General features: G+C 43.1%; 22 protein-coding genes and 1 long non-coding RNA gene across 35 annotated transcripts in view; 14 read left to right on the top strand and 9 right to left on the bottom strand.

Annotated features, from left to right (window-relative positions):
* Nucleotides 1-1,950, bottom strand: part of LOC115379268 (uncharacterized) — a 3,654-nt gene extending 1,704 nt beyond the window's left edge. The window contains exon 1 of the long non-coding RNA XR_003930197.1: nt 1,286-1,950. This is a non-coding gene — a long non-coding RNA (uncharacterized LOC115379268). The remainder of the gene's footprint in view (nt 1-1,285) is intronic.
* A 59,505-nt stretch (nt 1,951-61,455) lies between these two features.
* Nucleotides 61,456-70,223, bottom strand: ythdf3 (YTH N6-methyladenosine RNA binding protein F3). 2 transcript variants are annotated; one of them, XM_030079438.1, is made up of 6 exons: nt 70,098-70,223; nt 69,800-70,004; nt 69,326-69,350; nt 68,931-69,010; nt 66,852-68,537; nt 61,456-62,481 (listed from the first exon to the last, which is right to left on the bottom strand). In XM_030079438.1, exons 2-6 carry the CDS (start codon nt 69,821-69,823, stop codon nt 62,458-62,460), a joined length of 1,839 nt encoding a protein of 612 aa, XP_029935298.1. In that variant the 5' UTR covers nt 69,824-70,004; nt 70,098-70,223; the 3' UTR covers nt 61,456-62,457. The 2 variants fall into 2 exon arrangements, with proteins under 2 accessions (XP_029935298.1, XP_029935297.1); XM_030079437.1 differs by having other exon boundaries at nt 69,800-70,174.
* A 615-nt stretch (nt 70,224-70,838) lies between these two features.
* Nucleotides 70,839-76,138, top strand: abhd10b (abhydrolase domain containing 10, depalmitoylase b). Its single transcript, XM_030079325.1, has 5 exons — nt 70,839-70,975; nt 71,760-71,943; nt 73,926-74,037; nt 74,330-74,467; nt 75,306-76,138. Exons 1-5 carry the CDS (start codon nt 70,882-70,884, stop codon nt 75,645-75,647), a joined length of 870 nt encoding a protein of 289 aa, XP_029935185.1. The 5' UTR covers nt 70,839-70,881; the 3' UTR covers nt 75,648-76,138.
* A 103-nt stretch (nt 76,139-76,241) lies between these two features.
* On the top strand, nt 76,242-81,840 carry tagln3b (transgelin 3b). 2 transcript variants are annotated; one of them, XM_030079327.1, is made up of 5 exons: nt 76,242-77,648; nt 78,810-79,020; nt 80,205-80,379; nt 80,571-80,673; nt 80,762-81,840. In XM_030079327.1, exons 2-5 carry the CDS (start codon nt 78,841-78,843, stop codon nt 80,901-80,903), a joined length of 600 nt encoding a protein of 199 aa, XP_029935187.1. In that variant the 5' UTR covers nt 76,242-77,648; nt 78,810-78,840; the 3' UTR covers nt 80,904-81,840. The 2 variants fall into 2 exon arrangements, with proteins under 2 accessions (XP_029935187.1, XP_029935186.1); XM_030079326.1 differs by lacking the exon at nt 76,242-77,648 and having other exon boundaries at nt 78,128-79,020.
* Nucleotides 81,841-83,161: 1,321 nt separating this feature from the next.
* c1qtnf9 (C1q and TNF related 9) lies at nt 83,162-84,551 on the top strand. The gene is made up of 3 exons (XM_030079503.1): nt 83,162-83,348; nt 83,476-83,538; nt 83,782-84,551. The coding sequence occupies exons 1-3, from the start codon at nt 83,162-83,164 to the stop codon at nt 84,549-84,551; spliced, it is 1,020 nt and encodes a 339-aa protein (XP_029935363.1).
* Nucleotides 84,552-85,318: 767 nt separating this feature from the next.
* spata13 (spermatogenesis associated 13) lies at nt 85,319-101,955 on the top strand. Its single transcript, XM_030079676.1, has 13 exons — nt 85,319-85,799; nt 92,011-93,624; nt 95,835-96,287; nt 96,881-97,025; nt 97,346-97,470; nt 97,780-97,959; nt 98,630-98,809; nt 99,166-99,345; nt 99,499-99,731; nt 100,284-100,413; nt 100,561-100,936; nt 101,067-101,141; nt 101,243-101,955. The coding sequence occupies exons 1-13, from the start codon at nt 85,791-85,793 to the stop codon at nt 101,434-101,436; spliced, it is 3,894 nt and encodes a 1,297-aa protein (XP_029935536.1). The 5' UTR covers nt 85,319-85,790; the 3' UTR covers nt 101,437-101,955.
* A 2,349-nt stretch (nt 101,956-104,304) lies between these two features.
* On the top strand, nt 104,305-113,400 carry tmprss7 (transmembrane serine protease 7). The gene is made up of 16 exons (XM_030079418.1): nt 104,305-104,412; nt 104,544-104,611; nt 104,794-104,987; nt 105,073-105,108; nt 105,261-105,489; nt 105,746-105,870; nt 106,019-106,131; nt 106,227-106,333; nt 106,812-106,948; nt 107,635-107,742; nt 107,976-108,083; nt 108,194-108,310; nt 110,134-110,329; nt 111,269-111,537; nt 112,845-112,981; nt 113,162-113,400. The coding sequence occupies exons 1-16, from the start codon at nt 104,320-104,322 to the stop codon at nt 113,321-113,323; spliced, it is 2,199 nt and encodes a 732-aa protein (XP_029935278.1). The 5' UTR covers nt 104,305-104,319; the 3' UTR covers nt 113,324-113,400.
* A 709-nt stretch (nt 113,401-114,109) lies between these two features.
* On the top strand, nt 114,110-125,212 carry LOC115378877 (suppressor of tumorigenicity 14 protein homolog). The gene is made up of 19 exons (XM_030079417.1): nt 114,110-114,190; nt 114,809-114,995; nt 115,115-115,239; nt 116,330-116,397; nt 116,534-116,724; nt 117,819-117,914; nt 118,310-118,529; nt 119,001-119,143; nt 119,325-119,422; nt 119,602-119,711; nt 120,162-120,295; nt 121,268-121,372; nt 121,659-121,769; nt 121,937-122,050; nt 122,320-122,439; nt 122,569-122,752; nt 123,603-123,874; nt 124,239-124,375; nt 124,845-125,212. The coding sequence occupies exons 1-19, from the start codon at nt 114,110-114,112 to the stop codon at nt 125,010-125,012; spliced, it is 2,664 nt and encodes an 887-aa protein (XP_029935277.1). The 3' UTR covers nt 125,013-125,212.
* A 2,399-nt stretch (nt 125,213-127,611) lies between these two features.
* Nucleotides 127,612-167,635, top strand: flt1 (fms related receptor tyrosine kinase 1). 2 transcript variants are annotated; one of them, XM_030079735.1, is made up of 30 exons: nt 127,612-127,914; nt 132,102-132,198; nt 134,237-134,448; nt 136,275-136,399; nt 139,685-139,850; nt 140,114-140,250; nt 141,255-141,429; nt 141,743-141,860; nt 143,068-143,237; nt 143,386-143,533; nt 151,079-151,202; nt 151,875-151,980; nt 153,847-154,155; nt 156,290-156,436; nt 156,529-156,660; nt 157,485-157,591; nt 157,893-158,028; nt 159,032-159,136; nt 159,720-159,833; nt 160,016-160,104; nt 161,586-161,697; nt 161,828-161,925; nt 162,058-162,180; nt 163,011-163,122; nt 163,436-163,535; nt 164,018-164,123; nt 164,322-164,437; nt 164,892-164,961; nt 165,127-165,218; nt 165,617-167,635. In XM_030079735.1, exons 1-30 carry the CDS (start codon nt 127,857-127,859, stop codon nt 165,783-165,785), a joined length of 3,873 nt encoding a protein of 1,290 aa, XP_029935595.1. In that variant the 5' UTR covers nt 127,612-127,856; the 3' UTR covers nt 165,786-167,635. The 2 variants fall into 2 exon arrangements, with proteins under 2 accessions (XP_029935595.1, XP_029935596.1); XM_030079736.1 differs by lacking the exons at nt 151,079-151,202; nt 151,875-151,980; nt 153,847-154,155; ... (15 more) ...; nt 165,127-165,218; nt 165,617-167,635 and adding an exon at nt 146,003-147,556.
* Nucleotides 167,636-170,414: 2,779 nt separating this feature from the next.
* pan3 (poly(A) specific ribonuclease subunit PAN3) lies at nt 170,415-186,302 on the bottom strand. Of its 2 annotated transcripts, XM_030079255.1 has the most exons (19): nt 185,997-186,302; nt 185,492-185,859; nt 184,411-184,532; nt 184,026-184,098; nt 183,861-183,931; nt 183,533-183,677; nt 183,029-183,246; nt 182,713-182,817; nt 182,546-182,603; nt 180,579-180,740; nt 179,498-179,614; nt 178,561-178,662; nt 176,780-176,945; nt 176,345-176,432; nt 176,028-176,167; nt 174,273-174,402; nt 171,839-171,903; nt 171,615-171,753; nt 170,415-170,555 (listed from the first exon to the last, which is right to left on the bottom strand). In XM_030079255.1, exons 1-19 carry the CDS (start codon nt 186,038-186,040, stop codon nt 170,415-170,417), a joined length of 2,454 nt encoding a protein of 817 aa, XP_029935115.1. In that variant the 5' UTR covers nt 186,041-186,302. The 2 variants fall into 2 exon arrangements, with proteins under 2 accessions (XP_029935115.1, XP_029935116.1); XM_030079256.1 differs by lacking the exons at nt 185,492-185,859; nt 185,997-186,302 and adding an exon at nt 185,348-185,366.
* Nucleotides 186,303-186,915: 613 nt separating this feature from the next.
* Nucleotides 186,916-197,660, top strand: LOC115378510 (fms related receptor tyrosine kinase 3). Its single transcript, XM_030078767.1, has 24 exons — nt 186,916-187,010; nt 187,901-187,986; nt 189,681-189,832; nt 189,937-190,061; nt 190,145-190,274; nt 190,611-190,750; nt 191,069-191,247; nt 191,450-191,582; nt 191,756-191,933; nt 192,191-192,291; nt 192,415-192,529; nt 192,650-192,855; nt 192,957-193,060; nt 193,422-193,554; nt 193,727-193,831; nt 193,920-194,030; nt 194,371-194,527; nt 194,651-194,757; nt 194,929-195,050; nt 195,620-195,742; nt 195,856-195,967; nt 196,082-196,181; nt 196,851-196,956; nt 197,170-197,660. The coding sequence occupies exons 1-24, from the start codon at nt 187,001-187,003 to the stop codon at nt 197,392-197,394; spliced, it is 3,060 nt and encodes a 1,019-aa protein (XP_029934627.1). The 5' UTR covers nt 186,916-187,000; the 3' UTR covers nt 197,395-197,660.
* An 852-nt stretch (nt 197,661-198,512) lies between these two features.
* Nucleotides 198,513-201,868, top strand: urad (ureidoimidazoline (2-oxo-4-hydroxy-4-carboxy-5-) decarboxylase). The gene is made up of 2 exons (XM_030079945.1): nt 198,513-199,220; nt 201,210-201,868. The coding sequence occupies exons 1-2, from the start codon at nt 199,046-199,048 to the stop codon at nt 201,557-201,559; spliced, it is 525 nt and encodes a 174-aa protein (XP_029935805.1). The 5' UTR covers nt 198,513-199,045; the 3' UTR covers nt 201,560-201,868.
* Nucleotides 201,751-205,873, bottom strand: pdx1 (pancreatic and duodenal homeobox 1). Its single transcript, XM_030079944.1, has 2 exons — nt 205,370-205,873; nt 201,751-202,856 (listed from the first exon to the last, which is right to left on the bottom strand). Exons 1-2 carry the CDS (start codon nt 205,746-205,748, stop codon nt 202,474-202,476), a joined length of 762 nt encoding a protein of 253 aa, XP_029935804.1. The 5' UTR covers nt 205,749-205,873; the 3' UTR covers nt 201,751-202,473.
* A 1,636-nt stretch (nt 205,874-207,509) lies between these two features.
* si:ch211-140b10.6 (protein POLR1D) lies at nt 207,510-210,662 on the bottom strand. 2 transcript variants are annotated; one of them, XM_030079683.1, is made up of 3 exons: nt 210,525-210,662; nt 209,885-209,959; nt 207,510-208,942 (listed from the first exon to the last, which is right to left on the bottom strand). In XM_030079683.1, the coding sequence occupies exons 1-3, from the start codon at nt 210,548-210,550 to the stop codon at nt 208,456-208,458; spliced, it is 588 nt and encodes a 195-aa protein (XP_029935543.1). In that variant the 5' UTR covers nt 210,551-210,662; the 3' UTR covers nt 207,510-208,455. The 2 variants fall into 2 exon arrangements, with proteins under 2 accessions (XP_029935543.1, XP_029935544.1); XM_030079684.1 differs by lacking the exon at nt 210,525-210,662 and adding an exon at nt 210,354-210,491.
* lnx2a (ligand of numb-protein X 2a) lies at nt 210,109-223,349 on the top strand. 2 transcript variants are annotated; one of them, XM_030079681.1, is made up of 11 exons: nt 210,109-210,255; nt 213,673-214,232; nt 216,781-217,016; nt 217,216-217,353; nt 217,713-217,912; nt 218,487-218,900; nt 219,372-219,545; nt 219,798-219,975; nt 220,097-220,322; nt 221,695-221,853; nt 222,573-223,349. In XM_030079681.1, the coding sequence occupies exons 2-11, from the start codon at nt 213,829-213,831 to the stop codon at nt 222,706-222,708; spliced, it is 2,265 nt and encodes a 754-aa protein (XP_029935541.1). In that variant the 5' UTR covers nt 210,109-210,255; nt 213,673-213,828; the 3' UTR covers nt 222,709-223,349. The 2 variants fall into 2 exon arrangements, with proteins under 2 accessions (XP_029935541.1, XP_029935539.1); XM_030079679.1 differs by lacking the exon at nt 210,109-210,255 and adding an exon at nt 210,997-211,107.
* A 159-nt stretch (nt 223,350-223,508) lies between these two features.
* Nucleotides 223,509-225,707, bottom strand: gtf3ab (general transcription factor IIIA, b). Its single transcript, XM_030079682.1, has 9 exons — nt 225,524-225,707; nt 225,287-225,381; nt 225,057-225,153; nt 224,839-224,927; nt 224,667-224,740; nt 224,507-224,587; nt 224,098-224,330; nt 223,852-223,905; nt 223,509-223,768 (listed from the first exon to the last, which is right to left on the bottom strand). Exons 1-9 carry the CDS (start codon nt 225,635-225,637, stop codon nt 223,649-223,651), a joined length of 957 nt encoding a protein of 318 aa, XP_029935542.1. The 5' UTR covers nt 225,638-225,707; the 3' UTR covers nt 223,509-223,648.
* Nucleotides 225,708-229,693: 3,986 nt separating this feature from the next.
* rpl21 (ribosomal protein L21) lies at nt 229,694-233,597 on the bottom strand. 3 transcript variants are annotated; one of them, XM_030078890.1, is made up of 6 exons: nt 233,486-233,597; nt 232,116-232,194; nt 231,899-231,960; nt 231,065-231,177; nt 230,244-230,394; nt 229,694-229,816 (listed from the first exon to the last, which is right to left on the bottom strand). In XM_030078890.1, the coding sequence occupies exons 2-6, from the start codon at nt 232,180-232,182 to the stop codon at nt 229,727-229,729; spliced, it is 483 nt and encodes a 160-aa protein (XP_029934750.1). In that variant the 5' UTR covers nt 232,183-232,194; nt 233,486-233,597; the 3' UTR covers nt 229,694-229,726. The 3 variants fall into 3 exon arrangements, with proteins under 3 accessions (XP_029934750.1, XP_029934751.1, XP_029934752.1); XM_030078891.1 differs by lacking the exon at nt 233,486-233,597 and adding an exon at nt 233,292-233,408; XM_030078892.1 differs by lacking the exon at nt 233,486-233,597 and adding an exon at nt 233,047-233,071.
* Nucleotides 233,598-234,636: 1,039 nt separating this feature from the next.
* usp12a (ubiquitin specific peptidase 12a) lies at nt 234,637-240,903 on the top strand. The gene is made up of 9 exons (XM_030078889.1): nt 234,637-234,924; nt 236,028-236,108; nt 236,222-236,435; nt 237,593-237,828; nt 238,035-238,111; nt 238,720-238,803; nt 238,890-239,087; nt 239,778-239,856; nt 239,993-240,903. The coding sequence occupies exons 1-9, from the start codon at nt 234,877-234,879 to the stop codon at nt 240,092-240,094; spliced, it is 1,119 nt and encodes a 372-aa protein (XP_029934749.1). The 5' UTR covers nt 234,637-234,876; the 3' UTR covers nt 240,095-240,903.
* Nucleotides 240,904-243,032: 2,129 nt separating this feature from the next.
* Nucleotides 243,033-244,064, top strand: gpr12 (G protein-coupled receptor 12). Its single transcript, XM_030078893.1, has one exon. It carries the CDS (start codon nt 243,036-243,038, stop codon nt 244,062-244,064), a length of 1,029 nt encoding a protein of 342 aa, XP_029934753.1. The 5' UTR covers nt 243,033-243,035.
* Nucleotides 244,065-248,955: 4,891 nt separating this feature from the next.
* Nucleotides 248,956-262,653, bottom strand: wasf3b (WASP family member 3b). The gene is made up of 9 exons (XM_030078888.1): nt 262,546-262,653; nt 257,396-257,556; nt 255,418-255,552; nt 254,607-254,760; nt 252,952-253,069; nt 252,081-252,262; nt 251,618-251,884; nt 250,442-250,755; nt 248,956-249,733 (listed from the first exon to the last, which is right to left on the bottom strand). The coding sequence occupies exons 2-9, from the start codon at nt 257,526-257,528 to the stop codon at nt 249,576-249,578; spliced, it is 1,461 nt and encodes a 486-aa protein (XP_029934748.1). The 5' UTR covers nt 257,529-257,556; nt 262,546-262,653; the 3' UTR covers nt 248,956-249,575.
* A 1,471-nt stretch (nt 262,654-264,124) lies between these two features.
* On the bottom strand, nt 264,125-272,742 carry cdk8 (cyclin dependent kinase 8). 2 transcript variants are annotated; one of them, XM_030079686.1, is made up of 13 exons: nt 272,262-272,742; nt 270,612-270,687; nt 270,130-270,240; nt 269,216-269,356; nt 268,393-268,450; nt 268,170-268,301; nt 267,918-268,061; nt 266,948-267,017; nt 266,606-266,678; nt 266,260-266,357; nt 265,997-266,084; nt 265,338-265,496; nt 264,125-265,237 (listed from the first exon to the last, which is right to left on the bottom strand). In XM_030079686.1, the coding sequence occupies exons 1-13, from the start codon at nt 272,387-272,389 to the stop codon at nt 265,112-265,114; spliced, it is 1,404 nt and encodes a 467-aa protein (XP_029935546.1). In that variant the 5' UTR covers nt 272,390-272,742; the 3' UTR covers nt 264,125-265,111. The 2 variants fall into 2 exon arrangements, with proteins under 2 accessions (XP_029935546.1, XP_029935547.1); XM_030079687.1 differs by having other exon boundaries at nt 266,006-266,084.
* A 1,416-nt stretch (nt 272,743-274,158) lies between these two features.
* rnf6 (ring finger protein (C3H2C3 type) 6) lies at nt 274,159-280,240 on the top strand. 4 transcript variants are annotated; one of them, XM_030079618.1, is made up of 4 exons: nt 274,159-274,266; nt 275,463-275,618; nt 275,729-275,851; nt 276,512-280,240. In XM_030079618.1, the coding sequence occupies exons 2-4, from the start codon at nt 275,471-275,473 to the stop codon at nt 278,353-278,355; spliced, it is 2,115 nt and encodes a 704-aa protein (XP_029935478.1). In that variant the 5' UTR covers nt 274,159-274,266; nt 275,463-275,470; the 3' UTR covers nt 278,356-280,240. The 4 variants fall into 4 exon arrangements, with proteins under 4 accessions (XP_029935478.1, XP_029935477.1, XP_029935476.1 ...); XM_030079617.1 differs by having other exon boundaries at nt 275,729-275,893; XM_030079616.1 differs by lacking the exon at nt 274,159-274,266 and adding an exon at nt 274,321-274,380.
* A 1,359-nt stretch (nt 280,241-281,599) lies between these two features.
* The window catches only part of atp8a2 (ATPase phospholipid transporting 8A2), a 54,977-nt gene continuing 54,797 nt past the window's right edge, over nt 281,600-281,779 (top strand). The window contains exon 1 of the mRNA XM_030079607.1: nt 281,600-281,761. Within this exon, the coding sequence (XP_029935467.1) occupies nt 281,719-281,761 (43 nt within the window). The 5' untranslated portion in view covers nt 281,600-281,718. The remainder of the gene's footprint in view (nt 281,762-281,779) is intronic.

The following is a 281,779-nucleotide window of genomic DNA, read 5'->3' as shown; positions in this document are numbered from 1 at the left end:
CGGGCACGCGCACACGCACTCTCCCCTTCTCTTACAAACACACACACACACACACACACACACGGGTGAGGGAGGGATGCTCGTTTTTGCCAGAGCCTGCTGTTTGATGTGAGTGCGGTTTAGTTTAACAAATGCTACATTTGTTTGGTCTTGTGAGCTGTCCAAGGTTTTGAAATGGGCTTCAAAATCGATGACACTCAATAACATGTCTGATATGACGTCTAAATCATGAGGAGATTATATAACGTCTATGAAGTCTGACGTCCAAGCGCAGTATACTCTACATAACAAATGCCCTGCTCATATATATAGTTGCTTTGAGTAATTTAGGACAAATTAGCTTCCTACTATTTATGATATTGTGTGGTAGACTACCATAGAGTCGAGATCCACTGTGCAGTCATAATCCAGCATAATCTGCAGTGCTGCAAGAGAGCCTATTGATTTGCATTGGCTGAGCACTAATGCAGGCTAAAACTGGTTAAATTCAGATGAGGTCAGAGCTGTCTAATCATAATTAGGAGGCGCATACCTGCTTTCCAGTCTCAGCCAACAGCTTGACTGTGCCTGTGAGCTCACCATAATAGGAGCCGTTTCTGCATTTAACAACCTATGTTTTATCATTAGAGAGCAAATACACTGAGTAAAATGCAATGTAGCCAAAATCAAGAGTTGCAGGCTCGTTAATATGGTAATTGCACTGCATTACCCACTCGTTGAAATAGAGAGGAGAGGGATGGAGAAACAAAGGGAATCGCCATTTTAAGACGGAAACGTCCCCCTCCCCTGAAAATCATACGACTCTCATATCGGCCATCGTTTGGAGCTTCATCATGGCTCGTCCGCATATCACCAGATTTCGGGTCTCCCTATCTTGCCACCGTCACGAACACGACCCCTATTGTCCTGAAGCACCGCGCAATGAACAAACGATGTGGCTTAGAAATCCGCCATCCTCATTATCCTTCTTACTGATTATGCAACCGTCGACATAAAGCAGTCTGTCCATCCTGTGCGGGTTTGGGAAGGTTTTCCTATCGCCCCTTTTGTCAGCCCTATTCCTAAAGCCGTGTATTCTCCTAAGCCCGCAATAACAATGGCAAGTGCAACGTGCATGGGGAAGCATGTATAACCATTATCTTTTACGCTGACGGAAAACGTCATTATTCCCCGTTTAAGTCTATTCAAATACATATTTTACCCGCGATTGAAGCAAAAATACGCATTCCCTTTACCAATAAACTGTCATAGTCGAGCATAATGCAAGCAGGCATTGGATACTCACCATCGTATGGTCCACGCCATATGGTGGATCCCAGTACACTGCGGTCTGCTCTCATGTAAGCTGTCCATGATCTGGTGTTTTTACTTCATTTTAGCATTACTTCATTGCAGATCATTTTATCATAGAGCCAATAGCTTGTATTCCCGGTTCCTTTGGTGTAGCGGTAGACAAGCAAGACTCCGTTTGGCGAGAAGCTGATACTACCAATGAGAGCGATGCTCTAGCCTCTGCAAAGCATGGCTGCGTTTTCTCTCTTTTTTTCAAAAGAGGGCAGGTCGTTCTGTGCATTACAATGAGTAAAATCTCTCTCTCTCTCTCTCTCTCTCTCTCTCTCTCTCCCTTTCTCTCTCTCTCTCTCTCTCTCTCTCTCTCTCTCTCTCTCTCGCTCACACAGGCACACACGCACACACACATACATACACTCTAATACATACAAATGCGCGCTCACACATTGACACGCAAACTCATAGGCTAAGCGCGCTCTGGAAAAAACCTATAGGCCTGGGTTATATGGTTTTTATTACATGCCTGTTCTGTTAACCATATAACACTGTCTTTCAATATCTATTGTACCAATAAGCCTACTCTAATTTATATGGACTATGTGTGGCATTAACTGTTCTATAATCTAGTGAACCTCTAGATTAGGAGTGTGTGCAGTCGGATCGTCGCCTTCATGTGTCGGGCACAATTAATCATGTTTAATACCGTTTGTCTTGAGAGGTCCATTAGTGCGTTGCAGTTTCACGCGTCATGCCGTTGGACTGCAACTCTATTTCTATTGCCTATTTGTCCAGCTGCATGCTGAGCTTCCTCGTGATTCATACACAGACTAAACATTTTACTTCACGGTTTAAAGAAAAAACACACATTTACTGTGCTTTCAACGACGTGTTACACTCTCCGATGATACCGGCAATACACTAAATGAAAAGGTTCAGCACCTCTCCGAGCCGTGTCTTGCTGTTATTCCATATAATGTTAAATTGACCATTTACCAAGAGGTTAAACATTCCTCTTTTTTCTATTCCTTGTGATTTATGTATGCAGAACTTGCAGTCTGTGTGTGCCAATACAGGGCTATTTTCAAACCCTTAAGCCCACACGCGTTTCTGAATAATTCCACCTCACATGCAAAAAGGACACTGACTGTGTGTTGCTCAAGAAATTCTGTTTTGTGCGTGAATCGTGTTGTTTTAGGCGTTCAAACACTGGGCTAATAATTGATTTAAAAGTGGCAGTCCTGCGCTGTTAGTTTGTATCCCCTTCACTTCCTGCCGTGATTGACTCTAAAGGCAAAGATCCAATCGAAACCAGGGCCCCATGGATGATGTCATTTGAGTAACCTCACTAACCCTATAGCCGAGGCGGCACACAGGCCTGCTAATGCCTGCTAACCCCTATCCTATACGACATGCATCTGATTCTAACATTAGAAATAGCCTGTAGATATTATGCACGGTCTATTTCTTTGAGTTCTCTCCTTCTGCTATCTCAGAGTGTGCAGATCCTCAATCCTCCGTTGCTCTTTCTTTCTCTCTTGCACTATTACACTCTATTACAATTGTCCTTTACACTGAAGACTGCAAGAACGTAGTCAGTGTAATGATGCAACATTGGTGATGCAAGATGGGCGAGCGATACAAATAATGCCGTCAACGTTTTGTCAACATTTTATTCTTTATTTGTGCTGCAGGTTAGAGGGAAAATAGGCCGGGGCTTACATCAGGCTACATATAGAGGGAAGTTTGAAAGCTGCTTTTTCCCTGGGAGAGAGGGGGTAAAGCTATTGTTCCCACTGAAACAATGGGAGCTGCGGGGCGACATGCAGCGGTGCGCACATGAATGGCAAGGCTCTGGGATGTGTGTGGGTCAGTGGCCCGGGGTCTCCGTCCCAAAGCCCCTTTCCCAGCGCCTCACAATGAACCTGCACAAGGTCGGGGCTCCTCGGGGTCACAGGCCACCCCCCCTTTTGTCCCACACTTCAAAACACATAAACATTTATTAATCAAGAGCCGGCCAGAGGGCCCCCCGGTTTCACAAAATGTATAGGGTGAGAGGGGTGGGGTGAAGTGAGGGGAAGAAGTGGGAGAGAAAGAAAGAAATGACTACTCCCTGCAGATGCAAATTCCTCCATTTGGCCAGAGGTGGAACTTTGTAAAAGTTTGAAATGCAGCCTGATACTCGAAGTTGGGGCTATCTGCAGCACACAGCTAGTCACAGGATGGAGATACACGGCCAAGACTGGATTTGGATCTATTAAATCATTACCCGTCCATCTGTTTCACTTCTCTGTTGGATACACTGCAGTGCATGCGTTCACCTCCTTTGGTCTGGGATTTCTTTTGCACAGTGGCATCCTCTTCTCCACAGCCGAGGACTAAAGGACCAAGTGGTATATATGCTTGTGTAGCACTGAGCCGATTCGATGAAATCATATACAATAGTGCGAACACCGGGAGCGCATTATCGCAGTAAATGCTATTTGTTTACACTCAAACACACGGAGACTGCAGGATCTACATCGCCCCATATGCGCATTCACATGAAATCCACGTGGACAAGTGCAGAACTAGAACTATGCTGACATCGAAATGGTGTCCGATTTATTAGGTGCAACTGTAAAGATCCTGCCTGCTCACCGGTGTCAGTTATTTGTCCACAAGCAAGCAGGCCTCTTAAAGCAGTTTAGTTTAGATCAGCGTGCATGCTTGAGAATTTACCAAAAACAAACCAAAAAATCAACCCAATATTTTTCAAAATGAAATGATATTTTAACTTTTAACGTGAAACAGCCTGCCGTAAATTTATATGGAAATGTATTTATGGGGATTTTTATGTAACTGCAATCAAGCAAAGCTGCCCGTTAAGCTCCAGCATCAGTCATTTTTGGGAAGGAGTGAAACGAAAGGGAAACCAAACGAAACGAAAAGGTGTCTGCATGTAGGAAAATGTGTCCGGGCAGCTGCAGCATGCATGTTCTGCAGCAGTAAACGTTGTGGTTGCATCAGTTTTGGCTGCGAGCTCCCTTAACAACCACAGCCTTTCTATCAACCCCCCTTTGCTGTCATTTTTCACCACATTAACATCAGGCCTACCCCCTAACCTTACAAAGCATAAACGACGCAGATCCGTGTACCTTAATATTCCCCATAAAATTTAGATCAAAGCCAGTCTGATATATTTTCTTTTTTTTTTCAGCATTTCACTAATTGGTAAAATTGTTATTATGACACAATGTTACACTGCAGTAATAAAAATCAGTGTATGTTTTTCTGTTTTCTAATTTTAGGTTAATCCTTTTATTCTGATTTCAAAACAACAGCAAGTTTTTGAACTGAAATTAGATTTTGATCTAATTAGTTTCTGTGAAAATGTGTTAATGATAGCTATATGCCCACTGTTAAAATATCATTTGCAACAATGTTTAAAAAAATCAGCTAATTTATTTATTTTTTTTAATGGTATTTTAGTTTATCCTAAAGTAAAAGTTAGTTTGACAAAAAGGATTCAGTGCAGTGATGAATATTCATATGAAGAAGATGAGGAAGTGATTTGATTTGCTGTACACTGCTGACAGCTTCTTGGCTGAAATCTGCATCAGTCTGAAGATGCTGCATAATGTTACATCAGTAACACAGGCAGGTAGACACTCCATACCTGCAATACCACATAAAAGAAAGGGGGCACACCGTGTATTTCCTCAGACTGAACAGCAACAAGCACATGTCTTGTGTATAAAAAGCCATTTGTTGAATATCCATTTCAGCCAAACTGCCTTCTGCTGATTGAATAACTACAATTTCTTACCTCGATTTTAGTCTAACTGTAAAAAAATCCTTAAAAACATGTATTATTCCAAATATAATTCACATCATGACAGCGTGACTGTATCCTACCACATGTATTAGCTAGACATTCGTGTTGTATGTATATATACTGATTTTAACATCTTATAATAAATTACATTTTAAATATAGTGTATTCATGTTGCCATTTTAACAGCCATAAACACCTTTTGATTCAAAATCTTTCAAATGTGTAAGTACATCAGTCTTTTGAGTTAATATGTAAAAATATAAGATTGCTTCTTTTTCTTTCCAAAGTATAATCATCAATATCAGTACTATATATTCTCCTGTAGAATAGCAAATACATTTTTGGAGAAATCTTGTCCAGATTCTACATTATCATGAACACTGTCATCAATAGGTTGTTATTAGTTACTGGTGATGTATGAAACCTATTGTCTCCCTGATGTGCCTGCCTTGTTTTGCTAAGCCATGGCGGCCTGACTGGCTTTTGCATTTTGCCACTCCCCTATAAATAGGCAGTTATATTTTCTATCACCTGCACATAAGGCATCTTGAATTTATTCTGTTTTTAGGTATTTAATATCAAAATGACACCTTAAGTGTGATCGGTCACCCTAAAATGATGAATTAATAACGTGAGGTACTATTTTGGCCAGTTTTAACATGCGAGGAATGGACTGTAAAATAACCCACTAGATTCTGCTTTCTTCAGGACATGACCTCAACACAAATTTGCTTTTTAAGTTTTGTGTTTTTTTGTTGACCCCCGCCTCTCCCCCAATCCCAAACAAATCCTGACCGTAACATGTGCCTATGCTGAGCCCGAGCAGGGACAGTATGCTCCCCAAGCTAACATCAAACACCAAACAGCAGTTGTTGTTTCATGGTTGCGTGCAGGCAGAACCAGGTCATCTGCACTAGGTTACAGCCCTGCTGGCTGTGTTTGTAGTGTCCTCCAAATTGTGCATCTTCCCCCTAATGCTATACACACTGACTTTTTACTCAGTAGCCTGTAATGATAGTCCTTAAACCTGGCCAGAAATGTTATTGAATTCACACACTTAACAATATTGTTGATCTACTTTAATGGTGGCTTAATGTATCAGACAGGAATATGTAAGAGAGAAAATAAAGTGCATTTTAGTAATGGTGCATAAAAAAAGAGTTTCGCTAAAATTGTGAATGGTATTTGGCTAAGGCAGTTTGCAACAGTTTAGTTAAGTTTAAAAGATCTCTGAAACCTTTAGAGGCAGATGCCTGGCTATCACCCGTTTTCCTTTTCGAGTGATGTTAAGGACAATGTGAAGGATTTGCTTCATTTTTCCTTTTCCTTTTACTACCACACAATCATGACCATATCTTTTACATTAGAAACCTTGGCTTAAATAACAGTCTGTGAGAGGCAATGTGTGTTAACAAGAATTATGATATCACAATTGCCAGATAAACATTTATTACAGGAAAATGAATCCCTTCAGCAATTACTGAGATGGATATTTAATACTATGTACCGTGGTAGTGTTTTGTGTGAGTGAAGCGAGGATGAGTGTGTGGGACCTTCCCCCTCTGACATTAGCAGGGGGTCAAATGTGCATGTAGGGCACCTGGCTCTGCACCTCCCCGCTCTCTGTGATGTTAAATGTCAACCAGCAGCATCCAGAGTAAGCAAGTTGAGGTTCCATTCTAATGCTTATGCCAGGAGATCATCACATCTGACTCCCAAAGCCATGTTTCTCTTTTGTAGGGCAATTAAAGCTGCGAGAGAGAAGGGAAATTTACAGAATCATTAACCCGGGGTTTTCATTTTAGTGAAGAGGATGGTTTAAAGGCTATTGTCTTTAAAGTAAAACCTGTGCCTTTTATATTTATTCTCCTTATAACAGAGTCTGTATGTAAGCTTTAATTCAGCATGTGCTCAGCAATACATTTATAACCTTTTAAACATGAACAACTTTACTTTGATATGTTCAGTGAAATATATGTTATCAGCCCTCCACCTCTTAAAATAAAGTGAGCATTCACACACTCCCTGTTTGAACACAAAACAATAATTGCATTAAGCAAATGAATTAATTTGCTCTGGACCCAGGTGCTCATGCTCATGAAAATCATTGTGCTCTAATAAGTCGTATTTCAGTGCTGCAGCTTTGCATTGCTCAGGAACCTACTTTTTGTTCCTCCATTAAAAATAAATAAATGCAGTGGGAGCGATATGATCAGTTCACTGATTTTTACAAGGTGCAATGTGAATTCATTTATAGTTCAATAACTACTCTGTAGTGCATTGCACACTTATCCAATTGTCACTGTGATTTGAGATATAGTTCTGTGTTAGCATCACACCCAGAGTGTACAAAAGGTTAGATGTAAATCTGCGCTATCAGTCGGAGAGGCAGCCTCAGCTCAGAATGGCAGCAGTCAGGACCTTCCTCTGCACTTCCACTGTTTCCTAATAGAATGCCTATTGAGGCCCAATCAGCAGGTCTGTTCCAGGCTTGTAAGTGCATTTCTCCCATACCCCCAAGGTTTGTGAAATGGGGGTCAATGGGTCTGTTATTGTTTTTCTCTGCCTCTTTATCCCTACATAGCTCTGTGATGTCAGCAGTGAACTGACAGAGAGAGCCGGGCCTTGGAAAAAACCCAGAGAGGAAATAACTGCTATTATGATCTCTGTGCGTGTCTACTCTCAACAGGGCTGCAATTGTTCCAGTGGGTATGGGTGCATACCCATATAAAGAATGGAAAGAGGTAAATATCACTTATCCCCCACAGGTTGAAATGAAACAGCACCAGCTGCCAAAGAGCTGTTGAAAATATTGGATTTAGTTTAAATTTATCTCTAAGCATAATCGTTACCATCTCTTGGATGGTATACAGTTCATTGTGCAATGTCGTTTCACATAAAAATTATTGAACATGTAAATAATGTTGTCAAAATTGCCATTTTTATATGCTACTACCATTCTGTCCACCTAATTTTCACAGCAAAAGCAGTGCATTCTTATTATTTGGGTTAAATCAGCCTGATAGCAAACAGTTACTGACATTGGCTTTCCATATTATTTTTTTCCACCTTGATGCTTTCAAAGAAAATTTGAAACAAATGTGTATTTTCTAAATGTGAGTCTGAATAGTCATATTTTCATTACTGATATGTTTTTAGGAAAGATAAAATGCCATTGTTTGCCTTCGTGTTGTAGCTCAGTGCCATTTGTTAAATGAAAGTGGAGATCTGTTATGAGGTGGAATTTTATGCCTCTGCCTGCAATGTGATCATTGCACCAAAGCACAGCCATAAATTTCTTTTGATATAATTGTATTAATGCAGCGAGTAATGGATGAGCATATGTTTCATACTGATTACTATCCCTCTCTGACTGTGTGTCCTAGTTGCTTTCCCATCGCCTGACTATCGGAATGAGAATATGTGCCTTGAGTTAATGCTGATTGCAGCAGCTGCCAACACGTGAATCTCCATGGCAACAATAATGGTTGCCAGGCAACCATGCTCTTTTAGGGACACTGAAAGAAGCCCAAAGGCTTACTAAAAATATATATGGGTATAATACTCCTTCAACGCCTCAGCCGTACGCATGTTATGCACAGAGTGGCAAACAGTGGAATGCTTCAAAACCTCTTGTGTTATTCTCTGCTATTCAGGTGCTGTGTGTGGTTACCCTGACGCTATCCTACTTTAGCATCAGCATTCAGTCCTAAATGGCAACCTGAAATACTGATGCCTTTCGTGACATTAGTACATGGAGCCATGGCAGAGGAATCAGTGTTTCCATAAGTCTATGTATTTGGGTCTGTGGGCAGCCTGGCTTATGGAGATAGTGATGGTTTTTTACACTTGAATAATGGGGCAGCTGTCGGCCATCTTGGCTCAGGCATTGAGCTTCCCCTTGCAGCTCCCTCAGACCCAGGTGGCATGCGCACACGCTGTGGAACAAAGCATTCCATCAGCACAAGTGACATCACTGCAGTCGGCTCAGCTGTTTCTGCCTGCGCTATAAATAGTGTGGCGGAAAGAGCGGACTGCCTATGCAGAAAATATTTAGCTCCTGACCCCAAGCATCGAGAGAAATACCTTTTTTTTCTTACATGGAAGTGGCAAACTGGATATTTGCCAGTGCATCAATCATGAAATATGGGTGTTTGTTCTTGTGCTTTGTGGTTATGTGTCTGTCTAAGTCCTTGTACAGAATTTTGCAAGAGTGTGATGTATTATGTTGTACTCTGTGTTACTGGACTGATGATAAATGACTAAGCTTTGACACGAGACACAGAATTATTCTGCCACATGGCAAACCAGAAATCCTTAACAGTGCATTATAAAGTGATCATTTGTATTAATTACGGAACTGAATTTTCAGATGTAACAATGTTGCCCATAATATTTGAAATAAACATGCTGATCTTTAAAGATATTTTATGTGTCATGGTACTGATTAATTGCCTTTGTTATTTATTGATTTTCTGCTTAATGGGAGCATTTTATGTAGTCTTATGTAAGGAATTTTATCATTGAATTACGCAGTATACGGATTGTTTAATGAACTCAGTTATGGTGGCAATCATGTCATCTTGTAGAAATAGATATTGCAGTTTCTAGGTGTGAAACATGGAGTTACACAATTGCAGTCACATCTGACTTCAAGATGATGGCTGCTGACTCTGAATACCACTGTTGCTCGGCTCTCATTAAATAGGTCAGACCTGCACAGCAGCTGATAAAGCAGTATGTATCACAGACAGGAATCATCCTCGCGACTTGGCTACTTAGCTGCACTTCATTCACTGTGTCAGACTAATTGGACAGTTGTGGTCAGGGCAGACGTTTGTGCTTTTAATCTGATTTGTGAATGTATTTTAGGTAGCGCTACAGTGGGGACTGACAAGTGAGAAATGTTGGGCGGATGACATGTGAAGTGATAGCACGACACATACAGCTTAATAATGCATGTAATACCATACACAGTAAGTAACATGACGGGATGAGGAATGGAAAGGAAAACGGGGCAAGAGCTCAGTCCAATAGCAAGCACAAAAGTCCCAGAGAGCAGGAGAGCCAATCACAGTCATTGACAATGCAGCATGACCACTGGCTTCCTGCCATGGCTTTCGCACTTCCCCATTCTCCTCAAGACACACACATACTGCCTGTGTAGGCCACGCAGAGGGCTGTGGCTGGAGAAGTTTGCCATTGCCATACCACTATCAGCGCTGCAGCTCTGTGCTAGTCCACCCAGCCAGGCTGAGGGTCGCGGTGTGGCTGGCCAGGTGCCAGGACGTGTGCAGGGGGCTATGCCATGGTGTTGGCCCTCGCAGGCTGGCAGCATTGAGGAGCGTAAAGGCATTCAGTAGCGTGAATGTCCCTTTGTCTCAGAGCAGCGTGCCAGGCTAGCTCTAATGAGGCAGCTCTTTGTGGCAGGCCTCTCAACATCAAGTGGGCTGGTGGACTCATTAACCTGACTACTGCAAATAAAGCAGGCAGGCACAAGAGACGCCTATGATAGCACACTTAAGGCCCCGCTGAATCCCCCCACCACCACCATCATCCCTCCACCTCCTCCCTCTCCTTTTCTCCCTCCAGTCTCCCAGGCTTCCCAGGGCTCCTCTGATAGGAGGAAATCAGCCTCTGGCCTATTTCAGGTGTCCCAAATAAGGGATGGGGGTGATTTCCACTTTCCTTATTCTGTCTCCTTCATACCTTGAGCTTTAATCAGTTTCTGGCTCTGTACTGTAACCTGGTTTTTTGGGAAAAATTAATGAACTGGGCAGGCTTGCTTCTGTGCAGCAGATGTAGTCAGTTAGTACAAGTGCTTGTGTACTGTATGTTTCAGCAATATCCAAGTATGATGCAAGTAAATATATGTATGCATAAATATGTGCATGTCTTTTGTTGTTTTAGCTTAATCTCAGTTTTCCAGCCGAGGCTTTGTTTCTTATAGAAAACACGCTGCACTTCTTTGCCTCAGAAAAAGGCCTACTGTAGCAGATGTATAGGCTTTATCCAATAGATACAGTTTGAAAGCTGTATAGTTAATCTGATCTATGTGCACAAAATCATTTGCGTAAAATACTGCTTTGGGTATTTTAAGCCTTGTCAGTATGTGTATTTCAGTGCCAGTAACTTCCCAACAATTTATTGTTGTTTACATCGCTGTGCTGATCAACATTTTATTGCATTTCCAGTTTGAGGCATTTTATCAGTAACAATGCAAAAGACCCACAGCCAAAAGACACATACAATACAATAAGTCTCCATGATTTGAGACAATCAGACATGAAATGAAAGGAAAGGGGGAAATAGTTTTACACAGATGTGATGTATGGCAGGAAATAGGCCAATTTGTTTGTTTGCTTGTTTGTTTTGATGTGTTATTTGAGGTGTCGAGTGTTTCAGTGTTTCAGGTGTTGAAATACCACATAAATTCACATTACGGCATTGTTCTCTGAAGTTATTCTCTTAGTTGTTGTTTCATTACTTTACATATAAGTTAGATTGCTGTCAGTTTGTCTTGCAATGAAAGCTGTATGAATTTTAGTTTTTTAGTTAATCAGTCAAGCCTCTTTATACCATCTTGAATTGTTTAAACGTATCAACTTGGGCAGTGCGTTGATCAGCTTGACTTATTTAGGTCACTGAGGCCTTTATGAGTTGTTCTCTCAACTAATGAAGCAGTTGTAATGTCAAAACGAGGGATTGTAAGAAAGTCGAATGAACTACATTGCTAACTTGTTTTGATGAATATTTTTGTAGTGGTGTGGAAGTAGTATAGCTTGCCTCTGAATTATGTATCCATGTGAAAATGGGTCATGAGCAGCTGTACACTGACAAGGACAGGTCAGATACTCATCTGATATTACGATAGCTTGTTGTTTTATATTTCTCCTTATTATTTATCTCTCATATCCCTCCCGGTTATTAACGTTCAGCGTTATTGCTTATGGGTGTGGACCTCCCTGATATTGATTTGGTGTTAATGTCATGTACTGTTTGATATATGGCCTTTGAAATTGCTCAAGCATTTGATCAGGTGGCTTGTATGCAGATTAGATTCATTAGATATTCCCCCCACTATTTTTCATGATGTTTCCCCACATTCGTTTTACGACCCTTCATTGTCCTCCCTGCGCAGTAAATGATTTTAATCTGGTTATGCTGTATACTCCCGATAAGCTTTACACAAATTCAGGCAGCAGTGAAGGAGGGAGAAAAAGGCTAACACTACAATGAGCACTAATAGTGAGGAGAGCGCCTCATTTTCTGAAAAGGAATATTCATACCAACATCAAAGGGGTTAGCACTCCTGACACTGACAAATTGCGGATGAGGTTTCATTAATTAAGTAGGCCGCTAATGTTTATTTAAATGAAATTTACTGTTGCATTATTGATTTGCCACCACAAAATTATCTGACACGATGCACATGGATTGCGAGCAGTGGCTCTCTGATGACTTAGACAGACAGCGGGAGTTTGGATGGGGGGATGGATAGAAATTTGAGGGAGTGGGGAGGGGGTCTAGGTATGTTTGAGGCCCAAGGATTGGAGTGGGAAAAGAGGGAGGAGGGTAAGGAAACAGTATAGCTGCCAGGGCGAAGATACCCTAGCGTATATATCTTGAAAATGAATCCAGGGCATGTGGATTTGTGGAGAAGGGGTATCTTTGTTTGCATTTAAACTGCAGATGATGAGGATTTAATGTAAGGAGGGAAAGAAATTTCTGCCACCGCTATTTCTGCTTTTATAGAACATTTAGCAAATAAAAGCAGAAAATACACTTCACTCAGTTTCATTCTGAGTAGATATTACTAACAACAGAGACTCATATTTCCTGCCAGCATTTACTTCACATCAGCATTTACCTTTTTCAACCTGCCTCTTAGTTTTTCTGCCTCTCTAACTGGTTGCTGGCAATTTTAGATTTCCTGTTATTGTTATTGTCACTATGTTCATTTTATATCCTAAGGACAATATGTTAAAAGAAGGGACACCATACGCTGAAATGAAACACTCGCATCTGTGTTTGAATTTACTGTCAAAAATCCTCTATGTGTAGCAAAATGATCTCCTCTGAATGGCACCATGTATTTACTGTAAACCTTAAATGATTTCATGATGATTTAATTTTCCCCTTACTCTTCCCAAGGGCAGGATTTAGAAGAAGTGAGAAGTCAGATCTGTGTGTGTGTGTGTGTGTGTGTGTGTGTGTGTGTGTGTGTGTGTATATATGTGTGTATATATAAACACACATACACAAGGGATGTGTGTAAGTATATCTAGATCTATATATATCTATATCTATCTATCTATCTATCTATCTATCTATATATATATATATATATATATATACACACACACACATATATACACACACACACACACACACACACACATATATATATATATATATATATATACACACAGACACAAACACACATGTGTAGCACATACACATTTGACCAGGTATATACGTTTTAATATGGTGCAGTTTCTCAACACAACACAACTAGAAGAATTACTGCTATTGACAAGTATACACAATGCACCAAGGGCTACTGAGAGGACTCAATAAAATTGAAGAATAGGCTTGTTGAGATCCTAGGCCTTTCTAATTTCCTGTAATAGACTTCTTTATGCTTTGAAATGTGATTTAGGCTGGAGTAGTGGCTTTTGGTAGTCTGTTAGCCACTCTACCCGTTGCTCCTCCCTGTCGTGGAGAGCATCAGAGTCAGATGTAGGTTTTATACCACCGCAGGCTTCATGCAACAACCACAGCCACTCGTCTGTCCCACAGTAAAAGATCTGACTGAAATAAATCACTCATTAAATAGCTGGAATTATTTGAATCAAGTTATCTTAGTTCAGGCTGACACAAATAAAGCATATCCTCTGCTCTCCATTTGTAATATGATTTATCTGTGGCAGGACAAAAAGAAAAGGAAAAAAAAACACTCCTGCTCTTGCTATTTATAAGCAACATTGCCATGGTGTTAGCAGTGAAATGTAGTCTTTCCTCACTCCTTATTCTATTATTGTCAGTGCTGTTACAGAGCCAGAGATGGAGGAGGATGCAGAACAGAAAAATGGCAAAAACCAGACAATCTTGCATGCATATACTTTTTTCTTGACAATTTCATATGAACAGAATCATTTCTTATTTTGTATTTTTTTTTATTCTATTCATCTAATGACTTTGCAAAAACATAGACAAACAAACATGCACACACACACACACACACACACACATGCACATGTCAGCGTCCATACGGTGTGTTTTTACTGGGGATCCAGATCTTAGGTCTCTCTGTGTGTGGCAGATGAAACTGTTTCTGTTCTGCTCTTCCTCCCGGGCAGCGCTCTGATGGCAGGTCCAACGGGATGACTGCCTGCCATCTGTCCAGGTATCCTGCTCCGCACTCCTCCGCCCCACAGCTCTGTTGAAGTGTCTAAATCTGAGTGCCTGCTTCTGTGCGTGTGTGTGTGTGTGTGGCTATAAGTGTCTGTTTTTGCGTGCTTGTGTGCCTGTGTCCTCTGCTCTCAGAGACAGAAATGTCACAAAGACTTTAAGACAGCCCTAAAAGCCTAACTTCACTCCATAACTTCCTTCACTCTTCTCTTTTGATTTTTTTTTTTTTTTAATCTTTATGTTCATACCCTCTCACACTTGTTGAGCGCACATTCACCCATCTGTCCATCACGTAGCTACCCATGGACCTGGCATGTACAACCCCTCCCACTGCCAAGGGATATGCCTCTATATGTGTGTGTGTGTGTGTGTGTGTGTGAGAGAGAGAGAGAGAGAGAGAGAGAGAGAGACAGAGCAAGAGAGAGAGAGGGCGAGGAGAACAGGGAAGTAGAGGTAGCGTTGTACCGTGAGTGTGGCGGGCAGTAGATGACATTGTGAGCCAACAGGCAGAGGTCAACCTCACTGGGCACAGGCCCAAGCTATATTATCGACTGGGTAGCTGGCAGCGTGCTCCGCTGTACTGACGCTGCTGCCCACACCCACTGCTATCCACGCATAAACACGTGCACACACACACGTATACATGCACACACACAGAGCTCGCTAAAATATTGATTTTAAATTGCACCAAATTCCAAAGAAATGTAATGGTTTATTGCCCGGGTGCAGCACATTGCATTTCAACAGCAGCACCGGTTTATACACTAAAAATTGCCTTGAAAAACATCAATTTGTTCTCGCTATTCGTTTTATATTGATATTTAGAAATAAAGGGAGACCAGCAGTCTCTAAGCAGTGTTCATTTTATTAGTAGGATTTTGGATTATTTGTAGCTTTTTTTTTTTTTTTTTTTGTTCTGCAAGAGCAACAACCTCCCATATGTTTTCTCTGAAGCTCTTCTGGAATAATTGTGTCATTTGTGTTAAGTAAGACATACTATTCGAGATTTTTTTCTACTGATAACTGATCAAAATTTGCTTTCATGCGTTACAGTGTATGACCAATAGTAAGAGATTAAACTGAGGATATTTTGAGTGTTCAAAATAGATCAAGTGCCTTTGCTTGATAGCGCAGCATGTCTTGAGCATCACATTGCCCTTTTCTACATCATCCTTTCAAAGTGAAAGAAAAAATCTTTCGACATGCTCTCATTTTTTTTTTTTTTTTTTTTTTGCGGCAAGTCATGCTTCACCAGAGCGGCATGCTGTTTGACCCACTTTACTTCAACATTTCATCCTCTGTTGTCTCAAAGAAAACCAAATACCACGGCACATTGACAGTAGATGAGGGGGGAGACATTTAGCAACACACTGGACTGAAGATTGAAGCTGCTGTTCCCTTATATGCACACCTAATGTCAGTGCAGCAAATACTACAGTTACTTAAAATAATATTCATAAAAAACATCCTGCTGCTTATTGAAGGAGATGTACCCTGGATTTTTCTTTTTTATTTATGTAATAATTCACGCAACCTCCTCTGATAAAATACTGTATGTGGAGATTCACTAATATCTTTGCCTGCATTTTTTTGTATCTTTGCATGCACTTGTGATAAAAAATTTTTTCCTGCTAGCGATAATGAAAAATACATCTCCAGCAGATTTTGATTACCGGCAGTTATCTGTTTCCATATCACAAGTGTGTATACGGGGGATGGGTGGGTCACAAAATGTGGCAGGAACATTTTGTGATTTTACCCCCGCTGACAGCAACTCTGTGCATACCTGTGGCTCGTTGGCCCTAGGAAAGATCCCAAATTTACGCAGGGTCTGGGGTAAGGAGGCAGGGATGGATGGAGAGATGGTGAGGAGAGGGGGAAGGGATGGGATGGAAAGAGAGAGAGAAAGATAGAAAGAGAGGGAGGGAGTAGGTGGGGGGGGGCATAGCAGCTGGCTCCTTTTTTCCTGTCATTATCCCTGGTCGCTGTTTCAGTCAGCCCCATTTGATGAAAGTCAAATAGTACACTAGCCCTGATTATGTGACAACTGGAATTCACCTACTTAGTTAATCCTGCATCGGGGTTTAGATTTCAATTAATTTCTCTCCGGTTGCTCCATCCTCCCAGGGGGTGGTGAGAGCAGGGTGGGGGAGGGGAGCCTGCTGTGTGGGTGAGGAGGATACAGTATGATGGAGAGGGTGGGGGAAGGGGAAGCCATACATAGAGAACAGAGATGGCGAAAATGCCTGCACAGCACATTCAGATATACCATGCAGGGCAAAAAGATAGAACCTGTCTGCTTTTTTATATTTTGACTGTGCAGTAGAGGAGTAACCAACTGAATGTGTTTAAAAGGTTTTACTTCCACTGGAAAGGATTCATGGCGCATGTGTGACTGCACCGTGTGTACGTGTGTGTCTTTGTGTCTTTCTGCATTGTGCTCAGCAAGCTGTCTGGTGTCTACGCGTTTTCACATCTTCGCGTTTACTATATGTGTGTGTGTGTGTGCATGAATGCTTTTGTGCATTTGTGTGTACAAATCTGAGCACACATGACACACATTTCAGTGCATGTATTTATGTCTGTGTTTCTCACAAAAAAGCTGCATATTAATCAGGTCTCGGAGCCCCTTTAGAGGATCAAACCCCCCAGGTTGTGATTTTCCGCCATTAGTCTTACGAGGCTGAGGGGACTGAGACTGTTTAGGCCAGCTGAGCCTGCTGTGCTGAGGGAACAATGTTACTGTATCTCCTCCTGAAACACCTCTCTCTCTCTCTCTCTCTCTCTCTCTCTCTCCCTCTCCCTCTCTCACTCCTCCTCTCATCTTCTTCTCCCTTCTCCCTATCTGACATTCCTTGACATTCTGCTGAAGGTCTGAGTTAGAGCCTCCTGGCCGTGTCGCCATGGTAAATCTTTCGCCATATGGCGTCCGGTCACACTCGGCGGCTGTGTTGGGGGAGGGAAGGCAGAGTGCCTGGTGTGATGCGTTATTGCACAGCCATTTAAGAAATGAGCAGGTGAATTTTAAGAAGCCATATAGGGTGACTCTCGCTACTCTTTGTGCTTCTGTTTGTATTTGATACATTGAAACATTTCATTTGGATATAAGTGAGGCCCTATAAAAGCTTACAAATGCCATATCAAATGAGAAAAATAAACAAAAAATTTTCCAGAAATTTTATAATGTTTAGTCATGCAGTTAATTGATAGTAAAATAAAAGTCATAGTTTGGGTAATTATGCATGCTGTGCTAGCTGATCTTATGGGAAAGAAATATGTTGTGTAATTCAAAGCACTGAACACAAATATTTTTCATGTCTCCTGTTATTTGATTTTACAACAAATAAACTGTATATATAAAATTATATACAGTATATTTGTTGTAGAATAATATGTGTGTGTGTGTGTGTGTGTGTGTGTGTGTGTGTATGTGTGTCTATATGAATATATGTATGTGTGTATTCACACACACACACACACACACACACACACACAGACAAATGTATAAGAATATTTTATGACCACACTAAAAGCAGAAATGGCTCTTATGGTCAGATTTTTCTTTGCAGTATTAGGCTTATGTAGGTGAGTACAAGAACACATATTAAATTGTAGCCACTGTAAAACTTACTCAAGACTGAAAAGGCTACATCATGATAATGAGCAAATTGTCCTCAATATCATGACATTTTGCACTGAGCATGTGGGATGTTGTTAGTTCGCCCTTTCAGTTACTGACATAATTCGCAATGCTCTTTAGGAAAAGGCTATATGTGAATAATTTAAATCAACTCAAAACACTTCTTAAAGTACAAGTTTTGATTTACAGTTTTGTGACAATGATTGTACACTACAAAAGACAATGCACACAGTACAGAGTCAGGATACCTATGCTGCTATTATGCAATGCACTGCTCTGTTTAAATCTTTTGTGTAGCAGAAAAAGAAAACTGTACCCTTTTAAATAGTGTTCCAATATATCCAATATTCAACAAGTCATCACTCAGCTGCAGAGGCTTTTAGCCCTAAATTGAAACATCTAACTGCAATGATGGTGTTCTTTTACAATTTTGCAACATTTCCTTTGTGGATCCTCTGCTGCTGTGCTTCACTTCAACATCATTTCTTTTTATGCTACCATCCTGCCATCAAATAATGACTCATTTTTAGTGTGAAAATGAACTCTCTCTAATTCTTGTGTATCTCCTTTCAAACCATGTAGCCTCAAACAGAAAGCATCCAAGCAGCTGTCAAGGACCCTTGGCTAATGCAGAAGCTAATGGCAAAGCTAATGACAAAGCTAATGCGAGGTGGTGGTAGCTAAAGATAATACCATGTAGTGCTCCTGCAGGGAGTCCTTGCTCTCCATCAGCTCTCATTAATGGAGATAGTGCTGTGGTGTGAAATGAGGCTGCGCCTTAATACACTGCCAGCCCACTGTAATCTGATTTCACCAGTACAGCCTGACAGTGGAGTTGGACACTTAATGTAGCTGTCTCTCCTTACCTTATCCAATCCGCGGCCCTTTAACTTGTCCTTAACCTGTCCGGTCCATGTGCACCTCTGCTCTCCTGTTTCCTCCCTGTCAAGACGATGCCCTTAGAGGAGAGGATGCTGGGACTGTAATTGACCTTGGCATACCAGCTCACTAACAGCACCACTGACAGACCATAGGGAGAATACCATAGCAGAGCACTCTGCCAATGTGACGAGCACAGACAGTAGCGGGTGCAGGATCTGTGTTACACAAAGTGGGTGTGGAACTGCGTTATTAACAATATATGCTACAAAATATGTGTGATAATCAGAGAAGGAGCACAGAGCAAATGCACTGGAGTTTTGATTTGTCGGAAGCGGTGTTTGTGTATGTGAGTAAGAGATTGACAGACTGTGTGAGAGAGAGACAAAGTGTGCCAAACAAAAGCTGTGTGTGTCTGTGTGTGAGAGAGACATGCACAGAGAGTGATCCTGCCTCTGTAATGGCGGCCGCTGCCGTCCACTGTCTCCTCCTCCTCCTCTTCCTTCATATACGGCTGCGTCTGTGTGGCTCCTCTGTGCCCAGGCATGCCGTACAGAACATGCATGGCAGTGTGTTTCCTCCTGCAGCAAGCTACCTCCTGCACCACTCTTCCCGCTATTTCAAGGAAAGTGCAACCTTTGCCTTGGGCCTTAATTATGTTCAATTTGCCAAGCTGGGTCTGAAACCATTGGGGGGTGGAAAAGCTCTCTGACCTATTTATCAATGCAGCTTCCCTTCCACTGACTGAGAATGAACCAGAGAGAGAGAGAGACCTTTCTCAGTTTACAGGCCTTTCTCAGTTTTCACATCAGCAGAGCATAACTGCAGCAGAAGCTGGTGGGGGAAAAATGTTTATCAATGGTGTATATTTGCAGTGGGCGAGATTGTGAGAGTCATATTACTCTCTTTCTTTTTTTTCCTGCATTTGCATTGGTGAGTGCTGAGCGCGACGATTGTGGGTGCATCAAAATAGTATGTCCGTTTCTCCATTCTCCTGTCCATATTCCTCTTCAGCCAATAGTTTATTTGCGGCACATTTACCATAATTGGTGTCAGTTCGATTTTTTTGTGTGTGATCTTTATTTTTTTTCTCTGCTGTGTAATGAGCACCGTCAGAGTGTTTTACCATGTGATTTTAGAGTCCCTGCCTTGTAATGACTGCAGAATCAGACGGTTCAGAGAAAATCATACAGTGCTCGTTTTTGTTTCACCTGCGGCCAACAGTGCTGCGTTATCTCCCAACCAGACCACTGCTGTCTCAATAGAGACTGAAGAAGCTTCTTCAGACCACATGATTGGAGGTAAACACTGAGGAGGCCATTGACCTTTCATTATAGCTTCTGATAAGGCCAACTATCTCCCCTCTCTATGTTGTGCCCTAAATGTCAAGTCACTGTATGTGTTATAATTACCCTGAGTTGGTATTTTCCTCCTCTTTACATTTCAATGCATGGAACAAATCCAGCTCATTGAGGTTGGCTGAGGACATGTCATACCCATGTGAGATACATGTAGTTCATTTTGTCATTTACAGGATCATGTATTTCACTATTTTTGGTAACCAAACATTTTCCAAAGATAGTAGACATTCTTAACACTGACAATTCACCTCCCCAGAGATGAGAACTTGGTAATACATTCTCATTAAGAGTTTACGCATGGACAAATAAACAAATGCTAATAAACCTAATTATTTTCCCACAACACATTCGGGGATTTTGAATATTCATATTTGACCAATAAGCTGTGCAGTTATTTTTATTTGCGTGCATGTGTCAGTACAGTCTATTTTTGATTTTTTTTTTTTCAAACTAATTGACAGTCAAAAATGCATTTCAAGGACAAAGAGCTAACTTTTAAAGCCAATAGTTATGTGATACAAAAGAAGATTCACTTTGAGAGGTGGATGTGAAGATATTTTGATGATAGCACTAAAAGCACAAATGATTCTAAAATGATCTCTAAGTGGTGGTTTTCTGCACATTTATTTGAGTTTGATTTATCCATGAATTATTTTTTTCTTGTCGTAGGTAATTTGAGAGTCTGTTTTTTATATGCAGCTGACTCAGGACATATGCAGGAAAGTGTTGGTTTTATTTTGTTGTGAAAGAGGATGTCAAAGTCCTGCAGTATTTTCCTATAAAAGCGGAACGCCCTCAAAACATTGACTCAATACAATGCACCATATTTCAGCTCCATTGTGATTTTTTTTGTGTGAAAACATTGTGCATCACTAATGCAATTTGACTTGCCGGTGCAATTGTGTGGAAGAAGGTAGGCCCATTTCCCAGAGTGTCGAGAAAGGCTTTTAAACTGTCACCTCACTCTCTTCCTTCCATACAGAAACGTTTTAGGGGTCCTCTCTGCTGGTTTGGACAATGGAGTGTGAACACTGTTTCCCTATTCTGATTTCTGCTGCAGAGTTATTCGGCAGACTAATGACTGATGAGGCTTCTGGGACCTTGTCAATGTTTGTGTTATGTATGTATGTGTGTGCGCACGCGCATGTGTGTCTGTATGTTTATGCATGTGAGCAGGGTGAGTCTTGTCATTATAAACATAAGGGGTTTGGCACTTTCAGACATGCATATCAGGAGTCCAAGTCTGTTCAGGATGTAGACAGACTGCCATGATTCAAGATGGCACCTGTCTCACTGTCTCACCGCTGCTCTGAGCTGTCTCCCGGCCTCGGTGACAGCCAGAATCCTCCCTGACATGAAAACCCAGCGAGCACCAAAGGGAGAATCTGAGATAAGGAATGTTATTGTACGCATTAAGAAGCATGAATCTCACCGTTAAGAACTGTGCTGTATATTAGCGGTTAGATTAAAAACTGTGGGGTGCTAAAGACGTTAGTCAGAGTCGTTCCATGCAGTGATTTGCTGCATGCCTTTAACAAGTGCAGCCATCACTTGCAGACAGCAGAAAATGAAATGAGGAGAAAATGAAATTATGATTTGCGATGACAAAACTGAGACGCGTGCATGCTGCCACAACAACAGCAACAACTCATGAATAATGTATGGCTGCCGTGGGCTATAGATTAAGTGTGAATATTCATTAATTTGCTTGCCCTTTGGGAGGTGATGCAAATTCATACAAAGGCATGCTGGCAACTCTTTTTTTGCCAACTGGGTTATCCACAGCTCATATGAGTAAATAAGACTAACTATGGATGGCACTAGTTATTTCTTTATAAATATCCGAGCTGCCTGCAACTGGAGGACAGCATCAGCTCTGTGAGCGGGTAAGAAGTTTTAACAGGGTTTTCCTCCCCACTGAAGTAGTGACCTCCTAGCTCTTAAGTGCTAAGTCACCGGAGCAGGGAAAGCCCATTAGCGTAAAGAAGGTGGGGGAAGGCAAGAGTTTGAGCGATTAGGCTGATTGGATATAGCAGCACTGGGTTGCTCAGGTCAGGACTAATCAGCCTCAGAATAGAAGGAAGGTCCCTAACGAGAAAAAGAGAGAGAGAGAGGGAGAGAAAGAGAGAGAGAGAGAGATGGAAACCACTGTCCAATGTAAACAGGCATAATGTCATATCCACAAACAATAACACACTGATACAGCCTCAGGCAAACACAGTGCAGTGACTGAGTCAGCATGGAGATAGATGATCCATCAATGAGAATAAATAAAAACACCAAATACTCGCTTGTTCTCTTAAGTTACATCCTTTTTCCTTTTAGGCAGTGCTGATACTTTGAGTGTTCTCCGGTGTGATCCAGTATTAATGAGAAGAGGAGGAGGAGGAGGAGAATTTCATCCAAGAAGAAGCAACCTCGTTTCACAGAGGGTCGAGAGTGTGCAGGTTTTTATTCCAACCAAAGACTCCAGGTGATTTCACAGTGTAAAACACAGTGATGTAATGTTTGCGTTGGAGTGCAGACCTGCAGATTCTCGGTGCTTCATGGCACACAGTTGCCTATCTTTGATCTCGGCCCTGGGTGAATGGCACTTTGCTTCAATTACAATGCACTTTACCCGCTCTAGCAATTGGTTGCTAGGCCTTGGTTGCCTTTGCATGTTTACTGTTTCTCTTTCTTCAACTTGTGGAAAAAAACGGGCTGCAAGATAAATTGATTTTGTTTAGGGGACGATTTGCACATTTATCCACGCGATATAAAAGACCCCTCCATGTGCATGCCCCGGCAGCATGGCAGTGGCAGGGGGAAGAGCAGGGATTGGACGGAGATAAACGACTCATTAACCCCAGATTGATCATGAGCTGTGCACTTGTGAGGACATTTCATCATTAATATTTCAACTTAATTATTTGTATGCGTGTTGACTCCAAGGTCCTAATTTACACGTCACTGACTGATGTATGAATTATTGTAATGAACACTATTTGAGTAGTTATTTTTCACCCTACCACGATCTTTCTCTTTTTCCCCTCTCTCTCACTCTCTCTCTCACTCCCTCAATTGCTTTCTCTGACCCCCCACCTTTTCTCTCCTCCTCTCTCAATGTCTTTTTCTTTCTGCACAAATAATTTGGATTCATGATATGCAGTCTAATGTCCTGAAGTCTGTAATCTCAGTCAGTTATAAATCAGGTACCCCTGTTCATTGTGAAGTGAAGGAATCCTGACACATACACAATCTGCTCTCTATCTGCTGGGACGAAGATTCTTTCTCGATGTGTAGTTTGGAAGCATTGTTTGGAATCAGAACAACACATCTACTGAAATACATCTATTTCTTATGAGTGGCAGGGAGATCAGTGAAACAGTGGCATGAAGTTTCTCCTCCATGTGTTCATCTTTGTTTCACCTGAGCCCCTCTCTGTGTTTTCTCCACTGTCTCCACTCTATTCTGTATGACATGCAGTACTGTAGGTATCAGTCAAGTGATTTCCTATCCCATAGAGGTGGAGTGTGTGCTTTGCTTTGTTTCCCTCCCTCCCTGATGCCCCCCGTCACTCGTGCTCAGTCAGATAGTGGCAGGCGAGAGAGAGAGAGAGGAACTTTCATTTCCACTAACCCATTGCCTTCAATGGAGGCGATGTACATAAACGTACACAAAAACAACACAGGGGAACATACACAACCCAACAAATCATTCTATATGCTTGTACTATCACATCAAACCAGACTGTAACTGTGCTCTGAAATGTCGGGTCCAGCGTGCCAACACCTTTAACAAGATGTCTCATTTCAGGCAGCTGCCCCGTTGCCACAGCTTTGACTTAATAGACTTCTCTCAGTGAGTTTTGAGGTTTGGAGCAACAGTGTCAGAGCAGAGAGCCAGATTGAGAGGTTTGGGGATTGGAGGTGAGTGCAAACCTGTGCATCAGCATGTCTTAATCCCAGAGAGCCATAATCTGGGATTAGTGATCCTCTCCTCACTGGATCCAGATTAGAGCATCCACTCATGCAGCAGGCTCTGCACCAATGACTGGTACCACCCCCCACCCCCGTGGGAGGAGCTTGGAAATGCAGTGGTGCTTCCTGATTGGAGGAAGCGAAGGATAAACTGTATGGTAGCAGGGGTTGCCAAGGCGATCACACTGGCTTTGCAATGATTGGTTGTGACAGAGCTCAGGATGGCTGCCTGTCCTCAGACCTGCATTGGATCACTCACTAAAGAGATACTTGTATAATTGTATCTGTAGACACACACTGTTGTACATGCATGTGGCAGTAAATGGAAATGATTGAAAGCTTTTCACTGAAACGCTTTATGCCAAGAATTTACACCAAGAGCTTTAGCAACATACTCATTAGAGCAGCGAGACAGTGATTTATGGATTCCAAAGTGAATAGTGGTAGCAGTGTCTATGCAAGTGTGTGTGTGTGTGTGTGTGTGTGTGTAAGAAAGAGAGAGAGAGGGAGAGAGAGAGAGATAGTAGGTGGATCTTGTGCTGTCAGATATTGATAATATACACACACAGCAGCAGCCCACATAGGTCAATCTCATCACCCTGCTCAGTGGCACATGGTGGAGCCATAATCCTAAGGGTCAAAGGTCAGTCTCATGCTGCTTGTCTGGCTGAAAGGGCAGATGGGACACACACACATACACACATGCACACGCACACAGGTCAAACTCATGCTGCCTGGCTGGTTGGAAGGGCAGATGGGTACACTGTGTCATTAAGGCGGCTGGGCCACAGCTTGTGGGGGAGGCCATATTGTCATTGAGAGGACACTCGGTGGGTCAGGTGTACAGAGGGGAACTCTGAATGTAGTAAAAGATGCAAAAGGCTTCATTTCGAGTGTATATTCATTTCTGCCAATTGTATCCATGACCTCTCCCTGAATCTCGGCGCACAGTCGTGTTTCACCGCCTACAACATAAGCCATTTAAATGATTTGTAATTTTCTGTCTTTTCCATGGGTGATTTAGTGGGTCATTATTTCTTTTATTCTGTGTGATTCTGTTTTTTTTTTTTTATATATTTTTTTTGTCTGAAAAGCCATTAATGCAAAAAGTGATTTAGACTACATGCAGGAAGCCTTTAAGGCAGAAACACGGCTGAATTGTTCATTCTGCCCACTTCCATGTTCTCATTTGGAGCTAATCCACTCGAGGGTTTTTATGAGAAGGAGAATTCTGTGAGCAGCAAAAACTCAGTGGAAATGGCAAAGTGATATTATATTGATTTAGTAAAGTAACATAAGTAATGTTGGAAAACCTTTTGATTTTTATTTCAACCATTCTGGCCACGGTACACAAGCTACACACATACACACACTGTACATGTCAGCATTCATTGCAATCACCAATTTTTTTCTTCCTCCTGGTTGGGGGAGTATTTTTTGTTGATTTCTTAAAAATATACATCTTCTGTGTAACAATATCTTCTTCGACAACATCATTTTCATTTACATGGTTCATTTTGCTCACATGTCTGAACCCTTTATTGCTTCAGAGAGACAGTTTTGTTCCAGGGAAGGGGGAGGGGAGGGGAAATATTTTTGTAAGCTGCTTCCATTGCATTTCCACTGCAAATGTGGTATTAAAAATACTGCAATTTTAAGGAATTTAATACATGTATAATCTGCTTTTGCTGGATTAGGCTCCCACATTAGAACAAATCAGGAAGACACAAAGGGCAGGGACCGGGGGTCTAAATATACTCCTTTTATCCGCCGCTGCATCAACCCTGTTTTTGGAGATGTGCTTCTGGTGATGAGCACTGGTACTTTGTTTTTACTGCGGAGGCAGAGTAGCATTAGAGTGTCTCTAAAATAGGCATAGCCTAGTGCTGTCATTTCAGTCTGTGTCAACAATACCTTCTAATGCCCTGATACAGTAAAAGGCCTTGTCGTAGAGATAATAGATCTTTAAAATAGACGTATCAGGGCTTGTTCAGCTGAAGATGAAGCTGAAGTCACTATAGCACACAAAGGTACACAGGGCACCCTGAACATGCCTCTCATCCTGTCAGCTGTATCTTTGATTATATATCCTCCAGACGTACATTGCATATTTGTCATTGTAGTGTAAATTTTGTTCTGCATGGAAACTGCATATGGTTATCTGACACTCGTGTGCCTGTGTGTTTGTTTGTGTGTGCACACATGTCCCTGTATGTGTGTGTGTGCATGCATGTGGGTGAGAACACAAGCAATAAATAGGGGTTACATGCTTTGAGAGAGGTGGGCTGAGGGTGACAGCCCTCAGTTTGGCCTGTCAGACCTGGGACTCTGCAGGCTGTCAGTCCCAGGATAGCAGAGAGAAAATGGAATACACTTTATCCCTGGTCCCCTGCAGGTCAACTGTAACAGGGTTGCTCCTCAATTACTGAGTATCAGCACCTCTTCTCCCCTCCTCTCTCCTTTCTCTTCTTCTCTCTTCCTCTCCCTCGCTGCAGTATGTCTGTGTGTACTCTGCGAGAACTGTGCAGAGAAGAAAAATAGAGAGGAGAGTGGGGGCAGGGTGGCAAGTACCTACAATAGGCTGCCTCAAGATTCCATAGAGCACCGAGCACTTCCAGAGGCTTTTATACCTCTGTTTATTGTTTGAATACTCCTCACATACACCAAGGATTTGTTTTGCTATTGCCCGGTATAAGGATAAACAATATGTTTTATTGATTGTGCTATGAATAGTGAGCATCCCATTAGATATTGCAGTTATATTCACTGTCAGCTATCATCCCTCTAAGTGACTCCCATATATCTAATGAACCTAAACTTCATGTTTTATGTATCTACCTTAACTAATAAGGTCAACTAGCAGTGAAATGGCTGACAGGAATCTATGCATTTTAATGCTGGTGCAGAACAATGGACACGCGTCCAACACAATAGAGTGGATGTGGAATCAGTCAATGGGGATGTAGTGTGACCAGCTGGAGCCCTCTACCCCCTGACCCTGAGGTCATCAACTGCTACCCCTCTCTTTCATCCACCTCTCTATGTCGACTCATGAAAATGCATGGAATAGGAAAGTTGCTTTGTCATACAGATAGCCCCGACGCGTGGAGGTTTGATAGGGCACCATTATCAAATCACTTTCCTTTCTTTGGAGTGGGTGATTCCTCAGCCGTCCCTTGACATATCATCTACCTTGTGTTTGTGATGGAAAGCAAGGTCTGACCCCACGCAGATGGACCGGGTTGTGTCTGGGTGTTGAACAGCACAACTGGACACCCTTACTTAACCTTGACCCTGCTTAAACCCAGTCTACCCTGCCTTTAGGTTACTTGGCTTTTGATTTCTTTAGAGTGATCATTAGCAGGATAGGGAGGAGGATTTTCTTAGGCCTCAAAGTAGACCAATTGTACATGCAGTCGTATTCCCTTTTTTATTCCAGGGCAAGGAAATGCTTCGGGCCAAACAGAATGGGACTCTGACTGGCTTGTGTGTCTCCCAGTTCCTTTCAGAGCATTGACTCTGGCTTTGTGTTCAGAGTCTAAAGAGCTCTGTCGTGCTCCTCTGTCCTCTTTAGTGCTGTGGTGAACAGACGTCACTGCCTCGAGCTCTCAACTCTCACACCACTGAGGCTTAAGTCCCATCATGAAACCAAACAGGGAAGACAATCCAACCTATACTCTGCCATCAGTACACAACCCTGCACATATACACATATATACACACGCACACACACATACAGAGCAGCTGACCTGCCACCCTTGTCCCCCTGCACCATAATGGCTATGTGACCCATTAGTGGGAGATGGGCCTGTCATAGAGGACAAAGATTGGGCCTTGAAGGTTTTGAGCGCCAGGCCATACTGTCAGCACCAAATGGCTCACTGCAGTCTGAGTGTGTACGCAGTGGAGCTAACCGCTGGCACCTCCATTTAGGCTCCCATTAGAGATGGCTCCTGACAGGTGTGCGAGACTTCTCCACTCTCCATTTGTTTGTTTATTTGTTTTTCAGCAGAATTGATCTAGTAAGACGTAAAGGCTCTACAGCCAAGTTGGAGCAACTTTTGAATGGTATGTGAAGTTACAACCCAGTCAGTTTCAACAATTTAGAGAGTGTATTTGGCTTTGTGTTTGATTGTAGTGGAATCAGTGGATACAATAGAAATATTGAATTTTCTCACTGCTGGATTCAAGGTCTGTCTTTTCAATCTACTATCATGTCAGTAAAGCTCAGCCTCTGTGTTAGCTGAATATTGTCACACAATTGAGAGCGCATTGGTTTGCTCACGCTCCCAGGAAGGAGGCAGAGACAAGAGAGAGGCACAGATAACCAAGCCCAACATCCATGGATATCTCTGTGCCCGACATCACTGGTCTTATATTTCCAGGGTTAAAAATCAATAGGGCTACTGCTGATGAAATTTGCTGCATGAGTGCGCACCGAAGTCGGCAAAGTTGAGCTGGACCAAGGTATTTTTCTTCATCCACCCATTTTCGCTTTATTTTATTCTGTTTTTAAATGCAAAGGGGATTTCATTTCATTCTCCTTTTGCCATTCTGCCTTTTTTTCACTCTAAATCCAGCTTTTGGAGGGCCCAGGGGCTGAGTAAATGTGATCGATTTCTAGAGAGTGTGTCATCTAGGCCGCCCTTTTAGGAGTGGTTTTGTAACAGAGGCACAAAGGCGCGTGGAGCCATCATTCAGCGGGCTCGCCTATTGTTCACTTAATTCATGCTGAAGGATCCAGGTCAGGCCAGCAAGCACCCTTCACAGGTTAGAAGTCAGGACTCTTCTCCCATAAACCATAGGCAAGAACAACACCACTTTAGTCCAGGGGCAAGATGTATTATTATCCACTAGAAATATATTTCCACCGCTGTTTCTTTCCTATTTGTAATATGACTGTGAAACTAATGAGAACAGAATGTCTCTGAAATTATATTTGCTCAACAGGGTTTGCAGAACAGGGGCCTGATATGAGATGGGATGAGAACATCAAGCGTGGTTATTAGTTGCAATGTGTTCATTGGAGGAGCAGGTTTTGAATCTACACCAGGCTATTTTGTCTAACACGGTTGTCTTTTGTGGGTTGAGTATTATACCAACTTGAGTTGATCCGAATTAAATATGGCAACATGTTATTATTGTATATCAGATATAGATATAGCCAGTTTATTTAGCTTTTATCTGTTTCACAAAGTATCCTCCAGCCTCGCTAAGTCTGTAACAATGAGCTGCTCCCAGTCTTTGAATTTCCCAAAGAAGCTATCTTCTCCCCGTCACTGAAGGAAGAATGCACACGGCAGCCATGCAGCCAGGCTCTCCTGTGAAGGAGAATTAATCTGCTCCAAACAACCTTTTATTTTCTTTACACAACTACTTGTCAGCCTCCACTAAAAGCAATTTGTTTTTGGCCCGCTTCTTCAGGCTCATGTAGCAGGACTGAGAGAGCAGTGTGGCATGTTGTTTCAAAAAAGAGAAGAGGGGGGAAAAAACAGTGCTTTAATCTGATTAGACCTGGCTAAAATCCCAAACCGGAGCTGAAGTGCAGTGCTTGTGGTTTCTGAACGGCTTACGCTAAGTCTGTACCATGGAAATAATCTACTCTTAAAACCCAGGAAACAAATCAACTATGCTAAGGACATAAGTCGCTGTCATTACGGAGTCATTAGGAGAAACATTTCCATACAGTGTGCAGGCCGGCCCTGCTGGCAGAAGGGGGCAGTGTGTGTGTGTGTGTGTGTGTGTGTGTGTGTGTGTGTGTATTACCATGTCTTTGTATTTGTATGCATTTTTTAAACTTAGAAGTGTGAATGTCTGTTTATTCATATTTACATGAATTTGTACATTTTTCATGTATACCAGATGCCTATGTTTACATGTCTGCACTGTGTATGTGCACGCCTGTCTACGAATGTGTACATATATATATATATATATATATATATATATACATATATCTATATATCTATATCTATATCTATCTATATCTATCTATATAGCTATATATAGATATATAGATAATAGAAAATCTGTGTGTGTGTGTGTGTGTGTGTGTGTGCGCGCGTGTGTATGTGTGTTTCTCTGTGCTGCTGTGGGATTGCAGGACGACTTCTCGGGTGCTGAATAATGAATCAAAGCTTGGGAGAGGAGCAGAGTCACTGCAGTAGCTTGTCTATCTGCACCGCTTTTACTTTAGATGGGCTAGATGACTGGAGCCTTGAAGAAAGCCTCTCTTACAGGACCACGTCCCTGCTATCACCTCCACAGTCAAACAGTATCCAGCCACAAAATTCCCTTTGAAATGTAGTCAAACACAAGCCTGACCACTGAGTATAAACTGGATCAACTATGAGTATTTACAGTAGAAATACCGGGATTTATTGGATAAGTATTATTTGCCATAGTACATGCAGTAATACAAGAAGAGGAGGCCATTTAGAAAGATCAATAGGAAACACTTATAAACATGCACTCCAACAGATGGGATCAGCCATCAATAAAAAGTAGGGAAGGAAAACCAGTTGGGGATCAATATTTTGTCAATATTGGAAAACAACTAAAAGGAGCAGTAAAGTAGAGAAAATACAGAGGACTGGAGGAAACCTAAACCTTTACTAAATCTATACTAAACCTTTACTAAACCTTGAATGTGTATTGTGTGTGTGTGTGTGTGTGTGTGTGTGTGTGTGTGTGTGTGTGTGTGTGTGTGTGTGTGTCTATATATATATATAGACACACACACACACACACACACACACACACACACATATATATATATATATATATATATATATAATACACATAATACACGTTAACCACCACCTTGTAGGCTTGAAGCAATAATACATTGCAAGATCTTCCTAATGACACTATTAAGCTGTTTTACCACAGCATACCATGTTGTCAGCCGCAGCGTTTCATTGTCTCATTAATAGCCTCCCAACACAGTGCAGATTTCAATATCAGTTTGCTCTCATTATCTCTCCTCTCTGATACCGTTTCATTTTGCGCGGGCTAAATTAAATGTAAAAACCATAACACAATTTTGCTGGAGGAGAACATGGCGGCTAATTGCATTAGGCTGAACTGTCGGTGGCGTCTGCAGCGGCTAGGCCCCCATCACTCTCCTGCAATTAGCACTGGCTACTCCCCTCAGCAGCAGGTGTTGTTCTGCCCGTGCCAGCACTCCAGCTGATTACCTAAGCCGTGCGCTGCGAGCTGCTCCCCATCCATCTAGGTTACCGCACCACCACAGCTCTGCGCTGGTATACAGAGAGCCACAATTACATTACTGTAGAGCCCACAGATACAGATGGTGGGATATACACACTACTGTCATGCTGAAAGCGGAGAAGAAGGCTGCTGAGCTGTGGATGGGAGCAGTGTGGCGCTGTCATGCAGCAGGCAGAGGAGGCTGGTTAGCTGTAACCTTGGGCTGGAAGGTTGTGGTGTATCGATGCGAGAAGCCAGAGGATGGAGGAGAGTGGGCTTGCAGAGTGTTTTACACGCTGGGAATGGTAGTAGCGGCAGTGGGCTAGCATGCACGTGCACATTACACACACACACACACACACACACACACACACACACACACACACAGCAGGAGGTTGGCAGCATTCCAGCAGACTCTGAGAACAGTTGGGCTAACCAAATGATAAATTTACAAGGACTAAAATTACATAGCTAGTGTACACACGTGCTGTCACATACTTCCGAGACACAGCACAGGCACAAGCTCACTCCTTCTCCCTATTTCTGTCTCTCTCTTTCTATCTCTTGCTCTACCACCCACTTACACACACGCACACACACACACACACACACACACACACACACACACACAAACACAAACACAAGGGATCTTTTCATCATCAAACAACTGAACGTTGGACAGGTAGCGAAGGTTCAGTGCATGATATGAATAAGAAACTTTAAGGCCAAACGACAACTCAGTATCACTTTTTAATGCATTTGAAATGTATAAACCAACCAAAAATACATTGAAATCTGAAATTAAAGTGTGGGATTAAGTAGAAATAGTAGAAAGTTAAGCGACATTGATGTTGGTATATGTGACTGTTCTGGTGGTTTGTGATTAAGCTTGTTGGCAGTGGCATGTTTGCTATTTTGATCATTTCTTAGATCAGCGTGTGGGAGTCTCAGAGAGGGTGGCTGGCCATTGTTTTGAGAGTCTCCATGCATTTCTTCCATAGTGGGCCATAAACCTAAGTGTATGTGGTCAGTGAAAGAAGATGTAATTAGGTCCGATGGATCTGTCTGTGTTACTGGACACCTGCTACACCTGGACAGATGAGCCTCTGAAGTAGCCAGCCGTTGTTTTTTATTTTTTTTTGGCTATTATTCACAATACATTCATCCCTGGGCGATCATGCATTCACGTCTGTATGCATACGTGTGGCAACTTTTACTGAGGACTGTGTGTAAAAATCTGCTTTTCTTTTTTTGATCTTCCCAGCTCATTTAAAAATATCTCTAAAACTCAGGCAGACTTAGCGCCTTAGGAAGCCTGACGCTCAAATAACATAATTTAAATCAAATTAAAATCACAGTTAAGGCCAAATGGCATGCACAAGTGAATTTCAGGGCTGCGTGTTAGGTGTGACCCTCATCACTTGCCATCCACAGAGGTGTTAGTGTGTCATAGAATGGTGCGGTGGTCCTGCCGTGCTATTGCTCTCAATCTCCAGGATTAAAGAGACACTGCACTCTAGACATGACTCACTCTCTGAATTCCCCCGCTCACATGGCTCCGCTGTACTTCCTTTCCATGAGAGACGTTATGTAAGTTGAGAGCAACTTAACTTACTTACTGAATCTATGAGGACAGAAAATAAAATGAACCTCTTTTTGATTGCTGGCGATTTGCTTCATGCCCCCATCACTAATACTTAGAATAAACCAAACACCCTGTGCTTTTATCACTTACTGTGTTTGTCAAGGATGAGATGCTGCTCCAAATCTCAGGCTGAATTCTTCCAAACACACAAGTCGTCTCAAACTGATAATTGGCAACCACATTTATAGACAGACACACATCTTAAGAGTGGCTCTGCCAGGCCAGCCGCCAATTATGGCCAGAACAAAGGCTGGTAAGTAAACATACCAACACTTACGCATGCCGGCATGTGTACACATGCACACACGTGCACACCCTCGTTCTTTCTGTCTGGTCTTAGCAATCAGTACAAAGAGTCAATTGACTCCAAGTCCCATTAATTCTGCTGCCGCTTTGTAAACATCACAGGGTTTAAGTTGGATACCCAGGAGCCACAAACATTCGTAGGCCTTAAACTCATCCATGCTGAATAGGATGCATCTTTCAGGCGGATATAACTTTTGAATGTGCCTACTTATAGCAAACTGAACGGTGATTTTATTATCAGTCTGCAGCACCATTATGTTTTATTAGACTGCTGGTAATGCTAGCAAAATAGTAAATGTAATTTATATGAATATTGCTTTTAACCCTCTTAGGCATTTTTAAATATGCATTAATGAAATAAACATACAAACACATACTACAAGAGAATCTGAAGGCCATGGGAAAGGTACCAAATAATAGTTGAACTGAACAAGCTAGCTAAATAAGCTCTATAAAAATATAACACAACAACAACAACAACTTATTAATGTGAACAATTAAAATGTCACAGTTGTCATAGTGTGCCTTTTCAGAATGGACCCACTCTGCCCATGCTGTATTGGTGTGTTTTGTTGATAATGTTGTGATTGGTGGAGCAGCTCGTGCCCATGGAGACAATGTGCTCTCGTCTCTCCCATGGTTAATTGCTGTTCCTGTTACTCCAAGTGAGACACCCCTCCCCTATATCGGCCCTCAGCCAATTTACATCTTATTATGTCTATCTGTGGTGAGACCTAGTATCTCAAATAGAGAGAAAATTACTCTCCATTTCGGGGGAAATAGTGACTCATTTTAGTCACCCCAACATTGATGTCTTCTGTCAGTGTGTCAGAGGTGCCTGAGAAGATATTGTATAAATTCTGGCCATGCAGTGTAGGCGTCCTTGGAATTGTTCCGTATTTTCGCTCTATTATTAAACCCCTAATGTCATTATTAACTACATGCATAAATGGTTACCTTGCAAAATAACTGAATGATACAGACTGAGCCCTTACATTTTTGCTGGGAAGTGAGGCCACTGCTGTCACACGCTCCTGCATTAAGCCCACATCTATGACACTGGCAGTATAGACGCATTAATATTAACATTAAGCTTTAAATTTATTTGAAGATCTTTTCTTGTATATTTGAGTAAATAACACTTTTGGATTATGGATTCAGTTGACGTTATCTCATTCCTCTCCTATCCTTTCATGATAAAATTCAGGCTTTTGACATACAGCAAGTTTAAATGTGCTTATGAACGCTGCCAAGTAATTATCTCTACCATTAGGCCATTGACATCACATTTCCTACACCGATTCTCTCATTTACAGCTTACAGTGTGCAGTAATAGTCATCTGGGGAAAAAAAGAGTATGAATTAAAAATATGACGTGGCTGCTATATACAGCAAGAAGAGTCACAGCAGCAAACACAAAACATTTGAGCATGTTCCCACTTGGACAAGTTGAATAGGCACATACCATTGCTCCTATAAGGCATAATCTTCCTTTTGATTATTTTTTAATTATTGACCATAAAGCAGAAATGATGCAAAATGAGGATTTCATGTTTACTGCGTAAGATAGTAAACTGAGACAGTATCCTAAATGGTGACCGATATTAATAAGAATCCAAGAGAGAAAAATCCCACTGACAAGACAATTCATTCTGCTATAAGCAGCCGGCGTGGGGGAGGAGAGACTTGCTCCTTAGGTTTCTTCTTACTAGCAATGACTGACAAAGCTTATCTATTAAAACAGCCAGAATTTTGCCGGTGTTCACTATCGATTCCCCGCCCTATAAAATAATGCATTGTAATGAGCAGAGAGTCCTTATGAACAAGTGACTAAAGCCGCCTAAGTGACATTAAAAAGTTAAGGCTGTCTGTACGCCGTTTCCATTCTGCTATCAGTTTCAACTGCACGATGGAATATTCCATTACAATTCAATTTCCATCATGTTCCCTTGTACTGTCATGATTCTCATTCACAATGCTGTCGTGTTTTTTTTTTTTTTTTTTTCAGTGCTGCCATTATTTGTGATAAATGTCATACAGATAAGCAAGCATGTTAGAAGACAGTGGAATTGATTGTGGCAACACTATCAAATCATAAACATTAAAACATAAGTACACGAACGGGGGTGCAGACGCTTGAATACAACACACAGAAGTGTAGATTTAGGGAGATGAAGATTGTTGACATTATGAAGGTTAAATGAGATGTGGCGCTCAGTGTCCATACCTGTGATCTGTTCATTCTGTTAATTCGTCAATATCCATAATTATATATTTTCGAAACACCCATAACCCTGCATTTACTAGTGTATACAGTCTGTAGTACCTTTGTTTTTTATTCATTTGCATTTATCTCAACTATAAGATGGTCTATCATGTAGCTCTCTGAGAAATACATTTTTGTGAAAGCAGAGGTGTGTTATAGTTTCATTGATTGTATAGGGAATCGTTGAATTCCATGGATTCTTCCTCTCTCTCCTCTATTTCTCTCTCTCTCTCTCGCTCTTTCTCTCTCGCTCTCCCTCTCATTTGCTCATCTACATGTTCACACACACAGCAGTGGTGAGATGGGATCCTCTGATTCAGCAAATCAAAGGCCTCTCCTCCTGTCCATATTATCGATGCTGCTGGAGGGCCATAGAGGATGCCGGGGCACAAGGCAGGGTGGGGGTGGGAAGCTCTGGCGGATCTGTGGGGGGCAGGGCAGGCAGGGCTGGAGCTGCAGATTATTCTGGAAATTGCCAGCTGCAGTGTCTGCAATCAGGATCAAACCGGTTCCGGGTGGGGGGAGGAGGAAGTCACTGTCGATTTTTGTCAAGCCAGCCTGTGCCTGTGTGTCTCCCGGCTGAGCGGGATGACATTCGCGAGGGCGGCGGTGGAAATGTCCCACCACCTCATCCTCTCCTTAATAATTCATCTCCCTGCCTGGGCTCTCTGCAGGTCTGTGGCTGTAGCCGTGCTACCCGCCTTTTAATGGAGCCTGTGATTACCAACACTGACATCTTAACATTTAAATAATACACAGACACCGGGCCGGAGCAAAATCAATAGCACATTGAGGGAGCGTAATATGGAGCTCAGCACATGCGGCAGCCATCTTGCCTACTATGGGATATACAGAGCATGTAGACGCTAAAACAAATCCCACAATCCTCACTCTGCACGCTACCTCCCCTGCCCTGCCCCCAACGATACCGAGGGGTCTTCTCTTTCTATAGTCTCTCCCTCTTCCTCATCCTCTCCACCTCCCTATCCTTTACCCTCCCTTGCTTCTTTTTCATTCATCTCCCTCTCACTCCCTTCTCCATTTTTCTCTCATCACTCTTCCTCTCCCTCTTTCTCTTTCGTCCTCTGAGGACTGCGAGGCTCCTGGGGCGAGCCGCAGAGCCCTGGGACAGACCCTGATTAAAACTGCCTGTTAATGACAAAGGCCCAACACTGCAGATCGCGCTCTAATCCTAATCTGTATGCATCCGTAGGAGCACATATTTCCTCCCTGCTCGGTGCTCTGTGGCACCAGAAAACGGAAACAAAATGGCAGCCATTTTGGAACAGCTGCATGGAGTTTCGTGTAATGGAGGAGCTCTGCCCAGGACACAAACAGGGACAGAAGCTGCTGCAACAAATCCACTTGTTCTTGCCCGTGGCCACATTAGCTTTCCTTCGTGCCGCTGGTTCCATACATCCCAAATCCGTGATGGTTAAGAGGAAGAAAAGGAACATGCTGTCGCAAGAGCAACCCGTGTTTTTGATGCAACCCCACAGCTTGTAGGTAAAAAAAAAAAAAAAAAAATCACCCCTCAGTTGTTTTAGTGACTGCAGCCGCCAATGGGATCATGTCAGTGAGATGCTTGACTCTAGCATAAGCCGCCATTTCATTTGAGCTGATTCGAAATAACCCACAGGGGAAGATTGAGAGCAGGAGAGAGGTAGCCTGTTCACCTGAAAGCGAGATTGATGGGGCTAACAATACAGGGGGAAGGTGAACAGTTTATTTTAGCAGTGAGGGGGGTGTCTGTATGTCTCCAGTGATGCGGGGGTGATTTCTTTCGGCAGGCCTGCAAGTGCCCCGAGGCGAGAGGGATAAGGGCCATAGAGGATAGGGAAAGAAAAAGAATCGGGCTTGGAGAGACTTTGCAACATGACTGCACCAGAGCCATTAAAAATATAACAAGGGATGAATGTAACAGTGTATATTTAGCAATAGAGAAAGAGACTGCTATGCTATGTTGTGTAATGCTGGCTGCTCATTCCTTTTGGTCACTGCCGGCACTCAGAATCAAAGAAGAAGTAAGCCACAGCGGAAAAATCATGAAAGAAGAAGCGAAAATAGCAAAGAAGCAAACCGAGGTGTTTATCATTTGCTCTTGCTGGTATATAAAAAGAGGCACGGCACATCTGTTCAGCGGCCCCTTTCAGTGCTGTAGGAAACAATAGAGTTTGAAAATGAACACGGTATTGGTTCAGTGCTTAGAATTATGGATGCTGGGAAGGAATCCTGGGTGTGGGAAAGAAGAAGAGAGAGGATTATGAATTTCAGCAAATCAGAGAAAAGCATGTGGAGCAATCTCAGAATTACTCTCTTTTTCTCTCTCTCACACATTCTTTCATTGTCTCTCCCTCTCTTTTTTTGTCTCATTGATATAGCAGGTTTTATAATCACGCTTTTTTCTATTCACATCTTCCCACAGTTGAGCTTTCCACCTTGCCCATTCTTTATTTTCTAAACAGCTATTTGTACATCTAACCGTATGAGCAGTTGTTTCCCCCTGAGACACTCTCAATGTAGAGTTTGACTATTTATTCAAGTCTCCTCATTCTCATAAAAGAATTATGAAGCCATGCTGGCAAATGAAGAGTAATGTCACATTGGGAGACAGTCTCTCGCATGCCCTCTCGCTGTTAAGAAACTGTCGTCGAGATTAAGAATAATCATTGGTTTTAATTGAGTGCCTTTTCAATCACATCAGGCAAGTAAAACCTGGCTTAATTTGATTATTTTTCTTCTCCTTCAAACACTGAGGTCAGAATCTGCATGAAATTAGTTTTGGCATATTTATGACAAAACAGGACAGGAGTTTTTGTGTAAGATGATTGTTCAGCTTCCTCAGAGCTTCAAACCCAGAGCTATTCCTCAATAATATGGTAATTACTTCTTCTCATCATGATTTTAATCAAGTAAGTGCTAGCATTATTATTATTATTATTATTATTATTATTAATCAAATAATATCAAGACAACAGACAAATAATTTCCTTAAATGCCCTTTTCTCACCTTGTATTGATACTGTAGTTAATTATAAAAAAAAAAAAAAAAAAATCAGTACACTAATAAAAATCATGATATCCACCAGGATATAGAAGTACTTTCTATTCACAGGCATTTTTATTCTGTCTGCAGATGGATAGGAGATGGCGCTTGTAATTACAGGGTGCTGTGTGCAGTGTTATTTCTGCATACTGAGGGTCGCTAAGAGCAAGGTTCAGGCTTCTTGATATTTCCCACAGAAATAAATATATCCAGAGGTGTTTCTGGGCTTCTGTGGATCACAAGGCTGAGGTCCACTTGTCGTAGGCACCTGTGCCTCCACAGAGTCAGGGAAAGATTTAGCAGTGTGAGAAGGGCTCTGGGTTGTTCGTAAGGAAGCGAAAATCATACAGACATTAAGGGATAGCGTTTCTTAAATCCAAGCCATTGGCGATTTTTGTACAACAAAGTGTTTTGAGCGTTGGACACATTAGAAGTGAGCTGAAACGCAAGGCAAAATCTCAGCCAAGAATCAGCAGGGTCTTTCTCTCAGCAGTTGCGAAGAGGTTCAAGAGGTGAGAAAAGGTTTTCCTCTGATCTGGCTAGGGTAACATCATATGTGTGGAGCATGACACTACTCCACGCTTAGAGGAACAAATCTTGCTCCAAGAGCTGCATTATTCTCTTAACTTGAATGAAGCTGATGGAAATTCTTGCAAATTCTCTCTTCTTATCATCGAAATGGCTCACCTGTCACCGCAGTGCCTCCATAGCTAGCACAAGGGAGTTTCGAACATACTGAAATCTCCATTTTATAACAAAGCACGAGTGGATCTCATATCCTCCTCTTAACAGCAATAGCGGAAACATCAAATATTGAACTTGATAATTTGATGTTTAAATGCCGCGAACTTCTAGATGGCTGTGCAAGACAAGCCCTCATTCTACCTCTTCATATGTGTAATTTAAATCAGCGGTCGCCATCCTCTAACTCTCCATGTGCAATCAAGGCAGAGGGTTGTGAAATATGTTCAACTCAAACCAGGCCATTTGAATATGAATAATACACAAGGTGGAGTGCATTATGATAATAGCCTTCAATTACACCAGATATCTGCATATCTATCTCCTTTACTTCTTGAATGTTGTGGAGAGGAGTATTAGACTTCTGAGGACACTCAGGACATGAGAGCCGCACGAATGTTAGATCATCATTTCTCCGCCACCTCTCACAGTCACTTGCTTTATGTCAGCATTCACCGACCGCTTGTATCAATATCAATTAACTGTAATATACGTGCGCGTTGCACTCCAAAATGATAAATGCCTTTTATCTATCACTTCACAAATCAATGAGTTCGCAGTTACCATTCTAGCATTTCCCTCGTAATCTGTCTCAATCGATTTGAGATTCAGAGTGGACAATTCGCATTGAAGATGTATCATGAGGGGAATCAATATTATTAGCGCTGGGAGCAAGGGGGGAATGTACCAGCTTTGACAAAGAAAGCTAAACGAAGAGTCTAGCTAAAAGATAATTCTAACAGCTCTTTGTCACCATGTAAACTGTCAGCCAGAGACAGGGAATGACTGTGTTGGATCCACACCTATTACGACTGACCAAGTCATAACTCCTCTCCTGTACGATTGCACATCCCAGCCACTGTAACTTTTGCTCGACAGGGTGTTAAGTCAGGGTTAATGTTTACACAGCGGCCATGTTTTCCTGCCATGTGGCGGTTGCAGCTCATGTCTAATATGGAGTCCCCACAGACCTCCGAGACCATGTGACCAAGCCCCAAGTGACCTGACGTGGATGGAGTCTGACCTCAGAGGGCAGGGTGCAGGAGGGACAGTGACAGGTGACGCCTTTCCCCAAACGTTACACCGCTGACCTCTGACATTTGTAAAAGCATGGCTTTTAGAGTCGCAGAATAAATCTTTAAAAGAGATACTTATCCGCACTCTAAGAATAGTATACATTAATTTGAAATTTGGGTGTTTATTTCACAATCATCTTAAAATGCCACCCTCACCAGCTGTGCGTTGTGCATCAGTTTGCTCCTGTTCATTAAGAGTCAAAATAACCCATTTAGAGTAAAAACAATACTTTTTGTTTTGTGGATTTATACTTAATGAGTATTAATTGCCTTTTTTGGCAACTCAGTGGATGAAATTAGTGCTGTTCAGTTTCATACTGATCACTTTGGCGCTCTGTTGTTCACTAGAAACTTCTTTTAGTCTTTAATTCTTTGATGGAGTTCACTGTTTTTAACTGTATAATTAGCTTTCAAATAAAGAAAAGGGTGAAACCATGCAAAACACAATGTTTGAAATAAAAAAAAAAAGGTGCCTTTAAAGATATCTGTTTAACTTATTTCAAGCATGGTGTTTATTTGTTGTCTGTAACTAAGTAAGGGGAAATCTGATTTTCAAAGATTATACTGTATTTCAGAGGGCTCTACACTACTGTTTGGTGCAGACAAAAAAAGTGCAGTAATTGGGAAACAAAGAATAAAACACTATAATGACATGTATTACACATCATGAATGATCATGGTGTGCAAATTGTGGGAACTAGTAACTCCAGGTAATTCAAAAATTTCCCCTCTATTTCAGAACTATTTAAAAGGGAAAGCTTTATCCCTATTATAATTAATATAATTTCCTCTGAAGGGGGAGAAAGTTTTCCTCTTGGCTTTTATAATGAAGAACACAGTTGTTTTCATATTTACTCAGCAGAATGCCTTTTTGGTCTCTATGCATATTTACTTCATTTGGAGGGAAAAGAGTGTTCACAGTGGACCAATTTCCATAATTATACATGTTTCTATGGAAACTCACAAGTTTGATTCATTATGTTTTACCTCCCAGACGATTTTAATTGTTGTGATGCAAGATAGGAGGAAATACCTGTTGGCATTTCAAAAACTAGCCCACAATTGGCTTTTAACAGCTGCCTTGGAATTTCACTTAGCGTTGGTCACAGTGTTGTTTAATATACAATTTCACAACCACACACCAGTTTACAAACCAGTGTAATATTGAGCGTAAGGGAGAAATCACAACTTTACTCATTGTTGCTCAATGCAGCCAAATTCAGTCAAACACTAGACTAATGATGGGTAAATATGTTGCTGTTATATGTTGTACAAAATAACAAATTGAGATAAACCTTACCATTTATTCTATTATATTAAATGAAAAATATATATTAGTCTTTTGATAGGTCCTTTGATGCATGGAGGAGGATATCCCTGTTTTAGCTATTACATCAATATGGCCTTGACTACACAGTCAGTCAAGTTTTAATGTGTTCATATTAACTGCAATAATTAAGCCATAATAGTTGGAAATATTTTTCCAATTACAGCAGTTTTTGTTGAAAAAGAGAAAAGTCATTTAAATGGTCAAATTGAAAATATATCTCACATTCTACATAATAATTGCTTGTGTTCCCCAACTTTCTGGGAAAGTAATCAAACCACGCGGCTCCCAAGCGAGCTGTTTCCTTCACAGGACAGTGTGCCCTCTAATCCTGCCGCTCAGTCCTCAGAGGACAGGGCTGGGATTCAGCCATCTAAGACAACAGATCTCAATCAGTCATGGTGGCTGGAGTTTGGGCCCGGACACATCCCTCGCTATTACAGAGCTATTGATCATTTGATTACACAATGTGGGTCAAATTTCCCATGATAGATGACACTGTACAAAAAAAAAAAAAAGATTGTGGACAATAAAGTGAGACAAAAGAGTGTGACAAAATATGAGATGTGACAAAAAAGAATAAAGATTGGCGGAAGCAAAATAGGTGAGAAACATGTACAAACAGTGACCACACAGGCTGCAACTAGTTAAATCTACATCATCTGGACTGAAAAGCATTATCGTGAATGTTGTGTTAGATTAGTGTACTTTAATTATTGTACTTAAAAATGTGAGGAAAATTAAAGTACTTTGAAGCTTCACTCAGATTTGGGCTCTGTAATTAGGACGATTGAGGTGCTTTTGGGAGAATTTCTTTTGGAATAACAATAAGCTGAGAGTAGACACACTGATCACACACATATCCTGCACACACACACACACACACACAAAGAGGTGCATGCAAGCATCAGGGTCATGTTAACATATTACATGAAGACGCTCAAATTAATAGTTTGCCTCAAGTGAACATTGATGTTAAAAAGTAATTGAATGTAAGTGAATATGATATGCCTCTGCAACTCATTGAGAACTGATTACATAAACAATTTCCCTCCTCACAGTCCTTTGAGTGCTGGAAACACTGTAGGCCATATCTGTGTGTGCTGCAAATCCCTCGTCTGTTGGACTGCTGGTGAAGAGCTTTCAGGCAACAAAAAGACGAGGCTATTCTTTGTGTCAGAGCGAGACGAGCTACCTGTGAAGCAAACGTGCCTGAGTATGAGGAGGGTAGTGCAATCTTAGCCTTGCTATTTATGTGCCCTCTCTCTTTCTCTCTCTCTCTCTCTCTCTCTCTCTCTCTCTCCCTCTCTCTCAGCTGTGCTATTTTCTGCTCTCCCTCTGCAGCGCGGCCTGAGCTCAAGCAGGCTCGGGCTCCCAGCTCTAATTCTGCAGCACTTGCCAACGTCCTTCATTTGACCTTGGCGCACCATTGTGCCCTCTGTCGCCATGCTGCTTGCCTGACTGTGCCCCCTGTGGCTTGCCATCACACACACACGCACACACACAGTGCATAATCAATAGTGCATCGGGCTCCAGGTCAACAGAGGGAATTAACTGAGCATGCCCAATCACGTGGAGGGGGCCTCTGGGAAAAATCATTGGCTTCGCACCATTTTGTCCAGTAGCATGTGTTGAGAAGTATGCGTGTATGCCAGTGTGTGTGTGTGTGTGTGTGTGTGTGTGTGTGTGTGTGTGTGCGTTTGCGTTTATTTTTGTAGCAATGAGTCAGGTGTAAAGGCTAAAGGCCATGCTACGGTTGTGGTCTGTCAGTTGTCATCCAGGGGTTTTGTATGTGGATTGTATGGTGTTGGTTTAAAAATTGTGATGTTACAGTTTTGCTCAGTGTTTTTGTTATGTAGCTTCCTAATTCTCCTCTATGGAGGTTACGCCTGCATCATCTTGTCCTCCTCCTCCACCTCTCTCTGCCCTGCTGTAGAGCAGGGGCACTTAACGCCCATGTGCATTTCCCAACCTACTTCAAGATAGGTGCTGAAAACTAGATAACATTTGTTTGATTCCAAAGCACAAAGCAGCGGGTAGCTGCTTGCAAACACATCACTGTAGTTGTTTCTCTATTTGTAAACTCATACGAATACAGATACATGTACAGTGCATGCCACTGTGATGCTGGCCCCTCTTTTTTTTTTCCATGGGCTAATATGATTCTAGAAGTTGACAGGTGGGAATCACACACAAAAATGAAAAAATATTCTTTTTCTATCACAGTGCCATAAGTCACAAGCACTTCAAAGCAAGAAGTAGACACAAAATAGGCTTGGTGAGGCAGCTACTTATTCACAATGCGTTCATCTACTCTACTTATTTTTTATTCCACTGTTTTTTTTTTTCATGTGTATCTTTCTCTAGGTTACCACTGTGTCACTTCTGGGATTCATGCTGTTACATTGTGTTTTGTAATACTCATTTGATTGCAAAAGGTAAACATACTGCACATGCACATGGATGCTGCGTGTTATGCAGAGTACAAAAACGCTCGGGTTTCATGTGAAAAGTACATGGGGTCTACATTTTAACAGAACTCCTTGCATCTGTATAAAAAGGCTGACCAGCGAGATAGAAAAGAGCGCGCAGCATTCTGCTCTATCTCTACTGCTCCATTCCACTCATCTGTCCCCAGGGCCAGAGTCAGAGCGGTGGGATCAAAAGTAAAATCAGAGCGGAGAGCTGTATCCAATCGTGTCAGTCAGAGAGGTCTCTCCCTCTACTGTAGTCTGGCAACGTCCAGGGCTGAGGGCACTGATCACTATCAACGAGGATAAATTCAGTCAAGCCTCTAAAATGTGTGGCGATGGACCTCAAGTGATTTAAATCATTAAAATGAGGCCAGCTGCATCATGCAGTCGGAGCACGCGGAGGTTGCATCCAGCACCCTGGTACAGAGAGAAGAGTGCCATCATCTGGCCCGACTGATACATCCATCCCACTGCAGATTGCCTCTGTGTAGAGAAATGCAACAGCAAATCTGTGTACCGTTTAGAATAAGTGTGTGTATTGGTATAATATGCATGTATCGTCTAGTATCGCATGCATGACACCATACACAGCAAAAATAGCCTCATCTTTGCTTTTTGACTTGCACATTAGGGGACATATAGAGCCATGTAATAATATGATTAGCCATGCAACAGCAAATCTGTACATCTTTTGAGGTTAACGTGTATTGTGGAAGTGTGCAGCATCATATGTTATTATGTTTGTGGTATAAAAAAAAAAAAAAAAAAAAAAAAGTATACCTCAGTTATGGTAGTATTTGCTTTTCAGTTTGAGGCATGTTCTAGGTAATTTGTGTAATAACATGATTATCAGTTTAGATTGAGTGTGGGACTTGTTAGGCTGCACTCAGAAGAAAGGCATATGAGCGACAGCCTGTCAGCATCCTAAGGAGGAGCCAACAGCTTTCACCACAGACAACAATCACACATCAACCGTTTCATTTCGCAAATAATAGACCAGCGCCTCCTGCAATCATCATATGTGCCTGGGAGAGGGAGAGTGTGTGCCTTGTATAATTGTAGGGTTACAGGCATATGTTTGTATTCATTCTGCTCATTGTAAAAGGTGTCTGGCGTTGATTTACCTTTCAGCGTGTAATTGAAAAAGAAAATCAATACAAGTCAGTTGCTCTTGCAGTCTCCAAGAAACTGGGGTGTTTTGAGGAGTGAAATGAACCGACTTGAATTAGTGCTCGACTCAGCTTTCTGAGGCTGTTGTGCTCAGAGTCAACAACATCCCACATCCCCCTACTCCAAAATTCAAACTTTGAATGCTTTATGAAATTAATGAGGAGGTTGATAGCCGTTATACACACATGCATTCCTCCTCTCTGTCTTTCTCACTCTCTTTCTGTTTCACACACACACACGCAAACATGCACAGAAACATAAAGCAATATATGTTCCCATGCAGAGAGCACAGACACGTTAATTACAGGCTTGGACAATATAGAATCTCTGCTGTTGTTTGCATCGCACTGAAACTTGAACGTCCTACAAACAACTTGAACAAAACAAACAGCTGGAATTATCTGTGACACGTACCAGACAGCAAAAACACACAGGAGAATTTTACTCAATCAACAATCATGCCTGTCCCGAGCATAAACACACCTATTATACGCGCCAAACAGCGTCAGTGTAAACAATGCAGAACAATACACTCTGCATTTCCAGCTGCAGCGGCTTCTCTGATTGGCTGAATCGATCGTCGGAGGCATTTGATATTATAGGAGGAGAGGTAAGGCATATTGATTGGAGGATAATCAGAGTCAAGCTGGCTTGGTCCTCTTCAATAATTCAAAGGAAGGATTTGGGGTGAGATTCCCTCGGATCGGAGGTGTGATGTACATTTCATAGCCTGGGAGTTGGAGCTGCACAGGAATGGGGAGGGCAGAGCGGGTATGGGGTAGGGTGGTGTGTGTGTGTGTGTGAGTGTGTGTGTGTGTGTGTGTGTCTGTGTGTGTATATGTGTGTATATGTGTGTGTTTGTGTGTCTGTGTTAGGGGTAGGGGGGGTGCACATAAGACACATTTTAACCAGTATGGCCATAAGTAACCGTGACCTAATGCTGCTCTCCATCTGTTAGAAATCTGAAACTGTTGTAAAGAATAGAAAAATGCTATTAATAATTTGTACTGTATGTGAGGTTTGCGTTTGTGAGAGTTAGTATGTGTATGTCTGTGTGTGTGTGTGTGTGTGTGTCTGTGTGTGTGTGCGTGAACGAGAGAGAGAGAGAAAGACAGATAGAGAATCCATAGATACACTTCATGCACATGCATCCCTCCTCAAAGGCTTTTTGTGACATTCCCCGAAGCAGAATGTATAGCAAACTCTGTGTTTACTCCACCCAGAGGACCTTACACTGCAATCCAGCCATTGATTTTCCTCTAACACCCTCAGCCCTGTCTGTGTGACTAAGCCAGTTTTACCGGCCATGACACTGCTGCGAGAAACAGAACAAACATAAAAATGTTTTACCTTCTTTACGTCTTTCCAGTATGCATGAAATCCAGGATCAGCGTGCTGCCTTTTCAACATGAATTCAATTACTGTTCAACGCGTTACTACACCCAATTCCTATCAGCTGGGAAAGCATGTCATGCAAAATAAACTCTTTGCCTGAATACCTGATTGTGGAATTTGGAGGTTTTGCTGGTCTGGTTATTGTGAGTTTCTTTCATGTTAGATTGTGGAGCTGCACTGCACGACACCGATTTCCTGCCTGAAAGGCTGAGTCTGTGTTTCTCCTTTTCTGTGCCTCTCACAAACTGAAGTCCACTTTCTAAACAAGTAGAAATATTCATCCCCACAGTGCAGTTGTGTTGATACCATACAGTATGGACTAATTAATTAGAAGTTCACTTGAATGTGATCTCAATTATCTTGTTTATCAGCTGCTTTATTTTTTGTTTTTAATTAATGTTGAATGTTGAATACAGACATGTTTAGTGGTTAATGTTAGATTTGTGTGGGTATACTTGGTGTCCACTTGGTTAATATTAGCAGCTGTTAGCAAACCTCAGTTAAAGCATGTTACATACACACACAGAAACACTTCTTACACAATAATGTCAGCATGCTATAGTACAGTCATAAAAACATTTAGCTTTATATGTATGTATGTATATATATATATGTGTGTGTGTGTGTGTGTGTGTGTGTATATATATGTATGTGTATATATATATATATATATATATATACACACACACACACACACACACACACATATATATATATATATAGCTGTACAGTATCTATTCTGACAAATAAATTTAACAATAACGCCGCAGTAAGTTGCCCCAGCATAAAACAACATCTAAATTCATTTGTATACAAGACAAGAATTGTTGGAGTTGTGTGGGGAAAATCCCAGCTAAGAAGTGAATGTTAGTAGTTAAAGTTACATTTTCACTGCAATACAACTTTAATTTATGTGTATAAGTAATTGATTTTGTATTGTGTATGACTATGTTGTGCTACTTGTTTTGTGTTTTCGTTCTTTGTGGAGCCCAAGAAGAATAGTTTTTTCCTGGGTAACAGCTAATAAGGGATCTTAATAAACTAATAAACCAATTATACATTTCTATTTGCGAGATACTGCTTTAAAAAGAACAGACTTGATTTGTAGACAATAATTTTACTCAGCCTTAAGTATATCCAGTGTCTTTGACTCGTGAAAGGGATTTACCTGCGGTGAAAACATCGCAGCATTTAAGTTGGATTTTGGCATGAAAATACTTCTTGAAACACTATTCTATTCTAAGTCAGGGCTTGCTGTGAGCCTGTGGTGATGATGGCCTATAGAACCATGCCTTACGAGTCTGTAATTATCGTGGCTTGTATGATCAGAGCATATAGACCGATTTGTGTCTTCATAGTTAAGACCACCACAACCTGTATTATGGATCGTTGTGGTGCAAGGCCGACGTGTTCAGAATCAGAAGGCAGTGCTCCTCCTACAGCCTGGTAAAAGGTCACACGGGGGCTTCCTCCATAACACATGGTTTGCTCCCCGCGCTTATCTCCTAATCACTGCAATTACTACGGCAACACTTGTTTGTTTGTTTGCTGGAATGGTGCATTAGTGTGTTTGTATCCCGCTGACTGGTGCAGGCGTGTCAGGCGGGTGTCTGGGGAGGGCTACTGCGGTTAAAGGCTAGGTCTTTTGCTGACTGCAGATGTGGGATCTAGATAGAATAGCCACAAGCATCATCACCGTCATCATCACCATCACCATCATCATCATCATCATCATCATCATCATCATTATTATCACCTCTCTCCTTCTCTGTCTCTGTCTCTCTCTCTCACTCTCTCTCTGAGCTAAGCACACATCACTGGGGAAATGCTGCATCAGTGTCTCCATACGGCACCACACCCTGTTCAAAGATGCTCCCCCAAACTGTATTGAGCTTAAGTCTGCCTCCCCCTCCCCCGTATTCACATCTATAGCACGTCTCTCTTTTTTCTGTCACTTCACTGGCAATCTAAATTGTGTCCCTAAATCATTCTTTTCTGACCTTTAACAAACCCAACTGATCTCTTTTCTGCTGCTACATCTCTATTCTTCAATCTACTGTGGAGGATTCTGATATCTTGTTCCTCTGCTGCCACCCTTGTCTTGTTCAGCTCCTGACACCGGCCCAGTCCATTCACCATTTGAAGAAAGGCGGTGAGCATGTAAACCTGCGTCCTCGCCCCTGCTCTCTGTCACCTCTTACCTGGAATCACATCTCCATACACACTCTAATTATCCCGTTTGACGAGGAACTGGGTGCCTCCACACTCGGTAGTGCAGCCCTGGCTCCAGACCCGTCTCCAGCCTAGCAGGTAGATGCTGGGCTCCTCTCCCACTCATCATTACTGCAGGAGATACCTGGCTAATTATAGCCCGGTGCTGCTCTAATAGAGAGAGACCTGGATACCAGGGAGACCGGGAGGAGCAGACATCGCTGCAGAAGCAGGATATGGTACTGAACGACGGAGGATTTACACAGGCATGTGGTTGCAGTGAGCCTTACGATACTGTGAAGGCGTCAGATGAATACACCCGATCTGGTGAAGATTCTTTTGTTTTTATTAGTACTATTTATTTTATGCATACCCGATTTTAGTGAGTATTTTACAGATTTTCCCACACTACTTATCATTTTTTTCTGAATTCCTATAGTATTTTCATAGCACATACATCAATGTGTAGTATAAAATATCTAAACTGGCACAACAGAGATAGTGACAATATTAGCTTTAGCATTGCTCTACAGGAAGCTTCATAGGCCAAAGCAGCTCTATTTAATACTGCTTGACCTTGATCAGGAGACTGTAGGTGAGCCGCGCGGCACGTTCAACACACACGTCCACATACATACACACAAAACAATGTGCTGTGTGTGTGTGTGGGTGTGTGTGTGTGTGTGTGTGTGTGCATGTGTGTGCATCCTCTCTGACCCAGCATGTCCTCTTTCCATCATCCTCTTTTTTTTCACCCATCATCTTAATGGTTCGCTGTGCTGCCTCTCTGGGTTTATGCAGCATCATTCACATACATCTAGTCCTTCTTGTCCTTTTTTAACTCTCTCGCTCTCCCTCCCTCTCTCTCTCTCTTGTCCTCTCTTTCTTTTTGAAGTCCTTGATTCGCATATATTCTCTTGAAGAGCTCCTATATGTCAGTCGCCCAGCCAGAGAGACAAAGGCAGGCCTGAGTTAATTACCTATCATTTAGAGCAGATGGCTGCAGATGATATGTAAATGGCTGTGTGTGTGTGTGTGTGTGTGTGTGTGTGTGCATGTGTGTGTGTGTGTGTGTGTGTGTGCATGTGTGTGTGTGTGTGAGTGTGAGTGTGTTTGTGTGCGTGTGAGAATGCCCGCATGAGAATCAGACGGTGAGTGTGCATGCATATTTACATACCTCAGTCTCTGCCTCTGTATGTTTTTGTGTGTATCCATAAATACTCTCTCTCTCTTGCACATACACACACACACACACACACACACACACACACAAAGACAAAAAGATGCTGTTTATGTGTGTAAAGGGTGATTGCAATGTGAATTGTGATATGGATTATTTTATTCCTCCCAGATAAAGTGTTAATGACTGAAACCATAATTACGGGTTGTAATTTTTGTGCAATTGCTTGCAGCCTCATTTAGGCTGTCTGCATATTCATTCAAATGTATGTTGAGCAAACTGTTTCTTTATTTTAGAATTAAAACAGTGTGTTCTACCCTTCCTTTTAATCATTTGTGCTCAATGCATTGCACCCAAATTGTTTCATATAAAAAAAAAAAAGATATTAAAAAAAAATAATTTGCAAGTAACTTTTTTGTGGAGCATGTACTCTCACTTCTTTCAGTTCCGTATATTGTGCTGAATCTAGGACATAGTAAGTCAACTGAGATGTTTCTTTTTAATCCGTTTTTGTTTCATGGTCTCTTAAGAGTCTTGCCTCATAATCTAAAGAGACTCTTTATTTTTCAGAGGCAAGCTGACTTGACACCAAACTCAAGCTGGTGTGTTCTGTTTCATATAGCATGAAGCAGGAGGCACGGTAAATCAATGACGAATGTACAATGAATCACAGATATATGTTACAGTGCACTCCATGACACAGGAAGAAATGTAACCACAGGGGGAGGGCAGGAGGAAGAGGGGGAGAGAGAGAGAGAGAGAGAGAGAGAGAGAGAGAGAGAGAGAGAGAGAGCAGTTAGATCAATAATGCTGCCTGAGAGACCCGTCCGTTTGACTTCACGTTGTAAATTAAGCCTTCTCTGCACCAAGATTTTTTTCCAGTGAGGTGCATGTGTGTGTGTGTGTGTTCGTGTGCATCATATGTGCATCCTATAATACACCCCTGATTGCATCTAGTTGTGTCTGAGGTGTGTGTGTTACACTGCAGTCGTTCTAACGTGTGGGAAATAATCTTGTGTGTGTTTATTCTCCACCAACACCCCCAGCAGGAGTGTGCGATTGTAGTCAGCATGTGTGACTGTAAGTTTGCAATGCCACAGATGGAGACCCACTAATTTACTCATTATGGAGATTTAATAGGAGAGAATACTGGTGCAATGATCAGATGTAACTAATACGGAGCATAGTCATTCAGTGTGTTTCAATTTGTCATTCAATTTGAGCTTAATTCATATTCAGGTCCATTCACTCCCTGTATACATCTCAGTCATTTCATCCAGTCCTTCCAACAAATAAAACACTCCACCAAAAACAAAAAAAAATAAACAAATATATTTGTGCTGATTTGTCATCTGTTGTGTTCAGGCATGACATAATTAAGGAGCCCAGTAGCAGCAAATGGTGCTCATTCAGATGATGTTTAGTCCTCTACTTGGTTCCCTGTCGTGCAAACCGATTTCAGAGCTCAGAGACTGCTTTACGCTTTTTATGGCACGGTGGGAGATATAGAAATTTAGCTTCATATGCAGTATTGTGTAGTCTTATGATTATCATGCAGGTTCAAATGACAACTGTAAAATATGGATAAAATATTACATTATAAAATGTACAAATTATGTTATTTTCATCCATGACTTACATCTGTTTACCACTACTGAAAACCAGTCAAATAGTAAAAATAGTAGTAAAAATAATCATTACAGTTGCTTGTTTGTATTTCATGTATTTTTTTGATGTTCCTATTTTATGTGCTATATTGTATTATATTGACAACCTTCAGAGTTATTAGATGAGTCTGTAAAATGTGAGTATTCAGAGTCGTATCTATTTCACCAAATTCAGAGCCATTGAATCAGCACCGTCTCTGCTCTGGAGTCGAGTCAGTGTGTGGGTGCTAGAAAATGGAACCTAGCGTCTCTGTGGCTCATGTCATAGCAATGAGGCCCTCTACTGGCAAGTGGAGTCTCTGTTTGGACACCATGTTATGACATGACATGGAAAATATATTCAGGGGCTCCTCTGTAATTTTTTGCAGCGGTCGTGCTTTGAGGTTATTTTAGTTTTGTGTCCTCATGTGTGCTTGTTTCAGTGCTAGTCATGATACTATTTCATTGGGCTGCACTCTGAAACATTTTCTCCCTCTGACATTTCACCCTAAAGAAAACAGCAATTTCAAACACTAACACAACACTCCTTTGTCGGTATATTAAAGGCAAAATGGGCTGAATTATGCTCATTTTCATGTACGTTTGTACGTTTTGTACGTTTTCATGATATTCTTGCTGTGATGGCTCACCCCTGCTGAATGAATGCAGAGGAAATGCTGCTGTACACCCACTGCATTTACACAATTAGCAACATCCTGTGTCATCCATTCTAAATATATCAAGTCCAAAATAAAATGTCCCATTGTGTTCAAATTACAGTGATCTCATTAAGGTATTTATGGAAGATTTCACACAGTGATGCAAATAAGGATTTTGATCAACCTTTGGGTGTATTTACCACACAGTCTGTTACTCATTGTGACCCTCCTCACCTGTATCTGTTGCTACACTGACATCAGACACACTGACTGTGCGCACTCACTCAATCACATGCACGCCCAAATACACACGTTCTCTCTTTCTCTAAACACGCACACAAACACACAGTGGGCTATCTCTCGTTTCCCCCTGCAGACAAAGTGTGTCCGCCTTTGATCTGGCCTTGCTCATGGTCTATATCTCTCCTGGAGCAGAAAACCATTATACACTTTGTGTCCAGATACACTTGTCATGCAATGGCGAGCTCAGATCCCAGGGAATCAAAGGTGTGGGTGATGCCTCCAGAACCACCATTAATATGTATGAGAGCCAGAGCTGTCCGACTCAACCCTGTGATGTAATTGCAGTAGCGGCGAAGGTCAGTGCCTTCGCCCAGCCTGTGCACAATATCAAAGCACAAATGTACGCGTGCCACTTAGGGTTTTTTTATGGAATTCTCCATGCATTTTGAGGATGACTCTGATGATAGGGGTGTGTAAATAGATGCAAATCTGCTTTTAATTGTGTTATCGGCAGACTTGCATGTTCTCAGGGGTCCGACTCTTGCATTACAATATTGCGCTCTCGTGCTCTCCTTGGACACACATCACAGTGAGCCTTTCATCCAGGGAGTAAAGCTGTTTACTACCCTCCCAACCACCCACCCACCCATGTGGTCCCATTCTCAAGGCTCTGCTGGTTCTGACTATAATGGACCTTCCTTTTATTCATGTTCCAGCTCTGGCCCTGATCTGGCCCCAAGGATTCCGTATCAAAGCAAAGCATCCAAACATTTAGAGAGAATCACAAAAATGTATTTCTTGAATATGGACATTTTGCTGCAGTGTGAGATGTGTAACGTCCCTTGTTAATGAAATCCAACCGAGTCGCAGTGTCTTTGTAGCAATCTGTCCTGGGGTGATCTGATGTGTGGTGTGCTCTGTGTTGAGTTTCAGCGGCTCATTCTGCATTGTTTGCTTGGTTGTTTCGGGGTCCTGTGAATCCCTCACCAGTGCCGCTGATTGATAGAACCAGGACAGACAACAGCTCCTATCACACAGCTGTGACTGGTATTAGACCCAGTTCTGTCACACACATGACTGTACAGAACAATATGTATTACAGTATTTAACATGGAATCAAACTTGTCCTCTAGGTATTTAGAGAGTTTTCACTCTTAGTAAAAACAAAAAGGTACTTGAATTGTCAGTCAGTCAGATATTCTCAATAGGCCAAATCTCAACTTGGGATAGTGTCATAATGGCCATCATGTAACTCAAACTCATGAAAGGAAATTCAAGAGACTCTGCTCAATTTTTTGCAGTTATGGGCTGAAAGTATATTAGATTTAAACTTTGTTGTAACTTTCATATCGTGTAGTCTTGTGCAAAACCGGTGTATTGTTGAAGGCTACATGAAATGTTGTCTTCATGGCCTCAGATGTCTTTTCTACATATCGTAAGAAGCATGTGGAAGTAACTAATTAGATTCACTCAGGTTACTGTAATTGACTAGCTTTTTGTGTACTTGTACTTTTTGGAGTATTTTATTAATGTCAATATTTTCATTTTTAAGTACATATACAAGTACATATTTGCTTAAGTATTGTGCTTGGCTTCTTTTTAAATCGCAGTTTGATGGTACACTTTGTAATTTCCAGCTCTCTAGCTCAACGAATCTAGTTAGTTTATACTAAGTTAGTTTATACTTAAGCAAATTTTAAGTAAGGTAGCAGAAAAGTAACAGTATTTCTTCTTGAATCACAATTTCTGAGACTTTCTACCACTGATTATGAGGAATTTTGGAGAGGGAGCAGGTTGTCAGTTCTGTGGGAAACCCCTTGAATTAGCAGCATGGTGGGACAGTCTCTGTACAGTAGAAAGTCAGAAGAGCTTCTGTCAATGCTAATAACCACAGTGGTCTTGCAGAGAGCTCCCCCAGGGCTGTTTGCCCATGAAAGCAACGGGAGGGGGTGATGTTCGGATGGTTGGGGGGTGGGGACAGTTTGAGTTGATGCCTCTCTAGACTGTCTCAACTCATTTAGCTCTCTGGGGCACAGCCGATCCATCTCTCCCACATAGAGATAAGACTCATCATAACCCCGCTGTGCTCGGAGATGACTAGAGATGGCAAGAGCACAGGAGCGAGGAATGGGTAGGTGCACAAGCGTCAGGAAGTGCAAAAGACAGAAATACAGACAGACACACGAGCAGATACTTATTAGAGGCTTTCCTAGGGGGGCTCGGTCCTTCTGGGCATGCCCTAGTGCTGACATCAGCAAGGGCAGTCGCCACCCCCTGCTGAGCGCCATGAACCACAAAGGGTGGGCGAGGGAAAAAAGAAGGGGGAGGGGGAAGGAGGATTGAAGATGGAGGAGAGGGGAGGGGAAGGGGACAGGGGTACAACACTTGTAATCGGATCATTGGCTACAGTGGGCTGAGTCGATGTGATCAATAGAAACTGCACATGCAGCAGAGAGCCTTTAATGGCCCTTAATCTCCATCAGGCCTGAACAGGAGGGTGGAAGAGGAAGTCACGGGAGCAAAGCCAGTCTGCATCACATTACACACTCAGCCCATACTCACACAAGCATACTCCTGCACTTGGACTTGCTCTCTTTCACACACACACACGAAGAACACACACGGTTGAGACTAAAGTCCCGACCTGTGACTCCCAGGACTCCCGGCCTCAGCAGCCTGCATTTCATATTTCATTCTCAGGCACCCTTTCATTTCATTTCAAATGCATTACATTGTAGACCTTTCCATTCTGCCCTACCCCCTGCAATGCATACCCTTGGCCTGAACGCACCATCCCAGCACAGGACACATTCCAACCTTTGAATTCAATAAGCAGTTTGACCACAGCCAGTGCAAGTCTCCAATCATCACCTCCAGAGTGCAAGAGAGGCCCGTGTCCACTGATGAAGTATAGATGTGGTACCAAACCTCTGGACGCAGTGCTTTCTCCCCATTCCTCCAGTGTAAATACTTCATCCGTCTGCTACACAGATTAAAGTTTCATATCGAAACCCAGCCCTGGGTAAACTGTGCGTAGCCAAGTGTCCTAATCGGGCAGTGCTGCTTTATTAAACATACAGTCAGGAATCTGTGAAATAAATACAGTAACGGTCCAACCAATCTCTGCTTCAATCTTTACTGCTCCCTGCCGTCTGACTCTCTTTCTTCCTCCATCTCATTCTCTCTCGCTCACTTTTGTTCTCTCTCTTACTTACCCATGAATAAAAGAGTGGATCGACAATAACCTGAAACCTCAGGGTAAAACCAGGACTGTGCATGGCCTCCTGTAAAATGAATAATGATGGCCCAGATATGTCCACATCGTCTTAGATGAGAGACCTCACCTGGAGCCTGCACAAATTTTTAGCCTGGCTCCCTGTTGCCCTGCTTTTTCTCTGAGGTTTTCTTTTTTTTTTTCCTCCATCAGCTGTGTGCACTCACTTTCCAGTGGGCTGAACAGCAATAAAAGGGTTTGGCTTTTTTTTTTTTTTTTTTTTTTGAACCAAATCTGTGTTCATGCACGGCATTTTACTTGTTTGTGCATGCTAATCTTCTGAGAGGTGGTGGAAAACTGTGTACTTCAACACACTCAATACACACTCTTCTTTGTTAAACATGAAGTTACATCAACATTGTTCCAGTGATTAGATAGCTATTTCTTGTTGCCAGGAAACATCTGAATGGACTGATGACCCCGGACCTTGACTTCTTTTCTGTTGCTTGAAACACTGCCTGTATGCATTGTGTAAACATTTTGTTTGTCATAAAAACACATGCAGAGGATGGTGAGGATTATTTATGAAGTATGATTTGCTACAGATTACATAGTGTGTACTTAAAACTGTCCAAGTCAGTGATTTAACATGATTACTTATACTTTCTTTTGGAATGTTTTGCTTCATGAATCCATGGACCATAAGAGGATATGATATGGACAGTTACTCCAGATTTATTAGCTAAAAAAATTGAATGGGTATTTCCTTATCCATATCCACAGCTAAACATTATGAAGGGTTGCCTGTAATCCTAATTAAAACACCCTTCCCCTTGTTTCTCCATGCTTGTAAGTAATCCAAATACATGCCTGTTTTAATCATTTACGTATATGTGCTTTGAGCACTGTGAATTTCTGGTATCAGAGATACAAGTTACCATTTTTCCTGACCACATTAGTGTAGTGCTTTTACATGATGAAGCTATATTCTGCCTTTGTGCAACTCTGCACACACAACAGGCTTTTGTGCAGGAAATAACACAGTGAAATAAACTTTGTGATACATTCATCCCTCAAAAGACTCTGAATGATTACAGTGACAACACGTTGTTCCAAAAGTAAGAAGGAAGGAGAATTAGGATATGAACTGTTCTTAATCTGAAATCATAAGCACATGGAGTGGCACAGTCTTGGTTATTTTCCATCATTATCTTCCTGCTAAGATAAAAGGCTGTGCATCATGTATAAAAAGTGAGAAGTCAGTGTTAAAGGGAAAGTTTTGGAATCATATCGTATTGTTCATTAGTGCCAAAAAGTATTAATTATTCTGGGTTTTTTTGGCAACACCTTCCTCTTTCAATTTATTCACAATGCCATTGTGATAGCAGGTCAAAGAGGTAAACAATTTGTAAGGACTTCAATGGAACGAGATGTTTTTTAAAAAATGTTAAACCTCCTAATTTTCCCAAACTAGGACTCTCAATTCTGACCACCTTCGCATCACAGATGGCGCCTCCCTGTGGGCGTTCAAAACAAATGCAACCCAGCCATGTGATGCCTGACTGTTCTTAGAAAATTAATTCATTGCTATAAAGATATGATCTCTTACAAATGACATGCATTAAATGTAAATACAAATAAACCCACACAGACAACTCTTCAAAGTAATCTGTGATAATTCATTTTCATTATTTGAACTCAACATCCATAGAATTGCAAGAACTGTTGAGTAAATATAGTCCGTTTGAATGAATATAGACCTCCATTTCTCATTCCTCTTTCATTGTATGCAGAACAATAACATTTCTCCAGCTTGGATCTACATTATATCATTATGTTTGGGAAAATGCTCAGCCTCCACTTCAGTTCATAGATAATGATATAACCATGGCAACAGAGACACCTTGGAAAAGGGCAGGAGGAAAACTTAGACGTTACTGTCAGTCAAAGCCCCATTTCTACAAATGAAAATAAAACCGTGCTGATAATTCTAACAGACTTGCTGAGTAACACATTGAAACTTCAGTATGGCTTTGAACATAGGGCTGTGCTGAGGATGTGTCATTACATGTACAGTTTCAGAAACCGATACATTGATTTTATTATGCTTGGGGTCATGCTTGCGCACCCAGCCTTATCTAGGTAGTATAGATGTCCGATTCAAACACTGTTAAATAGAAAAGCAAATACAAACTATATGTTTTTGAATAATTTGAGGTTGCCTTCATTCCCTCGATCAACCACATGTCAGTTAACATAGTCATCAATAGGACTAATGTCTGTAGTGGGCTTACTGAGTGACACACCATGGCCCAGAGTGTGAAAACCTTCAAAACAGGGAGGAAATGTCAGCCCTGAGACTTGACCTAACCTTGCCTTGAGCCATGTGTTGATGAGTCTTCAGTGTGACTGAAGCTTCAAAGGCAATGCAGCTCACTAAGCAGAGGATGCTCCTTCTCTCTCATCTCCATTCAGCTGGATTCCTCTCCGGAAGGACATTTTGATGGTTGTGAAAAGATTGCTTGGCATCCCCTTGGAACAACTTTGACCACTGCGGATAGGGCCAAAACAGCTGCTGCAACACTGAAGTTATTACACCAACCAAATTACTTTGTTCTCGTCTCGATGCATGATTGAGTTTCTGTTCATTTTTAATAAGAAAATCACACAGAAGTAGCACAGCAGCCTCACAAATGAAATGAAAAAAGGAGAGTGGACTTACAGTAGCTTCTCGGTGGCATGATGCATAAGGCAGTGCATATATTTTCCATGTATTATTTTAGTAGTTTTAAAGCTCTAGCAGTGTATGCTTTTTAAGAAACAGCAGAAGGGCTTGAGAGTACGATTGTTATCATGGGAGACCATTTATCAGTTCAATGAACAAGGTAAGAATCAACAACACACCAGAGGTCTCTAATTAAAACAGTGTTAGCATATTTAGCCCTTTGTACATCTCAACTCTGTCACATGCAACCAGTAATTGTGAGGGCATTGTGAAGAGTATAAATAGAGTTCCCTGCTTGGTTTGCCTGCTGTATTCACAGCCAAATGGAGGCAGGAAGAGTGTGGTCTTTTCAAACGCCGCCTGTTAAAACCTGATAGATGTACAAATTAACACACAGAGGAAACAGAAGTTGCAATTCAAAGCCTCTACTGTTATAATTACAGCTTTTTTATTTCTCCTTGACAAACATAAAGGGGGATTTCTCTCACTCTTGTTCATATCCTCTCTCTCTCTCCTCTCCCCTCTCACTGCAAAGCTCGGCGAGCTGGCATTAATTGCTCCAACAAAGATGTGGCAGCACAACGAGTGCTTCTCATCCTGGTGTAATTGTGTCTGGAGGAGTTGGAGGGCATGCGAAGAAAAGAGGGCTTTGCTGCTTACAGGAAAAGCATTGTAGTAGGTCTTGGGAGCTGAGGACAACTGCAAGTACATGATAGGATGGCGCACTCTGGTGGACATATAGTGTAACAGACATTATTTGTCAGCCCATGAAACAAATTGGTGTAAAGCTGATGAATAGTGAGACTAATTCACACTGGGCAAGCAGGCGAAGGTCATTAACACTGTGCCCTCCAGGCTGGATATCATAACTCACCTCATGCAAAGTGCCTGACATCCCTCATTGCTATTAACAAACATTGGCTGGGGTTGTCTTGTTTTACTACAGAATTTGAAAGAGGTAGGTGATGTTAGTCCAAGTGCACCTGGCCTATCGGCTTCACATGCAGATTGGGATATGTAGCACCTGAAGTGGCACTCACTGTCCTCATTGAATGTCATGCTGTGATCATGGATGGCGTGATGGCTCTGTTGTCAAACCTGATGGATCCCATCCCATCCTGCATGCAAATTCTGCTTCATTTGTTTATGTTCCTGTGAATTAGGTCTTAATGGAAAACATAGCGCAATGATCCACTGCAAAACATCACCTGCAACCTTACAGTGCATGACATCAGCATTTGATGACACCCTGAAAAATCCATTATGCTGAGGATTAGAGCAATGTATCAGTTTGCTGATGTATTGGGCTGATATTGACCTTTTTCTAAATATCAGATATTAGTCATTCATGTCCTCCAATATGGATAAGATGGAGGCTCTTCCTCAAACACAGCTATGTCAAGTCTATAAAACCCATAATGAATATTTTCTTTGCTTTGTACATTGTACTGATTGACTTAGATGCAAAACTGTTTATTGTATTTAAATGGTAAATTGACTGCATTTATACATCATTTCTCCAGTCTACCAGCCACTCAAAGTGCTTTACAATGTTTGCCTCACTTTCACACACTGATAGGAGAGGCTGCCATGCACGTTGCCACGCTTCCCATCAGGTTAAGGGGTTCAATGTCTTGCTCAAGGACACTTTGACATGCTCTTTGGAGGAGCTGGGGATCAAACCAGGAACCCTCTGATTAACCACGCTGCCCCTATAATTAATTTGTCATTTAAATGCCTAATGTATCCCAGAGTTTCCCCTATGTTGGTTACCCTGCCCCAAGAAGCAGTTATCTAACCTAAAATAATTTTATTAGTTTCCTCTTCAATTAGAGATTTTAAGTGTCCCCTGGTCTTGGTGACCAGGCCAGCGTGTTTCCCTGCCTCCTGCCCAATGCATTCTGGGACAGCCAGCCCCTTGCAGCCCTAATGAGGAATAAGCAGATGTAGAAAATAGATGAATAGATGGACGAGTCTAGTGGTCTAAATGTTGTTTAAAAGGCTTTTCCACCTAGACAAAAGCAAAATTCTAGAGGAAACCCCAAGCTTTTGCCATGAAAAGGGTGCTATTTTAAGTTACTGAACACTACAAAAAAATTGTCTGTTGGGGATTTAGTAGGTTTTCCAAAAAAAAAAAAAAAAATCTGTTGAACCCTAAATATAGCTAGTCAGAAGCCAATCAAAGTAATTTGTAAACAGCTCTTACAAAGAATGTTTTTTTTCCTATTCAGTCCGTCACAACACATTTAGACAAGAGGGTCCTTTAAAGATAGTAAACAGGAAATACCATGGTCTGTCATCTCATTATATTACTTACAGATGTTTAGGAAATACAGGCCCTATTTTTTCAAGTGGGAAAGAGGCAACATCCTGGTAAAAGTCAGTGCCATGTCCTTCATGTGTCTCTGCTGTTAACTCATATACTCCCTAGAGATGGCCTGAGATGAAAGCTTTGGTTTTTACATGTCATACTGCTGGTGATGATAAAATGAAGGTAGAAGTCACTGCAGGTGGACATAAGATATTTGGAGCAAAATCAGTAAAAAGACAAAAGCACAGTTTGCGCTAAACATGGGTAATGTTTATTTAGCTAGTGAGTTACCTAGAGGAGAAAACTGTCACATCCTTGCAGTTGATGTTTTTGCTTTTTTGGGTGAATCCCAGTCAAGCCAAGCAGTGATATGGGGGTTCTCCCAAAAGTGCTTAATTATTTGAGGACAGACAGTCTGATTGAGCCTGAGGTACAGTACAGTACGTCAACATCAGAGCAAAGACAGTCACCCACAGGGCCCAAGGAGGCCACCGCTAGTTCCACCAGAGCAGCAGGTTTCTCCTCAGACAAATGCACTTCAGAATGACAGAATCACAAGAGAGAAAAACAAAGATGTGCATTAGCCGGCTCTCACCAGCTTGCTGCATAATTGTAATCTTTTGGTACACAGAAACAGATGCAGAAAGGAAGGGGACGGGTAGAGGGAGGATATATCTTATGATTGGCATGATTGTGTCTGTTTCCCAGTTAACTAATCCCACCTGTCAATCAACCACAGCCTTTGTCTGAGGAGGATCAGACAGCTGAATACAGATTCAAGTAAAAGATTTATTTATACAGGTCATCTTTAAATCTCTTCAGGAGGCGATTAAGCTCACCAATATCCCATATATTTGAGGCATTTGAGAAAAAAAAAGTTACAAATAAGCCTGGCAAAATCTTCTGACTACTCTGATTAGTCAGTTAGTTGATCACAAATATAATGAAAGAAGAAGAAAGAGTTAGAGAGTTAAGGGTATTGGTAGAGGCTGTTCAGAAGGACTGAAAGTGCTTTAAAGACAGGAGTTTTCAAAGTGGGTTACGTTCTTTTTCTCGTGAGAAATGAACACGGGGTTTGATGCACCAGTCAACTGATACATGATGAGTCCATCTATCATCGTGTTCAAGTGTTAAGATACATTGTCATCTTCATCGGAAAGATTGTGAGCCTTTCCTCCTTGTGGTTAGGCAAATTATTTAAGGTCCTACGTCATTAGTGTTGCAGTTCTAGCAGGGAGCTTGCTTGAAGGTTACTGTTTATTTCTATTCCGCTCCTGGCAAGAGAGAGAGAAAAAAAACAGATAATCAGTATATGGTATTAGAAGGACAGAAATAGGGGGAGGAAACAAACATAAATAGCAGTGAAAAAGGCAGAGTTCAGAGCTGCTTTCCTGTCTGACTCGATCTTACAGCTTCCATTCATGTGACAAATATTAAGTAAAGCTACTCATTGTGTGCTTGGTTGCTTGTTGAGGGGAAAATCCGAGCTGAGGAGTATTTTGTACGTGACTCGGGCTTTTTGCAGATCGTTCATTCTGTAACGTGAACAGATGCAGCTGCACTCGTGTCTCAGGTGAAGTCAGGATTATATTCAGGGGCACCGCAAGGGATTCTGGGCCACCCCCGACAAAATGTGACAAGATGTGACACTTGAGCTTTGAGTCCGAAAGGAACCCAATCTTCTACCAGCACCCCGGATTACACCACTGTGAGAATGATGATCAAAACCCATTTAGGAGGGAAATTGATAATGTCTTCACTCGTTAGAAGGGAGGTCTCAGATGATTGCCTTTGTTGTGATGATCTTACAGCTTGGCGTGCCTTATTCTCCATGACTCTGTGTACCAGAGACTAGAAAGTGCACTTATGATAATACAGTGCAGGATTAAGTACATACCTCTATTTGGGGAATATTTGGGTATGTTAAAATGCAAATGAGCCGTATCCCTAATCCATCATAAATCAGACCATATGCACAACAAAACCAACACACGCACATTTAGCTGTCACATGTTGTCGTCGATGCAAAATTACAGATATTAAACTTAAGAGGGAGCATATTTTTGACGTGTTAAATCACCATATAAACAAAGCTTGCAGTAAGTCGACAAGACAGTGACGCTGCAGTAAGAGACTGGGGCTCCTGAGTCGAGTTTCTATAAAACTGTTTAAGGTGAGATTTTGAAATTTCTCTTAGAGGTTTTGAGGGAACCCAGTGGGAGTGCCAAAAGATTATCTCATCATTTAAATTTACAAGTGAACACAACAACAGAATATATCTAACAATTCTGGCTATTTAAGGTCATTGACAAAACACAAGACTTCAAGGTCTCTAACCAAATGAAGTCTACTTCTAATATTGCATTGTTCCTTTTTGCAAGGAACCATTATAAATAATATTATCATATGGTATGAAATCTATAGTTGGTCATGCAAACATGGATTAAGACTTGCCATAGATTACAAAAACTAATTTCTTTAGATTTCCTATGGGAGGTACTTTTAATTCATATCTGGTAAACCTGCAGCAATTTTCTGGTAGTGGTGACAGACACTTGAAACTTGCACCATAGAATTACCATTATAATATTTTGTCTAGATTGCAAATTCAACCACTAAATTTTCTTTAAAACTTTACTGCAATAACAGAGGTATCATTTATGATGCCACAAGGCCCCACTATCTTTGATGAACTGATGAAAACAACACAAACTCTCCTGCAAGGATAATGATAATGATGATTAGCTTTTCACAGAAAAGATTGCCCACAGAATATTTCACCCTCATGAACTCTCCTTTTCTCATTCAGGGCTCTGCAGAGGGAGAAAAAAACCCCTCTGAGCTGAGAGCCACATCTCTAAGACTCCTTTGAATTCCTTATTTTTGGGGGGCGGGTCTACCGTTCTCACTGCTCCTCTACTGATTTGTGCAATCTGGCAGTAGAACTAATCAATCATGGGAGTGATATCCAGAGTTTTCTCCTTTTGGTGTTCAAAGAACCAGAGTGAGAGACAGAGAGTATCCCGAGAGAGTTAGCTCAGCAGACCTAAGCTATGCACTAACCAAAACGTTCAGCTATGTTTACACTTGGGGCATTAGACTGTGCTCACTACTTCCCGCTTGTTGTAATAACTCTCACTCAGCTTTGGATAAACACAAGACCTGTGTAATGCATACTCCAACAAAACACGAGGAATCACAGCACACCTCAAACATCAGATATTCAAGGGTGTGTTCAGGATCGCCAAAAATGAATGCTGTTCAACATTCAGTTTCTCATTAAAGAAAGGGTGGAACTTGAAAAAGGAGAAGAAGAAGGAGAAGAAGTAGAAGAAGTAGAAGAAGAAAGAAAGAAATCCTGGAGGGAATAAACTGAAAATGCATTCCAGAGCATCATAAACTGTATGCGGTCTAATTCTGTGCTGCCCAGAAGACAAAATACATGGAATTCAAAATAACTTGCGGATATAATAATAGACTCCATAGACTGATGACACTGAGTAGACTGGAGGGTTGACTCTTTGTCCCATTTTCCATGTGAAACAGTGCTCTCTTTGAGGATCTGGTGTCCATGTCAGTGGTCTGGGAAAGCCCCGGTGAGACCCGGGCCCTGGGTGTAACTTTATCCCCAGCCGGGCTGCTCAGGCTGGGACTGGAGGTCAGGGGGGCTTAAGGTGGACAAAGACCTGCACAAAATCTGACTCTATTGAGGGCTTTTTCACACAGCAGGACTGGGGGTTAAAATTACTTTCAATTGAGTATTTCAGCTTAACTAAAAAAGTGACGTGAGACTGTAGCTCACTTGATCATTATCAAGAGTGTGTTTTAAGAATTTCTTAATGGACTGAGTGAACTTCTTTTGGCAATATGATCTCCCTCAGGTTTTCATTTTAGAGAAAATCCTCTACCTGATATGACCTCAGCTCTGCTTTTGAGGTAATGAAGCTCCATCCTGGGGCTCGGCAACATTGCCAAAATCAAATGTCATGATATTGTTAACCGATACCTCCATATCGATACTGTGACGATACTGTGTGCTTTCTTGAGATATTTACACAAAACAGATGTCTGTTTAACAGTCATTATCACTGTGGATATGATGACCGAGCAGGTAGAGGCAAATAACAGCACAGCCAGAGCAGTCTGATTTTAAGTTAGTAAGAAAATTGCAGCCTTTTACTGTAATGCCACTTATTCCACATGATGATCCAAAATCCCAGACAATATCTAGTCTCATACTTATTTACTGGGGTGATTTACTGGTAGCCATGGAGATCACAGGCACTCACATTAACATGCATAATTCCATCTTAAATCCAGAAGATGGAAAAGATGGCCTCAGCGCATTAATCTCCAAATTACCAATTAATACTAATAAAACCCTGTAGCAACATTTAGCGCCAGAGTTAGCTTTACAAACATCTTGCGAAGGTGTTATGGTGCAGGCAGCTGGGCTGGTTTGACACCTCTCAAAGTGGGAGAAGGACAGGCAAAACAATGGAGAACAATTAACCTTGTCAGGCAAAGGAGGGTGAGGCCTCAGTTGGGCCGATCCTGTCATGTAGGAGGTCAGGGCTACAAAAGCAGCACAGCGCAACGCCTGCACAACGCGGGATGAAACAGGCTTTCTACTGACAGGTTGTTTTCAGAAGCCTGAAAACATTGACTTGAAATATTTATGAGAAAGTAACCCGGTGCATATAAACAAGGTCAGGAGCAAGGAGTCAATACAGCATCAATGGAGCACCACCAGTGGGAGAGGGGGTGAGAGAGAGGGGGCGAAGGAGGGAGCAGGTCGTGGGGGTTTTCTAAATGCAATTAGATTAGCATACGAGTATATTCAGGAATGAACGCAGCAGAATGCTAGCAATGATATTATGTTATTCGCTCCTTGGCTGGTATCTTATCCTACAGTAGTATTTTGAATTAATACTCCCATTTAGATTTCATTTTTCCCTCTGGGGGGACAGGCTTACAACATGTTTCCTTTTTCAGAAGCACAAATAAATGTGATCAGGCATTTTAATTATGTATTTTTTCAAAGAAACATTCTGAAAATCAACCCATCAGAACATCTAGGGCAAAAAGCACCAAATGCAAGGCCCACTGCAGCCAGTTTGCAGGGTGAGGGCTTATGTTGTTAAAGGCTAATAAAGCATGAGGAGCCTGTGGAGAGCTGAGAGGCCTGGCGTTCAAAGGGAGATCAGAGCCTACATCTGCCTTTGTCTGAGAGAAAGAATGCCAGGAATGTGGGCTATTTCAGGAAACCTCTGTACATCTAACTCCACTTGGGCAAATCATCGCAGTCTCAACAGCACAAGATGGCTGATGAGACATGAGGGTTTCCTGAACTTGCTGATGAGCAATGGTGGCGACACAAATCTGCTGACAAGCCTCTGGGAAGTCCCATTTCTGCCAGACTGTTCATTCAACCACAGGATGTTACAACCTCTGCCTCAGAGCAGGTGGAACAAGATCAGCTGATTACCTGACATGCCTGGCCACAGTCTCAAACAGTGACTCAGTGAAAGTTAGTATCACTTTGCCTCAAAGGGTAACTAAACTACACTGCCTCATGCATACAAACGAGCTATTCATAGTGGACTGGGCTCGGAGTTTGTTTGTGTGTGTGTGTTTATCTCACCCTCCTCAGACCCTCCTCTTCCTCCTGACGTTTCTCATAATGTGCAAAGTCATCAAAGATTGAGGTGGTATGCTTGTAAGTGGCGATAATTTTAAGCACTTGTTTAGCCTTCTCCAGAGGCACTTCCTGAGTGTCCCTGGAGTTGGTCACTGGCTTGTTGTCATTGTTCTCCAGCCGGATGTGCCGCAGCTGGTTGTTGGGCACGTCTTTGACGAAAACCCACTTCACCTCGAACTTGCCCTTCCACTTGTCCTGAGACCAGACGCCTGCATAGGCATTGTAGTCCACCGGCGAGCGCATCTCGGCCACGCCGCAGAAGTGACCGCTGCCGTTGACGCTGAACAACAGGTAGAGTGGCCCCTTGCTGCCCAGCGAGCGGTAGGCCCCATCCAGGCGCTTGTTGCCATGTTCTGTGCTGCACCAGATGGAGTACTTGATGGAGCGGTGGATGTCATCTTCTGAATAGCTCTTGATAATGAAAACACGTCCGTTTTTCAAGTTCCAATCAAAGTCTTTGGGGTTGTAGTTGTTGAGGGCACGAAGTTTCTCCAGCACAGGATGCACCTCTCCGGAGCAAGGGGAGGCACTCAGCGGGACGCCCCCACCCAGGCCAAAGCCCTCCACCCCACCACCCTGGTTAAAAGCAGCACCCCGGTTCCTGGGGGCCACCCAACGGTTTGGAGGAGGGCCAGGCTGCTGGGGGTGCTGCTGATGGAGGGGATGTGGGGGGCCAGGTTGAGAGTGGAGGTGAGGGTGAGGAGGGCCAGGGGGTAGAGGCTGGGGGTGTTGGGGGGACTGCAGAGACTGGAGCTGGAAGGGCTGGTGTTGGTGCTGGGGCTGGGGCTGGGGCTGATGGGGCAGAGGGTTCTGGAGCAGAGGCTGGGGCTGGGCAAGGAGAGGCTGTTGCACCAGAGGCTGGGGGGGCATCATAGCCTGAGCTAATGGGGGCTTGTTGAGGGAGCCCTTATCGTCCCAAGTGCCAATGTTCATATTGTGCTTTATAGGGGGAGGGGGAATGGTGGCACCTCCCCCCATCCCCATGTTGGCTTTGGGTTTCACCTTGGGCTGGGGCTTGGCTGGTTTCCTGGCAATGGCTGCCCAGGAGGCAGGTTTAGGTGCGGATGAGCTGACAGACGGAGGGAGGTTATTGGCTGCCATACTGCTCATACCCACAGTGCCTCCTAGAGGGGAGCCCACGGTTTTGGTGACAGCTGCCACCATGTCCGTACCCAGTTTTAACCCCGTCATTCCCTGCTCGATGCTGTTCAGCACCGGAACCTTACTGAGCTGGGTGTCGCTACCAAAGCCCGCCTGTCCGTCCGCGATGGCGCGTCCCAGTGAACTCGGGGCGTACCCATAGCTGTTACTGTAGACTGAGCTCTGTGTGGACTGGCCCTGAGAGACACTGGTGCCCCAGGTGGAAAAGTCTGCATTGCCAGGGAAGAAGTTGAAGCCATGCTGACTGAGGAAGGGAGGGGTATTCCCAAGGGCACCTGGCTGGCTGAACACACCATCAGGGATGAAGTGAGGCTCGCCATTGCTCATCTGTCCATAGGTGGTCAAGTAGGGCATAGGGGGGTCTCCTGCTGTGGACCAAGCAGCTTCTCCCAGAGAGTATGGGAAACCAATGGATGGAGCATAGTAGCTGGGCATGTAGGGATCAGACATTGGTGGGTAGCTGTTACTCTGTATAGGACAGAGAGGCTGCCAGTTAATGGATAATACTGGGTGACAGTGGTGCAAATATCATCAGTATCTTAACCACTGTTCAACTAAGTAAACATGATAAAACGATTACATTATGTAACGGCACACCAGTCCAATGTAAGGAAATTATCTCTCTAAGGAACAAATAAAAACTCAGGCAAACTAGGATGGGGTTTATTGGGTTAAATTACAGTATTCAGCTATTCTGCGGGAATCCATGTTTGTCAGATAACCATCAAGGAGAACATAACAAGAATTGGATGGTCGTAGAAAACATTAGGCTTTAGGCTGAACTCCAGCCACAAGGCAACAAGTTATCTCTCTGTACAGATCTGATATGCTGCACAGGGTAAACTGTGCATATGACATTACCTGATTTGTCTGGCCGCTTAGGTAAGGCTCAAAATCATCATCGTTGACACCATCCTTTTGATGCATTGATCCGTTTTGCACTGAGAGTGAAAAGAGACAGAGTTATTTCCAAAATGTGACATACTCAAGGCGTCAACTCATTTAAAATGTTGAAATGACTGTGACAAAATCCCACAATGAGGTAACATAACCACAAAAAAATGCAGGAGTAGGGGCAGTCTACAGTGTTGACATCAAGCAGCACCACACAGTTAAGCTGTGAAAACACACACAGCCCTAATGGCACACATATTAGCTAATTAGAAATCTCCATGTACAGCTGCGCTGAGGTCCTCTCTAAAAATGAATATGTAGCCCCTAATGCACGTCAATTCCAACTCCAAAAAGCACATTACCTTTATTTCCTTGTCCTTTGGGTCTCTGAAATAATGAACAGCACAGGAAGAGAGATAAGACTGTTGTCAGATTGCGTCAAGAAACAAGAATAACACGCACAAGGCTGGTTATATCCCACAGATAGATAGCCTAACACACGGCTATAGTAGCCCGGAGCGAAGCCATCAGCCCGGATGTAACATTTACAGGTTGCTTTGCATTATTGACCGGATGTCAAACGCTCTGACATCCAGTAAACGTGCCGCATTGGCAACCGGCTACAGCTGGAGTTGGTTGGCATTTTTGGTCGGCCCACATTACAGCTAACAGCTATTATATATCAAAGACTTTTTTTTGCCTGTTTGATCTGGCATGCCTGCCCGGGCTACGTTACGATGGCATGATTACAGCAGCCGATCAGATCAAAGTGTTGGCAAAGTTTGATTCGCCACACGATCAATTTGCAGCAGAAATCAGTCGCCAAAAAGCCGTACCTGGTCGACTGTGGTCGCAGACATCCTCCAGGAACCGAAACTGATTGCTGTTTGTGACTGTCCACGGCTTCCCCTGCCTCTGCACTCCGGTGCTTTCTTAGCTCGTCTCGGCTTGTCCAATCACTCTGTTTCAGGCGATGTTTTCCTCCGCGGTCAGAGCTCACGACAACCTAGCTGGCGGCTGTGAAGAACGGCGACTTTGTATCTGCGAAAATGTGTCAAGCGTGTTTCCGATATCGGCAACAGTCTTATCAGTCACTCTGAAACTAGACTAGTGTCTTACTGGAATATCCCTTACCATATTCCACAATGGCGGATAGGCTTTTACTCCCGCTTCCGTTCCGTTCTGCTGCTCCATGACCTTCCGCCTGTGACGCTCTGAGTCATGATACAGACTGACACTTCACATGACAGTCACAGCGAAGCGCACCAAAACTTCTACACTTTCAGACGCGTTTTTTTTTTTTTTTTTTTTTTTTTTTTTTTTATACGCGGCGCAAAATTTACTGACTTTAATGAGCCGTCAACTCCACTGGACCTGACACATGCAGGCACTTCTTTGCTGGTGCTCATTTACAACCCGTGAGACCCATAATCTATGGACTGGTTTTTAAGAAGTGGCCTGATACACTGACACATGCACCATACAGCCTGTATATCATGCAGATAGATTGTGTATAATTACACATTCATTTATAGGGCCAACAGGCTGACGTATACAATGCTGTCTTTCTACAACAAAAGCGCTTTTTGGTATAGTTGGCAAAATAGTATGTATTATTCAGGAAAAGCGTGGTTATAGAGCACATTTTGGGGTTTTAACAAGGAAAACTGACATGATATAAACACATTTACAGTAAACTACGGAAAATGTGTTTTTCAACTGCGTAATGTTTTTTTTTTTTTTTTTTTTTTCTCTTTTTTTCTTTTTCGAGACACAAACAGATTGTAGAATAACTGTTGGCCTTGGCGTACTCCACTGTACTGTAAATAGGCGACAGGAGTGTGTTGTTCACTTCTGAACCAGAATTAATGTTGCCGCTCTCCTCTCGCGATATTTCCTCAGTAGGTCGCGGAGCAGTATGGCAGCCGTGGCGCTGAGGTCCTGCCGCAGAGGACTTTCACAGATTTTAAGCAATGGAGGATTTTCTACTGTCACTTCAAAGGGTTTGGGAGGTTAGTTCAAGTGTCCAGTGTCAGAGGTGTTGATTTCACTGCTCTGAGTGTGAATACAAGGGATTTAAGCTTACATAGGGGGGTGTGGCACACATTAGGCCTGTCGTCTGAAATTTGGAGCATGTAAACGGTGCGCCACTTGCGCTTTGTGACAGGTTTTGGTCGCTGTGTGGGTGTAATTTGCGTATTAAATGTCATACTAACGTTATTTTGCTTCTTTCCGTTGTGTAAATTTAACTTGAGCTGTGACACGGCCGAGGCGATAAACAGATAAGTCAATAAGCATATGTGTCGGCGCAGAGTGAACATGCGCAGGCTACATCCCAGTAGCCCTTACTCTGCTCTGTTATTGTTGCAAATTAACAGCAAGACTAGCATGTAATATTTCAGCATATCACACTGAAGCACTAGAACGTAGCCCATCTATATTATTAATGTTATTCGTTGTCTTTGAATTTAGTTCAGGTTACATAAACGAAGTGAGAGATCATCCTCACAGTGAGTAAGATTGGAAAGGTTTTATCTGACATTTTTTGTCGAAATTGAGTTATCCATAGATTTGTGATATTTGCATGATGTTTTATGCTTGTGTGACTGTATCCATAGGACATTTGGGGTTGTATACTAGTAAGCTAGGAATTAAATAGCTTTACTAGCTTAATTGATGGCTTTACCATGTGTGATGTAAAATTTATGATGCAAAATATCTCACATCTGTGGCCCACCCAGATGTAACTCCAAGGTCACACACATTGGCCTAATTTAATTTTGTGTTGTCTCCCAGGAGTAAGACACAAGTCCACGGTTCAGTATGCCACACGGCCAGACCTCCCAAAGTTGGCCTACAGAAGAGTGAAGGGGAAGAGCCCAGGTGTGGTGTTCCTGCCCGGCTATGGCTCCAACATGAACGGCCAGAAGGCAGAGGCTCTGGAGGAGTTCTGCAGGTCATTGGGGCATTCTTACCTAAGGTACAGACAGACCACACATGTACAGATACACAAGTAAAACTGTACATGACTTAAACCATCCAAATCTGATTCCATAGGTCTCCTGTCTTGATTTTGGGAATTTGAAGAGCAACATAAAAAAGCAGTGGGGAAGAGAGCACAGTTGTCACTTTTGCAGACCGCCTTAAAATCTTGTTTGGTGAAATTCTTCTGTAAGGACAACTGAACATGTCACTAAGTAAAACTGTCAGGAGTATTACAGAATATTTTTTTTTTTTTTTTTTTTTGTATGGAATATTTTGTTTAATATTGTTTTTTATGTTTTGATTCTCCCATAGCACAGTTATGCTCCATTGTGTTAGGGTACATGTAAAAGGGATTGTCGTGGGATTGGCTGAGGAGAATAGCTAGCCCTTGCACAGGGCAGCTCATGCCATCTGTCATTTGAGACTAATTGGTTTATAGAGATGAGAGTTCCAGCTCTCTTCAGTGAGTTGGATCCTCTGGTTCAGCTCACCTATAAAGACAAGCTCTTACGGCTCCCCGGTGGCTCTTTGGCTCTTTGTTCAGTAATTTCCATTTTTGTCAAAACCTGCTCAGTTTGCACTACTTTGGTGTATGACTTTGACTTTTGGTGTTTTTTGCACATCCATCATTTGAATGTGCAGTTGAATCTTGCTATATTGTTTTCAAACTGCCTAAATAAAAATGTAGCATCATGTTTGTTATTAAATCTTGGCATAATTACAGTAATAAGTAAACCATGATTGGTAAATGAACTCAAAAACAGCAAGGCTTTACAAACTGTATATGCATTTGAAGTATTTTTCAGTGCATTGAAATTGCACAATAACTACTTTTTCTCTGACTCACAGCGAGAATGAGAATCCTAATTTTATAACAATTTCTAAGCTTTTAAACATGTTTAAAAAAAAATCCACATTATTCAGAGGTTTAGTTTCTGTGACAGGCTATATGAAAACAGGACTTTTGATGCAAACTTATTTTATTTAGTGTGCGTCATCATCATCATGGTCATGCATCTCTCTCATGACAAAAATATGCACACTGATTGATTCAGATACATTTTTTTATTTCAAATCAGATGTCATGGGTTCGTAGGCATAAAAAAAACCTGTTAAGATATGTGAGCCATTTCCCATTATTTTCCTAAAATAGCTGATTCAAAATGCCAACTTGTTTGTGAACAACCTAACACTGATAACAAGTTGATCCTCTGATCCGCTGAGGCCTCATGATGTTTGTTTTTATCGACAGTGTTTCACTAGCATAATGTCACCACTTTGAACTCTTTACATAGACAAACAGATAGTAGAATTAATGTTTTTTTTTCTCTATAAATCAACATAAAAAATATATAACAGTCATTTTAGGATAATATTCTCAGTAGTAGTAGTAGTAGTAGTAGTAGTAGTAGTAGTCATTTGTCCACATCTTCCAAATGAGTTACAACATACACAGAAGTAATTAAATGTACATTTTAGATACTTGCAGTTCTCTCTTCTTTCTCTTTTACAGTAAGATCTCTGACAGCTCACCTCACAAGCTTATTGAATTAGCATAATAAGTCAAATGTGTGTATGTAAAAATTGTTTTCATGTGAATATTTGAACTCTCTTGTTGGTGGCTGCATTAGATGTGGCATACATCAGGTTTTACATGCAGTTTTGTTTTTTGTGGGTTTTTTTTGTTTTGTTTTTTTTGCACTTTGTGCTGATGTCAATATTTAAATACACATCAGTATTAGTATTTCATTTTTCTATCAAGCCTCCATTCCTAATCGTTTTGGAGTACACTCAGTTCTACTGTACTCAGTAGACAAAGGCCTAATTTCATGGTCAGTGGAATACACACATAAGTGGGGCACTGTGCTCATAACATGTAAAAGGATAAATCAAATTTAACTTTGCCCTTGGCTTTGCACAGCTTGCTATTGTTTTACCCTCCGATACCCAAGGGCTGTTCTATTTATGCTTCTCCAGGTTTGACTACACAGGCCACGGGGCCTCAGAGGGGGTGCTAGCAGAGGGAACTGTGGGTACCTGGAAGAAGGATGTCCTTTTTGTCTTGGACGAATTAGCAGAAGGGCCACAGGTAAGTATTTCTCAGGGTAATAATGCCCCAGTCCAAGCTGCAGGTAGTCAGTGCTGACTTGAGGCCACAAGTGAGGGCTGTGTTCGATGTGTTTGCTGCACAATGTCTCCACTAGATGGCAGTATGACACTTTCTAGTCACAGGTTGTGTGAATTGTGTTCCACCGCTGTGATTACACGAGCTTTATCCTTATGTAGCCGGCATATTTCTTAAGTCTGCATGTTTGCAGTAATTAATCAGCCAAGACACTGAACCTGTGTTAATCTGTATTTATAATATCACATATTTGTAGATCCTGGTGGGCTCCAGTATAGGAGGTTGGCTCATGCTGTTGGCAGCCATTGCACGACCAGAGAAGACTGCTGCCCTGGTGGGCATCTCCACTGCGGCTGACCACATCGTCACATCTTTTAATTCTCTTCCTCTGGAGGTGGGAAAATCCAGTGCCAGTCTGTATTAGAGCTATCATTATGTTTGTATGCGTTGTTTGAGGTTTATGTTAGAATGATTCAAACTATGGTACTGAATTTTTTCATATAAATAAATGCTCTTTACGCCCAGGCTAATGCCAAGCAAGATCACACAATTAAGATTAAGCCTGTCACCCAAAGAATAAACTCCCTTCATTTTGCATTATTTAGAATATTGGATAGTGTCTTTGATAACAAAGTTAGTCTTTAGTGATGCATTGTACATCAGACACACTTCACAATTTCTACTTGAATTTTGTAACTGAAATTGTGCAACTGAAAAACGTTTTTTCCCCCTCTTGCTTACCTTTACATGTAAAGAAGAAAAACAATTAAAAATCACACATGCATACTGCAAGTGCTGAGTTGAGCAGAAAGCCAAGGAAAAATATTGTCAAGAACATGCAACACTGCGCTCTCATGGTATCTTTGTCAGGACCTGACAAAGGCCTCTGGACTCTGGGCCAAAGCGTTTTCCTGTTGTTAGCCTGCTTGAATAAAGACACCATGTGAGCACAGTGTCTCAGGTTCTCTGCATAAAGTGTGAAGATTGAAAGCAAAGTTGAAGTGTGCTTTCAAGCAGCATTTTATTTACTGCCACAAGAATGATAATATAACTAGAAATATCCGTGCTGCAGGTTTAATATAATGAACATATAGGACTTGATCGAAAAATGGGGAAAATAGTAGTAAATTGTACCTTGACATGATTGAATTACTTTTATTGCAACTCTGTGCCAACTTTTTCATGTATACACGCCTCTTTTCTGAGTCTGATTTGTCCATCCTGATGTCCAGACACGGAAGGAGTTTGAGGAGAAGGGGGAGTGGACAATTCCCACCAAACACTCAGAGGACGGTGTGTACAGATTTAGCATGGACTTCCTGCGTGAGGCGGAGAATCACTGTGTGCTCCAGAGCCCCATCCCCATCACCTGCCCCATACGGCTCATTCACGGCCTGAAGGATGAAGATGTCCCCTGGCACATCTCCATGCAGGTTGCCGAGCGTGTCCTCAGCTCCGATGTGGACGTCATCCTTCGCCGACATGGCCAGCACCGCATGGCTGAGAAGGACGACATCAAGCTCGTGGTCTACACTATTGATGATCTTATAGACAAGCTGACCACCATGGTCTGAGTGGGGGATAAGCGGTTGAGCCTGGGGGCTGGTGGATGGAGGAGCAGAAGGAGTTTGGGTGCTGAGAAGGCAGCCCGGAAGGAAATCACCAAAACTACAGCAATGCTCCTAACTCTCTGCCAAATATGATCTCTTACCCTGCTCCATTCTCCTCTCCTTTTTCCATTTGTCCCCAGCCTTTTTTTTTTTTTTTTTTAAACATGCCGTTACAGACAGAACAAGCTGTTATGCACGGACAGTTCAGACTACAATGAAAGGGAGCTCTCCTGCAAGCTGCTCCCTTATATCTTCAGGTTGTGTTTGTACGCGTTCCAGGTTATTATGTAAAGTGTTATTTTGGTCAACCTTTAATAGGTCTGCCACTGCTGCTGTCTCTGCCGCCGTTCTCACTGTTTGACTATTTTTCCCTGTCCTTTTAGACCCATAGTTTTTTCCTGTGCCTTTTTTAATCACTTTTCACCTGTTTTGGCCAATAAAACTTCTGCACACCAGAGTGCAGGTCTCTGTGCTTGAAATGATAGCACCCACCGTTATCATTGCACACAACTAACCACTACCTTTAAGAATTAAGGCAGAGAACAATTGGAATGTATGCATACTGCTTCTATATATCCATTTCTAATCTCACAGTATTTAAATTAATGCCATAGAAAATTAGATGAAATATGAACACAGCAAAAAACAGTTCCACTTTGCCAAGTAGCCTATCAATCAGGTTAGTCATGGCTCTGTATCACATAAAGATCACCAAGAGCTGTGCACTATAGGTGTGTCTGGTTGATATTTGAAGGCAGACTGTTCTGTTACATCACACACACATCTGTAGGACCTTTAACCATAGAGAGGTTGGCCATGCTGGAGCCACTGGGCTGTTGATTAACATGTAATTGGCCACTAGCTGCACTATGCTCAATGGGGTGAAACCAACCAGTAACTCCCAGGTCTGTTAACTGCAGCTGTGACCTTTCATTCACAATTAAGGCATGCAATCAGTCACCTCCATATCAAAACAGAAACTGAAGCCCATCTTACAGAGGAGCATACATCCGCATGTCCAGTGAGATGCATGCATGAGAGATGGGAAAGGGGGGCATCTGACAGATTGATGTGCTCAGAATTATAGTTTAATTAAAAACAGATTCTCTAAGGAACACATTTGCACACCACAGGTCATTGTCTAAAAGGAAATGCTTTAGTTCAAGTCAGCTACACAAGGATCATTTCCTTTGTGCACCTACATTATTTGGAGCCTAGGGTACATACTGTCCATACTGAGCTGCACTCTCTACAGATGGCATTTCTCTGGAACATTAATCCACCTCAAATAACTCTAATTCAATAAGGGAAGAGCAATAGCTCTCATTGTTGAAACCAGGAAAGGCAAGCAGCGAGAGACAATAAGCCCTTGTGTCTGCCTTCTACAGTACATTCAAATGTAGGTATGACATGAAGCGATATGGCAGCAGGGTGGCCTAGTGGTTAAAGGACCCCCCTTCCACCGGACAACACAGGCAAACATCCACGTGATGAAATGTCCTTGAGCAAATCTTACCGATTCTCTACCAGCAGGGGCTGGTGATGTAGAACAAAAATCAATATCTTTACACATCATATTTGGCTTCAAGCCTGAGTAAAAAGGGAACATAAGGCTCTACCATCATGTGCTTTGGCACCAAGTGCAGTTTATAGCGCACACATTGAGGGTCACTTCACACTCCCTGAGGCTAAAGAGCGATCCAGTGGCTCTCTATCGGCTGTGCTGGAGTGTTGTCATGTCGCATTCTGTGTGTCAGGAGTCTCTGGAGACGACCCCCCCGCCCCTGGAGGCGCTGGCATATAAAACGAGTGGTCTTGCCACTCCCGGACACTGAGGCCCAGCCTGGCCCGACGCGCCTGTGCCGCTCTTCATGGATGCTTCAGCAGCTCAGCATCTCCTGCCCTGCACAGCTCAGCGGAACTAACAGCGACACGGGACGAAAGAGACGTCTGTTTTTCTCTTTGGTAAGTGCGCAGCTCTCAGTGAATAGGACTGCTATGTTTGCATGACTTTATTTTATTTTATTTTATTTTTTACCGATAACGTCGCAGTTTGCATGTCAACTTTGTGCAATTGCTCCGCGGGTTGGTAGCATTTTCAAATGATTGTGCTACTAATGTATAGTAGGGATGAGTTATCAGTTTAGTGTCGCAACGTTAGATGGCGGGGTTTCTACATTTGTAAACTGACATTATTCAATTCATTACGCTTAAGTGAGGATGCTATGGAGAGGAAATCAGCTGTGTTTGCAATTCATTTTTTTTATTTTGGGATAAAGTTTAGGCCGACATAAATCTTGACAGTATAAATTAATAATAAATAAATAAAGGTTAGACTACATCACTGAATAGCGTCGAACTGATGAAAGTTGCCCCACGTGAAGATAAGGCCTTTAAAAGGGAAATGTTGTCATGTTTTCACTTTATTTATATTGTTGATTACTGTGTTGTTTTTACGGTCCATATCCACCATTTTATTTATCAGCGCATCACTGCGCTCAGCGTGCAGGAAACGGACTTGATTGTTACCATAGTGATAGGAGGGCTTGTCCCTGTTCGGGACAGCTGCCAAGGACCACACCCTTCCTTGCTACAGTCTCTAGGGATGCGCCTGGTGGGACTATTGAACTGTAAGGGACACAGGTGCTATTCACAAAATGAGGATTTAGAGAGAAAAGTCAGAATCACTGTATTCAAGTATTTAGATGTTTACAAATATAGATGTTAATGTTTATTATTGTAAAAAGACAAAAAAAAAAAAAAAGCTGTGGAAATGTAATAATAAATATTAATATCATACTAAATAAATGTCACTGCAAAACTTTTCCATATTAATATCGTTGTGATACTATATGCACTTTAAAATAAATAATATTTATATAAGCATTTTCAGACTACAATACACTATGATCAATATGGTAGAGCCACTAGTAAGAGGCACACAACAGTCATGCTCTATACGCTACAGATGTATTATAGGAACAATACAGTAATTTTTCACCTGACTAGCTCTTATGTTATAGGGTAATACATTTTGCTATTTCAGGTTCTGGTTTACTGCGCTTACATTTGTTTTATTTACTTATTTATTTGTTTGTCTATTTAATTATTTATGGGCCACTACAGGCTGTCAACTACTGCTTCTGGGGGAGCTGCCATGGCGAATAGAGGACCCAGTTATGGACTGAGCCGGGAAGTGCAGGAGAAGATTGAGCAGAAGTACGACCAGGACCTGGAGGTTCGTCTGGTGGACTGGATCCTGGCGCAGTGTGGAGGAAACCTGGAGAGACCGCAGCCAGGAAAACAGAACTTCCAGAACTGGCTGATGGATGGAACAGTGAGTGCCTAAGTACCAGCACCTAAAATAGAAGTATTAAATTATTTAGGCTTTCACGTAACATATTTTCAAGCTCTGTCAAATTTAGAGCATCCCTGAAGCCAAAAATGCTGAAATAAATAACCACATTCTTGTTTTTAGTAACCTCTGAGAGCCTGACTGCGTAGTATTGATCTAAATGTACATTAATCAAAGGATTGTTTACCCCTAGAATTTACCAAGTGGGCTTCAGCTGATGGGTGTAAAACATACACACAGTCTAAAGCAGAATAGAGGGGTGTCCAGTGTTCAACTAAAATATCACTTTTAATTAACATTTAATTCTCAGCTGCTAAAATTTGGAGTCCTTCACTGCAAACCCAGTATGTTGCCTTGGGTCAGCATGGGAACCTTTAAAGGAAAAATCCATCCTAAAACACCTCCGTGCTTTAAAAAAAAAAAAAAAAAAAAAACAGCTGCTGCCAACATTCCTGCATTGCTGGCTTTATTCTGTTGTTTGGTGGTGTATTTGTCTTATTCCCATGGATAACTATCCAAACACAGATGATGCAACATCATGTCAAGATATTTCCAGCACAGCCTCTGTGGAGTGTGATAACAGAAAAAAAAAACAATTGTTAACCAGTTGGCACCGATACTCAGCAGGGAGAAATACATGTTGAAGGGGCAGAGAAATCAGTTTCTCTTCCTATAGTCACTGCAATACTTGATGCAATGCAACCACAAGACAGAGTAAGGGATGTGACTCTTAATTGATCTCAGCTAGAAAAATGCACTTTGTTGCTCTCACTTTGCTTTCGCTGTTGCTCTTGCTTTCTCCAGAAACATAGAGAATGGGTTTTACATGTACCCGCTGAATGTTACATTTTCACACCCTTTTTCTGGAGGCTGTCAAAAGCTGTTCTGAGACATACGGGAAATGACTAACTGAAGAAGAAGTAGATGAACAGGTTGAGCAAAAGTTGGCACACTAAAAAAGTATACTATAACACTACACCACAAAATATTTCCTGAAATCCACTGATCATAGATTGATGATAAATGGTAGTGTAAATGAATCAGAGGATGTGGATGCTGCTTTGCCTTTTTCTTAAGTAGCTTTTGGTCATTGGTCAGTTTAGAGCTGCCTGTTTGGCCTGTGTTGCCTATGGTTAAGCCGATGGTTATTGCTCTCTTTTTCCCAGATTCTGTGTAAGCTCATCAACAGCCTTTATCCAAGGGGGAAGGAACCCATCAAGAAGATTGTAGAGACTCAGATGGCCTTCAAACAGATGGAGAAGATCTCTATGTTCCTACAAGCAGCAGAAGCCTATGGAGTCATAAGCACTGACATTTTTCAAACTGTGGACCTCTGGGAAGGTGATGGCTCCTCACAAACCAGCACTGCCTGCACTGCTGAGCCCATAACGGGGTCATTCGAAAAGTCTTACAGCTTTGTTTCCAATTATTGTTTTATATCCTGTATACAGTTGCTATATCCATTTACGAAAGTCAAAGCAAGATTGTACTCAACTGGGAAATTCGTGCCTCTTATACCGCTCTGGCTCTAGGAAAGGACATGGCGGCAGTGCAGAGAACCCTGATGGCTCTGGGGAGCGTGGCCCTCACCAAAGACGACGGCCATTACAGAGGTGACCGTGACTGGTTTCACAGGTAAAGAGAAGGCATTACAAACTATCTATTCATGCTGAATAAATTGCATAATCTTTCAAGTCCCTCCTGTCTTGTTTCATGTGTGTAGGAAAGCCCAGGGCTATCGGCGAGAGTTCACCGAAGAACAGCTGCGCCAAGGCCAGAGTTTGATTGGTTTGCAAATGGGCAGCAACCGCGGGGCGTCCCAGTCCGGTATGACGGGCTACGGAATGCATCGGCAGATCATGTAGACCACTCAGATACAAGCTAATCTACTCCCCTGCTTCAAGACATTACTTTCTGAGGATCCCACGAATCTTGTATCCCTGTACCTTTCATATCCTTTGTAACTTGTGCTGTGTTAACCTCACAGTTTCCCTACAGTTGCTGCTTTCCCCCAAACAGAGCACCCTGTCTTCATCTTTAACAACAGTGTTAAATGTCATAGAACTGATTTCATGTGCTCGTTCCCTTTTCCCTCTGTCCATGTGCAGCCCTCCCTCTGGATTTGCTCTCGCCCATCCCTTCCATGTTCAAATCATTACCTAACGTCGAATTATGAAGTCATTCAACATCAATTTAGTCTTACAATGAACAAAAGATTGGTATCTCTGTGTAAAACAAGCCAGTTGTGTTGTACACATTTTTTTAAGAATTACTGCAGAAACTGTGAGCCAGTGTTACAGCATGTTGTATGCTATTTTTTTTGTATTCATGTATACATTTATTTGTTCATTGTGTCAAATGATCTGTTTTTGTGTAACTGTCTCATGTGAAGCCTGATAGAACTCAATGAGTGACGATGTCTCTGCTATCTTGTCTGAAGACTTGTTGCAGTATCCTTTGTAACCAAATCAACCTCACGTTGTGCCTGGTTATGGGACGACAGAGACTGTGTCCTGATATATTGGCCTCAAATTATAAATGAGTTTGGTTCATTCTGAGCCATGCCCTTGCAATTTGTTTGTTAGAAGATATCTTTGTCCATGATATACTGTATCCATTTTGTGCACAGTTAAGTAAATGGGTTTGTAAAAGCCATTATTATGACAGTGAAGTTTGAGTTCCAGGTACGGATATGGCTTGAATGTGCGCTACCATGTATTGTCATATTTATATTTTTAAATATATTTATATTGGGAGGCTTGTGTGCAAAAAAAAAATGCAGAAATAAAGTATGTAAACATCTACATGTGTATAAGTCTGTGTGATAGAGGAGCTAAGGTACCCTGGTGTATTGAGGGGAGGACAATATACTGAGAGTTGCGGCCTGGGTGTCATTCATGGTCTTGGTTGTGTTCTATTTTTTTCTCTTGCACACATCCCTCCTGTGTCTCCCCACTGTACAGTCTAATAAGGGGTTGCAGGGAGGCACAGGAGACCATCCCTCAACCAGCCAGCCCTGGTTCATGTTCCTGTGACTCCAAGCCTTCACTTTGCTGAAGTATCTTTAAACAAGACAGTGAATCTCTACCAGCTGCTGGAGTGCTGCTCTGTAGCAAATCTGTGAAGGGTCCAGCAAAAGGAGAATTATATTCTCAGAAGAATAAAATAGATATTGTACCTATCCACAGGAAATGTTATTGTTCTTTTATTTTGCACCGTATTTCCAAAGATTTATTTTCATGTTGCACAGGCTATGTAAGTGCTAAACTTCAAAGAGAGGCCATTAGTTAAGAGGGTGTTACTTCAAAAAAAAAAAGAGGGTGGACTTTAGAACACAAATGGTCCAAATTTATGGCAGTCCAATTTATGGGGTCAAGTTGTTATTGACCGTTGGCATTTTAAACAGCTTAGTTGAGAATCGCATGCATGAATTAACATCTCAATTTATTAACTTCCAATAGCTAATGAAAAGCCATTTAACTGCTGTGCTACAACATTCAAACTAAAGCAAGTAAATTAAAGGCCAGGGCAAAAACGCGGAGGCCAATATTATTCTAAGACTTCCATATCTAGTGCTATCCTTTTTATTGCACTATTAGAAATGAATTATCCAGCTGCGGTAATCTAAAGTCACCGCAGAATCATTTACATAAGTTCACTATGCTGTTTTTGCTTCAGTGTGTGGGAAGGCAACACGTGAAATGTTGTGGCCTTTTGCATGCCTTGTCTTCACATTGTTACATGGTGAGTCCAGGCTGATGATTAGCTCCACAGATAGAGGAGAGGCATCTAGAGGGGCACAGGTGATGCAGAACTGACAGGACAAGACTCAATAAGTAAACCAAAAACACCCAGACCAATAGGATGGCTTGGTGGGCCGATGTCACTGTTGTCCAAAGTTCTTGTCCGGATAGTGTTTCCTTTGGTTGTTGTCTTCATTGTCTATTTGTTCTACTGTGTTCCTCCACCTCAGAGTACATCTGTTTGAGGACTACTGGTAAATTCACTGGTGTGTTTGTACATTTGAACAGAGCGTGAGGATATGAATTCACCTGTGCATGGGCGTGCAGTTCTTTAAGTGAAAAAGGATCTTGAATTTTTCGAGACAGGGACATCAGGGACAATGCTGCAGATGAGACTCACGGTCACGCTCTTGCTCCTCCTACTGGTCATCAGGTGTGTTGCACAGGAGGAAGGCCAGTCTAAAGGCTGTGTCTGTGGTTATCCTGGAATACCAGGGGACCCTGGGCACAATGGCATGCCTGGCAGAGATGGCAGAGATGGACTCACAGGTGAAAAAGGTGATCAAGGTAAGTTAAAATCAATTAATTCTGGAGAAATGTCCTCTCTACATCTTGATTATTGAGAACTTTTTCCCAATATATGTTATACAATAATTTCAGTCATTCTAATAACTGAATATTCTGTTAATCAAAGGTGCAGTTGGTCCTGCTGGATCAACAGGCAAGGATGGCATCAAAGGAGACAAAGGGGAAACTGGTATGTATATTTTAAATACACTGCACCACTAAAACATAAAAATTATGGGGCTGTGGTATGATCTACAGTGGATCTTTCACCTGCATTTACCAGCTGCAAATCCTTTCTTTGTAGTTGCTGCAACAAAATTTATTGGCATTTAGTATCTCACATTAACTGGGTCTCTGCATTATTTATTGAATGACCATTAAGCCCTAACCATTAAACAGGAGGGAGCCTTTAGCATGTGTTTTTGATTTACAGGTGCGGTTGGTTCAGTAGGACCTAAAGGAAAAAGGGGTGATAATGGAGAGAGGGGACCACCTGGAAAAATGGGGCCCCAAGGAGTCCAAGGTCCACTGGGGCTAAAAGGAGATAAGGGAGAACTTGGGCTACCAGGACCCAGAGGGCCTAAAGGCGAAGTGGGACCTCTTGGACCAAAGGGTTTTAAGGGGGAAGTTGGCCCTCGAGGGGACAGAGGCATCCAGGGGCCCATAGGATCTCCCGGCAGGCCAGGCCCCAAGGGGGACATTGGTGTTCCAGGCCACAAAGGCAACATTGGCTACCGTGGGGAGAGGGGACAAAGGGGTGAGATTGGGGAGAAAGGCCAGAAGGGGGATACGGTCGTCGTCCCTAAAAGTGCTTTCTCTGTGGGACTCACAGAGTACACTAAACTCCCTGCAACCAATGCACCGATCCGGTTTGACAAGATCATCTACAACGAGCAGAATCACTATGATCCGCAAACAGGAAGATTTACATGCTCGGTGGCAGGCGCTTACTTCTTCACCTACCACATCACCGTCTTCTCCAAAAATGTGAAAGTGGCTCTCATGAAGAATGGGGCGAAGATCATCCACACCACAGATAACTACCAGAGCAGTGAGGACCAGGCAGCAGGGGGTGCCGTGCTGCAGCTGGAGGCGGGGGACAAGGTGTGGCTGCAGGTGGCGGGAGGAGAGTTCTACAACGGGCTCTTTGCTGATGAAGATGATGACACCACCTTCTCTGGGTTCTTAATCTTTGGAACTTGATTGAGACATGATAATCATTACTCTCTGAAAACTAAACAACCTACCACTCTAAACTTTACTTTTGTAGAATTGCGTGTGCATCACAGAGTCATTTTCCTCCACTGGATCTTCAATAATATGTAGTTAAATATAAGATGTGTTATTTGTCATCCCAGCTGTTGTATGTAAAATGTAAAAAGCATGTGATATTAAACAGATCAAATTCTGATGTGATCTCCTGTTTTACATTCAAAATTTTCCTCTGCTCGGTTTTCCTGTATATCTGGTGCACGCCTGCAGTTTGCTCCAGTTTGTTGTGTTGCCATGCTAAACAAAACTCACTAAGCCATTCTATATTGCTGTTTTTTTTTTTTTTTTTTAAACCTTTTGGCTGGTACTTGTTTGGGGATGGGCATCGGCATGCACTAGTGAAAGAGCCGACTCATAAGCTGTCTTCTTGGCATGACACGAGGAAGCATGTCAGGTGTGCAATACCAAATAACTGGAATGTCGAGTCTTGTTTGTTTTACAATTACAGCTCAGGCAAGACCCACAGCAATGCGCAAGAAAACGACGCTATTCTTGTCTCAGCGCCGTGCCTTCTTTTTTTTTCTTCAATGGAGAGCGCTCCGCCGTGGGCGTGGCTTTACGGTCACGGTCTCATTTCCTGAATCCCGATTGGCTGTCATCGAAATGGTCACGCTTCGGTCAACCAGTCACCTTGCTAGTAACCCCTCGACGCTCCGCCCACTAGAATCAGTGCAACAAGTGCATTGATGATGCTGACCAGATCAATCTGCCAAGAAAGACCTCTTTTACTTGAGCAGCGACGGACTTTTTCAGCGTCGCTTCAACGACTTCGGAAGAAATTATACGACTTACCATTTATTAAATGAACATAAGTGGCTACCAGAGGAGTTTTTTTTTCCACCGACTTCAACAAGCTTTCAGTTTAGTCAATTTGGCAGAACTCTTATCACTGAGTCTGTGTGCTAGCTTAAGTTGCTAGCCCTGTGTTTAGACGTTAGCCAGCCATTTCATTTGTCCCGAGATGTTGCGGGGTAACTAGCTGGCACAGAGGCAGCAAACCTGCCCGCATCCGACATGTTTTTGCAAGTTATCACCGACTGTAAGACCGAGGACCTTTGGACTTCAGAGAAACGCAGCCCTCTCACAGAGTCTGTCCGTCACTACTATGGCCAAACAACAAAAACAGCTGCTACGTTGATGTGAAAAAAGTCAAGTGGGACGACGTCGACTATGAGGAGGGTGAGAGCAACTTTCGGCGTTTACATTAAGTAACGAGCGCAAACATAATTTAAAGTAAACAGGTTAAATTAAAGTTCACAGGTCTATCTGGGTTGTTGTTCATCTTTGATGCAAATAAAACGTAATTTCATGTTTGGGTTCATTCGCGTCGTTTCACAATACGGTTACAGCGACTTTCATCCCAGTGTTTCAGGTTGAGCTGGGATCAGAGGGGGTTATTGTGGTGCATTACAGCTCTGGTTGTTATAGTGATGTGGGAGATGCCAGGCTGTGCAGGCAAATGGTGAAGGAGGGGGTTAAGGGCTGGACGCACCAACTACAAAGAACTTTGTGGCCAAAGAAACTTAATGCACAAATAAATAAGCGATTTGCCCCCTGAGTTCTTTGCAATCTTGGGAAACTACACAATGTAATCCACTTTATAGCATATGTTTATAGTAATGTTTTCAGAAGCAGTAAAGTAATGGCTACTATTTTGTATAAATCCATACAGTTCATACTTTCCCATTGTATTGGGTAGTTTTGATGGTCTTTATGATGGAAGTTAAGAGATTGCCCTGGTGTTGGCATCATTATATTTTGACACTATTCCAGCAGGTCAAAGTCCCTGCTTTATAGAGCTCTGCTGAAAGTAGACGATATGGAGAATCTCCATCAGAGGGTCACCCACACTTTAAGCATGAAGCACAGCTTATAATTGGCCACTTTCTCCCTCACACACTGTTTTAATTGTTCTCCATCACTGGGAAAAGTAAGCAAAGCTTCATATTTCTGTAGCTTATGAACTTTTTCTAATTACTAAGTGTTTTCTTGTTGTTCCATAGTCCAGATAACAAGCTCATTTTCTCTGTAACTCCAGCCCCCCTATTTAAGCCCTATGACACAGTGTTGACTAACTCTCAACCAAACATACAAAAGGGCCTTTTCACAAGTGCAACATTGTGTTCACGACATGCTTCAGTGCATATTGTGTGTTAATGCTTCAAGAATTGTATTGTAATGTATTTCCACACTCTCCACAAAACGTCAGCTGTGCCATGTGTGCATATCTGTTTTACCCCTTGTGAGAAGACTTTTATTTCTTTGATCATGTCAGAAATAGCTTAGTAGACACACTCAGATTGTTGGATTTGAGCTCTACTCTTCTGTTTCCATGGCATCTTCAATGCTGATAGATCAGCCTTTTTGTCATTGTTGTAGGGCTGTCAGGTTATTCTGTTGACTGTTGACAAGGAGGCTCAGTAATGTTTTGTCCACCCTGAGCTCTGTACACTGTCTGGTGTTAGATTTCTGGTTGACTGTCTCTATGACAATCCACAGCAGATCAGGTGAGTGAGTAGCTGTCTGTGCAAGAGTGGTGACACTCCTTGGTTTGGCCTGTACCTGTACTTCCCACGCTCTATAGAAAGGGGCGTGGCGTCTCCCGCTCGGCCTTTATCCTCTGGATCAAAAAAATGAGGAACTAGGTCACAACCAAATATGAGACTTCATCAAGGAGACTAAAATGTCGAAACCTGCTCATTGTTAATGAGCTCATCTGCTGAGCTAGATGCAGCCTGTAGCCTGTTGAAAATCATTTCAAATTCTGTGCAGCCCTGTACCATAAAATATGTTGGTGGTATGTTGGGGTACCAGTGAATCTCTCCTGCACCAAATGTGTGACATCTTTGGTGTAGGGATGTGGTTGATCTCTGTGATACATTGACGTTCTGTACAACTAGGCATAAATTAATATTTTTTACATGGTTAATTAGACCCCAAAAGAAGTGATACATTTTTTACATGGACACTATTGCTGGAAATTATCCCTCATCTATCTAGTGTTACCGCTCCCAAACAATAGAGTCCAGATAGGCCAACTTACCTCCTGCTGTCAGATACTGTAGTGCTGTTTACAAGCCCATAAGTGTCACTCTCAGTCAGCGCTGAATAGCCCACTTTTCTCCCTGATTAGGCTGTAATTTGTGCATAACACCAGTCCTGAACACAGACTGGTAAAGCTCTTTTAATCAGATTAATATTGTGATGGAAGAGGAGTAAGCTACACACACACACACACACACACACACACTCTCCCAACACGCCTTATCCTTTGACACTAGACTGAGTCTGCTCTTGGACTTGGACATGCGCTTCTCCGTAAGCAGTTCCTCTTAAACATTTGGTCTCTGGCTTGGCCTGAGAAAAGGCTGCTCCAGGATTAGCTAACAAACAAACAAAAAAAAGACACAATAAAAATTGCAAAATGGATTCCGACCTATAATAAAGGATATTGTCAGGTATGATTTAATCTTTAATTCAGACACTTGCACAATGGCATAAGTGTGCCCATTCACTTCCATGTATTCCATTATTAATTTGCAGGACCCAAATTGCACATAGTGCCACTACTCTATCTAATCTGTCAGTCGATTATCTGTGGAACATTGTGTGTCACTTTTTTCAGGCCATTCTGGAAGTTCAACTTCCTTGAGGGTTTGAGTCATCGAAGCAAACAGACAGCCAGTAAAGTGACAGTACACAAAGGAATGGTGGTAGTGCTCCAGGCTGGTTGCGTCTGTCTAAACCCTCGAATGAAAAATGGCTACACAGCTTACTTTCCCCTGATACTCCCTGTCTGGCCATCTTTTTCATTTAATGCTCAGTTCATTTTAGCCTAATTGGTTTTATCCTAGCCTTAGGCAGGACATACCTCCGCACAGGTGAACTGGGGGCGGGAATTCACTAATCATTATGCATTTATGACCCCTTACATAAGAGCCTGGCTTTTCTAGTCAAACGGGAAGGGAGTCAGTGACTGACTTTGAATACCGTCCTCCCCTCTCTGTGTATGTACACACACACACATACACACACATACATGCAAACGGATTGTGCACTGTGGGAAAGGATGTCCCAGCTGTTTGTGCATGAGAGATGTGTGTTTGCGTAGTGCATGTTCTTGACTGTTGCACACGTTTGTGTATCTGCGTGCATGTCCATCCTTGTCCCTGGGAGTCTAATCTGAGGCTGGCTCCAGCTGGCTGCTGCGTGGGGGGGCTCCTCCCTGAGCTCTTAATTAACTCTGGACCAGAGCCCCAGAGCACAGCTCCCATCCACTGCTTAGCAAGAGCAAGCCTCAGAGTAGCAGTCTGCATGGTAAACCATAGAGTAGGGATGATACAGGAGGGGCTGTAACAACATAATAAAAATGATCTGCAGACAAATAGGTCAACATATTAACATTAAAATTTCAGTATTTTTCTGGATATTGTGAAATAAATGGCTTTAAAATTGGACATTTAGTGCATGCTTTTTCAAGCTCTGCCAAGGTGCTGGAGCAACAGGGACATACATTGGTCACTCACACCTAAAGCTCACTATTAAGTCTTGCTTTGAAAACCGTATGAAAAATTAGCAGCACCTTATGATTTTGAATAATATTGTACAAGTGGAGAAAACGTGTGAACTATACATGTCAAGGCTGCCTTTGCCTTTGTTTATGCCAGACTGAAAAATTAAAATGTGGTTATAAAATAATAATGCAGGACAGAGTTAAAGAAGTTACAGGAATAAAGCATTTTATTGTTAAGTTGTTGATGTTTAAAACCATGTCTTGTGGAACTGTGTGCCCCACCTGTGTCATGTGGCTCATGGCAAACAGCACTGCCAAGTATTGGTAGACGCCAAGTGGCCTGTGACAGTTGGCGTCTGCTGTAGGGAGACAGCATCGAGGTGTTGAGGTAAAGCTCATAGTAGAACGGCTGATACCATCATGTGAGTTTTCCTAACAAAAACAAGGCATCCAGCCCGTAGAAATTCCTTCCCTATCTCCCATCTTTCTGCTTTGACATTACATGGAATAATTGATCCAGTTGATTTTTCCAGTTACTGTTCCCTGTGATTTCTCAGTGGACAAGAAGACAATTCAGTATAGCCTTGAAAGCAGCACATTGTTCACAAGGGGTGTGTACTGTCTGTCAGTGGTGGTGCTTGGCAGCGGTGGCTCTGTGTTTACATAAGTGTTCGGTGGGATGGAGTGAGCTGGTCAGAATGACAGCAGACTTCACAGAGAGTTTGACTGAGAAGGCCCATCTGCTGCAGGAAAGCAAGGGGGAAGGTGGCGCGTTCCAATTCCTACACCACCGCCCACACACACAGAGCCCTGGATAACAACCGACAGGCCTCAATTGTAGCATGGCCTTTAGCCTTTACACCTCACTCATTGCTACACACACACACACACACACACACACACACACACACACACACACACACACACACACATACACATACACATACACACACAACAATCTGTGAAAACAGTGCTGTCCAGACTGTCAACAAAAGGCTCTTTTTTGTGAAGCTGCTTCGTGTGACAGAGACAGGAGGATGGGGTTATGTTCTCTCACCATCTAAAAATAGCCAGCAAAATAAATTGCTTACTTGTCCTGAACATGCAGCAAAACTGTGAAGGTCGTCAAGGAAAAGTTGCATGGAAATGCAAAACCTCTTGCTTATAGAAGGGAATTCCTAGGTAGGTCTAGGACTATGAACTCTGGGAATGTATGTGCACATAGTACATTTTCCAGGTAAACATTTTACACATTTTTCTGTTGTCAGATTATAATATTTATATGGTGAAGGAAAGTTTTCAGGCATAGTGTGACCATGAATGAAGTTAGTCATTGCCCAGTCACCATACAGCATCTTTTACATTTGAGATTTCGAAACAGCTGTGTATCATGATATTATTTTTTGCAGTACTCTATCAATATGTGTCACTGATGCACTTCAATTTCATATGATGCTATGAGATGCAAATTCTAGTGCACTATTAAGTAAATGTATTGTGCTATATTTGTTTCAATAAAGTGAATTAAATTGTTTTGAGTCATTTTGTCACTTGTTTTAACATGCACTGTTTGTCTTCCCTGGTGTTATGTAGCAGGTGAGATTTTAAGCTCTGTTTTACACATCAGTTCTCTAGAGCATTGGAGTCTGTCTTGATAGAAATTATACGACAATATGTATATATCATGACAGTTGACTTATGTCATATATACATGTATTGTGAGGTCCTCGTTAATACCCAGGCCTACTGTGCACAGGTCAAAAAATTTAAAAACCCAGTCAAGAAAGAGATCTGGATGTAGTGAGGAATTTTGAAATGGAAATTGTTTAGGAATCGTGTGGAAAATTAGAACTGCCTGTGTCTCAGGCTACCAAAAAGAAAGAGTTGAACGTTGCTGTACCCAAGGAGGTCGGAGCAGGGAGAAAAGTGGGGACCGCGCAGCCCTCCCTCCCAATCACCTCTCCTTGCCATTGATGTAATCTGGAGAAAACTGGGCAATTTATTGCATTAATCACAATGGATTAGCAAGTCTCATTGCTTAGTCATGCTCACAAAGCTCCTCATCAAAGGCTCAGCTGCATTAGCCACTGCCCTGCTTTACACACACACACACACACACACAGCTCAACTAAGCACACCACCCCAAAGTGGGCCTCAACTCTCCTTGGACGTCGGCATACAGCACCAAGGAGAAATGCATGTAGTGCTCTAGTGAAAGATGGCTTACTCCCCTGGCTCCCACGCACACTGAGGGATACTCTTCTTCACTCCCTCTCCCTCTCTCCCACCTCCATCTTCTCTTACACTCATTTTGCTTATATACAAACAGAGGAGACTTTAATCAGAAAGTACTGTAAACATACATGCTCCTCTCCTCTTTTGTAAACATCGGGTATATATTGTTATCAGTGCCACACTCAGGAGAAACACTCAGCAATTTACTTTTCCACACTCACATGACCTCTCTTGAACAACTTTGTCACAGGCTTACTATAACATTCAGTTAAAGGCTTTGCAGTTCACTTTCAGAACAAATCTGTTTCTTTTGTTATCTGAGTTAAAGCATCTATTGTACTGTACAGAGAACACTATTAGCCTAATAAGTTGCTGTTAAAGGTGCACTGTGCAAAGTTGTTGAGAGCTGATGGAGGTGAGCATAGTTTGGAGCTGCTGAGTATACATATCCTCGGTTCATTTGACCCTCAGCACTTGGCATAGTGTACCTTTAAAAGATGCATTAAGTAAATGTTTGGGTAGATAGGCTCTGGATTAATATATTCCCCTGTCATTCATGTATGATATCTTAGCCTACTTTACTGAAGACCTCTACAATGCAGTTTGGCATATGTTTCTAATTTATTCTCAATGTTTTTGCAGGCAGACCAGCAGGATAGAGTCTTGTCCACAAGCGAAGACTCCCTCCCTTGCCTACAGAGCTCCAAAACTGACCCTCCGTCCCTGATCCGGACCCGGCCCCTCAGTGATATATACGATTTGCAGAGTCAAGCTGAGAGGAGCGCAGTCCCTTGCGTGCTGTCTGGGTGTGTTGCCCAGGTGCAGCCGATGACCTTAGGTCTTCACTCTGAAGAGAAAAAGTTAAATGGTATCAACTCCTCTGCATGGTCCAGTCCTGTTATAGGTCAATTAGAGGGAAAGCCCTACTCCTCAAGGATTATGAGGCTGTTTTCTAACTCAAGGAAGGGTCCTGTTCCTGGCCAAAGTCTAGCTACTGACAGCCCTTCTTCAGTCTGTGGCACCCATGGCACCGGCGGTCCCCAGGGTTGGCCAGGTCTGTCAGGCCTGGGTGTTGTGGACTCCTTCAAAAAGCTCCGCTCCTCTGTGCTCCAGGGTATCCAGAACAGAGGGGCAACCAATTACGATGAAGAGAGTACCTCTTCAGCCAATCAGGAAGCAGCTAATGGCATGTTCATGACTAACACAGGTCTTGGGTCTGGTGATGAAGCCAACCGTTTAAATTGTGCAGAAGGATACAGTGTATCTAATGGAGATGTTATTGGCCAAAAGTTGGCCGCAATGAGGCAGTATAGCTCAGACTATGAAGACTTTGAGGATGATGATGATGATGGAGGAGAAGGTCTCCAGAGGAACTCACGGTTCTCAAGGAGCATCAGAAGAGCATACGGAATAGGACGCATCTCTTTACTTGACACAGGGCAGGAGAGACCCGGAGGAAGAAGCACAAATCAAGTTGTGGACACTCAGAAACCAGTTCTGGGATCAGAGTCCAAGATCGACAGTGATACAGCTGACATGAATTTGAACTCGAATGTGAAGGTGCTGAGCAGACTGAGCAAAAGCGCAGAGAGCCTTCACATGTTCAAGACCCCTTTTAGACGCAAAGCCCCATCTCCTGGTCCTCCCTCACCCCAGCCAGACTCCCCGACGACTCGCAGGTCAAATGGGATACCAGGCATTCAGAGGACAGCCAGCGGCTCGTCCGTGGACCTTCAGGCCCATAGCGCGCGTCGCTGGAAGAGCCCCCTGAAGGCCACAGGTCACATGCTGAAGCTAGTAGGCAGCATGAATGACCTGACTACCCAGCGCAGACAAAGTCCCTCTCCCAGCCCTTCCCCTACCTCTCCCCTGTCACCCCTTAGCCGTCTCCATGACGATTACTCCCGCCGCTTGCCTTGCTTGCCAGCCAGTGAGCGACAGCGCCGGCCCTCACCCGCCAGAGCCTGTGTTAGTGGAGGTAGGACAGACAGAATGCAGGTTGAGCACACCCCAGTGGTTCACCCACAGCCTGAATCTGAAGTGAACCAAGTTGAACATGAGGTTCTGATCAGCCCAGTCTCCCTGGAGTCCTCAGACAGGACAGAACACAGTTTACCTGCTATCTTCTCTCATTCTGATTCACTCGCCGCAACCACCTCGGATAGTAATGCACTGAGAGCAGGATGTAATTCACCTCCACTCAACCAAAGCGAGCCTTCAGAAAGCCAAGAACAGATCATCTCTCTACCAAACGAGGTAAGGGAATAACTGCAGTCAGTGGACTGGACCAGGTGTATAAAGATGACAGCATCTTGAATTTAAATAATTTCTTTTTTCTACATTAGTTATGCACTGATTCGGCTTTTTGAGGTAGATACCGATATCCATTATCTTCCCACCCATAACAACCAGTGCTAATACAGATACAGATAATTATAATACAGACAATTGCAAACTTTTCAACTGAATTCAGAGCAAATTCATGTTAATTTTAGTCTCTTGTTAATTTGATAATTGTGTTAAGTGACACTGCATGGAAAAAAGTCACAAATGTGCCAGTTCCACAATGAGCCGTATTAACCATAAAAATAATATTGGGTCAGTGCCAGTCTTGCTTTTTAAAGCTGATATTGACAAGAATCAGTTGTCTGTCGATTTTTCGGTGCATTCCTGATCTACAGTAATTGTCCTGGCCACAGCCAGTATTTGTTCCCCTTTTTCGTCTCTGGTCGCTGGCAGCAGCAGAAATGCATTTACACTACAGGATGTGTGTGACAACCTAATGATCACATCAAACTAAGAAGTCATCTTTATGCAGCTGATCTGTTTGATGACAGGGCTTTTTCACAGCTCAGTGAATTGTGCTGGAGCTGAAAGATTGCAAACATTTTCAAGCGACACATTAGTTTTTTTTATCAGTGAACAGAAACAAATAGAAGCAAGGGATTGAAAATCTTTAACCAACAAGGTTTGTGTGATGTTTCAAAGGGGAAGAGTACACTGAAAGACAAAGAGAAGATCAAATCTCATCCTTATCCTGTTGAGCAGAGGGATCATTAATGAATGATGATCATCCGGTTGAATGGCATTGACCCTTGTCTTAGGAGATGGAACACATCACCTCATTGCAGTTACTGTATGAGATGATCTGTGATTCTGGCATGAGTCCAGTTCAGTGAGATAAGTTCTCATGCCGACGTGATACTTGATGGGTGCCGCGCTCTTATGCTAAAAACGTAGCTCTGTGCGGTCCAAAGTCCCTCCCTGCTTCACATAAATAATGATAGTCACATCGGTTCCTCCTTGCTGTCCATCAAATGCCACCACCCTTCTGATCGATGTGGCTTTTATTCACACTTCCGAGGCCTGTCAGTTGTGTTTGCCCTCTCTCTGTGATGTACTGACTTCAGCTGTAGCTTGCTCACATGCTGAGGCCAGCTGTGTGGAGCTACCAGGCACACTGAAGGAGCGCACTCAGAGTTAATGATTAGGCTTTGTTTATGATTAGTGGCCCTTGCGCAAAAGTGCTGTGGCTGCGGGTGGGTAAGCAGCTACAGGCACTCTTCCTGTTGCCCCCCCCCGTCTTCCCTCTGGCTGCAGCTCTTTGGAGCAAAGTCCAGCTCCATGAACACTGGGCCCAGGACAGCAAGCGACACCGGCAGGTAGACAGGACCATAAACTTCCAGTTATAGTGAAATAATGTGATGATGACAGACTAGCAATAAGGGAATTCTGCCAGTGAGGATGGAAGCAGAGAGGAACGAGAGGAAGCAGATTTGTTGACGCAAAAAAACCAAGAGGCAGGAGGCATTTTCTGGACGAGAACAAATCTATGGTCTTGGCCTTGGAAACACTGGCCTGCATATGCATTTTTGCCGTTTCACAATGGTGCTAGTCCACTGTGTGCCTTTCCAGTGTATATGCAGGAGACCGGACCCAGACCAAGAAAACCAGGAGGTGAGGGTTGATATCACAGGCTGACTAACCAACTCAGAACAACACATGAGTAACCGTTAGCCAATATTTGATCATTGAGCATACAGCTCTTGCATACATTCAGTGTGATAACATTTAATTGAGGGATATTTGTGCAATTTCTGCTGCTGTTCTTGTTTGAACTTGATAAGCCTCGGGGGTTGGTTGTTTTCGGTATGTAGGGACAGTCACTGTGGGAACTTGAACGTTTTCACATGGTAATCGTGCCAGGTTTCTGATGAAAATCCTGATAAAGTTCTTTTAGTCACTTTACTGTTGTAGTTCTGTCTTAAAACCTGATCCAGCCAAGACAGTTATACTTGCATGGGACATTTATGATGTGTCAGCTAAAGATTTTGCTCTGTTTCTGATTAACAGACGTTATTCCAAGCGGACAGTCTGTTCTGAAGACTGCAGGTCATTGAACAGGGAAAGTCAATATTATTGCCCTCGTTGACTTTTGAACTTAAACCTTTCCCTTTGTCCTTTAGGATACATCGGACCAGCAGGAGCGAGATGAACTTCTTCAGACAAAGGAAGCCTCTCCAACAGCAAGCAGCACCCCTCCTCTCTCACCAGCTTGCCTCTCAGAGTCACCCACATCACCCACGGTTTCCACCTCTTCTGAAACCTCTTCTATCCACCCCAGGCGAAGGTCAGGGCGGGCAAGACCTCGGCCCATCTCTGACTATGGGCAGCTTATTTCCAGAAAATACTCCATCCCGGAGGAAGAGGCAGAACTGCATCCTGAGGATAGGACTACCAATGGAGCATCTTGTAAAAACTATAGTAGTAAAGGCAGATGCGAGGTCGAAGACAGTCCTGAGAACTGCAACATGAATGGGGACATGCAGAGCAGGAGGCATCGGCCTATCTCCATGATAGGAGACTTGTCAAGCCTGTTCTCTGCTCATTCTGAGGACAAGGAGGACATCCCTCCCTCTGTAAGACCCAACTATAACCTGGGAAACAATCATTTTGATAGTTTCATTCTGAACATTGGATATATGACAGTTCTACAGTTTTATAGTAAGGGTGTCAGTCCACTGGAGATACAGTTTGACATGCAAATGGGACTTTCCATGCTTGTAAACTGGAAATTTGTTTAATTTTTTCTCAAACAGTCAAGCATTTAACTAAGTTTGGCTGCAGGCCGATCTAGTTGCCATTGGAGGAATAGTAATCAACTAATTTCCTGGTTGTAAGTGTGTAACCCTGAACTGGGATATTCCTGTATTCTATGTACACTTCACTTCATTTCAGGATTTTCAAAAATATGTCCTTTACATTGTTAGAGAAAAAGATCACATATGTCTCCAGTGGATACCACCCCCAGCAGTGCAAATTTACACTGAAAAAAAAACAAAAACGGAGTCCAAAATCAATTAATCACGGTTTTGTTTTTTGTTGACATATTTCACAAAGATGTAGCCCTTAGCTGAACATGTTTCTTTATGTGACAGTGAGTCATCAAGCAGGTAATGAATGCCAGAGAAATGAGTTTTTCCTTGAAGTTTTCTGTCTTCCCCCCCTGCAGCCACTGTCGCGGCCGCCAATCCCTTCCCACCAGGTGCCCCCCTACAGAGGAGTGTCTGCCAGGTTTCGCCCCTCCGCCCTCTCCCAGAGTACCCCCATCGGACTTGACCGCCTGGGACACCGCAAGCTCCACAGAGTGCTGAGCGGTGAGAACCAGGGTTGTTTGTGTGAAGGAGAGCGAGGGGAGACAAACAGTAGTTCTCCATTTTGAGGTTGTCAGATAGTGTGTTTGGAAATGTTGATGTGTGTGTTGGAGGAAAATGCAGGTATGTAACAGGTGTGTTTTTGTCTGTTTCTGTTACTTGTTTGACTGACTGGTCTTTTTTTTTTTTTTTTTTTTTAATGTTCTTAGTCCTGCTACCCTTGTGAGGATAAGCGGTTTAGAAGATGAATGAATGAATGAATGAATGAATGTTCTTAGTTTTGTAGCCTCATACACAATCTTACCAGTGTGTATGTGTTGCAGATGGGGTGTCGGAGTGCTCAGCAACACTTGATGACAGCGTGAGTGAGGAGGAGGGTAGCTTTGATGAGCTCACTGATGTCACACCCTACCTGCAGCCAGGGGTGGAGCTCACAGTGCTCAATGAGGTAGGTGTGCACAGGAGAAGTTTGCCTGTCATGTTATGAAATTTTACAAAATCCTATCCATGAAAAACATGGGTAGGGTTTTTTAGATTCAACATTTGTCCATCCATAATCCTGTGCGTGTGTCTGATGTGAACAGCCACGAGAATTTGGTTTTGTGTGTGTTGTTTGGATGTTTGGCAGCAACTCCGCACAGCTTTGGCTGTGGCTCAACAGTGTCCAACAAGTCCAGACATAATCTTGCATGTCAGACAGAGGCTTTCCCTGCATATAATTGTATCTTTATCTTATCTGTGTGTATGTGTCGATCAGTGGATAAGCTCTGGTCACACGGTGTATGCTGAGGCGCTCTGGGACCATGTGACTATGGAGGAGCAAGAGCTGGCCTTCAAAGCTGGGGATGTGATCCGCGTCCTGGATGCCTCACATAAGGACTGGTGGTGGGGCCGGGGGGCCGACAGGGAGGCCTGGTTCCCCTCCAGCTTTGTGAGGGTAAGTGGACAACCTGACCTGTGTGTCTAGTGCATGTTTGCTCTTCAACACCACAGCAAAGGCCTGCAAACTGGCTTTGTTCCAGACAAGACCTGCTTTCCCTCTTAATACTGTGTGTGGAGCAGTTTAAACTTTGGAGGTTTAACTGGTTTCTGTGGTTACCAGTGCTGATTGACAGTTTAGTCTTAATAAGGCCAGGCAATGGTTACCCTGGTGACATGATTTGATTGGCAGATGGGCGTCTGCTGTGTAATTGCTTGTAGCTGCAGCACTGGTGAACAGGAGCTAGTTAAATAATTAGTAGTAGTTAATTAAAACTTACACATGGTGTTATTACCATTGTGATGAAGCTTGATTTGGGGCTTTCATAGTTTAAGTGGTTATTTTCCACCCCCTTGAAACAGTTTCCATATCCTTATGGCCAATAAGTGTGTTGTACAACTGACTTTCATTTCAACAATGAAATTGTCACATGCCACCTATTTATAACAATTTGTCTTGATTTAGAAATGAAACAAAGAAATAGTTCGGCACCAATTGTTTCCGGAACCCAACCCTGACTAGATGTTAACATTTAGCAAATTAGTGTGTGCACATGTCTATTTGAATGCAACTCATGAGCTGGAATTGTTTATCTGCGGTTGCCTCTCTGTTTGTGTATGTGTTCTAGGTGCGGGTGAACCAGGAGGACTCAGGTGGGGAAAGTGTGGAAAGTGTGGTGGACCAGGAAGATCCAGCTCCCAGGGACACACCCAGCACCCAGCACAGGGAGCAGATGAGAACCAATGTGGTGCAAGAGATCATGAATACTGAGCGTATCTACATCAAGCACCTCAAAGACATCTGTGAGGTACTGTAGGGCTTAAACTGGACTATGGCAGTTACTGTGTAGCATCCTTACAGTCAGTGTAAATTCAACTCTAGACCTGTTTTTCTTCATCTTTCGCTTTTAATTTAACATATATATGATTGAAACCACTACGAATCCACCCAGTCCCACACTTTACATGTTTTAAAACATTTAAAATAAGTTAAAGCATTTGTATTTTTTGTAATTACATCAGAGCTCAATTTAGATTAACTTTCTTGAAGGTGTCTTATGCTAGAATGTTCAGCTTTACCCTCAGGCACCTCCTGTTGGTCAGCATTTGAATTGTTTCCATGATTCATGTCAGCACTAATGTAGTGGTTGTGTTTGTCCCACAGGGTTACATCCGCCAGTGCCGCAAACACCCAAACATGTTCACTGAGCCACAGTTGAAGACCATCTTCAGCAACATAGAGGATATCTACAAGTTTCAGAAGCAGTTTCTCAGAGACATGGAGAAGAAGTACAACAAAGACCAGCCACACCTCAGTGAAATAGGTTCTTGCTTTCTGTTGCAGGTAACAGTACCTACACGCAAATACCCTCAGGCAGTCTTACTCACAATACACACCCACTTGTCTCTCTGTCCCACGCTCTCACTCCCCAGATGTTCAATTTATAGCACATAATCTCTATTTAATCTCTCTCTCACACTTTGTTTTTTTCCAAAGGGGGAGGGCTTCTCTATCTACTCTGAGTACTGTAACACCCATCCAGCTGCCTGTGGCGAGCTGCAGCGTCTGATGAAGGTGGGGCGATATAAGCACTTTTTTGAGGCCTGCCGGCTCCTCCAGCAGATGATTGACATTTCCATCGCTGGTTTCCTGCTCACCCCTGTCCAGAAGATCTGTAAATATCCCCTGCAGCTGGGAGAGCTGCTCAAGTACACCCCCAAGGACCACAGGTAGTCCTGGACAAATTTGAGATACACTCTGCGCTACTTGTACATTTTCATCTCCTTTGTTGTACTTTTTACATTCATGTGCTTTTTACATTCATGTGTTCATGTGTACATGAACATGAGAACTCTCATAGTGCACAACCAAGGGCTGGGCGATGTAGCAATATTAGGATATGAGACTAGATATCGTGTGGGATTTTTGATGTTATAATATTGTGATATGTCATAAGTGCGGTCTTTTCATGGTTTGAAAGGCTGACTTACTGTACAGGGATGTAGTTTTCTGGACTTATGACTTTTGTAACTGTTCTTTGTCTCTCCCTGCTGGTCATGATATCCACACTGGAAATAGTTATTGCACAACCATCACAAATGTCTTGTGTATAAATATCACATACATTCAGTATCGTCACAATATTGATATCAAGGTATTCAGTCAAAGATATTGTGATATTTGGTGTTGTCCAGTTTACCCAGCCATACCTCAACAACCTCTGCACAGCATTTACATTGTGAGTTTCTGCATGCAGCCATTTTGTTTCTTGCTTATTACAGTGACTACAATGGAGTGAGCAGTGCATACGAGGCTATGAAGAATGTGGCCAGCCTCATTAATGAGAGGAAAAGACGGCTAGAGAGCGTCGATGCCATTGCTCACTGGCAGGTCGCCATTCTTCACTGGGAGGTGATGATGATAACTGCATATTCCTAAACATGTTCAACTTCATTGTATAAGCATTCTGGTATCTTTTTCCATGTTTTCAATTAGTGAAGACTGAATTGTATAAATCTGTGCGTTTGTGTGTTTGTGTGTTCGTGCATGTTGCTGCAGGGAGCTGACGTGCTGGAGCGCAGCTCGGAGCTGATCCACTCCGGCGAGCTGACTCGTGTCATCCGGCAGGGCAAGACACAGCAGCGCAGCTTCTTCCTTTTTGACCACCAGTTGGTGTTCTGCAAAAAAGACGTCCTGCGCAGAGACTTGCTCCACTATCGGGGACGGCTGGATATGGACCAGACTGAGGTGGTGGACCTGCTTGATGGGCGGGACCCGGATCTGGGCCTGACCTTGAGGAATGCTCTGCGCCTACGCCATGCCTCCACTCTGGAGAGTGTGTGTGTGCTCTGCTGCAGGAAAGCCCAGGACAAGCAGAGGTGGTTACAGGCCTTTGCCAGGGAGAGACGCAGGGTTCAGGAGGATCAGGAGATGGGTGAGTAACATGGTGGGGGTTCTTTCCACTGGGGCTGGGGGGAGGGGGGTGTCTTTGCTGTTGACAGAAGAGTATTGTAAGGGACTATTTTGAACTGAAAGAGTATGTTTGTGTGTCTTCTCTATGGCAGGAATGGAGATCAGTGAAGAGCAAAGAAAGCAGGCCATTTTCAATGCCAGGAAAGCCAAACAAGGGAAAATGAAAAGTAAAGATCTTTAAGTTTTTGTTAAAAACATGGATCATCATAATTTTAAATCACCACTGCATGCATTTAACTCTGTTTTGCCTCTTTTCCTTTTCCTTCAGCCATTGGTTACTCTGGTTCTGTCCCACCTCACCACCAAAACCTGCACCAAAGCCTTCACCCACTTCACCAGCGTCACGTTACCATTCCAACCAGTGTGCCTCAGCAACAGGTCTTCTCATTGGCTGAGCCGCCAAAGCGAAAGCCCTCACAGCTGTGGTACACCATCACCCGCAGCGCCTTTTTCAGGAAATGAGGCTTTCTCTTTATGCCAGTGTTTAGATCACAAGCAAACCGTCCTGAAGACTCAAACACTTTATTTTATTTTACGTCCAGAATCTACCTGTGAATGTACTGTATGTGTTTTTGTTTTTTGTGCCTCGTATGTCTCTTAATGTATCTATTTTTGTTGCATATCGAAGTCCAGTGCTTACAATTTGGGAGGGGCATCCCAGAAGTGTTAAAATACTGACTCCCTCCAGTTTGTTGGTGTGTTAAAGATGCTGCTTACTAGTCCAAGAGACCTCTCCCCCCTCCCTCATGTCTTATAAATTCCACCTGGAAAGTTTTTTTTTATGTTAATTATGACAACGATGTATATTCCGCTTTTAAGTTGAAGTACTTACATGGTTTTAGTTGATTTCACAAAGGCTGGACCCTTTTTTTTTTGAGTTATACTGCAAGTCTGTCAGCTCTGAGCAGAAATCAGCCAGAGGACAAGCCACCTGACACACTCACCGACCCGGTTAACATTGTAAATAAAACTCTTGTACAAAGTTCCAGTTGAGAATGGTGTCATTTTAAAGTATTCAAGTATTTGTTGAATATGTTGCTGGAAACAGTGGTTTCTTTCTTTCTCTTGCTGGGCTTCTTTTGTGTCATGTTGAATATTAGTTCATTTAAATTTGATCAATGGGACAGATAGAAGTTAATGAATGAAACCTTAGCCACAGGACTGAGGCAGGTATGTTGCCATCAGCGAGGTCCCCGATTCCCCGCAGCTCGCCTGTGCTGAAAGGATCTGGTTTCACACACCTGCTGGGTGGGATGTGATGCGTTTCAGGCACAGTGTCCTGCATGGCCCTGCGACGCTGCCTCTCTCTGTGTCTGCTGCTGCTTTCATTAGCCCGTTTTTGATCTGAGAGAGGGGGAATGGCTCTTAAGCACCTGAAAGGAGGAATCAGATGATACAGAACTGAGGGGATGCCTGTGTCATGGGCACAGAGCACGCAAAGAACAAGCAGGCGAGCGGAGATGAAGATGCATCTCAACTGGACGCTGCCAGTGTAAGTAGAATATACCGACTAATTATTTTACTACCTACAGGCTGACTGACACTAAAGCGTTCATATTCTGTTTAATTTTAACCATAATGGAAGAGTTGGAGGTTTGCATTGACCAAGGAGGCCCCCCCAACACACACACACGCACACACCAATAGCTGTCTGACATAATTGTGATTAACATGAATCTATACTTTACCGCTGTGGAAGAATAAGTGCCATTTGCACAGTATGGGATGACACTGAATGAATAATGTATGGGTAGCGGGTAACTCAATGAGTGTGACTGCAGGATCTGATGTTGATCTGAGTTACCGTTGCTCTCCCCTTCACAAGCAGAAGTGAGCAGAGGTAGAGAAACGTTGGCAAAAGTCAGGTTAATCTGGTGGATTAACTGCCCAATGTGGTGTTTTACTTATTGCTTTTCTTCTTACCCAAAACCCATGCTTTCTGCTGCCTTTGAACCGTTTCTTCTCGACTTCCCTTCCCAGTGAATACATTGAAGACCATTATATCCGAATGTCCATTTGGTCACCCAAGTCTTTAGGTGCTTGGAAACATTTGGGCTCGACTGATTGGCATATTGCTCACCCTGTAATGTACACTACTGTAGCTGACTGATGAGGGACAGTGATAAGATAGGAAGGGCAGTAGGGCGGCGTCGGTGGTGGTTTCATTACCCAGGTTATGTTATGCCCTCTTGATGACTCCAGTGAGGTATTCAGCCTATATGGTTCTCAAACAGGGCAATACACATGCTGGATGCCCCTAAGAACCCCACGTTTTCCCTCAGCGACCATTTGTCCCAGTCCTCGATTCACAGGGATTTGATATGCTTGGTTGGGCACCTATAGAGACACACTTCTTTCCATACCATTTGAGCATCATTAACCACATTCCTTATAGAATCAGCAGGGACTGAAACGAACGCTTGAAAGGTCAAAAGAAATTGATTGCCAGCGTTGTATTGTGCTGGTATTTTGTATCAGAGTATCAGACTTTGTTGCCCTTGCAGGTTGCAGATGTGTCTGTGGAGGTGGCCACAGTGGACCACACTCTGCAAAAGCTGTGCAGGAGGTACAACAGGCACCGGCAGAGGAGGGCCAAGAGCTTCAAGAAACACTGCCCCGCTCTGTGGGACCTCCAGTACCTAACCATCATCATCACAGTGGTGGTCTTCGTGGTGGTTATTACTGTGTGGTCGCTTCTGTGGGTTTTCATATGTAAGTGTATATGGCACAGATACAAACTAGCAATTCATAGGACTTATTCTACTGGAACAATAAAAAAAAAAAAATTAGTCCAAGTGCTTTTCATATGCATGCTTCATTATATGTATCTCACAAATTGCATGCACGTTTTCAACATGTACAATATCTGCAGTATTATATATCATATCACAGATCAGTCCATAGCATCACAGGTGTTGGTTTATTCTGTTTTATTCTGTACATCTACTTTACATTTACACAGGGGTTTTCAAACTTTTATGTTCTGGGATTGATCAAGCTGTGAACCCTGCCCGACTGGAACCCTAATATGAAAAGATATTTTGGTTTGTGTGAAGTGTTAAACTGTTTAGATCTCATACTTGATAATTTACAAGTTGAATGTCGTGTTAAAATAATCACTCACATGTTTTTGTTTTATAATATTTTCTAGTGAAGTTATTCCTCATTTGGCGAGGACGCTGTGGAAGCCTGTCAAGGACTCCACATTGAAAACCATAACATCAACACAGCACTATATCGCTGTGCACTGCTCATGTGATTGATATGGTTTATGCACATTTATCATGTTCATCTTCTCAATCCTCAGTTCGCAGGGAAAACAGCAGTGGGGTTTATTTTGCTGGGATGTTCCGTGTTGCCAATGTGGAGTATATCCCAGAGTACCGCCAGGCGGAGTCCAACGAGTTTCTCTCCATGGCTAAGCGAATAGAGAATGTGGCAAGTACCTGCTCACATTATGGTTAATACTTGTCATGAGACTGTAGAGACTGTGTGAGTGTTTTAATGAATATAGTGAGTCCTTATAGCTTTGAACGTGTTTTATAATGTTGACTGCTGGTGTGCCACAGGTGAGCAATGTGTACAAAATGTCCTCAGTGGCCAGACTCTACAAGGATGCTGTCATTTCAGACCTCAGGTACAGTGTCCTGTCAGTCACCATCATAAACCAGGTCAGAATTAATCTCAAGAGGTTAGATCTTACTGTTTATTCCAGCACCTGCCAGTTTTTTCAGCCTAAAAATAAAAAGCAACACTGTTTACAGCTGAGCAAACGCCTTAATGAACTGCTTTGTAACTGCTGCTGCTGTCCTCACCCAGTAACAACAGTAAAGGTGGTGTACTGGTGTATTTCTGGATGGTGTTTTTGGTCCCTCATCTCAAGAGCCCGGCAGTGTGTGAGGAGTGTATCGAAGCCATCCTCAGAGACTCTGTCCACACCAGCATAAAAAACAGGTCCTCTGTTGGCTACTTACTGGACTTTCCAGTCGATATAGACTCCATCCTCGTCAATGGTGCGTCTGTGTGTCTGTACGTGCATCATAAGTGTGTTTTATCAGTGTGTTGTTGCCGAGAGGTTTACTGTTTTCTCCTCCTCAGCGGCCCAGCGCTCAGATTACACATCAACAGCAGCGGGTGAGTTGAAACACTTGAGCAAGGTGTTACATGAGTTACATAATACGCGGCTGATGTAAAGTATCTCTACACTGCTTCTCATTTCTATAAGCAATGTTTGACCTCTTTACTTTGCTGCATTTTGTCACAGCAAACTGTTTTTCTCCACCCAGGCTCACAGTGTGTAGATAAGCTGTATGCCAACATTCTCGGGGCGAGGGTCTCTTTAAATGTCTTCTCATCGTGGGGTGGTGTAAGTTGCCATGTAAAGCTCACTTCCGTCCCTGGCTCCCTCATCCGCTTGACCATCTCGTCGTTCCTCATCGAGCCCAGCGACTGTGTGAGCGATGCCCTGACTGTGTACGACGCGCTGCTGCCCATGAGAGGGCGCACTCTGCTCAGGTGAGTCTGTGCCGTAGGTGAGCTCTTGTTTGGACACTTGAAGAAAATAATCCTTTCCTTTTTTTTTTTTCTTTTCCTAAGGCTGTTAACCTGTCACGCAAAGTTTCCATCACATAACCTCTCCCCTTGTGTGTTTTAAAAGCTGCTGTCTCACAACCCAGCTGCTGGCAATGCATAAAGCTTCTGTATTATGTCACTGAGGTTGCATAAAGGAAAACAAACCATACACTTACTGAAGGGTAGCACTGTGCTGCAGGGTGTGTGAGCCGGTGTCCAGCTCCCTCTCTCTGGTGTCTACCTCCAATGTCATGTTGCTGTCCTTCAGAATGACTAATGGCAACAAGAGCTTCAGAGGGTTCTTTCAGGCCATCACTGAGGAAAGTGAGACATGTTTACCTGTTTTTTTTTTTTTTTTCCTAAGCAACTTTGATTGTTAACCTGCAACGATTACTATGCTTGGAGGTGAAAATAAGCATATGTGACTATTCCCTGGGTTTCTCATTCTGTTTGCTCTCTCTTTTGCACGCAGTGTGTGCGTCTCACATTGAGACCAAGTTAGAGCCTGGCTTCACCGGACAGATCCACAGCCCCTTCCATCCCAGCTTACTCCCCCCCAAGTGCTCCTGCACCTGGAGGTTTCAGGTAGAGTTGCACACACAAGCACACACTACTGGTATCGTTGTGTACGTGTGTGCAAATAGAGGATTTACAAGATTTTCTCTATTATTTCACTGTAGACCCCTAACAGCGCTTTAGGAGTTGCACTGAAGTTCGAGAACTACACGCTGAAAGCAAAGGACATGAAGGGCTGCGAACACGGCTGGTGGAAGGTCAATGATATCATGTATGTGTGTGAACCCATGTATGTACACCTAATTGCACATTTACAGTCAATATGTAAAAATACTGAAGGGTTGGAACTTTTTTAGTGGTGGCCTTTTCCAGGGTATTTTCTTCTTTTCCAGTTACAGATAATGTGATATATCATCGTTGATCATCTCACAGTATATTGCATTTTGCAGAATCACCTGCTATCGTTGGTAAAATATTATGATAGCACTGCAAGTTACTTTGTAATTCACACCCTTACTCAAGAACTGAACTCAAAACATCCACAGTTGCTACATAATTTGCTTTTGTTCATGCCAGCCATGATTCTAACGTAGGTGTCATTTTTTTTCTAAATATCTAATTTAGGCTTAAAATTATCCCTGTATTATGTTATTTTGGGCATGCATTGCACATATTAGCACCGTATCAGCCTCCTCTGACAGCTTCTTTGAGTAACTGATGTTTTGTTGGTGGCTGGTTTCCTTCCACAGTTTCTGTGGCAGATACGTCGGCCACTCCACAGTGTTTCGGATCGATGAGCCCAACCCTGAGGTGGAGTTTCGCTGCAGCTCCCGTAACTCTGAAAAACCTTTCCAGGCCTCGTACAGCAGCTACAACATCAGTCAACGTAAGCACTGCTGGCCCAGATAATAACCTAATAAATAATCCTATTTTACAGAGACAAATTGATGGGGAAAATTAATCCTACACAGTGCAAATTTAGAAACGATAAGTAACCTCACAAATGCTTTTTAGAAAGGGGAGAAGTAATAAAGTACATTTGTGCATGTTACTGTAACTGAGTAGCTTTGACTGAAGTGCTATACCTCTCTTTGTTATTACATAGAGCAAACTTTGGAGACTCTCCATCAGCATTACATTACAAAATGAAGTGAAACAGAGAAAAGCAGATGGCACTCGTTTAATTTTACTTTGTGCATATATTTTTAGTTTATGCCCCTTGTCTCTACATCCTAACATTGCATAGGAAAGACCTATGAGATATGTGTGTAATTTATCTTTTGTAACGTGAGATGAGCTACATTTTACTTTTACTCAAGTACCTGTGATTTAATTCTGTTTAATTAAAATGTAAGCAAAGTGCCAGTACATGAGCAATATTTGAGTGTTTTTCCCATCCATTCTATATCACTTTTACCTCGACTGCCAATTTCTGTAATTCTTTTCCTCTGTGATCTCTTTACATATTGACCCATCCTCACTTCATGTGCTGTCTGACCTGTTTCCCTCTCGCTCCTTCCCTGTCTCACTCCTGTCCTCCCCTCTCTCCCCGTCCATGTCCATGTCCTCCAGCCTGTCCAGAGAGCCACTTCCTGTGCTCCACAGGACTGTGTGTGGAGAAGAGCCGGCGCTGCGACGGCCTGGACGACTGTCAGGATGAGAGTGATGAGATCTTCTGCTGTATGTTGCTCTACACCAGTACTTAAATTCATGACAACACTGATTGGTCATATTTATCAGTAATTTTAATTAATTGCTAAGGTCTTTGGGCATTTTGTCACTACCAAATAACCCTGTAAGCTACCGATAGTGCATTTTATTCTAGTAAAAATTTAAATTATTATCAATGATGTGTTTTTTTATTATATTTGAAGCCATTAGTCATGTATTGAAGAGATTGTATACTTTTATAGCAAGGCCCATAAAGAACTGTGGTGGCAGTAGTCCTCTACACCCGTTTTATGTTTGCAACGGAGAAACAGACTGCAGCAATGGGAGAGATGAAATCAACTGCACTCAGGGTATGATGTTCACCATTTCCTATGCATGTCTGTGTGTGTGTGTGTGTGTGTGTGTGTGTGTGTGTGTGTGTAAGTACTATTCATTGCAATACACTGTCTGTTTTTGCCAGAGACCACCTGCTCTGCTGTCAAGTACCAGTGCAGCAGCGGCACCTGCATCCTGAAGAAGAATGCAAGGTGCGACGGCGTGCCTGACTGTCAGGACCACAGCGACGAGGAAGACTGCGGTGAGTTCTTCATCCTGATCCACCGAGCACACACTTGACACTCACAATGAGACGAAAAAAGATTATTTTAATTTTGTCAGCTAGTTCTGAGACAGGTTATCTAAAACTAAACTGAAAACTAAAAGAAGGTGTGAAAAAAACATTTTAGTTACCTGAAATAAAACTAAAAAACTAGAATTTAGGGGAAAAAATAACTGAAACAATGTTGTATACTTACAAAACCAACTAAAATAAAATCTAAATACACAGACAGTGTCTTAAGTTTTAGTCTTTGTCAGTTTGGTCAAATGAGTCAACACAACAAGCATGACGAGGCGTTGCTGCCGATGTTTACTGAGACTGGAATGTCTGCGTGACTGTGAGTCAACTGTCCTCACAAAAACTAAAACTAATACTGAACCTAATAAAAACTAAACTAACTAAAGCTAAATATTTTAAACAATGAAGGCTAAACTGAAATGAGCAAATCCACTCAGGAAACTAACTGAAACTAAACTGATCTGAAAACAATAATTAAGTATGAAATAAAAATAAAAACTAATGACAAATCAAGTGTATAATAACTCAAAGCATACACTTTCACATCCTGGAAGATGCTTGATGTTAAGCGGTGATTTCATGATGTATCAGTGGGTGTACGTTAAAAAAAAAAAAAAAATTCCAACCAGATTTTGAGCAATGCCCTTTTCCGGTCTGGCTGGGAGTACAACTAATGTAGTCACAGCTGATTTTTATTTTTTATTTTAAGGATTCCAAAATCTGTGATAGCCCAAAATTGTGTGCAAAGCAATTTGGCACTTTTAACAGTCCTTCCCCATGTTATTTTCCATGTGAATATCCTGTTCAAGCCAGAAATAAGATGAATAAGATGCACTATACCATGGAAACGGCCTGTCCTTTTGATTTTACATCACGTGACACTTCACTCTAATCATTACCTTCATTTTCAGACTAATCAACATAATGCTGGTTAGAGGCTATCTGTTGTTAATATACATGTCTACTAGTTTGTATCAGTGATGTGTTCAAACATTAAGAACGCTTCTTAATATCAGTTAAATGTTTTATCGGTTCAATCCCTACATCCCATATCTGTAGTTGAAGTGGTAGCTGCTACATAATGAGTACACTGCCCGTCCTGATTATCCCCTGCCAGCGCCTGATCCTCACTGTGGTTTCATGAGAAAGTTGCTGTTATGTTATAATCCTCTGGGCTGTGAGCTCCAAACCTGCTGACCTGCAACACTGGGCTGACCCTGCTGTAATAGCTTTCTCTGTTTGCTGTTATTTTATCAAGATGGGGTCTCAAGGTGATGGGAACAGGCCTGCCTTTGATCACACACTCACACCACACATGCGCACGCACACACACACACACACACACACACACTCCTCAAAGCTTTTACTTTTAATAAGGTGGCAGCACACCTATCTGTCATGGCGGTGACTCAGCATGCGGTCATAGCCGGTCAATGTAGACACACACACACACACACACACACATATGCATGCACCGACGCACACACTCACATTTATATATGCACACACAAACAGTTTATTGGCTTGTATATTGCACAGTATATGTTGTTCTGTGTGCCTTTTGTGAGATGTAATCTGAAAATCTATACAGTACAAACAAGGCCAGTGTGTGCCTCCCTGTACACACATGCATTTTATACATAAAGTATTCATTCAAACACACAAAGACATACATTCATGCACACACACTTGATACACGCTTAACTACTCTGTGCCTGTTTCCAATATAACCACCTCCATTACAATCTAACCCGCATACCAACACCCACCGCTGTGCTCCTCAGCCTGCGGCCAGCCGGCCCCGGTGAAGAAGGTCGGCTCATCAACAGACTCGGAGCGCATTGTGGGCGGAGTTAACTCTCTGGAGGGGGAGTGGCCATGGCAGGTCAGCCTCCACTTCTCTGGTAACCTGTACTGTGGAGCCTCCGTCCTCTCCTCTGATTGGCTCATCTCTGCAGCCCACTGCTTCAGCAAGGAAAGGTGGGTGGCACGCCCTGCTGATAATCTATTACACTCTCATAAATACACTCTTATATACTTACTGCAATAACTATGTGCAGACCACAGATTTAATATAATTTATGGTGTAATAATTGCCAAATAATGTTGTAACCCATTCAATTTCCAAGGTTGTAACGAGTTTACTAAGTATTTTAATGTGTCGTACTGGCTCTATTGAGTGTATTTTCTGTTTTATTTTTAGATCTTTTTTTAACGTTTTATTGTTTTATTTATTTACAGTGTATTATGTCAGTATATTGTATAGCTTACCATTGATTTTACTGAGGTACATGGCAAATGGCTTGAAAATGTAATAACTGCTGAATAATGTAATAATAATAATAATAATGTAACATTATTACACATTATTACATTAACTGGTAATTATTACTTAATTATTTCATAAATTTGAACTTAAGATGTAATAATAATATCGGCTACTAATGTAATTAATGATAAAAAGGCTTAAGCTTAATTTATTGCATTGCTAGTAGAAATCTTATTACATCATCAATTAAAGATATGTTACACCCTTTTTTTAGGTAATAATCACCAATTAACGTAATATTCTGATGTAATTTATTAGATTAACAATTTTTATTGTATTCTGATCACATTCAGAGGGAAATTTTATCACATTTTGAAAAGTTATTACATTAAATGGGATTTTTTTTTCTCCTCATAAAAGGATTGTAATACAGGTTTTCACAGTTGCATTTTAATTCATTTTTCCAAGTTATTACATTCATATAAGCTGCTTCAAGGCCTCCAGCCCAGCATGCGTAGTTGACAGGTTAAAATGCAGTGTCGAATATTGTCACAAACACAAATCAGCTTTCAGATATGAAGTTTATTAGATTTACATTAGTTTTACAGTAAGCTCTTCACTGCATTTGACCTTTTCCTCTGACCTGCCAGGCTTTCAGACCCGCGCCACTGGCGTGCCCACCTCGGCATGCTGACGCAGGGCAGTGCCAAGCATGTGGCGGAGATACAGAGGATTGTGGTGCACGAGTATTACAATGCACGCACGTTTGACTACGACGTTGCCCTGCTGCAGCTGAAGAAGGCCTGGCCTGCCTCCCTCAGGCCCCTGGTCCAGCCGGTGTGCCTGCCCGCCCCCTCCCAGACCCTCACCCAGAGCCACCACTGCTGGGTCACTGGCTGGGGATACCGCTCTGAGGAGGGTGAGGCCGTGCCTGAACATGGTTCACTGTCCTTCTTTGTCTCACGGGGTTGATTAATACGATAACACAAAACAGTCACAGCAGAATAAATAATAAAGAACACTGAAAAATACACAGGATGTCATGTAACCACAGAAGCTCAATAGATAGAAAGGCCACCTCCTAGTGTGTGATGGTGATTTCCTTTGGTATGACCAACATGGCTTCCACTGAATTTTGATAATGTTGTCATGTATATTGACAAAATCTGCCAAAAAATATGCCTGCTGCCTGCGGATTAACACATGAGCTTTCACCAGCTTTATTTCAAAAGGATTCATGGTGGCTGAAAAATATCTAAATTATTAAAAAAAATCTTTGTCTGTATACTGCATTGAAATTTATATCAAAAATTGTAATATTCAACAAAATAATTGCAACTGTTTTGGCAATTGTTTGACAGTCTCTTGCAATCCTAATCTGTAATAAAAAAAAAATAATTAGTTTGCCTCCTTACCCATCTCCCAAGCAGCTGAGTTGCTCCCTTTCTTTACAGATAAATATAGATGCCTCCAGAATCCCTTACCCAAAATCCACACCCCTAACATATCATGGAAAGTCATTTTTAGCTGCACTACCTTTGTGATATGTATCTCAAATACTGTCAGGGACAATATTAACCAAGGCAAGAGACCATATTGCAGACACCTGGTAATCTTGACCCCTCCATGCCCTAAGTGTCTCTACCTGTCTCCTGCGTTGGCTCCTGAATCTGCTCCTGTCATTTTAAGTTGCATTTTACCAGCCTCCTAAGCCTTGGACAGATTTGTCTAGTTCTTTTGGATCTGCCTCGTCATCGACTGCACTGTGCGGAAACTGTTTGTCAGTTTCCCTTTGGCAACAGAGATGCTCTTTGACCTTTTCAGCCCCAACCTTCATCCTCACCTTCGCCTTTGTTTTTCAGCTGGGATCTGAAGTGATATTTTCTGTGGTTGCCCTTAAAAGCAGATGATAGAAAAAGCAGCCAGACAGGAGTTTTCACAAATCACAAAATAAAGTCTAAAAATGAAACTCCAAAGTAAAAAAAATGTATTTTCTTATTTCACTTATTTTTCCACCACGCCTGTATTAAATTATCATCATAGGGTTAAAGGGTAATTGTGAGGACACTGTGACCTTTCTATACAGAACTATTGCTTTTAGGCATCTTAATTCACCCTTTTGCACTTTTCCGAGTTGCTCTGAATAACAGTGTGAGCTAAGTAAACATTTGCAGTGTGTTTCATTATCCAGCCTCATGCCCTGCCCTCTCCCCTTTGCCACCACAGACAAGGTGCTGCCCGCGGTGCTACAAAAAGCAGAGGTGTTCATACTGAGCCAGAGCGAGTGTAAGAAAAGGTACGGCCCCATCTCACCCCGTATGCTTTGTGCCGGGGTCCCATCTGGAGAGCAGGACGCCTGCAGGGTGAGTTCATGTACAATTACATCTCACTTAATTGCCTGCAGTTTAATTAAGACAAGTGAGAAAAAATTAAAAGTCACTGCATCCTGAAATAGCTTTTTGTACATTTTCTAAACAGCATTTCCTCTTATTCGTGCTTGCTCATGTGTGTGTCTGTGTGTGTGTGTGTGTGTCCTATCTCAGGGGGACTCAGGTGGTCCTCTGTCCTGTCGGGCACCAGGAGGGGGCCGCTGGTTCCTGATTGGTATCGTCAGCTGGGGGGCGGGCTGTGGCAGACCAAACCTACCAGGGGTCTACACCAAGGTCAACAAGTTCACCTCTTGGATCCACAGCCATATCACCTGACACGGACCTCCTCATTCTTCATTCACTCTTTGCCAGCAGGTGTTCAGTTTAAATGTTCTGTTGACGGCACAAAATAATAAAAGCATCCTTAGGTAACCACGGTGTATTGTGTAAACTTATTCCTGTCCGTCAGCAAAACAATAGGAGCATCTCACTGAAATCACAGGTGTTATTATAGTGTGATGTACCTCAATAAAAAAAAAAAGTAAAGGAAAACACAAAATGCCACCACATAATTTAATCCTGAAATACCTTGATCTTATCCAGTAATTGCTGCTGTAATCCTGCCTTCTCTCTCCCATGACTGCCAGTAAAGCCCATGTCATGTCCTGTAAAAGACACACAATGGACAAGCTTGATGCCAGATTGGTGATTGTACGTGCTGCCTTGCTTGGAGCCCCTGCGGAGCATCCAAAGCGCACGCAAGCCAAGTGCCAATTATTATAATACCTCGCACACGTTCCCCTCAAACAGGCTTTTGTCCGTCCGAGCTTCCTCCCACATACACAGCGAGGAAGTTTGCCCACAATATCTGTCGCACGGATGGTTGTGTGGATTGTACTCTTTCATAGTGGCCTCATTGTCCCGCACTGCATTCTGGGGCTCCGTGTGACACCTGCCGCCCAGGTAAACGGGAGTCAGTGAAAGCCCGCCGCATCCGACCCGCTCAGGTCGGGTTTCTGCAGTTTTTCAAAAGAAGCGATAGCGGGGGTTTCCTCTCTCCATCGTTTCTATGCCTGAGGTATTGTTGCATATCACCTCTCCGGAGCTAAACGGGACAGTGCCATGAGGACTCTGCCCAAAAGCAAAACTTGCGAAGTTTACAGCGTCTCTGGGCATGGACATTCAGGCTGCTCTGCTGCACAGGTAAGAGAGATGACTTGGCTGTCGGTCTTTTCACGGGAAAAAAAAAAAACAGTGCGCCTAAACAAGCGCTTGTCGCAGGAATGTACTTTCTCTCAATAAATTCCTCAGTAGACCTAGAATGAAAGAATGAGCGCCTGTTATAACTTTTGGATTCATACTGCCCCGTCAGAACAGCACTCAGTGACCTGAGCTTGCTATGCTTCATCTTAATTGTAACACGCGTCTCTAGGGATATGTGGTCTCTTTCTCATGAATGTCCATGTCAGGCTGAGCCGCTTGATTGAGTGCTGACACCACAGCGCCAGGCCGTGGGAAAGCAGACCCCTGCAGCCACGCTTTGTCTTCCCCCGGGGAATCCTGCCAAACCCTTAAATGTTTTAGAAGATCCTTTCAGCTCAGAGATGTTCGGCGTTGCTCTCAATAAATCAGCTGTGCTTAAAGTGTCTGCCCTACCTTGAAATGTGCATCACTATACGTTACTTGTGGGACTACTGGTTGAAATTTTCTTTATTCCCTCTGGTGTTGCAGTCACTTTACAAGTCCGAACAATTGAAAAACAAGTGAAGCACAGGCGGAGAAAGAGGTGTGATATGTGAGTTATGTCCCTGTGTCTGGAAGGGAGAGGAGGTCTTAAAGGAGCCCACCCAGTCACTGAACCCCCCCACGCCGCCTGAAGCCCAGGCAGAGCAGAGGGTCGAAGGGGGGCGAGCCCCGATCTGCGGCTCCTGGAGGAGATGGATGTTAGGCGTCCTGCCCCTCTTTCCCTTCACCGCTGCCGTTGCACTGACGCTGCACTTCTTAACATGTGAGTAAAGTGCTGGGAGATTGTCTGTGTCTCTGTGTGCACCAAAACATCACCCCGAAAAATGTGTTTTACCTCAGGCTACCTCCCCTCAAACACCTGTCTCAAATCTCTGCCTCCAGCTCCGCCCTCCTCAGTGTTCTTCCTCGGCGGCAGCATGGAGTTTCCAAACCTGAGCTTCTCATCAGACCTGACTGACTCCACCTCTCCACAGTTCCGCCTACAGGCTCAGGCTTTGAACCATTATGTAAGTGGAACATTAAGCCTGTCGGTCACTGCATCTGCGCTGAATGACACTTCAGAGAGCTGCTTGACCTTCCCGCTCCACACTTTCTTGCTCATCTATCTTTGATACTGTTTATACAGCGGGCTGCTAGTGTCTCTACAATGGATTTGCAAAGCGCTGCTGCCCTCTTTCTCCACTCTTGTCTCCATCTCGCATTTTTATGTGTTTCCCTTTCAACTTCTCCTCTCTGTCTTACTCCCTCCCTCTTTCTCTTTCTTGTCTCCACCACTTCCCTCTCTCTCTCTGGTGGTGTTAAATGTAAAGCTGAAACAGGAGCCGGTGCCCAGTGTGTGTGTGTGAGTCCTGGGACCCCCAAGGGACAGGGCCCTTTCAGGGCCGAGGACAAGCCCGGCATTTGTGAGCCCAGCTAGGCCCAGGCAGCAAGAGTGAGAGGAAGAGCAGGCCTTCAATAAAAACATTGTCTGTGTGGCTTTCACACAATCAGCCACTCTGTGTCCTACACCGCAGAGAGCTAGAGAAGCGCAGCTTGAGGCTGGGTTCAGAGGGAGAGGCTGGGTGCTAGGGCATGCTGGGGACACAGGCAGAAAAATGGATGGGGAAGTTTGGATTTTGGAGAGAACTGTAAGAGGTATGCCTTTATTCTCAAGGTGAGAAGCAGATGCACAGCTGATTCATATAGATGGAAGTTCCCGATCTTCTTCAGTGATTTCATCATCATGTGCTTGTAATTACGGCTGTGGGTGAGTTGGTGGGCCAGGAAGCTGCCCATCGTATCTGTGTGGCCATCTGTTCATTAACGAGCAGGTGAACCCAAGGCCAGGAACCCATACCACCCAGGGTCTACCTCTACAGCAGCTACAGACACAATGGAGCTCTGTGCTGCATAGTCCACATGCACACACACACACACACACACATCCAGAGTCTCATACACGCATAATAACAAGGCTTTTGTTGAAGCCGGGCTGCCAGTTCCACCAGGTGTGCTTGCGTGTTGCTTTCACAGGAAAAGTGACCTCACTTTCATTGCTGTGATGTCACACCTGGTGTCTACAACGCTCTACTCTCTGTTTGGCTCTTTCTCTTCTAGTTCTCACAACTCTATGAGTCTTCCCCGTGGAGCTCCTATTATCTACGCTCAGGAATTACTGCCTTCAGGTAAGCCATATTAAAAAACTTCTGATAAAACAACAGCTGGCAACTTTCATAAAGAATATGCAACGAATTACAACATACTTAGCGTTTTGCCCCGTCAGTGTTAGAATAGCAACATTTTAAACCCTCTGTGTGACAGTGAAGGAGTGGAAGGGCTCAATGTCTTCTACTGGAGTAAATTCTCCGCCCCAGATGATGTTGCCATGGCGATCCGGCGGTCCAGCCCAGCGAGGCTGCAGCGGAAGCTCCCTGGCATCAGCAAGCTTCGGGACAACCGCAACGAGCAGCGCTACTTCATGGAGAGAGATGACGACACGCTCCGGCTGCTAGGTAGAGGCTGTCCCTGTCGTTTGCATCCACGCACACACACACACACACACACACACACTCACACACATAGTCGCAGAGTTTTCTATCTCTTTCCTTTTATCTGTAGAATTTCAGCACACTGTTCTTGTACCTCTTTCCAGTATCAAGGACTTTTGGCCAAAATGTGCATAGCAGCAGACAATAACTTTGTTTATTATTAGTAAATTAATAATAATTACTCTATAAAACATGAGCCCTATTGTAGATGCCTATGAGGTATTATGAAGCCACGTAGACACAAGCTAGAAACTAGTCGTATACCATACATTTTTCTTTAGGTTGGTGGCCTGACTGTCTCCGTGCTCTGTTGTCCCTGTCCCTGCCACCCCTGCAGCTTCCACAGCCATTATCTTTGCTTCATTCATGCATTCATGCACCATATTCTCTCCCTGCTTTTTTTTTTTTTTTAAGGCCCCAGGTGTGACACCCACCCTTCTGCGCTCCCCCCATCCCCCTCATCCTCTTCTTCCTCCTCGTCCTGGCTGTTGTGGCAGCTTGATGGCTGGTCATCGTCTTGTGTTGTTGTGGCGGTGTTGCCTGCTTTGGTTGAGCCCTGCTGCTGCTTTTGTTATGTTTATTTTGTCTGCTGTGTTTTCATCAGTAATATGACTGTACTGCTTTGGTACTTTGCTGTCTCAAGTTTTCCTCTTCCATCTGTGTTTTCTTTTGGGGGGGGGGACTTGATTCTTGCCCACTACAGAGATTAAGTCAAGGAGTGTTATCATGTTTTATTTGTTGTAAACCTGTGGGCCTGAAAAGCCCTCTGAGCCTGTAAACTGTGATTTGGAGCTCTAAATAGACTTGAACTTGAACTTGAACTCAAAGCTTACTACAAATGCTTAATAGATCCTTATAACATGATTATAAACTTTTACACTATTTGGAAACTAGTAATAATAAGTAATCTGTTCCAAATTCTTAGTAATCGGTTTATACCTGTTTTATGAACGTGTGTAAACTATAAATGTTTCATAGGGTTGGGTTGTGGTAGGGTGTTCCTGAAATTTTCACTATTTTGACATGTGTTGTGTGTGTGTGTGGGTGTGTGTGTGCAGGTTTGGACCCCGATGACTTCGATTCAGATGAACGGACAGAAAAGATGAAGAGCCCAAATAACGTCCAGAGCGGGAAGTGGCAGCTCGGTTTCCAAGGTGAGGCGAGCGTGCGTCTGCCTATACGCTGAAAAACTGAAAGCGCTGCCCTCTCTCTTGGGGAGTTAAAAAGGATTATGAAGGATGATTGAGTTAGACCCAGTGAGGAGCTGTCTGTGCTTTGTTTCGCCTCGATCTGTCTGAGGCTTGGCCCCTGACCCTGCTGATTCCCATGTATTGTGCTGCTGCTTTCTGAGTGCTCATATGGTGAATTTAGACATTGTATTTACTTAAAATGCGATTATTTTGATTATGTATATTGTTGTTGCCTACAGCCTGCAAGATCAGAAAATGCACACATGACTTTATCCATGATATATGTGCATTTCGATCTAATGTGATTCAAATATTCATTGTAACACAATTAAATACTTAAATCACCTTCTTTTGTCTAGCTATATCTTTTGATCTCTATGCCAAATACGGTAACAACCGCACCCTGAGCCTTGTGAGTCCCAAGAAGCCGTATTACCAGTGGCGTCTGCGCGTGCCGTCGGGTCACGTGGTACAACTGGTCATCCTCACCCTTCAGGGCGCCACACCCGGAAGCTGCACCGCCCACAAGCTGTCGGCCTACGATTTCCTCCTCCCTTTACAGAACAAGATCATTGCTAGGTATAAAGATTAGATGATGATTATTTTCATGTAGTTAATTCTTTTTTTTTCATGTGATGCAAAGTGGAAGCTTTGTGAAGCATTGTAACATTTTCTGCATGATTATCAGGCAGGATTTGTCTAAAAATTGTCAGCTAATGTAGAAGCACACACACACACACACACACACACACACACACAAAATCTATGCCACAATAGGTCTGGGTGTGGATGTCAAAAATAGACAAAATGCAAAACTTTTTTTTTTTTTTTTCATTTCTGATATTTTACTTTTTTCTGTTTTTTCCAACAGATGTTAGTCTTGGGTAAAATTTCAGATACCAGAAAAAACATTTTGGCCTGCTGTCGGCACTAGTTACTGCAGGGTTTTCCAAACAGTTCCTCAGAGCAACAGTGTTGCATCAGTGCAGCAAAAATACTTTATTTATTGTACACAAATTGCTGTACATAATGCTTTTATATGTGCCTCAGGTGGTGTGGGCTGCCTGTCTCTGGCTCATCGCCCGTCATGAAGCTAACATCTTCTGGGAACGTGATGCTGGTCACGTTCTCCTTCAGCAGGCAGAGGGACGGAGCCATCTTCAAAGCGTACTTCCAGGCCATCCCCAAAGCAGGTGTGGCTGCTCTCAGAGGACACATGTACACACAACCGATTGTTCTTTGCATTGCTGTACCTTTCTATGATGTGTGTGTCCATGTCTTAGTGTAACATGTCTTTTATTTCCAAGGTGGACTTAATGGTGTTGGTGCATTCTTGGCATTTTGCGTTATCTGTGTCACCATCTCCCCCTGCAGGTTGTGGAGGGTCGATTACCTCCTGGAACGGCTCCTTATCCTCACCACACTACCCAGCCTACTACCCCCCCAATGTGGATTGTAGCTGGACACTACGGGTGAGTTGCGTGTGTGTGTGTGTGTGTGTGTGTGTGTGTGTGTGTGTGTGTGTGTGTAAGAGAGAGAAAGGGAGGGAGAGAGAGAGAGTGTGTGTGTGTGGATCATCCTTTTGTTCTTTAGCCTCTCCACATTTCAGCATGTGAGCTCTTTCTTTGCTCGTCTTTGGTTTCTTTATCAGGCGCCATTGCCAGGATACCTGATCTCCATGACGATTCTAACTTTGGACATTCAGGACTCCCCGTCCTCAGATGGCTGTGAGAAAGACTGGCTGGACATTGGAGGGGTCAAGTGAGTAGTGACGCATACTTGTGACCAGGCGGTCGCCACCTTGAATTAGCAGACCACAATGGAAAATTTGGGGCAGAGAAGATGAAAAAGGCAACACTCTCTTCTTTTCCAAAAACTTAAACTATCATGCCCGGTGGAAAGAGCAAGGAATTTTGCCCCCAGTTCCTCGAGGAGAGCTGCTCATCAAAAGTAAATGTGTGTGCAGAAAACCATTCTTAAATGAGGGCAGGAAAAAATCTGTATAGGAGGATCAATCAAAACATTAAAAAGAAATGTTTTATAACACAATTCAATATACACATACAGCTCATGAATTCAGTTTACATAGATACCAGTTTGTATATCGAACATCTCATAGTTCATTCACACTTTCTATATTTTTGGTATCTACCTGTATACAAATGAGAATTTGAATAATTTTTTCCTGTTTACATACCTCTCTGCTGTTAGATTGTGTAACCCGGTGCCAGAGGGCAACAAAAAGCGGGTCTACTCCTCTCCTGTCTCCCTCCACTTCCACTCCGATGAATCTCTCACTCACAAGGGCTTCTACCTGCTCTACCGGGCCTTCCCTCCTGAGGGCAGTAAGTAAAAACACTGAGCCCTCTCTTCATCTTACAGCTTTGCTCCACAGCCTTTTGATTTGGAGGTCCCCAGCTGTAGACAAAAAAAAAAAAAAAATTATCCAGACATACAGCTTCCACACTGCCACGGAACAATGATACACTTTGTTGTCACAGCTTTTTGATGTGTGTGTGTGTGTGTGTGTTGTGTGTGTGTAAAGCTGTATATGTATATATTAGGGGTTATGTTATCAAACGGAACTGTAACAACAACAAAAAAAAAAAACGCTACACAATAGACCCAAAAAAGTGCAGTTTTACAAACAGGTCCACTGTATGAGAGTCACCTTACCACACAATTAGCTGATGAATTCATAAATTTACTGAAAATATGTTTGTTTTGAATAGTCTAAGTAGTCTTTTGCCTTTGCGGAATATTTGTTGATTTCATGTTGTTATCCCTAATCTGTGAATGAAAAAAAAATTGTTATTTGTTTCAAATAAGACAAAATACAGAAATGGTCGTGTTTTTTTCTCCCTAATTAGAAAACAAACTAAACTGAAAACAAAAAATGCAATACAAACTCGTGGGTTTATTTTATTTTATTGTTTTTTAAAATTTATTTAACTTGGCATTAAGCTACAACTGACGTGAGAGTCGTGGGTTTATTTTATTTATTTATTTATTTTAAATCTATTTAACTTGGCATTAAACTACAGCTGACGTGAGAGTCGTGGGTTTATTTTATTTATTTATTTATTTTAAATCTATTTAACTTGGCATTAAACTACAGTTGACGTGAGAGTACAGTGTCATCCTCAAGGGTCCTTGGGCAATAACTATCGAAGGCAGGAAAAGTGTTACTGATTCACTTCTCCCACGCTGCGTGCTGTGACTCAGTGATCCAGTTTGTGCCCTGTGCTTCCGCAAACGTAAGCGCTGGATTTACTGTAACTCCAGAGTCCCAATTTCCTTCCCCTCTGTGTCTGCAGCCTGCCCTCGTCAGTTCCGCTGTGGAGACGGACGCTGTATTCCTCTGAAGAAGGTGTGTGATGGAGTGAGGGACTGCTCCGATGGGCGGGACGAGGCTAAGTGCTGTAAGTCTGAGGTCCCGAGACCTTACCAGCTCACAGACACTGTACAGCACTATAAAAGTACATCAAGTCCACTAAGTTAGATCTGAATCTGCTTGTGGGTCTCCATCTAATCCTGAATTTCAGAATTAAATCTGACTCTCTATTTTGTATTTTTGTTAGCCTCAAGGAAAGAGCCTACTAGTAAGAGATTTCAAAGACGTGAACTCAGACTCAGATTTTGTGCATTTGTATATGTTTGTGTGTTTTTGTATGTGTGCATGGTTGCACATGTCTGTTAAACACGTAGCATCCTGCAGGCCAGGGGAGGTGCTGTGTGGGAACGGCCAGTGCAAGCCGCACAGCAGCCAGTGTAGCAGCCACAGCTCCTGTGGAGACAGCAGCGAGGAGGGCGGCTGTGGTGAGCAACAAAATATAATTTCTCTCATAAAAGCTTGAACAGGTGTAGGTGTTTTTGTGTTTTTGTGCATTTTAGAATGCGCACTTTGTACTTTGCTGTGCTTTGCTTCTTTCACCTTTGTGTTTGAACTCCCATGTGTGTTGGGCTTCATTCGGTTGTGTTTGCAGCAGGTAGATGTTACCACATGTGTCCCAACAAGATGTGTGTGCCCAAGTCATCAGTGTGTGATGGTGTGGCAGACTGCAGGGACCGCAGCGACGAGATTAACTGCACCAGATCATGTGAGTCAGCTTGAACATCAGTCTGTCACTGTCTTTGTCAGAGATGGTCACTGACAGGTAATTGTTCCCCACTGTCAGGCCAGCATAATGAGGTTAGGTCAGCTACTGAAATAATGTGTATTTATAATGAACTAGCTACTAGCAAATGTTTGTCCTTCATTACATATATGTTTTTGTATATTTCCTTGTACACCTTCGTCCAGATACCATGACGCCCTGGTCATCTTTTATCCCCTTCTCTCCCTAAATTTTTTTTTCCTTCTCTTTAGACCATAAAAACTGCTCCCCATCCTCCTACAAATGTGCCAATGGAAAGTGTGTGAGTAAGATCAACCCGGAGTGTGACGGAGTCAAAGACTGCTCCGACAACTCTGATGAGCTGCGCTGTGGTGAGGACCTGCCTTGACGTGTACCTCATCCTGTATATAAAAACCAAATGAAACTTATCTGTCGTACCTGAAAAAGAGGATTTTCATATTTTCCCTCTCTCTCTCTGTCTGTCCCTGCCTCCCTCCCAGGATGTGGCACCCGTCCCAGGAAGCGCACTAAGATCGTTGGAGGGTCTGACGCTGTGGCCGGATCGTGGCCGTGGCAGGTCAGCCTGCAGATGGACCGCTACGGCCACGTCTGTGGTGCCACGCTGGTGGCCAGCCGCTGGCTCCTCTCTGCAGCACACTGCTTCCAGGACTCAGATGCCATTAAGTAAGACAGATGCCATCCACTCTCATAGTGATAATAATTGTTGATAATTAATTAATTGTTGCCGGATGTCATAGCCATGAATACATAAATGGATCAATTGTATTAAGTCATCTTCATGATCAGTGCCATGTTTTTTTAATAGCTGGGTGTCAACAGGTCCCTGAGAAGTCTTAAAATGTCTTAAATTCCATTTTATAAATACAAGGTCCTTGAAGTTATTAAATAGACTTTAATTTGAAATGATCTGGTTTTGATTTTAGCCTAAACATTTAATCTAATTTCACTTATCAATCTATTGCTCTTTGTCACAATGAGTCACATGCAACAGAGTCAGCATTTCTGAAGCTATAAAACTCTCCGGCCTGTGAACCTGATACTGCCTTCATACTGACCTGTTCCACTTACCTGCTGGGAAAATGTCAATGAACACAACTCACTTTATTCCTCCCTGTCGAAAGAAATCCAAGAAAATCTTTGTGCTGTGGGGAAGAAAGTGACGGTTACATTCATTTCAGCAGCAGCTTGCTGTCTAACTTAAATAAAACTGTTATAATAACAGCTCATACAATCATTTAGTTAATAAACATATTCCTACCTAAAACTCAGACCAAATAGTAGTGCTTACCTCGACACTTACTTGGAGTACTTACTTGAGAAAAGGAAAAGATTTGTCCTAAAATCAGCCCTAAGTTTTGCTAAAATTTGTCTTAAAAGGTTAAAAACTCAAAGACCAAGTGTATAATGGTCATTGTCACTGCCATTGTCAAAGTCTCCAATGTAATTTAAGTTTGTCAGTTATTCATTCATACCCATTTGTGTTTCTCCTCTCACGTGCTTGCGCTCTGCACAGATACTCTGATGCCCGCTTGTGGCGAGCCTACATGGGGATGCGTGTGATGACCTCGGGCGGCGGTGGAGCGACCATCAGACCAATCCGTCGAATCCTCCTGCACCCGCAGTACGACCAGTTCACCTCAGACTACGACATCGCCCTCCTGGAGCTCGGCTCTCCCATCTTCTTCAACGACCTGGTGCAGCCTGTGTGTGTCCCCGCCCCCTCACACGCCTTCACCACGGGGACCAGCTGCTTCGTCACAGGCTGGGGCGTCCTGATGGAGGACGGTGAGAGCTCATAAAGAATATCCAATTAAACTAAAGAGCTAGATCACTAAATGTGCCTTTGTTAGCTGAACTTCTTCATAGCATGATCATATCCAGTCGGAAACATGAGCTGTTAAGAGGTTTTAGAGTACTTTGTTTTTATTTGATTGAAGGAGCATAGACACAAAATAGATTAGTATCAGTTACACTGGCAGACTTTACCACATCTCATAATTCTGTTTGTATTTTTGAAATGGATTGATATGTCAAGAAACATTTTTGAGAGATTCTTGCCATAATTGAGTTCAGCAAGTGCTTGTGACGTGATGTTTTCTGTTGGGCAATGAGGTAATGTTACTTCTGTGTGTGTGTGTGTGTGTAATAGGTGAATTGGCCTCTCTCTTGCAAGAGGCCTCGGTGAAGATCATTAACAGAAACACCTGCAACAAGCTGTATGACGATGCTGTCACTCCCAGGATGCTCTGTGCTGGGAACCTGCAAGGGGGTGTGGATGCCTGCCAGGTGAGTGAGTGTGTATGTGAGTGTGTGTGAGTGTGTATGAGTGTGTGTTTGTATGTATGCATGCATGCATGTGTGTCTGTCTTTGTTTGCGCAAGTGTCATTTCAAAGGAAAAATACTCCCATACTTTTATTTACATATATCATCAATCTGTGATGCTCAGTGCTTTGCAGTTATTTTGTGATGGTGATGTAATGAACTTTTTTGAATACTTAGTTTTCTTCCCACTGCTTCTTCTACTTCAGCTAAGTATTTCCAACATTTCCCAGATGACTTTTCTTTAGAGAGCAACATGATTCCATAATAAGAGCAAGAGAGAGGAAAACTGAGAGTTGCACCCCTAAAAACTCACCATGTCCTGTGGCTTCACTGCATCCTGGTCTATGGAGGTTGCTGTGGAGAAATTGTTATCTCGAATTCCTTTAATTCTTTTGTCTTTGTTTACATCTTTGTTGATCTCTGTGCATGCAGGGGGACTCGGGTGGTCCCCTGGTGTGTCTGGAGCGCGGCAGACGCTGGTTCCTGGCTGGGATCGTGAGCTGGGGTGAAGGCTGCGCGAGGCAGAACCGCCCCGGTGTCTACACACAGGTGGTCAAGTTCTCTGACTGGATCCATCAGCAGACTAAAGGACAGGTCTGACTTAACGGCAGACAGACATGAACAAACAGACAGATGGGACTAATGGTTCAGACCTGGAATCCGTGTTTAAACTAGAGGATGACATCACGTGAACACATTCAGTCAGTGGGTTCTGGGATTGTGCCCATCGCAGCGGGACAGTGAAGGGCATCAGCACACCTCCGGAACAACCAGCTTCCCCACAGCCTCCTGATCTCAACACACTGACATTGGCTTCATTTACATGCATTTTTTTTTTTTTTTTATCTCAAGTAACCTTGTTTTAGGTCTAAATGTTTTAACTTGGTCAGAATAACTCGATTAACCCAAGGTGAAATGGAAGAGAAATTCAGGGTTTAAATGGTTAAGATATTTGTCTTACTCCAGTTTTTAGGCCTGTAGTATTGAGACATCTTACTCCATTAATTTTTGCACAAGCCTATACTTGCACAGCATTGTGGATATACATTGATGTCAAGAAAATCTTAAATAATAACAGTTGGGATCATTCACTTTTCATGCTTTTTTTTTCAAGGCTGACCGTTCTACTTGTGTGCAGGACCCCACAGGTGGACAGGAATATTCATTTAACTGGTTTATTCACGGCAGCAGGGAGACTGTATTTTAGGGTATCAAATAAGACCTTAAGGCTGAATATGCCGGGTTACTTTATGCATGTAAATGTAGCCAATAACTTTCTGCACTTAGATTCTCTGTTTTCTATCTCCTTTTCCACTTTCAGCAGTGCATCTACCCCCCCTCGCTCACCTCCAGCCTCCTTTTTGCCTGTTTTCCCAGCTGTATTGTTTACCACAGAGATAGTGATCATGCCATGTGTTGCACACTGACAAAGAAAAATCTATCCATTTGCATGTGGAAAAGAGTTCTCTCCCTACAAGTATCTAGCCGTACGTTTTTGCCCTCACCTACATTTGTCTGCGTACTGTAAATGTGTGTTCATCACCCACTGTATGTTTCTGTGTTATTATAACTGTACTGTATGTGTATGTATGTGCATTTGTACATCAAAAGTTTATTGGAGTCATAGCATTACATTAAATATATTCTGTACTTGTAGTGGAGTGAGCAATTCCCAATTAAGGGAGGATAAAATATCATATTTTGCATTTCAGATTTGCTATGATGTTTTAATTTATCTTTATGGGGTCCACTTTGCTCTCCTTGAAAGCCAATGATGCCTCCTTAAAACTATTATGCTGGTTGAAGGCTGTACCTAGAAAAAGAAACTTGGTTACCAGGCCTTACGTATGCAATAACCAGTCAAATTGGAGGTGAGTCAAAGCAATTCAGCTTTTTTTATGAGTTGAATATCAGCTGAAAGAGCCTCAGTCCATCTGACTGATGCGCAGCTCTCCCCTGTAACTCCCCTGGTGGCTCCTTCTCCACAGCCAGCTGACACCGCCCAGTGGCCAACATGTAGTATCACCTCTGTCATGTCCCGCGAGGATGATAAACCCTCCAGCCAAAGGATGAAAAAAATATGTTTATTGTTGTTTAAAAGTATCAAATTATTTGTATTCATATTAAAGACACCATTAACAGTGGCAGAAGTGATGTGCAATTTATGTCTTTGTAGATGAGGTGTTATTATCAGTGTGCTGTGATTTTTGTTTTGTTTAGGCTATATTCCCTTTGATTGTTTCTTGGTTATTTGGTTTATTATGATCCTCGTCATGTTTGGGTAGAACTGGAGTTCCATCCTGTTTCATGACTTAAAGTTTGGCCTGGGTAGTTACTGTAAAAGCATCTTGCCACTTAATTCTCTGCCGTGCCCTTTTTAGGTGGCGCTATTGGCCATAAAGAGTACGAGCCCTTATATGTTGGGATGTCTGGAAGTCCTTGACCGTCTATACACTTCAGACAAGCATCAGTCATTTGAATTTGCATCAGCCCACTGTGACAAAATGCTGTGGTATGCTCTTGGTATTGACAGGTTAGGCAAAACTCACAATTGGGTATCAACCGCATTGTTAGTGGCATTGTGGTACTAGTGAAAGCCACTAATGTGGGTAAGATTTCGATGATTAATAGACTCAAAGTGATCTGTCTTGGTGTGCTGAGATCATGATTCTCGCTTTGGAAAGTGCAAGTCACTCTACAAGAGAGCAGGTGCATGTAGCAAGAAAATTGCTTTTTTAAAGCTGAAGGAATGCGCTCCGTGGGAAATTTTAGTCATGCAATCAAGTTCAATCTTGATCACGCCACCATCACCCCATCAGTTTGTTCGCGGTGCCTACGTGCTATCTATCTCGTCAGACAACCCAGAGCGCACAAGACGTACCCACTAGCGGCCCTGCGCGAGGCGCCTGCCAATATGATGATCATTGGTGCGTAATTCTAGCCTCTTCTTGAGGTCGGAATGTGGGCAAATTTGTTGGATAATGCATGAGACAGAGAGTCAAGTAAAGGCTTTTGCATTCCCAAGCACTGTTATATCAACCGTATATTGGCACACTGTGACAAATTCAATAGCCCAGGGGGAGCTGCTTGCGCCTTGGGTGTGTCAGTGGACGTCACGGAAGCCCGTTATCCGGTGGCTGTGGGAACTGTATAAATCTGTGCCAAAATCCAAAACGGTGGGAAAAAGTTGCTCTGGAGTTCGAGCGCGGTGTCCAGTTGCGTGATCTCCCGCAGCTCTCCTCAGGAAACCAACCATCTCCATTCACTGAGCGTCAGTGCTGAGCGCCACGGTGAAGCGCGCTGTAGTGCGGTGTCTGTGGTCCGATCTGGTGGGGGAAATTAAAAAAAAAAAAAAAAAAATACAAAACCACAGGATTTAAACTGAAAACTTCAACTTCACTGAAAGCGTCATCTTTAGAGGTGTCTCAGGAGTCGTCCGACAACATGAATTTTGCTTTCATCTGTATTCTTTGTGGATTGTCGTATGGTGTGTCCGCAAAAGGTGAGTGATACTTGGCACATTTTTGTCTGCTTACAAGGTGCAGCGGACACCTGCAGTAACCTGTTGCTGCTCACAGTTAATAATTAAGTCGTGTGGTTCAGCGACTTAATTATTAACTGTGCGCTATGATTTTATTTCAAAGCTGCAAACCGAAATAGATCACTACAAAAAAAAAAAAAAAGAAAAAAAGAAAAAAAAAGAAAAGAAAATCAAATCTTCATCAAACTCTTCAGAATGGCCTCATTACGCACGGCCACTGGTAAACGCCAGAATTTTGGATTTATACACTGATTATTCTACTTTGTGCAGGGTCGCTGGGCTTTACTGATATAGCTTTTACCAACAACTAGTAGATTCCCAATCCGTTCTTTTGAGTGGAATTAAAGCAGAGAGAGAAATGGGCTTCTCTGATATTCGCCTTTGATTAACGCTCTTAAGTGCTGCTGCTCATGTATCGGCAATTTAAGACGCCGGAGTGGTCGTGTGGCTCGGATTGTTCAACTTGTAAAGCTCTCTTACCACTGAGTGCAGTGCGGGAGATAAGCCCCATCCTGCGGGACACTTGTTTGGATAATTCGGACCTCTGTGGCCTGGCTTGGCCCCTGTGCGCGCTTGGCCCTGGTTGAGTCGACACACACACAGGGCGTTGTTTCCTGAGCCTGATGAGTTTGTCAAATGGAAGTTCTGATATAAATGACTGAGGGGTCATGGCCATCTCCTGAAAATTTTCAAGTGAGCAGGTACTGCATGGGGCCAATCGGCGCTTATTGCTAAAACAGTCGCCCGAGTACTTTCTACGCTCAAGAGACATCTGCGCGTTTTCGGTCGCTGGTTGGTGCTTAATGAAAGTTTGTAATATTGTTCCACAGCAAAATACCAAGAGGAGAGCGCTATCGCAAAGCACGTAGAGTCTGTTATGTATGTCTATTCAAACTCCATGCATCTGTTGTGGCCAAGGTCATTTCCTCCTGCTCAGTTAGTATTTCTAAGTATCCATATTGTATTCCATACACTCTATAAAACGTTATTTTGTCAGCCTACTTAACTCATCAACAATCAATTTGAATTACAATAATTTGTTTTAATTTAGTGCTGACAAGCCGTGTAGGTGTCACTTTTTGGAATTCACTCTAAGATAAAATAAACTGTAAGTTAGTTGATGCTGAAATACTGACCGAATGTGCATGGTACCTGTTTTTATCTGTTTTGATATCAGGGACGAAATAATTCTGCAAGTTGACTTTACAATTATAGAAATTGTCCTGTTGATTAAACTTTCCTTATGTAGTTAATTCATTGTAAAATAATCTCAAACTGCAGCCTATACACAGGGAGAGGTCGTGTAGCCTGCATTCAGTGGTCAACACCTCATCTCAGGCCATTTTCATCATCCGATAATTAAACCTGATTAGCTTCATAATTTAGGTCGAGATGTTTGCATCAGATAATATGAATTAACTACAAATGAGTGGCCACGTTCATTTGGAATGTATTTATTAATTGGTACATTGTCGTCATTGCCATTCCCATATAATAAAGTATTTGGATTGGATTTCCCCAGAATGTAGCGAAGTGGTTTTCAAAGTGGGGTCCAGGGACCATCAGGGGTCCTTGACGGGCTTCCAGTGGGTCCTTAGCAAAATGAAAAATAATTTGATTTCATTATACAGTAATTTAGTTTACTAGAAATTGTAATGGTCCTCAATGAGTGCTTATTTTAACATTATGATTTCATCCCATCATTTTGATCTATGTGTCAGTGTTCCAGTGCAAACCAAAATATAATTTCATATCACGGTCCTATCAAAGTAAAAGTGGGTGTCTAAAATATGAAAAAGTTTGAAAACCCCTTGACATCTTATTATAAAAGTATGTGAGGTTTATACTGATTCAGTGTGAATAACACACACCAGCTACAATAACAATAACATCTCTCTCTCTCTCTCTCTCTCTCTCTCTCTCTCTCTCTCTCTCTCTCTCTCTCTCTCTCTCTCTCTCTCTCTCTCTCTTCCCCCCCTCTCTCTCTCTCATTGCACAATATCTCCTACATTACAATGTCTGTTCAGGTATTTCCTCCAAGACACCATAATAAATTATCAGAGGTGATTTTGCGAGTCTCAAGTTTTGTTGAACTTCACAAGAATTTTCCAAGAAACTGTGCGGAAACCCACCTCTGAGTAATAATACTCAATAATAAATGTCTGGAAGTCCTTGACTGTCTATACACTTTAGACAAGCATCAGTCGTTTGAATTTGCATCAGCCCACTGTCACAAAATGCTCTGATATGCTCTTGGTATTGACAGGTTTGTATCAACCGTCTTATATTAGTGGCATTGTGGTACTAGTGAAAGCCGCTAATGTGGGTAAGATTTCGATGATTAATAGACTCAAAGTGATCTGTCTTGGTGTGGTGAGATCATGATTCTTGCTTTGGAAAGTGCAAGTCACTCTACAAGAGAGCAGGTGCATGTAGCGAGAAAACTGCTCTCTTTTTTTAAAGCTGAAAGAATGTGCTCCGTGGGAAATTTTAGTCATGCAATCAAGTTCAATCTTGATCACGCCATTGCACAATATCTCCTACATTACAATGTCTGTTCAGGTATTTCCTCCAAGACACCATAATGAATTATCAGAGTGATTTTGAGAATCTCAAGTTCTGTTGAACTTCACAAGAAATTTCCAAGAAACTGAGAAACTAATAAATTTAATCTAATGCTTCAGGTCATGTTTTTTTTTTCTTTTACTAGAAAATGACACAAGAGGTTGTAATCTGAGCTACACTGAGTAACATGGAAATTGGGCTTGTAGACACTTTGTAGCTTGTTGAAAAGCCCCCGGGGTCCGGACGAGACTCTTGACTTCCCCTCCCTCTTCCCTTACTCTGCCTGCCTCTGTGTGTGTGTGTGTGTGTATGTGCCTGTGTGTCTGTGTGTGACTCATACACTGTGTGTGAAAACTGAGGAAATAGTATAGGAAGCGCTTGCAGTGTGAGTAAATCTAGATCTGCTCAATAGGACATCCACTGGGAACAATGATGCTGACAATGAATGGTAATAATGGACTCCAGCACTTGAATGCGCACAAAGGTTCTTATTATGAAAACCTCAGCCACTGACAGCTATATGAATGACTTCACTATTTACAGCCTCATATGGCGCTGAACTACATTTTGTGTACAGTCTATAAGCAGCAGCCATATTGAAGAGCAGACTTCCCTGAATGATGTTTCCGCTGCAGTTGGGAGGAAGGAAGGGCGGACGGACAGCAGTCTTTATCTCTCATTAATAAACCTCAGCAATGCAGTGGAGTAATGCCCTTATTTGATAAACAAGAGAGACACTGCTTACGCATTTCCACACTGGTTGTCAAGTGGCCCTATAGAGGTCTGAGAGAGTGGATGTTAGGAGGGTCAAAGGATGGGGAGGAATTCTGTGGAACCGGGGCTCACTTGATCTAGTTTGTTTGTGATTGGCAATGCTTACTGGCGCTGTCTTAAATATTTGCTGCGAGAGAGGTGTTTATATCATGCAGGATTTCCCAAGAACATTGTCTTGTTGATATGGGACATTTAGACTGTGACATCAAAGCTTTTCATTAAAAACTATATCAGTATAAATTTGGATGAGGTAGCTCACTTTTGTACACTGGAACATCAATACAAGCCCATTCTGATGCCAATTGACTGTTAAAATATGGTTATGGATCCATTCAGCAGGCTCAGTGAAATGGCTCTGTTTTTAATTAAATGGACATGCAAAGACACATCCAGACAGAAATTAGATTATTAGATTAGTTTAATAAGAAGACACATTCCTTCAAATGAAACAGTGTCCAATTTGGTGTGTATACAGCCTGCTGAAGTGTCCCCGAGCGAGCTACTGAGTCATTAGGCTCTCTAGGGTTGCTGGTCTGTAGAGCTGACCAGGGCCTCTGACTGGGAGACAAGACATTCTCCACATATGAATCATTTACATTCCACTGATTGTCATTAGACAACTCATCAATCATTCAGTTCTACAGTTCAGTTATGAAGTTAATTAATCATGGAGCGCTGGGCTGGTGGGATCCTGCCACATGTGCAGACTAATTTTGACTATTGGGTGGTGAATGAGTTGTAACTGCCTGAGCTCCCATGTCTCCATTGTCCTTCAGCACTCCTGCAACTAAACTCTCCTATTTCTGCAGGTAAAGAGTCAAAAGGAAAATACAGTCTCCCTCTTCTGGATGTGAAAGCTCGGCAGCTAGTCCTGGAGACCAACCAAACACTGCTGCTCAACTGCAGGTCAGTTTGTAATTTATCAGTTACCTTGTTTGTAATCTATCAATTACAAACTAGATAGATAGATAGATAGATAGATAGATAGATAGATAGATAGAATGCACTTAACATGCTAAAATGGTCTTTGTCTATGATTTCTCAGATGTAAAGACTAAACAGAATCAAGTAAACATGTAATTCCCTAAAAATGATGCAGCCATCCTTTAGGCCAGTCAGTAACAAGATGCATTCTCCTTCAACGTTTATCAAAATCAGACCAATGGTGACTGAACTATTAAACTTGAGATCGATTTTTTTTCTTATAGCCTAGCTCAATTAGGGCGATCACTATAACTTAAAAGCATTACTGGATTTGTGTAACAAGTTTCATTGTAGTCAGACTTGTGGTCAGTGGTAAAGCTACCAGTTTCTTCACACTGGAAGCAGCTGAACTACAGCAATGCTACCAGGAAAATAGACTTAACCAAAGCCATATGACTAAAACTGTGAGAGAGTATTACAAAATTGTAACAAAATATCATACAAAATTTTGCCACATGCCAGGAAAAAAAATGCCACTGAATTTATTGCAAAAAGTGCCTGCTTTGTCACCTTCTGCATGCAGGACACATATATTAATTAGTTGATCATTAATTCATGTTCATTTGAAACAAAGGGGTGCTTTGGTTTTGTATGCAATGTCCAACATTCAGACACCTGCTTTACTTTATTTAGCGTCTTCATGGCACCAAGCAGGATTACTCAGCTGGCCAGGTAATTAAAAAAAAAAAAAAAAAAAAAAAAAAAAAAGTGTGCCACAACTTCTCTCAGTACTTGTTACCAACTTGTGCGACTATCATTGCTTATGACTAAGACACTCTGAAATCCTATATGAGAGTCCAGAGTGTCCAGACTGAGATACATCTGAAGAAATTTCATGTGCTTTTTTACCGTTCAGACTTTCTGAAATCAATCTGGATACAATCTGGATATGGCTGGCAGTGTGAACAAGGCCTAACTGACATCTCATAAACTGAAATTTAGTTTTAAAAATTCAGATCCACTTAAAGCAGTCCAAATCCAAACAGTCCCATCTGGGTTCTTCACCCCAACCAGCTGTGGCCCAAAACTGTAGTTTCAGTAGTTAACTGCACCAAAAATGGCAACTAATAAGTATTTTAACTACTTGACTCACATTAAATATAAAATTAGAACTACCTGTAAGTTACTATACAATGTAATTAAACTACTACTTTAATTTCATGTAGTGAAACTCATCCCAATACTATGGTTTAGCAGTTATAGCCTTTCAGAGTAAAACAAAAAAAAAAAAAAAAATAAGGGGGGGGAAAGGGAAAAAAAGACCATATTTGTAGCACCTCCATCAGGCTATTGAGTGTAATATTTATTGAACAACTGACCACAGTGTCAAAATGTGCTGTCCCTCCAAGAGCTATCAAAATTGCACCATTGGTATCTGAGATGGTACATTTGAGTTTGAAATTTTGACTTTAAATTATAATGGCCTCATCAAGATCATTGACAGTACCAAATTGAATCATAGCTAAAACTTTTGTCAAAACACACCAGTAGGGGGGCAAAATTACGGAAGTTTATTGCAATGGATGAAATTTTGACCTTTGATGATAATTTCCTCATGGGGCCAATCAGTGTCATTTTGTAAATACTAGAGCATGATGTCAAAATGCAAGGCCTGCAAGTTTCATCAGAGTCAGATGAGTGGCATCTCTGATATCAAGTGATATATCATGTGATATATCTATATATATATCTATATCTATATCTATAGCTATGTGTATGTATGTATGTAAGTAGCTCCATTAGGCCAGTCAGTGTAACTCATTACATTCTGTAACACAATGCAACAATGCATCATCAGCCTCCCCCTCCTCAAGAAAACAATAAGTGGCACTATAGTGATTAGATTGTGTGGTACAGGCCACATGATGCAGCTTGAAGGTGAACACACACAGAAAAGTGTGTATCAGATGTTAGTAATGCATGCCCAGTCTCAACCCGCTGTACCTGTTGACCTCTCCAGGGGCCGTTGGGAGCTGGTATGGGCGTTCCCAGCAGGCTTGTCCAAAGATCAGGGGAATGTACAAGTTGAGGAGTCTCGCTGTGGCAGGACAGGCCAGCAGTACTGCAGCCGTTTGACGGTCAGCCAAACCTTGGCACAGCACACCGGCCCTTATCGCTGCCGGTACCGGCACCGAACCAGCAGACAAACCTCTGTCTACGTCTACATCGCAGGTAAGACGCTCTGTCAAGAGGGCCGAGGCTGCTGCTGTCAGCCATATATAAGGTCGTTCATTATAATGTTCATGACAATAAATTAATTATTGCTGATGTCCTGTTGTCTTGGCTCCTATGCCCACTCTTTCTTCTCCAGCTGCCTTTTGTTCCCTTTCTTTTGCTTTCTTTCTTTCTTTCTTTCTTTCTTTCTTTCTTTCTTTCTTTCTTTCTTTCTCTATCTATATCCCTCTCACCCTCCAGCTCTCCCCCACACCACTCTGTCCCTCACACCCATTGATTGAGTTGCTCCCCTACCCCCCATGTTCATTGTTTATATCCCCAGGTTAAACAGGATGTGGTGGGTGCTAAATACAGACCAATGCCAGAGAGCCAATTATATCTAAACACTGTTTGTCCCAACAACACATCCTTCTAGATGACTCTGGCACAGTTTCACCCCCTCCTCCCTCTGCCTCTTTTCTCAGCCTTAGTCTACCTCCCTCCTCTCTATATATAAATCCTTTTTACTTTCGTTTACGTGCTACCTCAAGGCCAGGAATAGCCCAGCTGCTGAAAGGCTCAGGCCTGGGCAGAGTTTCCCAGGGCATCAGCCTTATCTGCTCTCCTCAGCCCTGCTTGAAGCATCCTGTGCCGGGGGAGGAGGGGCAGGCTGGGAGGGGGTGTAAGCGGGAGGGGATGTTGCTGTCTCTCTACAAGGTGGCGGTAGGGAGGTGTGTGGGAGTGGTGTGTGTGCATGTGTGGCGCTGGAGAGGATAGGATGAAGGCCAGGGGCCCGGTGGTATCCAGGGGCAGAGGAGGCATGATGTCTGCCCTGTCGGCTCCTCCCTGTCCTGGGGATGTCGCTGTCCTGGGCTGGACCGGGCCCTGAGCTGGGCCGGAGGCCAGGGTTACAGGGCAGGCTACTGTTTGGCCAACAGGACCCTTGGGAGCCATCAATCGCTCAGGTCGCTACGTCCATTAAGCGTCACTCTTGGCCTGCTGCTCTCAGCCTCCTCAGCCTTTGCCTCCCTCCCGGTCCTCTATATGGAATCAAAGCAGGAGAAGGAAGCCCTCTGTCCACTAGTCCTTGGGGTACTTTTGTTCGAATGTTCAGAGATTTGCTTTCCTTGAATAACACCCTACAGTAACAAACAATACAGTGAGCAACACCCACACCTTTCAATGGCACAGAAGTATTACAGTAGCGGAGCTGGGAGGAGAATGCACAGAGAGGCCGTTTGATTGCCTCCAAACAATCTGTGTGTTTATTGTTGACTTCAGGCAGTCATTTGCTGAATGGGTATTCAGTGAATGGGTGTGTATGTTTAGGAGTGTGTGCATGTTTATTTTTGTTTATTGTTAACTGTAATTCTTGTATGTGTTTATGTGTGAGTGTGTTTATGTGTGAGTGTGAGTGTGTGTGTGTGTGTGTGTGTGTGTGTGTGTGTGTGTGTGTGCGTGTGTGTGTGTGTGTGTGCATGTGCGCCCGTGGTTGTTTTCTTGTCAGTTTGTGTGTATGCATAAAAACTGCATAACATATGGACGTCAATTCTCTTTATTCTGTGTGTGTCATAGGTTTAACTCTGACTCGGAAAATGGGCTGACATGTCCCAATCAGTCTGAAAATTATTATTTTGCCCAGAGCTCCCCTCCTCCACCACCATAAATTGTGTCCCTGCTACCTTTCAGACCACAGTTACAACCCTGGTGTATATGATTTTGTGTGTGTGTGTGTGTGTGTGTGTGTGTGTGTGTGTGTGTGTGTGAGTCTGTGTTGATGCATTTATTTTCCATGCTTATTATTTGTACTGTATGTGTCCCTGACCGCAGTGTTTGGGTTTCAGACAGCCGGCGGCCATTTGTGGAATTGCGGGGTGAGAGCCCAGATGTGCTGTACATGAAGGAGAGGGAGTCGCTGCTCATCCCCTGCCGGGCCACTCACCCTAACACCACCGCCTCGTTGGTAAAGGTTAGTGCGCCTTATCGTGTGAATCGGCCTTTTATTAGGGCTGGGCGATATGGACAAAATCAAATATCTTTTACTGAATGCCTTGATATCAATAAATTCTGAAAATTTCATCCCTTTACAACCAGAAAAAGACAACATGTATGCCATATTGTGATATTAGGATGTTCAAAATCTCAGATGATATCTAGAGTTACATCACAACATCAGTTCATCTCGATATATAGCCTAGCCCTGATTTTCAATTCATACACGGATACTGGTCTAATGCAATCATACGGACCAAAGTGCCACTTCCTGCTCTTGGTTATGATCTCTATACACTCTTTGTGTGTTTCTCTTTCCGTTACACTGCCATTCACACTCTCTGTACATCATCGCTTGTCCCAGTTTTTCCATCAGGGCTCATATATGAACATGACCCACCATCCCGTTGTTTTTCCCTGTCCAGATCTTTCACCACATTGTTCTTATCTTGGCAGCCGTTCTGCTGCGGTGTGTGTTTGTTTGTGTCAGTGTGCGGATATGTGTGAAAGTGTGTGCGGATATGTTTGTGAGTGTTGGTGCTTGAGCGCTGAGTGAGAGTGGAGAGTGGAACCGAGTGCAATGAAGAGCTTAAAAGTGCGGGCTGTCACTGAGCATGTATTTTTGCATGTTTGTGTTACTCATGCGTGAGCCAGCCATGCATGAGTAAGTGCGTGCATGTGCGCTTTGCTGTATCAGTGTGTTAGTCTGCATTCAAGAATGTGTGCGTGTGTGTGTGTGCTAATGGCTGCATGAATGTGTGTATTGGAGCCTGTCTAATTATGTCTTGAAGAGAGGGCACCGGTATGTCAAAGATGCCCCGTTTTTTAAGGGCTTTTTCCGAGTGAGCGGCGCCCACAGCGTCCTGTTGGCACTGTTTTTACCCCCGGAGACAGGACGTGGGGTCTAGAGTGCCCCCTTGGCCCCCGGCCAGCGCCTGCCCGCCTTGGTTGCAGCCCCCCTGACCCCACCCTGCCTCCTTTGCTCTACCTCACGTCTACCTCCTTTGCAGTAGGAGCCCTGGCTACTGACTTCCTCCTGATGCTTTAAACAGCTGGCACGCCTGGTAGAGGAAGCGGAGGTGACTTTAGCACAATGTCTGCCAGTGCAGCTACTGTTGGACCTGCCACATCAAAGAACAGGCGATGCTCTTTAATCATGCTTGTAATTTTTTGGCAGACCCAAGCAGGACCGATTATAATATGCTGGCCAATATGTCATTGTTGCTTGTAGGAAGCTATGTTGTGGTACAGTCACTATAGATAAGTTGTTATACATAGACATAGGTTAACAAAACAGGGTAAACCAAAACTGAAAAAAAATCTCCGTCTGATCAAATCATTTAGGTTCAATTTCAGTGTGAAAAAAAATTGTTTTCCTTAAAACAAGCGGGGAAAAAATTGGGGTGAGATAATCCCACTTGTTTTGAATGCAGTTTCATTTATTTCAGGAATTTTTCAGAATAAATGCAAGTATAAATATGCTGAGCTCGAAAGAAGTGTATTAGCACTGATAACAAGTGGGATTATTTCTTGTTTCCCACTTGTATTTGAAGAAAAACAAGATTTTATCACTGAATATGAGACTAAATGACTTGTTTAGATTATTTATTTATTTGAACCAGTCAGGATTCAGGATCCAGGAGCTGTTAAGAAAGAGAACAACCCGACCCTTCTTATCATGTCCTTCAAGTTCTGCTTCAGGATGTACCATGAATCTGACCTTAAAACAGTCACGGCTGGACACCAACACAGACATATCTCTTAACAAATGCCTGGAGCCACAATGGCAATTCATCTAAAAATACTTCTCCTCCCCACTGTCACCCCTCTAACCCTGTGCTGGCCTGTCCTGAACCAGGAATCCTCTCACTGTCACACACTCAGGAGTGTTTTTTTCCTGGAAGGATTTTGCACTTTGCCTGGATATTTAATATGACCCTTCACAGTGGGAACAATATCCAGGAGGCCCTCCTCTCTCGCTCTAGCTGTGAAAGTGACCAGGAGGTCCCGGAGGTCCGGGAAGAGGGGGGATGGGGGGGAGGGGGTTGACCTAGGGCTCCAGTCAAAGTGTCTATATCCTGTAGTAACAGGATGTGAGGAGATGGACTGGAGTCACGTTTCTTACATCCTGATTCGTTTGCTCCTCCCACATTTCTCCACCTCCATCACAGCCTCCTCGCAACACTCAGGTTTTAAACAAGGGGTAAGATGGGCACCAAGGGCACTCGTGATGCAGAGCCTCGGTTAAATCGGGATGAGGGAGGGGTGGGAAGCACCAACATTACAGGACTCAGAGGAGAGGAGGAGCAACTCAGTGGCGTCTGAGAGGGTCACCTCACTGCCGTAGTCTGGGAGGGGGGCTATCAGCCAGTTCACACTGGGGTGGATGACTAGGGGGAAGTGTGTGTGTGAGTGTGTGTGTGTGTGTGTGTATTGAGGGGGGTCCACCTGTTCCCTAGAGAGAGGGTGGGAGGCTTCCACTGTGTCACAGAAACTCTAGTAAACATTTCCTTGAGTCTGCTTCTAAGAAAACAACAAGGTTACACAAGCATCCATGTCTAGGTAGAAACCGGCTTATAAAACTGACTGGTGCCTGTGCATAATCTGTCCAAGTTCAAAAGTTACTGTGGTGTCCAAGTGAACTGAAAGCAGCTTAACTTAAAGTACATGGTAATACATTTTCAAAAAAGTGGGGGGAAAACTTATTTTATTAGGTTTTTGGTCACACCTCGTGGTTTTAGGGCCGAGTGGGGATGTGTTCTGTCAGGAAGCACAAGACACCAGTGAAAAGTCAGTTTTGCATTAGCAAAAGCACAGGAACATGACAGCCCCCACTTAATCTACAAGCCTCTGCCAAAATTGTGACCATATGTGAACAGACCTGTGTAAAATGACTGTTGGTTATTCTTTTATGTAAAACATTGCCCACTGATTAAAATTATTTGCAAAGTTTCACCATGGTTTCTCCTCTTTGAATTTCACAGCAATTACAATAGGAGAATCATTCTCAACAGTCTACAAGTAATCCTTTGGAAAGGTCCATTACAAGACAAAAATGATCCGTGTGGCCTAGGATCAAGATGTTTTTTTTTGGATTCAAATGTTGTTTTACGGTTAACTGTCACCCCCTCAGTGCTAAAGCTGTTTTGTGCTCCGTGACAACTCATCTCTGTAAATCAGTTGTTCCTTAGAAATCATTCTTCAGAAGTGATCTCAGATGTGACCAGTCATGAATGTTGTCCTTTCCTCCCTTCTCCCACAGTTCCCCAATCATGAGCTGCGCCCAGACCAGAGGAACATTATTTGGAACAGCAAGCGAGGCTTCACCATTCGCAGCCCCACCTACTTTTACATCGGCCTCTTCTTCTGTCAGACGGCCACTGATGGTGTCAAACACTCGTCACACATATACTTCATACACAGACCAGGTCAGCATATTCCCTGCACAAATGTCTGTCACCTACATTTCACAGTGTGTATTGCATGTAAAAGTGTGTGTGTCCCCCACTGGTTTATGCATTAATGTTAACTTCTAAAGTCAAGTTTTTTAAGCACAGCCAGTCCATATAGACTCAGTAACTAAATTTAATTCTAACCTGTACTCTGAATGTGGCAGAAAATGGTTGGCACTCTTATATTTTTTGGTTCTTTTTTTATCAAATTCCCTCTTTTCCGTCTCTCTCTGCTCCAGTGAGTAATATCATGGAGGTGTATCTGAACAGCAGTGGACCTGTTCAGGCCCTGAAGGGAGAGAAACTGGCCCTGAACTGCACTGCCACTGGAGAGCTGAACACCAGAGTCAACATCACCTGGGACTACCCTGGAAAGGTCAGACCTACATTAATGTCAGTGGAGATCTAGGCAAGCGTTTAGATGGCAAATGATGCTGAATGTTAGCACGGCGCTGCTTTCTCAGAGTCTCAGTTTTAGCATTACAATGTGCAGGAAAACAGTAAACCTCCTCAGCCAATGTCATCTGAAAAAACTGAAAAAATTAAAAACAATGCTTTAGGTGAAAACCTGGGAACATTTTTGGTGGTTTTTATGTTTTCACATCAGTTGGAGGATTACGCACTTCTCTGTGGGTGGAGAAACTTGCGCAACCCTTGGGTTTATGAAACTTTTTGAAAACCAATTAGTTAAATTCAAAAATGCATCATCATCAACCTAACAACACAGCTGTTTTTCTTAGGTTAGCACCCTCACATCAGCAGTTAGGTAGATACTGTGTTGCAACATCACTGTCATTGATGTATTTGCCTTTATATATATATATATATATATAAAAAAAAACATAAAAACTTCAGCTGTCTTTGTGCTGGGAGAACAGCACCATTTTCCTGTTTTGTACCATGAACTAATCTTTCTTTGTGCCGTAAAGAAAAAGGAGTGCATCTTCCTGCAAAATTCGACTTAACAAAATCAAGTCATACACTCATCAACACAGTGATCATCATCTAACTCAGTGGCTCTCAGACTGGGTGTCACAAGATGATTAAGATATAAGTGGAGGAAAATAAAAGCATTTTTGATATGTAAAATTCGGATTATTTTTTTTCATATGTTACTCTTTTTTCTGTTTCCTTGTGAAATGCTGAGTAGTTTTAAAACACGCTGTCTCGTCTGATAATTAAGCAAATGAAACAACCTGGACAGGTGGTCGTTCTTTATGTGCTCACCACTGTGCACAAGCAGCCGGCGACAGGAGCTTGCGAGTTGGCACTGGTTTATTTTAAACCACTGCTCTAACACACTCATACATTAATATTAATGTGCCCCAAAACAGGACAAACAGGTCAACTTGCTGTTAACTCTCCCTCTTCCACCTTCAGGAAAATGGCATCAGCACCATCAGCAAGCGGATCCTGAACATCCGAACGCACATGTTGTTCTACAGTATTCTGACAATCCCCAAGCTGCAGCGCTCAGACAGGGGCCTCTACACCTGCCGTGTCACCAGCGGCGAAAAAATCAAACGAGAGACCAAAGTGACTGTTACCGTCTATGGTTAGTGTCCACCAAGACACACCCTGACACCTCCAGATACACTCACATTTCCAAACCGCAGAGATCCTTGTATACAGATTACTGATCAGTTTCATTATGAGGATGTTGGTGTAGGGTTTCAAAATGTCATAATGTTTGCCGTCCAACAGCGTGTACTTGATGAATCACTACCGGGGGCGGTAGATAAAGGTCACGAATGATTATAAATTTTTTTCATTCACTGTTTCGATCTTAAATTTGTGCATACGTGTTTGTGTGCATGTATATGTGTGTCTGTGTGCGTGTGTGTGTGAATTTAATTCCCGTCTCCTAGACCGTCCGTTTATCCACCTGAAGCCCAGAAATGGATCTGTGATGGAGGTACAAGCAGGACAGAAGTCTTATCGGCTCTCTCCCAAACTGAGAGCCTTCCCTGCCCCAGAAATCATCTGGTAAGAGTCATGATTCACCAGTCCCCTGCCTCTGAGATCACACACTCCTCTGCTGGCAGGATTAGGTGACTTACAATCCAAATGTCTTGCGAAAGACAGAAACAGATTCAGTCACCATATGTCCCTCGTCACTTTTCATACTTTCCTTTTGATGTGTCCAGCCCTTTGTGGTGACAGGCACCTGTGAATCACTCTAGTGTTTCCTTTTTCTAGGAATAAGTCGCGTCAGAGTCCCCCCCCCCAGTCTCCCTTGCATCCCTTTCCTACTGTCTAAACAACAAACAAGAAAAAAATCCAGACGGTGGACTACCCACTGCTATTAATCTGCAATATATACCATGCCTTTATTGTCGTGCCATGACAATACAGTCATGACAATAAGACACAATTAGAGAATGCCTTGGAGTTTTTAACATGATTTTTAAGTCGACCCCTATTCAAAGAGCCTCAAACAAACCCAATTTGAGTCCAACATTTTTTTTTTTTTATTCCTAAGCAGCAGATGTTAAGCAGTCATTGTTGTGATGCTTTTTCACCGCACCTCTCAGGCATTGATTGTCAGCTGAACAGCTTGTCTCTCTCCTTGGAGTTTGAGTTTCTGTCATTGGCATTATTTTTCTTTGTCTGCTCAGCGATCACTGCTCATGTTAACCTTCTACTCACTTCACACAATCAGCTGTTGCTGCTGGAAATGTAAAGTGCATTGTCTCCTGTGTACCAAAGGATTTTTGTCCAGCAAAGATCCACCAGACAGACAGGGTGTTAGGAGCAGCAAATGTAAGAGCTTACTTCTGGCAATGCATTTAACTGATTTAACTATATATTTACATCACCATTGTGTTGTATCAACTGGCAATACAGAAGTAGTAAAACAGGTATATGAAAATGTCTGTGTGAAATGTATTACAGAGACACAAATTAAACATGCTCCTTTTGGAAACTAAGCAATGATATTCATATTTTCAAATCACAAAATGTACACAGTTTTTTTTATTTTCCTTTTTTTTCCATTTATACTGAGGCTGTCGGTATGTAAGCACTTTGGAACTGCTTTTTTGAAAAGTCCTGTGTAAATATAAATTGGATATAAGCTATATATAAGTATAGTTATGTGTTTACTTACTGATCTTTGCTTAAAGTAAGAATTGTATGGACTTTGCCCCTGAAATTCCTGCTGAAAGATCCCCTCTCTCTGTGTTTGTGACAGGATGAAGGATGGCACGGTGGCAGCAGAGCAGTGCTCCCGATACCATGTAGACGGGAATTCCCTGGTGATCCGGGATGTAGCAGAGGAGGATGCTGGGAAATATACCGTCCTGGTGGGAATCCAGGAACACGGACTCAAACAGAATCTCACGCTCACACTGGTGGTCAAGGGTGAGAAGCAGTGGCTTATTTCTTCAGTCACCAACCACCTTTAACTCTGTCTGTCTCTCCTCCTGGGGAGTAAACTTGATGCTCATATCTATGTGTGTGTATCTGTCTTTGTGTGTGTGTGTGTGTGTGTGGGCTTGCTGCCTGACAGTGAGTCCCCAAATAGGAGAGAAGGCGGTGTCGTTGCAGGACCCTGGCACCGTCCCGCGGGGGAGCAGACAAGCCCTGCACTGCACGTCCCACGGAGTGCCCGCTCCGCACATCCAGTGGCTCTGGCACCGCTGCCCGTCCAAAGGCCTGTGAGTAGCCCAGCACAGCAGACACACTGCCCACCGGACGAGCCGGGTCCCACAGTGATAATACCCACCGTTTGAAATAGATCACACCATTGTTTAAACTATTGAATAGTGTCAAGAATAGCCACCTTTCACAAAACACCACAATTTGACTGGATGAAGTCATTTATATATTTTGGTAACACTTTACAATAACAGTACAACAATTAACGTTACTTAATGTTAGTTACTGTTAGTTAATGCTGTAATGGTTAATTAACTGTTAGTTAATGATTATTATGGCATTTACTAATGTTAATAATATCTACAATAACCCTTAAATAACATATAAATTAATACCTTAGCATGAACAGCATTAGTTAACGGTTAGTTAACTGTTACTTAATATTTATTACGGCATCAACTAACGTATTTTTTAAACACTGATCAATAACAACTTTGTTTTGTTTTTTCCAAAAATGCATATACTCTCTTTAACTTTACATAAATATAGAGCAATTTATCAGCTTAAAATAGAAATATTCACAGACATTTTTGTGTTGCCAAAGGATGTGCAGTATCCTTACTGTCTTGATTGATAAGTTTACATTTACCTGCGTTTTCCAAAAGTTGTTCAAGTTCAAGTTCAAGATTATTTAAAGCTCGATCTTACTTGTTTACAGTCCCAAAGGGCTTTACATGCCCACAAGTTTGCAACAAACAAGACGACACCCCCTGACTTAATCTTAATTTACGTTATCAGTTGTATACAATCATAAATCAAATCCAACTAAAATGATGCCACATTATTGCCATCACGTTCAGGAATAATTTTCAGGTCATTGCTTGATAAATGTTAATGTATTGTTTTTTTATTTACATTTTGAACACGTTTTGTCTACATCAAAATAAGGGCTGTGAATAATGTTAGTGTTGCAATGTTTCAAAGACTTACAGCACAGTCCAGCAAACTGATGTCTTATTTGTTGTGTGTTAATTGTGTGTGTGTGTGTGTGTGTGTGTGTGTGTGTAAGTTTGAAAATGGAGACATGTTTTGTCTATTTCAGCATGTGTTCAGACAGTATTTCCTTTTTAAAACCAGAACAGATGCCTTTGGGGGCCTTTCATGTGCAGGAGTGTGTGAGTGTGTGTGTGTGTGTGCGCACGCCCATGTGTGTGTACTCCATCATGTTTGTCTTTATGTGCATGCTTTTATGTGACTCTTTCCTCATGTTTGTTCCTTTACTGTCCATATGTCTTTTCCCCATATGTTTGTGCATATGAGTGTGTATGTGTGTGTGTGTGTGTGCCTGTGTGTGTGTGTGTGTGTGTGTGTGTGCCTGGTACATTCACAGACACAGTACACAGTGTAACTCAGACTTGAAAGGGCAGAGAAAAAAAACACACACTTCAATAGAGGCCAGTTCCGTGCTCTCAGTCACGATTTGTTGGTTTCCAAATCAAACGCTATGATTTAATGAATTTCCTGTCCAGGACACAGGGTGAGAGGCCTGTTTATTATTGTGATTGCACACCGCATCCTGTGATGCTTTTTCTTATATCTGACACACACACTATATATAAAGTTCTCATGAGAAATAGCCCAACCCAGTGATGCCTTGGGATAGTCATTTAGTCAAACATGTTGCGCACACACAGACACACACACACACACACACACGCTCAATACAAACACACCATGCGTACTCAAGTGAACACTTGGCAACAACGTGATTGAGTTGTTCTCGGGGGTCAGACACTTATTGTGTTGGTTATGACCAAGTCAGAGAGGTTAAGTATTACCTGAGAGCACCGCAGCAGCCGCCCATGTGCTATTCCCCTTCAGAGACGCGCTGACATCATCAGTGTACTTGACCCTTAACCCCAGCACGCTCACATGGCGCCATGCATACATGCATCCAGCGTGGCTTTACCCCCTCTGTACCTGTAAATGCAATCTATATAATGCACCGCCTTTTGGGCAGATGTGGGTACTGAAATTTTTCTCTGAGTTTGTGAAATTCATTTTGAAATTGACACTGGCGAGGCAAATTCCTTATTTTCCACAAAAAAGTCAATTTTTATCATCACTTGTGTTCAGGCAGGCTGAGGTGTTTAGGTAACACTTTATTGTGGCATTATGTTTCTGTTGCGCTTTGGTGTATCGCGAAGTTCAGTATGTATGAGAGCAAGGGTCAGATGCAATCTGCAGATGAAAGAAACTCTGCCAAATATGATGCTGTATGGCAAATAAATACGCATTATTAATTTGTGATTAATTAGTCCATTTGATGCTTAATATTTATATGTAAATTGAACAGACAGTGAACAGTAATGTCAAAGCAGATTACCTTTGACCTCTGTTTGAGCCATGGTCCTCTGTAAAGCTCTGTTCTGGTTCTGGTTTTCTCAGTGACTGTGTTGAGTGTGTGACTTTACATCAGTGATTGAGAGTGACTGGCTGGATCCTCACCAGGCCCTTGTTCTTTGCAGCCCGGCTGCACCACGCGCCTGACGCCGCGCCGGAGGAGGCCTAGGGACAGTGGACCAGGCCGGGCCAGGCTGAGGGGGCCTGGGGCCTGGGTCCACTCCTGGGTCTGGCCCTGGGAACCACAGCGCTCTTATCTGGCCCGGGCAGGAGGCGCACTGGGCTTCCTGTGCGAAAATCAGAGCGCTTTTCCTCTCGTTGTTTGGCTTCCTCCCCGACGCGAGACGCTTCCCAGCAGCGTGATTGTCCCGTCGTCTTCAAACGTGGCACAGTCCGCTTCCTCAAGAGCTTGATCTATTCTTGAGACCCCCCTCCTCACCCCACCCTCCCCAACCCAGCTGCCCCCCCACACATACCTCTCCAGCCCCTTCCTTCGCCAGCTCTGCCCTCCGCCCCAACCCACCGTCCTCCACCTCATCAGAAGAACAACCCCCCAGTGCCTTTCCCCTCTCGAGCCCCCACACCCAACCCGTCCAGACACTCATCAGCTCCTCTCCATGTAGCCAGGATCCTCAGTGACATTACCAGTCCGATGTGATTACCCTGCAACCCCAAACTGGTGTGGAAAGTGACTTGGACCACTGCTGAGCAGTGGAGACAAGCAGTTGCTCGGAGACATAAAAGAAGAGGAATAAAACAAATACCATACCACTGAGGATATAAGGATATCTGCTTTAATGATTATTATTTATTTATTTCCTTCATTACCCAATTTTGTATCGTCCATTTCCACCCAGCCACCCTGTACTTGTTTTACGCTTCTACATTACTTTTCTCAGACATTTTGAGCCAGAAGAAGTGCAATTCCATCCATCCACTAGCCACATTTCTGGAGCTGCTTCTTTGCTTTTTGTGTCCTAGAGTGGTACTATAATGGGTGCATTAACCGTGCCTGTCCTAAGCCCTGATATCCTGATCTGTTTCTGACATCCACAAAAGCTGTGAGTTCTGTTCCGATTTTAGTCATGAGTTGAAGTTCAAATGTGCTCACCTTGGACAGGCGAACAGGAGAGAGGACAAGCTTTGTGTTGTTCACTATGGGATGCCTACAGTTCTCTGTTAAAAAAGACTGATGGTCAACAGACACCTACCATGTAGGAAGTCTCCCCGGACCAGAGACTATGACTACCCTACGTCATATTATGTCATCCTACGTCATTCAGTGTCACCCTATGTCCAATTCTGTTTGTATGTCAAATGATGTCAGTATATCAGCCCTTTTATTTTGAAAGTTCCTTAAAATTAACTTGTGATACAACAAGCCATTTTAAGAGGATGAGTGCCTTAAGTGTTTAATTATAGTCCATTTCTTTGTGTGTCTATGTGTGTGTGTGTGTGTGTGTGTGTGTAAATAAAACAAGTGTGTATATTATGTGAGCATGTGCATACTTGTGCAAACAAGCAGGAGTGTGCATTTTTGTGGATGCGCATGCATGTGTGCATGTGGGTGTGCATGCATGTGTGTGTGTTTGTCTGTGCGCATGTGTGTGTGTATGTGTGTGTGTGTGTGTGTGTGTGTGTGTCTGTGACCTCCACACAAGTGTCCCATTCTACGGGTCTCTCCCAATGTGATTCATTCCTTGTATACAGATGTTCTATGAGTAATATATAAGTCTAATATTTAATAATTTTATACAACTAACTTACATATGATAAATGACAATAATTGCCAAAATGTGTATGAAACTGTTCAGATGTATTGGTTTGACGTGTTATATCAGTTGTTTGTGTTTTTGCATTAAACTTTGCTTACTTTTGCGTATTGGTTTACATGGCTCTGTGGTTATTTTTGGTTTGGGAGAGGAACGGACAGGGACAGTGGTTAGAGTGTATTTTAGGCAATCGGGCAGGACAGGAAGAAAAGGCAGGAGATGACCCCTGCTGATACACAACTTGGGACCTCTCATTCATATTTCCTTCTCTGTGTATATCACATTAAACAGGCAACCGCTCACCCTGTTGGCAGGCACACACACCGCATGAACGAGGCTGTGGAATTGACTGTGTGTGCATGTGTGTTCATTTTTGTCTCTAACCTTGTTTGTGCCCATGCATCTAACATCTAATAAATCAGATTTGTGAGTGTGTGTGTGTGTGTGAGCGTGCGTGCATCAGTTCATGTGTGTATAACTAAGTGAGTGAGCTTTTCCTGGGAAGCGTGGGAGAGTTATCTGGTGTAGTTTGTGTGTGTGTGTGTGTTTGTGTGTGTGTGCATGAGTGTGTGAGTGTGTGCGTGCAAGTGTATGCGTGTATGTGTGTGTGTGTGTGTGTGTGTGTGTGTTTGAGTGAGGGAGGCCCGTGGTGTCATGCACAGGGTGGGCCGTTCCATCAGGCACACACGATCTATGCCAAGAGGAAGAGCAATCAGGGAGGGAGAGGAGAGGAACCAGGATCAGGGAGGAGCGCAGGACAGTCTGAGAGGCACAGACGTAGAAAGATGTCCTCACACACACACACACACACACACACACACACACACACACACACGCACACACAGAGACACAGATATCTTATTAGATAGACATAAAAAGCCTCCCACAGGGTGTAAAACTGAGTGACAGGTGAACCTCAGTTTATATCTGAATGAACCAGGACGATACTGTGTAATCTGACAGATGAAAAATATACTCCCTATACATTTTTTGGGGGGTTATATAGCTCATATATATAATATGTTACACAATTAAAGCCTCAATTTTACATAAGATATTGAGCATACAGGAAGTCTTATATATATACATAACAGCCATAGACAAGAAAAAAAATATATTAGGGAGAGAAATGGATTACTGTAGAAATGGGCAGTAAAATCTCTATAAACAGATGGAAGATCAGTGAACAATGTTGCAGTAATCATAAAAAGTTATGATGATGATGATGGCGATGGTGATGATTAAAATGAACTGAGCCTGTGTTTTTAAATTGCAACTCTGCTGCCACTCTTGCTTTGATGAGAATTTTTACAGGCTTTTCCTTATAGCATCTCACCAAACTACATGCAATAATATTATAGTTATATGGTAATATATTGAAAAATATGCTGATTTATATTGTCTAATTTATATTAGTATACTTTATATATATGCATGGACCATGAACCACTATATATGTATATATTGATATGCATAAAAATACAATAAAGGCACAAAGTACATTTAGACATTTTATAATTTTCATTTAAAAAAAAAATATTTTCTTTCATACAGAGATGGAGGGTGTCTTTCAGTCAGTCTTTTCAGTCTTTTGCTAAGCATATTTGATTGTGTTTATATTCTAATTAATCTGCATGTCAGACCCTGAAAGTCTGAATTGGACCCTGCCAGTATTTCACATACCAATAATCCGATTTAATCTGGTTCTGCTCTGGGAGAACACTAATATAGAAAGGCCACTTTATGACGACTTCCCTGTTTTATGCTGCTGACACATCAGCATTGCCAATCTCCTTCTACCACCTGCTCATATCATCGCTTTCTCCAACCGTAGTAGGCTATCTCGTTTCATTTCCTGTCATTTCATATACTTTTATTGTCCTCTTGGGAATAATAACCATATTTCTGGCCGGGTATACAGTATAGCTCCTTTTCATGTTCCCTATCTGGAAAATGTCCGAGAGATAGAATTTCAGCCTCCTCCTATGCTGCTACAGATCTCTCAGAGGCAAAATGGCAGCAGGAAAAAAAAAAGATGGCTCAGCATTCATGGGAAAACACCGGATAAACACACTCTGCAAGGCCCACGGTTACCCCACTCCAAATGTGATCTGTCAGATGCAATTCAATGGAGCTGAACGTTAGAAATGTTACAGTTCCTCTTTTTGCCTTGAGAGGCCAAAGTTGCGTTTTTTAACTAAGACACGCCACACTCAGAAAACGCATTGATATTTTCCTCAGCAGTAGGTTTATGCACTGAACTGGTGAATATACAGCATCTTCCCTTTTCATCAGCATGGAGGCAGCCCGGTGGTGTCGACTGTAGGATTTGGCTCCGAAACAAGCGGCACAGTTCAGTGAGGCCGAACCTGATGCATAATGAAAGAAATGTTCAAATGGACTGAGGAAGAAACATATACATCTCTGCTGAAGTATGGATTCATATATCACAATTTGCAGGAGGCCACGTGTCTCTGGTATGAAAACTAACCACTACCCATCGCTTAACTCAGTGTCACCGGTTATTTTGCATAATCTCATTTGTTGCCATGTGTATACCCACACACTCTCATTTAGATAATGCACCATCTGCCAAAATGATGAACCTGAGGCGTTCTGTATGACCCCAAAGTACTACTTTTTGGTAATATTGGTTACATTTGGTTAACTGTTTGAGCACGTTTACTGTTGGGGACGTTTGATGGATTAGTAGAACCCAAAATGTGAAGACGTCTCCAACCGGGCTGCTAAAAGCACAAAGAGCGACGGAGTGCTTATTAAACATCTAATCATCTGGTTCATGTGGGAGTAGATGCAGAGGTACAATGTACATAGTCATCTCCACTTGCACGCCGTCTTCCTCAAGTTACCAAACCCTCTGAGCTCTGTTCATCAGGTCCGCAATAATTTCAGCATTGTTCATCATGAACTAACGTGTAGATAACCACAAACAGCTTGCGGAGGGAAGAATAAGCTCCAGTTCCCATACTGTGGCAGCCTGTAATCTATGGATTCAGTCACTGAGTGGGATGGGAACTCTTGTCCTGGAAATGTGGGATGATTTGTTAAGAATGGAAGGAAGCTGATCCACAGGATGACAATACCACCTCTGCATCCTCCATAGATGAACAATCCGGTATTACATAGCACTCCAAAGATTCACTATTGTCAGCCCTGGCCGACACACATAGCGTAGGACAGGGGTAATGGTTATTGTGCGTCCGCATGATGCAGATGTGAGCGATGATGAAGATAACATCACAGCAGCGATGATCAAGGCATCTCTCTGCGGTTCCGGTCTTCCTCCTGCAGAGTGCAGCTGTGTGAACACACACTCGCATGCACAGGGAAACACACACCTGGTCGCAGCATAAAGTGACTTGTGTCAACACAGCTGAGTGCCTGTCCGTCTTCTCATCCTCCTCCAAGGTGTGTGTGTCCGATGTCCTCGTCACTCTGGAGCCCTGTGAGAGAGAGAGTCCCAGGCACGTCCACACACAACCACGTCCTGAGTGTCACACACAGACAGGAAGTGCTTCAGGGAAAGAATAAGGTGAGCGCAGCCACTGACACAGGAACCGCATGAGTTATTAAATGGATTTTCAAAAGTACACTGTGTACCCAACCAGCTTTTTGTGAACATCCAGACCGTTGCCAGAAATTATGTGAACACAAAGAATAGAGTATCCTGATATAGATCCACACAATTAATTAGCTGTAACAGGAATCATTTGTTATACATTTAACTGCAATTTACAGTAAAAAAAAAAAATGTGATGGAAACTGATTCAATCTCATCGCCATCACATCCTTTTCCTCAACACTTCATGGTCTTTTCTTCCTGTCCTTGCTTTTCTCTCTCATACAATCTCTGCCACACGCACGCACACACACACACACACACACACACACACACACACACACACACACACACGCGCGCGCGCGCACACACACTACTAATCGAGGGCTAGCGTGTTGAGCTGCCCTCTGGGCTGGAAGTGGGCAGGAGGGCTGGCTCAGAGACCCCCATTGTCTGCTCAATGGGCCCATGGAAAATATGAGCCCTGCTATCAGTGGCAGAGGTAATGAGCCTATGTGTGTGTGTGTGTGTGTGTGTGTGTGTGTGTGTGTGCGTGCATTTGTTTGCATGTGTGTGTCTGTTTTTCAGAGTGCGATAAGTGCTGGTTTGTTCATGCGGATGTTTGTGTGTGTGTGCTTTCCACAGACTGTGGGGGTCCTGACTGTGGAGGCTTTTGTGTCTGGAGTGTATCGATGCGTCGCCTCCAACTCTGTTGGCACAGATCACCTGGACATCCACTTCTATATCACAGGTAATCAGAGACAAGATCATAGACATAAAACACTCTCAGAGAAGTATTTCCTTCTTCAATGGGTAAGTTTTCTTAACAATTAAACCACTCATTACTGCGCTGAAATAATTTGAAGTTCCTTCACAACCCACCCACTCCTCCCTTCCACTCCCTCAGCTGCCACCCACCTCAGATCACTAGTTCCTGTCATCTTCTTTCTGCCATTTGCTCGCCTTTGTCCCGCTTCCTCTTTGTATAAAAAGGTTAAGCAGCAGCATTCAGGCAGCTGATCCACTTTATGTTTTGTCATTGTTGGCTAGTCAGATTTACCCAGATTAGAGAATGAAACTGTAGAGCAATCTTAAATATTAGATTGCAGCAAAAATAAAGACTTAAAGGGTCAAATACACAGTGAAGCACACATACAACAGATAGAAGGAAATTACTCACTCCTTAGAATGATTAGGGTTGAAAGAGTAAGAAATAAAAAACCAGGGGAAAAGGGAAGAAGAGGTTTTTTTTGTTATTTTTTGAACTGGAGTGGAGCTGTGTGGAGTCCAGGCTGAAAGCATGATACAGGAAGGGTTTGAAAAATGAGTTGTCATTTTGCAAAAGAAGATAGTGATGCTGTCCTACACGAGCTGGTGAGGTCATTTCACCACGAAGGAACCAGGAGGTACAAGTGATGAGTGATAGCGAGGTCGCCACCGAGGAGAGAGACTGACGCCCAAAACAGAGCAGAGGGCAGAGCTGGAGTCAAGGACTGGACCAGGACTCATGGGGCTGGGAGGGTCGCTCCTTCAGCAGCATCGACAGATAATATATCACAGCAAGAAGCTCAAATAAATGCAGATATAAAGTGTAACATTTACCAAAGGGGATTATAATATTTTCAAAATGCAAAATGGCTCTTTGGTTGTGTCTTGCTAGAAATTACATGTTTTTATTATTTTTTTGCCTAAACCTGTTAAATACAAATTCAACATACAAGGAAACGGTCAAATATGGATTTCATGTTGATTTAAGAAAATCAGTCATAAATTTTCATTTTTTGGAAATAACAGTACATGTCACTAAAGCCTGCCTCAACATCTGTCAGTGCTTTGCTTTGCCTGCAGAAAACCACAAGTTGCATGTAAGTTAAAAAGTTGTCAAGTGCAAATGCATTCAATATAAATACTGCAGTTTCGTGTGCGATGTGAGGGCGGTTTTGTTACCATGGATACAGAGAAAGGTTTCCATTCATGTGTGTTGGAGTGCACGTGGAGTGTGTGTGTGTGTGTGCCTGTGTGTGCATGCGCTAAGCTGTGAGTGTGTGAGCAAGAGTGAAACAGGAACCTGTGGCTCTTATCGTTGCACTTCCCTGTGCAGCGCACTTCCTTGGACTGGCGGGTCCACTTTATTTCGGGAGGCCTGGGGGTGTTTGGGAAAGATAAACACTATCTGCCATCAGGAAACCCTCGAGCCGTTTCCACGGGAAGTTTCAAATGGCTAAAGTAAATAAAAAGCCTTTTCACTGTATTCCACTAGCTCCTTTTACCCACAATAGCCATTCAGCATTGTCATCAAAGGTTAAGAAAATGGAGGTTTGGTCGGGTCGGCTCTTGAAACGAAGGTTTCAGGCTCTGAGCAGGATCCAGAGCCAGTGGCTGAGAAATTGAGAAGGTTTACTCTTCAGACAGGAGTTCAGAGAGGGTTTGGATTTTCATAGCATCTGGATCTGACCTCCTTCCATCTCCAATCCTTTTCCCCCCAGCCTCCCTCCCTCACTGCAGTCCTCCCCAGCTCAACATCTTTTTGCATCCCTCTTTCTTCCTCTCCTTCTCTCCTTCTTTCTCCATCTCTCTCTTCCTTCCCTCTCACTCTCTCCTCCTCGGTTTCCCCCAGACATCCCAGGGGGCTTCAGTGTGAGTCAGAGGGAGGAGCCTAGAGAGGGCGGAGACCTCCAGCTCACCTGCAAAGCCAACAAGTACTTGTATACAGCGTTGTCATGGCAACGAGTGACTAACAAAACAGAGTACACCGGGCCTCAGAGACCTGCGCTGAGCGGTCAGCTCACATCGGGGGACTTCTCCTGTTCGCTGTCCCTGTTGCTTAGCAACCTGACTCCCAGCGAGTCTGGGACCTACCGCTGTTCGGCCCGTCACCTCCTCACCGGACAGGAGACACACCTGGACACACAGGTGGAGGTCACAGGTGGGTTGGGAGTTTATTATCAACTTTGTGGTCCTCTTTATTGTGATGATCCTCCTCATCCTCATCATCTTCAATCATTCCTCATCATGACTGTAAACAGTTTTGGCCAAAGTCGTCTTTGAATTGTTTATTTTACTTGGTCATGTGCCTTAAATAAGAAACTAGATTCAAAGTTACTCTGTTAAAATAAATTAAGTACTTAAGTAAAATAGTAAAATAAAATAAGTAGTTCTCAGCTTGCTGTTTTAAAACAGAATAATATTTTTGCCCCAAAAACCAGTATCATTTATATCAAGCATACTTAGATAGTGTTTTGTTCACCAAGTTATCTGCAAGATGCTCCACTTTTTTCATTTATTCATTCATTCATTCATTCATTCAAAAGTGAAACAATGTGTACAAACAAATGAAATTACTTTATAATTAAAAGTAAATAATTACAAACTAAATTAAGACATGTTAATTTACTAGTCACCACACAAAAAAGCAAAAAGTAACACATCACCCTCAACATGGATTTACCCTCAGAATCATCTGTGGTTCCCACTTTGATTCTTACGGTAAATATTACACCATACTCTCCAGCAGACTTATCCATTCACACACACACACACACACACACACACACAAAGTCCCTCCAAGGTTAGAGGCTGCCACAAAATCTGTTCCCACTCCTCCTCCCACAATTGAAATAGAAACTGATTTTGAAATCCCCATTTAGTCATTCGCTGACTAAACGAATAACTCATTCAAAGTAGCTTCATTTTCTCCATTCCCCTCTTAAACTCACTCTCCCCCCCTTGATCAGAGTAAATACGTTGCACCTACAAACAAACAAACATCTTCTCTAACAGAGCGCTTGGTGCTTGGGAATTGGGTCCCCTCGGCTTCCTGGGGCCCCACCCTGCCTTTGCTCTTGCGCTCCAGCTCAGCACCTCTTTCACGTGGGAATGAGCTCCTGTCTGGAGGAAGAGCACACAATGGCACTTCCCACAATGCCACATTTACAGGCCCCTGCACAGGGCCAGAGGAACAATCAGCCAATCAGACACTGTCAAGCCCCAGCCCCACGGACAATCATCAATTGTTGTCCAGGAGGAAGATAGGGGAAACAACAATCAGTCGCCTTGGTTAAGTGACTTTTCTTCATGTCTTTTACTGCTGTTCCCTATACAATTAGAGCTCAACATGTAGACTTCCTCCCCCAGGACCACCACCAGGAGAATTATTAGAGAGAGAAGGAGCAGAAAGATAGCAAGAAGAGAGAAAGATTGATGATAAAATGAGAAAGAGGGAAGGAAAGAATTCAAACATGACACTGGTGAGAGGCTAAGACACACTGAGAGAAGTTTAGACACTTGGGAATAATTTGTTTCTAATTATAGCAAATGTAGGAGAGAAGGAAATTGAAAAATGGTTTGTGACTCATTGTGTGTACTCCCAGGCTAATAGCAGCCCGGATGATGAAATACTACATTGTTGAGGCTTTTAGGAAATGGGTTTCTATGGAAGGGTGAGCAAGGGGCCCAAGAGAAGCCGAATATCAGCTGACTCACAAGTTGAGGCCGAGGCCACTCTTACACAGAAATATGTCACTACCAGCACATATTGTCCAAGGGTGGCACCAATCCAGAGAACATCAGCAAAAAAAAAAAAAAAAAAAAAAAAAAAAAGTCTGGTTAGCTCTGGTTTCAATTTGCATGAAACCAACAAAGGATAGTCTATTCCAGTCTATAACTGTATCAAGACAAATGTGTCGTCTACAGCGTGTGCCGATGTCTTGTGGTGATTTGCCAAAATTGCAAAAGAACCCACACAATCTCGCTCTCCTCCTCTCTCTTTCCCTCTCTCTCTCTCTCTCTCGCACACACACACACACAGATTTATGACAGGTTTCTGTTGCATCATTTGATATTTTAACATGAATAATAAAAGAACACGACCTCGAGAGCAGATCTTATATTGGATATGCGACTCTTGATTGTGTACACAGTAAAATATGCAGTAATAAGACTATTATACTATTATGCTATTATATTTTGTGACAGTGACTACTTCATGAAGGCAGAAGTATTTTTAGAGACTGTACTCTTCATAACACTCATGGTGTGTATGTGTGTGTGTCTCCCTTCAGTCCTGGAGCCGCCAGTGCTGCTACACAACCTGACCGACTGCAGCGTCAATGTTAGCAGCTCAGTCACCCTCAGCTGCCCCGCCCAGGGCGTCCCACTCCCAACCATCACATGGTACAAGAACGAAATGGCACTGTCACAGGGCTCAGGTATGTTGTTCTTAAAAAAATGACATTAAAGGTACAAACTTCAAGTGTGGTGTCTGAGAGTTTGTGCCATTTTTGCCATTTCTTATTTTCAGGTATTGTCATGATACCAGAAGATGGGACTCTCCACATTGATCGGATCACGGTGGAGGACCAGGGCCTGTACACGTGCCAGGCCACCAATCAGAGGGGATCTGTGGAGAGTTCTGCCTATATATGGGTCAACGGTACGCAACCTTTGGACAATGGTATTTTTCAAGTGTGTCTGTCTCTCGCTTTGATTGGCTGTGTTTACCTCTCAAAGATGGGTCTCTTCCATATATGGGCAGGTGTGAACGTGTGAATGTCCATTGTTCTGAGCTGGAAATAGATCTTGAGTCAGTCGCTAGCTCCGAGTCTGACATGTATACACATATGTCATTATACTATTTACACAGTGGAGTCGATCCTCCAGCTATCACCGTGGTGACACAGGTAGAAACTCAATCCTTAATCGGTTTTCTTAAGATATATGTCAGAGTGCATCCGTAGACACGTCCGGTGTGGAGCTCGCTTAGCCTTTTGTTCAGTTTTCCTCACTCAAACTCAAACACACACTCCTACACACACATATCAGGTGGCAGAAGAAGCAGGGCTCTTGTGTGGCGGTGTGGGTGTCATTCCCCGGGCAGAGGCGGACACTTCCCAGCCTGGACCTGGAAACAGGAGCGCCCGCTCTGATCAGTCAGGAAGGAAACTGTCTCCCTTTTTTTATTTCCTCCAGAAGGGCCCTGCCTGCACTATTCTGGCTATTTCTACATCTTCTGAGAAAAAAAGAAGAAGAAGAAGAAGAAGAAGAAAACAACCAGGGCTAAGATTAATGAGGAGGATGGGTGGCAGTGTTTTGCTGGTTTCTACAGCGGTAGAGGCAAAGAGCGAGACATGTGGGGATCAGGGCGGGACAGTAAGAGCATAGTGCCCCCATTTGGAAGGGTAGAGAATGATGAACAAATTCTCTCTCTCTTTCTCTCTCTCTCATTCTCCCTTTTTGTGTATGTGTGTGTGTGTGCAGGTGGCTCAGAGCCCTCATTTCTGGAAATCCCTACTCTCACCTGTACCTGTGTGGTTGCCACTCTCTTCTGGTTGCTGCTCACTCTCTTCATACGCAAACTCAAACAGGTGAGAGAAGAGAACAGGTTTTATCATCCCTCTTATCTCATTCTGGCATGAAATGAAAGAATGAATATTATCATTGCTATTTTATCAGTATCATAAAATGTCATTCTCAGTGTGTTGAATTGAATGATTACCCAACATTTCCTGCACTAAATATCATTTTATGAAACCTAAAGCCAGTTGCGTAATTCTCACCTCCTGATACTTTGACGTTGACCGTAATAAACAACGAAACTCCTTATCTTTTTTCCGTTGCTCCTACACTTCTTCACAATATTTAATGCTCCTTCTCCTGTCCTGTCAGCCCCAGTGCTCCAGCACCAAGCCAGAGTACCTGTCAATCATCCTGGACACAGGAGAGGGGCCGATGGAGGAGCAGTGTGAGAGGCTGCAGTACGACCCCAACCAATGGGAGTTCCCCAGGGAGCGCCTCAAATTAGGTACCCCGCACTCTGGGGATGAAAGTTACACTGCACCGTGTAGTGACTTGTTCTTGCTGTCTGCCCCTAATATACAAACTGCAGCTTGAGTTGAATTTATATGGTTGGTTTGATTTTTCTGAGACACTTTTGAAACTGTGCTGAAAAGCTTTTTGCCGCTGTTTCGCATGAGTAAAAAGGTTTAGCTTGGGTTTGATGGTCTTTTTTGATAGATTTTTTTTTTTTTTTTTTTTCACATATAGCAGATTCAAAGTTCATTTAGATGGTTGCACATTCCCCTTTTTCCCTTTAGGTTAGAAATATATACATCAACAATAAGCTAATGATGGAGAACTTACAGATTTCCATTATGTAATAATACATTTTCTCACTGCAGGTACTTGGAAGCAAAACAAAATACTCAATTGATCTCTGGTCGCATAAGCTACTGTAGCTCGGTGTTATTTTAATTTGATGATTTTTATGTTTTATGTGGTCTTACATCTTTTTTTTTTTAAATTTTTGTCTTTCATTGATGCTACTTTTCTTGGCTTGGTCCCTCTTGTGAAAAAGATCCTGTATTTTCAAGAGGATTTCCTCGTGAAATAATGGTTAAATGCAGAGCAGAATTTTAAAAAATGTGTCGGTAGCGGGAAAGAGGGGAGGCATGATTGCCCAGCAGAGGAGAAGACTTTCTCACAGGTCTTATCAGATATTATTGGGAGTGCCTCTCATTCCATTAATCAGACATTGTGTCTGTGTATGTTGTCTGTGGTGAACTAATCAACTCTTCCAGGGGTGTGTAAACTGTGTTTACTGGAACTAATCAGCCCTCACTATCATCGGGTGGGGTTCAAAATGCACTCCAGTTTGATGCACTGTGCTGTGAACCTCTGACATCTCTTATCTGATGTCTTTCCTCATCAACATCATCATGCCTAATGATGGATGATAATGACAATTAATAAAGCTGCTTAATTAAACACACAAACACATCAAACTCTTCTCTTTCTCTTGATCTCAGAGAAACCTCTGGGCCGTGGAGCGTTTGGGAAGGTCATGCAGGCGTCTGCCTTCGGCATAGACGACTCCACCAGCTGCAGCACCGTGGCTGTCAAGATGCTCAAAGGTACAGGAGAGACGAACCTACCAGCATAGACTGGACTAGACTAGACTAGACTAGACTAGACTAGACTAGACTAGAATAGAATAGAATAGAATAGAATAGAATAGAATAGAATGATTCACTCTCTGAGAACAAAATCCTCTTTTCTGTACATGATGTCGGCAGTATATCACAATAAAACTGCCTCACCTAAGCCTTGGGAATCTTAAGGATTCTCTCCATACTGTCTTATCTAAATATTAATATTGTGCAGAAAACTGTGTGAAAGCATGAGCTCAGTGGTTTTCAAAGTGGAGTCCAAGGACCTGAGGGACCCTTGAGGGGCTTCCAGAGGGTCCTCACCAAAGTGAGAAGTAGTTTAATTTCACTGGAATTTAATTCACTACAAATTGTTGTTGTCTATTTGTCAGGGTTCAAGTATGACTAAAAAAATTTATATCAGGACTCATACTGGGTAAAATCATTTCAAATGGGTTTCATAGCTTTACGGAAATCAGTTTGGGTGTCTAGACCATGAAAAAAGTTTGCAAAGCCCATGCATTAGCGCACCAATTCCCTGATTGTGCTTCTGTCTTGTGTCCACCAGAGGGTGCTACAGCCAGCGAGCACAAAGCTCTGATGACTGAACTAAAGATCCTCAACCACATTGGACACCATCTGAACGTCGTCAACCTGCTGGGAGCCTGCACCAAGCCAGGAGGTGTGTGTGTGTGTGTGTGTGTGCGTGCGCACGCATGCACACACATGTGGCACTGTGTGTAAATTAATAATCAGTCTTGACTTTGTGTTTTGGTCCATGGATGCTTGCATGCATGCGTGTCTGTGTGTGTGTGTTTCTGTGTGTGTGTGTGTGTGTGTGTGTGTGTGTGTGTGTGTTTGCAGGACCACTGATGATCATAGTAGAGTACTGTCGCTATGGAAATCTCTCTACATATCTGAAGAGCAAGAGGCAGGTTTTCGTGTACGACAGGGTGAGTTCAGCAGCTCTCAGACACCCAAGAGCACAAACACCCGCAGAGATGGTGTCACCATGGTCACATTTCACACATACACACACACACATGCACACACACACACACACACACACACACACACACACACACACACACACACACACACACAGTCACAGTCACATCACAAATTCACAGTCTGCACACATGCCTGCATGCACACGGTCATGTTTAGACGGTGTTACATGTTTCAGGTCAAGCTTCCCCTCTCAGTGGAGTTCAGCATGTAAACAGCCTCACTTCTGCAATTGGTTTTAGTTTCAAAGATGTTATCTGTGCAGAGTGAGAGGTCCGTTTCCAACATTTTTCTCAGGCTGACCTGACATGACTCACTAATCTAAGGGACAAAACCTCTTTGTAAATTCTTTTGTATATCATCCAGTGAAGCTTAACAGTAATTATTTTAAATATCATAGACACTGACCAGCATCCTTGGTACAGTTTGTGTTGTTAGTTTCATGGCATGTAATTTAACTAGTAGTTTAATTGAAATTGCAGTTGCTCACTGGGAATTCAGCTAAATTCATATTCATATAGTGAGTCAAGTGTTTATTTATTAATTTATTTATTTGTTTATTTTTAGTACATTTTGGTGTAGTTCAGCATTAAAACTACAAACTGGTCTGTGCTACAAAGAGTTAGGGGGAAGAGCCCAGGTGGGCCGGTTTGATTTTAAGACAGGTTTAGGTGTCAGGGGTTTGCCAGGACACTGGATTGCTGTGGAAAATATTGGGATTTCATTTTGAATGTGATTTTGTAAAACTATATTTGAATTTGTGAGATGTCAATTAGACATAACTATTGATAAAGGCTATCTATTAATGAATATTCAGAGAAGCTGTTGCACGTGGTTTGTAACTTATCTGGCTAACTGAGTAATCCTGCCATGGTCAATGAAGACTTGATTTATTTATATATGTATGAATGACCTGTAGGCAGAATATTTGTGTGAACAAGTGAGCCCCTTTTGCTATAAATTAAATCAAGTCACTAATAGAGTGGCTTAACTCTGGATTATATTTTGTTTTAATTTTGTATTGCATTATTGTTTTGATTTTTTTTTACAAAGTAGTTTTAATTATTTTTTGTAAGTAGCTTTAGTTAGGGGTTTAAGTTCTTTAAATCTACATTTCTGTGGTTCAGCCACTTCCAGTGTAGCTTCCCTAACACTGCTAATAGATTTGTTGTAACATTGCTACAAAATAAAGAAGTGCATTAAAATTGAACATATACTGCACTGAACCACTAACCCTGATATATACTTCCACATTTTCATCAAAATGTAGTGATATCATAAATACCAGTACCACAAAATAAAACCCACAAACTCAACAGGGCGATTCATCAGCCTCCTGGAACTGCATGTGTTTCTGTCAGTGTCTTTCCCTCCTTCTGCCATATGATTTTTGATGAGCATCATTTCATTTTACTCTCCCTATCAGCTGATTGGAGGAAGGCAGGGGCAGCTGGAGAGTGCGGGCAGTGTGTCCAACAGCCAGAGTAGCATCGTCTCTGGGTTTGAGGAGGAGAGCGAAAAGAAAGACAACGACCAGGGTAAGAGTCCCAAGGTGGAAGATTAAATGTTTTTCTGTGTCCACTGCCCCGTCCTCACATCCAAGAAAGGTTTCTCTGTAAGCACGACGGACCAGTTCAGCACTCACAATCAGATTCTGTCTCCCTCCAGACACCAAGTCTGTCTCCAGCTCTTCCTTGTTCCTGGAGGATCTCATCTCCTTCAGCTTCCAGGTGGCTCGGGGGATGGAGTTCCTGGCCTCTCGCAAGGTCTGGTTCTCCTCTGCTTGTGTGCATGTGTGTGTGTGTGTGTGTGTGTGTGTGTGTGTGTGTGTGTGTGTGTGTATGTGTGTGTGTATTACAGGTTGTTAATTTGTCCCCACTCACTGTACTCCACATCAGTGTATTCACCGAGATCTGGCAGCCAGGAACATTTTGCTGTCTGAGAATAAAGTGGTGAAGATCTGTGACTTCGGCCTGGCCAGAGACATCTACAAAGACCCGGATTATGTTCGCAAGGGAGACGTGAGTATATATGAGAGATCTGCTTCCAAAATGAGATACATACCATATGAACAGTGGAACAGCTGCTCTTTCAAAATGTTGGATGGCATCATAGTAAAACTCACCACTGAATGGTACTGAAATTTGTCGCTTCAGTTCACACACACTCGCCATGTTTCAGTCTGTATCCATCCATCATCAGCACATCAGCTGGCATCTCAGATATTGCTGGTCTGATTTTGATGAAACTTGGAGGGATGGTGCATTGTGGCTCAGTGCTCCTGCATGCAAAAAAATACACCTACTGCCCAAATGGGGGCACTATAATTTAAAGTAAAATAAATAAATAAATAAATAAAGTGAACTGTGGTATTTCAAACGCTGATTTTGAATCAAAGTTCAAAATTTTAGGACAAAATTTCTTTACTGGCATTATCCCGTTCATGGCTCTTGAGGGATTTACTGGATTTTCATGCACTGAGTATTCATAAATGTGCAAATGAAACCAAACAGCAAAGCAACCAGCTAAACTGAGTTGATTTTGTAAGAATTGCCATATCATTGGTCCAGTTTTGATGGAAGTTGTATCCTCATGTACAATTTACGATGCATCCTGTAACCTACTGGCCCAAGAGCTGCCAGTATCATTCGTGTCTGTCTTTTGAAATATTGAATGGACATCAGGCGAGTTCCAGCAGAGAGCATTCTAACAGCTGATATGCATTTCCACCATAGAAACCATTGCATTTAGGAGAAAATGACTTTTAAACAGCTGTCCACTGTAGGGTTAGAGTTTCCTTATACAAATGGTTCTGTTTAACCCTTGACCTCCGCTGTGATTGTCTGAGCAGGCCCGCCTCCCCCTGAAATGGATGTCTCCAGAGTCCATCTTTGACAAAGTGTTCACCATCCAGAGCGATGTCTGGTCCTTCGGCATCCTGTTGTGGGAGATCTTCTCCTTGGGTAAGCTTGCACCCACCAGGTGTAAACACACAAACATCTAACACACAGCATGCACTTTATTCATATGTTTGAGCAGGAGCAAAAATGTTGGATATAATGCATGTGCATAAGCCTTGAGATGAATTCAAAGTCTTTATTTGTGCTGTTTGTGTCAGGCATGAAAATGTGGGTGGTTGTCTGTGCTTGTGCATTCATTTGTGTGTGTGTGTGTGTGTGTGTGTTTGCAGGATTACTGATATGGTTCATGTCTTGCTCTTTGTGTGTGTGTGTGTGTGTGTGTGTGTGTGTGTGTGTGTGTGTGTGTGTGTGACAGGAGCTTCCCCATACCCGGGGCTTCACATAGACGAAGAGTTCTGCCACAGGCTGAAGGAGGGAACGAGGATGCGAGCGCCGGAGTACAGCACTCCAGAGATGTGGGTTGACACAGAGGACTTTAATCTGCTCAATCCAACAGTGATGAGGAATTCTCTTGGGTTCAAAGCAAAGACACTGAATCCCTACCAGCTCCAGTTTTGCTTCTCAGGGATCAAGTATCTCAAGAAATCCTCTTATCCAGTCTTATTAGAATACATCAATTATAATATCTCCACATTTGCTCTTGAAGGGTGGAATTTGCAGGTTCAAACTCAAGCTTTTCAGACAGAATGAGGCTTTTAGATTTAAACTGGTACAATTTTCAACACTATCTCAGTTCCTGTTTTTAAAAATTGTGTCCGAATATCTGGCTTAGTGTGTCAGGCCCATCCATGTGTTAATAATACAAATCTGACTTCAAAACAAGTGTGAAAGATCATAAGTAGCTGCAAGAGATGGTGTGAGATATGCTTTGATTGCGAGTTAATAAACAATATGTGTGTGTGTGTGTGTGTGTGTGTGTGTGTGTGTGTGTGTACAGTTACAGCACCATGCTGGCATGTTGGGAGGCCAACCCCTCAGACCGACCCACCTTCACTGACCTGGTGGAGACACTCGGAGACCTGCTACAGGCACGGGTCCAGCAGGTCAGGTCACACACACACATGAACGCACACACACACATGCACCGTCAACATGGAGACAGTGAATTGAAAACGTCACAAACCCAGTCCTTATACAGTCATTTTGTACATAGGCTTGTCATGCAGTTGACAAGACAAAGACAAACATCACATACACACACCCTTACAAAATGAGGTCACACAAATTTCCACTCTGAGCAGGATGGGAAAGACTACATTCCTCTGGGATCTTTCCTGGCCGGAGACATGCACAACAGCGATATCTGCGCAGAAAACATCTCTGCCAAACTGCAGCCACATGCCGTCACCAATCTGGGGTAAGGAAGTCACCATGTTGCTGAAGGAGAACTTGACATAGAAAATGACCAAGTACAAGATAAAAACCACGTACGAACTGTCTTTTAACTGTTTGGTCTTGCTCAGTCCTCAGTACTTATTAAGCATCTAGCTCTTACCCAGAATTACCACAATTAGTGCCACAGTACAACCGTAAACTCCAACATCGCCAAATATCACTGGTCCCCATTAGTCAGCAACATGTGGGTCAGAGGAACAGCACGCTGACGCTGACCAAGTCTGACAGCTGCTACTGCGTTTCCAGAACAATCATGTACAATACCATGTAAGAAAAAAGCTAAGTGGAGAAGAAAGTGTTTTTTTTAGCAGGTGCTTTCCGAGCAAGTACAAAAGGAAGCAATTGAGAGGCAGCTGAAGGTGCTGGGTGGTGATAGTGTGTGTGTGTGTGTTTGAATCTTGCTCTGATCTGTGCAGTTATATGAGGAGCATGGCCACTCTTAAGACTTTTGAAGAGCTGCCCTGCAAGGAGCCAACCAGCATCGATGTAAGAAAACACATATATTTCTGCTTGCATGCACACAAACACACACATATACAGAATGAGACAATAAAAACTCAACATACAGGGAACTGACGAATTTCAGAGAATATAAAAGATAAAGAGGTTGTGAGTTCTTAAAGGCGTGTACTTGTGTCCTGTGTGTTTCAGGATGAGCAGAGTGACAGCGGCATGGTCCTGCCATCAGAGGAGCTGAAGCATCTGGTGTGGGGCAGCAGCACCAAGAACAGAAAACTCAGCAGGTGGGGACTTAATCTCTGACCTCTTGACCTTTCCTTTCCCCGCGCTCTTCCCAGATTGTAATCCTCCCTGTGCAATATCATGCACAGCCTAATGCCCAGTACTCTGGAAGATATGTATTGATTTTTTTTTTGAAGAAGTGGTTTAAACAGTAAAACAAAGGTACTTTATCTTTAAAAGCCTGGAGAAAACAAAGGCAGCATACTCTGTTTTGCATGAAACCAGTTAGGAAAATTGTGCAGATGACATGTAAGGTGATATATGATCAAATGCATTGAAATCGCATGTGCAACAAAATGACAAATATCTATCAATTTTATGTGCACATGTAATATGGCATAAAAAGGCAATGACTCTTAATCTGTGTTTGGTGTGTGTGTGTGTGTGTGTGTGTGTTCAGGTTCTTCACCTTCCGTAAGAGCCGCGTGAACCAGGTGCCATGTCTGTGCAATGACATCACAGGTCTCCATGACAATGAGCCACCTGTCCTGCCATGTGATTGGGAGTCAGAGGAGGGGGGCTCGCCTCCTCCTGACTATAACTCCGCCTTTCTCTACCCCTCGCTCTAGCATCTCCCTTCGTCTAACTCTTTGCATTCTTTGACAACACTATAGTGAATCTGGAATTTTTCCACTCACCCCTTTCTTGTCACTTTGGAGTCACACTGTCTTTGTCCAATTGTCTTCTGCTGTCTGCATCCTCTACCTCACTGTAATTTCTGCAGGTTATTACTGTTCCCCCTTTCCTACACCCAAAATCTGCAGTTCCTGTTTTCATTTTCAGCCAAACCTCAAAATCATATCTCTAGATCAAACCCATGACTTTATTTTTTCACTCTCTTCACTTTCCTTTTAAAACATTTAGTTTATGCTGTTGTGCAACATATGGACAGGTGACAAATTAAAGCAAAAAGACTAAATAAAGTGTCGTAGTAAGGTGTTGGGAAACCACTAGCCGCCAGAACAGCTTCAATTTTCTTTCAATCCGGCGTAGATTCTCCAAGTCGGTGGATCTCTCCTGGAGGGATGGAGCACCTTTCTTTGAAAAGATCCTGTGCATAGAGAAAGCTAATATAGTGAGTTGCAGTACATAAGGCTCTCATTACAAAGATCAATGCACATTTGAGAGGTCAGTGATACAAAACCACAAGCACTGTTCTACAGAGATGTGAAAAAAGTGATGTGGTTAGATGCACCCCTTATTTTGAGCAAGACATTGAGTACATGTGTGGCGTAAACTGAGAAAACGTGAATGCTGGGCCCCTTTTTATGGCCTGGTTTGCACGTTGCAGGGAAGACTCACTGCAAATCAATACAAAGTTATTCTGAGTGTTCACCTTCATCCTGTGAGGGAACATGTCTACCCTGGTGGGATGATAATCCCTCCATCCACAGGGCGCAAGGGGCTCGCCAAGTGGTTTGACAAGGATGAAAATGATGTGAGCTGCAGTACCATGGCCTCTGCATTCACCACATCACAACCCCACTGAACACCTGTGGGTGATTTTGCACCGATGTGTTAGACAGCACTGCCAGCGTCATGAAAACACCAACTGAGGGAATGTCTTTTGGAGGAACAGAGCTCCATCCTTCCAGTAGAGCTACAGAAACTTTGAGAATCCAAGCCACGGTGCATTGAAGCTGTTCTGGCTCAACACTTCACTAAAACGTTATGCCACCCGTCTGTGGCGTCCTCAGTAATGCTCAAGTAAAGCCCTCCCTCACCAAACACCTTCCAAGAGCAGCTATTACCTGAGAAGTACTTATCCTATGCAACTACATAGAATGTATCTACTGATTTAGTATTATTATGAGCTTATTGCATTGGTACCTCGTGCACCAAGCTTTGTGGACGAGGAGCCCTGCTGTTCAAAATGATGGTGGAGCTCCTCACACATCTATATGCTGGAAGAAACTAAAGGAATTATATGTTAGACAGAATGTATTTGTATTTATTTTAAGGCTGTACTCTACACTTGGAACACTATGGAAATGTCACTACTTAATTTTACTGCCACAAGTGTCATGTCTGTTGCTGACCTTATTTGAATGTAATTTATATTCAGTTCACATTAATTCAATCAATGCTGCATGTCTCGATTTTGTTGAAAGGAACGAGAATGCTAGTTTTGAAGTGTTGCAAGTAATGATCAAATGTTTTAACATTAAAAATCTTGATGTAAAGATGTAAAAAAGATATAAACAGAAAAAAGAGATCACAAGTGAAATGAAATTGTCCCCAGTTGAAAAAAAAAAAAAAAAAAAAAACAATTACTAAAACCATCTGTAAGCATTTGATAATTAGAGCTTGATTTACTTAGTTTATATTAAGGTGAAATTTTAACTTGCATGCAGAGAATATTTTCATATTTCAGGTGCTGTTCAAATTGATCATATGTGGAATTTTTTTTTTTTTTTTAATGAATCCACCCCATGTGCTGACACGAGTCTTGAGTGAGTTTTTGAGTGTTTTCCTTTGCACACAACTTACTGAAATTTTAAGATCTACAATTGCAAAAAAAAAAAAAAAATGAGATCCCCACACGGATCAGTTTTGGTATTCTTTATTAAAATACTGCTGTACACACAAATATTTCAAAATTTGAGACAATGAACACAAGAGGGGCATAAAACATACTAAGATGGTGATTGTAGGTGTGTTGATGTGTGGGGGAGAAGGTCATCACTAATATTACTGGAGTGTGTGTTATGATGTGGAAGAGAGTGATATGAGCACTGACATTGTGTAGGTCGAATAGGGGCATGTGTGTATTTGTGTGTGTGTGTCTGAAAGTGTGTGTGTGTGTGTGTGTGTGTGTGTGTTGAGGGTATTCTAAAGCACCACATTCACCAAATATGTTTTTGTCTGTTCATTTCACTAAAACAGGAAGTAGTACATGATCTAACATCGCCAGCTCCCTGCAGGTGCATTGCCCCCAAGTACAGACCATTAATTTACCACAACACTTGACACAAGTGGAGGAAAAAACCCAACTGCAGCCAAAACACTGTCCTTGATTGTGCCTTTCACCTCTCCTCGCCTCCTTCAAACGTATGTGAGGGATGTGGTTCTTACCTGTGACCCTCTCCATCTACTGATTCTGCACTCGTCACCTTCTCCCTTGGCCACGGAGAGCAAGACTACAGGAGGCAAAGAGGGGAATCAAGGAGAGTCGCTTGGCTTTGTTTTCTATCTGGGCGCAGCAGGCACCCGATGCGTTCCATTAACAAACTGGACACTTTTGGTTGGAAGAATGCTGATGTAAAGAAGAGAAGAAAACCTGCCTTGACGACCCGTTCAAATCACCAATTCAATATGGACCTGTGCTTAAGGGCAACACATAATCCCTCACAGCATGATCTCCATGGTACCTTCAACTTCCCAAAACCCCCATCTGAAGACGTCCCGCCCACTCCACTTCATCGTAGCTCATCTATCTGACTGGACAGGGGGCGACCAATGACAGCCAAACACATTCAATCATTGGGCCCCTCCAGCTGTTCGTCATCCTGAGAGAAATCCAAGCCATCCGAGTGAGTGCAACAGCCAGCGCCCCTTTCCCCCCTAATCTCTGACCCACTGCCCGCGGGCCATCCTGGGCTCGGGTACAGTGGGGAGGCTGGGGGTGGGAGGAACTTGGTGATGTTGCGTCTTTGTCTCCAGCACATTTGTTATCTCATGATCTTAAAAGTCAAATAAAACAAAATTGTTGGCGCCCTGTTCCTATGTTTCGCCCACTAGTCTCCCTCCCCTTTCCCTAAACCCCCAACCCCTGCTGGAATTGGTCCACAGAATAAAGAGTTGTGTTGAGGCAAAAAAAAGGATTGCACTCTCGTATACCATCATGCATCCCTGCATGACAGTTTAGCAGAAAAAAATAAAGAAAAAAATGGCTAGAAAAGTCATTGCAAAAAGCACTCAATTGTAGGGGCCCAGACACTTTGAGGGGAAGGGAAGTTTGGTATGGGATTAAAAAAAAAAGGAAAAAAAAGGAAGGAGGAGAGGTTAGAGCAAGAGAGATGGGGCGAGGGGAGAGAGAGGTGGGGGGACGGGCAGGGACCAAAATCCAAAATAAGGACATTCCACAAAGAGGCAGCTGTGGCTCCACCTCAAGAGAAGCCCCACCCACGGGCTACACACCCAAGTGCTGGACAGCCAAACCAAAAAATAAAAATAAAAAATTACCTATCCCTAGCAGTTCACGTCACAATAGGGTCCATTAACCAAAGGTGGTTACTGCATGACTTGGCATGTGTAACAAACACTTGGTAGACAGCATCAGGAGAAGACACCCCTTCCTCAGTGCCAACAGAAACCACACAGTTTCGCTCCCCAATCCCACGTCCCGGCCCGAGCTAACCCACCCTCCCCGAACAAATGAGTCCAATGTTTCGCAACCCTCCTGAACCACCATGTCGGAAATCCATTGACCTATTCTGTTTTAACAAGCCCTCCCGCCCTCCCAAAGTGGTTTGTCCTTTCTGAGGGGGAACCAACAACCAAGGCAGGGGTGGGCTGGCCCATTTCACGAATGAGTACCATCCCTCCCTCTGTGACAGCCTGGAGTGGTGCGTCCCGTCTCCTAGTGCGTCAGTGTGAAGGGGTGTGGTCTCCAGCTGGACGAGAGATGCAGTCAATAGAAAGATTTTTTTTTTTTGTCTTAATTCTTAGTCTGCGCATGTATTTACGTCCATGTGTGTGTGTGTGTGGGTGTGTGTGTGGGTGTGTGTGACTTTAGCTCTCTCTGTACACCCTGTAGGCCACTCACACAAATTCATAAAAATAACAAAAAATTAACAAAAAAATTAAAATCTTAGTGCATCCTCCTCAGAAAAATAACCCTCAACTGTAGAAATAAACAATAAAAGCAGGAAAAAAGTTGAAAACCACATGGTTTGTTTCTCATGTTTTGTTCCCCTAAAAAAATTTCATCATACTTGTTCGTCACAGCTTCCATATTTGTCCTTTTTCTTTTTTTTTTCTTAAATTTGCAGCTGCGGGGTTTAGGAAAACTAAAAAAATACACTTTAGAAAAAAGCCTTCCTGGCGGACAGGGTCAGTGTATGTGACTGAGGTTCAGCAAGCCCCGCCCCGCTGCCCTTGCCACGCTGATGTCATCTCTCCGAGCCTGGTCCTCTGCTGTAGTGCAATAGTGTGCTCCAGGTCCGGGAAGTCCCACCCCGGGCCCAAAGAGGGCGCTACAGAGGGCCGGTGGCAGCAGCCTGCAGCTCCTGGAAGGTACTGTCGAAGCAGCGCTTCAGGTCTGAGTAGGTCACCACCAGGACGCTCTTCTCATCCCGAGACACCAGACTGATCTTCTCAGGCACACCCGCGTCCAGCTGTACACACACACACACACACACACACACACACACACACACACACACACACACACACACACACACACACACACACACACACACACACACACACACACACACACACACACACACACACACACACACACACACAGAGGCATAGGAATATTATAATCTTGGAATTAGGCTCTACCTGCCTTTGTCTTTAAAATTGAGTTATCTTCATATTCAGAAATGTTGAATGTTACTTTATGCAAATTATTGTTTTGGAATTCATTTTTTTAAGTACATCACAGTTTCGCCAGCTGCTTTGTCAAATTCTTGATGCTAAATATCTCAGTACTTCACAAAAAAGAGGAACAACAAAGGCACATTTAAGAATAGAAAGGCTGTAAAAAGCTGCCACATAACATCAATGTAAACAGAGAAAATAAGTGAGGATGTGATAATGAGGAAGTATTCGTGTAGAGGTCATTGTACACTTCTTGGATTTTTCATCAGCTTCTGTCAAGACCTTGCCTGAATAGGGGACACACAGTAGCTGATTCTTTTCTCCACATTTTAAGACCATTCAGATTGTCCCTTTTGTCTGTATTTGTCCTTTGTTTTAAGGCTTGCTTAAGGGCAGCAAACTAAAGGCTCTTGGTTGAAAAACCTGGAAGAAGAGGCAGGTGGTACCACACTGCTTTCAAAACTATACTTCTCCTAATCCGTTCTCCACCAGGCTAAGTAAAGCAAACAAACTAGACAAAGGCACGGAGAGATTAGCATACCCATTGATAACCAAACACCAAATGTCACTGATGGCAGCTGGCCAGTGATTAGGCAAACATTTGCTACCTCCCTCTGTGCATGTTGGCAAAGGCACACGTGATTTTGCAGCCATGACATTAAATGCATGAAAACAGATGTTCTGAAAATTGCCCACTCGTTGCATTGATTGATCGGCACTTCACGGTTCCACTGAATTAGACACTTAATCAATCTGTGCACACAACTGAAAAATGAACAAGAAAGGGTGTGTATATCCAAGCATCAATAAGGGGGAAAGGGGTCAAAAGACAAAGAGAGACGACTGACTTTGTTGAGGCAGGAGACGATGTGGCTGAGGTCGATCCAGGGAGTCCCGGCTTCTGTCACCTGGTGGAACAGGTGATCCCGGAACAGCTTCAACAGGTAGCGGTCACCCGTCTCCGACCACGTTGGGTCCTTCTGAAACCTGACCGGCATGTCACAGAGTCACTGAGCGCTCATACAAGTACATACTACATGCGGTGATGTGTCTTCTATCAAGTGCTACTTACTCTGGCCTCTCGTTGATGGTGCCCAGTTTGGCCAACAGGCGGAAGAGACGGCCATTCTGCACTTCCTGCAAACAAACAGGACAATCAGCATCACTCAAGTAGTTCTTTACTGGATAGTAAAGATGAGTGACATGGTTAAAAAAAAAAAAAAAAAACACTGCAATTAATTTGACATTTTTATTGGGCTATGACTTAAGACTTTACTGGAAATGTAAATATTTGCATCATTATTTTCATTTTCATTGAAAAAGGTGTCTGTAGCAAACAAACATGTTATGGAGAAAAAGAATTTGTAGGCCAGGGGATCTCTGTAGCTTCAAACCAAATAACTTAGGAAAATGTTTTATAAAGCATTTCACCATTATTAAAAAAAAAAAAAAAAGTGCACCTCCTGTGATTTGGCTGTTGCACTTGTCTATACTGTGATTTTGGTAATATTTCAATTAGCTGCTCAGCTTCATTGAGCAGCGACACAGGAGACGTTCTGGTGGGACACAAGTCCCACCAGGTATAGTATTAACACAATAAACAATTATCTTTTTCATAATAGATTGGAAACTTGAAGTAAGTACACCGCTTAAACTTGAAAATATATCTACATCTTCCTGTGTGTCAGGAAGCCGTAGGAAGCAGAAGTTATTTTATAGTGCTGTGAACAGGTTATAAAACACACTCTGTTGGCGGAGAGTAATGTGATGTCCGGTGTTACTCTGGTAAATATGTTTGCTGTAAATAAATGTCCGCTGAATTACGCTACTGCTATTGTTGTGTGTGTTACTACAACGTTTGGACTGGGGGTGGAAAAAAAATTCCCTACACAGACAATAAAATACCACGCACACACACACGCCTAGCAACAATTACTACCCTGTCACACAAAATCTTATCCATGCTATGAATGGCACTCAGCTGTGCTTTATAAGAAAAGGGAAGGAGATGATGTTGGGAGTTCCTCTGTCTTTTCAGACCAGATTACTGTGTTTATACAGATCATTCCGGTAGGTGTTTCAGAAGTAAAAAATAGCTTCAAAACTTTTGCCAACAAAAGGCAAGGAAAATAAACAACACCGACACTGTTTTGTGTGTGCACATTTAGACGACACACAAAAACACACAGACACTAATGAACAGAAACACCACCACTAAAGTTTGGCTAGAAATGCAATCATCATTCTCTGAGAGTTTCAACCATGCAGGAGCGTTTCACCGGTCTACACCTCATCCACCTTGAAAACGTAGTCTGCAGATAATCTCACTGAGCACTTCATGTTCTCATTGCTGGAAGGTGCAGCCTGAAGGGGATCATGTGTTTGGTCCTGTGTGTCTGTCTGACTGCGGCTGATCTTAGTAACTACTGGGTCTATCAGCCTAATATTTTTATACAGTTATAACTGTATGATGCAGAACCTCTAGCGGCTGTGGTGATCCAAAACCTTTGAAGAAAAACATTTGCTGTCTGTCACTTCCGCTCCCTCACTTCATTCACTGTCAAGCTTGTTTTTTTTTTTTTTTTCATCCTATCGTGGCCGTGTTTGCTCCGATTGCAGCTGAAAAAATCCAGGATGTGAGTTGTGTTTTTTGGGTGAGTTTATAAAAGACACTGCTGACAAGAAACTCAACAGAACACGGAGCAGACACTGTAAAAAGTTTCAAAGCAGTGGTTACAAATATCCTGATGCTGAGATGCTGATCCTGATCCTGAGAGTTTTCCTCTTTTTCTGTCGAAGGCTGTATGAATTCTGGCAAAGAGCCAGAAATGGCTGGTGAGCCATAGGTTCCTGACCACTCTATACTGTATGTAATGAAGTGAAACAGATACAGAGAGAGCAAGAGAAAGCTAAACCCAAGAGGTTTGGGGAGTTTTCCACTACATCTTCTATAATGTATTATATTATTATTTGAATCATACAGTCACTTAACGTGCAATTTGAAAAGCATTAGCCAATACAATTGGCTGCTGAGTCTCTCTTGAGTTTTGCTCAACACACAGAGTAGCCCATGTTGATCAAATTCGTGGTATGTTTTTTTTTGGCGCGCAAAAATGGACAATGAGCTAAGCAACTGCAATGACTAAAGGGTGACAACATAAACACATTAAATTCTGCTTTTTTTAGACGATGGGTGCCAGGGAGAAAAGAAGAAGTCAGTGAGTGCAGACAGATACGTGGATACTTAGTGGTTTCACACCCTTGCAATTGACTACAGAACAACAAATATTAAGGCGAGCCTGCAAATGCAGCAGTAGAGCTCACAACATCCTGTAAGCCCACGCCTTCCATTTACACTAACTCAACCCACACCCCGTTTGCCGCCATTTCCCAAAATATCAGTCACGTGTGTTCAAATAACACGAGTGTATGAAATGTCGTGGCTGACACACATCAGCGCGTGTTTCATGTATTCGTGTTCATCCATGTAGGGTCTGTTTGTATACCTTGGCCAGGTCCTCCTCAATGACATCATTCCTCATCTGCGATGCGTCCAGTTGTGTGTAGAATCTGGCTCCAATCATAGGCATAATGTCATTGACGCTGCGCAGGCGGGACTGCTCAGTCAGCAGATACCTGCACACACACACACACACACACACACACACACAGCGAAGTCAGAGGCTGCCTATAAACAAATCTTGTACTTTATACACAGGTGTGCTATCACAAGGTCGCACTTCTCCATTTATCCCTGTGATCATATACATGTACCAATACCATGTATCAATCATGTTTAATTAATACAAACATTGCTACAAAGCTTAAGGAGGCATATTTAATTAATCATCTGAACTTGGTCATGCTTGATGAAATTCCCTGAGTAATTGCTGAAATTATAATTTGCAGCTTTTGGACTGAAAAGCCTCCACTCAGCAAGTTTGCTCATTTGAATTTTCTTATTAGCCAGTCACTGGACAGTATTGTGTCTGTTCTGCCTGAGAGGATTTAGTCTTCACTTTCAACTAAACAAATACACTTGACTACAACAACCCTGATGTCAGTGATGTCACAGAGTGATGATATTTCAGCCTACAAAGTATCTGATTGCTTAGTCATTGCTCCAGTGTCTCTCTGCCACTGTTGTGTTAGGGTGGTACTGGTATTTATTGTCCTTGATGTTTTATACTCAGTGGCCACTTTATTAGGTCCACCTGCACAATCTAATACAATCCAATACAACTGTTCTGCCACAAAGTTTACTTTTATGATGCCTATAATGCTCAGGTTTTCTTTTTGTCACAGTAAAAGAGGAGTTGGACTGCATTTCATTGAGAGGTGTTTCCACTATTCTGTCCCCCCTTGTGTGTGTAAACAGGGAGGACAAAAAATTAGAAACACCTCTCAATATAATGTAGTCCAGTACAAGACCTCTGCAAACTACAACCTCAATAATAAACACAGAATTAAATTTACACATTTTCCACAATGTGAACAAAAACTGAACAATAAACTTTCTTAAAAGGTCGAATTTATGGCAGAAGTGCTGCACTGAACTGCATTAGATTGTACACGTGAAAATTGAATAGGAACTTCTGTAAAAGCCACAATTGGGGCAAACAACAATAACTCGTGACAACTGAGTAGTGCGCGACATGTACGGTGACTACAACAGCACTGACTAGATTTTTAAAAATATACTTAACTACAATTTAACCTATTTACGCTTGTTTGACTGGCTCATACCGGTTGGATTCACCTGGTTATAGACAGCGGATGAAGCAGTACGAAATATCATCTGGGTGCGTATGTCAGTGTGAGTTTTTATGTTATTCAAACACTGGGGTCTCAGTCTTAACCCGTCCCTCATGCTTCTCAAATTTCATTGTGGGATAACTTGTGGGAAATTGCCGTAACAGCATGGGACAGCATCTCATGACGCGAGGAAGATGAATGATGCTGCTTGTTGCTAATACGCAGGGGGAACAACTGATGTATTTTACCAAAAGTACATGGACATGGATATGAAAGTGATGGCAAACTAATATGTGCAATTTTTCATTTAAGTAACTATTTGTCATCACTGGGTGTAGAAAAGAATACTAAATAAAATCCCTGTTTTTAACGAGGTTTACCATCTCTTTAACACCACAGCCCTGTTAGCGTCGCATTAATGAAGTCACTACATTCCTTCGATTAAAAGATTATCAGTGAGAAATGAATATGAGGTCAGCCTCCCACATGGCTTTTCTTGCTCTTACAGGATGAGGTTCTTGAGGTCTGAAGAGTAGTTGATTGACACCAGCTCCATGGCCTTTTGCAGGTTCTCCCTTTGAATGCCAGCCAGGGAGTTGCACGCCAACGCCAGCACCACCTTGCCCAGGGAGATTAGATCTGCTTGCTGCACACGCGTCACAAACGCACAAAAAAATGAAATAACACACACATCAGTTCCTGGTTAGCGAGACCTTCATCAGCAGAGTTTGTTACGTAGATGTGACATGAATCTTTCCAACAGCAGGCACAAATTCTCTCCTTTCCTGTGTAAAACTGCCTGCACCCACACGCTGTCAAGTACCTGGTACTGTGGCATTAGGGCAAGGTGGTTGGTCTGGCTGTTGTCAAACGTTAAGACATCGAACACCCCAACACAGTTCACCCGTAACCTACAGAAAACGAGACAACAGTTATCAGTACTTTGTGGAACATACGAGCTTTGACTTGCACATGTGATACTTCTCTTATAAGAATCGGAAGCCTGGACTGAAAATACTGTTCCTCTTTCAATGTATTTACAGTTAACAGTCTTATCAGCGGCTTCTGAGCAACACGCTGACATTTAGGAGGTTTCTTAGTGAGCCATTTGTGGATAATTCTGACAGGATTTATCAAGATCATGAATCTATTTTATAAATCCTTGAGATAGAGGTCATGACCTTTATCTATTTCTGATGAATAATGACATATGCAGAAGTCTTTGTGTGTGTGTGTGTGTGTGTGTGTGTGTGTGTACCTGGTCTTGCCAGTGATGAGGATCTTGCTGGGGTCCATGACGCGGCAGGCCAGGCCAGCGGTGTGGATTGTGCGCAGGGCCGAGCTCAGCTGTACAATGTAGGCCCAGATCAGAGATTCGGGAAGCAGACCAGCGTGCTGCCGTGGCGGGGGAGGTTCATGTTGTCCTGCAACAGGACACATGCATTATCACACACACACAAGTTGTGGTTCTAAAGGACTGTTATCAAAACAGGCATCAACATTGGTTATCAACTTCCTTGACTGACTTATGTTCACAGAATGCTGTCATGTCTTGACGATAGTGAAATATCATTTTCTGTCCATCTCACCAAATTTTGACAAATGAGTCAAGCACACAAAGATCAGCACAACACGGCTCATAAAGGAAACGCACGTCAGAGATTAATTGATCCAGGTCACTGGGTCCGGAAAACCTGACAATCGGCTGTGCACGGCTTTGTCTTTCTTGTAGTGTTTTTCAACTTTTAGTGCCAAGATAGGCTGGGTTATTGTTATAAGCAGGGTGTTGATTGTTGGTGTGTAATGCACAAAGAAATGCACATTTCTGCAATGCCAACGTCAATGCAAATGTTGACCAAAATATTTCCCTAAGAAAATTCCAACAACAACAACAAAAAAAAAAATTAACTGGATGACCCAGAGAAATACTGGCATTTTCAGAATGATGTGTCACACAGCGTGAAACCCTTAAGATACTGTATATTCTACACTGTGGTTTGATATTTGTGCTACCGACTGCTACTACGAGACGCGACAGAGGGTCTTCTTTCTTTTCGAATGTTGTTGGGCGCACAGCAGGAGCCCAGACTGGCTCACAGTGGTTTTGCTTCCTCTGCCTGCGTTCCTGTAGGTAGGCCAGACAGCACCTGCTCTAGGATCAGTTTCAGCCACAGTTTCCTCCAAGACCCAGTGTGTCTCTCGCATAGCCATACACACACACAAACAAACACGCACACACACACACCAACTGCCAAAGTACGATAGCACACAGACTCCAAACACAACAAATCCTCATGCAGGCCTCAGACACGCAAACCAAACTTGAACTGAAAAAAAAAAAAAAAAAGTAGTTTTGTTTAAGATTCTATCATGATAGAGGCGATTCTGTGATATGCACTACACTATACAAAGAAAAACACTAAATAACAGTTCCAGTTAAAAATACCGGAACAAACATGCGTCATAGTGACTAAAGCGTTACCTGTCTGAATTAAGTCAACTATCGGCACAAGTGTATCACTAATGTATCACATATTTTCACAGACCAGTTCATCCTTTTCTATGTCTACAAAAAGAACCAAAACAAACAAACAAACAAAAAAAAAAATCACAATCGAGGGTATCAGGATTTATTGCTGAATCGAGTTATTGCATCACCTCTACTTAAAATTGTGCTATATAAATAAAGTGGATTGGATTGGATACGATACTTAAAACTTTTAACTCCCTGAGGAAAGTGTTTTTGTTAAGCTTATTTTGTGACTTGATTTTTGAAACATCGGATGAACAGATGCTGTTTCCAAATCAGTGTCTGCGGCAAAATGAATCAAGCACACATCAAGCTCAGACTGAGAAACACACACACGACCACACAAATGCATACACATGTACGCTTTAAGGTCCATGCATCTCAGAGCAGTCCGAATGCAGACAGGCTAAGGCGGCCGTCTATAAATAAGGAGAAAAACTTGAAAAAGGTGCGAGGTGGTGTGGTGTTGTTTGCTACTGTCGGGTGTGCTGGTGATAAGATCAACTCACCCCACTTCCTCTTGGTGAAGTAGGAGTCTGCTGTCGGGTCGTTGAAGTGCCTGTTGAACATGGTTTCTGCACCCGCGTGGAAGTCGTAGGAAAACACCAAAGCTGGGACAAAAACACAGAGCAAAGGCAAACAGTGAGAACACAGCAAGTCAAACACGCGGCGGCAGTGACCAACGCTCCCCTTCATGCATTTAGCAGCCTCACCCTTTTTTTCGCTTTATTTATCATTATGTAAGATAACCAGGGAATAATAAATAATACAAAACAATAGTTTCTATCAGCCAGCAAAGTACGCGATCATTTCTTGTAACTTCTGATTTTTCGTTTTTTCCAAATCCCTGTTTGCAGAGGAAGTTGAAGAGCAACCGGCAGCAGTGGTGGGATGGGGTTCCCATTATATGTCAAATGTACAATTTCCAGACTTTTCCACAAATTCCCACACCTAAAAATGCCGAGTTTCCACAACCTATCAAAAGATAACATAACATCCCTGACAATTCAGTGTAACAACTCTTATGTAAGTTTATTATTCTGTTTTATTCTGTGAGGGAAATGAACATAACCTGAACTCAATTCACTGTAACATTCAGTAAGTTACTGTTTTTTTTTTGTTTTTTTTTTTTAAGTAGCCTGACGAAATTCCATGACACTCCCAATTTACTGAATTTCCTGACTTTCTTGGTCTGGAATACACTTCAAAACTTTCCAATTCCATAAGCTGTGGGAGAGCTGACATGAGCATCATCGACACTGGCTTTCTGCAAACTCTCATGTGAACCCAATTACACAAAATTGCACATGGATTTTACACAAATACTGAAGCGGACACACACACCATTCCAAGCAGATAATGTCCAAGACACTCAAACACAGAAATAAAACAGTCAAACATCAGACACACACACACAAGCACATGCACGTCCACTAAAACACTCACAGTGGTCTCCAAAGGCCTTGGTGGTGAAGACCTCCCTCAGTGTTACCGAGTTGGAGTGCTGAATCTTCTTCCACATGTCCACTAGCATCATGCACTTGGTGTTGACAAGGCGGAAACCTGAACGTCACAGTCACAAGGAGTAAAAAGAAGTTACGGATTATACTGTATATTATGTTGTATAGAGTACATCATGATTTGCCACTTTTGCGTAGGATGAGAGCTGTGGCGTATATGCATTTTTATGTTTTAAGGATGTGAGGAACCAAGACACAACAAGTGCTCTCCTGAAAAAAAAAAAAAAGCAAAATACAGGAATGTTAATTATGAAGGGGCCAGTCTCATAAACCATCAGCTATTGTCTGACAAGGATTTAGCCTCTGGGAGAGAGGACCAATATTTTGTTTTTTCCGATGTTGCTGCTGCTCACTTCCGTTCCATTTTTCGCTTTCCCTTTCTTTTATTGAAAGAGTTGAATGTTTCTCCTCACAATATACAGACACTGACACTTGTAAGAATTTCAGATCCAGGGATATTACAGCCAATGCACTTCCCCCTTTTCACACATAAACACACACACACATGCAAAGAATCTGTTCATAAAGTCTATGAACAGTCCTATTTGTGTTTGCTGCACATGGAAATAGTGATATGCATTTTACATTTTGCCATTTTGAATAGGGGTGTGTGCTTCAAGATTGATTTTCACTGAAATTACAGGAGAGACGATGGCCATCTTGCCTTATTTTTGTGACAAAACAAGTGACAAATTCTGCCCCTGGGTTGAGGCAATTCCAGTTATTTCCAGAACAGTTCATGTGTTTCAAGAAACTTCCAGAAACAAAGTGAGTCCTTTGAAAGGAAATAGATCAAAAACATTGGGTGTAATAAAGGAGAGTTATTTAGGCAAGTTGGTTTTGGCACCAAGTATAAATCATCCCCACCCATTGGCAACTTTTCTCACTTTACTTTAAGATGTACGAATTTAAGTTTCATTACTGGGTGAAAAGACTTGTTCCCATGGTTAATTTTAGTGTTGAGGCGGCTCCTTCAAAAAGCACCATCATGTCATGACTTTTCTCACCATGTATCCTCCTCAGGCAGTAAGGCAGATCATCCTTGCTATTGACAGCCTTGTAACAGGAAGTGATGTAGCTGAAGTTGCTGGTCTTCTGCATGCGGTTTGGAGGGGGGAGGGGCTCCAGGGGAAACAGGCTGTGGTAGCTGTCCACCTCAGACGGTACACCTGCCAAAGACAGAAGCCGTTTCGGAGAAAGAAAGAGAGAGAGAGGGAGGGGTGGTGTCACGCATTCTCAAAATACACACAAATGAAGAGCCGCAAACAAAACGAAAAATATTATCAAAGGCATTACCTTGTAGTTATAAGTTAGATTAGATCGGTGCTGAAATCTACAGTTACATGTCACAGACGCTTTGTTTTCATATTTTGAATGGAACCATAATTTGACAGTTCGCCTTAAAACAGACAGTCCACCCCTCCAAAAAAAAAAAAAAGTAAAAGAAATTAAAAAGGCTAACTTGTCAAATTGGAAAAAAAAAAAATCATACACGCAATCACAACACCCCTCTGTGCATCAATTGTATCAATTACACTGCCCATAGCACATCATTTCACTGAAATGACGTGCGCAACCACCAACAGCTAGGGTTGGGGGGAAAAAAATTCAATTCACGGAAGAATTGCGGTTCTCATCTTCTGCAATTCGATTCACAAATTCCAAATATCAATTCAGATTTTTTTTCAGTCTCACTATGGTTTCAGTGCTCTCACAGCTAAATATGTTACAGGCAACACTGCCGCGACCCCAAAGTGCGTCACAGTGCAGATAGAGCTCAATGCAGAGTAATGCTAGACAATTCTCAGTGGCAAAGAAAATAACTCCATAGTCTATTTCAGCTCGGAAGGCAGACGCCCCTACACTGTTGTTGATAATGTAGGCCATCCTGTAGGAGGTCTGGAGTAAAACTGACTGGGTGTTTAGTATTTGCCAGACATTCACAGACTAACTTGCTCAGAGGATCTGCAGAACATCCAGCTGACGAGTCAAACTGTCTTAAATCAGTAAAAGTTTACTGCATATTGCCGAACAATTACCTTACATCACTTCTGTACGTGTTTGGTAAAATGTAGGGTAAAATGCACGAAATTGGATTCTTTGCCGATATCCAATATGCTGAAATTTTCCAACTCTTTTGGCCAATGCGGGTACCAATATATGCACATATTTCTTCCACGTAAATGCTGTGGTTGAATTAACATTTTACTGTGAAGGCCCACTGGCAGATGCACAATTCTTTTCAAAATGCACACATTCACTGGGCAAAATAAGGAAACTACTTCACCTTAGGAGATGTAAAACATGCCAAATTTATTTTTTACTTTTATTTTTATATAACATTTCCTTGCAAACAAAACTGTAAGATTCATCCTGCTGAGACAAGCTTGGATGACTCTGCCCCTGAGACAGACCTAACGACACACACAACCATGGCAGATCTGATGTATTTTGTCATATGGGCAGAAATTTTCTTTTTGGGCCGATGCCAATATTTTATTTTAAAGCCGACATCAGCTGATACCGATGACATGCCAATATTATTGTGCATCCCTGGTAAAATGTTGTGCAAAGGGGTTTGGCTGTTGTGCAGCGCAACTTGAGACAAGCGGACATGCTGTTGCTGAATAGAGGAAGTCGATTTCTTATTCGGACCTCCCATATTGAGTTCATGGAAAGTAAGTAGCTTGTGACTGATAACTCCAAAAATAACATAAACAGGTGGATCAAACCGGAATTAATAACTTAATTGTGATTAATCAAACAATCGTGACTAAATTAAATCACTGATGATGCCCACCACTAACAACAAAGCAGAAAACCACCTCTTGAGTTAATTAATGATCAGATTTGGTGCAAACCTGCCTAACTCTGCTTCACAGCAAGAGGGTTGGAGGGGGGAATCAAGCCAACAACAAACCCATAAAAAAACACCTGTGTCAACAGTCCAATCACAACACAGCAGATACTATACCTGGGTTCTCTGATTGGTCAATTTGGGCCATGGTTATCAGATGCCTGTTTATCAGCTCCTGGAGAACACAAGGGGGCGTGACATGAGACATCACATCGAGAGAAAACAAGACAAGGGGGAAGGGATCTGTAGTGCAGGAGAAGGAAGAAGCGCAGGAGGGGGGGTACCTGTCTGAGTTCATCAGCCATGAAGAAGGACGGGGCATTGGCTTTCGGCTGCATGTAAGCCACATGGGGTGCAGTAGGGGGGTAGATATGGTAGGTAGGAAACACCTGCAATGAAACCAGCAAAACATGACTTCCCATTTATGAAGAAATCAAAACTACCAGTGTGTTCATAATCTGTTGTTTTTCAACATGAAGCTTGCACATTCTCCTATGAAGAGGGTCTCTCGGGAGTAACTACACTCTAGTCTAATCAGTGTTTGTCCAAATGCATTTTGTGACTACAATGAAGAGCCAGGATGCCATGTGCGGCACGTACCATCCCAGCCATGGGTGCAGGGGTGTTGTCAGTATAGAAATAGGTGGTCCCCCCCACGGTCTCTTTCTGGATAATGTGTGTGCCCTGGTCAGATGCACTGGTGGGCACCATGTAGTTGGCAGGGTTAGGGGTATGGCTGCGTCGGCGAGGGGCAGGTGAGGTGTGAGGTGTAATTTTCGGCGAGTGGAGGGGAGAAGATCCAGCAGAGAGAGACATGCCTGACGGTGGGAACAAAAAGGAAAACATTACTTAGAAAAGGGCATGCGGACTGGTCCCAACCATACAATATGCTCCAAGCGAGCCGAGCCCAAGCCCAAAAAGAGAGTTCAGCTGTTGTTTAAAAAGTACTGCACGTGGTGCTATAAACAAGAGGGATTTCCCAAACTTGCTGGACCATACAGTTTTAGAGCTTAAGGTGGAAAACAAAACTGAGCCATGCAGAAAGTCGAGAAAACAAAATTCATCAGGGTGGTTTCCTAGTTAGCAGCGCTCCAAAAACCTCACCAGGGGCCAGGGCAGCTGCTGTGGAGCTGCTGAGTCCGGGATGTGGAAAGAGAGGCGAGGGGAAGGCCTGAACAGTGGACTGGGCCATGGTGGCCATGCGTGGAGCTCCCTTTGGGATGAACTCGCTTGCTGCCGGGTTAGGAGTCTGGGAGCACACAGGAAGACACGTGAAAGTGATGAATCACATCTAATTGAACTCTACACTTTCTATCTGGGATAATTATGTACAATAGATAGAAGCTTATGGAGGATGGATCCATTGGTTAAAACAGAAAAATGCTTTCCATGTCTTATAAACACACCAAAATAGGGATGCTCGTGTGCTTACCTTTCTCCTTTGTGATATGCTAAGAGCACCAAAATCACTGAACAGTGAAGATGTAGGAGAGCTCACTGGATCTGCAGACGAAGATAACAGGGTAAGGAACTGGACTGTGAGTTTTTCATGTTCAACAGTTGTTTGCTGCTCCATGGAGAAATGTAGGGCTCTTACCATGAGCACTGTGGCTGAAGTTCTTGGCACCATCGTTGAGGAGACTGGGAGAGCTGCTGCTGGTAGTCATTCGCTACAGACAGCAACAACAAGAGACATAAGGGTTGCAGTAGTCACTATTCTTGTGCATTGATATTAACCAATATATGTTCACCCACATGATGTCATCTGGAGATGCAATATCACTCATGCGTAGTGCATGCAGTTCAATGAATACTACAAATAATACACTTTCTAAATTATATATTAATACTGAAACCCAATGCACCTGAGCACCTGTGACCTTAACGTGAACAGCATGTGAGCACACCAAAATCTTTTCGATGCAGTCTTCATCAAACCACAATTTCGGACTTCCTGTTGACATAAAACCAGTGTCTTATACCTGCATCATAGAGTATTTTGACTCTGCGGGGCTCCCAAACCCATTGACCCCAATAAAGCTGCTGCTGAAGTATGAGTTGGTCAGATTGGCATCGCTCAGGGTCCCGCCCTCCATCCCTGGGACTGTGGATGACAGAAAGCTTGTTGAGCAAATACTATCTGTGCCTGGAATAATTTAACTGTCATGCAATAAACAACCTGAAACAGAAAGTGGAGAGTAAATATGTCATGCTGATGCCAGCGCTACAGAGTGTTTGCGTAGCCAGTCACAGGGCTAATTAGAAAGGACGTAAACAGTTCTGCTGCCGTGGAGTGGGCACTACCAAAACCTGCCACTGTGTGCCATGCACATTACAATGAATGTCCTCTACTAACTACACAGACTAGTTTCTGGCATGCCCAATGACACTGGAGGGAGATAGCCATTAGTAAATGAGTGGTAGGTAAATGTTGTTAGCAACTTGCTAGTTAGGTTAAGTTGTGGGAAAGAGTTCACGCAAATCAACAACACTGTCCCATGCATGGCTAGCCTAGCCGCTAGCTAATGTTAGCTAATGTTAAACTCGCACCCGAACAACTTAACGCCACAGCTCACATCAGAAACATTACCCCCAGCGAGTTTAGTCGACACGACCACGGAGTTGTTGGACAACCTCTCCCAAGAAAGTGGTGATTTAGCTGACTGTTAGCTGCTAGCTTGTAGCTCGCCGATTTCTGCCCACTCACTCAGTCACAGCTGTCATACAAAAACAGCAGGCCTTCCCCGTGTGAGCCAGAGCAGCACCAAAACATCAAGCTACTGCCTGTGTCTGCTTGGTATTAAGCATAACTAACACGAACTGTAGACAAAACCATTAAAAAGGCACCTTTAGTCACCCACTGCGCGCCAGTGTGACAGAAATTGTTTTGTATTGCTGATGTGAGTAAATGCAACCCACGTTGTTTTGGGGCAAAGAGGCCTCACTCAGTCCTCGACCTAAATTTTAACAAAGCCCACGACGGCCCAAAAGTAAAGTCACAACCACTTAGCCCGTGTTGGGCCTTGTCTTCCCGGACTTCTCTGGTGACCGGTGCATACTCACTGGTTAATAACTGTCCCTCCAGAGGCGTGCCTGCAGGCCCCAGGGTTTCGCTCTTCTTGGAGACAACATTGGTTCCCCCGCCGCCTGAGCAGGCCGCCGCCGAGCCGCCGAGGGAATACCCCGCTGCCGTCACGGCTCCCCCGGCCATGGATAACGGGACGGGGCTGCCACCGCCGCCGTGCAGTGACAGGCTCACCATGGACGGATCCTCATGCAGGAACTGACATTCGTCTCCATAGAAGCAGGTTTTATCTTTCGCGTAATATCGACAAAACTTCACCTTGACATTAGGTATTCCGACACCCCCGAGCGGAGCAGCTGAAGCTGGGAGTCCACTGTTCATGGCACCGCTGCTGCTGCCGCCGCTGCTGCCGGAAGATACTCAAACATAGAGAGACGCAGATAGCTAGCGAGCTAGCCAGCTAGCCTGCACACAGATTCCCTAAATGAACGGATTAATATCACTTCAGCTGGTGAAAAACACTTGCGACGCTACAGTACTCACATCATAAGGCTAGAATGCATTTTTGTGCGAAAAGAGCATTGCATGTGTGAAGTCCAGATCGTCGTTGTTGTCGCTCTCCATGCAGCTGCCTCCACAAAGTAGCCTGTTGTTGAACCGCGTTCACGCTGTTGTTGTTTTCTGCTCCTAGTCAGGCTGATCTGCTACAGACCAGCAAGCATAGCTTTGCATTGTGGGTATAGTGCTGGGAGAAACCCTTTGCAAATGCAAGCTCAGTGCAATTGAACTTGAAGTACTTCTAGTTTGTGAATGCAAACAAAACATGCGCTGGAGTGGTAGAGCCCCGAGGTCTCTGGAGCTAAGTTTAAAGGATCACGTCTATTCCTGTGATGTGGCAATCAACGGGTTGTATAATAGCTTTGTGAAACTCTGTAAACTCCAGCAGACTGTGGGCTACTCTGTGTCAAATCAAGATTCGTCTTTTATACTAGCCTACAGTATGACTAGAAAACCAGACACATGCACCACCTCGCTGCATTATCAGGGACTCAGTGATGTGATCTGGACACCCCAAAAACCAGTGGAGTAAAAACAAGTAAGGACATTATTATTATTATTATTATTATTATTATTATTATTATTGTTATTATTATAGCATGGGAGGTGAAGTCGAGCATGCATTTTTGAAAACGCGTTTATTGCAATCACACTCCAGCTTAATGCTATTTTTTAATCTCTACGTTAGGGTATCACTATAATATTCTCATGATATAGGCCTACTCATATTACAGAGATATTTTAGATTCGTTGTTACATTTATGTTGCATGTTTGTAAATAATAAGGTCACGGGAGTTATAGGGTATAGGTTCATTTTTCGGAAGTGGCATGACATATATTTCCTATAGCCTTCTCTGTCAGGACGTCATCTTCAGTAAAACTTCCCATTTTAAAAGGCTCGCAGGTTCACACTGAGCCACAGTGACTGAGTGATGCGCAGGCTGTGTGACAGAGCGGCAGCTGTGCATCAGTGCTCCAACAGAGGACAATGATTATCGGTGAGTCAGGCCATTATTATGTGGGCTGGATAGTTGTTGATATTGCAGAGTCAGTGTAACTGCAGTGAAGATAATGTTTAACTGGGATAGGTATTCAATAAGACATTAAGACATAAGCCAAGATATTTTGGGGATATTTATAACGAAATCATATTTTTGTATTGTCAACTTTTCTGTTTTATCCGATCAAAAGTTATGTTTTAACTTTGAATGTTAGGATAATTCATGATTTTTCTGACCTGTTGCTGTTCATAATATTCTGCTTTAGGCCTATACAGCCTGGTAGCCTATCACATCATTATCTATGAGTCCAGCGTAGTCCATATATAGTCACCGGAAATAAGTGCATTTAGTATTATCTTACTAAATAGTTCATAATTCATTCTGATCTGAAAACACTGACTCAGTTCTGCCGTTTTGACAGTATGGGGATACTATAAATATTAAGAAGCTTTGAACTCAGGTCGAAAGTGGACAAATTGTGTTTATAGACCAGTTCATCCGTGTTGTCCTGTAGGAGTTAAGAACTATCAAAAACCAAAACGTATCAGTAGATATATGTAGACCTACTGTCCCAAAAGGAAATGGTCTGAATAGCGAATATGGGGGCATGCTGCCATGCACAGAGCAATATTAAATTTGGAAGCATATCATACCAATTTATACCAAGACCACTATAACGAATACATGTATGATAATAGTCTAACTCTTAACTCTGCATTTAAATAAATTGTGCTTTGTCAATCGCTCTTGCATGACAACCAGACTTGTACTACTTATCAAGGAGGGTCATTCATTTGTTTGTTTGTTTGGCGGTAACTGCTTATGGGTATTCATAAATCACACACATATAGAATGACTTGGAAATCATCCCATTTCTGTCTGTGCAGCTGTTCTGGTGCTGTGTGCTGTGTGGGCACACAGCTCTGATGGACTGGCAGCTCGGGAGCTGGACTGCACTCCCAGAGGTCAGGAGGTAAGACCTGCAGAACACCTCTGGGTTTTAGTTTGGTGGACCACTGGCACGTGGGGATGGTTCTCGGGACGCATTCACTGGTGTTTGATGATGTCTTGGCCAGACGCACGCTGCGCCCTGGCATGCGGCGCAGCTGAAGTCGCAGTAGGATTATTAGTGGATGTGGTAGTGTCTGGCATCAGTGATTGCCTGGCACAACAGCGTCGTCCCTTCCCTCTAGGTGCAGTGCGCGATGTGGGAGAATGATAATCCTCAAAAGCCTCAGTCAAGAAGAAACGACTTCGCGCTGAACATGCAAAATCCCCACGATCTGCACCTTAATGTGGGCTAAGTTAATTTAGGAGAAGATGGCGTATTTAGTTCTCTCCGGTGTTCAGACAATCGTAGCCAAGTTTGTGAAGCGGTTGGGCAGAAGTTGGCTATGCGCGCACCTCTACAACGCGCTCTCCATGCAATGTGGCCCATATACTGCTGGTCTGATCTATTGCTCTATGGATGACGGTCATTCGCACCACTGCCAAATGTCAAAACGAATGAAAAATGTTTTATTCGATTTTTCCCTGCTTGAGGTTTTTTTTTTTTTTTTTATCAAGGTAAAATTTGGTTAACAAATCAACCTCAAAGCCTCAAAAATAACAATGAACCAGATTGCACCATGCGCCATGCGTCACTGACTTGGTTCTAACTCAGAACAGGCGACAAATGTTTAATATCAGTATTACCCCTGCGCTAACACACCGCCGCTAGTCACTTCTGCTCAGCAGTCACGAAAATACCAAACCGGCGCACGCAAGAGGGAAAAAAAATGGGATGTCTGGCCTGGACATAAGTGCCTTACTCTTTACACACTGGGCCACACATGTCACCATTAAACAAATTTGTGAGCCAGAAAAAAAGTTTGTGAAAAGTACATAAAACACCCTCAGCTGGATAACAAAAAGAAAAATGACTAACACCGTGACTGTGGAACTTTACAGATTGGGAAATTACTCACAAGCGACTTTTCCTGTTTCGTTTCTGTTGTATTTCCAGCATTTGAGTTTCACCTGAAGCCAATAACATGGACGACATTGTTTGAAACAGCTGCTTATGGAAGCCACAAAAGATGAAAAGATCACAATGAAAAACTGTTGTATAGTAGAGTAGACTCTGTTAAACAGTGTCCAATAAGACTAACATAAATGGAAGGTCTTAAATTAGAATTTTTATTTATAGCTGCATAGATTGTGCAGGCTCTCAGCGCTGTGAGTTGCTCAAGCTCTTACAGACTTAATTATATCAGGCTTACCGTAAAAAAGAGCTGGTCAGTCAGCAGGCTAACATTTGCCGGACTTGTATGATTCATCTACCTAAATAAGAGGCAACTTCAGACTACACTGTTGCCATCTACTGCTGTTCTTCACTTTCATATACAATCATCATGGTCAACTAGAGATATTCTGTGGATATCAAATTATATGTAGCCAACAGTTTGAATTTTGAAAACTGGATTTCATCCATTTTCTGAAGAGGCCAAACTGTTATTTCAAAAATAATCTAAATTAGGTAAAATCCAAAATATGCCATATCAGCTCAAATTTTTGGTCCATTCTTGTAAAAGTGCATTTGTTATTATCATGAAGTGGATGGAGTGGTGCTATCACACCAAATGTTGTTAAACACAGAGTGAGTAACAGGTGAGTCTTATCTTTCAGGTGTCATGTGTCCTACCTGCTGACTATCTGAATGCCTCCGGCTCTGTCAGTGTAAAGGCATGTGGTGGGAAGAAACTTAACATATCCCTCATGAATTTCTCGGGACAAACTGCTTGCAACTGGAGCCGAGCAGAGGACCCACAACCCATAGTGTAAGTGAGTGTGTGTGTATGTGTGTAGATCTGTTCCCCTCTTTTGTGTGAGTACTGTGCTTAGATTGAAGTAATGAAGAGAGATTTTCCTTACACCTCACCAGCAAAGGGAATTTTTCGATGGTCCTCCAATCACTCTCTGCGGCAGATTCTGGAGAATATACACTGAGCTGTGAAACAAGTAGCGGGACCCAATCTTCATTAACCATGTCTCTTCATGTTGTCCTGAGTGAGTATAACGAGATAGCACTATTTTTTTTAGCCTATGTGATCATAGCCTTCATGCAACATTTTTTGCTGTTTTTTCCCTAGCACCCCCTACAACTCCACAGCTAATCTTGGTGCCTTCACGTATCAAGTTGTCTTCACCTGAGTTTCAGTGTGTTTCCAAGGGTTTCCCAACACCCACAATAAAATGGTTTAAATCACTGGACAAGTCCGGGTAAGATGCCATACATTACATTTGGATGCATACTCCAAAGAATCGCTGCTGTTGGGTGTAAGCCTTGTATCTCTGACAGTGTTTCAGGAACTAGTTTGTAAAAGACTTTGATCAGATCAGAGGTTAGTATAATCTTATCAACTCAAAGAAGCCTGCAATCCTTCACTTTAAATTAAAACATATGTCTTACCAGGTTTTCACCCACCGCAGATGACGGTTTATTTGGTTAATAATAAAATTTCACTACAGTGCCACAAATCACAGCACATTCCCATGTCATCGGTCACAAATAATGACAATTATCTATAAAATTATGTTTCTCCTCCCCCAAAACAGTGAATTTAGAAATGGACATGATTCTACACACTCTGAGACAGCAGAGAGCAAAGAGGACAGCAGTCGTTACTCCAACACGGCAGCGATGTGCTGTGCTGCCAACACTGCAGGAGAGGAATGCTCCCAGCTGTACGACTACGGTAATTCAAACACTCAACAAATATCTACATGCATATTACAAAGTATCTGTCAATAATCCCACATGATAAATTATTGTGGACTTCACCCAACTTGGTCATGTGTGAACTTCAACCACTTGAAAACATACAAATGAATATCAGAGGAAGAAAAGTCACAAACACAAAAATTATACACCCACACACACCTACACATACAGTCGTATGTCCATGTGGCCCACCATTTAACATGGTAAGCGAAGAAGTACACCCCAAAACTGTACAGACTGATCTCAGCCTAATGGTCTGTTTTATGACTCGAGGCCTTGCCATGTGTTTCAGATTTAGATAGCGGCTGGAGGGAGAATGATGAGGTTTCTGAGGTGATCCTGAGCCCAGGTCAGCCGCTGCTTCTACGCTGCAGAATGCGCAGCACAGGTTCTGAAGTGCCAAAGTGGGAAGGAGACAGTAAAATAATAAATGCCAGCACAGTAAAATGCAGTGCCGGCATCAAGCATGAGGTAATTCCTGCTGAATATTACCATTTTCAGTTTCCCCAATGATTTTTGATTTATTTTATATATTTATTTTTTGTGTTAATAGAATTGGGTTATTCCCCTTTGTGTCACTTACCAGAATAGCTTATCATTTAGATTATTAACTCAGCAATGGCTGCATTGATTTTCTTCATTTAAATAATACAACATGACCTTTTCCTCCCAGATTTGCACGCTGGAAGACAGTCATCATCAGTTTAAGATGTCCTATCTGTTCATCAGCTCAGTTAATGTGAAACACAGTGGCATTTACACCTGCCGGAACACCAAAACCAAGTCTGTGCGCGTTCGAGTTGAGGGTTAGTAGAACTTATCTTGAGTATTTTTCCCTCCTCCTTCTTTCTTTGTCAATGTTCAGCATGATGATTTGATACTGTACTAAGTTACCATAAATGATTCTGAATATTATTGCTCTTGCGGATATTTCAGCTGTGAATGCAGACTGATGTTATTATGTCTTATGTCTTCTCAGCGGAGAGTTTCCTCTCTGTCCAGATGGATAGGAGGAAAACTGTATCAGTCCAGAAGACTTCCAGCTTCTGCCTGGAGGCTAATGTTTCCTTTCACCCTGTGCTCCAACACTGTGCTTGGGAGGACCCTGATAAAAACATCACTCACTGCCAAAAGCTGATAAAAAGATCAAATCACAGGTAGTTGTCTAAAGGTGTTGTTTTCAGGGGGTAGATTTATTGTAAGAACTCAGTCTTAAGTGATTCTTTTTAAGAACTCAGTCTTAAGTATTTTCCTTAGTTCAATTAGCATCAGCAGGTAACTGCGCATACACTGTAATTATAGATGCTACACAGACGGTCAGCATCTCATGCCATGTGTAATCATCAGTCAAAGTTGCATGACTTTGAGAAGTTCTCATATTGAATTGATAGCCATGACATGGTCTTCTCCTCAGGACACTGCAGCTGTGTGCTCAGCAAAAATCAGGAGACTATAAGTTACATTTAAAGGCTGGAGGACAAAATGAAACGAGCATTATATCAGTGTGTCTGGCAGGTAAGATAGTTACACTGTATGTACTTATGCTGGTATGATATAACCTCTCACAGTCACATCACTAATAAAATGTCCCTTTGCACAGTCCTGTTGTCCTCTGACTGCACTGCACCTTTGTTTCAGAGACTGCAGATTTCAAATGCCGTGTTAACTCGGCTGTCAACACGTACACCTGTGAGACTACGAGTCCTGGGCCAGCAAATTTCTCTTGGATGTCCTGCTCTGTGTCAAATGATAGGTACACTATGTTAACTATCAGATCTGCTCAGGCCAGAGGGTAGTGCTGCCCTGATGTGCTCACACAAACAAAGAATGAAAACTAAACTTCAAGTTTTTCAAGTATGTGATTTTTTTGCAGCTGTGAGACAGGCTCTGCTGCCTGGAGAGGGATTCCAGGCACCTCTCAGCAAGACTCTGATCTGTTCTGCAACAAGAGGATCAACAGCTCTCTGAATATGACTCTGGTGGATGGAAGCTACTTTAAGTTTTGCCTGACCAATGAAGTTGGCTTCCGGTGCAGCGATCTGCTGCAGTACCAGCCTGCACCCCAGCCGCTGATGGCTCGTGAGACAACACGCAATTTACACATTTTAAAAAAAAAAGTTGAAATGAAATTGTTGTGTTGTTTTGATAACTGGTGGTCATGCACAACTCTTGTTGTTTAGGTCATCGAGAAAGTAGTAATACATTGCTGAAAGTCGGCAGCTTGTTCCTGCTTCTGGTGTTGGCTGTGGTCAGTGTGGCACTGATGTACTTTGTCAAAAAGAAGGTATGCATCATACATCTAAATACACACACACACACACACACACACACATTGACTTACTTTCATTTCCTGGAGAGTTATCCTAACCTCAGCCCTAACCACCATGTGCCTAACCCTCACCATAACCGTAATTTTAACCTAACCCTAAAGTTAGCTTACCTTTAAATCAAGCCTTCACCATTAAATTAATGATTTTCACTAAGAAGGCTTGCATTTTGTTCCCATAAAGGAGGTGAGTCCCCACAACATGACTATGATTTATGTCCTTACAACATTAGTAATGCACACACACACACACACACACACACACATCACATCACATCACATCACATCACATCAAACTTTTTTTTAATTCTTTCACTAGAAACCGCAGTATCAGAGCCAGCTACAGATGATCCAGATGGTTGGGCCCAATGATAATGACTACATCTACATCAACTTCAAGGATTTCCAGTATGATCAGAAATGGGAGTTTCCTAGAGAGAACCTAGAACTGGGTATGAATGAGATTAACTTCCTGACTGTAATGTCTATATTTTTGGTTTGCAGCTAAGAGCATAAAGATCGGTAGGCTCCCTCCTGACTTGCCACAACACAAAGGACCATTTAGCATTTTAAAGAGGAGCTCAACAGAATGATTCATTCATGTTGTACATGCATCCTCACCAGGTAAAGAGCTGGGCTCCGGGGCCTTTGGCATGGTGGTCCAGGCTACAGCTTATGGTATCAACAAGCCTGGGGTCTCACAGCAGGTGGCTGTTAAGATGCTTAAAGGTGAGTGTTTAAGAAGCCCCCTTGGACTGCAACCCTCTACAGAGGTCATTTTGTTAAGGCTGACTGATCTGGTGTTTTGTCCCTGCAGAGAAACACCAGATAGTGGAGAAGGAGGCTCTAATGTCAGAGCTAAAGATGCTGACTCACATCGGCCACCATGCCAACATCGTCAACCTGCTCGGAGCGTGCACAGGCTCAGGTACAATTACCACTCCCAATCACAGACATGAACAGCAAATACAGCCAATTACACAGGGTAAAAGAAGTAAAATGGCATAACATGTTTTGAACAAGCAAAATGTTTTTTCTTTTGTTGTGCATTTCTTACAGTCATTGGACCAAATTTTCACACTGATAAATTTGGTGCCAAAATTGCAGCAAAATCACAAGAAAGTATTTGAAAAGCAAATGAGTATACCTTTTTGTGAGCGACAACTTATCTGGCACTAGGTTGCCTTGATGAGGTCAACTCTCCCTCATCTTATCCTCTAAGGAGCATAAAACATAATACGCCAATAATTATTTGTGGTGTCTTGTAGGACCCACATACCTGATCTTCCAGTACTGCTGTTACGGAGACCTGTTGAACTATCTCAAAAACAACAGGGAACGCTACCACAAGTCTCTGACCGATGCCTTCAACAAGGACTGTTTTAGCAACCTGTACCACAACCTGCAGCCCAAGAGAAGCTCAAGGTGAGGGGGGTTGATAATGTTGGGGATCGTTCATATAAATAAAGATATAGATATAAAGATATATGTGCAGCATTACAGCTTATTACAGCAACATCACAGTGGCATATGCTTGTGTTTTCTCAGTGAGTTCCAGGTGTCAGTGGAAGACTACATTCCAATGTACCCCTCACACATGAGGAGGCAGGAGAAACAAGTCCTTCTCACCTCCAGCCCTGTGGACACCTCTGAAGGTCAGCCTACCGTCAGCTGAACCCTAAAGCCAGGAGAGCATGCATGTTGTTGAAACAATATTATTTACTCACACGCAGAGCCTATTAAACCCCTAATTGGATGTAGCTGAGCTGTGTGTGGTGGATCCCTCTGAGCTGTGTAGATCTCAGCTGATGACAGTTTATCTCCAGACCCAGAGCTCTTTGAGGAGTCAGAGGAACAGCCCGGGGACGTGCAAACGCTGACCTACGATGATCTGCTGAGCTTCGCCTACCAAGTGGCCAAGGGCATGGAGTTTCTCTCCTCGAAGAATGTAAGGACAGAGCGCCACACTGTGGCAGCTCTCACACATTACACCATATACACCTGATACACAGATGCACTGAGACCCTTTTTATTTGCCATGCAACATCATATGAGACACAAATCTGCATTTTTCTACAGGTTAAAATGATAAGAAGGATTCTCCCATGTTCTCCCCCTCTGACACTGTAATTTGTTTCTCAGAGATGAAGCTGAATTTATTTATCTAGTATCCACATTTTTGCAAAAAATGGAATTGACTATAAATGAGACATAAGCATTTTAATCTTTTATAATCTGTCTTTTTTGCAACTGTAGGCCTGTATTAGTCCAGTGCTTGGCGACATTACAATGTAAACAAAGCTGCAACCAGTAAATATATGTATAACTCTTTTTTTTAGCCAACACAGTCAGCCTTTCCATCAAAAGTTCATTGTGCGGTTTTTAGATCACTTTGTACAAAAGGCCAACAGTAGGCTGAAAATTCTGACATGGAGAGTGTCAAAACGCAGTTATGGGTTTGATTTTGAGGATAAGGCGTGATGTCAGTGGTGTGTAACCGGTGCTGTCTGTCTGCAGTGTATCCATCGGGACCTGGCAGCCCGCAACGTGTTAGTGACAACATCCAGGAAGGTGAAAATCGGCGACTTTGGACTGGCCCGAGACATTGACAATGACTGCAACTATGTTGTGAGAGGAAACGTATGTGAAGTCACACCAGTGCCCTTTGCTTCCTCGTTTGCATTATCCTTTAGGAGCTGGCTACTCTTGTTTCTCAAAAGGCATGTGGGTGATATGGCTGGGCTGTCTTTCAGGTGCGTTTGCCCGTGAAGTGGATGGCACCAGAGAGTATCTTCGAGGGGATGTACACCATGCAGAGTGATGTCTGGGCTTATGGCATACTGCTCTGGGAAATCTTCTCCTTAGGTAGCCTTCTCATACAAGCATCTTTCAACAATTCCTCCACTGTGATAAACATGAAGTCTCTGTCTCCCCCTCAGACTATCTCACATTTTTTGCTCTCTCCTCCTCTCTCTCAAGGCGTCACTCCATATCCTGGCGTAAAGGTGGATAACAAATTCTACTCCATGATTGAGAGAGGGTTTCAGATGGAGTGCCCATACTATGCCAGCAAGTCTGTGTAGGTGTCTGCAGTTCATATTTAACACACCTGTTTCACAAGTAGGACTCAATATGGATGACATAGCTCTAGTCAAAACTGTGGTCTCAGGTTTTCAGTTCTGTATTATTGCAAGTATATTACATGCAGCATATTATATGCAACATACACTCTCAGAAAATAAAGCACATAGTTGTACCTTTAAGGCTACAGCGGCTTGTCACTGGTGCAGTACCCTCTAAGGTACAGCTTTTGTACCCTTGACATGCTTATTTGTGGTTTGTGCCATATAGAGACCGGTCTTGTTCCTATATTACAGCTACAATATTAACAGGATGATTGTATTACTTATTTCTCATATCCACAAAAATACAAAGCTTATTTCACTTAAAGGCTACTCAACTATAGCCAACACGTTAAAATCTACCTTTAAATCTACTTAATCTTACTTAATTTATTTACTTATGTATTTATTTATATATTTAGTCAACATATATCTATTTTTTGGGCTCTGAAAAAAGTACACATAATTACCTTGAGGTCCAGTAATTCGCCCTAGGTGGTACATTTATGTAGATTGTATCTTGGGGGACAGAAATGGACTCATACGGTACCCTCCCTCTGACAGTGTACCTACTGAAATACAGGGCCAACATATAACTGTGTAAATAAATTCATCGTCCTATGCAGGTATGAGATGATGTGTAAGTGCTGGGACCTGGTGCCCAGTAACCGCCCTCCATTCTCCAAGTTGGTGGCCTTTATGGATAACCAGCTGACAGACATGGAGGAGAAGGTAGGCTTTCCCTGCATAAATGACCCACCCAAGGCCACATTTTTGGTAGAAATCTAACCAAAGAAAGATTTAGAGCTATTTTATTTTAGGCATTGTATATCTTTCACCTATTCCACTGGGTAGAGAATGCAGACATCTCCCTCAGACCGGACACAGCAGCATGATTATCAAATTTCATTTTATGTGCTATAACCAAACTCTCACTTGTTTCAGCTCTACCACAATATGCTAGACCAGAACTCCAACGACTCAGTCTACCAGAACACACCAGCCACACTGGACATTACAGCCTTAGCGAAAGAGAAGGACGAGCAGACACAGTCGTGCAATCAGTATTGTCTGGCCAATGCCAGCGGAGAAGTTACAACAGCGTCCGACTCAAACGCCGTGGAAACTGATGGCAAATACTGGAAAACATTTGATGCCGGGTCAGAGTGAGAGTCCTTGACGGAAATGAGCTCTGATATTTCCTGTCACAGAGGTAGCCCTAGCGGTCTTTTCTGGAATCAACTTCCAGACTCCTCTAAGCTTCATTTTAAGGCAGCTTATTAAATTCTCCTCATATAAAAATAATAATCTCCAACTGTGTGTAGCACTCGAGTTAGAATGTACATGCTTCATATACTACGCACAAAGTATTTGTAGAATTTATATACTGAATACTACATGTAGCTTTCATTTATTATACATTATTTTTGGTTGACATGTCTGTTTTTATTTTGTCGTATCAGAACTTTTTTTTTTTTTTTTTTTTACAAATATGAGCAGTGCTGGAATTTCATTCTCATATTTTAACTATGAAAATGTGGTATTGATATAATTACAGTATTCTGTATTCTCTGAATTGTCATCAGTACGGTTAAACTGGCTGCAGCAGGTTTAATAAAACACTGTCAGATATTCTCAGGATTATTCTATGTGGAACTTATAAGCGTGGCATTGAAACTTATCGTCTGACATTATTTGACATTATTGACATTATTATTTGCTAATGAAGAAACTACTGGCATTAGACTCCATGACAGTATACGTTAGCCTACGACTTGTTTAGTATGTGTGGCAGCAGCCTTTTGCTTTTAATATTGTTGAGCAGTAAAATGTTATTGAAGCATTTTTGTCATGCACTATATTTTTGTTATATACTATATCAGCAGCTAATGGTAACAGTTTCAGCCCAGACTGATTTTTATACTTTTTAAACTGATGATTATGATGCTTGTATTCCTTGAATTTTTTTTTTTTTTTATATATATATATTATAACATGTACTGTACATTTGGTCTTTTGAAGGTGAATTTGCAATAAAGATTTAAAAATCTACTGTCATGTCTTAGAAATTATGTTTTGTTTTAAGTTTTGTTCTTGTGTGTTGTCTCATGACTTCCTGTTTTATTTTGAAATCCCACTCCTCTTGTGTCAGGTCTCTTGCCCTTCCCCTTGCGTGTTTCCCAATGGTCTGATTATCTGCCACACCCTGATTGTTTCCACCTGTTTCCCATTACCTTGTGTGTATGTACTGTGTAATACGTGTTTCTCTTTGTCCTGTGCCAGTTCGTCCTTGCTTCATCATGTCAAGTAAAGTCTAGTCTAGTCAAGTCACGTCAGGTTTTGTATTTCCTGTGATACTTGGTCATAGTTAAGTTTCATGTTTCTTTGATACTTTGTCTTGCCTTTGTTTGTAGTTTTCCTCGCTAGAAGTGATTTTCTGTTGCTACTTTTGTTATCACAGTGAAATAGTGTTCTTTTGGTTTTCTTACACTGTCCTCTTTACGAGTGGTTCGAGTTGTTACTTTTCCTTATTAAAAGACTGATCATTGAAACTCGTCTGGAGTTGTGCAATTGGGTTCAGTCCTCGTAGTAATAGTCTCGACATCCACCGTGTAAAACTGGATTTTGTACTTGACTGACAGTCACCTGCTTTTTAGCAAGCGCCTCATTCTCGTGACAGATTTTTGGCGACAGAATTGAGCAAGAAAACACACAAAACCACAGCCAAGAGACGGGTCTGTGTCCAGTAGTGCATTAACCTCTGTGGCGTGGGGCGAAGATCATCACCTGTGCATTGTTGTAGAGGCTGCCCACAAATAGTATGGATATCAGCAGAGTAAACACTCTCTCCTATGAGGATTTTGTTAATAATTTAGGTAATGTGGTAGAGAAATGTCCTATTATCACGGCTGCTGTGTGGTCAAGGCGTCCCTTTGAGAGTCTGGCTGCCTTGGAGGCCGCCATCAATGACTTCATCGATGCTCTTCCAGAATCCGGTGAGCCTGATGCCACATTTATTGCATTCACAAATCAATATGTGTGTTTTATCCCTACTGAGGGTTTGTACGTCACTTGTTCTCTCACAAGTCTCTGTGCTAGAGGTCAGTTTGACTTTTTTAAAATCCTTGTTTGTGATTTTTTTTTTTGACTCGTGCATATCTAATTTCCTGTGCTCGACTGGCAAAGGCAAAGTAAGTGGCTGTGCAGGAGACATCCTTTTGTGTAATACATATGAGCTGTTTCTTAATGTCATACCCACGGTTTGACAACTTTATAAAATGACTGATGGAAAATAAAACAAACTAGTTTCACAGTAGATAAATTGAATTCTTGATTGATACAATCATCAGTTTTAGCAGTACATGTGACACACTTATTAACCCCAGAAGGTAAAGGGTCTTGACTTAAAATGCTAAGCCCACTAGAAAAACTGATCCCCCACCCCCAGTCAGGCAGTATGTGTCTGCTCCTATTGTGTCCACTAGAGGGCAGCACTTCTCCAGGATTCACCTTGCACTATAGCAGGCAGCACCCTTTGGCGCTGTTCAGGTGCACTTAGTCAGAGAGACAGCCTGTTAGTAGACATTGATAAATCCCAGTTTAACAGATACACTGGCGAGCTTGTGTTTGATTATTAGATATCACAGTGAGACAATTGTATATTAAGGTTATGTAACAAAGTCCATTCCCCTCTTCATTCAATCACAAACATTGGTTCTGACTGGATATATATCAGATTGGATAAAGATAAATTTTGCACATTATGGCTCATGTATCAGCATGGTGAAATAAATACTTGACTTCCCATGTTACTGAGTCCTGAGCAGACACCTGTGGCAATTCAACTCATTCAAATCACTGAGCCGTGTGCTTTCTGGTCCTTCAAGCTGGATAATGGAATCCTGAGCTGGATGCCCAGGCAAAAGTCAGACCCAGGCATTGGGGCCGAAGATGGAAATATATAGATTACAGCTCTGTGAATTAAGTGAAGTACTTCCCCAAGTTATCTCACAGACTATAACCTCACAGGCCTAGGCCACTGGCAATAGTTGTCAAATACAGCTCTGAGCACAGCAATGAGGAGGATATTCAAGGAGATCCTCAGAGTGAACGAGTGGGAAATTCATGTTTTTGTTGCAGAAATGAGCTTGTACGCATACTGTTTGAACTGGAGGAGGACGGTGGGACCACTGTAAAGTGCGCCACCTAGGGTCAATAGACCCACATTTGACCAGAATTGGAGTTGCACTAGAACATTCCAGTTGTCAAGTGAATAGCTCTCCAAGCTGATGGCAGTGGTCAACAAACCTTCACGTTCATGTTGAGTGTGTGTGCAATTAGCAGTAAAACAATCTGTGTTAGGATGTTAAAGTATTGCATTTTGGAAATAGTGCCGATTTTTTTTTTTTCATCATACAATCTGTCCATAACCTCTGTGTTTGCAAACTTTATCTGAGAGTGCCGAAATGATGGTGAAAATTGGAAACTCCCTCGTAATTCTGTATGATTGGCATAAATTTCACTTTTGCAGAGACAGAATATTGTCAGACCGCAGTAACAGTTGAAAAAATGTATGACTTCTGAAGACCAAGCTAGTATCCTAACCAAATGAGGATACTATGTGCACATCAGCGCAAGTGTTGTCTTAACTTCAGTTTTATTCACCGCTTAAAAAAACCTGTCTGCTTTACTCATGAATATCCCTCAGTTATATTATATTGCTCTCATAAACAGGGTTGTGTCTCTGTCTTCGGACAACATAAATATTGAATGAGTACAGGGAAAAACAAGCTGAAAACATCTGTAAGCTGAGTCCCTTCCGACCTCCACAAAATGTATAAATGCAGCCTACACAAAAATAAGCTTATATTTTCTGTGCAGCAGTATCATGCTGTTTCAGCGGGTGTATATTTAGACTGAATGTAAATGTGTGATAATAAGCAGAATGCTGTGCAGTAGAATAATCAATCACCACGTCCGCACAGGTAAAGAGGGGATCCTCAGGTGTCACCCAGACCTCGCGGGCAGGGACCTGCAGAGCGGCACCCTGACCCGGGAGTCACGTGAGGAACAGGCACGAGTCGGACTGGACACGCTGACCTCCGTGGAAGTCTCGCGCATGGCCCGACTCAACGAGGAATACAAGAAGCGCTTTGGGTTTCCGTTTGTCATCTGCGCACGGATGAACGACAAGGAAACCATCTTGCGGCAGCTGTCCGAGCGCCTTGGCAACGGACTCGAGGTGGAGAGGGCGCGCGGCGTCGAGGAAGTGAAAAAGATCTGCCGCCTGCGTCTCCAGGGTCTCGTGCGCAACGATGCAAACAACAAGTTATAAACCTCGAGCCTCAAGCTTTGATTTGACATTGGATTTCCCCAGTGACAGTTCTCACCTCTATAAAGCATGATGCCCTGTGATGTGTACTGTAAACCTGTGATGGCTTCTTTATTCAGAATTACCAATGTTATTGCTTTAAAGAAGTCAGTCATGCATCCATCAATAATCCATAATAATTTCGCTGAGCAATGTAATAACAAGGATCGGTGATTTAATGTATGGCCTATATAGGCTTCTTTATTCTTGACATACACTATATACATTCATAAACTAAACTTGATTGTACTGCCATTCATTTCTCAGATGTCAGAAATAGCGCAAAGGCCTGGCCCACTGAAGGCAAATCAAGTTTAGATTAGCCCAGTTTGTGCAACTGAGTAGACTATACTGCCTCCTGTGTGACAAAACACAGCGGTGGTCCTTGCATGGTTTGGTAATGTTCACATCATTGTCATGTGGTTGTATGCCCCCCAACAGAGCCCATGGCGAGGTTAGATCACAGACCAGTAATGCCCCCTCAGTTAGTAGCTCCCAAAGTTGGGGTGTGGGGTCCACCAGGGGTCCTTGTGGGAGCAACAGGGCCCCCCAGCAAAATAGGGAGGGGTTTCCTTTCAGTAGGCTATATATTAGGTCTAATTCACCCTCTGAAAATTAGCACTGAAAATGATTGGATTATTTTAGGTTTCATTCTCCTCGCTGTTGCCATTATACTGGTGCGATATAACTCTAGACACAGACAGGCAACCTAAAAACAAAGCCTGAATCTTCTCAGATAGGTCTCTGGGGCACAATCAAATCTAAGTGTAATATGCAGGGGGTCTTAGATGGTGTATAAAAAGTTTGAGGGGTCCATATGAGTCTATTGGCCTGTCCTGTGAGTAAGTGCCTCTTGGTGTCTTTGCCCTCCCGGAGGTCTAGGCGGCCTCTCTGGAGCTGGAGCCCGAGAGAGTGTGGCCATGTAGCGGGGACAGAGGAGGTGTGGTGTGGGGTCCGTTCGTGGAGGTGACGCCGCCGCCACCCTCCCTCAGGTCCCCGGAGGTGATGGAGGAGTCCTGGTCGGGGTCGGCCCCTCGCGCCCTCCTCCGGTCCTCCTCCTTCTTCCACTTCATGCGCCGGTTCTGGAACCAGATCTTGATGTGGCGCTCGGTGAGGCTGAGGGTCAGCGCCAGCTCCACGCGCCGCGGCCTCGAGATGTACCGGTTGAACAGGAACTCCTTCTCGAGCTCCAGCAGCTGCGCGCGAGTGTAAGCTGTCCTCGTGCGCTTGTTCTCTTCCATCTCCGCCATCACGTACGGCCCTATAGGGAGGAAGGTGGGGATTTAAAGTTCATAGCCAAGCTGTGTTTTTACAAATTAGATATCCAATGTATATGGCAGATAGAACATAACCACAGCCTAAGTGAATCCCTGTTCTCACTAGTCGGAAATCTATTTGGAAACATTGTTTTTAAAAAGTCAGCAGAACAACGTCCTACTTTTATAAACTAAAAACAGTGACCGAAAATGGCCTATATATACTTTGCCCATCATAAGTTGCTGCTCCACTTAGCCAACACTATGCAGGCATTAAGTACTAAAAGCAGGGACGTATGGTCATGTCTGAAGGCAGCCTGCTCCGATGGGCGAACCCAATTGATAGTATTAATTCCCGCTTAGGACAAGAGGCTAACAGATTATTATTATTGTTCATTTAATCGGCCCATATGTGACTTATAACTTACAGGGCAGGCGGGAGAGTTAAAACTGCATGTTGAGTGCGAAACCAGTAATTGATCTTATAGCCCGTATTCTCCCATTGGGATAAATTAGATTTTTTTTTTTTTTCTGGCTTATCCATTAACCCTTTAAGGCTGACCAGGAGTCCCCGGGCCGCACTTACACATAGCCACTGCCATATGGTTTAGTGAACCGCTTTGCTTGAGAAGTCAGTTCAGTAAACCCTCCAATGTTTCACGCTGTGATGAGCGTAAACAGTGTTTAAAAAATCAACACAGTCTAACGAGGCAACATTTTATTCCATTAGAGACGAAGTGATAAAACAGAGCATTTATTGAGCTTATGGACAAACAGTTCACCTTGTCACACAGATACACGGAGCCATTACGACCAGTACATTATATGGTCTACATTAATTACAAAATATAGTTTTCTGGTTTAAAAAAATAAATAAATAAACATAACTGATGCCTATTTAGCATACGCCCTAAAGTGAACTTTAAAATATCTGTATATATATTTTCTTTAATTTTATTAAAGGTAGCTATATGATGAGTTAAGATACAAACATTTCCATATTCAGAAGCCCGTGCTTCCTCTGCGTAAAACTAAGCCTCATTATATTTTAACAAAAATGCAGCCCAGCCTGGATCTCGCTACTGACTTCTTTAAACCATTTGCTTTGATTCACCACATGTGTAAATATATAACCCTATGATTAAAAACTACGTTTTTATGAATCATCAATAATAAAAATTTGCCAAGCCTGATGTGACCATTTTATTAATGCAATAATCACATAGGCTCTGTGTCGTGCCTCGCTGGTCCAGTATTCATTCTTTCATTCTGTAACCATATGGTACATTGGGGCGATATTGAGATTTTCAGAGTTTTTGGGCTCTCTAACGTTTTATTCACAGACTTTTGAGGGTTTTGTAGACTATTGCCCTACTTGTAGCCTATTAATAAAGTTTTGCAACTGGCAAGAGGCGCAATTGTGGATGAGCTTTTTTGAATTCAGGGCTTCTACTATTAATCTATAGGGTAGGTACATAAATGCGCTACATTAAAAGCTCATAACAGGTGTGAAAGTAAACAAAGGATGAATAAAAATGGAAGAATTATAATTGATTGTGCTACGATTGCCATATTTTAATTGCAGCGCCTAACGACCCAAAAAATTACAACGTCATGGTGAGGCCTCCAGCCTGCCAACTTCTAAGACTGGGTCACTGATAGGTTTTTGTCTCATCAAATCAAATTCTGCTGCTTCATCCTGAAGAGGACTTTTCTTTAGTGGGTATGAACTTGAGTTCATAGGTATTTCATAAGAAAGATTGTGGGCTAGAAAAAAATAGGCAAAAAAGTCTATATTTTTATAGGGCAAAGTCGCTCTTTACACACTAGCCCAATTTCTAAAAAGGATATTCCACAACAAATTGATAACTTTGTTTTGACTGAGCAATAATGTTTATAACATGGCTGCATATACAGCCATTCACATTTTAATCCAGGTTTGGCTTATTTCTACGTTGTTTTTTCCTACATCACTACATCAATCAAATACGACTGGAAGAGAACTGAACATTGAGATAAATATCAGCCTAATAAATAAACTGACGGCTTAAGGTATGGCTGCTGTGGATATTTGAGAGTATTTCAAAGAGTATAGACAAAACGCACATTTTTATGTCGATAAGGCCTGGAGAAAGCAAGCACTGACCTTTTCGGCCTTTTACAAAATGACTGACAAGGTAAACTGCAACACCCAGGATAACATTGTTGGGAACATGATGTCATTTAGACCCCAGAAAGAGTCAATTCAAACCTCTATTTGTTAGTGATACCCACTGAAGTAGGCAAGTCTAGGCCTAAATGACTGAATTGAAAATGAATTATTGCTTTGTTCTTTAACACTGGTGAATCAAAGACAAGCCTTTATCATCAGATTTACCCACATTCAGTTATTTTTCCACGAGGCTATCTTACTTTGATTCTTAAATCTGTTTTTATTTGTTAAGCCTGTCTGTTTTTTTTACTGCAAGTACACGAAATGTTGATCTGAAGCGGTTTAGCCTGCAGTGTGAGGAATTACCTGCCCATTGCCCCTTCCAGGTGTGTGCATGGGATTTGGTGGTTTTCATCCAGGGGAAAGGGAGGTGATATCTGCTCTGTTCTCCCGTGTCTCCGTAACCTCCGGTGGGTGGGAGAGGCTGCTGCTGGGGCCCCTGAGGGTGGTGGAGCTGCGGCACACCTGGATCCTCTCGCATGGGTATACTATACGAGGGGGCAATGTCAGTAAGGCTGGCCTGGTCCAAGGCTCCCATAGACGGCGTGGTGTAGACAGAGTGGACCTGCCTGCTCATGTAGAGGCAGGGCGGCGGGCTGTGGCTGTAGTCCTCTCCCTGCGATCTCTGGTAGGCACAGGAGTCTTTAAAAACCTGCGAGGAGTAATAATGATCTTCCCGATTCATGGCTGCCGAGGAACCGAGGCTATGGAGCTGTGTGCGCACACATGTACCTGCGCCCTGCCACGGCGTGCACCTTCTGCTCTACCTGCTTCTGGCGTAACTGCGGGCCCTCGCTGCTCCACAGGTGTGTCACCCTGTCACCATGTGACATGCAGCGCCCAGGCCATTGGTTTCACTGTTTACTCAAAACGGTAGACCTGGTCCCTATAGTTTCCAGGATATTCTCCTTGGGACTGTAGCTTCTCAGGTTTTCAGTAGCTGGACAGGGCTGTCAGCGCTAAAAATCAATGCCTTTATAGGTAAACACTACATTGTTTACCTGGCATCCATCTGTGCTCACCCCTGAGGCAGCAAGAGACCGATGAGGGGGAATATGGGGCCCAGGACCCTTACCTCTCAATCAAAGAGAAGAGCCCTTACAACCAGATTGTAGCCTAGAGGACGAAGAAACAGATTTTCTTGGACTGTCGTCAGACAACGTAGCCATCGACACTTTATATGCATTTATAACATTGGCTGATTGCATATGGGGTAATCGATAGGCCTGTATTGCATTGGTTGACCTCCGAGATAACAGACATGTATGGAGAGACAGTTGTCTTGGAGACTAGGATGAAATGCTCAAACACCAGGTCTGTTTCCACATTTTTTCATTTGCCCCCACCCCTCTAACTTGGTGACTTTTAAAATGTACCCATTACACCTCTGTCAATGCATCATTTAACACCATTTAACATGTCCAGGCCCACGCTCCCTGCATGATGGGTCCTTGGCAATAACAAACACAGAGCCGCAGCCTGCACCATGTTTGCTGGCCATTATGCTGGCGTGTTTTCGCCCCATTAAACAACACCCCTCGTGCTGAACCAATTAGGATAGAGTGAGGAACAGAACTCAATTAAGTTGTGTTGCGCGGGGAACGTGTCCGCGCGGCCAGCGAGTTGACAGGCTCATTTTATTCAACATTTTAAATCGCTGCCACATGCTCGCTGTAATTTGCCTATTTTTCAGGCAAATTGTACAGGACGAGCGGGCTTTTACCTTGATAGGAATATCAACAGGTTATTTGCACTGGGTTCTTCAAAAGCAATTATGGCACTTTCCGCGGTATCTTAATGGGGCACTCGGCGATGCAATAAAGTTCAAGTAAACCAATTCCATAGAAATCGCCCTGTGCACTGTGGCTTAATGGTGTTTATATTTGACCATTGATTCAAAGAGGAAGGAAACAGTTAACCGAAGCAATTCTCCACCACAATGGAGATGGACAACGTGTTTTATGAAGCATGACGGACGTAAAACGCAATATAGTCGCTCCAGGATTTTGCGTAATGGCTTAAGCGAGAAGTAATGCAGTGCAACTTTGCTGCATGATAGGCCTGTGGGTAATCATGCCAAGTTATTGACCATAGAGACTGGCAGTTGCAGCGTATATAAAAAGCTGTGGCTGAAGAACAATAAAATGGTAAGCTTAAATGCATGGAGACAGGCCAAATGGAGAGAGCGGGCATAAACAGCAGATGGAACAACCTACGGATTCAACGCTTGAGCAAATGTCCACCTGCTGTCCTGGAGGAGCCCTTATGACCCCGCTAAAACGTTTGCACACAACCATTGTGACCAGAAAATGTATATAAAAATATAATAAACCAAGTGGAAAACAACAAAATCAATTAAATATTTTACTTTGAATACAACTACATGTATGTTGTAATCACTAAATTATGACTATTCCAATTGGAATATATTTCACTGATACGAAAGTATTGGTAAAACTTTATCTCTTAATTTATAACTACCATAAATTATGACTACCTATTGTTGTTTTTGTTGTTATGAGATTGATTCGTACAGAATTGCACGATGAAGGCCACGCTGCCGCATTCAAGAAATGTCAGGAGCCAGTAGGAGTGTCAGGGAAACATGGCTATTCTTTTCCTTTCACAAACAAAGACGTTTCTGATAGCTGGTATAAACATGTCAAAAAGTTGGAGACACGATAAAATGTGCTTACCCAGTGGCGACAGCAAGGCTTATGTAAACATTGCAAACAGTGAGCAATGACAGAAGAATGCTAATGACATTATAATTGAAATCAAACCTCCTCTAGGTGTAACACCAAACCATTAATCACAAAATGTGAGAGAAATTTGTAAATTACCCCCTACCCCAACCACGATCAAATCCTCCTCAACTAAATCAAAAATGAAAGTGCAGCCTGCTTTGGGTCGTTCATAATGTTTTGTCAGAGGTCTATATGATTTGACATTATGTGGAAACCTTTAAATGAAAGAGGAAATATTTTGACAGGGGGGAATTTATCTTTGCCATTTGTTACAAAAACAATTTAATAGGATGATACCTCAATGAAGCTAACCGCAACAATAAGTGCAACATGGTTTGCAACAAAAAAAAAAGTCCTCTCTGAAGTAATAAAAAACTATCACTTGTTGCAGAAGAACATATGGGCTATTTTTTGGGCAGACATTGTGTCACATCTTATGAGTAACATGTCGCAGTCCAAAAAGAAAAAAATGGCCTATACTTTAAATAAAAACTACATCTGACAACTAGTTATGTTCCTCAGATCAGGTCAGTCTGTTCACTTCCCTGACTCTCTGGAAAGACACCCCCATTTTTCTTCCTCACAAGAAAATCCACAGGAAGCACCAGCACCTTTGCATTAAAAAGCAAAGCAATGTCAGTCAAGTCATTTCCTCCTTCTATCATGCGCGTCCCCAGCGGGTGAACGTGAGCGGCTCCTGCGCGGGGCGGGCGGACTGCAGCTGTGGGAGGAGCCCGCGCTGTGCTGGCGGCCGGACAGGGAGCGGCCCTCACCTGGTGAACCGCCTCTGTTCAGTCTGTGTGTGTCACTGTCTCTGTCGTGGCTGTGTTTCCTGTGCCTCTGCTCCTTGTTGTCTTCTCGTTTTCCTTTGTCTCTGTCGTGTCTCTTATCACCCTTACTGCCGCTGTCCCTGTGGTGATATTTATAGTCTGTGTGGCCTCCATTAGCTCTGTGATGTCTGGGGGGTGTTCTGTTGCGGCTCCTGCTGTCCCGGCTCTGGGACACACTTCTCGGGCGCCCCCTTGTGGTGGGCTCTCCTGCCGCGGGCCCACTGGGGCGGCGCTGCAGGCCCGTGGAGCGCAGTGTGTTGAGGAGAAAGCGCTTGTTGGTGCTCCGCAGGGGACACTTCATCCTAACAGGACCAGAGGGGACGGACAAACACTCAACATCTGACATCTGACACACCAAGAAGCAACACGATAATAGAAAACACTCCATTAAAAGTAAAAGTCATGCATTCTCAATGGTAATGAAGTATAGACGTATTATCAGCAAAATGTTAAGAGTGAAAAGTACAGGCATTCACTGTGCAGAATGGTTCCTTCCAGAGTGTTAAATAATTTATGCATTAAACTGTAGGAGGTATTTTAACATTGCACTGCATGGCTACATTCTAACTATTCATTATATTTTTTGTTTTGCATGTAAAAGCTTATTCTTAACAGTAACCATTAACAGCAGCCAACTGCAGCCATCATATACAGTAAATGTAGTGGGTAAAAAGTACAATATCCCCCTCTGAAAGTGCAGTAAAAGTATAAAGTCTCACATATGAAAATACTAAAGTATTTGTGCCTGAAAACTGCACTTACCATGGCTACAGTATTTGAGTAAATGCACAGTTACTTTCCATCTCGGGTTATACAAATATAATTCCTCTAATCAGTCAGTCTTGTAAGCAATAACAATCACTTTACTTTGAACTGGTTTGGTTTTATTTATATTATGTATGCATATTAATAAAGACCAAATGACAAGAAAATGCACAACACACTTACGCAGGAAACGCCCCCTTAAAACCCTATAAGGGTTTATCAGTGGGTTTCCTTATGATACTTCTAATTTTGCAGGTGCATCAGGCGCACAAGCGGTATTGCAGTAAGACAGCATGACTACACAGACCAATACAGCGAAGCAAAAGATCCAGGGTGGCAGCAGGCAGCGGCATGGCAGAGCTGGTACAATCCCAGATGCACAAAGTACAGCTACACTGATAAGAAGCAGCATAAATTACAGATCTGTCAAGGCTGATACAGATGACAGGCCAGATATTGTGCAGGCAGCAGGCACTCACCATCCTGCAGGGCCCATGGTCTCAGCTCTCACCCGAGCCCTGTCAGTCTCCCTCAGCAGCTCCTCTATTGCATGCCTGGGTGGATTATTAAAGCGGATAATGAGATGGTTAACAATAATAAAAAAAAATAGGAGTGTGTTTGAAGTACAGAGGACAGAGATGGTGCAAAGAGTGATGGAGGGAGCCAAGGTGGGGCAATATAATTGAGTGGAGTGGAGAGGAGAGGAGGTAGTGAATCAGTGAATGAGGGGCAGCGTGTCCTGGTTTGACCTGAGCTGCTGAATCAGCACAGTCTCGGCAGAGGAGCCTGTTTTAGCCGACCTTTAACCACACAGCACGGATCGCTATAACGATAGTAACACGCGGTGAAGGTATGGTGGCAGTATTTCTTCACAGCCACTATAAACATTGTAGGCGCTGCTCTCTCTTTCTCCAAGACACACACACACACACACACACACACACACACCTATACACGCCGCACAAATCCAATTCACAGCAGCTGTCGTCCAAAAAATAACCTTCCTAACCAGTTTTACGGAAGGATGGGTTTTAGTGTTAGCCTACCAAAACAAAGTTAGTACGATATTAGCATAGCATACACAAAAAATGAGTAGCCTACGCTGCTTATGGTACATACTTCTCCAATTCACTATCATCTGCCATCGTGCCGCAGTCAAAAGCAGGCTTTAATAAATCTGGAGACAAGACAGAAATCAAAAAATGTGCACGTCTTTTCTTTTTTTGTTTACTCCTCCGAGGTGGGCCTTCCGCTCAAGACCCCTGTCATTTTGTGACCTTAGCGATGCCTCGCCGTTCCCAGACACAAATTTCAAGTCGTTTCTTTTGACACAAAACGACAACCACTCGGCAAAATAAAATAAAGAAGTATGGGTCTAACATATGTGGAAATAAATTTTATTTCGTGTAATAATCACGTTCATGCTGTACAATGGGAAATAGTGTATTTTCGCGTTCTAGGCAGGCAGTTCTCAGACCAGCTATGAGTCGAGTTTGATTGACAGCTGCTTGCCCCGCCCACGCCGGTGACGGACAGTGGAGCTGGAGGCGATGGGCGGTCCGGTGGCCGAGGGAGGCACGGGGGCGTTTTCGTGCGGTTGCGGAGCGGTCCGTTGCGGTGAACGCGTGATTGAGGTCCCTCCGCTAATTGTCCCCCTTCCCCGGGGCTGGAGTTTCACGGCACGAAGGAGAAGCCGGAATAGGTAATATTATATTCATATGCATATCTTCTGCTTGCACGTCCACTGTGTCACTGTGTGTAGCTTTGCATTGATATTGCCATTGTCGCTTCATCTGTCCTGTTCCGCTCCTGGAGGGTGGGATGGAGTCAGACAGATGGGGGCAATGATAAAAAAAAAAAAAAAAAAAAAATGCTCTGGTCTAATCAAATGTATTCAACGCCTATGGGTCGCTTATAGATCATGACACTGCAGTCGGTGCATAGATGAAGCACATTAAGACTATGGCAGTGCCAAAAAAAAAAATTTTTTTCAATTAAATCAATGTCAGTTTTTTGATGGTTCATTGCATGTCTCTGTTGTGAGAAAGAAGCAGCCCATTGCAGCGGACCTTGCAAAATAGTAGCATGGCCTATTCTTCCAAGCAGCCAATCGCCTTTCTGAAAAATTGCTTAAGATAAGAGATGACGATAGGGGTTTATGAAAATGTAGGCTAAGCCGACAGGACCTCAGATTTTAAATCTATGGGCTAAAACATCATTTTATCTTAGATGGAAATGTCATTTCTGCATGCGAGATGGTTTCTGGGCATTTTCTGTCTCAGAGTCAGAGTAGATGTCATCTGTGAGAAATGACAGGTCTGCTATAGCATGGACAGGTGCAGGGCCCAGACAGTTATTTATGAATAGAGAGCAAACCAAGTCAGTGAATGCACTGACAATGCCACCCCGGCCTTGGACACAGACACAGTCACACACACCCACAAACACAAACACAGACTCTCTCTCTCTCACACACACATACACACACACACATATTCACACACAGTCTCTTTTGGGATTAAAAGGGAGCTATTTCATGGAAGCTATTAAGTGTTTGTCTTTAAATGGCATGTGTAAGGGAATCTGTTGCAACTGAGTGCAACTATGTTTAAAATGGTGTGTTTTTGTGGCTGGCACTGTGAGGACCTGAAGCCTGAACTTATTGATGAACGAAATTCTCAGTGTCATGTGCCCCAAAATGACACAGTGCATGTGTGTGTGTGTGTATGTGTGTGTTTGCTCTTGTTTGTGGAGATTGATGCTTGCATGCATGCATGGATGTCTTCAAATCTGTATGTGCATGTGTGTGTGTGTGTGTGTGTGTGTGTGTGTGTGTGTGTGCGTGTGATGTGGTGATGTCAGAGCTTTGTTATAGGAACAGAGAGAAGCCTTGTGTCCTCATGATTAATTCATGTCCAGCTGCGGGATAGAGACAGAAGCAGCTAGTCACACAGAGACAGGAGCACGTACTTAAGGAGACTGAAATAAGAACTACCGGTCCGGTAGTCAAGGAGACAGAGACAGGTTGTCACAGAAATGAGTAGTCACAGAGACGAGAGCAAATAAAAACAACAACAAAGGAAAACACAAAACAAGGGGCTGTCATCGTCTCTACTCTGTAACAAGCTTTCAGTCTGTAGGAGGAGGAGCGGAGCGTCCTGCTGAGAGAAGTGCATCTGTTGTGTAGCTCCGCTGCATCCTTCTCTGGCTACACTCTGAATGTCAAGCCCCACTGAACAGGCTCCAGGTCGTCATGGAGACAGGAGCAGACCCTCAGTGGAACAGAGGCAGGTAGTCACTGTGGCTTGGCTGGCCTGCTATGTGGTGAAGCACGCCCCCTGCTGTCTGTCAATAGCAATGTATCAGCCCCAGAGGGACTCAGCTAATAGACCAGCAGAGCTTCTACACCATTTTTTGGTGTGAAACACAGTGGAAATGACCAGTTTGAACACTTCATTAGCCGCTGCGTTTCACTGTGCTCGGTGGAGCGGTAAGCAGGTCGATTTCTGCTTTAAAAACGGTTCCCTGCTTTGCACATGGCTTGCGACAAAAGAGAGGGGAAAAAAAGAGTAAAATATCAAGTCCTGGTGATTGTTCACCGAGAGCTGCGTTTGAAGAATTTCTGCTATTTTCTTGGCTGTCACTATCTTTGTCTGCTGGGTCTTTGATTCCCACTTGGAGCATCACTTGCCTCTGCTGACTCCCCACCATCCCCTTTCTTTGTGATTTTCTTTCCCCACTTCTGTCTCATCTGTCAGGTTTTTTTTTTCAGTCCTATGATTCTCTTACGTCACCTTTTCCTCTCTCTTTCTCCCTTTCCTTCGTCTTTCTCTCTCTCTGTGCCCCTCACTTACTCTCTCTGGCACTATTTTCCTCTCTATTGCTCTTTCAATCCCTCTTCCTCTGATCTGTGTCCTCTCTCTGCCTCAATCCCAGATAATTCCCTCTCTGTGGAATTGGAAGATTGTGGCAGGCGAGAGCAAAAGAGAGATTATAGTGGCAGATTAGTGGGCAGGAGCAGCAATACATAATCTCAGCACACTCGCACACACACACATACTGTACGCGTGCACGCACACACATACACACACACACAGGAGCACACAGTGCCTCTCCCTATCTCTCTGATACACACATTCATGCAAACATGTGGGCCCACGTGTGCAAAGCATTTACAACATGAATAAATGCACGAGCACGTAAGCAGACACTTGTTGTGCTTCTGAAACAGCTGTTTAACCCTCTGTCTTTGCCCTCCGACCTGCAGGGTGATGTGCCATCAGCCACTGGGGGGCAGCTGTCCTCTGTCGCCTGCTCGTCCTCTAAAGCTTATGGGATAGGAGCGCGTGCCCTTTCCAGAACCCCACTGCAACCCCCACTGGAGTCATTTGTGCCAAAGCAGAAGCGGGTTGGAGGAGCGGAGATGGGCAGCCCGGGCTGTGAGGTGGGTCCAGCCGGGCCAGTGGAGCCGGCCCTGGAGGCTCTGTGTCCCGAGTGTGGCCAGATCCACCGCAACTGGGAGAATCACCTTTACAACTACCGTCTGGAGGTGGACGATGACCTGGTGTGCCACATCTGCCTGCAGCCCCTGGTCCAGCCGCTGGACACGCCGTGTGGCCACACCTTCTGCGCCCGCTGCCTGCGTAGCTTCCTGCAGGAGAGGGACTTCTGCCCGCTGGACAGGACGCGGCTCCAACTGCAGGCCTGCCGCAGGTCCAGCATCCTGGTGCACAAGCTGCTGGACAAGCTCTCTGTGTCCTGTCCTTTAACACCAATCTGCTCCCTCAGCATGCCCCGCTGTGACCTGGAGGCGCACCTCAAACACAGGTACCCATGCAAGAGTGAGCACAAACACACACACACACACTCTAACAGACTAATTGTTGCATATGTTAATACAGACAGTAGGGCTGGTGTTGTCATGGACCTCACAGTGCAATACGTATCACAATATGTGGGTCACAATATGATTTGTATCACGACACTTTCCAATTTTTCACAGATTTGAATGAAAATGTATAAATCCAGCTTCAAGTACAACCTAATGCATAAGACCTGCATAGATTGGTAAAATATGCAACACATTTTATGATAAATCAGGTGGCAAACTGACTAAAAACCATTTATCGGCATTCAGACTTCAGAATTCATTGAAACAGAGCACAACAGAGCACAAGGTAATTAAAGGTGCACTAAAATGTATATCATGTCATAACGTCATATGAAAAGGAAGTGCACAGGTAGGGTACATGTGATAAACACAGATTTGATTCATGTAATTCAATGTACACATAATCTGACACATAAACCTAATACAGGTATGAATTGCTGTTATGTTACTGTCAATCAAATGACTCGCAAAGACAACAGATGGATCGAACACCTACTGAAATGGACTAAAACGTCACCTCTTTGCACACATATATGCTTATTCTCTGAATGGTGTCTTGATAACCACTGGTCAAGGAGTGATCTGCATTTGAAACACCTCCATCCTCAGATTGTGTCTTTTCTGGTGGGAACCTGAGGGGGGATTCACTCTGTGCTTTAGATCGTAGGTGAGAATGGGTTAGAGTCAACGGCGGTCATTTGAAGGGTCTCAGTCCATCCACATGGTTTGGCTTTTGACCCATTTGGACCAGGTGCTGTGAGACCCTGAGGGGATTATTGTGCTGTAGGTCATGTGATGGGGGATTAGTGGTTCCCTACCACAGTCATGGGTTGGCTGACAAGAAGCTTCTCATTCTGCAACCATGCTGAGCAACTTCAACACCAGAGACCTTTTCAACCATTTCTTCTGTGAAACGGCTAAGGGCAACCCTGGTCTTTGGTGAGTAGGACACTGCGGGATGTCAGGTCAGCGGGTCTTAGCATGGCGAGGTGCCATCTTTCTCTCACCTGCTCCCTCCCTCCATCTCTCTTTTTCTTTCTCCCTCTATTCTTTTTATATCTTTTCCTCTGTCTCTCCTGCCTTGCACATAAACAAACAGAAGACCGTGTTTATGTGTGTGTTTATGGATGAGCGGGTGGGTTGCAAAAGGGGAACCCAGATGATTTTCTGTTTTGGTTGTTACTTGTAAAGATTATCTAGTTAAATGTAACAGCGCTTGGAGAATTTACACAGCTTGTAGTCTTAATGCTATGGAAACAGGGCTTTACGTTACTTGGTACATATTAGAACATGCTCAAATGTGGGAAACTGCTTCCAGGACAACAACTCCAGTTGAGTTGCTAATCATGATCTAATGATTATTGATTCAGGAACAGTTTTCTGATGGGTTGGATTCCTTGAACTGATGTCTGCTGCCAAGGAATGTGTAGTTACTGTTTTGACACTTGCTTTTTGATTGGTTATACATTACCCACTTAACTCGTCAGTTAAGTCTCGCAGGGGATTTTCCTTAACGAGCTCACACTAACAAGCTATAGCAAACAAGCTGTTGCTTAAACTAAAACCTTTTCCTTAGTCAGCTATTTTGACACGGGACCCCCACCAGAGGTCTTAGCCTTGTCCTAGTCTTGCTTTGGGAACTGCATCTAAGTTTGTTAATAGGCCAAAGAAGCAGCAAGTATGTTCCTGCACTCACTTGTAGCTTTTCTTAGATCTGATGGTAAGCCGTCAAACCTGTGGCTCAGTACTTCATAACTCTTACCCACTTCACGTTTATCAGTCACATTTTAAGAAGAGTACATACCAGTGTGGCCCCAGGAGTAAATCTTTGCTCTTGCCTTGCCAATGTAAAGAGGAGGAAAGATGGTTCCAGACAGATCAAAAGGAGTCACTATTAGGGCTGACGTGACTTTCTTTATTAGGGTAAAGATTAAACCTCTGGCCCACGTGGGATTGCCTCTCCCTTACGCTACAGACTTAGGTCTAAGATAGGAACAGGAGCCAGGGGTGGGATGACTTGGCTGTTGCTGTGCGACTTTGTCAATCAGCACTGTTTGTGATGAAGATTAAGGGCTGAACGCCGTCTATTAGATTAAATGATGAGTATACTGGGCCACAGAGTCCCGTGGTGGTCAAGGTGGAGTGCCTGATCTGATTACAGAGGATGTGCATGTGTGGCCAGGTTAAACACTGGAAACAACAAGTGTTTCTTTGGCGGAAGAGCTTTGCACTGTGATCCGAGACAACTGTGGGGTTTAAGTCACCACATAAGCATGAACCTGACCTGCTGAAGTGTTGTTTTGTATGTTGTTTTGTAGCTGACCCCTAACTCTGACCTCATGGATGGCACAAGCCAAAAGGGTTTTTCCCTGCAGGGGTCAATAAAGCATTACATTACATCAACTGATGAGGAGCTTCATTGACAGACTAGCCAACTGGCACTGGATAGCTGTTTCATTAAGCCCATCTGCTGCTCTGTTAAAGGTGTCCTGGGACGCGATGTCAGCAGACAAGTGTGGACGGTCCCCGCAGCGAGAGTGGGGACGAGCGAGCTATGGCAAACACCCCTCCCAGGTCACCCCGCTCACCACAAACAGACCTGAGGGAGAACAGCCCCTCACCCCCCTGCAGGGTCCCCACGGCCTGCAGCAGCACGCCCATGTGGACGGATGACCCTGGCCTCGACAACCCTGCCTTTGAGGAGAGCACCGAGGAAGACAGTGAGTTAATCCTCTGTCCTTGTACTAGCTAGGCCACACTTGCTTGAAACTTCTGTCAACCTGAGATGATAAGATAAGGTAAAGACCTTTAGGTTGGAAATAAAGTCCAGTTTAGACTGAGATAAAAGACACAGTAGCAAAGGTATCTGTGTAACTACTTGAATCAGCTGATTTATTTCAAAATTTGTGTCATTTCTAGGCGTGGTGGGGTTGGAGTGTGTTGTGCCCAGGGTGAAGCGGCCTCTCAGTAATCCCTGCATCCACCTCCTCCGCTCTGTGAGCTCCGCCTCCTCTGGCTGGGACTGCCCTGAATCACCGCCTCTCTCCGCTGAAGAGGGTATGGCTTCACTTCTTCCATTTGGGTGTCTTCCTTAGGCTTCCTTTCCTTAAGCTTTCCTTTTGTGTGCATTATGACTGTGGGAGTAATGTGAGTTACCCAGGGAGACTTGACTGAGCATGGTCTTTTCAATCAACACCCCAATTCATGTTCATTTATTCATACACATTCACATTTCCCAGTATGATCACAGGGTTAGACGTCAAGAAGTTGCTGAATTAGAGAGGGGGATCACTCTCTCCCTCTATGTTTTCTCCCATGGATATCATTCCAGCAGATAGAGTTAGGATAATCACATTCAGACATGATCTTATAGATAAAGAAGATCTGAAATGTGACTTTTTAATGTGTTTCTGTAGGCTGTGTGAAGTTGCCGTCTCTTCCTGAAGGAGAGATAACCACCATAGAAGTCCACCGTGCCAACCCTTATGTTGAGCTGGGAATCAGCATCGTCGGGGGAAACGAGACGCCTCTCATTAACATCGTGATTCAAGAAGTGTACCGTGACGGCGTCATTGCACGAGACGGGAGGCTGCTGGCCGGGGATCAGATACTACAGGTGAGAACCCGCAAAGGTTAGTTCCACTTTTGCTCCTTACCCACTGTTCTATCATTTTTATTGGGAAGATTTGCTGAGCATGCATACTCTTTTTTTTCCACAGCAACCTTTTCACTGCTTCATTTTCATACAGTTAGGAAGGGAGTGGCTCAGCAGCTGTGGGCCACTGAACAGCGTCACTTGAGCAATTTGTGGTTAAGTGCTTTGCCCAAGGTTTACCCTGACAGTCGCTATTAAGGGAGGCTATATTAGTCATTCAATTCCCATGGTGAGACTTTTTGAGCAGGTTCGGGACAGGAAGAGATTTGCCTCTGTCACCGTCAGACTCATAGTGCCCTCATATTTCACCTTGTTCCTAGGCTTTCTCCTCTGTCTCCTCTGAGTGGAATATCTATGGAAAAAAGGCTGTGGGAAAAGGTCTGCTAATAAGACCCACTCACCTCATTCCCATTGGTCATTTGAATTTGAAAAGGATTTCAGATTAATTTGTCTCCCTCTTCCAAAATCCATGCCGTGTTTTACCTCGATTCACCTTCACTGCACTGACTTTCCTGCAACGTCTCTCTCTCCCAAGGTGAACAATGTGGACATCAGTAATGTGCCCCACAGTTTTGCCCGCTCTACACTGGCACGCCCCTGCACGACTCTGCAGCTGACTGTACTTAGGGAGCGCCGCTGTGCCTCCCGGGCACCTCCCTCCTCTTCCTCCTCCACCCCGGCCGTGCCCCATGCCCCCTGCTCCACCCCTGAGGGCACCCCCTCCAGCCCTGCCAGTCTGAGAATCACCCTGCATAAGCGGGACTCATCAGAACAGCTGGGCATCAAGCTGGTAAGGCGGACTGACGAGGCGGGGGTGTTTGTGTTGGACCTGTTGGAGGGAGGCCTGGCAGCCAAGGACGGCAGGCTGTGCAGTAATGACCGCGTGCTGGCCGTCAATGACCAGGACCTTCGCCATGGCACCCCGGAACAGGCCGCACAGATCATACAGGTAAAACTGGATTCAGCTTCACAAGTCATGTATACTGGATTTGTCTTGGTAATATTTCTACATTGCAAAAAAACCCTCCTTTTTACCAAGTCATGTAGTCTCCTATTCAGTGTTAAGATCTTGTTTTTCTCCAAACAAGTTAAGACATTTGCCAGTGTGATTACACAGTCCCACTTGTTTCCACTGCAGTTTCGGTTGTTTCAGGACATTTTCTGGGAGCAAGTATAAATATGTTGAAAGAAGGCAGGTAACCCGCTAATATCACAAAAAGGACATTTGATTCAAGAAAATTCTGGTTGATTAGTATTGGAAAACACTTTTTTGAAGACAAATGGGAACTGAGAATAAATGGCTTAGTAAGATGGTTTTTTGGGGTGTATTTTTTTTCTTCATGAAACAATGGATCAGGAAGCACTGTTTATTCAGGCCTGCTGCAGGCTTATTCCTAAAGCGCTGACTCTGACTTCATAGGCCAGCGGTGAGAGAGTCCATCTGCTAATTGGCCGACCCAGCAAGCCGACCCCTCCCCCACCACCAAAGTCCAGCTCCACCAGAGACCTCTACTGCCTTGATCACTTCCTGCCCAACCACAGCTCTTCCCCGAGCCCTGTGCCCATGCACCTCTCCCGCACCAGCACCCACAGAGTGAGTGGGGGTTTTTATGTGGGTTGACCGGAGTGAATGTGTGTTTGTGTGTGTGCCTAGATGTTTGTGTGTTCGTACATGCAAGTATTTTAAGAGTTACATTCATATTGTTGGAATTTAGCACACCGATTTGCCTGGTGTGACTTGCAATGACACAGCAGGCTCAAGGACATTCAGACACACAGCTGTTGGTGGACTCGTTGGCTGTGGCGGGGACTGAACCTGTGTGTGTTGCATCTGTGTGACATTCAGGACCTGTCCCAGTGTGTTACTTGCAAGGAGAAACATATCACTGTGAAGAAGGAGCCCCATGAGTCTCTGGGCATGACTGTCGCAGGGGGGCGGGGCAGCAAGAGCGGCGAGCTGCCAATCTTTGTGACGAGTGTCCAACCACACGGCTGCTTGTCGAGGGACGGACGAATCAAACGAGGTACAATGACAGGACAATAAGAGGATGGGTTAGGATTAATACTTATTATCACAGCAGGCCATTTAGTTTCTGTAACATTTATATAAAGTGCATCAAAACCCCCTCTCTTTCTGTCCTGTAGGTGACGTCCTGCTTAGTATCAATGGGCAGGACTTGACCTACCTGAGCCACAGTGAGGCCGTGGGCACCTTGAAGGCCAGTGCTGCCTCGCCCTCAGTGCAGCTAAGGACCCTGGAGGTCAGCATGGTGGAAGAGCACGGCCACGACCAGCTGCTGCCTCACGCTCACGACAGCGAGTACGACGCCAGCTGGTCCCCCTCGTGGGTCATGTGGCTGGGCCTGCCCAGGTAAGAGACTCAAGGAAAGAGACGTAAGAGGAGAGGGACGGAGGTTTAAATGTGTATTTATCTTCGAATTTAGTTGTGCAGCATGGATTTGAATGTGCTGGAAGAATTTTGTGCCCATACATTTCAGGGTGCTGCCGTGATGCTGGACATGATGGCTGATTCTATAATAGCGTGGCATTATGTATTAGTGGTTGAATGGAAAAGCTCAAGCAATAATGATTTCAGATGTTTGTTTCAAAAGAGAAATGTTAATCGATTAATTTGTCAGCTATATCACAGCTGATATTTTTGCTGTTTTAGGCCTGTATCCCACATGGGGCTTGAATGCCTAGAATAATAATTAAAAAAAAAAAAATCATGAAATACTACACAACATACATTAAATTGTATTGAGAATAAAGATATTAGAGGAACACTGATGACCTTTAACAAACCCACCCTTGATTCTGACAGTACTTTATCACAAATAATAAGAAAAAGGAGAGAGGAGATAGCACACAGTGATTTCTGTCGGAGTAAATAGAGCCAACATTTTCTTATTGCAAGGAGGTTTATAAAGGGCCAAGGTGAAAAGTTTTTTTCACAGCGGTAATGTTTGATGTGTAGGCAAGTTCATGCACATAGAATGAAAACATTGAAAAGCATCCGTAAAACACCATTCTATTGGGTTTTTTTTTTACTTATTAGAAGGTTATGATTAAAATGAAAGAATGAAAAAGTGGTTCTGCACTGGTATCCAGCTTATTTTGATAAATAAAAGACAGCCGCTATGATACACCCTGATGGTATTTGCTCAAACATGATCATGTATTAGAATTTTTAAAAGCTTTACAGAAACAAAAATTAATGAAAAATATGCTCAGTATGTTCCACGGGCATAAAATATCCGATGACTTTAGAATTACCCCTTTGCAGATCTTTCTGAATGTTGTTATGCAAGGCTGCTGTCCATATGGTGTGTGTTTTGCTGAACTGTGATATAAGCATCAACAGCTGCAGATTATTGTTGGAGGAACATGTTGTGGCCTCCCCTCAATCCGTCTCAGCCTGGTACAGAACATACCTTACTTTGCCCTCCTTTACTCCACATCCCTTTGCCAGCCTCTATCTTTTTTATTCATCACACCTCCCACACACCATTCATGCTCCTCTCTCACTCGTACTCTTACCTCCTGGACACTCTCTGTCTCTTAAAGGATGCCAGCAAATTAGAGAGGCAAAAATAGCAAAACGAACTAGTAAAATTTACACACTACTAAGGCCACATTTTGATTAAAAGAAAAGGTATTTTAAACCCTCTCTTTCTTCAGTGCAGCTTTCCTTCACTATACCTCTCCAGCATGCCTTCACTGAGCATCGTCTCTTCTTGTAGCTACCTCCACAGTAGTCATGAGATTGTACTGCGAAGAAGCCACCCTGGCAGCTGGGGCTTCAGCATCGTCGGGGGATACGAGGAAAACCATAGCAACCAGGCATTCTTTATAAAGACCATCGTCCTTGGAACACCTGCGTACTACGATGGCCGCCTGAAGTGAGTGATCAGCCATCTTGCATGTGACTAAGTACAGCCTGATGCAAGCCGTGATATAATGATGAACAGGAGGGTAAATCAATTGATGATCATCACAATGCAAGAAACTGCTTGTATAAACAAAAATGATGTTTTGAGAGAAAAATCAAAGCAACCCCATCCGAATAGGGACTTTGAATTTATGTTAAAGATTTATGTGAGGGTAAAAGATGTAGGTAAATTGTATACTGCAGATTAAAAGGTGGATAGAGAGAGCCTCCTTGGATTTAGCCATCATATCCCGGGATGTAAGTGAGTGGAGGCCTGTGCTCACTGGAGGATTCATTGATTAATCTTCAAGTTTCAGAACAGTGCCCAGAGATGGTGTAGCCGTTAATATACCCCTGGATCTGAAATTTAATTGCCCTATACTGAACTGGGCAGCGGTCCATCAGGATTTTCTCCCCTGGGTCCTCTTTATCCTGAATCTTTTTTTTTTTTTTTTTTTTACATGTCTCACTAGGAAAAAAAAATCTCCACAGTGCTCTCTCCTTCAAAAGAATTCACTGAATTTTCTGTTTGCTATCTAACCTACTGCCAAACCGATACTTTGTCATCTCAAATTTGATTTTCCACGTATGATACATCACGATATAATGCTTTCTGAATGGTACATCACTCCCGGCTGTCAGGTGTTGTTTGTAATCCATGCTGACGTGTGTCTCGGTGTGTCATCCTAGGTGCGGTGACATGATCGTAGCGGTCAACGGGCTGTCAACAGCAGGAATGAGCCACTCGGCACTGGTGCCCATGCTTAAGGAGCAGCGCAGCCGGGTGGCGCTCACTGTGGTCTCCTGGCCCGGCAGCCTGGCATAGCCGGGCCGGATCACAGTCAGGCTGAGCAAAGCTGCGCCGCACCAGACTGAATCCAACCAGAATGTTCTATATTGGGAACAGCCTTGGCCAAAGTGAACTGCTATATGCTACATCGCTCCATACTGGGCTTATCCAGGACCAAAAACCATTCAGAGCTGTTGTAGACCCAGCAGGACCCAACTGGGCTAAGCCTGTCCTGATCAGGTGGGGACTGATACAGATCGTGCCACGTCACTCGACAGACTGCACTCATACACACACACTGCTGTGTACATATGGTCATGTTGTCTTCACTCCCACAGGGAGAGCAGTACTACTGTAACTGTAGCAGACTATCTGGGCTGTATTCACCTCACCGGGCTGTAGTAGAATCCAGGGCTGCAATCAGGTGGATGCAACGTTATAGGTTTAGATAGAATTACATCGTATTAAGACAGTCTGTGGTCCTCTGTCATTTAGGATAATGATTCTAATCACTAATCATAATTTTGTCTTCAGCGCCAATGTTGCATCCACCTGAACGAGCCCCAGGCCTTGTTAGAAACCTGCCGCACCCTGGGGGCTCTGCTGCCCTTAGGCTTCATCACCATGACAACCAGCTGTCCAATCAGCTGGAGTTTTATACATGTGTGTGAATGTGTGTTCTGTTTGTTTAATAAAGATTTCCTTTAAAAGGATTAATGACTAAATCCACCCTGTTTTTCCACGACGCAAACACTGACGCACTTTCACCATGTTTGACGTTAGCCAAGACAGTTCAAAGTATTCTCAATTGTGAGTCAGACCATTTGAAAATTTAATGTAGTGCTTAACAGTGAGGCTTTATTTCCCTTCATATTTGGATAAACAAAATTGCATCTGAAAAGAAACTTATGGAATGGTTTGTTCAACCCTTAATGAACATAGTCATAGTTCAAAGCAAGACATGTACACTGGAGCCTCATGGTTTGGTGTCTACCAGCTGTGTATTTTGCAGCTTAGCGGCTAGTTTCCGGGTCTCTGCTGCCATTCTGGCTTGTTGTGCCTTACGCCAGGGCTGGTTCTTTCTAGGACGCAGCATCTGAAAAAGCCAACAAAACTTATACAAGTGTGGAAGAGACATTTTTTTTTTAATTAGCAAATTTGGGGAGAGGCAAAAACTACCTGCAGCTTTTTCTTTGAAGGGTCATGCACCACGCCATGTCGCCAAAGACTTTCCTAGTTACAGGAGATAAATCAAAAACTTTAGTACATTGCAACAGCAAGTCCCACCCAATGAGTGAAGTCTCAGGTGTTACTCAAGTTGAGGATGCCTGTTCTGATAACAGAAACTCAGTTGGCCACATCCTGTTTAATCTGTAGGGATCCAACAGTTAATCCCAGCATCACACAATGGGATGGTGTACTAACCTTCATGGCAAAGCTCTTCCTACAGCCAGCATAAGCACAGCTGAAGGGCTTCTTGCCCTCATGGTCACCCAGTACATGGCTCTCCAAGTTGAAGCGCTTAGTGAACTTTTTGTCACACCCTCGTTTGGGGCAAGGGAACACCCTCTTCTCCCGAGTGTGGACATTCAGCTCATGCTGGTGCAAGAACCAGGCGTTGTTAAACAGCTTTTTGCACTCTCCACACTGCAGCTTGACTGAGAACACAAGTGAAGCAGTGTTTCCATTCAGTGGCAAGAAGTGAAATACAGCAATTTGTGTCTACATAATTAATGTTATGGGCTGCTATTCCGACTTAATGGGTCAAGAAGGGTAGCAAAGCATGCAGTATGCCAAAAGCAGAGACATGCATTTCACAACAGTCCATTCATACCTTGATGTTTCTTTCTGTGCTTCTGATATTCTGTCCATGTCTTCCCCCTGAAGGAACAGTCTTCCTCCTTACAAGGGTAACCTGTAATTGCATTACTAAATACACTTATTTTTACTACAAATTAAAAAGAACTAAAGACATTCTGGATAGAACAACCAACCTTCATGTACTTTTTTATGGTGCTGCAGTTTTCCATGAGTAGGAAATTCCTTTGTACAGCCACTGAAAGTACAGCTGTATGGAAGTATGAGTTAAAATTAGTGATGATGGGGCACAAAACAAAATTTGAGATCAAAAATAATCCTTGTACCATTTACCCAATCAATACTCACTGAAATGGCAGAAGCTGTGTGTGCTCACACTTATGCGCCTTCAGCTGACGCCTCTTGTTGAAACCCTTTTTACAGCCTGGATGGTCACACTGAAACGCAAAAGCAAAATCACATTGATGGAGCAAGTCAGTTCTGCTTTGATTTGTCCTTTGTCCTGGTTAAACTTGACAAAACAAAATGATACAGGGGAACCGAGAGAGTCAGACAGAAAATTGTACCTGATATTGCTTCTCCCGGTGCTGGTGAACTCGAACCATATGGTTCTTCAAGCTGGCATTTGTGACAAAGACCTCAGAGCATCCTTCAAGCAGACACCTGCAGATCAGGGCAGATGGGCACTGAGTGCAGTTTGACCAAAGGCAGCTCAAAAAAAAAAAAAAAAAAAAAAAAAATGAAGTCGCATTTTTATGTTTCTTAATGATCACAGAAAAGGTCCGCAGCAACTTACTTGTGTGGTTTGTCTCCACTGTGGTTGAACTCATGTCTGGTGAGCTGATAGCGAGTGCAAAAGCTCTTGTCACAACTCCCACAGGAAAAGGGTCTCTGAGGTTGAGACACAGTTGACGGATAAACCCAGCAGTCATTGGGATAAAAAAATAATTGTCAAGCAAACAATATCAACAGTTTAAACACGGTACTTGTCAAATAACAGCTTGGCTTATTGTAGCACTTGAGAGCGACTTACCAATCCCGTGTGTTTGCACAGATGAGCCTCCAGCTTCCATGACTTACTGAACTTGGCTTTACAATCAAAAAAAGAACAAACAAAGCTTTTTTGACTTTGCAACCTCTCCCCCATCTTTAATAACAGCTGTTAGATAGATGTGGTGTTGTGGCTACAGACAAAAATGTGTCAAGGTGCAGGACATTTACTGGCCTACAATCAGCCACTCACCTGTTCATAATTTAACTTATTGGAGTGAACCAATTTGTGGCAGACAGGGGTGTCCCGGCTCCATAAACAAAACTTCATTGATCAAAATAAAAAGATGTAACTTAAATATAGGACATTTGTTAGAACATACTTGATGCTTTTTTCTACAATAAATGAAAATATCAACTAATCATTTATTGAAAATATGGCATCTTTAACACACTTACAAAGCCCCCCATACCTTGATTGTCTCTTATAGTCAGGAAATGGGCAGGCAGACAAGACAGACCACCAAGTTAGTTAAGACGAGTCAGCCCGTGTTAATTGTGATCCCATTCATACTGACCTCAACCACAGGGAGGATCCATGACTTTTTCCCACACATTGATTGATACGGGCTTTAAAAATGTCATGTGGGCTCCGTGCTGTATGCGTCCCTATCTGCTGATCTACTGTGTGCGTATGTGTGGTTGCGAGAGAGGGAGAGAGGCGACTGTCTGTCTCCATTAATCACACACACACATGGAATTTACTGCTCTAATCTTAATCTTATCAGCTCTCTAATATTGTTTTCTGATAGGCGTGATTTATTGTTGTCAGAAATTAGTCTTGAGCGAGGGCCTTTGTAAGCCACAAACCTCAAACTACATCAACTTTTCTCTGACCTATGGGCTGATGACAAAGTTAAACACTGAAACTTGAAATCTAATTACAAAACAAATTATTAAAACACTCAAACTGCTCCATTTTTTAAAATGCTACAGCTTTGCATAAGGCCGTTCAAACAAAGACAGATTGAAAGTATGACTCTTTATTAGCTAATAGGACACAGACAATCCAATAGCACTATCTGTCTATCTAAACATTAGAGGCTACCCTCTGCGCCCATGCCATGATCCCATGTGAAACCTTTGACTGACTTATGTGCATAAGGCCTATTGAGAGGCTGCAGGGCGTTACCTCAGTGCCCTCCCACGCTTCAGGTAAGCAGGCCTGGGTCAGTTGACATGGTTATCAGCCTCCTCCTCTCCCCATCCGGTCCTCCGCTGTCAGGGACTGGATCAATACAGCTGGCTTTGTATCTATGTATGTATAACCATACCCCCACCCGACGCCCTACACCTTGCCACACAGACTCCATCACCCCACCTATAACCCACAGAGATACACTGTGTGCTCTGTTTGGCCGGGGATGGGATTTCCTTGTGCTTTTGTCAGGCCTCCACAGCCTATCAGAAACATACAGAGGCCATGTGGACTTATGTGATCACACCTGCTCTCGCCTCACAGACACAAATACTACTCTCCACCACTGAAAGCCTCTTTATTTTATATGAGTAAAGAAAATGTTCATTAATGAGGTAATAATATGGTTTAATCTAATTTTACATGCACTGCATTTCCATACAACTCCTCTTGCATCCGCGCTACAAGCTTCTCTGTGTCCATATCTAATTATCTACTGTTTGTGTGTGTGTTTGTGTGTGTGGTTAATATGTAACGCAGAGGGTCGATACAGCTGCTCTGGGCTTCAGGGTGAGCTGACAGATTCAATCTGTGTGTGTCAAACGTGTGTGATTAAGGAGTTCATAGTGCTCCACAGCTTTTATCCACAAGCCTCGTGCCCCTTCTGCCCTCCTCCCTCTCCCGCTCGCTCTCTCTCTCGTACTGTTTACTTTTTGTTCCTTCAATCAGTAACTTCCATGAGTCAGCGCCACACATGGCGTTCCGGTCTATCTGTGAAATCACTCACACACACACCTACAAAGGGCTTACTGTAGATGTATAGGCAGGCCAAATATTATATTGTGGTAGGTGAGGTAACCTTCCATTGATGAAAAGGTGTAAAGTTCTCCAATGATGATTAAATGAGATTAGATTAGGTATTATTATTTGATCTTTCGCGGCAAAGTAATTCAAAACCAGGTTTCATGTGTCACAATGCAATACAGCAGAAATGCATGTTCCCGGTTCATTTAATTGATGCATTCAGTTTCTGCAAGCTGTGGGAATTCACAAAAATGCACAGACTACCTGCCTTATCTAACCACTACAACCTAAATCCAGTCCCTGCCGATCAATAGCAAGGGCTTTAGTTGCCACCCACTCATTGATTGATTGCATTTGATTTTGCTTTCTGTGTTTCCTGGTATTATCTATTTGGGTTGTTGGGTACTTATTACTCTGTCCTGATAAGACCTGTGACTAGATTCCCTGACCTTAGCCCAGGGGTTATGAGGGGGGGACACAACCCCTCAATGTTTATCTCTGACGGTACCAGAGGTCTAATGGGGGATTATCGCTCATTTTATCCTCTTTATAAGGCAAAAAAAAAAAAAAAAAAAACTTGGTGTAACCATGTGAAATATTTTCAGCTGCATTTCTATCTTTTTACAGAATATTCTCTTACTGATGCACCTATGTCCACATGAAAAATAATGCTTACTCTGATCATTAATTTTCTGTTAGCCTCCTCTGTCCTGGTCTCTCTTTCCCTCACACACACACACACACACACATACACACACTTCATCGTCCCAGCTGCTGCCCCTATCTCTGTAAACTGGTCCTAATTGGTGTAAATATTGGGTAAAGTACTGAGGTAGGATGAGATAACCTATTTGTCTCATAACCAGTCAGCCATTCAGCCTCCACTGATTAAATAGCACACCTCCAGACAGGACAGGGGTGGTCTACTCAAAAACACGCACACACACTCTCTTGCATCATGACAGACTGTTCATATACAGCAGCTGAACCTGATAAATCACATTTCAGTGTTTTAGAGTTCAGTTTCCTTTTGCATCTTCACAGAGCAGCCCACCTGACCATACACAAACTGCACTCCATTTCTTACCCAGGGAATAAGATCTTACCTTTGCTTACACTGCCCTCTGCTGTCCACCATCACTTAGAAATGGCTATTGCACCCCATTACTAATCAAATTTAAAGAACACACTGGCTTTTTTTTTTTTTTTCCTTCTCATCTTTCACTCCAGCTGAGTCGTGGGTGGTCAGATCTGCTGCTCAGGCCATGAAAGACATTCTGTTATACATCTATTTCCAGTTCAATACTACCATAGATTGTACAGTCATTTTCCCATTGTGCTATAGTAAAATAAAAGTGCTTATTCAGAGCTGGGCACATGTGTAGTGCACACTGCCATCTACTGCATTAACTGCAAAACAGCAATCTATGCGAGTCAAAAAACACTAGGGCCTAAAATAAAACAGGATTACAGTTAATATTGCTCAGCCCGTTGGCGACTGGGCTTTAAAAGACTCTTGTGTGATTATCTGCACCAGTCACAATGTGTCCTCAGTGCAGGTTAATCAGGGGCCTGGATTGGTTGTGTCGCTGTCTGTAATTAGTTGTTACACATCTCACCTTGTGGACCCAAGATTAGGTTGCCAGGTCTGCTTGAAATCACTGGAGGGGGTGGATGGTCACACTTATTTCAATTGAAATGATCATTTTAAGCATTTCAGGGTTTCAAAAAGACTAAGGTCACTTTTTTCCACATCTCTGTAAACCAGTGCTTATTTTTTTCACCCTCTAAGATAGGTGATTTATGCTCTACACTATCAGCTTTAGGAAGAGAGGTCCAGAGTCTTGGAGAATCGATGCCAAGGCACACTGAAGCTGTTCTGGTGACCCCACACCTCACCAAGACACTTTGTTGGTTTTTCCTTTGTCACCCTGCCTGTATCTAATTAGGTGAGCACATTACAGAGGCACTATGTACACAGTCAAGTGATGCAGAGGGGAAAACCTGGTATGTCTGTTAGACTTTTAAGATATAGGGGCTCAAAATGTTGGCATGCTTGTGACTTGCTGGATGCTCTCAGTTCGCCGGTGAAATATATGCATTTTATTTCATTGTGAGTCAAAGGAGGCGAATCATCACTGAGCAGCAGCACAGTATTGCCAACTGCAGATACAAGAGATGCCGATTATGAATGAACACATAACAAGCAGCATGTGTACAAACATTTTTATTTTGGTCAGCAGTTTATGCCATGAACTCGTAGGGGATGGGCTCCAGCAGCTGGGGCACGTTGTTCTTGGTGCTGACAAAGTGGGCTTCACGGGGAGCAGCAGGCTGCAGAGAAAAAAAGAAATAAAAGGACAATGAATTTTAGGTGATGAGAGGTAGATATGACTGAACATTATATGGACTATGACAGGTAAGATTTCAGTATACAAGTAAAACATTGTCTGTGCTGCTTTGTTGGCTTTGACTTTCCAAACAATTTTTTGCACTTCCATTTATTCATAGTATCAATAGTAAAATCAGGATTCCTATACATTTCTCCTTTCAAATTTCAGACATTCAAGACGTTCATTTCTTAACAAAATCAGGACTTGGGTTGCTCTTCAATATGATGTAATCCTGGGCAAAATTTTGGTCAAGAATCACTTGAGCTTCCTCTTCAATAAAACATTACGTCTTGAAGGCTTTCTACTGAAGCATAAATAGTTTCACAACAGCCAAAATTAAAGAAAAGCCATTTTGGGTCAGTTCATACCTGGCGCTTCAGTTCCACCCAGGTGCCCTTCTGCTTGGCCTCCAGCTTCTTCTTCTCGTTCTCCTTGACGCGCTGCAGGAAGCTGTCCCTGCTCTTTGAGTGCTTCACGTGCTCAATACGCACATTAATCCTCTTGGCCAGGATCTTGCCCCTGTAAGGGCAGAAAGCACAGATACGTTCACATCCTGTGAAGCAAACCACTTCACATTCAAACCAACTCAGCCAATCCAAGTCATGTATTTATCACACATCTAAACGTCTGCAACTCTGTGCTGTCTCCTCATCACAGTCCCAGTTCAAACAGCAGTAAGACTGGGATGTTTAAGGATAAATACTATTCCCCACATGAATGACCACTGAGGACATAAACACACAGTCCTGGTGGCAAAGTGAAGATGGGGTTATCATCCAACTTTTCTAACTGAAGCAAATTAGAGAAATGTAAACAAAAAGGAATAACGTACAGTCAGCCAGTCATTACAACAAAAGACAGGGTGATCAGGACCAACTAACAGGAGAGGGGGTTTCCTTTAGTTTATTTTAGTTTAATGACCAGCTGGCAGTACATTACCCCTCTTATTATGCAGCTACTTACCTACAGAAAGTAATAAACTGACCTGGAGTATTAATGATTTTAGTACTCATCGACTGAGTTTACAAGCCTCACCAAACAAAGGACAGCCATGCAGCAAGAAAACTGGATGTCCACAGTGTCAATTACAGTTTTGTTGTCACTGTTTGTCACCACAGACCAATAATAAGGCGCTTTGTGATCATGTAAAATATGCCATCACATTAAAAAGACAGTATGCGATACTTACTTGACCTGCTTGTTGACAATGATGCCCACAGCATGTTGAGTTACGTTGTAGACACGTCCTGTCTTGCCGTGATAGCACTTGTGAGGCATTCCTTTTTGAACGGTACCTGTGCCCTACAGAGTCACATTACAAAATATAATGAAAAAGCATGAAGAAACAAAACGTCACACAATTCAGGGATGCAAACAGCAAGACCTCAAAAAAGAGAGGAGTTTCCGAACCACCGGCCAATGGCCACGAAAAAAGCAAGTTGCGCTTTTGGGCGCACTGTTTGCATCCCTGCACAATCATTTCACCACTTTTAACACTGTTCAGCTCAACTCCCAATAAAAATGCGCATTAATAACATAAACCCAAAGTTACTCCATGGTTCTACTACTACTACTGTTCAGTGTTTGCTTTTATTTATTATATAAATGTGAGCTATTTGAAGTCTTTTGAACTTCAGGCATTTTAATGTTGACTCGCTCATCAAACATTTCAGCCTCTCAAGGAAACAACTTCATGTCTTTCTAAATTCTTACAGCCAAACAATTTGCCATATACTCCAACAATTACTCAACTTACTCAATGAAAGGTCAACTTCTCATTTATTTCCACTGCCTGTTGTGTATTTTGGTATGCAGACAAACAGACAAACCCAGATATTTCCTTTTTCTGACTTACAAGAAATGTCAGTGAACATAATACAGAAAAGGTCCCAAGTCATTTTCTGCGAGGTATGCATGTTTGCTTGCAGGTCAAGCAACATTTCACTGCCAGAATTCACCATGGAGACAGATGTTATGCTCTCTGAGAAACAATAAAACACCAATGAGACCCATTAATTCTTACCTTGATGTCAACGATGTCTCCCTTCTTGTAGATACGCATGTATGTGGAGAGGGGAATCGGTCCTGCAAAATACATTCAGCGCAGTGAGTAACGTCACACTGTAGCTTGCACAATTTGAAGTGAAGAGCCTGAAAATAACATACTGACATTCCTCTACAACTTAATGAAACACAGTGAAGTCTGGTGTTGAATCGGGCCATCTTGAATATGAACTCACCATGTTTGCGGAACTGCCTGCTGAACATGTACCTCGTCCCCCTCCTCTTGCCTCTGGTGTTAGTCATGATGCCTGATTACTGCAGGAGGAAACACACTTGTTAGAGACAGGTAGATAGATGTACTGTACTGATCTCAAATTGGGAAATCCTTGTGTGACAGCAGCAGGTTGACCAGACATTGCACAGGAATTAATAGTACACTACACAAAATACACCACAAGAAATACACATCTTTAGAAAAACTAAACACAAATATAAAAGTAAAGTCAATCAATGCAAAGAATGTAAGAAAAACCTTTATACATCCCATAAGAGTGATAAAACTATACTAAAAATATATAGAACTTTCACCTTTGAACCTTTGCACAGACTTTATATTTAAAGACATGTATCTGCAAAATATCTATAAAATAGGATGTGTATATTTGAGCAGAACAATATTTTGTTATCTAGATACAAACATGCGAGGTATTAATATTTCAAAAGACAATGACATGGATGATATTAAATTAAGGGTTAGCCTGAGACAGTGCAATAACTGCATTTTCTATGTCCATTTGGTATTATCTTTTTTTAGATTTTGGGAAGAATGGCTCATTTTAACTGTTACTAGCCTTAACATTTCAAATAAGTGTGAGCTCATGCATATCGTATCGCGAGATATTGCACATTAATGTCGCGGTATGAAGTTTTGTCTACATCGTGCAGCCTTGATGTATATGTAACATGTATTTTAGTGTAATTTTGAGTGTAGTTGCCATGTGTTCAATGAATTTGACAGCAGCGGCGTGAACGAGATGCAGTCACACAAGTTAAACGGAGTCTGTTATTCAGTTTCAGAGCTGCTCCAAGTGAAACAACACATCCAAATACACACGAAACACAGCTCTGATGTTACTAAACTGGTTTAAAGCGGAGGAAAACACAGAACTGGGAGCAAACTGGGAAAACACCAGCGTCAACTTTAACTGAGCTAACCAGTAGCTGTGCGTGTTTTCCGTCCTTAGTCCCCACCGTCGGTACTTTCTCTACAACAGTGCACATCTATCTGTGAAGACTAACAAATATTACAACAGCTGCTACACCGGATACAAATACAGCAGGTTTAAGGTGCTGTCAGAGGAAAGTTGTGTTTCTATCGAGAGTTTGAGGCCCAGTGAGGAGACAAGCCGCACATGGAGAGCCGAGCCACGCCGCCGCTGCCGCTGCTCGGTTTTAACGGTCCTCTCTCCCCTCAGGACCCGCGGTGAGGGCGGAAAAACACACCGGGATGTGAAGCAGGACTTTGGGTGTTTGTATGTGTTTAATTGTGTGTAGTTGCTGTTACAATAAATGCAAAAATGATCTTAAAACACGGAGCACATCTTACCCCGAGTCGCTACAAGATGGCGGGTGCGGCGGAAAAGAGAGATTGAAGGACCCCAAACTCCGCCTTGTAAAAGATGAATTCAGGCATGCCAGAATAGTGCCTGAACAAAAAAAAAAAAAAAAAAAAAAAAAAATGCATGTGAAACTGGAGAAATCGCAGCGGCCGGCAGACCCTGAGTCACCAAAGCGTCCACGGATTATAATACACTCCAGCCACTGATACTATAAATAAACTACTCCCCAGATCAGATGTAGTGAGTGATACCTTTGTGGTTTTGCTGCTTTGTTTACCCCTGCTGACAGCGCAGACGACAGGGCACTCCGTACATTTCTAAAAAAAAAAAAAAAAAAAAAAAAAAAAAGAGAGAGATTTACTTACTCTGCTGTTTGCAAGATGAAACTGGGAGCACTGTGCAGATCTACGGCGTGTGCTATGTTCAGGCACATTAGCCAAATGAGCCACAGTATGTGCATCTTACATTATTTTTTGTGTTTTGTTATGTTGTGTCTTTTTTTTTTTTTTTTTTGCATTTGGTACAGCACACACAGGTTCTACAGACAGTAGTGCTTGACTGGCAAAATGTATCACCTAAAACTGATCAAATACTATATTAGAAATTTCAATGTTATAGATAACAACGTTTTCTCAGATTTTGCTCTTTTTTTTTTTTTTTACAAAAGCATTATACTTGGTTGTTATGTTTGTAGTAACACAAATGATAATTTTCTCTTGCCAAACTCCACATTCACAAATGCAAATTTACAGAAAAAAAATCGTTGTATTTATGAAGGAACTTGAACAATACCTGTCAACGATTTCTTCCTCATAAAACCTCATAAACATCATAAAATTGAAACAATGAATGTAGGCAATATTTTCAGTCTTTCTAAGTGAGTTTATTGCCTTTAGCTCACATTAGTTAGTTTGTTTGTTTTTTAAGTTAATTATTATTTTATTACTCATTTTTGTTAGGTTTGTTTCTTTTTGCTGTTCTTCTCTCTTTTGCACCACTTCATGTTTTGTTAACCTATACATTGATTGCCAGACATGTCATCACGCATGCGCCAAACAAGTGCATGAGCCAAACTTTTTTTTTTTCATTATTAGCAGAGATGTGCAGATGTGACAGCGCCACCAGCAGCCTGCCAGGGTTTTTTAAAAAATCCTCTCAAAACAAAAACAAACATCTCTCATAGTAAACAAACATATATTATGGTTTAAGCGAAGGCGGAAGTACGCAAGACTGAACCCTCTCGCTCGGCAGACAGCGTCTCGAGGACAAGACGAAGGACCTTCCGTCGCGAGCTGAGCCGAGCAGCGCTGCGTGCACTCACGAGGGAGCCCCGTCCTCGCCTACGCGCGGCGATTGGCTGGAAGATGGCGCTAGCCGAATGGAAATCCTAATGACAGTCTCTAAATTTGCCTCTTTTTGTACCATGGTGAGTACACGGCAGCCTCGCGCTAGTGTCAGTTGGGCTGTAGGGTCAAACGGCAGCCGTTGGTCCGTAACGGTCCGTTTCTCAAACCGTGAAATGACCAAAAACAACCAACTCTGCTCCCCCTGCTAGCCAAGCAGTTTCCCGACCAGCAGCAGCCACCCACTATGCTTTCCGCTGCTCGCCTTGCTAACGATATTGGAGGGATTTCCGACCGACACCTGGCTGTTTTCACTTCACTCGCCTAACGACTCGACTCGTTCGGCTGTGGTGGGTGGCCGCTGCCCCGGTGCAGCTAGGATCCTGCCCGGTGACAGTGCACCTGCTGCAGCCGGAGCTAGCTAGCTAACGTCGCTCAAGCTAACCAGCCGTGCTCGTCAACAACTGGAACAAACAGCTGGACGAGCCAACTTAAGATCAGCAGGCAGATAAGTTGCCAAATGCTTAGCGTAGCCGTTCAACAAAGCCTAGATCGACGGCTTGGCCCGATTACAAAGTAAGATTATGAGCGTAGGGAATGACGACATGGTTAGCTGCGCAGTTGTAATGTGGACTTGTTCCAGGTCCATGTCCACATGAAGCTGATTGCTTGGGGCAACAATCGCTATTAATTGATCTTGCGAAAGCGCACACTGTTGATATGCAGTACTCACTAACCCAGCTGGACTCATCCTGTAAGCGTCTGCAGCTGAAAACATCCTGCTCTGACATATGTGATTTTGCCACAGTGTCGTCTCCCCCACAGATTTGTTGCGTTTAAAATCACATTTGGATGAGTGTGAGCACTGGCCAGGCAGTTTGACGCTATTTGAGTGATTATTTTCAACTGTCATTTAAACTATTGTGCACACTTATTGTACCAATAGGGAAAATGTAGGGGTTCAAAAATGCTCAGGGTTTAAGCTTTAAGCTATTAGTTATCTGATAAAATTTGTTCTCAGCAATAAATGACCTTGAGATTGCCAGTCATCTCCCATCTTGTTTGATGATATAAGCAGCAGTGTGTTGTGTGGTTTTATTTTTGTTATCACCAAAGTAATACCAGAGCTTGTTGCATATCCTATAACATGTGCATATTGAATTGTTTGGCTCCTGTGCATTTGCAGGGCGCCAATGCCTCTGCTCTGGAGAAAGAGATTGGCTCTGAGCAGTTTCCCGTCAATGAGCACTATTTCGGCCTGGTTAATGTAAGTAAATAAATATGCTCTAGTAGTTCTACGTTTTTGCTTTGTTTTTGTATTGTGTATACATAATTGTCTGACTCATATGGATTCTGTGTCATACACATTACTCCTTTCAGTTCGGGAACACCTGCTACTGCAATTCGGTGCTGCAGGCTCTGTACTTCTGTCGACCGTTCCGGGAGAAGATCTTGGCGTACCGCAGTCAGCCACGTCGGAAGGAGAACCTCCTCACCTGCCTGGCTGACCTCTTCCACAGTATTGCCAACCAGAAGAGGAAAGTGGGCGTCATACCGCCCAAGAAGTTTATCACACGACTACGCAAAGAGAATGGTGAGCAGGAACGGATGGGCTCTGTTGAGAGTCAGTGTTAATTTTGACACATTTTTTATCCAGTCTAGTTTTAGCCTTTAGTCACAGTGTGACTAATAATGGTAGTCACATTTTAGTTATTGGATTTTGCTTTAGTTTGGTTACTGTTGGTTCTGTCATTTTAATTTAGTCATAATTCAGTCTTTTTCTGTATAGGCCTTACACACTATTGCTTGCTTTTATGACACAGGATACTGTCCAAACTCTACCCCTTAACAATCATAGATCTGCAAACAGGCAAGCCTGTAGTTGGTGCTAGAATTTTGTGGAAATGTTATTGTTGTGCCGTGCAAAAAACAGAAAGCAAATTCGGCCATTGACAGGGTCGCCACTTATGCCAAAAAACTTTTATCCATTGTGCACAAATACAGTTGGACCAAGATACTAGAGAAAATAAATTTGATCGGTAACTGATTTTTGATTTTTTTTTTTTTTTTTTTTGTATCTATGTTATTTTCAGCCTTCGCCACAAGGATTTGGGTTTTAGTTGTTTTTTCATTAAGGTGCTTTAGTCAGTCTTCGTCATCGTCATTTGCTTGAAAAATGTCGTGTTCGGAGAATATTTTAGTCACAGTTTCTGCTGACAAAATCAACACTGCTTAGAGTATGTAATTGTAGGAGAGTGCAGCTGAAGTTAAAGGCAAAATGTTTCAATTAATATCTACATTTTAAGCATTGGCATTATGCTGTTGTTCTTGCTAAATTAGAATGACTACATCTGTAAAATAAACTTAAATTTCTTAGTCATTGCAATTACAAGCAATCAAAACTAGTGAGTGCAATTGTTAGGGTTACGGTTTTTATGTGACCAAAGAATGATCAATGTTAAACAGAGACACTGGTTGGAAAAGAACTATGGAAAGACCTTTTTTCCTTGGGAGTTCATCAGTGGGTGCATGAGGATGGGTGAGATGGTAGAAGGAGATTTAACGGAGAAGAGTGGTAAATCATCATGTTATCAACTGCTTCAGTATTGCTTGCGTCTTGTTGTTACCTAGTTTCTGCAAAACTAGCACCCAGAACATCCAAGAGTTCCTGACCAACTTGCTGAAACATGTAGAGAAGCTGAATCTTAATTCTTATTATCTTTTGTTTTCTTTTCTGTTTCTTTGTCTCAGAGCTGTTTGACAACTACATGCAGCAGGATGCTCACGAGTTCCTGAACTACCTGCTCAACACCATCGCTGATCTGCTGCAGGAGGAGAGGAAGCAGGACAAGACCAACGGCCGCCTGGCCAATGGCACACTGGACTCCCAGAACAACAACAGCAACGCTACGCCTGCTCCCACTTGGGTCCACGAAATCTTCCAGGGCACTCTGACCAATGAGACGCGCTGCCTCACCTGTGAAACAGTAAGATTCCTTGCTCATGTTTCAGTGGCTTACCCCAGTGGTCATCAGCCCTGTTGGTGCAAGCTCTCAATTCCATCCAAACAGTGCAGCTGCTGATTTCCCTGATTTGTACACCTTAAACATATGTTTTGGAGAAAAAAAAAATAGAATAGGGCTTGGATGTATCTGGCTACTGTCTTGGGTTTGATGTTTGCTTTTCTCTTCAGATAAGCAGCAAAGACGAGGACTTTCTGGACCTTTCCGTGGATGTTGAACAGAATACCTCCATCACACACTGCCTCAGGTAGAGCAATACCTCTGCATGTAGAAGTAGCAACACCACGCATTGTTTAATTACTGTGTAGCATGTTTAGTCATGTGTCTCCCTGCAGCTAATCTTACGTACTACTCTGTAAGCCTAATATTTTTTAATGCAGATCCATGGCCGTATAATCAAGGACCTCTCATTGCTGTGGTGATTCAAAACCTTTGAAAAACCTGCTTTATGTCACAGTGGATTTCTACTACTGATTTATTATGGAGGTTATTCAGTTACCTTGAGCTCTTAACTAACAGAATAGTAACATTTTACAGATTTTTTTTTTTCTTTTTGTTTGCTTGTTTTAATATTGAGTGCATGCATGGTGATTCAAATAAAAAGGGTAGAATGCTCCTCTATGAACAAAACATTTGTTGAGGATACTCTTTGGTTTTGCTCTGCTTGACCTTCAAGGAACTCTTCAACCTCAAATTAAAAAAAGTCTCTATTACATGGCATGGCATGCAGCGGCTAAGCTGCAGACCAAACTGCATGAAGAAAATATGCAGTGTTTGGAAATTGAACCCATCATTTATAGATAAGGACTTTCTATGTAATCGAATTTTTGTCTGGCTTTGTCCTTCTCCATCCAGAGGCTTCAGTAACACAGAGACTCTGTGCAGTGAGTACAAATACTACTGTGAAGAATGTAGAAGCAAGCAGGAGGCACACAAAAGGTCAGTATGATGCATTTATTTGTGTGTCTGGGCATTTATTATAGATCCACTTTTAACACAGATGCACTTTTATGTTTGTAATGCAGGATGCGTGTAAAGAAGCTGCCGATGATCCTGGCACTGCACCTGAAGCGCTTTAAGTACATGGAGCAGCTGCAGCGCTACACCAAGCTGTCCTATCGTGTTGTCTTCCCCCTGGAGCTCCGCCTCTTCAACACCTCCGGAGATGCCACCAATCCTGAGAGGCTCTATGACCTGGTTGCTGTGGTGGTGCATTGTGGGAGGTGTGTGGGATAAGACACTGCTTGAAAACAAATCTGCCAAAACATTCTTACCTCAAAACAACACCCTAAAATCATCTAAAAAGCATGCCCTGACCTAGCCACTTTAGGACTCTTTTCAGCTTCAGTCACACCACAAGACTGTTGGTTAAAAATGAAGGCAAAACACGATGCACAACCAAATTCTGTCATTTAAGATACCATTTCCCCTTGCATGCAGACTAGTCACTATTTACAAGCAACAGTTGACATATACATTGCACGTTTATGTGAAAATTACATGAAATGAATGTCATTGTTGCAAGGATAAAATTGATATGGAATTTTTTATCAGACATTTTTGATTAACTTGAAAATTGCAAATTGCTTTATGAGATTTACTCATTCAAATTGTATTGCAACTTTATCAAGAGGGACAACACACACTCACCTGGGTTCAGTTCCCAGCATCAGTTGTTTCTGTATTCAATCAGCATGTTCTCGTTGTGTTCATGTGGCTTTCCTCCAGTTGTTATTTTCCTCACACATGCAAGTTAGGTGTATTGCAGACTCGAAATTGATTGTAGGTGTGAACGTGAGCGTGTTTGTCTATTTGCATTCATCCAGTGGTGAACGGGCAATCTGTCTGTTTAACTCAGTGCATGCAGGGATAGATTTTACTTTCTCTAACTGAGATGATATTTTCATTTTCAGTGGTCCTAACAGGGGTCACTACATTGCCATTGTGAAGAGTCATGACTTCTGGTTGCTGTTTGACGATGATATTGTAGAGGTGAGCCCCAAAATATCACTAATTGCTCTGTCTGTTTTGCCACAACTGTGATTTACTATTCACTGTAGTGTTGCTCTTGTCTAAAAAAAAAAAAAAAAAACTTGCTAAATATCATCTCTCCCCTTTTCTCTTGTAGAAAATTGATGCCCAGGCCATAGAAGAATTCTACGGTCTCACCTCTGAAATCTCCAAGAACTCTGAGTCAGGCTACATCCTCTTTTACCAGTCCAGAGACTAAATGAGGAGCAGAGCAGCTTCATGCAGCGACCAGGAAAAAAGCTGTGTTCCCTGTCTGTGGGGAGTAGTGGACCATAAATGCACCACAACAGCCTGCGTGGTGTCATACCTGCCTGCACAGCTGTAATTAATACCTGTGCTTTTACGCGCACAGTACTGCAGCTCAGCCGTGGACAGTTCCCCTAAGCACCAGCTGCTCCTCCTGGCCATGTCCCTCCTGCCCCCCACTCCCACCCCCCCTCCTTTTTTTTCTGGCTGGGTGCTGCCACCGCTGCTGCTGCTGCAGGGACAATGAGCCGTGGCAATGATGAATGAAAATTGTTTTTAAAAAGACATTGAATGAGGGTTGTACAGAAGTTGGCTGGCTGTATTGAGTGGCTTGCTGGTTTTTGCCTTGGGTGTGGGGTGAATGGGTATTTAATAATTCATATGATGTAATATTGGCCTGGTGTCTTCACCCCCTCCTCACAGTGTAATTCTGCAATGGGATTTACTTGGAGTGGATCATCTTTTGGTTTGTGGAGAGGAGAAGGAGGAGGAGGAAGAAGATGTGGGGGTTTATGAGTGTCTTAGATGGGGCACACCAGGTTGTGTATTTCTACAGTGTACAGAATGGAATTTGTATAAATATTACTAGAAGATATTATCATTGGAAAATGTTAGAGCTTAAGATGTATTAACACTATGGTGCACTTTTGATACCGTTTTGTAGGTGTTGGCAAGTTAATGTGAGGGTTTGCTTGAAAAGGCCTGTTGTGAAGCGATCATTTTCTGTTTCAAAGAAAAATAAATAAAGCCAGTAAGATTCAGGCCTGGGTGTGCGTGTGTGTCTCTGTCCCACAGGTGCGCACTGATGACTCATAGAAGCTCAGCACTGCCCCCTAGCGGTGTCACCTGGTGCGCCTGCCTCCCTACTGCAACAAGAGCTATTTTTAATCCATTCAGACCTAAAGGCATCAGGTACTCTGTGCAGCCGCCCACACCACTAAGGTCACGCTTGGTCAGTTTACTGTGGGCAGAAGTATGCATGGCTATGATAACTTATCCAGAAATGTCTCATTAAAGATTTAGTCTCTCTGAGGTGTTGTTGAGCACATGGATGGAGAGGTGAGAGAGAGAAGATGGAGGACGGGGGAGAGACAAGAGACGGAGGGAGGGGGAGGTTGACACAGATCACGGTTACTGTTAATAGCACAGACAGGACCAGAATAGCAGGGCGGCACAGGAGGCTCGGAGGAGAGAAAGTCTGCCTCTTGCTTCTTATTGGCATCTGAAACTGAACTCAGGCACCCACAAGCACCCAGTGAAACTGATAAACCAGACTGCAGAGAAATATGTGTTGTATCATGGATTCTAAAGGCAACTCGGATCAAAATGAGCTTTATATGCATACATGAGGAGGGGGTGTTGCAGAAACCATCGTTCTTTTAATAAATAATGGAGTATTTTAGACTAAACAACTGACGCAACTTTGCCATCTCTAAATGTAGGCTGCAACATAACCTGCGCGGCCACAGGGTTCACACACACACACACGCACGCACGCACGCACGCACGCACCTGTCTGTGTCCTTGAGACGGCAGAGAGCAAGCATTGAGCAGTTCAATAGGAGCGAGCAGCCTCTCGGAGTCTGGTCCGTGTGGGACTCCTGCCCCCTCCCTCCCCTCCCGCCGCTGCTCTGCTCGCTGCTCCTCGCACAGCCGCAGTCCACGGCGATGCGCCGTTAACGGCAAAGCCGCTCCGCGCTCTTCTCCATTACCACCGCTTCGAAGAGGATCAGCATCCCCGGGCTGCATCTGGCCCCTGGCGCTGCACCTGCCGCCATCGTTATCAATAACATGGAAATACAAAGCTGCCATTCCATCTAGACGGGAGTCTCACCTCACAGAGTCAAGGTAGGCTGGAAGAAAGCGCAACGGGATTAATACAAATCCTGCACATGCACGTACAATTTTTACCCTATTGTTTTTGCAGCCTTTTGCTGACGTGGAACAACCACTGTGTTTCTGTGATGCAAGGTGCAAACCATATAGCAGGACCATATGGCCAGTATAGATGTGTGGGGTTTGGTGCAAAAAAGAGGCTGTTCAGTGACGGGTGCGGTATTTTCTGCCATGAATGGAGAGCAGCACTTAGACACTGACAGCACCATGAAATATTGCCGGCACCGCTGGTGGGTTATTGATAACCATTCTCAGGCATCTGGCCTGAGGTTTGATGCAAAGCCTGTTTTAGCTCTCTATTATCGTCCTCCGTTGCCCAATGATCCGTGTACATGTTAATGTAGTCATTTATTCACATTTACCCATTTACTGTAGCCTAACCTATAGGCCTCCGCTATAATAAACAAGCAATGGGTTTCATTTCCATAAAACATAAGGTCCGCGGAATTCCTAAACTGATAATCTGCCACTAGTAGGCCTACATTAGCCTCACTTGTTTGGTTAACAGCGAAAATTTACATTTGTATTGTTGCACAGCGGGAGCGTCATTTTTCTTCATTTGAACACACACACAGAGAGAGAGAGAGAGAGAGAGAGAGAGAGAGAGAGAGAGAGAGAGAGAGAGAGAGAGAGAGCTGGCCTACAGTCAGGTACAGCTTAAGTTGTCTAAACCATACAATGACAAAACTAGAGATTATGCGTAATCTGAACACTGCTTTATTGGACTTCAGTGACCTCAGGGAGTTTAACTTTGATTGGGTGTGTAAATGAATATGAGAATATAATTTTGTGTGTATAAATGAATCAACATTGTACAGCAGCACACTTGCATATTGCAAACCAACAGCAATTCTGTGAAGATATCACTACTACTGTGTGTGTGTGTGTGTGTGTGTGTGTGTGTGTGCGTGCGTGCGTGCGTGCGTGCGTGCGTGCGTGCGTGTGTGTGTGTGTGTGTGTCCGTGTGCACGCGCGCACGCTTTCAGACGGGGGGCACAATGAGCGAGGAGACGCCGGTCACCCCCAGCTGGCTGAGCCCTGACCCCACAGCCTGGGCCAGCGGTGGCGGCGGGCCGCTGGACAACAGCACCGGCCTGGGGACGTTTCAACCGGAGGAGACACTCCCCCCCAGCCAGCTGCCTCTCCTGGTCAACCCCTGGGACATTGTGTTGTGCTCGTCTGGGACTCTGATCGCCTGTGAGAACGCCCTGGTGGTGCTGGTGATCTGGCAGAACCCGGCCCTCCGGGCGCCCATGTTCCTGCTGATCGGCAGCCTGGCGCTGGCTGACCTGCTGGCCGGTCTGGGCCTGGTGCTCCACTTCACCTGTGCCTACCTGCTGCGCTCCGACTCGGCCCAGCTGCTGACCGTGGGCCTGGTGGTGGCCTCCTTCTCCGCCTCAGTCTTCAGTCTGCTGGCCATCACCATCGACCGCTACCTGTCGCTCTACTACGCCCTAACCTACAACTCGGAGCGCACCGCGGCCTTCACCTACACCATGCTGGTGCTGCTCTGGGGCCTCTCCCTGTGTCTGGGCCTGCTGCCCGTCACGGGGGTCAACTGCCTGGCCGAGGAGGCTACGTGTAGCGTGGTGCGCCCGCTCACCAAGAACAACATAGCAGTGCTGTCCGTCTCCTTCCTGCTGCTCTTCGGCCTCATGCTGCAGCTCTACGTACAAATCTGTAAGATCGTGATGCGCCACGCCCACCAGATCGCCCTGCAGCACCACTTCCTAGCTGCCACGCCCCACTATGTCACTACTAGGAAGGGTGTGTCCACGCTGGCCATCATCCTGGGTACCTTCGCCGCCTGCTGGATGCCGTTCACTGTCTACTCCCTCATCGCCGACTACACCTACCCCCCGCTGTACACCTACGCCACGCTGGTGCCTGCCACCTACAACTCCGTCATCAACCCGGTTATATATGCCTTCAGGAACCAGGAGATCCAGAAGGCGCTGTGGCTGGTGTGCTGTGGTTGTGTGCCGGCCAGCGTGGCACAGCGGGCACGGACCCCTAGTGACGTGTGACCCAGCAGACCTAGGTGGGAAGAGAGAGGTGCCCTGGGCTGGCTGCTCTGCTCCTCCCTGGATCTGTCCAGTCTAGAAAGAGCAGCGGCAGGGAGGATCAGGGGATGTGTCAGAGCCGGTCACATGGCTCTGGGCGGAGGGCTACAGATTCAGTTCCAGCTGAAGATGATGCTGAGAGAGGCTCTTTGGTTATAGTTAGCCATAGCTCATGTGGATGTACGGCAGTCTGTTTTTCTTTATGCTCAACATAGGGCAAGGTATCTCACCGTCTTCCCCAGTAGAGGCTGCCGCCACCCGGGCTCCATCCCGCCCCCTCCCGTTCAATCCGTGCCACGCCCTTCCCCGTTCTGCGGAGAGCGCATCACGTGTTCAGGCAGCAGCTGTATATAGAGTGTGAATACAGTTAACAGCACTGGAGCTTTGGTTGACATGTGCTTTGATTCTTCAGATTGGGAGAGATTATTGTTATTATTAGATTGCGCCCCTTTGCGCGCGTGCGTAAATGCGCACGACAGATTAACAGTTTTGTAATGTCGCATGGAAAGAGCAGGAGGAGAGGAGAGGAGAGGCCGGCTAAAGATGCAGGCATTTTCACAATGAAGCCCGTCTGAGGCTGGAGCAGCATCCCGTCTCTGCTGCTGCACTCTGAACGTGCGTCGAAAGCTAAACAACCACGGAGAGCTAAAAATAGCCCGGCGCGCTGTGATCCGCGCCCTGCGTCCTCCACAGACGCCAAGAAAGAAATCAAGCCGCCCCCTCCCCTCTCTTTCTCTTTCTTCGTTTCACTGTATGGAAAAAAAATCTTGTCACCCTGGCACGTGCACGAATGTGATTTAGTTGAGTTTGCATTTGGAATTCTATTGTTGCCTCTCAAGACAAGTCTCTGGAGACCCCCACAATTGCCCCCCTCCAATGGCTTTTTATTATTATAGTCGGAGCTATCAATTGAACATAGGCCTATCTGATTATGTAACTAATGTATGTCTCAGCTCCTTCTCTTCTTGAAACGAAATTGCTTGAGGATAAAACAGTTGTGATATAATTTGAATGTTCATCAGTGAAAACCCTTACGGAAGAGAACTACAGTCAAATACTTTGATGGATACCAGACAAATCACAGTAAAGGTATTAATCCCCTTTATAGTGTTAGTGTTATAGTGTTTTATAGTATAATTTACGGTGATACCATAGGAGATAAAAATTATAAATGTCTCAAATTCATTATTAGGTATCACAGACACACAGTAAGGCCCTTTTGAGAAATTTTTGTCAGTTTCTGCAAAATATGAAATGATCTGAATGTAAATCCTCCACCAGTGGCCCCTAAGTTCCTAAACATGCTTATAATACCATGTGATCTGCATGCTAGATTTCAATGTAATTTGCATGCATGCAACACACAGATCCCCTTTTCCTCCTGAGTTCACATGCAGTGCAGTGTAGTAGGTCACATAGGCTACCGCAGGCATGATGTGTCACGGTATCATGATGTAAACATGATCCTAATACTGAGATTTATTTAGATGTACACTGTACCTCACACATATCGCATTGAAAGAGCTACAATCATCAGCTGAACCAGTCACAAGAATATCCCCCATTTTCAGAAATATGGAATTTGTAATATTTTACCGCACAGGGCAGAGTGTTCTCCTCCGCCGTCCTGAGGATGATGACAGATAGGTTTGTTCTTCCAGTTCACTCTCAATCCACTTACTTTTTTCCATCTGACTAAAACATAATTTGACAACACGGCACCTACCAGCTGCTCTGAGTCCGTCGCTGTATGCAGTATCCATCATTTTCTGGTCTGAAGGATTCACTCAAGCCCGACATTTTGAGGTGATCTGTAAACCCAGCAAACATATACAGGATTTCCTCATTCATATGGACCATGTCAGCAATAACTAGCCTATCAGTGGTAGTTATTTTATAGATGTGAAGCAATACTCAGACAGCAATAACATCCATGTTCGAACATCCTGCATCATCCTGCATAGGAGGGTACCACAATGATCACTCGAGTTAAGGATGCGTATCAGTGTGATATGGTGAACAGGCTCAGAGATGTACTATGTTGCTTCAGTAATCTTCACATAGGAGATAGGTTCATCACTTTTGGGCTAGAGAGAGAGCGAGAGCAAGAGAGATGTGACTGCCACAAATTGCTCATTTGTCACAGTGACGCCACTGCCTCATTTCTCTGCAAAGGGTTTGACCACCCAGAATCAGGCTTTGATCATTTTGTGAATGAAATTGTGAAAACTTGTCACTAGTTTTCTGTTGCCTCTGCCTTTGTGAGCATATGAACTGTTCTGAGTGTTGTTAACCTAAAGTGTCTGTGTGAGTATGTGAATAGGGACTGTGTTTTGTGCATACGGTATGAGTTGCATGGCCTCTGGGTGTGTGCATGTGTGTGTCCGTGTGTGTCTGTGATCCAGCAGCTCAGCAGACCATATTTGTCTCCTTTGCGGAGGGGAAGCAGGTCTGAGGAATAACTTCCTGTATACCCCTGACCTTAGAGGATTATGCTGCCAGTCTTCCTGTCAATTCTGAGAGAAGTGGCCTCGTTTCTGTGTTTTGTCCTATGGCATGTAGAGCTTTGAAGAGAGGTAGGACTAGGACACGGACTCTCCACAGAGAATTCCAGCACTTCAAGCCAAAGTGAATGGGACTGTTTGAATGAACTGGGATCCTAGTCCTGTTGTGTTTCCTCTGTCTCCTCTATATCACTGATATTCTACTCTACTTTAAATCAATCTAGTCTGGTCAAGGCAGGCGTCCGTTAAGTGACCTCTGAATGATTCTATGAGCTAAATTGGCCACTTCCACATACAAAGATAATGCGTCTTCTTTCCTTCCTTGCCACCTCCCTTCCCTGAAAAGCACCCAGTGATCTGAGAGAAATCAATTGATCACAGCATTTGATGACCTTCCACCAAATGCGCAATTTCCATCTTTCTGGTTTCAGACCATATGGGGAACATGCTAGAAAACAGGGACGTGTAAGGAAAGCAGAAGAACGGCATTTCTAAGCACTGGAACGTAGCCTGTGTATTTTAACCTGTGCACAGTGTCAGACTGAACCCTGTAGTTATTTGATGAGCACCCACAGGTCAGACTGACACATCACAAACCATTACAAACTCTTATTCCTTTACCTTTGGAGAAAAGTCTATTTTGTTATATTCATTGAAAAGTTCTATTTTTTTCCACTTTAGTCTGGCCTGAATTCTTTCAGATTCTGATGTTGTATTATATGGCGCTGTAAAAGCCTTTTCTGAATGTAGTAATAATCCAAAAAATTGTTTAATTGATATCCTCTTCTCTTGACTAAATAGATTCTGTAAATATGGCATGCTTACGAGGAGGGACTTTATACCACCGTGCATGGTGCTACCAAAGCCAGTCAAACTAGGGGAAAAGATGGGGTGCACCATTTTTGAATGACATTTCTCCACCGAGTCTGTCATAGTCAAGCTTGTTCCGTCGAGTTTCACTTTCCTCACTTCCGTATGCACCAGTTTGCAAAGGCTAGTTTGTTGGGTGACTGTGCTGATTTTGGCTACCCCAGGGGTAGACAACCATGTGCCACAGTGAGCTGAGAGTCTGCAGGTTTTCATTCCAACCAAAAATGACACTTGGTGTCATTTTTGGTTGGAATGAAAACCTGCAGACATTCTGGTCACTGTGGCACATGGTTGCCTACCCCTGGGCTACAGTGACAGGCGACTTTTGAGAGATTGGTGGTACACGGCCTGTTCTGATTGGTGAATGTTTTCCTCACTTGCAGCCTACAGCATTGTAACATGGCATCTGTAAACATCTGAGGTGAGATTTTTTCATGGTTCAGCAGGTGTAAACAAGGGCTTTGTATCCAGGAGAGTCAAAGGCTGCAGTGTTGATATAATACTTCTCTGTATGGACTCACCTGTTACTGTGTTGAATGATTCTGCTATGTAACAGTACACAAAAGTATGGCTATTGTGTACAGTGCAACAGGGGTATGTGTGCTTTTGATGAATTGTGTAGCCAACTGTGGGAGGGGGGGCGGGGGGTGTCATTCTGATGGTTACCAATGCAGAGCTAAATATCAAACACTCAAGGGCCTGAGAATGTGAGTGTGTTGGGGAGGGGGGGGTTAGGAGATGGGGACGCTACAGTAACAGCATCTTGTGTAGACGTAAGCGTAGTTTTCAATGTGAAATGCACTTTATTTTTTGGACGAAAATGGCACAACAAATTAAGTATCTGCAAAATGAAACGTATAAACGATAATCAACATGCACTAACTAACTGAGATATTGTAAAACAGTGTGTGAACGTGGTGTATATTTTTCCAAGGTGTTAGTTGTACTTTTTATTGCTTTGGTTAGTTCACTCAATTGAGAGATCTTGTTAATTTTGTATTAAAAGAATGTGCTGTGCATAAAACAACTCCTGCCTTGATTAATTTGTTCATCCTCACCCTGGCTCAGTGCCCCCCTTTTGCGCTCCTCTGTTTCCCTGGCAACTCCCTTCTTAGCTGTACGGTTACCATGGAAACTGAAATCTTAGAGCCAGGTATGTGTCGTCTCTATGACGACAGTGGAACAGTAAAGAGACACACAGCAGCCTAAGCATGATCCTTCATTCGTCATTTTATTTTTCTCTGGGTCAAAGGTTACAGAGCTCATACTAGCATATACACCCCCCTCCTCCTCCCCCATCCCGCTCAATACAATCTCCCCTAAACACCACAGACACAGATGGCTCAATCAATTACCATATCTATGATCAATAAGACTCTTTTCATCTCACCGCCACCTTTCATCCATACTCACCTCATTTCAAATGCCCCACTCACTCCCACAGAGGCTTAAACCAATCATATGTCTGATGAGCGTGTCCATTTTTTTTTGTTTACTTCCAGTTACTTGTAATCTACACGTTAAAAACTTGTCTATAGATAAACAAGTGTTTCAGTAAAAACATTAAAAAAAAGACAAGTACATCGGTAAGCTCAAGAGGGATATTTCTATTTCTTGCTAACACTCTTAAGCCTTGACTATACATGAGATAAGCACCTTCACAGGGTGTCTATAGTGTTACAACAGGTAGAGAGCAAAATCCATCGGGGTGTATTCACAATGCCTGAAGAGTAAGTGTCAAACTCAGTGTTAGGGTTTCAGAGAGTGGTCAGCATCACAGTGTAAGAACCTAACAAGGTATATTACTAGCCTCTACAATGTTTGTGCATCTTGAATACACCCCAAAAATTCCAGTTTTGGACCATTCAGCTTATATCATTTCAACCTACAGCATGTGATTGTGTGTAGGCTTGTGTGTGTGTGTGTGTGTGTGTGTGTGTGTGTGTGTGTGTGTGTTTTCAGCAATGTGTGACAACCTGTGATTGTGAAACAGTGGGCATTCGTTCAGGTGAAAGTGTCATTGACTGACTGATTGTGTGCGAGTGTGTCTTAAGTGATTGTTTTGTTTGTAAGGTGTGTTTGTGCGTATCCTGAGCGAGTGTTAATCGGACCAATCGTTTTCCTCCAACTCGGAGTCGTCCTCAGAGTCAGAGTACTCCACAGCAATGCGTCGGGACAGGATGGTGGCTACGTCGTTGCCAACCGGCTCCCTCTTGGCCTGCTGCTCCTGCTGCTCCTGCACCTTCTTCAGCTGGATGCCTGCAGGTACAAGGACTCATTTTTAATTGACAGAATGGTTCCTAAAGTGACCTAGCCACCAAGGGACTCCAAATAAAACGAGGGGTAGCATCATGTTATTTTTATTTCCTTGGTGAGATATTTGTATGAAAAGAAAATGCTTAACACCATTTGGATCATAGGTATTGTTTCACACTTGTGTGCTAAATCATATATCATATGTCTGAATAATAGCTTTGAAGTCACAACACCCCCTGAATGCCAATCAAATAAATGCACATTGCCTCTCAACCTGCAACACCGTCAACTATGATGATGACAGTTTCAAATTGGTGATGTGGCACGTGACACTGATTTAACAATATAATAAGATCAAAAGATCAAAAGAGCCTTGCCAGACTCCGCAGATTCAATTTGACATGAAAGGTTTGGGTTTAGGGTTTTTTTCCCGATTTACCAAATTTCCCCTCAGGATCAATGAAGTATCTCTGATTCTGATTCTGATAAACTGGCTTAGACTCACAAGCTCAAAAATATAAATATGGCAGAAGTAACACTGCCTGAACCTTGTTTTCCAGCATGTCTCCGTTGGTATGGAGGTTGTTACCCATTTAGAGAACATTAATAATATTTTGCTGGTTAACTTCAGTTTGAAAGTACCAAGAAGGATGATTGTCTTGCAAAGTTACAGCACATACGATCACACATCCACATGCTCACAGCTCTTACCCATGCGTATGGCCGCCAGCAGATCACTGCGGGCGTCGCTGACTGGCGGGGCCTCAGCAGGTGCAGAGGCCATCTTGGGGACGGTGGAGTGGGAGGCACCAGCTGGAAGGAGCGGAGGTGGAGGGCCAGGAGGAGGTGGGGCTGCCAGGGGTCCAGCTACAGGTGGTGGAGGTGGGGCATAACCTCCAGCGCTGGTTATTGGACCAGGAGGAGGAAGTGGGCCTCCAGGAGGTGTGGCAAAGGCAGTCTGGGCTGAAGGGATTAGAGGGGCGGGGGGAGGAGGAGGAGGACCAGTGTTGGCGTATCCATCCATACTGCAGGAGACGAAATGAGAGACAGTTTTAATCATCAAGTGCAAAGTTAAATTAATATATGGATAGTAATGAACAATATATTAATTAACAAATAAATGTCATTGTCACATCGACAGTGGACAAGATTTGACAAAGAAATATATACTGTCCACCAGGTGGCAGCACCTGCCCATAGTTCACAAGAACTATTCAAGCCTGAGCTTTTGTCGAGTCACTCACTATTCAAACCACAGTATAGTAAAGCAGGCAGATCATTTACAGTACATAACCCAACATTAAGATGACATTCACTTCAAACATGAAAAAGCCTCTTTAATTTGTGAAGCAGACCTGATGATTTAAAGACTATCTAGTGATGGTCTCTTTACATTAATAGAATTTCGTAAATTAGCTAAACATCTGTCACATGGATTAGTTAGGTAATCTTTTTAAGTTATCCTGGGATTTAGGCGTTGTGCCTAAATTTACTCTTCTTCTTTTGATCCTTACTACTGTTTGATTGTTGTTTCGGTGATCAAGGAGTGTACATTTATTCTACTACTGCCCTCAAGTTGCTCTGGATATGTGTCACCCTGCTGACTAAAATGTAAATGTGAATAAGTTTAAATAAAATGAAACTTAAATTAACCCGGTGGGAACACTGAAACAAATGGGGCAGAAAATTATGACAAGATACAGCAAAAACAGCAATATTCAAAATTTACACTAACTAATATTAAGTAGAAATGTATGGGTAAAAGGATGACACAATTTGGATTGTATTAGGAGGAAGTGCAAAAGTGTGCATGTGCTTAGATGTGTGTATGTACCATTCCTGAGTGTCTGGCCGTGTGTGTGTGTGTGTGTCTGTGAATGTGTTTACCTGTAGTCCACAGGTGGGAGGGACATGGAGCCGCCATTCATGGTCTCAGTTGGCGGAGGAGGGGGCGGGACCTGGTGGTGGGCACGTCCCAGTGTCCCGCCCTGATAGGCCATGGCCCTGCCCCTGTAGTCGTGTTCGTTTCCAAGAGTGACGTGCCCTGCGGCCATCTGGGCAGCCAGGACGCTGGGTGGAGGGCCGGAATAGGTGTGGGCGTGGCCAGCGTGGTTCATGGCATTGGGGTAGTGGTGTTGATCAGCACTGTGACCCCTGAGAGTCAAAGCAGAAAATTAAAATACAGAAGTAACACTGAACATTTATTTATAGGTGCTCCACTTGTAAATTTGTTATCAGAATCAAACTATGCTTATCTCCTTACCCATAATATGCCACATAACAAGGCAGAGGGAAATATAGTGACATAAATGTTCACTAGTGTGTGTGTGTGTTGGCACTGTTTGCCAACCTGTTTTCTGGTGACATGGAGCCCTCAGATGAAGCCCCGCGATCTCGATGTATGGTGTGACGATGGTCTGGCCTCAGCTCTTTATCCAGAGCCATCATATTCCACTCCTGCCGACGGTTCCTCGCCTTGCGGACCTTCTTCACCTCCCTCTGTAACGTCCCATCGACACAACGCTTCTGCTCCTGAGAGAGACGGAGGACATTTAGGCTATTCTACTTGGTTTGGCTCAAACTGCACACCATTTTTTACACTCAGTGTAGGCAAATGGTGTGATGAAAAAATATTTCTGATTGCCTATATTTAAATTTTCCTGCCTTGGTCTGGTCCTTCTACCTTTATATTTATTCCGAAAACAAGCAAACAAAAAAATTATGTTGCCTTAAACATAACCAATCACTTCCTGTGCAGCACAGGATCTCCTGGGAAACTTATAGTTGTTGAAAAGAGCAAATTTTCATGAACTGGGCAGATGTGTTATCAATCGGCAATTGTGTGTCATAAAATGACATGACATTTGTTGCAGATTATTTCTTTACAGCTGTCTGTGGTGCTGCATAATATGTGTTCTTCTAAGGACAATCTGGGAATGAAGGCAATTACACTGTGGAGTAGGCATTTGTGTTTTGTGTGGTATGTATGGTGCTGAAGGATGTTTGACACTAAGTGCTTGATAGCACTATTTGGCCACTAACTCTGTTACACCTCAATAAAAGTCTAGGCTTGTGAAGATAATTTTTCACTCGGCCAAAAAAAGAATACCATCCATCACAAGCTGGCAGGCAAGTAAAATCTCCAAATTTGATCACATCATACTGTAATGGTATATAAAACTACAGCATATTCTATGAGCTCTTCAGAGATTGATTTGTACCTTCTGCTTCCTCTTCTCTTTCCTCTTGTCCTCTGTGTCCTGCAGCATCTTTTCCTTCCACAGGTCAAAGAAGTAGGAAGGGTCGGTATAGAACTTGAGCCCTTCCTTGTGGTCATCCCTGCAGAAACAGACACAAAATAAGTTACGCAGGCCCACATACAACTTTCTACTGGAAACCATAAACAACACAGGCAATGCTTTGTCCCTTTTTAGGCAGAGTGAAAGGACAGAGCTTTTTTGACATAGTGCATCTGTGTGGAAAGATAAAGCTGGGGATAAAATATGTGCAGCTATGAATATTGCAACAGTGGAGGAGGCCTGATGGAAGAACATGGGTAAAATTATGAAATAGTCAGTAGGCATCCTGCTGTCCTACTACCATAAATGGAAATGACGGGATGAAAAAGGGGAGAGACATGGAGATAGACAGAAATACTGGAGGGAAAGAGACAGAGAAATGCACTATGTGGTGTGTTGCTCTGTGAGTTGAGCATGGCATTACAGTCAGGGTTCATGGTTAGATTCCCACTGGGTCCCAACATTGCTAAATATATATGCATCATGGTATTCAGTCATGATAGCAGAAGACACATTGGATAAAAGCATCCATCAAATGTCAAATGCTACAGCCAGCTGCTTAAATTTTACATTAAAAAACGATCTCCTTTACTCTGTTTGAGTTCCATGCCTGCATAAATGAAAGCTCCATAATTTCTTTTTGAATATCTGCAAGATGCTCAGGATAATAGCCAATATCTGATTGAAATCCTTACACACAAAGTCATCTAAACTAAACTAGATGGGGCCATATCAAATAAGTGTAATGTAGTGAAAGACGAAGACTTGAGTCAAATGCAAATTGCTAATTTATTTTCCAGTATTTACATGATATAATTCCGCGTTACATTTACAATTTACCTCGCATAGAAATGTGCCCACGTTTGTTTAATTTGTGCTCTCATCCAAAGAAAATGTGCCCACAACTAAATAGACTGGCCTTGCAGCTGGTTTACACTGAATTCAGTGACTTCATGCACTTAGGATCCCCTTCTTACTTAACTTATCTCCATAATGCAACTCAATATCAAAAGACACCTCAATCAAAGAACTCCAACTACACAGATGGCTGCTGTCAGCTTATCCATTAAATTGTGGCCATGTTTTCTTTTGATAAGAGTACAAATTTGTTAAAACATGGGCACAACTTTATGAATTTGAGAGCTTGAAATGTCAAATTGAGAGCACAAAAAGTAAACTGAGCACACAAATTAGGATTTTGTGACCTTAATTTTGTGGGCGAGATTTAGGATTTCATTTGCACAAAATAAAATAAAAAAGGATCCATGGCCTCTGGGGCTCCATACTGTCCCACTGCGGCTCCACAGAAAACCTTCTGTAGTGTCAGGTGCCATAACATGAGCGTGTCATGTGTTTGTTTTCATTGTAAAAGAAATTCAATACATGTTCAAAGACTGCACTTGAGGAAGAGGAAACTCAGGACCAATGTACAGAGCCAACTCTCACATTGTGGCACTGTGTTATATACATACCATTCACCCACAATGATACTAAAATTACAAATGGAGGTATTTGTGTTTGCATGAGTTTGTGTGTGTGTGTGTGTGTGTGTGTGTGTGTGTATCGATGAGTCCAACCTGTAAGGTGAGAGGATGTTGAGTGGCGGAGGCTTGTCGCTCAGATTGTACATCTCTCTGACAGGGTTGGGCACACTGCTCTTGGACACCACCTGCTGGTCCTGAGTGGTAGAGCTCTTGAAGGCTTTCCTCATGTTGATGTCCTGCAGAGAAACTGTGGAGACAGGAAGAGAGCAACTGATTGATCAGTCTATACAGTGACGGAATGAAAGAAAGACAAAGAGAGAAAGAAAGATTCAAAGGGTGTCAATACAGTGTTGGAAAGAAATGAACCCATAAAACCTTGTATCGACAAAATGTTCAGGAACTAGGAAAAACAGACTTATTTCCAACTTGACCACAACACATTCTTGAGTTTATCCAGTGGGCTCTGAAACATTTTCAGAAACCCAAGGATTGCAAAATGTTTTCAACCCACAGAGGAACATTGAATCCTTCAACTATAGTTAAACACTAAGACTGGAGTCAAAGGGTTTTGTCATGGCAACGGCAACATGAGGATGTTTTCAGGCCTTTAATACTTTGTAACCTTAGCCCTCTATTTTAACCATGCACAGTGCAGAGTGCTACATTGTTTTGCAATGTGAAAACAGCTGGACGGTCTCATCTATTCCAAAGTTCAAGGCTGAAAAACTTTATTTGTCCATGAATGAGCAATTTGCTTCAAGAGCGCACAAAACAGGAGAGTGATAAACACAACACTGCACAGCACTGGGCAGCTGAGCACTGCGTCCTGCCTTTGTTGTGACAGTGAGATGATGAGTGATGACTTGCTCTGCCTTTTTCATCTGACCTCTGACCTCTGACCCACCTTCCTCCACAGTGGAGTCCAGCTGGGTGACCTTGACGGCCAATCGGTCAATGCGGTCCTGGAGAGAGTTGGCACGCAGGTAGAATGTGTTGGCCTCATTAAACAGCTCACCAAATATGTCCTCTGCATGTTTACCTGGAGAGGAAGAGGTAGATAGCAGCAGAGGAAGAAAGACAGCCAAGGAAGGCGGCAGAGAAACAGAGGGAATTGGAGAAAAAGTAACAGGTCATGAGAAGGACACTGTAACCATTATCTGGAGCCAAGTAAAGCACCAGAGAGGCTGAAGTGCAATCAATAAAATGGTAATGTGACACAACGTGAAATCAGTCTTTGAGTCTCTGCAGGAAATGGTGCATTATACAACTCTACTTAGAAACTGAAACTGATCACAGTCCTCATTATTAAGTGAAATTTAGCCTGTATCACACAATATGACCTTATGTGTATGATGTCCTGTATATACTGTATATTACTCTATGTAACCTATGACAGAAAACAAACCTGAACTGAAATATGCTACATTGTGATACCAGTAATATAACACTGTTAATACATTTATAGGGGACAGCAGTAACCTTAAAGTCTCATGGCAAGAGGGGGGCTCCCCTCTTGTTAAAAGCCCCAGACTGTCTGGAAAAATCTAGGCAAGGAAAGTGAATGAGGAAGGATCTCCTTTCCCTAAACAAATACCTTGTGTGCCTTTGAGCAAGGTACACAACCCCATTACTCCAGTGGAGCTATAAAGAATGTGTGCTGATAGAGGAATCTGGTTCAGAAAAATCCTTTCCTGGATAAATAAAGGTTCAAAAACCCATTTGGAGTCGCATCAATACAGTGCTCTAATAACAATGTTTATGAATAGAGCACTGGGAGTGTGAAAAGTTGGTCCAGCAAACCCACACACACGCACCCACGCGCACACACATACACACACATCAAGGGTTATTTCTGTCCCTCCTGCTGACAGGAAGGCTGCAGGAAAAATATTTAGAGGAAGGAGGAAGCACCGGTCTGGCATGCTAAGCTCCATCAAGTCTGACCTCTTCAGGGATCTGACGGTCCACACACACACACACACACACACACACACACACACACACACACACACACACACACACACACACACACATGTGCATGTACATGCTCTCAAAAACATGCACAGTGTCTGTAGTTTGTATATGTGCCCCTCCAGGCCTCTGTGAGCATTTATATTTAAACCACACAGCTGCTTTTGAAAGACCCACTCCCACGGCAGGAACTCAGCACAATGTGAGAGAGAGAGAGAGAGAGAGAGAGAGAGAGAGAGAGAGAGAGAGAGATGGTACAGTTGCAGACAAGTGAGTGAAGGGTAACAGGGAAAATTACAACATTGAACACTGTGCACTGTTGATGGGTTGTGGAACAGTGGCGACAGACTGGAAGATGGATGCCTTGTGCTGTAATCATTTTGCTTAACAAAGTTACAGCATAACAATCAATTTTTAACAGTTGTACACACAAAACATTTAATGCAAAGCCATTCACACACGCACACACACACACACGCTCTCTCACATACAGCTGCCTAGATGAGTTTGTTCTCAGAGGACTATCTAAAAAGGATTACATTTCCAGCCTTCATGTTCTGGTGTGACGCCACTGTAAGCTTGCTGCTAGCCCAGTGACCCCAGGCTCCGTAACCATGGCAACGCTAAAAATCAATCACAGCTTCGGGATTAATGATGAGAGCATGTGATCCTGTCATGCTACAAAGAGGCCACACACAGCACAGGAAGCCGTCATAATGAAGTGCATGAGGATGCTGTCTGAACAGAGAGGGCCCAGCAAGTGCTCACCGCAAAAACAAAATATCTATTCCGGACTTTTCCTGAACATGTTTATACAGTTTTTCATGTTGCTTCAGAAGTGTGTGATTAGTAAAAGGAGCAAGGAGGCTTTGAGCAGCTGTTTTATGTGTGTGTATGTGTGTTAGTCTTACTCAGGCTGCTGAGCTGGCGGATGATGGCAGAAAGCGTGTTGTTCATCACACACTCCAACTCACTGCCGATACCATCAGGGAGCTCCCCTCGGCACAGGTGACGGGGCTCGATGTTCCTCTTTACCAGCGGCATGGTGAGGCTGCGCACCGACTCACACACACTGTAGGGAAACCCAGGGGACACACACAGGAACTGTTTTAGACGTTGGTAATGTGTGTATAATACAACAGTGAGTGGCACGGTGACATAGTAGTTTAGTTATTTGTTGAATCACTGAGCATTCACCTTACCCATATGTCCTTGAGCAAGGCACTAAATCCCTACCAGCTGCAGACACACAAACTGCCATACACACTAAAGGGAATGACAGGGAATATTAATACTCTGTTGTGGGTATTGGTACTATGTTTAAAAAACACATACTTTTGGACAGCTTCATGTATAAAGTACAAATAGGCACAAGGTTAGACAGACTGCCCTTCAGCTGCCCTTCAGGCTAGACACACACACACACACACACACACACACACACACAGAAAGGGACAGACAACACACACACAGCGAGACAGGTGACAAATTACAAAAGAAAACTCTTATGTGATCCTTGGCATGTTGACAACAGGGTTGTGAGTGCCGTATAATGAACTGGTTTGAATTATCTGTCATGCCTTATGGGGCAATTTACACCAACATGAACACACAACCTATTGAGAGGTGGTTTCTATGCACATGAGTAGACTCTTGTAGAATTAGACAATACTGCTGTTAACAGTGAATGAAAAAACAAAATGATTTCATAAGGATTATAATAATGTAAACTATATGCCACAAGTCCCTGCAACCATTTTGGTCAGCAACTGTCACCCTAAATCGACTCACTTAGAAAATTCAACCATCAAAGCTTCCACCATCGTCATCCCCAATAACCATCAGCAAAACAGCTTTAATGGATCATAGCATACATTCTAAAACTGTCTTGAACATTGGATGTGAGGCCATTATTCCACAAGAAGTTAAAAAAAAAACATGGTGATTAGCTGACAGGGTTAGAAAAAGCTGCTTTGGATTACCTATAGGTGTACAGTGACTGAAATGACAGCAGTTTATGTTATTTTTACTCAAATCAAATCACTATCGAACCACTGACCACAGGACCATATGTATGCACTCATTTGCATATAAACACACACTATGAAGATTAATTTTAACAATTTATTTCTGCGTACCTGGTCCAATGGACCTGTTCCATGACAAAGGAATTCACCAAAGTCTATTAAAGAGCTCACAGAACCCTGTTTTCAACTTGTCATGTATCCCTCAATCACCAAGAGTTTTCCTTTAATTTATCACACATCTGTATCTGTAGATATGTGCAGACATAGAGGAAGCTTAGCTGGACCAGTGACTAGAGAAACATGACCATAGCCAGAAGAGGGACCCTGGCGAACAGCAGAGAGATTAAGGCATTAGGAAAAGAAGATACAGCTTGCCAGCTAATCCCAGGCCTGCCTGTCACTGGTCCAGCTGGAACTCACACACAAACACAGATTCATGGATATGGTTAGATCAGCACCAAAAAAAGAAGCAGAAAAAATAATGGGCCAAACTCAGACAAGCAGGAGTCTCTACTGGAGCTGAATGGGAGTGCTGTGCCTAAAAACAAATCCTGATATCCTGAGACAATGATGTGTAAAAGTGCAGCCGTGGAAGAAGCCAACACAGTCATCACTTCCTGCAATGAACAAATATGCCTTGATAGGTTTTACAGTTTGGTTGGATACACAAACACTGGATCCAACCTACACACACAATCTCTCTCTCTGAATGCACACATGAACACATGCACATACACATTGCAGCTCGTGTCTCTATAAAACACTGATTGGTTCTGACTGGACAGTCTGAATGCTCTGCAGCTCAGAGTACTATGGTTGATGACTGAATGACAGAGAATCCCATGGTGCATCGGAGCGGCCATCTTATCGGGGCTTCTTCCTGTTTCCTGTTTTTGTGGCCTCCACCCGGCTCCTGTTTCCTGGTTCTCCCTGTGTCACATCTTTTCTTCCTGCCCAAACACTTGATCAGAACAATACGGATACAGCTCAAAAGGCAACTGGAAGGACATACACACAGACATGCACAAACCTTTCCAAACAACTTGCACACAATTGGCCAGGCCTGCAAAATCAAAAGATGCACTCTTAATTACAATTCCAGCGCTTTCCAGTGCATGAATCCTTACTTTACTCAGTGGACCTGCACAATAGTATCTACATCTAAAACCTCAAAGGAAAGCAAGCTGGAAAGACCCATAGCTGTCAGGTATAATGCATTTTTCATTGACTCTTCAAACCATGGATGCATTCAACATTTGTCCATCAGGAATTTGAATTACAGATGGACATTAAGTCGTTTTATAGCCTTCTTATGCTACCTGACAGGCTCAAAATACATGTAAATATGAAGCTATCAGTCATCCTATAAAGAACAAAGACAATTTTCTCTTTGAGACCCAATAAATCAGAGTGTTAGCACAGCTAGTACTGTCTCATAGGTGTCTCAACAGGGAACTATGGTAATTACCGACCGTGACAGAAAGAAATGGACACTTCTGTTCACCGAGGGCAATCCCCACCAGCAGAGTCCTCATCTGGCCCCACTTTTTTCAGCTAGCTACCCCCTGCAAAACCCAACAGCCCCACGCCAATAAGGCACAACAAAGGGAGAATTACATCATCATCTGCTGCCACAAAGCATGCTGAATACAGCCAATTAGGCCCAACCTTATTGCAGTAGCACTTCTACTATGTAGCAGCCTACGTAAGGCTTTTGGAAACACTGTTCTTGTGGCATAAGAGGTGATGCAAATGTTTTTGCTTACTGTCTGCCTCGCTGGCACGACAATCACATCAATGAGGCGAAATAATGAGGGGCAGAGGGAGGAGGGGAGGGCCTTGTCTGTTTGTGAGAAACAGGAGGAAAGTAGAGGAGGAGGAGGGTGCATGTGTGAGACACCAAGTAGGATAAGATAGGGTGTGTGTGTGTGTGTGTGTGTGTGTGAGAGAGAGAGAGAGAGAGAGAGAGAGAGAGAGAGAGAGAGAGAGAGAGAGAGAGAGAGAGAGAGACAGTGAGAGTGAGGTTGTTTGTGTGTGACACTGTGGCAGACAAGTGTGTGTGGCTGAGGGAGAGAGTGTATTGGGTGGGGGGAGGGGGAAACCGGGACCTCGGGGAAGCCACTGAAAGGTTCCTGGGACAATAGAGCTCCGTTCACACGGCAACAGCGCGAGTGCTCCAATGCATGCACCCCCCCCCCATCCCTCCCTCCCCACCCATCCTCCTCGACCTTCTTTAAGGCCCCCTGTACTCTTCCCATGAAAGCATAGAGAGCACTTCTCCTCCTCCCTCCTCCACTCACTTCAGGAGAGAGAGGGAGGGAGCAGAGGGACTAGTAAAGCCTAAACATTTCAGTCACTCTGCCAGGCAAAGGCTGAATCTAAACCCATCTCACTGAATGTGTCGCGCACAGCACCAGAACAGAGCGCATTAGCTCCGTCATGCATATGGTGGCAAACATATATTCTCACTCTCAAAAGCCCTGTTTTCTCTCACCCTCCCTTTCTCTCTGTCTCTCACTGTCACACCCACGTTTGCTCACTCATATTATTACACCCCACATGCATACTTGCCTCGCGGGTGAGCTCACACACATGCTCGCAAACACACACACTCACACCAGGTAGCCTCTCAGATGTCCCATTACCAGCATGTAAACAGTACCATCAGCAACAAAGATGTCCTTTGAAGCCTAGAGGAGAGACATTCTGGCTACATCCAGGAGGAAATACACTTCCCTCTGTCTCCGTCAAGAAGACGCCCACCAACACACACACATACACAAACACACACATGCACTGATAGAGGAGGCTTTTACTACAGATGTGAGAACTCCATTAAGGTCTGAAAGGGGAGACATTATCAATTTATGAGCTGAGTACAGCTTCTTGTGTTGCTGGCTGCTTTGCTCGTCCTGCTGTTATGAATAATGCAAGGTGGATTACGTCAGGTCACACTGCCCTAAATATGACGTAAAAATTACTGCTGTGACAGTCTGACCAGGAACAACTCCTTTATCCAGGGTCACCTGTGCTAAAAACGTATGCATTGAGGGCACTCTGGATAAAAGCATCTGCAGAAGAGCATACTATAATTGTTATAGAGCAGGTCAGCAGAAATATAACTTTGGCCTTCTTATAAGAAACCATCAAAACATAATACCTGCTCAGATAACCTGGTTGCAGTGCATTTATGTATTCAAACCTTACATCAGGTTGCCATAAGCCTAAATATTGGTATAGGTAATATCTCTGCAATAGAATCACACTAAACTACATTTATTTACTTTCAGCAGTGTTGGTTTGCATTTTTAAAGAGCTTAAGTTACAAAATCCACCACTTTCCTATTTTATTATGCTCTAAATTCCCAATTTATCCACTAAGTCACACACACCCACTTCCTTTCTCTCTCTCTCTCTCTCTTCAATAAGCACACACACACACAGACAGAGAGAGAGAGAGACAGAAAGACAGAGAGAGAGAGAGAGAGAGAGAGAGAGAGAGAGAGAGAGAGAGAGAGAAACATACACAGGCGTGGGCACGCACGAACACAACACTCACGCAAAAAAAAGACACAACTAATTGCGAGAGCGATCAATCAGTGTTCCGCACCGTCGCTTCCCGTTACTGATGGACTGACCCACATCTGTTTATCTGTCTCCGCTCCCGTAATTTTATGCCGGTTAAAACCTAAAACATAACCACACATTTCTGGGTCTGGAAGCGTAACAAAATGAATTTACACACCGACTTTACAACCAATGTCAGTTATCTGGCCACAGTCTTAAAAGTTACCCGGTACAGAGAACAATATTTAACGTTAAAGCTTTAAAAATAAATCTCGGCAACGGGGTGTCGGTTGACTCTCCTCTCTCGGGGTCCACTCCAACTGCTGACCACTTGGTAAGCTAGCTAATGTCCAGTGGTCGACTTCTTACTTTGGACAAATAAAGCAACGGTCATCGTAAATTTAGCATTTCTCAGTTGTGAAAGCGTGCTATTTGCTGCTGTAAAATAAAGGCTGAAAATCCCTCACCAGCACTTGAAATATTAGACGAATTCAGTCCGTCCGCATGTCCCGTTAGATACTTCTATTAGCTCTGCCATCCTGTGTCCCCAAGCCCGTCTGGCTACTCCGAAAAAAAAAATCCTTGGAAGGGGCGGAACCCGTTGGTCATATCCGCCAATCAGCGTTCCAAAACGGGGATTTAACACGTGATAGACGTTCTCAGAGACCAATAGAATTGCTCAAAAGAGATGAATGGCAGGGAGAATTCCCGTCTCCACCGCGATGTTGGGAATGGGAAGGGCGGGGCTAGCGCTGGGTGTAGATGAAGAGCTTACACTGGGGTTTACGCAACCGGCGCATCCCCATCCCTTGTCAGCGTTTGGGGCTTAAAAGAAACACATTTTTGGGGTCTTATGGATTTAGTTAACACGCAGTATAATTTAAATGAAGCCCAACAGCTGAGTGCCAAGAGCTGGAGGGAGTTTTGAGGCGTTAATGACACGTGGCAGACAGTGATGTTGGGAATAAACTGGGGTTGCATGCATTGTATAACAGACTGAAATAGCTGGGCTAGTGGAGTGAGTTCAGTGCGAGGACTTGTTACTATACATAGACCTGTGCTTAATGCCCAGGTGTGTTTGTTGACAAAAAAAAAAAAAAAAAAGAAAAGAAAGAAAGAAAGAAAGAAAGAAAGAAAAAGAAAAAAGAAAAAAGAAAAGAAAAACTCAAAACTCAAAACTGAAATGTCTACATCAGAAAACACAAGAGAAGCAGGCTTTGGGCTTTGTCCCATAGACAGGGTTCAGTCCATCAGAGAGGAAGAGGATGGAAAGATTGTTTCATTATTGAAAATGCAGTTCTATTCCTGGAAAAGAGGAAAGTAGTCCTCTGCATTTGTTATACAGGGAAGTGTGGCTGGTTGACATATCATTGATTTATCCATGCATACCAAAGCACACACACACAGACATGGCTATGTTATGAAATGGGGTACAGTTTAGACAGAGGATGGAATTATAGACAAAAAGATCTATATTGGCCAACTGGGTCTGTCCACCAAATTTTAGTGGACATTGTTTATGCAATTTGCATGTTTAGGGATGCATGTGAGAGAAAACACAAGTTAACTATTCATGGTGTGTGTGTGGAACATCCAAAACAAAGTTAGGATTTTAATCCTTAAGTTCATTTTGAAAAGGACAAAGTAATTTAAAAAAAAAAAAGCTCCTGTGAAAATATCATTTTTTGAGACAGCTTAAGTATAAAATACAAATGCAATGTACATATTTTTTGTTTGTTGACTTATATTTCACTGAAGTCACAATGCATGTGTCTGTTGTAACCATTAAAATGTGATACTTTCAGCAATTTTATGCATTTTTTCCTGCCAGGTAGCTTTATATGGGAGATGTTTCTGGAAATTTCAGAGGCTTTTGACTTCTGCACTAGTTTGCTGCTCTTGCTTAGTGAATAAGATATCGAAAAACTTTGAGTGAAAAAATGGCATTGGAAAGGCAAAAGATGAACACTGGGAGACAGTTCCTCAAATTTGCTACTTACCTCAGGTGCTTCCACACACATACACAAACCCAAAATAAAAACAATATAATTGTTTACACTTTTATTGTCAGGATACTTGCTTCATGTAAAATATTTCAATACAATACAGTACAATGCATGTTCCACCTGCCGTCCTCCGCGCGATTGGTTGGTTTTTTGTCATGAAGTTCTAAGGCTTGCCCACAGCGAACAACAGCTGATCTCTCAGCCAGTGCAAGCTGCTTTGTCGCTCTTGCCATGAAAACCATGAAAACGGATTAAATTATAAACTACTAAAATCTTTTTTTTTGTAATCTTTTTTTGTCCTTTCTGAATAAAACCCTCAACACCACAGCTGTGGGGGCTCCACATCCTCCCAGCATGCTTCACAGCAGCTCAGTTCAGTCCTCAGCTGAGGCCCTCACAGGGCCATACACAAAATGGACAGACAGACAGACAGACAGGAGGACAGACGGACAGGGACTCTGTCAATGCTGGCAGTCACATAGCAGCTTTTAGTCTCATCCAAGCCTCAACAGGAAAAAGGGAACTGAGTGGGGAAGGGTGTTGGTGGAAGTGTAAAGATGGTTGGAGGAGAAGGGGGGAAGGGTGACAACAGAACAGAGTAACATTTCCCCAAACCAAGCCATCCTCTCTTTATATCTGACTACCATAAAGAAGTGGATTCTCTTGTTACGGTCACAAGCTCCTGGCAAGGATGACCTGGATAACAAGCGGGTGGGGAAGATAGTGACAGCATCCGTTCTTCTCATCCACCTGCCTTGCGTTTCCCCCGTTAGGTTTCGCCATGTAGCGGTGTTTCTAATACTGGGGTTATGGTGCGTAATCGTCAAGAAGTGTGGATTGTTGTCGTTCTGGTCTAACAGACTGCTGCAGGGAAAGTGCCCTTTACGGGGTGAAGGGGGTGGGAAGTGGGGAGGGCTGTTGCCATGGACATCTCCACATCCCTCAGTACATTCTCCCGGGTGGGCATGGTGAGGGTGAGGGGTGTGTATGTATGCATGTGCGTGTGTGTGTTGGGGTGGGAGGGGTCTCAGTAGCGGTGGGTCTGGTGGGAGTACTGGGGCGGCTGCTGGGAGGTAGAGGAATATCCCATGCTGCTTTGGGGCAGTGATGTGCTTGGTCCCGGGTTCTGGTAGGCAGCATGTGGATTGGAGCGCTGCAAGGAGGGCAGAAACAAAGAAACTCGTAAATGCTGTGGACATTTCACGCAGAGAGGGAAAGAAAAAGACAGGAAGAGAGAGAGAGAATTACCATACCTGGTAGTCTGAGGTCATAATGAGGCCACCTGAGGTAGTGGTGGGCGGGACAACTCGCACTTTCTTCAGAGGCGGGCCCTGGGCATGGCTGTTTTCAGGGTTGCCAGTATGCCCCGCACCATTGGTGTGGTTGTTCCCCTGTTGCTGCTGCTGGTTTTTCTGCGAGTATAAAACCCAGACCAGAAAAAGCCTTCATCAACTATACAAACCAACCATGCAGAGAAATCCTGTGTAATGACTACATGAATCAGATGTGCACAGTCCCCATCTCTACATAATCATTATATTAGCAGTGCAATAATTATTATTATTATTTTTTTTTTTTTTTACAGTAGTCAATTAATTATTTAGTCTATAGTGTCAACAATAATCACAAGTGCTCATCGGAGAAAAACAGTAAATCAATAAAAAAAATCTGTATCAAAGTATTGATTTTATAATGATATGAACGGAGAAAGGTAAGCATATTTCAGCCTCTCTGTGAACCCATAAACAGTCAATGTTTGATTTTTACTTCATAAATTACTAAAATGCTTCATCGATTTGCGATTGTAATTTATTATTTTTATGCTGACAGACACATTAATCAACTAACCACGTCAGCATTACATTACAAAAGCACCCCATACAACTGTAGTTAGAAAGTATGAGGCACACACATTTCTTACTTTGTCTGCCTTATCCTCCGGCTCCTCTTCTGTCAGGAACTCCCTCTTGGGGTAGGGAATCTGGCAGCCTGCAAATACACTGGGGGGAAGAAAAGGAGGCTTGTCAACTTCAAACATTTATTCCCATGACTCAGAACTAATTAGTTGAGAGACTCGACCGACATGCTAGGCCCCTGCGGGTCATGCAACCCAAGTTAAAGAGTGGAACAACATGGCCGGGCTGGACACAGAGTAATGTGAATGTTGTGACTCACTCAGAGGTAGGCAGGGGCTCCTCCAGAAAGTAGGGGTCCTGCATGGCCTGCTCAGATGTGATTCTACGGATCGGGTCCATGGTCAACAGCTTCTGAAGCTGTAACAGTGTTCACATCATGTTAGCTTCCTAACAAAACACCATGGCTATGGAACAGAAGAGTATGATAAATGAAATGGTACGCTAGCCTGTGACATTATGAAAAAACATGCCTAATGTGTCACAGGAACAGAAAGTACAGCTAAGACACATGGACTTGCTGGTGTGACAGTGTGATGATGTCTGTAAGCTATGCAAATTTCATAACCTTGCTCTGTTACTGAGGCATTTCAACTGAGGATGCTCACCAAGTGGAATGCTTTGCTGTCTGGTTTGACTTTGTGTTTTTCCATATATTTTATAAGGCTGCAGTTTGTGTATCTGTGATAGAGAGGAGGAGCACATCAAGTTAATATAATACTTTTTGGATTGTACTGCAATATATATGGTTTAAAAAAAAAAAAAGAAGAAACACTGCTATTACAACATTATAACAACATGGAATGTAAATCATACGTTAATAATGACAGATTTGTAAGACAGTCAAAAAATAATGTTTTCTGTTTTGCACCAGTGCATACAGGACTCATCGCCCCGGCTTCATTTCAGATCTTTTAGAAAATGGGGGCAGTGCTGCTCTGAAGACTCACGTGTTCCTTCTGAAGTCTTTCATTAGGGTGGAGTGTTCTGGCATCTTCTTGATGTCCTCCCAATCTTTATCTGTCAAATGAAGGAAAGATAGGATTACGGCATGACACGCCCCCCTCTCGCTTCAACAACAGATTGGTCTTTGGGTCTGGAAGTGAATCTGTTAGAGTACAAAATGCTCCTCGTTTCTCTGTGACATTCCTTCATTACAACTGTAACAACCATGTCACACATAAAGGATCACTGAAAAAGATTTCCTCATATCACAGACAAATGAATTGTGATTACACTTTCTGATGCTAATGAAAAAGGTGAGTGAACAACTGTTGTCTTTCCTCACAGTGGCCCTAATGATCTCTCTTTAACAATATTAAAAACACTAACCAACAAATACAGCACAAGGGAATGTGTTACAGTTGGTCCAAAGTGAGATTTCTAAGGCTTGATTTCCTGGAAAATCTAAAGGAAATCTATCAAGCACACTGGTAAATTATGCAGCTAGAACAGCAGGGAGGGTAAAGGAATGATCAAAAGCAGCTCAAAGGAAATGGAAAATACAACAAGTTATTATGCTCTTGACTTGGATACATCGATACTGTCATTACTGTCGGATCAGTGTTCAAAGCCCACAGACGACATTTCAGCCTAAAGAAAAGGAGCAAGGAAATACCAAGGAAATAATCTGCCTTTCTAAGAGATGGAAAGTACTCTTCCCCACAGTGGAAGTTTTCCCTTGAAAAACAGTAGCAGTCAGGTTTTGGCATAACAATAGATGGCCAGCATTAACCTACATTACAACTATTTGAAATAACAGAAGCACTTAGTTCCCTTTAATCTGGCAAGTAACATTCCCCCTTAGGATGCTGTTCAATTGCGTCAGACCAAGTAAATCAAAACAAGTGTTCCACATCATTTTAAACCTCTTCCAAGTATTTTATTTTGCTACCAAGTGCGGCAGCAGTGGGGTCTCACCAGCAGGGAAGCCCATGACATTGAAGATGCGGTCCAGTTGGTCATGGTGGTATGGGTTACTGGTCTTGATGTCTTCCTGGCGACAGTGGAATATGGGCTCAGACGTTAACAGCTCCGCAAAGATGCAGCCAATCGCCCAGATGTCTGAGAGAGGGACGGAGACCATGCCAACGCTGTCACTCGTGCCAATATAACAGGACGCACACATTCACACAGGTACATCTTCATACACAGACATAACACAATTCCCACCGATGGCTTTGGTGTAGTGCCGGGCCCCTAGCAGCAGTTCAGGTGCTCTGTACCAGAAGGTGACCACCACAGGGTCCAGATCGGCTAAAGGCTTCAGTGGTGAATTGAAGAGACGGGCGAACCCCATGTCCGCTGTAGAACAAGAGGACAGGATAAATTATGAAGAAAACTACACAATAAATGAAACATGACACATTTAAATAAGAGAGCTTCTTATACATACCAATCTTTACTCTACCCCTCTCTGGCCCTTCCCCCATCACTAAAATGTTAGCTGGTTTCTGAAACAGAGAATAAACAAAAACACACAAAGATGCTTACAAACAGGCTTCCACAATCCTATTATTCTAAAACCTGTCAACACATCACCTGCGATGAAGTTAGATTATTTGGGCTCCAACCCTGTGTGAGACTGAGCAGCTCTGTGGTAGGTGTTGAAAACTTTGTGCTGCTGCCCTCTAGTGGCCCAAAATTAATCACTGCATCCCAGAGGAGGGCACGTCTGCCATTTCTGTCTCACTGTGTTCAGTATGTTGACTTAAATGGCAGACAACTTGGCTTCTCAATCTAAAATTTTAAAATCTGTGAATGAATGACGCAACTTTTGGAAAGCAATTTAAAATTGAGAAATTAAAAAAATCTAGTGGAAAAACTTGTGAGATGAGGAGTGTGTTTTCTTCATACCTAATAAACCTAATAAACATTCACAAACACAAAAATACATAATTATGGCAAAAACTTAACTGCCAAAGATTAAGAGATGCTGCATAATAACCTTGGGCAGCTGCAAAATTATCACACACAAACCATCTTACATTTATACAAAAAAGCCACATCATATAAAAACAGGTGGTTAAGAGCCATTGCTGAATGTAAATGCTCTGAAACTGCCTTGTCAGCCTTGGGTAGATTCTCAGACCAATCTCATCCCTGTTACGTCTCTTCCACTGTTGTTTTGTGTCTGTTTCATATCCCTCCAACCTAAATATTTTCTAAATCCCCGTCCCACCCCCTCCTCTCCACTTTCCCTCCCTCAATCTTCTTACAAGGTCTCTGTGTAGGACCCAGTTGGCGTGGAGGTAATGGATGCCATCCAGGATCTGGTAGAGCAGAGACTTGACCATTCCTCTGGGCAGCTGGAGAGGCTTCTTGTTGGCCTTGGACGCTCTATGAAACTTGATAATGTGCTACAGAAAGATAAGATAATATTCGTTAGTGTATGTGTTGTCTAACGTGCCTCGTTTTGTGTCTCTTTCTGTATTTGGGTGGTCCCAAATATGAGTTTTTGCTGGAGGCAGCATGAGTAACACTGATGTTTGTGGCGTGTGTTTCCACTTCTATGAGAGGAAAATGCGAGTGTCACAGTTCTGTGGCACAATTTGACAATTAAACTCAGTTTTTCTGACATCCTGCCAGTTCGAACTGGGAACATTAGTGCAGCAGGAGTTTGACCGCTCAGTTTTGGACACTTCTTGCATGTGTGTGTTTGTGAGACTTAGCAATGCATAATAAGCACCATTTTGTGTCTCTTCTTGCATCTGGCTGGCTGTGAATGTGAGTGCTACAGGCAGGATGAGTAATACTGGTGTTGGTGAATGCCTATGTTTTTATCCCTGATTTAAAACAAAAAATTAAAAAATTAAAAAAAGGAAAAAGGCACATGATCAACTGTGAGCCAAACAAGAGCAGCAGAAGAAAAGAGCATGCAACCTACTTGTGCATGTATCGTTGAGGATGGCTACATTATATACAAATGATGCTGGGTACCTGTAGTGTGTGTTTGTGCATGTTGGAATTACACAATAAACCTGGAAAAAGCACTTCAAAATGACATGTAGGGAGAAATATTCACATGTATCCACAATCATATTGACATTTCTTTATCCTGCGAACAATGTCACAATATGTTAGGTAAATATTATGTCCTCTGAGGGTGTGTGTGTGTGTGCATGTGTTTTACCCAGAGATCATGCTCGGCGTAGTCAAACAGCAGCCATACTTTACGGTCTGCATGTGACAGGAACACCTTCTGCAGCGAGATGACATTGGGGTGCTTCAGCTCCCGCAGCAGCTGCAATATACCAACACATTCAGACAAGTGCCACAGACTGGCAACAGACTCTTATGGAAGAAACCATGAATGACAGATGGCCTTGTCTAAGCAATTTATTGCACATACAAACTGTGAGAACTGAGTCACCTAGAATACTGTGTACTGTAAATATTTCACATAACACACACATCTGTTTTACAGGCCAAGGTCCGTTGTGTCATTTTTCTTCGTTTCGTCTGTGACCCTTTCTAGCTATTGTTGTTTGATGGCCTTCGCCTGTTTAACAAAGGCTACTGTGTGAATAGAGGTGATTCAAAGAAACCACCTTGGCATGACATGAAGGTGCTGAACAAAACACAAAAGGGGCACAGAAAGCAAAAAGGTCTTACTGCAATCTCTCTGCAGGCTGACATAGAGATGCCAGTGCCTTCAATCTGTTTGAGGGCGTAGTCCTTATCATCCTTCCTACAAACACAGAGAGAGCAGAGCAACATCAACACCAGACCAGACTGCGGGTCCCCGGAGAGCTGTCTGCCCAGAAACATAAAGGGGGGCACTTGGCAGCTGGCACAGGGAGTCTGAGAAGAGGCCGAGTTGCATTACCTCCAGATTTGTGTAATCAAGCTCACCTCCGAGGCTCAAAACAATAGAGGGGAGAGGAAACAGACCCTGTCTGGCAGCTGGCGAGGGACAAACAGAGCACTGGGACTGGCCCTCACTTGAATGAATCGGTTACTACCCCTCCCTCCCTCTGGCCTAAATCATCTCATAAACCCATGCTTTGTGCCTCCTCAGGCCGAGTCCAACTGCTGCAGCACAAATTAGCTTGCAGAGTCTCATAAACAGCAGCCTCCTAAAGCGAACACAAACATCTTTAAACACTTAAGTGTGGTTCTGCCAGTATGTCCGGGCCATGCTAATGGGCCTGGTGTGGGCCTGGGAGCTCAAGCTGCCTTCAGCTCCCTCCGGCTCTGGTCCAGACCCAATTAAAACTGTTATAGGCACTGCATCAGATCCAGTAGGGAAAGAAAAGGCAAATAAAGTCAGTGTTTAGGTGGGTAGGTGGGCTGTGTTTACTGAAAAAGACAAGAAAAAGAACAGGCTAGACAGTATGACAACATTTTTAGGAACAATGTACTCGTGTGCATAAGTGAAATTCATTCTTGTCCAATTATGAAAGCATTTACAGCTTTACCTATAGGCTAATAAACACTTAGTGAACATATCATTTTAAGATCTATGACGAATAAAAGAATTTGGATCTGTGTCCCCAATACTGGAACATCAAGCCGCAAAATGAGCTTTTACGGGCTGGATCCCCCAACAAATCACCCACCCATGAACATCTGATCAAAACCCAAGACTTCAGGGTGAGTGCAACAGGATGAGTCCATACAAGTTTGTTTATTTATAGATATTTTCCAGGGCTATGTTTCAAGTAAAAGACAAGACATCCAACAAGTGCTCCTACATGCACCTGCTTCGCCGCACACTCATCACATCACTGGTTCAGACTTGGGATTGAGCTCTCAAAATAAAAACAACACAGTAAACAGACTCAAAACAAATACTGATTCCAGCTTTTACAGCATAAACACTGGATCTTACAGGAAGGTTAAGGGAGTAAAAAAAAAAAAAAAAAAAAAAAAACAGTGCTTATAAGAAATACAAGCCACAATCACAATGGCAAACTAAAGCCGCTTGGTTTACTGATCCTATTGCACTAAAGATAACACAAAACCATGCTACATATGTGGGTCCTCTTCCCAATAATTCAAAGTTTTATCAACAGCCTTGCAGTCTGGGGGGTGGAGGGGGTTCGGGCTACATGGCACATGAACCCCCCTCCCCTCCCCCCCGACGCTGCCCTTCACGTTGCTCTTTGTGTTTTACATAAATAGACATTTGCCGTGCCTCCTCCGGCTGTGGCGAATGAATCAGTAAATAAACATAAAGAAGAAGGAAGAGGCAAGTGGAATGCACCGACGCAGGGTTGAGTGGCTAGCGCTACTTGGAGGCCTTGTTGGTCATCAACTCACCCATCTTTTCTCTTGGCTTTATATACATGGCCGTAGGTGCCTCTTCCCACTTTGCATCCTTCGTACTCAAACAGGTCCTCGACTCGCTCCCTCTCGCCGGTCAGCTTCACTTTGAAATCATAGTCCATTTTCACTATTGTTTGGCTCAATTAATCCGCTCCTTCCTTTCTCGCAGCGGCCGCTTGGGAGGCAACTAGGGGGCTACTTCACCGAGCTCGTTGTGGGTAATTCAGCTAGTTGCCTTCCCCGAGCGAAGCCCCTCTCTCCTCTAGCCCAGCTTCCACATCGAGGTCTCGGCTCAAATTGGGAGCGCAGGAGGGGCCGCACGGAGCTCGGAGACGGCCAGGTGAAAGGGACCGCGGAGATATTGCTTTCTCTTGTTGCTGCGTTTCTTTCTCAGCCGGTATCTCTCGCTCTCGCTCTCTCTCTCGCTCTCTCTCTCTCTCTCTCCAAAGACGCACTCGGTAACGACGGCGGACTCGCTCACGGCACTGTCGCAAAAATGTCGCGAAGCCCTGCAGTGGGGAGAGAAAGAGCGAGCCGAGGAGATGGATAACACCACGTGGAAATTTGTCCGATTTTAAGACATATTTGGCCACTATGGAGAATTAAAAACTAAGAAATCACAAATGATCAAAAACGATTAAATTACTCAGACATTGCAAATTTGCTCCGATTAAATGGCAGGCCACGAAGCTGTCTTTCTTCTTTCTTTCTTTCTTTCTTTCTTTCTTTCTTTCTTTCTTTCTTTCTTTCTTTCTTTCTTTCCCCCACATTTTGTTATTTCTTGCCAATTGTGATTTATTTTTGTAGTATTTTTTATACTGAAGTATATTTACAGAATCTTTTCTCATGAAAAGTATATGTGACATGTATACTTCATCTACTTGACCTGAATTCAGTCAAATAAAAGGGGGAAAACACGTGGAAATTCACTTGTAAAAAATATAAAATCTATCACATGATGCTATACTGACGTATAATCAATGTGATGCATTCTGTTTGGCACCGGGCACAAAGAACCATCTTCATCTAACATTACTTTTTTTTTTTTTTTTTTTTTTTTTTTAAATTATTATTATTATTATTATTATTATTATTATTATTATTATTATTGTCCTTTCTCAGTAATGTATGGACAGGGAATCTGAACACATTTACTTTAGATCTAATGGAAACTATGGCAGATGAGATAATTATACCCTAAGAACTACAGTATGTAATTAGGTTAAATGCAAAAGAATAAACAACAAAACTATATATATATATCACATAATTTACACAATTAAATGTAATAAGGTCGCTGTACCACAGACTCACTAGAAGACCCAATGAGAGTGTGTTGAAATATTATATAGTGTTTTTTCGATTGGGTGAAAGATAAAACCTCAGGCTGTCATAGCCTTGCTATTTCTTAATCAATCAGTTTTGCAAAATCATAACTCATATGCCTAAAGAAAAGGCTACACAAACAAAATGGCCATGGCAGACAAACAAAACAGACTTTCCCTCCCCTGTTTGTTTTGGTTTTCCCTGGTCATGTTGATCAATAGGCCTATTGTCTTGTCAACAGTTGTCCATTATCCTGACACACACAGGAGATTTACCTGAGGCCAAGTGCATTTAATGTATTTGAGACATACAGGCATGGTGATGAGAAAGCTTGTATGTCATAAGTCATAATAAACGTGCCTTTACTGACACCTGGAGCTGTGCCTTGGACTTTGCTTTGACTTTGATTCTCTGCCTTTTCTTTTTTCTCTTTGTTGTTGGGCGTCGTTGGAGATAAATTATTATTATTACAGTTCATATTCAATTTCTTATGTGCATATCCTTGAACAGAAAACTTTAAATCTGATTTGGAGCTGTGCAGCAGGTAGGAACTAATGAGCAAGTGAGCCTGTTTCCGACGGTCAGTGTGATGTAACACAACTGGTCCCATCTTGGTTTGAGAGAGAGAGAGGAAACAGAAAGCAAACCGTCCATATTACAGCTGCTTTGTCAGGTACGAAATTTCCACAATGACGCTGTTATCAGTGACTAAACTACACGGGTGTTATGTGTTTGTTTTCCGCACACACCGCCTGCTGGCTTAAAATGTGTGGCAAATCGCTGTCATGTGAGTTTTGAACAGCCCTGCTCGCTAGCTAGCTGGCTAACTCAGCTAACGTTTGTGTCGACGGGAGCTAACAGCTACCAGCTAATGTTAAAATTGGTGATGCTAACTGGCTAACGCTCAGCTAGCAGCAAAAGCGTTGCGCATTCAGTGTGACATCTCGGACCCTTGAAAGGCCCGCAAAACTAACTCTCGTGTTTAAGTGGCGACGCATTTTTCGCTGTCTAGGTTCCTGCATATCATTGTCGTAAGGTTAGAAAATAATGTTGACAGTACTCTTTGTCTTTCTTCCTTTGCCCTGCGCTTACACGGAGATCTCCGTGTATTTGTACATGTCCCGCCTCCGCAGCGCAGCGTCTGGACTAGCGACCTGTCTGTCATCTGTGCTCGGCCGATGATTGGTGCTCACCACGCCACTTCTGTACCCCAATTCCTCTGCCTTCCTTATGGCCTTCCGTATGTGGGATACAGGATTAGCTAGCTGCTGTTGTGATTTAGCTAATATCAGCTAGCAAGAAGAATGCACTGCGATTCTGGGTGCCCTTTTGCTCGTATTGTCCTGTGGCTGAATCATGACACTTCTTCTGAAGCACAGCGAGGCGAACTTGCGACGCTAGTCTCTGTAATCACAGGGTTAGCAGCGCTTGCTAGATTTTACTAAGCCTTGAGTAGTTTTACCCGACCTCTTCCTTGCGGTGCCTTTGGGTAGAAAATGGATGGCGTTGTCTGACTTGTCGTTAGCAAGAGATTAGTCTGCACAGCTAAGAAAATGGATAAGCCTTCTATTTGTTATTTGTACTACTCACTCAGTCCCCTTTAACGATGACAATGACCAGAGGTCAATTTTCAAAGGGGCTGAATGTCTGTTTAATTAAGAGGACTGTATCAGCATGTGACTGTCCATTCTTGTGTATTGTGCCTTAGTAAAAATTATGTTGTGCAATTGAGTACTGGAATAGTAATGGCGAATAAGAGACCTCAGCCTTTTATTTTGAGAAATGGTTAAATTCAAAGCTTGTGGTAATTAGGTAAACCTCAGATGATGTCCCACTCCTGACTGACACCCTCACCCATCTATCTGGCAGCGCTTTTCATGGTGATGGACCCTCCCGGTGGGCGAGACGAGCGGCGGAGACAGGCAGAGCGTCTTCGGCGGGAGGAGGCATACTATCACTTCATTAATGAACTAAGTGAGGAGGAGTATCGCCTAATGAGAGACAGCAACCTGCTGGGCACCCCCGGTGAGGACACACATGTCCAGTGATTGCTTGCAGAATACACTGATGGAACTTGCTGGTGCTGCCTATCTTCACACACATGCACATTTTGAAATGGTTGTGTCACGTTACAGGGGAGGTGACTGCAGAGGAGCTCCGACAGCGTCTTGATGGAGCAAAGGAGCGTGTGTCATCACAGCCCCGTCCTGAGCAACGCTTGCAGACTGCAGAGACTGGAGAACAGGAGGGCAGTAGCGGTGAGGGAGAGGAGAGAGGGGCTGGAGGGAGACGAGGGACAGGTAGGGAGAAGGGGTGGCACTTGTCTCGATTAGCTCTGTCCAGCATGGCTTGGTATAGTCATGGTGTTTGGTTTGAGTCTCCACTGATTAACCAGCAAGCCAAAAGACAACATTATCTGATAATAATTATGTTATGCACCTCAAATAAACATTGAGCTTCAATACCTTAGTTGGAAAATGGTAAAACTAATGGCAGACAAGTCAATGCTTAAATCTTGCGCTCTGTTAAACAAGGTAAAACTGAATGCTATAAAACATATATATTATGATACAGACATTGTTATATTCTTTATCGTAGTACATTGCTAGTGTTGGCAAAGGCTAATCAGGTTGTGATTAATACACAGCTTGCTTGACAACAGACTTGGTTTGGCTGGTTTCTGATGCAGTGGTATGGCTGGCTTTGAGCCATATGTGCCACAGCAGGGACAAACATGGTTGCCATAGTATTGATAATGCTATTGCTGCGAGGGAAGACAAGGCAACAGTAGTAGGTAGCGCTAATTTTATTTGAAAGGTGATTCTGTAGATAACTTTGTTTTTCACTCCGTGTTTTATATGTATCTTAATGTTTGTGATCAGCATTATGTCAGTCTTACCTGTATTTATTCTTTACAGGGGCCACAGAGCCAGGCGCAGAAACTTCTAATGGTGACTCATTACTGGAGTGGCTGAACACCTTCAGACGCACCGGTAATGCCACCCGCAGTGGGCAGAGTGGTAACCAGACGTGGCGCGCCGTCAGCCGGACCAACCCTAACAGTGGAGAGTTCCGCTTTAGCCTTGAGATTAACATCAATCATGAACAGCCAGAGCCAGGGGAGCATAATGACACCTCTGACTCTGCAGAGCTGCCAATGGCCCCAAACACAACTTCAACTTCTATACGCACGGCTTCCTATTTCCCCACCCCTCGTTCTTCAACCTACGCTACTCCGAGGCCAGCTCCTTATCCCTCCCCCCGACCGGCTTTGAGTAGGAGGGCCCAGACACGCCGCACGCGCAGCAGCACTGCCACTCCTCCCATGAGCCCCCCAGCCCTTCCCACACCAGTGGCCCCCCAGGCCCCGGTTTTGAGGAGAGGTGTAGCCTTGCACTCTCCACCACCATCACCTGTAAATCCCCCAACTCCTCAAGATCAGACTACGCCTTTGCAACATCAGGTCCAGAATGCAGCATTAGAGCACGGGCGTGACGAGGTGACCTTTTCTCTGGACTGTCCCCGTATATCACCCCAGTCTGGATCCCAGGCCCCCGCAGGGGGACGGGAGTCACGTGGCAGTAGGACTCGATCCCGTGGCCGGGTTCGCAGGGCTGCTGCTGGCGGCGGGGCTTCATCTCGATTGTCAAGGCGAAGCCGTTCCCCCCTGCACAGAGCACCTGTCCCCAGTGCCACTCCACCATCAGGCAGTGGTGTCAGCGGCTCTAACATCCACATTGTTGAGCCTGGGAGCGGAACAAGCTCAGTTTCCATGGAGACAGGCGAGGCTGTCACAGAACCTGCTGCTTTAACAGAGGCAGGAGGAGAACAGGAAGGCGAGTCGCATGTGGCAGGAGCAGGAGGTGCAGCAGTACGGCGCCACCCGACCATCATGTTGGACCTGCAGGTGAGAAGGATTCGACCTGGGGAAAACCGTGACCGGGACAGTATCGCCAGCAGAACACGTTCCCGTGCCAGAGTTGCTGAGAATACGGTCACCTTTGAAAGCGACAGCGGTGGATTTAGACGCACCATCTCCCGCTCGGAGCGAGCTGGGATACGCACGTATGTCAGCACCATTCGGATTCCATTAAGGCGCATCAGTGAGACGGGCCTGGGAGAGCCCAACTCAACAGCTCTGCGTTCTATCTTGCGTCAGATCATGACCGGTTTTGGCGAGCTGAGCTCCCTCATGGAGACAGAGGCTGATTCTGACACTGTTGCACCTAGCCACCCAGATGCCAGTGGCACCAATACTAACACCAACCCAGCCTACCGGGTACACGGAAATGAGAGCGCAGCCGGTCATGGTGGTATAGGTGGGGCTGATCAGGAGAGGGTAGGGCTGGTGGGAACTGAGGAGGACCAGGGTCAGGCCAGGCTAGGAGGAGGGGTAGCGAGCCCCTCTGAGGGGCGGGCCACCAGCAGAGACACCAACAACCTGGTAGAGAATGGAACTCTACCCATCCTGCGTTTGGCGCATTTCTTCTTGCTGAATGATGAAGAGGACGAGGAGCACCCTCGGGGTCTGACCAAAGAGCAGATTGACAATTTGGCCACACGTACCTATGGCCAGGCCAGCCTGGAGGGGGAGGTGGGCCGCGCATGCAGTGTCTGCATCAATGAGTACGCCCAGGGCAACAAGCTGCGCCGCCTGCCCTGCTCCCATGAGTTCCACATCCACTGCATCGACCGCTGGCTCTCTGAAAACAACACCTGCCCCATCTGTAGGCAGCCTATCCTCACAGTGCATCAGGACTGACCCATTTGTTCACAAACATGCCTACCGTGCTCCCTGCTGTCTGAACTGAGCATGCCCAAGTTGGCTGTGCATGTACATAGCGCTTTCATGGTTTAATTTCTTTGAGAATATCCATTGTGTTGAAGCTGAGGAAGGTTGAACCAAAAGCGGGGAAAAGATAAACAAACTATAAATGCAGAGAATTAACAAAACTTTATTTTTTTAGACTTTGTTTCCAGCACCTTGTTTTTGTTTTCATTTTCTTCTTCCTGTGACCTTTTCTTCGGTTTCTGTCACAATGCTTCAGAGGCCCCCCCATCAATGGATAGCACTAATGCTTAAGGAGCTCCTGTAGCTGCTGCTGACTAGTCTCAATTTATCTCTTCAATGTCTGATACATGTGATGCCTCTTTTTCACAAATGGACTCCACCAATCACTTCTAGACTTGATTTATTCAATATATGATGTAAATATCTCACCAACAATTGTATTTAAGGGTTTTGAAGCAAGACGCTCTTCCATCCGTTTGTAATGGAGGCAGGAAAACTTTTTTTTTTTTTTTTTTTTTTTTTTAGTCCTGCATTTTAAAGCTCTGACATCCAGTTTTAAAGTGTCCCTTCACAGTTGGTTTAGAAGTGTCTGATTTAATGGGACAAAGTTTACGAGTATGTATTTTTAATTTCACGTTTTTATTCTTTATGTCTGGTGGTCTTTACATTTGTTTGCCCCTCTCCATACACCTCTCACATACCAGTAAAGACAGTTTGCTATTAATCCATAAGATTTAAAAGTAAGTTAAATCCTTCACAATCGTTCACGTTGCTCATATGAACAGAACAATTCAAATGTAACACCCAAGGCAGATGATAATCAGGAAGCCAGTGTAGTAATTTAGTAGCAAACACTTGGTCTTTTGTCAGACAGTAGTGGTAACAGACAAGGAGTCGTGCAATAAGGGGAGAAGAGACAGTGTTGTGTTGTGGTGCTGTTTGCCGTTTACACCTGAAGGTTCTCAGTTCAAATTGGATGCCTGATTCTAATCTCCACCTAAAAGAAGTCTTTCCAACTCTGAATGTTCAATATTCCTTCTTAGTTCCTATCCTGTCACTGTTTTTGATCTGTGCCCCCTGTCAAACACTCAAAATTCACTGAGGCTTTATGAGCCTCTGCTGCAGCTTTTCCTCCCAACCTGCATTTACTGCTGATGGGAACTGTGAACAGCACAGCGCTCCCAAATGAGGCCTGTGTTAATGCCAGGGCCTGTTTCAGTTTTTGTACCAGTGCTATTCCTGAATAGGACAGTATCAGCAGAATGATATACATGTATGCTCTTACATTTTGGTTTTACGTTACCTGTACAGATACTGACATTTCTAGGTGGATCATTCAGCTGTACCACCGAGTTGTTCAGTCACCACCAGGGGCACTATGTTCAACAGCTTAGGAGAGCAGGAGCTACTACATCTTTACAGTTACCACATGGCCACAAAACTGTGCGAATGTTGCAGTATGTAAGGGTGTGTGAGAGTGGACAGTGTGTGTGTGTGTGTATATGGTATATTGCGTGTGTGTGTGTCTGTATCTGTGTGGGTGCTGAAGCTGAAGGAAAGGCCTCCGTCGAATGTCCCAATAACCTGGTTCTCAGAAAGCTTCTGTTCCTTGATTGTCCACCAGAGACCGAGTTGGAGAGGGTTGTGGCCACCCAATTCAGAAGTGAATATTTATTCTGTTCCTATTTAATAAGGTGGAAAACAGCTTTTGAAAAATGAGTATGTATTATGTTACAATGTGATGAGATTAAATAAAACAGTTAAGATGAATATGTACTATGTTACTATGTAATAAAATGAAGACATGGGTTTTCTTCTCTGCTCCTTAACAATGGAATAAAACAGCTGTACTTGGGGACTGTGTGTGTGTGCATGCGCATGTGAGTGTGTATGCGCTTCCACTTTATGTTCTCTCATGCGCATACGGGAACATCTCAACTGGCAAATAATTTGCAGATGGAAAATATACTTTTTAAAATTCTTCCTTCAGCTAATAGTGGAAGTGGAATGTGCTCATTCAGAAAACAGCTAAGCCATATTTCGAGGCGTACATACATTTCGAGGAATACCTATCATGTTTTGAATTTATCTTAATCTCTTAAGGCAAATTATTACATATTAAAAGCTGAAATAAAACATCTTCCTTGACACTTTTTAAACGGAGTTTCTGTCCCATATTTTGACCCTTACATCAACCTAGAGTAAAGTCAAAAACAGGTTTTGGTTTTTTTTTTTCTTAGTATTATTTTTTGTACATTTGATTACAATGAGGTTGTTTCACACTTAAATGACAAATGTCATGTTCTATGTCCTTTCTAATCTGTGGTCCTGTGGACAGCAGGAGCGCGCACGCAGCTCATCGTCAGATGCGCGCCCCCGCCGCTCTGCTGAAGGGACGAGAAGGACTAGACAGGATAATACAGGAAGTTGAAGGACTTTGCCTTCAAAATAAAATAAAATTTGCCATTAAAAGAGACGTTCAGAGCAACGTCATGCTGCAATTAACGCGTCATTATTGATAATTATTCCTTTAATGCATTATTTATTTCACCTAGTTAAATTTTACGCATTAGATGTTGCCTGCCATGTTGCGTTTGGCAGAGAAGGTGGTGTTTTCTAAATGCCTGCGCACTGCAGCTCCCAGTCTAGTTTGGAGGAATCTATATATAACTTCTCTGGAAGAACAGCTTTTTGTGAAAAATTGAAAGCTCTCAGTTAAAGAGCGAACATCAGACGACCATATAAATAGTGGCAGGTGTGGCGCAAAAAAGGTGTATGCAAGCCTGAAATACTTAACTTTTATATTTCGCTTTCCTGTTTGACAGTCACCTTTATGGCTATAATTAAAATAGAGCAAACCCGAAAGCAACTACGAGGTAGCAGAATATAGACCTATAATGACTCACGTGGATTTCTTTAGGGCTGCTGATGAAATTTTAATAAGCAATAATTGAACACCGTTTAACACACTATGATTAGGCCTGTATGGCGACTAATGGGAAATAAATGCATTGTCTTTCTAGTTGCAATTTTCATTTTCATTTTTTTTTTTTTTTTTTTCAATTTTCTGTAACGCATACTCGTCGATGGGTGTTTTGTTTTGAAAGCGGTGACCGGAAGCTAGATTATGCTCATTCTGTGCAGCTTTGACTCTCTGGTTCAGTTTGCCTCTACGACAGCCTCCGCCGTCCGTATAGCGAGAAATGATGATCCGTCAGCAGCGGCCGCAGCCCGGGCCTGGAGCCGCATCCCCCCGCTGTGCCGGTGAGCCATGAGCATGCCACCGCTCCGGCCTCCTCATCCCAGCCCGACCAACAGCCGCTCACCAGCAGGATGTATTTCAACCGGAGAGCCAAGAAGATACACAGCGAGGGAGGTAAGGCTGCATAAATAA

The sequence above is a fragment of the Myripristis murdjan genome, chromosome 20 (assembly GCF_902150065.1).
Source record: "Myripristis murdjan chromosome 20, fMyrMur1.1, whole genome shotgun sequence".
Classification (NCBI taxonomy): Eukaryota; Metazoa; Chordata; class Actinopteri; order Holocentriformes; family Holocentridae; genus Myripristis; species Myripristis murdjan.
This window is presented reverse-complemented; position numbering and strand designations above follow the sequence as displayed.

Excerpts from the sequence above, each read along its gene's own strand:
- wasf3b (XM_030078888.1), bottom strand. The coding sequence starts at position 257,528 with ATGCCGCTGGTAAAGAGGAACATCGAGCCCCGTCACCTGTGCCGAGGG. Across the intron at positions 254,761-255,417 it reads GGACTCCACTGTGGAGGAAG|TTTCTCTGCAGGACATCAAC; the intron begins GTGGGTCAGAGG and ends CTGTCTCCACAG. Across the intron at positions 252,263-252,951 it reads AAGAGAAGAGGAAGCAGAAG|GAGCAGAAGCGTTGTGTCGA; the intron begins GTACAAATCAAT and ends CGTCTCTCTCAG.
- tagln3b (XM_030079326.1), top strand. The coding sequence starts at position 78,796 with ATGGGCCACTACAGGCTGTCAACTACTGCTTCTGGGGGAGCTGCCATG. Across the intron at positions 79,021-80,204 it reads ACTGGCTGATGGATGGAACA|ATTCTGTGTAAGCTCATCAA; the intron begins GTGAGTGCCTAA and ends TCTTTTTCCCAG. Across the intron at positions 80,674-80,761 it reads GACCGTGACTGGTTTCACAG|GAAAGCCCAGGGCTATCGGC; the intron begins GTAAAGAGAAGG and ends TCATGTGTGTAG.
- usp12a (XM_030078889.1), top strand. The coding sequence starts at position 234,877 with ATGGAAATCCTAATGACAGTCTCTAAATTTGCCTCTTTTTGTACCATG. Across the intron at positions 238,112-238,719 it reads TCCATCACACACTGCCTCAG|AGGCTTCAGTAACACAGAGA; the intron begins GTAGAGCAATAC and ends TTCTCCATCCAG. Across the intron at positions 239,088-239,777 it reads GTGGTGGTGCATTGTGGGAG|TGGTCCTAACAGGGGTCACT; the intron begins GTGTGTGGGATA and ends TTTCATTTTCAG.
- urad (XM_030079945.1), top strand. The coding sequence starts at position 199,046 with ATGGATATCAGCAGAGTAAACACTCTCTCCTATGAGGATTTTGTTAAT. Across the intron at positions 199,221-201,209 it reads CGATGCTCTTCCAGAATCCG|GTAAAGAGGGGATCCTCAGG; the intron begins GTGAGCCTGATG and ends ACGTCCGCACAG.
- LOC115378877 (XM_030079417.1), top strand. The coding sequence starts at position 114,110 with ATGAGGACTCTGCCCAAAAGCAAAACTTGCGAAGTTTACAGCGTCTCT. Across the intron at positions 114,996-115,114 it reads GACGCTGCACTTCTTAACAT|CTCCGCCCTCCTCAGTGTTC; the intron begins GTGAGTAAAGTG and ends CTCTGCCTCCAG. Across the intron at positions 116,725-117,818 it reads CGACACGCTCCGGCTGCTAG|GTTTGGACCCCGATGACTTC; the intron begins GTAGAGGCTGTC and ends GTGTGTGTGCAG.
- c1qtnf9 (XM_030079503.1), top strand. The coding sequence starts at position 83,162 with ATGCTGCAGATGAGACTCACGGTCACGCTCTTGCTCCTCCTACTGGTC. Across the intron at positions 83,349-83,475 it reads AGGTGAAAAAGGTGATCAAG|GTGCAGTTGGTCCTGCTGGA; the intron begins GTAAGTTAAAAT and ends TGTTAATCAAAG. Across the intron at positions 83,539-83,781 it reads AGGAGACAAAGGGGAAACTG|GTGCGGTTGGTTCAGTAGGA; the intron begins GTATGTATATTT and ends TTTGATTTACAG.
- abhd10b (XM_030079325.1), top strand. The coding sequence starts at position 70,882 with ATGGCAGCCGTGGCGCTGAGGTCCTGCCGCAGAGGACTTTCACAGATT. Across the intron at positions 71,944-73,925 it reads TTGGGGCATTCTTACCTAAG|GTTTGACTACACAGGCCACG; the intron begins GTACAGACAGAC and ends ATGCTTCTCCAG. Across the intron at positions 74,038-74,329 it reads AATTAGCAGAAGGGCCACAG|ATCCTGGTGGGCTCCAGTAT; the intron begins GTAAGTATTTCT and ends ACATATTTGTAG.
- ythdf3 (XM_030079438.1), bottom strand. The coding sequence starts at position 69,823 with ATGTCTGCGACCACAGTCGACCAG. Across the intron at positions 69,011-69,325 it reads CAAAGGACAAGGAAATAAAG|TGCAAAACGGATCAATGCAT; the intron begins GTAATGTGCTTT and ends TTTCACTCTCAG. Across the intron at positions 68,538-68,930 it reads TAAGCGGCCAGACAAATCAG|AGTAACAGCTACCCACCAAT; the intron begins GTAATGTCATAT and ends TGTCCTATACAG.
- rpl21 (XM_030078890.1), bottom strand. The coding sequence starts at position 232,182 with ATGACTAACACCAGAGGCAAGAGGAGGGGGACGAGGTACATGTTCAGC. Across the intron at positions 231,178-231,898 it reads GAGACATCGTTGACATCAAG|GGCACAGGTACCGTTCAAAA; the intron begins GTAAGAATTAAT and ends GTGACTCTGTAG. Across the intron at positions 230,395-231,064 it reads ATTGTCAACAAGCAGGTCAA|GGGCAAGATCCTGGCCAAGA; the intron begins GTAAGTATCGCA and ends CTGCCCTTACAG.
- cdk8 (XM_030079686.1), bottom strand. The coding sequence starts at position 272,389 with ATGGACTATGATTTCAAAGTGAAGCTGACCGGCGAGAGGGAGCGAGTC. Across the intron at positions 270,241-270,611 it reads CAGCCTGCAGAGAGATTGCA|CTGCTGCGGGAGCTGAAGCA; the intron begins GTAAGACCTTTT and ends GGTATATTGCAG. Across the intron at positions 268,062-268,169 it reads GCACTACACCAAAGCCATCG|ACATCTGGGCGATTGGCTGC; the intron begins GTGGGAATTGTG and ends TCCCTCTCTCAG.
- LOC115378510 (XM_030078767.1), top strand. Across the intron at positions 191,248-191,449 it reads GTGCCGGCATCAAGCATGAG|ATTTGCACGCTGGAAGACAG; the intron begins GTAATTCCTGCT and ends TTTTCCTCCCAG. Across the intron at positions 192,856-192,956 it reads ACCCCAGCCGCTGATGGCTC|GTCATCGAGAAAGTAGTAAT; the intron begins GTGAGACAACAC and ends CTTGTTGTTTAG.
- si:ch211-140b10.6 (XM_030079683.1), bottom strand. The coding sequence starts at position 210,550 with ATGGCAGATGATAGTGAATTGGAGAA. Across the intron at positions 209,960-210,524 it reads GATGATAGTGAATTGGAGAA|GCATGCAATAGAGGAGCTGC; the intron begins GTATGTACCATA and ends TAATCCACCCAG. Across the intron at positions 208,943-209,884 it reads ACCATGGGCCCTGCAGGATG|GATGAAGTGTCCCCTGCGGA; the intron begins GTGAGTGCCTGC and ends TGGTCCTGTTAG.
- tmprss7 (XM_030079418.1), top strand. The coding sequence starts at position 104,320 with ATGTTCCGTGTTGCCAATGTGGAGTATATCCCAGAGTACCGCCAGGCG. Across the intron at positions 105,109-105,260 it reads TTACACATCAACAGCAGCGG|GCTCACAGTGTGTAGATAAG; the intron begins GTGAGTTGAAAC and ends TTCTCCACCCAG. Across the intron at positions 108,311-110,133 it reads CAGCGACGAGGAAGACTGCG|CCTGCGGCCAGCCGGCCCCG; the intron begins GTGAGTTCTTCA and ends TGTGCTCCTCAG.
- pan3 (XM_030079255.1), bottom strand. The coding sequence starts at position 186,040 with ATGCAATGCTCTTTTCGCACAAAAATGCATTCTAGCCTTATGAT. Across the intron at positions 184,533-185,491 it reads GGAGGGACAGTTATTAACCA|TCCCAGGGATGGAGGGCGGG; the intron begins GTGAGTATGCAC and ends TGTCATCCACAG. Across the intron at positions 182,604-182,712 it reads TGGCTGATGAACTCAGACAG|GAGCTGATAAACAGGCATCT; the intron begins GTACCCCCCCTC and ends TGTGTTCTCCAG.
- spata13 (XM_030079676.1), top strand. Across the intron at positions 96,288-96,880 it reads AGGAGGACATCCCTCCCTCT|CCACTGTCGCGGCCGCCAAT; the intron begins GTAAGACCCAAC and ends CCCCCCCTGCAG. Across the intron at positions 100,414-100,560 it reads TCGCCATTCTTCACTGGGAG|GGAGCTGACGTGCTGGAGCG; the intron begins GTGATGATGATA and ends ATGTTGCTGCAG.
- lnx2a (XM_030079681.1), top strand. The coding sequence starts at position 213,829 with ATGGGCAGCCCGGGCTGTGAGGTGGGTCCAGCCGGGCCAGTGGAGCCG. Across the intron at positions 214,233-216,780 it reads GAGGCGCACCTCAAACACAG|GTGTCCTGGGACGCGATGTC; the intron begins GTACCCATGCAA and ends GCTCTGTTAAAG. Across the intron at positions 221,854-222,572 it reads TACTACGATGGCCGCCTGAA|GTGCGGTGACATGATCGTAG; the intron begins GTGAGTGATCAG and ends GTGTCATCCTAG.
- pdx1 (XM_030079944.1), bottom strand. The coding sequence starts at position 205,748 with ATGAATCGGGAAGATCATTATTACTCCTCGCAGGTTTTTAAAGACTCC. Across the intron at positions 202,857-205,369 it reads CTGGAAGGGGCAATGGGCAG|GGCCGTACGTGATGGCGGAG; the intron begins GTAATTCCTCAC and ends TCCTCCCTATAG.
- gtf3ab (XM_030079682.1), bottom strand. The coding sequence starts at position 225,637 with ATGGGGGAGAGGTTGCAAAGTCAAAAAAGCTTTGTTTGTTCTTTTTTT. Across the intron at positions 224,928-225,056 it reads ACCGGGAGAAGCAATATCAG|TGTGACCATCCAGGCTGTAA; the intron begins GTACAATTTTCT and ends TTTGCGTTTCAG. Across the intron at positions 224,588-224,666 it reads CCATAAAAAAGTACATGAAG|GTTACCCTTGTAAGGAGGAA; the intron begins GTTGGTTGTTCT and ends ATGCAATTACAG.
- gpr12 (XM_030078893.1), top strand. The coding sequence starts at position 243,036 with ATGAGCGAGGAGACGCCGGTCACCCCCAGCTGGCTGAGCCCTGACCCC.
- rnf6 (XM_030079615.1), top strand. The coding sequence starts at position 274,359 with ATGTGTGGCAAATCGCTGTCAT. Across the intron at positions 274,381-275,462 it reads GTGTGGCAAATCGCTGTCAT|CGCTTTTCATGGTGATGGAC; the intron begins GTGAGTTTTGAA and ends TCTATCTGGCAG. Across the intron at positions 275,894-276,511 it reads TGGAGGGAGACGAGGGACAG|GGGCCACAGAGCCAGGCGCA; the intron begins GTAGGGAGAAGG and ends TATTCTTTACAG.
- flt1 (XM_030079735.1), top strand. The coding sequence starts at position 127,857 with ATGAATTTTGCTTTCATCTGTATTCTTTGTGGATTGTCGTATGGTGTG. Across the intron at positions 134,449-136,274 it reads TGTCTACGTCTACATCGCAG|ACAGCCGGCGGCCATTTGTG; the intron begins GTAAGACGCTCT and ends TTTGGGTTTCAG. Across the intron at positions 165,219-165,616 it reads AAGAACAGAAAACTCAGCAG|GTTCTTCACCTTCCGTAAGA; the intron begins GTGGGGACTTAA and ends GTGTGTGTTCAG.